This window comes from Lissotriton helveticus, chromosome 3_1 (assembly GCF_964261635.1).
Source record: "Lissotriton helveticus chromosome 3_1, aLisHel1.1, whole genome shotgun sequence".
Classification (NCBI taxonomy): Eukaryota; Metazoa; Chordata; class Amphibia; order Caudata; family Salamandridae; genus Lissotriton; species Lissotriton helveticus.
In genome coordinates, this window is record NC_136061.1 from 32,185,213 (window position 1) to 32,473,570 (window position 288,358).

Consider the following 288,358-nt stretch of genomic DNA (forward strand, 5'->3'; position numbering starts at 1 on the left):
GGACAGTGACACAGGCCCTTACGCAGGACAGTGACACAGGCTCTCACGCAGGACAGTGACACAGGCCCTCACGCAGGGTAGTGACACAGGCCCTCACGCAGGACAGTGACACAGGCTCTCACGCAGGACAGTGACACAGGCCCTCACGCAGGGTAGTGACACAGGCCCTCACGCAGGACAGTGACACAGGCCCTCACGCAGGACAGTGACACAGGCTCTCACGCAGGACAGTGACACAGGCCCTCACGCAGGACAGTCTCACAGGCCCTCACGCAGGACAGTGACACAGGCCCTCACGCAGGACAGTGACACAGGCCCTCACGCAGGACAGTCTCACAGGCCCTCACGCAGGACAGTGACACAGGCCCTCACGCAGGACAGTGACACAGGCCCTCACGCAGGACAGTCTCACAGGCCCTCACGCAGGACAGTGACACAGGCCCTCACGCAGGACAGTGACACAGGCCCTCACGCAGAGTAGTGACACAGGCCCTCACGCAGGACAGTGACACAGGCCCTCACGCAGGGTAGTGACACAGGCCCTCACGCAGGACAGTGACACAGGCTCTCACGCAGGACAGTGACACAGGCTCTCACGCAGGACAGTGACACAGGCTCTCACGCAGGACAGTGACACAGGCCCTCACGCAGGACAGTGACACAGGCCCTCACGCAGGACAGTGACACAGGCCCTCACGCAGGACAGTGACACAGGCCCTCACGCAGGACAGTGACACAGGCCCTCACGCAGGACAGTGACACAGGCCCTCACGCAGGACAGTGACACAGGCTCTCACGCAGGACAGTGACACAGGCTCTCACGCAGGGTAGTGACACAGGCCCTCACGCAGGGTAGTGACACAGGCCCTCACGCAGGACAGTGACACAGGCCCTCACGCAGGACAGTGACACAGGCCCTCACGCAGGACAGTGACACAGGCTCTCACGCAGGACAGTGACACAGGCCCTCACGCAGGACAGTGACACAGGCTCTCACGCAGGACAGTGACACAGGCCCTCACGCAGGACAGTGACACAGGCTCTCACGCAGGACAGTGACACAGGCCCTCACGCAGGACAGTGACACAGGCCCTCACGCAGGGTAGTGACACAGGCTCTCACGCAGGACAGTGACACAGGCTCTCACGCAGGACAGTGACACAGGCCCTCACGCAGGACAGTGACACAGGCCCTCACGCAGGACAGTGACACAGGCCCTCACGCAGGACAGTGACACAGGCCCTCACGCAGGACAGTGACACAGACCCTCACGCAGGACAGTGACACAGGCCCTCACGCAGGACAGTGACACAGGCCCTCACGCAGGACAGTGACACAGACCCTCACGCAGGACAGTGACACAGGCCCTCACGCAGGACAGTGACACGGGCTCTCACGCAGGACAGTGACACAGGCTCTCACGCAGGACAGTGACACAGGCTCTCACGCAGGACAGTGACACAGGCCCTCACGCAGGACAGTGACACAGGCCCTCACGCAGGACAGTGACACAGGCTCTCACGCAGGACAGTGACACAGGCTCTCACGCAGGGTAGTGACACAGGCCCTCACGCAGGACAGTGACACAGGCCCTCACGCAGGGTAGTGACACAGGCCCTCACGCAGGACAGTGACACAGGCCCTCACGCAGGGTAGTGACACAGGCCCTCACGCAGGACAGTGACACAGGCCCTCACGCAGGACAGTGACACAGGCCCTCACGCAGGGTAGTGACACAGGCTCTCACGCAGGACAGTGACACAGGCCCTCACGCAGGACAGTGACACAGGCTCTCACGCAGGACAGTGACACAGGCTCTCACGCAGGACAGTGACACAGGCCCTCACGCAGGACAGTGACACAGGCCCTCACGCAGGACAGTGACACAGGCCCTCACGCAGGGTAGTGACACAGGCTCTCACGCAGGACAGTGACACAGGCCCTCACGCAGGACAGTGACACAGGCCCTCACGCAGGGTAGTGACACAGGCCCTCACGCAGGGTAGTGACACAGGCTCTCACGCAGGACAGTGACACAGGCCCTCACGCAGGACAGTGACACAGGCCCTCACGCAGGGTAGTGACACAGGCTCTCACGCAGGACAGTGACACAGGCCCTCACGCAGGACAGTGACACAGGCCCTCACGCAGGACAGTGACACAGGCCCTCACGCAGGACAGTGACACAGGCCCTCACGCAGGACAGTGACACAGGCCCTCACGCAGGACAGTGACACACGCCCTCACGCAGGACAGTGACACAGGCCCTCACGCAGGACAGTGACACAGGCTCTCACGCAGGACAGTGACACAGGCCCTCACGTAGGACAGTGATACAGGCCCTCACGCAGGGTAGTGACACAGGCCCTCACGCAGGACAGTGACACAGGCTCTCACGCAGGACAGTGACACAGGCCCTCACGCAGGGTAGTGACACAGGCTCTCACGCAGGGTAGTGACACAGGCCCTCACGCAGGACAGTGAGACAGGCCCTCACGCAGGACAGTGACACAGGCCCTCACGCAGGACAGTGAGACAGGCCCTCACGCAGGACAGTGACACAGACCCTCACGCAGGGTAGTGACACAGGCCCTCACGCAGGACAGTGACACAGGCCCTCACGCAGGACAGTGACACAGGCTCTCACGCAGGACAGTGACACAGGCTCTCACGCAGGACAGTGACACAGGCTCTCACGCAGGACAGTGACACAGGCCCTCACGCAGGACAGTGACACAGGCCCTCACGCAGGACAGTGAGACAGGCCCTCACGCAGGACAGTGACACAGGCCCTCACGCAGGGTAGTGACACAGGCCCTCACGCAGGACAGTGACACAGGCCCTCACGCAGGACAGTGACACAGGCCCTCACGCAGGACAGTGACACAGGCCCTCACGCAGGACAGTGACACAGGCCCTCACGCAGGACAGTGACACAGGCCCTCACGCAGGACAGTGACACAGGCTCTCATGCAGGACAGTGACACAGGCCCTCACGCAGGACAGTGACACAGGCCCTCACGCAGGACAGTGACACAGGCTCTCACGCAGGACAGTCTCACAGGCCCTCACGCAGGGTAGTGACACAGACCCTCACGCAGGGTAGTGACACAGGCCCTCACGCAGGACAGTGACACAGGCTCTCACGCAGGACAGTGACACAGGCCCTCACGCAGGACAGTGACACAGGCCCTCACGCAGGGCAGTGACACAGGCTCTCACGCAGGACAGTGACACAGGCCCTCACGCAGGACAGTGACACAGGCCCTCACGCAGGACAGTGACACAGGCCCTCACGCAGGACAGTGACACAGGCCCTCACGCAGGACAGTGACACAGGCCCTCACGCAGGACAGTGACACAGGCCCTCACGCAGGACAGTGACACAGGCCCTCACGCAGGACAGTGACACAGGCTCTCACGCAGGGTAGTGACACACGCCCTCACGCAGGACAGTGACACAGGCCCTCACGCAGGACAGTGACACAGGCCCTCACGCAGGACAGTGACACAGGCTCTCACGCAGGACAGTGACACAGGCCCTCACGCAGGACAGTGACACAGGCCCTCACGCAGGACAGTGACACAGGCCCTCACGCAGGACAGTGACACAGGCTCTCACGCAGGACAGTCTCACAGGCCCTCACGCAGGACAGTGACACAGGCCCTCACGCAGGGTAGTGACACAGGCCCTCACGCAGGGTAGTGACACACGCCCTCACGCAGGACAGTGACACAGGCTCTCACGCAGGACAGTGACACAGGCTCTCACGCAGGACAGTGACACAGGCCCTCACGCAGGACAGTGACACAGGCCCTCACGCAGGACAGTGACACAGGCTCTCACGCAGGACAGTGACACAGGCCCTCACGCAGGACAGTGACACAGGCCCTCACGCAGGACAGTCTCACAGGCCCTCACGCAGGACAGTCTCACAGGCCCTCACGCAGGACAGTGACACAGGCCCTCACGCAGGGTAGTGACACAGGCCCTCACGCAGGACAGTGACACAGGCCCTCACGCAGGGTAGTGACACACGCCCTCACGCAGGACAGTGACACAGGCTCTCACGCAGGACAGTGACACAGGCCCTCACGCAGGACAGTGACACAGGCCCTCACGCAGGACAGTGACACAGGCCCTCACGCAGGACAGTGACACAGGCTCTCACGCAGGACAGTCTCACAGGCCCTCACGCAGGACAGTGACACAGGCCCTCACGCAGGGTAGTGACACAGGCCCTCACGCAGGGTAGTGACACACGCCCTCACGCAGGACAGTGACACAGGCTCTCACGCAGGACAGTGACACAGGCTCTCACGCAGGACAGTGACACAGGCCCTCACGCAGGACAGTGACACAGGCTCTCACGCAGGACAGTGACACAGGCCCTCACGCAGGACAGTGACACAGGCCCTCACGCAGGACAGTGACACAGGCTCTCACGCAGGACAGTGACACAGGCCCTCACGCAGGACAGTGACACAGGCCCTCACGCAGGACAGTCTCACAGGCCCTCACGCAGGACAGTGACACAGGCCCTCACGCAGGGTAGTGACACAGGCTCTCACGCAGGACAGTGACACAGGCCCTCACGCAGGACAGTGACACAGGCCCTCACGCAGGACAGTGACACAGGCCCTCACGCAGGACAGTGACACACGCCCTCACGCAGGACAGTGACACAGGCCTTCACGCAGGGTAGTGACACAGGCCCTCACGCAGGACAGTGACACAGGCTCTCACGCAGGACAGTGAGACAGGCCCTCACGCAGGACAGTGACACAGGCCCTCACGCAGGACAGTGACACACGCCCTCACGCAGGACAGTCTCACAGGCCCTCACGCAGGACAGTGACACAGGCCTTCACGCAGGACAGTCTCACAGGCTCTCACGCAGGACAGTGACACAGGCCCTCACGCAGGACAGTGACACAGGCCCTCACGCAGGACAGTCTCACAGGCTCTCACGCAGGACAGTGACACAGGCCCTCACGCAGGACAGTGACACAGGCCCTCACGCAGGACAGTGACACAGGCCCTCACGCAGGGTAGTGACACAGGCTCTCACGCAGGACAGTGACACAGGCCCTCACGCAGGACAGTGACACAGGCCCTCACGCAGGACAGTGACACAGGCTCTCACGCAGGACAGTGACACAGGCTCTCACGCAGGACAGTGACACAGGCCCTCACGCAGGACAGTGACACAGGCCCTCACGCAGGACAGTGACACAGGCCCTCACGCAGGACAGTGACACAGGCCCTCACGCAGGACAGTGACACAGGCCCTCACGCAGGACAGTGACACAGGCCCTCACGCAGGACAGTGACACAGGCCCTCACGCAGGACAGTGACACAGGCTCTCACGCAGGACAGTGACACAGGCCCTCACGCAGGACAGTGACACAGGCTCTCACGCAGGACAGTGACACAGGCCCTCACGCAGGACAGTGACACAGGCCCTCACGCAGGACAGTGACACAGGCCCTCACGCAGGGTAGTGACACAGGCCCTCACGCAGGACAGTGACACAGGCCCTCACGCAGGGTAGTGACACAGGCTCTCACGCAGGGTAGTGACACAGGCTCTCACGCAGGACAGTGACACAGGCCCTCACGCAGGACAGTGACACAGGCCCTCACGCAGGACAGTGACACAGGCCCTCACGCAGGACAGTGACACAGGCCCTCACGCAGGGTAGTGACACAGGCCCTCACGCAGGACAGTCTCACAGGCCCTCACGCAGGACAGTGACACAGGCTCTCACGCAGGGTAGTGACACACGCCCTCACGCAGGACAGTGACACAGGCTCTCACGCAGGACAGTGACACAGGCTCTCACGCAGGACAGTGACACAGGCCCTCACGCAGGACAGTGACACAGGCCCTCACGCAGGACAGTGACACAGGCTCTCACGCAGGACAGTGACACAGGCCCTCACGCAGGACAGTGACACAGACCCTCACGCAGGACAGTGACACAGGCCCTCACGCAGGACAGTGACACAGGCCCTCACGCAGGACAGTGACACAGGCCCTCACGCAGGGTAGTGACACAGACCCTCACGCAGGACAGTGACACAGGCCCTCACGCAGGGTAGTGACACAGGCCCTCACGCAGGGTAGTGACACAGGCCCTCACGCAGGACAGTCTCACAGGCTCTCACGCAGGACAGTGACACAGGCTCTCACGCAGGACAGTGACACAGGCTCTCACGCAGGACAGTGACACAGGCTCTCACGCAGGACAGTGACACAGGCTCTCACGCAGGACAGTGACGCAGGCTCTCACGCAGGACAGTGACACAGGCCCTCACGCAGGACAGTGACACAGGCCCTCACGCAGGGTAGTGACACAGGCCCTCACGCAGGACAGTGACACAGGCCCTCACGCAGGGTAGTGACACAGGCCCTCACGCAGGACAGTGACACAGGCCCTCACGCAGGACAGTGACACAGGCTCTCACGCAGGACAGTGACACAGGCCCTCACGCAGGGTAGTGACACAGGCTCTCACGCAGGACAGTGACACAGGCCCTCACGCAGGACAGTGACACAGGCTCTCACGCAGGACAGTGACACAGGCTCTCACGCAGGGTAGTGACACAGGCCCTCACGCAGGACAGTGACACAGGCCCTCACGCAGGGTAGTGACACAGGCCCTCACGCAGGACAGTGACACAGGCCCTCACGCAGGGTAGTGACGCAGGGCAGTGACTCAGGACTGATACACAGGGCAGTGACACAGGACAGTGACACAGGACAGTGACTCAGTCAGAGGAACAAGACAGTGACACAGGACTGATACACAGAGCAGTGACTGCGGCAGACACATAGGACATTCACACAGGACAGAGGGACACAGGGCACTCACTAGACCCTGGAGGCGCCTGCTGTGAGCAGCAGCGTGCAGTGAGCCTATGGGCGGACACGTCCAGGCGAGTGGCTTCCTGGTCAAGCACTTTGATTTAATCTGAAGGTGGGGTGGGAGGGCAACTGGATCAAGGACACCCTAAGGTACCCGGTACCCGATGATCACAAACAGTTGTGTCTCTACACACCAGAGTGAAGTGGCGCCATCCTCTGCTAAGGCTGTTTTGTCAAATGTAATGGTTTGTGGTGATGAAAACTCGTGCTCGAGCTAACTTAAGGCAAACTAGGTGGCACCACCTCAATGAAAATGTATTCTCATGTCTCACAAGAAGAAAAAAGGTCAGGGTGAAGTCACAAGCAAACTCCAAATGAACCTGTGCTCATCCTCCTGGTAGCTTGGCACAGAGCCGTCAGGCTTACCTTAGAGGCAATGGGCAAAGTATGTGTGCAACACTTCAAACAGGAACACACCAAATTAGAAAAACAGAACAATCTTTAATTAATAAAACAAGACCAAAACGACAACATTCCAATCAGTAGAACAAGAAATATGCTTAAAGATTTCAGTGAAAATAGCGCCAAAAAGCACACACACGATGCTCACTGTGGATGTCTGGTTGCGCCGGACTGGGGCAAAGTCATAAGTTATGGGTGTCTGCAATGGAGCGTTAGGCCAGCTACAGGGCCTCAGTTAGACCCGCTGAACAAGAGTACCTTGAATCCTGGTTGTGGAGCGTTGTGAGGTCCCACGTGGAGGGTGTGTTGCCCAGCCAATGCGATGCATCTGTTCCAGGGAGGTGCGAAGCTGCGATGCGAGATCCTGCCTGATCATCGAGAATCACGTCGACGTGGGCTCGCGATGTGAAGTGCGGTGTCGAGGATGCGCTGCACAGTTGAGGCGGTGCGTTGGTGCTGGGAAGCTGTGAGGCTGCGATGCAAGAACCTGCGTCATCATATAGGCTGCCCTCGATGTGAGATGTACAATGCGAGGGCATGCATGGGGAAGCTTTGCACAGCATCAGTTCCGATGCGGGCTGCGAGGTCGATGCAGAGTCCTTGCGCTGACAGAAATCTCGTAGCAGAGACGATGTGTCGGTTCTGCTTGGGATTGCGCAGCAGAGGAGATGCTTCAGTTCTGCTGGGTCCACAGAATGGCAGAACCCCTTCAGGCTCACCTCCAAGGGTCCACGACTGGGTGGCATCACTTGGTAGGATAGAACTCAAAGATGCAGGTCCAGTCCTCACACAGGCAAGAGAGGAGCCGGCAGCAGGTCAGCACAGCAGGGCAATAGTCCCTTAGAGCAGCAGTTCAGCAGTCCTTTTCCCTGGCGGGTATCTACAGGTCCAAAGGTGTACTGAAGAGTTGGAGTCTGAGGTCTAAGGCCTTTCTTTGAAGTGTGAGAAGCGTCTAGAGGTTCCCTTTGAAGCCCACAGGCTTCCTTCCTCCCTTCCTGCCATCATTTTTGGTATTTCTGTAATATTATTTTACATCTTATGATCATTATGGGTATGACTAAAAATAGTTCCAGGGTATATCTGTTTGTTATTTTAGCTCACAGGGCCAAATAACACAAAAATAATAATAATATACTTTGACGCTGGGAACTTAAGCTCTTTATTTGATAAAGGGAAATATGAATAAAGACTCAGATTGTATTTTGTGATTATTCTATAGGTAATAAATGTGATTATATTCATACTCAAATCAAATTATCTTCACCTACCTCCTATCTTACTAGATTGTACTTAGTCTGTTCAAGGGGTTCTTCCATGATTTCTGTGATGAACAAATGTGTTTAAGTTCCTAACATGAAAAATTAGATAAATTATATTTGCTTGGGATGAGTCTTTCTGAAAAGAATTTTCTTATAAATTTTTTTTTACCATATGATGCATAACATCTACATTGCATTAAGTATTGTTATGTTTTTATATCGTTTCAGCCTTGAGAAAGTGACAGGAGCAGCGAAACACGGGTTGGCTGTCGTTTTGAGCTATATAATTAATGTGAGGAAATTAGGTGTATTATATGGTGTGGTAGTTCAACCTCACCTTGTAATAATAACCAACCCTTTTTTTATGTTTATTGATTTTCATAAGTTTGAACATTTAAACATGGCATTATGTGGCGTACATATTTTCATCCATGCAGTTACAAAAAGAGTGTTGATAAGAAAATTCACAGAAGACATTAGATCAACAAATATTCCAGTGTCATAATGCTGGTGATTCTATTGGGTCTTACCGATGCATACAGAATACTATTACATTTTCAATAAATTTTTATTAAAAGCTGTCCTTTAATATGTCATAAGTGCACGGTCCCTGCTGTCAATAGGCGAGTCTCTATTCGCGCCCTGATATGTTTGTTCAGCATCGTGAATGTGGGACAGGCTTGTTGTGAATACAGTGTGGCGCATGTCGGTGCAGGTTATCCTGGTGTTATTGGATTGACGCCAGGGCCCAGGGGGGCAATCCGGGCCTGTTGTGGAGTGCTGTTTGCCACATTTAATTTTGTTTCTACATAAGCTAAATATTTGTGCCAGTCCATGAGGGTTGCAGAGGTAGGCGTGTGTGTCGTGTTGGATTGGAATGTCTCGTGTTCAGCCGCAGGTGCCCTTCGGAGGTCAGCGAGCCACGTGGTAGTACAGGGCGCCGCTGACGATTTCCAGGTCCAAGCTAGTTTGCACTTGGCCAGGCCGAGCGCAAGGTCCAAGAATTTAGCTTTGGTATGCCTAGTATAAAGTGCAAGCTCTGTTTCCATTGGCTATGATAGTATTGTAGACACGTCATCCCAGTATGTCAGTTAGACCTGGCACCATTGGCGTGGGTCTCCCTTCCATTTTTTGTATGTTGCCTCATGTATTTTTGCTGGTGTTAGATGCTTTGGGCACTGTGCCACTGCTGTCCAGTGCCACAGTGCAAGTACTCCCTATTGTAAATTGATGTATTAAACAGTGGTTCCATGTTTGGCTATTTGGTTTACTTGTCAGAACCTAGTGTAGTGCACAGAGTGTGCCCAGGGCGTGTAAATCCAAATGTTGCTGGTGGGCCTGCAGCACTGGTTGTGCCACCCACCGAAGCAGAACATGCTCTGATGTGTGTGGCATGTCCTAATAGTGAATTACAGCCATTTTCGTGTTTCACTATTGCAAGGCTACCTGTTCTCCATAGGCCAGAATGGGCTGTTAGAATTGTTACATCTTATAATTCTAACAGGCTCAGAGAACATGGTAGAAATTCGAGTTTAGTATGCCTAAACTCAGAATAATAAAATACATATTTTAGTGAAGATTATTTTAATATTCTGTGTTTGCAAATACCGCTTTTAGAAAGTAGGTATTTGCTTGTCTAACCCTTCAAACCTGCCTCTGCTAGTTTGTGTATTCCTTTGTCTGGGTTTGTGAGTGACAGGGTTGGGGGATTCCAAGAGACAAGCTGAGTCACCCAATGGTGAATAGAGAGATCTGCATATAGATGGGAGGGAGGAGTTGCACCTGAACCTTGAATAGGGCTGTGCCTGTGTTAGAACCCGGGGTCTCTAGTTGGCAGAGGCAAGTACCTTAGACCAAGTAGGGACCCTTGCTTCTAGTCAGGGTGAAGGAATAACCCTCTGAGATAACCCCTCTCACCCTCTAGGTAGCATGGCGCGAGCAGTCTAGGCTAAACAGAGGCAATGTGGATAACATTTGCACTTAACACAGCAATAATCCCCAATCCACCACAAACTGAGACCACACAGGTAAGTATATTTTATAAAAATATATAACTTTATCTAGTTTCAGCAAATAAATGAAGCAGTTGCATGATAATCACTTCTTTAGAAAAACTGTTGCATTCAATCTTAAGGGTTGCACTTAATCTTCATGGTGGTACTTATACATAGGAAGTTCTTATGTAAAAACAAGGATAGTCTCAAGTCTCTTTCAAGATCAGCAAGTTAAAAATCACCCGTGGTAATTATCTAAAAGTAGCTCTCTAAAAATGCGCCAACTAACTATACCACTGATCCTCCTTAGTCAATCTCGAGCCCGCAAAGCAATGGGCTCCTCCCGCTGAAAGCGCGCCTCACCAGCGTCCCTGGGGACTCTTTGTTTTCTCACCGGCACTGCCTCAGGGCCTCGGGTGCACCTCGCCTGTCAGCGCTCACTCGCGCTCAGGCCCGGCCGGTCTCCGCAAGCTCTCCGCCCGCTCTCAGTCCTTCGGGAGCGGCGGGGGGCAGAGACGGCAGGCCGGGGGCTGGGACACTTGCACAATCCCTCGGCGAGGTCGGGTCTGTCTTTCCAGGTCCCGCCAGGTATCGCCCTGCAATCCTGGGACCTCCGCAGCAGTTCCTCCGCTGGGCCAATCAGGTCGCGGCACCGAGGACGAGCCTCCACACACGCCCGGGAGTCAGCCAACGGCAGAGCGGCTCCCGGGTCAGGCAAATGATGACGCTCCGCTCCTTCGGCCAATCACGGCCCACCACCACCAATGACGCTGCGCCGCACGGGCCAATCCCGTCGCGGCGTTAGTGAGGGGGCTCGGCTCCCTCCACCAAAGGGAGCGCGGCGGCTTCATTCTTCGCCGCGGCAGCTCCTGGACCTCGAAGCCAGTTACGGGGGGGGGGTTCCTGGCCCCGGGCCGCGGTGGTGATTTGGCGGCAAAGGGTTTTCGGGGCCGCAGATCATGGTCAGCCGGATTCTCCACCAGGAGATCAACAGGGGGAACGTAGGACGCAGAAAACCACTCCGGGTCCCTCCTCAACCCCTGAATTTGTGCCGAAGAGCACAGCGATCAAACCTCACGGCTGGCAAGTAATAATCCCACGTTGGAGCGGGCCACAAGTACGATCTCCCAGCAGTCTTTGGCAAAGTTTTAGGAACCTTTAACCCTGGGTTCCCAACAGGAGGCCAGCTCTTCTCAGGCCCTTGGCGATTCAGTTCAGGAGACACAGCACACAGCAAAGTCTTGGCAGTTTCAAGCAGGCAGGGTCACAGCACACAGCCAAGTCCCTTTCTCCTCCTCAGCTTCCAGGTAGACAGCAGAACAGGTCAGCCCTTAGAGCACACAGCAAGGCAATCTTCCTTTAGTTCTCCAGCCGTCCTCCTTCCAGCAGAGGTTCCTTCTTGCTTGTAGAATTTCCGAATCCAAACTTCTGTAGTCAGGGGTCCTTCCCTTATACCCCTCAATGTCTTTAAAGTCCTTTGAAGTCTTTGTGCAAGGAGGCCCTGGGTCCAGTCTAAACCAGTTCTGGGGGTTGCGGAGCACTGAGGTGTTTCTGGTTTTCTTCTTCCTGTCAGCTTCAGGGTCAGAGGTGTCAGTGGGCCGGCAGGAGCATGGTGGTCAGGCAGGCACAGCCCAGCTCTTATCAGGCGTCTCCTCCTCCCACCTCCCGGGCAGCAGATGTGCCCTTTCATCCCCGGGCTGGCTCCGACCCTCTCCTCCGGGGCTCTGCAGCCCCCCCTGTCACATCCAGACCAGGCAGGCATTCCACAAACCCAGGCACACAGAAAGGTTTAGACAAGAGAACAGCCACTTTCTAAAAGTGCTATTCTCCAACACAGGATTTAAAAACACCCTTCACTAAAAGATGTGTCATTAAATTCTGAGTTCAGGGATATCTTTCACTTATGTCCCATCTTGTTCCTATGGGGAGATAGGCTAGCATCACATGGGGCCAGTCTCCTCCATGTTACTCTATGGAGCAAGAGAGCCTTACAGCAGTGAGCACATAAAATGGCTGCTGCCCACTACCAGAGCATGTGACCTGCACTAGTACATGCTCTACCTTAGCTATACACTGCACCCTGCCCAGGGGGGTACCTTGAGCCTTCCATAGGGGTGGCTGATGTGCACAGACAGGGAAGGGTTAGGCCCAGCCAGTGGAGACACTGGCCAGGGGGACAGGGCAGTCCACTGACTGCACACAGGCCCTGCGCTAGCACGCCTGAGTCACCATTTTAAAGCTACTCATGTGGGTGGCGCAATCTGCGCTGCAGGCCCACTAGTAGCATCTGTCATCACCAGCCCTGGCACACACAGTGCACTTTACTAGGGACTTCGTGGTGATACAAATATGCCAATCAATATCACAATTTACAGAGGGAGCACTTACACTCTGACACTGATCAGCAGTGGCAGAGTGTCCAAAGCATCTTAATCAGCAAAAACGAAATCCAGCACAGCATCAAAACACATGAGTCAGAGGCAAAAAGATGGGGGAAGAACCACGCCAAAAGGTGTCAGGTCTAACACGTGTCCCCTCCAGCTGAAAGTGGGGAGAACTACCCAACCTCTTGGGAGTCCTCATCACTAAGGCGGAAGAATCTGGACAGACCGTCAGCATTGGCGTGTTCTGTACCAGGGCGGTGCTCCACCGTAAAGTCCATCCCCTGTAGGGAAATGGACCACCTCAACAATTTTGGATTCTCACCCCTCATCTGCATTAACCATCTGAGGGGCCTGTGGTCGGTCTGAACACGGAAGTGAGTCCCAAACAGGTAGGGCCTCAGCTTCTTCAGAGCCCAGACCACAGCGAAAGCTTCTCTTTCTATGGCACTCCATTTCTGTTCCCTGGGGATTAGCCTCCGGCTAATGAAAGCCACCGGTTGATCTCCTCCCTCCTCATTGATCTGTGAGAGCACTGCTCCCACGCCTTGCTCTGAAGCGTCAGTTTGCACAATGAACTCACTGGAAAAGTCAGGTGCCTTAAGCACCGGTGCTGTGCTCATGGCAGTTTTGAGGGTGTCAAAAGCGGTTTGACAGGCCTCAGTCCAATTCACTTTTCTGGGCTGATTCCTAGATGTCAGCTCTGTCAAAGGGGCCACAATGGTGCCATAACCTTTGACAAACCGTCTGTAATACCCGGTGAGACCTAGAAAGGCTCTCACCTCAGTCTGGGTCTTGGGGGGTTCCCAAGCCAGAATGGTATCAATCTTGGCCTGTAGGGGCGCCACCTGGCCGCTCCCCACCTGGTGTCCCAAGTACACCACAGATCCCTGCCCTATCTGGCATTTACTGGCCTTGATAGTGAGGCCTGCCTTCTGCAGAGCCTTCAACACTTCAGTGAGGTGCTGCAGGTGTTCCACCCAAGTGGAGCTGAACACAGCAATGTCATCCAGGTAGGCTGCGCTGAATTGCTCCAGCCCCGCCAGTACCTGGTTGACCAATCTCTGAAATGTGGCGGGGGCATTTTTCAACCCAAAGGGCATGACACGGAACTGGAAATGCCCCTCGGGTGTGGAAAATGCTGACCTCTCTTTTGCCCCGTCAGTTAAGGCAATCTGCCAGTACCCTGAAGTCAAATCAAAAGTACTCAGGTACTGGGCAGCTCCTAACCGATCCACCAGCTCATCAGCTCTGGGGATGGGGTGCGCGTCAGTCTTCGTGACCGCATTGAGCCCACGGTAGTCCACGCAGAACCGAAGTTCTGGGGTGCCACCGGGGGTAGCAGCTTTCTTAGGCACTAAGACCACTGGGCTAGCCCAGGGGCTGCTGGAGGGCTCAATAACCCCTAGCGTCAACATCTTGGAAACCTCTTCCTTGATGCTGGCTCTGACCTTGTCAGCCACTCTGTAAAACTTCTGTTTCATAGGCAGACTGTCTCCAGTGTCCACGTCGTGGACGCACCACTTGGTGACACCTGGGGTCAGGGAGAACAGGGGGGCGAACTGACCCAAGACTTGGCGACAGTCCTCCTGCTGCTCTAGAGTCAGGGTGGGGGAGAGGACCACACCATCCACTGACCCATCTTGCTCCTTGACTGCCAGGAGGTCAGGGAGAGGATCACTATCCTCCTCCCCTCCAACATCTGTAGCCATGAGCATAGTCACTTCAGTCCTTTCAAAGTGGGGCTTGAGGCGGTTCACATGCAGCACTCTCAGGGGCTGCCTGGGAGACTTCAGGTTAACCAAATAGGTAACCTCGCTCTTGCGCTCCACCACCTCATATGGCCCAGACCACTTGTCACGGAGCGCACAAGGCTCCACTGGCGCCATCACCCACACTTTCTGACCAGGTTGGAACTCAACCAGAGAAGTGTTCTGGTCATACCACCTCTTCATTTCCTCCTGGCTAGCCTCCAGGTTCTCTTGAGCGAGCTTCCTGAAGCGCTTGGTCTGGTTGCGGATGGCCAGCACATAGCTGAACACATCCTGAGGGGTTTTCCCACGGGATTTCTCCCACCCCTCTTTCACCAGAGTAAGAGGCCCTCTGACAGGGTGGCCATACAGCAACTCAAAGGGACTGAACCCTAAGGATTTCTGAGGCACCTCCCTGTAGGCAAACAACAGGCATGGCAACAAGACATCCCATTTCCGCCTCATGGGCTCTTCCAGGCCCATGATCATGCCCTTCAATGTGCGGTTGAATCTTTCAACCAAACCATTTCCTTGAGGGTGGTAAGGTGTGGTGAATTTGTAGGTCACCCCACACTCACTCCACAGGGACTTCATATACTTAGAAATGAAGTTCGTCCCTCTGTCTGAGACGACCTCCCTGGGAAATCCACCCGGGAAAAGATCCCCATCAGGGCACGGCCCACCACTGGGGCGGTGACTGTCCTGAGCGGGAGGGCTTCCGGGTACCGAGTGGCATGGTCCACCAAGACCAGGATAAACCTGTTGCCTAGGGCTGTCTTGGGATCCAGGGGCCCCACGATGTCAATGCCCACCCGCTCAAAAGGGGTGCTCACCACGGGAAAGGGTTGGAGGGGAGCCACGCGCTTCCCTCCACTCTTGCCACTGGCCTGACAAGTTTGGCACGATTTACAAAAGGCAGAGACGTGTGTCTTCATCTGGGGCCAGTAGAAATGGGTGACAAGCCTGTGATAGGTCTTGTCTTGCCCCAGATGTCCTGCGAGAGGCACGTCATGAGCCAGACCCAGTAGGAAGTTCCTGAAGCGCTCCGGTACCACCAGCACACGGGCTGCACCGGGCTCAGCGAACTTAGGCTCACTATAAAGTAAGTCATCCTCCCAGTAGATCAAATGCTCCTTGGACCCCAGGCCTGCGGCCTGGTCGGCAGCCTGCTGCCGCACACCAATGAGAGAAGGGCACTCCTTCTGAGCCTGGCAGAATTCCTCCCTGGAGGGACCACCCTCTTGCTGCCACTGGGACAGCTCAGGCAATTCCCCTAGTTCGGCCACCTGCTCCCCTGTAGGTTCCAGGGCATCCCCTTCCGAGTCTGCCTCCTCCTGGACCGTGGGAACAGTGGGGGCCGGTTTCCCGCGCCCTCTACCCCCTCCTTCTCTTGGCAGGTTCCTGGGCCATTGTTCCAGGCTCCAGTGCTGCTAGACCGCCCTCTCTGGCTGTCATTGCACGGGTGGACACACAGATCCACGCAGGCAAACCCAACATTTCCAAGTGAGTCCTGTGCTCCACCTCTTTCCAGGGGGAGCTCTCCAGGTCATTACCTAATAGACAATCTACAGGCAAGGCATCACTTACAACAATCTCCAAAATACCGGAGACTCCTCCCCATTCAAATGGAACTTTTGCCAACTTGCAGTAGCGCACTGAACTGTCAGCTGCCACCACAGGCCGGAGTACCTGGGGAATAATTTGCTCTTCAGACACCCACCGACACCGGACAGATGTCACGCTGGCCCCTGTGTCTCTCAGAGCCTCCACCTCCTGTCCCTTGATGGTCACTTTCTGCCCGTACTTCTTAGTGTTTTGGGGCAGCAAGGTTTCCTGGGCCATCTCTTGGTCTCCTAGAGAGACAAGGGTCATCAAGGCTAACCCCTCCTCCCCACTAGAAATCAAATCCCCTCCCAAAGCTACACTGGCCAACGCCGGAGCTGGAGCTGGAGCACCAGTGGGTGCTGATTTCTTCTTTGGACAGTTTGGAGCAATGTGCCCCACCTCCCTACATGAATAGCAAGTAAGGGTCTTTTTGTCCTGCGGGCCCTTATGGGGCCAGGACTTCTTAGGCTTGGGGGGTTGAGACACCTTCTCCTGGGAACTACTTTGGGGCCCTTTAGAGGACTCCTTTTGATTACCCGTGTCCCCCCCACTCTTCTGCTGGGGACCCTGTCCACCTTTGGCTGGGGTACTTACCACCCCCTTGTGGGCCCTGGTGCTAGTCCAGCGGTCCGCCTCTTTAGCAATCTCACTGGGATCAGTTAACTTACTATCCAAAAGATGCTGGCGCAGCTCTGGGACACATAAACTACTTAAGTGCTCCCTACTAATCAAGTGACACAACCCCACATAATCAGTAACTTTGCTGCCCTTCATCCAACCTTCCAGTGCACGCGTGTACATACTCACACACTCCACCCAAGTACTTGAATCAAGCTTCTTGAAGTTCCTAAACTTCTGGCGGTACTGTTCTGCAGTGAGCCCATACCTGAGGCACAAAGCCTCCTTCATGGCGGAGTAGGATAAAGCATCCTCTGCTTCTAAGGGTGCCAAAACATCCCTCCCAGAGGCCTCAAAATGCTTCCACAATCCTGCTCCCCAATTCTTCTCAGGCACTTCATTCATCTTTAAGGCAAGCTCATACGCTCTGAACCACGCATAAATATCCTCACCCCTCTGATAATTCTGTACCAGATCCTTTGGTATGTATACCTTACCCGCCTGTACTGGTTGTGCGCTGCCACCTTTAGAACTGGACACCCTCTCTTTATATTTGATGTCCAACTCCTTCATGCTCCTCTCATGAGCCAATTGGAGTTTCCTCTCCTCCAAAGCGAAAGCGGTTCTTTCTCCTCCGCCTCTGCTTGTGCTTTGAGCTTAAAAAGTTCAATCTCATGGGCCCTTACTCTCTGATTCTCCTCTATTTCCTCTGGAGAAATAACCCTACTGGAGTGGTTGCTGCCGGTCCCAGACCCTGGCTTCCTCACTGGCAATTCACTGGGCAAAAACCCATTCTCCTGTGTGTCTCCCTCTCCAGTAGTAACCTCGGCTCAGCGTAAGCCAGAGGCAACGACGGAGAGTGCGTGGCCTCCTTTAGCCTGAGCTGTCGCCAGGTGAGGTGAGGTTCCTGATCCCACAAAGCTGGGAGGGGATACACCACCCTTGAAAATATTCAGATTTCTTTTTTCACACGTTATGAAGTAAGTGTTGCAGTAGTGATACATAGGTCCTGACGAAAGCCTTTATAGGCTGAAACATGTTGACCAGAGAACATCTATGGTAAATAGCAAACCATCTTTCTTGCTAATATCACTCTGTTTTTAACCATACCATCTTGACGGGCACACCCAATAAAGTTTCCTTGCTGACGTCAAGATAGGCATTTTTAAATCACATGGAGCATTTTCCTTTCTCTCACATTTCTTATTTCTTTGAGCACTGCAACTAAGCCCTTTTCGGCCACTTATGCTGTCATTTGCTCTGGTTGAGGGTTCAACCATTGGGTCCTAAGCTAACCTCAGTATTTACTGGAGGCAGTGCTTGGTGGACACCAACCATTCATATTTGAAAATCCCAAATGACGAGCTTCCACTATTGAGTCGGCTGATGGGTACTTTTCTCACCTTCTGTATCCCTTTGTCTATCCTGTTACTCCAGCCTCTCTTGCGGAATACTTTTTAGATTCCCCTACTGTGTCTGGATTGCATAAAAGACCTGCGGCATCTTCCTTGTATTCAGTATGTATAGTTGGGGGACAAGGTGCTGATAGGTCTATAACAATAACTCCCCTCGGGCCCCTCTCTACCCTGTAGTTCTGTGTAACCTCTGGGTCACCATGTTTGGCCTCCCACCAGGCCCTCAGAGCTTTCCTTAGCTCTTCCTTGTTTGCGCTGCTCCTTACTGAGCATTCAAACCGTTTGCAGAATTTTCTCAGTTGCTCCTTTTTATAGAGGAACAACTCCTGGATTTCAAATTCCACTTCCTCTTCTGCACTCACGCTTGGCGCTTTCTGAGACATGATGCTTCCTAACCTTTTCAACTAAAAAGATTTCACCAAAAGAGAAAAAAATCTTGCGCAACCTGTTCTGCTAAACTAGACTAGTGATGTACAAGAAATCACTGTAGGTCAAGTGCAATTATTAGTTCAAAATCCCACCACTGTCCAACAATGTTAGAACCCGGGGTCTCTAGTTGGCAGAGGCAAGTACCTTAGACCAAGTAGGGACCCTTGCTTCTAGTCAGGGTGAAGGAATAACCCTCTGAGATAACCCCTGCTCACCCTCTAGGTAGCATGGCGCGAGCAGTCTAGGCTAAACAGAGGCAATGTGGATAACATTTGCACTTAACACAGCAATAATCCCCAATCCACCACAAACTGAGACCACACAGGTAAGTATATTTTATAAAAATATATAACTTTATCTAGTTTCAGCAAATAAATGAAGCAGTTGCATGATAATCACTTCTTTAGAAAAACTGTTGCATTCAATCTTAAGGGTTGCACTTAATCTTCATGGTGGTACTTATACATAGGAAGTTCTTATGTAAAAACAAGGATAGTCTCAAGTCTCTTTCAAGATCAGCAAGTTAAAAATCACCCTTGGTAATTATCTAAAAGTAGCTCTCTAAAAATGCGCCAACTAACTATACCACTGATCCTCCTTAGTCAATCTCGAGCCCGCAAAGCAATGGGCTCCTCCCGCTGAAAGCGCGCCTCACCAGCGTCCCTGGGGACTCTTTGTTTTCTCACCGGCACTGCCTCAGGGCCTCGGGTGCACCTCGCCTGTCAGCGCTCACTCGCGCTCAGGCCCGGCCGGTCTCCGCAAGCTCTCCGCCCGCTCTCAGTCCTTCGGGAGCGGCGGGGGGCAGAGACGGCAGGCCGGGGGCTGGGACACTTGCACAATCCCTCGGCGAGGTCGGGTCTGTCTTTCCAGGTCCCGCCAGGTATCGCCCTGCAATCCCGGGACCTCCACAGCAGTTCCTCCGCTGGGCCAATCAGGTCGCGGCACCGAGGACGAGCCTCCACACACGCCCGGGAGTCAGCCAACGGCAGAGCGGCTCCCGGGTCAGGCAAATGATGACGCTCACCACCACCAATGACGCTGCGCCGCACGGGCCAATCCCGTCGCGGCGTTAGTGAGGGGGCTCGGCTCCCTCCACCAAAGGGAGCGCGGCGGCTTCATTCTTCGCCGCGGCAGCTCCTGGACCTCGAAGCCAGTTACGGGGGGGGGGGTTCCTGGCCCCGGGCCGCGGTGGTGATTTGGCGGCTAAGGGTTTTCGGGGCCGCAGATCACGGTCAGCCGGATTCTCCACCAGGAGATCAACAGGGGGAACGTAGGACGCAGAAAACCACTCCGGGTCCCTCCTCACCCCCTTAATCTGTGCCGAAGAGCACAGCGATCAAACCTCACGGCTGACAAGTAATAATCCCACGTTGGAGCGGGCCACAAGTACGATCTCCCAGCAGTCTTTGGCAAAGTTTTAGGAACCTTTAACCCTGGGTTCCCAACAGGAGGCCAGCTCTTCTCAGGCCCTTGGAGATTCAGTTCAGGAGACACAGCACACAGCAAAGTCTTGGCAGTTTCAAGCAGGCAGGGTCACAGCACACAGCCAAGTCCCTTTCTCCTCCTCAGCTTCCAGGTAGACAGCAGAACAGGTCAGCCCTTAGAGCACACAGCAAGGCAATCTTCCTTTAGTTCTCCAGCCGTCCTCCTTCTTGCTTGTAGAATTTCCGAATCCAAACTTCTGTAGTCAGGGGTCCTTTCCTTATACCCCTCAATGTCTTTAAAGTCCTTTGAAGTCTTTGTGCAAGGAGCCCTGAGTCCAGTCTAAACCAGTTCTGGGGGTTGCGGAGCACTGAGGTGTTTCTGGTTTTCTTCTTCCTGTCAGCTTCAGGGTCAGAGGTGTCAGTGGGCCGGCAGGAGCATGGTGGTCAGGCAGGCACAGCCCAGCTCTTATCAGGCGTCTCCTCCTCCCACCTCCCGGGCAGCAGATGTGCCCTTTCATCCCTGGGCTGGCTCCGACCCTCTCCTCCGGGGCTCTGCAGCCCCCCCTGTCACATCCAGACCAGGCAGGCATTCCACAAACCCAGGCACACAGAAAGGTTTAGACAAGAGAACAGCCACTTTCTAAAAGTGCTATTCTCCAACACAGGATTTAAAAACACCCTTCACTAAAAGATGTGTCATTAAATTCTGAGTTCAGGGATATCTTTCACTTATGTCCCATCTTGTTCCTATGGGGAGATAGGCTAGCATCACATGGGGCCAGTCTCCTCCATGTTACTCTATGGAGCAAGAGAGCCTTACAGCAGTGAGCACATAAAATGGCTGCTGCCCACTACCAGAGCATGTGACCTGCACTAGTACATGCTCTACCTTAGCTATACACTGCACCCTGCCCAGGGGGGTACCTTGAGCCTTCCATAGGGGTGGCTGATGTGCACAGACAGGGAAGGGTTAGGCCCAGCCAGTGGAGACACTGGCCAGGGGGACAGGGCAGTCCACTGACTGCACACAGGCCCTGCGCTGGCAGGCCTGAGTCACCATTTTAAAGCTACTCATGTGGGTGGCGCAATCTGCACTGCAGGCCCACTAGTAGCATCTGTCATCACCAGCCCTGGCACACACAGTGCACTTTACTAGGGACTTCGTGGTGATACAAATATGCCAATCAATATCACAATTTACAGGGGGAGCACTTACACTCTGACACTGATCAGCAGTGGCAGAGTGTCCAAAGCATCTTAATCAGCAAAAACGAAATCCAGCACAGCATCAAAACACATGAGTCAGAGGCAAAAAGATGGGGGAAGAACCACGCCAAAAGGTGTCAGGTCTAACAGCCTGCCTTCCACAATGCTGGCTCCACCCCCTGGGGAGCGGCTGATGTATCTGCCCTGCACCCTGAAAGAAGAGAAGGAGTCCTGTAAACAAAGTGCTCCAGTACTCTACTTGCCATCCACAATGCTGGCTCCACCTCCTGTGGGGCGTCTGATGTTTCTGCCCTGCACTGTGAAAGGAAAGGAGAAGTCTGGTAAACAGAGTGCTTCAGAACTAGTTTGGACTGGGCAAAGGCCCCTCTCCCCTCAGAGAACAAAGGATTTGGGGGTATAAATATTGGGACCCCGATCCCATGAAATGAGATCACTTTTGGACTACAAGAAGAAACCTTCACTGAGGAGAGGAACCTGAAGAAACTGAGGAGAGACTATTCCCAAGCTGAAGTGATGCTTGGGGGATTGGCCTGGAGTGGTTGCCTTACTGCCAAAGGAAGGAGAAAGGAACTTTGTGTACTTTGCTTTCAACTTGTGAAGGATCTCCAAGGGCTTGGAAAAGAGCTTGCCTCCTGCTGAAGTGTCAGGGACAACAGACTTCAACCCCCAGCTCCCCAGAGATCTTTTGGAAGTGCCTGCTGTTGTTTTGGGCCTTCTAAGGAACTGCGTGTAGCAAGGAGCTGGAAGCGCGACTCAACGAGAAGAAGCGTGTCGCCGTCGCTGTGCCTGCCGTCGCAACTCCGAAGGAGGGTGTCGCCGCTAGAACTGTCGCACTGCACCGCATCGGGAGAAGAATCTCGCAACGAGGTCGGAGTGTGTTGCCGTCGCTGTGCCTGCCGTCGCAACTCCGAAGGAGGGTGTCGCCGCTGGAACTGTCGTATTGCACCGTATCGATCAAGAGCACCTCGCATCCCCGAGAAGCACACCGCCGTCGGAGCTGCTATCGTCGCATCTTGGATGTCGCCGCTGTAGTTGTCGCATCGAGCGGAAGCTTCACGCATCGTGGGAGAAGCGCGTCGCCGCGGGAGCTGCTACCGTCGCATCTTGGATGTCGCCGCTGTAGTCCACGCATCGAACCGAGAACTTATCACATCCCCGAGAAGCATGCTGCATCTGGAAGATCTTCACGTCTTTATTTCTTTGTATCTGAACTTTGCCGCATTCCCATCGCTGCGACATTGCTTGTCGTGAAAGCGCAACGCAACCTAAGGTACATTGACGCAAAGTGTTGCATCTAAGAACTGAACTGAACTGATCTAACCTTAAATCTACCATCTTAAAGTAATCATAGTGTGTATTTTGTCGTTTATGGTCTTGTGGTAACTCTATATAAAGTCTACTTATTTTTGATATAAAAACCTGTGTGGTGTCCATTTGTAGTGTTGTCACTGGGTTACTGTATGTGGTCACAACTGCTTAACTTACAACGCCTCTGAAGTAAAGCCCTTCTGCTCGTGCCAAGCTACCAAGGGGGTGAGCAGGGTTTATTTTAGGAGTGTAATCCCCCTTATCCTGACTTGAGGAGAGGGTCCCTATTTGTCACAAGTACCTACCTGTGCCAACAAGAGACCCCCAAATCTAACAGTCACTATTTGGGGGCATGTCCAGACCATGTGGGAAAATGTGGCCTCTGGGCCCTGGCACCAGGGGCATATGTAGCTGGAATTAGCGTACATTTGCGCCAGCCTGTGCGAAGTTAGATATGTGTGATGGAGAGAATTAAATGGTGTATATTCTATGCTGGCGTTTGTGGATATCACTTTGGGGACCCCTATACATTGTGGACATTGTTTTTCGATGATCGTGATGGACAGTGTCGAATCCCAGTACTCTTGCAGCGGTGCAAGTAGGAGCAACGTGTCTGGCTTTAGGAGGTGTATAACATGGTTATCACCTTCCTGCCCGTGCCGTTTGTCAGCAATACCTGTAGCGTGTTGGAGATAGCTGGTTTGGTTTGCAAGTTCCCAGACGTCTGTGTCAGTTGTGGCGTGAGTGTCGCATACAGCAAGTAGGTCCCAAGGGACACCCATCCCATATACAGATGGCCTCAAGTATTGAGGCCAGCGGCTGCCCATTCTGCCATTTCCGGTCTCCTAAGACAGGAATATAAGTTGGGTAGTATCTCAAGAGGGAGATACGGGGCATATGATGGGGATTTATGCCTGCCTAGTACATATCTAGACCAACTTCTGCAGGCCGCTGACATCAAGATATACCCTTGCGTCTTCAGTGCCGACGTTTTGGAGCCAAACAGCCAATCCAACATTTCGGGTTGCCGAAGGCCCAGGGCCCATTTCAGCAAGGTTACAGCCAGTGCATGGCCACTGGAGCTGTGCCACCACATAATAGTGTTCATAGTTGGGCGCCCCCAGGACTTCCTCTGAAATAGGAAGGTGGAGCTTCGAGAGGGCAACTCTGGCCTTGGATTTGCCCCAGACTGATGATGTAAGAAGTGTCCTCAGATCTCTGAAAATGTTGCTAGGGAGCTGAAAGGGTAGGGCTGCACAGAAATGCAGGAGTCTGGGGAGTAAGATCATTTTAGATATTGCGATGCACCCCAAGCGGATAAGGGTAGCTCGGTCCAGAATGGGAGTGTAGCACGGGCATTGGCAATCACCCAGGCCAAATTCCCTTCCATTAGGTTCTCCTGTGAGCGGGACAGGGCATTGGCAATCACCCAGGCCAAATTCCCTTCCATTAGGTTCTCCTGTGAGCGGGACACCTGCATGCTCAGGTACTTGAACAAGTCATAGGACCACGTAAGTGGGGCGTTGGGACGTTGGGTACGCCCGACCTTTGGTCCAATTCACCTTCAAGCCGGATATGCACCCATGATTATCAAGCAATCAATCAATCAGGGAATTGTAAGTGGGCTACCTCACCAGTGAGGGTGTCAAGGCACTGGGGGATGGGGGAGTGGGGTCTGCAGTTCCGTTCAGCCTAAGAGTCAGGTCTTGAGAGCTTTCCTGAAGGTGTTCAGGGAGGGGGCACGTCAGATGTCGATCGGGAGCTCATTCCAGGTCTTGGCCGCGATGTAGAAGGATCTTCCCCCCTGCTTTGGCTCTGTGGATGTGTGGGGTTTTGGCGAGGACGAGGTTGGCGGATCGGAGGTTTCTTTTGGGTACATGGAGGGCGATTCTATCTTTGAGGTATTGGGGTCCGGTGTTGTGTAGGCATTTGTAGGCCTGGGTCAGTATCATGAAGGTGACTCTCTCCTCAATTTGGAGCCAGTGGAGCTTCCATATGTGTTGGCTGATGTGCTTGTGTCGAGGGATACCGAGGACGAGTCTGGCGGCGGTGTTCTGTATCATCTGGAGCTTGCGGAGTAGAGACTTGTTTATGCCGGCGTAGAGGGCGTTTCCGTAGTCCAACCTGCTGGTGATGAGTGCATGGGTGACTATCTTCCTTGATTCGGAGGGCTGGTCCATTTGAAAGTGTGGGAGTAAGCCTCAGCTAGGCCTACATGTGCTAGGGGTTCGCCCTTCTCTGCACGAGTCCTTAGACCAATAGTATAGAAGTTGGCACGGAAACTGTAATATAAAAGACAAAGTTTATTAACCTCATGAGATGGAACTACATTCACACAACACCCTTCGGTAGTGTATGAAGTAGCACACTGAACAGAAGAAGCATGGTCCTTTTATACCCACACAGGGGCTCAATAGAAGGCGGTACAAGTACAGAAGAGAAGGTTTACATAAATAAAAGGTCATACAGAAATGCACAATCAACAATAGGGAGGAGCTAACATTTTGCTGTTTCTGGTAAGAATAAACCTGACAGTTACTGACTAGGAACAGATGTAAGGACAGTTACAGCTGTCCTCTGCGCATGTGCAGAGTAGCAGAACCTAAATATAGTCTGTTCACAGGCAGAATACAAGAGAAAACGACAGCAAGGTAGGACAGAGCACATGGTGAGCACATGGCAGACAAGATGGCTGCTGAATACAAAATGGTTTCAGCTAAATGCTAACCCCAGTCGCTGTCAAACTACAACAATAGTCTTACGAAGGATGCGGAGGGTGTTGAAACAGCTGAGGCGACAGCTGACGGCTCGCCAAGCCTAGTAATATTGTCAGTTGACCTCGGAGATAGTCCAGCTCATCGTCTGCATATAATGAGACAATGTGCCATTGATTGTATGCCCTGATGCCCCAGTCAATAACACATCTGCGAAGCGCACACGCCAGAGGCTCAATGGCCAGAGCGAAAATAATTAGTGATAGGCGGCAGCCTGTGTGGTGCCCCGCTCTATACCAAAGGATTCAGAGATGATCCGGCCTGTCTTCACCCGTGCACGCGGTGTGATGCACAACAACTTCACCTAGCACAGAAATTGGGGACCTATGCCATATCCCGCCAATTACGCATATGAAAATTCCGACCCCAGGGTATTGAATGCTTTTTCGATGTCCAGGGAGGCTAACCACATTGGGTCTGCCTTCGTGCAACGCCCAATCCAGCAGTTTGAAAAGACGATGGAGATTTAGGCCTGTGTTACAGCGTGGAATGAAGCCGTTCTGATCAGAGTGCACTAGAAGCTGGACCACTTGGAGAAGGCTGCTAGCCAGCACTCTGCCCAATACTTTATTATCTGAATTCAGGAGAGATAGTGGGCGCCACGAGCTCATCAGCAGTGGATCTTTACCGGTTTTGAGCAGTACCACCAGCGCTGCCTCATGGAGGGATGGTGGTAACATACCTGACAGAGGCGGTGTAGGCGTGGTGTCAGTTGCATGCTAATAGTTGCGTAGAGCTCTACGGGCCATTTATCCAACCCCGGGCTTTTACCTCTCACGGCTGCTGAATCACTTCAGTGATTTTGTCTAGGGATATGGGGGTGTCAAGGGCAGGGGAAATGCCATCAGGCCTTATTCCGAAGCATGGAGTAAACATACGTATTCCTCATTAATTCATCTGTAACACCCAATGCCTTTCGGGCCTTTCCTGGCCCTTCGTCAGGGGTACTCTATAAATTCAAAACATTGCAGTTAGACTGTGTGTGTAAACCACTTAAGCATATAAATTACTGCACCTAAATACAAAAAAAAGCCATTTTTAAACCAAACAGTTCACCCCACAATCTGCGTACTCCCGCTAACAACGTAACGCTACACTACTGCTAAGTTGAAACTCGAGCCCACCTCTTCCAAGAAACATCATTTTAAATGTTTCTTACTCCCACGTGTTTAACCTCGCTGTCCAATCCCCTTAGTGCAGTAATTTATATGCTTAAGTGGTTTACACACCCAGTCTAACTGCAATGTTTTGAATTTATAGAGTACCCCATACGAAGGGCCAGGAAAGGCCCGAAATGCATTGGGTGTTAAAGATGAATTAATGAGGAATACGTATGGTTTTTTTTTTAGTCTTCATATAATGCCACCAGAAGTATAACTCTAGAAGGGCTTTCTCCGGGCTACCACCTCAGACTTAATTGTTCCCACCCTGGAGTCTGCAAGCAACCAACGAAGATCGCCCAGAGGTAGGTCATTTCCCATCCCACTCCCGTTTACGGTGATTCTTGCCCTGCGGGAGGATAGGACCAAAAAACCTCTGGCATAATCATCGGGCTCGGTTCCGAATTAGCTCTCAGACCATGCCATCAGTGGAGACCATATTCTGCTTGCCTTCTGTCCGCCACATAGCAGATCCAAACTACTCACCACCATGATGTTTCTAAGGCAGTCCGCAAATCTCGGAGGACTGGCGGACTTCCATTCCCTACATATTTCTCTTCTGGCAATGACTAGAACATAAAACATCAATTGTGTAATATTATCTCTGATATCATAATCGTGAGGGAGGCCGAAAAGTATTAATCTGGTATTGCATTCAACGGGTAATAAAGTTACCTGCTCTAAAAAACTAGCAACCTCCTCCCAGTAAGTTTCCAATACAGGACACTCCCCAAACATATGCCTGTCATCGGCTGCTACGGTCTTACATCTGGGACATAGGTATTCATCTACAGATATTTTTGAGAGCTTTGATGGAGTCCAATAGGCCCTATACGCTGTATAGAAATGGTTCCTCCTTAGATTAGAGGGCTTTATAACATTCTGTGAGAGAACAATAGAATCCGTCCATAATTTTACCATTTTGCCCGAGTCCTTAGTTATTAAGTCTCCCCAGAGTTTAATTATTTCTGCTCCCAAATTATCTTTCTCATATAACATTATAGTATACCAGTGTGATATTTCCCCCTTCCAGCCCCCTCCCCTGCTGACATGCTCCAACATTACAACCTCTTTTCTATTTCCACCACATGGCTCTTCCCACCATGAGGATAGCTGATAAAACTTAAACCTTGAAATGGCACCTCCTGTGAGGTTGAAAAGAGATTCCCAGCTTAATAGTTCTCCATGATTACACAGGTCACCTCACTGTGAGAAACCTGCAACTTTCAGTGGAATAGCTAAACGATCCATTAAACATTCTGGGGTACCTGGAGAATCCCAAATGGGGGCCAAATGATGATAGTAGGGAATATCAAAGATTCTTCGCATCGCCTGCCATACAGCGAGCGCGGTCTTCAGGACCTTCAAACAAACCTTTTTAACACCTTGGATGCTATGGCTTTCCCCCCCCCCGGTGCTGATGTCTCGTGGATCCCATTGTTCATGACAAGGTCAGCTCATCATAAGCACAGCTCCAGTGTACTGCATGACGAGCTGACCTTGTCATTAGCATGGAAGTGGTTAAAAAATTTCTGTTCTCCAAATTTAAACAAAAAAAAAATCTAAGCCTTGTGTCTGTGAGCATAGCTTGAAAAAGTTTACCATGGGATGACGAATCCAATTTATTTGCCAGGAGCCTAAACTTTTTAAACTGAAAAGCATAACAGTAAAAAAGTAAATCTGGTAATGCCAATCCTCCTAGTTTCAAACCCCTCCTCAATTTTCTCCATGCTATTCTAGGGGATTTAGTAGCCCATATGAATGAGCCTATCCGACCTAGGAGATTAGCTATATCTTTTTTATCAAAACCCAGAGGAATTGAATAAATAAGAAAGTTAACTTTGGTAAAATAATCATCTTAACCAAATTCACTCTGCCATAGATATTAAAAGGCAGAGCGTTCAATCTAGTCAAGAGTTTCTTAACTTCTTTTAATACTATGTTCCTACTGACCTTCACTACCTCATCCAAAGCTTGAGTAATATGAATCCCCAAATATCTTATTTTTGTTTTGGCCTCTAATATGGGGGACGGGCAATTCCAACACATGATGTCATTGGTTTATTCCGTATCCTGACACTGTACCAAAATCTTTGGCCAATTCTATTAAGCGTGGGATAGCCTCAATTGGGTTTGATGTTTTAAGTAAAAGGTCGTCGGCATAAAGTGCCGTTTTTTAGCTCCAGATTTCCCAACGCAAATGGTAAAATATTAAGGTCAGATCTTAAAGAACAAACAAAAGGCTCTATGTAAATATCAAAAAGAAGAGGTGACAGGGGACAGCCCTGTCTTGTTCCTCTTGAAATATATAGCCAATCTGTTAAGCTTCCGTTAACTAAAACTTTAGCCCTGGGCCATCTATATAGAGTCTCAATCCCCTTGATAAATGTGTCCGGAAATCCGAATTTTTCCATAGTTTTCCACAAAAACCTCCAATTTACTTGATCGAAAGCTTTTGCAGCGTCGATCGCAACGATAGCCAGTGGAAGCCCGTTCTTACTTGCAAAGTCTATGGCCCCTATAACCTGATAAGTTAGTTCATTTAATTGGCGTCCAGGTATAAAACCTCTCTGGTCTGAGTGTATGATGGATTTAATTACTTTTGCGAGTCTAGTCGAAAGGATGCCGGAATATATTTTGGAATCTGACTTAAGGAGCGAAATAGGCCTGTATGAAGCTATTCTTTTTGGATCCTTGTTAGGTTTAGCCAGTAATGTTATTTTTGCCTCAGCCCAAGTATCAGGAATGCATTCCCCTCTATAAGAATCCTATTGAATAATGAAACAAGTGGGCCTACTACCTCCTCTACGTTATCCTTATAGACTTCGGTCGGCAGCCCATCCGGGCCTGCCGCTTTGTTTCTAGTCATTTTTTTCAATTGGGTCCTCACCTCTCCCTCCGTTATAGCTGTAACTAGGTAACATTTATCAGATTCATTCAACTGTGGCAATTCTTTCTCCATCCACCAATTTTCCAATGCATCTTCACTAGGCATATCTTGTTCTTTGTACAGTTCCTCCATAAACCCTCTTGCTTCATCCCTTATTTCGGAGTCCTCTGTTAACTTTAACCCTGTTTCCTCCTGAATTAACAACGTAATGTTATTTCTGCTTCTCTCAGATCTGGCCTTCCATGCGAGAAGCGAGCCGCATTTTTCCCCATATTCGAAATTACGAAGCTTGCTCACCTCCCACCTATCCCTGTTAATTTTATCTGTACGAGCCTTAAAACGTGCCTGTATCTCGCCCAGTTCCTTTTCTAATACCTGGATCTTACCTCTGTCATTTAACGCTGCCCGTTGGAGTTGCCGTTCCTTATTTTTAATCTCTTCTAGATCGTGGATGTCTATTTCTTTTCTACTTTTTATTATTGAAACCTTCTGTGACTTAAAGACCCCCCTTAAGAAGGATTTTGATGCATCCCAAACAATTCGCTCTGAAGCTGTCCCAACGTTAAACCGAAAGAATTCAGAGAAACTTTCTTTGATATTCAATTGAACTTTTTCGTCTAGGAGCATTGTTCTATCCAGGGTTCACCGCCGCATTGTATAGCTGATTTTGAAATTCATTTTCAACTCCACCACAGAGTGGTCTGACAAACCTACTGGCATATAAGATACAGACAGTGTATCTGAAAGGAGAGTTTGATCTATCAGAAAAAAATCAATTCTGGAAAATTGCTTATATTTTTTGCTAAAAAAGGAGTACTCTCTAAGATTACATTGCTTAATTCTCCAGACATCCACTAAAACAAATTCTTTAATAATACTATTTAGTGCTGAGATAGATTTATTGGGAGGATTATATTTCACCTTTGAGGTGCGGTCTAAATCTTGGTCAAACACTAATTTAAAATCTCCCCCTAGTATGACTGGCACTGAATATTGTATCAAATACTCTTGTAGCTTCTGAAGAAACACTGCGTTATCTTAGTTTGGGCCATAGTACACAGTGCAAAGAAAAGTAAAACCTCCAACAGACAGTACTGCTGCCAACCACCATCCCGACTGGTCAGTACCCCAACTGATCACCCTTATCCCTTTATATGCCCGTACTATGATGGCTACACCTCTATTTGACCCTTTCTGATTAGAGCATAGGACTTCCTGGACCCAATGATATCTAGTAAAGATTTGCGCACACTCCTTCGACTCTAAATGTTTTTCCTGCAAAAGATACAAAGATGCTTCAGAATTCCTTAAAAACTCGCATATTCTCTGTTGTTTTTTCCGGCTTCCCAATCCATTTACATTCCATTTACATACCTCCCTTCACAATTGGCGTATCCAACGCCCTAAGGAGCTCCCAGCCCAAAGCACATCTAGTAAAACAATTTCCCACCCATTTTCGTTATATTTTCAATGCTTATACACTTTTACCTATACAACACCTATAGCTTGTGTCCCTTCCCTTTTTTATTTATTTATTTATTATATATTTTTTTATATTTTTTTTTTATTTATTATATATATTTTTTATATATATATATATATATATATATATATATATATATATATATATATATATATATATATATATATATATATATTTTAAACTTTCTAAGTTTCTCTAGTTTTTTCCCTAATTCCCTTCAACACGTTGCCCCTCCGTCTATTACTCCCCTCCCGCCAAACGATAATTATATTAGAAATGAACTTATTACCCTACTACTTTCTCATCCCCACCAACAATTCATCTACCTCCTCTGGGTAATTACAATTATACATTCTGTTGTTCCACATGATCTTTAGTAGTGCGGGGAATTTCATTTGAACCTGCGCGCCCAGTGATCGGAGTTCGGGCATCCTAGAACCCAACTCCCATTGCCTCTGCGCAATCTTCCCCCCCAAATCTGATCTGATTTGATAGGGATTAGCACGATAATGGAGAGAAGAGCGTGCAAGACATCTACTAAGGATAAGTTCCTTAACCGCATATGTTTGAAAATAAGTATTTTCCTCGGAGCCTTGCGGTCCGGGTGCAATCTGAAGGGGTCTCGGTGCACACGCTGTATCTCAGCTTCCAGATCTATATCGGGTCTGTCTTTTAGTACATCTTCACGTAGCAGACGGCATACGAAACCCTTAATATCCTCCACTTCTGCACCCTCTGGAATTTTCAAAATTCGTAGATTATTCCGTCTGCTCTGCATTTCAAGCCGTCCCATGTCCATAACTAATTTACGATTTTGCACTTTAAGAGCCTCAATATCCTTGGTGTTCTCCACTGATATCTCTGACAATGAGGCTACCTTTCCCTCTAACACACTGGTACGACCAGCTATACCCTCAATTTTTGCCTCCAGAATGTCAAATCTGTCATAGAGCCCTCTTTGGTAATTCTCCGATGTGGTAAATTTCTCCATCAAATCCTCCCTCAGTGAATTGAACAGTTGACCAAGCCTGTCCTCCTCTGCTCCTCCTGCCGCTAAATCTTTAACCTCTCTATTCAGACACAGATCACTTTGAGCTGTATTAATTGCATAACTAGTGGAGGGGAGGGGAGAATACATGGGAAGATTATGTGAGGCTCCAGGGAGGGGATTTGAGGGGGTGAGTAGTGCTGGCAATGCTGTAGACAGATCAGTTAGTGTGACCGGGGTTACATTTTCCCCTTCCACGGCTGGAGTTAGAGTTGAGGAATTGGAAAAATTAGAAGAAATGACCCTGTTCCCCTCTTCCCCCTCTGTCAATGGGTCAGATGCAGATGGTGTCAGTGACATTGATATGCTTGGAGCAAGTATTCCTGGGGTAACAGTTTGAGATACAATCGTAGTAGCTGGAGTAACTACCAAGGCTGGGGGAACAGGGCGGAAGGCTGAAACAACCGCTGCACCTGCTGTAACTGCTGGAGGGGCAAGGGAAGCAGACGGGACAGGAGTAGGGGGACCTGAGGGAACTGAAAAAACCAATGTCTCTGGCTCCCCAATCTTAGAAATGGGATCTAAGTCCTGCTCTGGGTTACATACGGATCCTTTTGGGATTGTCTGGTTCCCCCCACTCTCATAAGGTATACCTTCCAGCACAGAATACCTATTCTCCAGCGGCAAGAGAGACAAGGTAGATAATACAGGTGTAGGTGGAAGGTTGGGGGTTGCCTTCGTTTGGTCAGCTTTAGTTTGATCGGCTACAACTGTCTTAGTTGTCTTTACTTTTATGTTGGCCTTAGTGTTATCCTTGGTGCCAGTGCAGGTATTTATAATGACGACTTTATCCGCTGACTCCCCATCTTTAACTGCTTGCTCCATAATCTTGAAAAAGCTTTTAAGCGAGGGTGTACTTCTCTGAGCCTGAAACTGCTTATTCCCCCCTGACTGCTCCTATTTTCCTGGGACCCCCTCTCTTCCTCTGCTTAGGAGATATCGGTATTGGACCTCTCTTCTCACTTGAATCCCCTAACTCCCACAGTCCCTGTTTCCTAAGTACCTGTTTGGACCTTAACTGATATCTATTTCTAATCTCTCCCGAATGTCCAGCACCTTCACCAGAAACTACACTCTCTCTCGGGTTCGATGTAGCGTTAGGGGCTACTTCTGTACTGGAGGGCAAGAGGGCAGAGTCAGTACCCACAGTCACAGGCACACTTCCAGCTTCAGTGTCGGCTTGACATGACCCCGCAGCTTCAGACGATATGAGCTTCAAACCCTCTACCTCCATGCAATCCCCCCTCCTGGAACCTCTTTCCGACAGTTGTTGTATTTTTCTCGATAGCTGAGAGCCCCCCGACACACTGGGCCTTTCACGCGTTGTATAAGCGCACCTCTTGACCGCTGCCAATGCCCAGTGTAAAAGCCACAACTACCACAGCCTCTGCCTCTGCCACTGCTCCAAGTGCGAGTCTCCTGCAGCCGGGCGCCTGATTTTACTGTTTTTACCGTTTTTTCTGACTGTACCAACTGTGACGTGCAGCTTGAATGGGAAACGCAGCGTCTTCCTCCCGAAGCTCTCCACTGCTCGTACTCCTGTGTGAGCCGATTCAGTATCTCCGGGACTGCGGCTACAGGGTCCTAGTGCCTCGGAGCGCCTCCATAGAGCCTCACAGAACGCCAAAGGAAAAACAAAACCAAAAACAAGAGTTTACTCTCCAAGCTTGATATGAGAAAGGGGAAGAGTACTCATATCCTCACCGTTCAAGGTGTCAATATCCGTCTTCTAAATGGGAAAACGACCTCTCTGAAACTGCATAGTGCTATCTTGGGCGAGGAGCTCCGCAGCAGCCATTAGCCTGCCGCCGGCATGTTCCTGGTTGGGAAAGGAATACGTATGTTTACTCCATGCTTCGGAATAAGGCCTGATGGCATTTTCCCTGCATTAAGGATATTGATAACATATGAGGCCTCTCAAGTGACAAAGGATGAACATTGTTTAAGGATTAACAAACCATTTTTGGATTACATTGGAATAAAGACTGATAAAATTGGTGCAACTTTGTGGGATCTGTGTTAAATATGCAGGAATACGCTGTGCGTCCGATATTGGAGTGAGATGACGCCCCAATTTTTGAATGTGTTTACATAAGTACCTGGTTTTTGGGCTGACCATGCTCCCGGGCAGGCACACGAAAGGATCAAAAGAGAATAAACGTCATTACGAAAAGTGGATGGAACAGGTGTGCACTCGGTCACTCTCTTTTTGAGTTATTTTAGAAATGCCACTTTTGGAAGTTGGCATTTCTGTGTTATGTGCCTGCCTGCCTGATGTGAATTGCATGTCTGGCTTGTGAGTGACAGGATCTGGGAGGTGTGTGTGGCTCCAGGGGAGGTAGGATGAGTCAGCGCTGGACTGAATAGGACATCTGGGCTGAGAGTAGTGGGAGGGGTAATCACCTGACTCTGAATAGGATGGTGCCTGCCCTAGTGAATGCTGGCTCCGCCCCCTGCGGTGTGTCAGATCACCTAGCCCCCACCTGACAAAGGGTAAGAGGAGCTTGAAAAACAAAGTGCTCCAAATCCCTCTGAACCAGTTGCATCTGGTTCCCCCAGGCCCTGCACTACAGACAAAGGAATTCTGGGTATAAATATAGGGGCTGTGACCCCATGAAGTTGTTCAGTCTTAGTTCCTGATTCCTGCCAGGGCGTGCTGCGGCGCGGAGGGGGACTGCCATGAGGGCTTGTCTCCCTGGGCCCTGCATTGCCCCTTCATCTCGGAGGACTTTTTGGGACCCTCCTGCTTTGCGTCTTCAGGACTTTGTGCACCATCCTGCGCCCTGTACGCGCTTTATTTTGAATTTCCCCAGGAGTATAGGAAGTGTGGGCTGAGCAGCGCTGAGCTGAAGCCCTTAGTGAGGGAATCCCCCACATAGGGATCCCCCTTGATTCTTAATTGCGGGTGCCCGTCCCGAGTTTTTCTTTAATGGCGGGTGCCCACCCCGCATTTGGATTTCCTTGTGGCCTTTATATTTGGAGAGCAGGTGCCCACCCCGCTCTCATGTTATTTTTACTGCGGGTGCCAACCCTGCACATTGCTGCCTAGCGGGAGCCTACCCCGAGTTTCTGCCGATTCTGGCAGGTGCCCACCTCACCAGCATCTTTGATCCCAGCGGAAGCCCACCCCGCGTTTCACCATTGCGGCCTGGGACGCTGAAGAAATCTTTTCCCGGCCGCAGCAGCGCAACCAGGAAGTCAGACATGTCTGCCTGGCCTGGGGTGGAGCCTGCAGACGGAAACGGGAAGCCAGGAGCCTCGCGGGCTCCACATCGAAACCCCGGTCCCCGGAGAGGGACCGGGTGAAGTGCAGGAGAAGCCAGGGGGGAGCCCACCCCGCACTGGCGACCAAGAACGAGACCGCCCCAAGTAAGCCGAGAGCCCCTGAGGAGTGGGGGCCCTCCCGATGCATGCCGCATCGGAGCCTGCCCTCCGCCAGGGAGGAGTCCGGAGCAGCACAACATGGGAACCGGTGATTAGGGCTCCATAGTGGTTCTCTGTGTGTGCCTATTCGAGGCACAGTGCTATCCCGCATCATTTCCTGAGCGGACCCGCCGTTGCGGGCCGCTACACCAAAGGGGGGCATCTTTGTTTCTAGAGCTGTGGGGGTCCCGAGGACACAGAGGTGCCAGGCCCCCTTTACGAATATTGTCACAGCTGCGCCACCGTAGCTGGCAGCTGCTACATGGGCGCATTTGTTGTTAGGGCCTAGGAAGGGGTCCAGAGGGCCCTGAGTGGCCCATGCCCATTTGGCCACATTTTGCGATAGAGTCCCTGCGTGGGACAGAAGGCACAGTGAGTGCCCGGCCTTTATTTTTATTCACAGCTGCCCAGCAATTAGTGCCAGCTGCATCGTTTAGGCCATTCTTTCTTTGGGGGCACTCGTAGGGAGACAGAAGTGACATGCACTCCTTTGCCCTTGTACTTTCACAGCTGTACAGCACTTAATGACAGCTGCTACGTTTAGGCCTGCACAATTGCGCACATGGATTCTGCTGCAGTGGCAGCCACCCTGACACTTTGGACATAAGGCATTTGAGCCCCTTTGAGAAGGCCAGTTGGCCTAGGGGACTGTAAGGTCCGTAGGGTGGCAGGCCCTAATGTGATTTATGCCTCTACGATGGTTTTTATTAGGAGGGTATGTGCTAATGTGTTTTATGTGGTGCAAGGAAATGTGATGTATCTGCTATAATTTACGCACCCTGTTTTATGCCTCTAAATGTGGTTTTATGATTATGAGGTTTTGCATACTGTGTTTATGTCGGAGTTATTCTCTACTGTGGTTTGTGCTAGTGAGATTATTTCCTAACGTGAGTTATGCTTAGGAGGTTATGGTCTAATATTTTTAGGCTTATGAGGTTGGCGCAGAATATAATTCACGCCTAATGTGATACTGTGCTTAATATGGTTTGCGCTACAGGACGATGCTGAGTACAGTGCTTGCCAGTAAATACTAGTTGTGTTCTACGTTTATTCTATGTTCTACATTTACCTTTTTTACTGTGATAGTTCTGACAGTGGTCCACGTGGCCCTGTCATGTGTATATAATCCCCTGTAAATATTGCCAGCGACAGTTGGCACAGTGTATATTGTGTGATTACTATTCTAATGTGTTTTCTGATAATTCAAAGGCTATTTTTGATATAACCTTGTGTGGAGTTCCTTTTGTGGTGTGCCTAGTATTTTATTGCTGTGTGTGTGTGTTGCGCAAACGCTTTATACATTGCCTTCGGGATAAGCCCGACTTCTCGTGCCAAGCTACCAAGGTGGTGAGCAGGGGTTATCTTTGGCGTGTAACTCCCTTGGCCTGACTAGAGTGGTGGTCTCTGTCTGGCTTTGGCGAAAGCCTTAGCCAACCAGAGATCCCATTTCTAACATCAACGAATTGGACACTGCAAAATGTTTTCAAGGAAAACTTAGATAAGTGTCACTGCGGTCAGTTAGAAGTTGTTAGGGCGACCAACTCCTGTAGCGAGCTAGTCAGGGGGACCAGCAAGGTCCTCAAAAACAGTCACCATCACAGGGGAAGCATTCTTTTAGCAGTTCTAGACACTTGCTCCAGGTTGCAATGGATTCCTTTGGAGTGGTGCTGATGCAAGTGATAAAATATGCTGTGGATGCAATGCAGTTGATGGGGGTCCTTCTGCTAGGATTCCTCAGTTAACGCAGATCGTGAAGGGGGCCTGTTTACAGGGTTGAAATCCCACAAATTCTGATGTGGTCTGGCCGAAGTCCAGTACCCACTGGACTACCAGTTGCTCGTTGCTGCGGACACAGGCCAATTCTTCCTGAGTCGATAACTTACGTTCTGAGGATCCCAACAATTCTCATAGAGCACTCCCCGGTTCAGCGAACTCGGGTAAAACCTATGAGCCACTTCTTGCCCTAGCAGGCTCTTTCAGCTGATGAGCCCCTGTGCTGCGAAAAGGAGGCAGTCGGCTGGCCCTTGGAGTCTCTTGGCTTTACTGGGCTCTGAAGACAACTCCTTCTGTGAGCAAGAAACAGCTGGCACAGTCCCTCTGTATGTTAGCCACCAGATGTGTTTGGTGGCTTATTGGACTAATGCGTCTACTGTAGGGGGCCTGTGTTCGACCTCATGGCCACAGGTTAAAATCCTAGCAGGACAACTCAGCCTTTCATCCTTCTGAAGTCGATCAAATGAGTACTATTGAGGTGGGGGGGCCTAGATACTCTTTACAAATACACGTTATTTTAAATGCAGCAGGTGCAGGCTTCAGAGGAGCAGCATCTTTTTGTGAGTCCATCTTCCAAGTCGGTCAAGATCTGAGATCTGGGTGCCAGGGGATACTGCCGTCAGGGCAGGATGCGATTGGTAGCTAATGGGCGACCAGGTTCCTTCCCACTTTCTCTGGAGTGTGGAGTCTGGCTATCCCAGGATGCCCCATTCTGCCCACATTCTCTTGGTGTTCAGATCTCCCTAGCCCACCCCTTGGGGTGTGGGTACTTCAGGGCTGCAGACCCTTGGGGAAACTAGTTTGGCAACTCAAAAACCCGGTTTGATGAAGAGCAGGCCTAAAGTTGTGTGTTGTCTGCGTACATGTGATAGTGGACATTCAAGGAATGGAGAAGATCGGTGAGTGGTTCCATAAACAGTTTAAAAAGTGTAGGGGAGAAGGATGATCCCTGTGGTACTCCTAAAGTGACTGGGGTGGGCTTGGATAAGGATTGATTGACCTTGAAGCTTTGAGTTCCATTTTGAGGAAAGGAGGTGAACCAGTTAGGGACCGAACCGGATAGTCCCATTCTGTGTTTCAAGAGGTCTAGTAAGATGTCGTGTTTGATGGTGTTGAAGGCCGATGATAGGTCAAGCAGGATTAGTAAACAGGCTTTGTTTTGGGCCTGGATTTTTAATGTGTCATCTATTATATGGGTCGTGGCTGATTCGGTACTGTGTCCTGCACGATAACCTGATTGGAATTGATTTAGGAGGTTGAAGTGGTCTATGTGGTTACTAAGCTGTGTGTGAACACATTTTTCTAGCAATTTGGCCAGGGTGGGGATGTTGGTTATTGAGCGATAGTTATTCAGGTCTGATGGGTCCACCGATGGCTTCTTTAAGATGGGGGATACTTGTCCTGCTTTAAGGATGTCTAGGATGGTTTCTTGCAGGAGAGAGGTGATTATAATACTTGTCCATAGAGGCACAAGCATTGGGATGGAGATTTTTAGGTGGTTTGTCTAAGAAGTGATTGGAGGGATTCAGGCCCGTAGGCGTTTTTAGGATAGTTTCTTCGCTGTAGGCGTTGAAGGAGGCCCAGGATGCGTTGTTTTTTAGGTCGAACTTTGCAGCACCACTAAGAGGGGTCACATGCGGGGTCCGTGAGGAGATCATATGAGGGTTGGTATGGGATAACAGATCGTTAAGCAGGCCTGTCTTTATATTTTCTGTCTTTGTTGTGCAACAGGAGGCAAATTCCTCGCAGTTCAGCAGTATGTCTGGATTAACTTGTGGCGCACAGCAGAGACCGTTAGATTGAGATGTGATTAGTTTGAATAGCCTTTTGGGACGATTCTAGTTGTTTACTGGAGAAGTCTGCTTTTGGTCATTTTATCTTTCTGTAGTTGGCGTTTCTCGTGCTTCTTAGTAACTTGAGGTGGTCAGAGGATGGTGCCGATTTCCATTGTCATTCATTTACTCCTAGTGATCTTCTGTCTTTGTTTAGCCTACCTTTGTACCAGGGTTTTGAGTCTTTTGTAGACGGGGCCTAGATTGTCTAATATCATGTTCATAGAGTGGGAGTAGTGATTAGTCAGATCATTTACCTCGTCTAACCCTTCTGGTGGAAGCATGAAGTTGGGACTAGAAATTGCGAGTAAGTCAGGACCAACGTTTTTTTAGGTTCCTCTTCCAGGTTTTCATTCTTGTGGGTTGGACAGAGAGTGGTTTAATTGATTGACATGGAAAGTGATGATGTGATGGTCAGACCAATCACTGGGGAGGATCAATTCAAGCTGGGTGGAGTTAGAAATTACTAGATCAAGGGTTGAGCCTTTTACATGGTTGGGGCTGTCACAGATTTGGGACAGGTTAAGGTTGGATAGGAAAGCTTTGAGGCTATAGATCTCTGGGTCCTCCGGGTTATTCCAGTGGAGGTTAAAGTCCCCTAGGAATATATTTTTTTTTTCATAATAAATTTTATTGAGCAAATGAGCACCAAGAATGTGGCGTCTCCACACTCGAAGATCACCACAACAATATCAATATAGCAGTTTCATAGGCAGCAAAAAACGGTAAAAACAGGCTCAGAATATGCTCAGTATAGAAACTCCCCAGCAACCTACCCTAACCCACAACTCTACCCCCCCCTCAAAACACCCCCCCCCCCCACCCCCCCTACCACACGTGTACAGAAGCAATGGAAAAGAAAGTAGATGTGATGCCACCAGGGCTTTACCGCTTCGGGCCAGAAATGTCACTGTGATCAAGTGTCCTCCTCCTGCTCCGCCGGGGGGGTCCAAGGACAGGCCACGGTAGTCAGCCCAACGCTTCCAGATTTTGTAGTGTTTGCGCGGGCAGCCCCGAGCTTCAAAGATCGGCCTCTCCAGACCCATAAAATAATCCAGCCCAGCCCTCCAAGCAGACAGGGGGGAGCCCTCACTGACTTCCACGCCCGGGCCAGGTCTCGCTTAGCCACGACCAGCCCCAAGAGCAACAGGTGGCGCTTATAAACGTTACCCCCAATCCCTTCCATGACATGTAGTAGGCCCAGCCGGTGGGTACGAGGGAGGTCCCAGCCCAGAACCTCAGCCAGGCAACTCCACACACCCCTCCAGAATCCAGTCAGCCGGCCACACGACCACACCGTGTGCAACAAGGAGCCAGGCACCGCTCCACAGCGCAGGCATTCCGGAGATGCAATCAATCCAGCCTTCCACAGCCGTTCACGCGTATAATAGGCGCGGTGCAAGTATTTAAATTGAATTAGCCGCAGCCGGACTGCAATAGCGGTTCCGCGTGGGGACTCCAGTGCCTCCCTCCAGTCGTCCTCATCAAGGGGGCCCACGTCTACTTCCCACGTCTCCCGAAGGGAGTGTAGGGTGGAGGAGCAATGGATCACAAGTGTCTGGTAAATCTTAGAGACCTTCTTTTCCCCCAGGTCCCCCATAAACACCTTAGCCTCGATAGGGCTGAACTCCGGCAAGGAGTCGAGGCCCGCGACGCTCGGGTCGAGGGCATGTCGCAGCTGGAGGTAGCGGAAGAACTGGGACTGAGGCATTTGGAACTCCGCACAGAGCTCCTCGAAGGACTTGAGGGTGGCGCCGGACATGACCTGGCCCAGTTGTGTAACCCCAATGGCCTCCCAGCCCTCAAATCCGGTCAGGGCCGCCAATTCCGGGAGTAGACCATTATGCCAAAGCGGCGTCTCAGCCGTCAATCTGCCCCACCATCCCATACGGCGTAGCGACTGTCTCCACACCGCAAAGACCACCCTGGTGACAGATGGCAACCCACGGCGCAGACGGGCCGAATAAAGGATGGTGTGGAGCGTGCGATCACCCATAAGCAATCGTTCCAAGGCATAGGCCGGATCACCTCTATCACAATACCACCATTCATTAAGGACCAGTAATTGCGAAGCTTGGTAGTAGGAGAGGAGGTCCGATGTGGCCAAGCCACCACAGTATGTGGATAGAAAGCACGTCTTCAACGCCACTCTGGCCGCACCGCCTACCCACAAGAAGCGGCCCAACACCGAATTAACCTGGCGGAACCACTCCAGGCCGATGGGATGAGGGAAATTCTGGAGTTGGTATAGGAGCCGCGGCAGCGCCACCATCTTAAAGATGGCCGATCTTCCGAAAATAGTGAGCGGCATTCTAGACCAGGTCTTAACATCAGCCTGGACCCGCTCCCACACCGGCAAGACTCCACGCGCCCAGGCCACGGCCCGCGACTCTGAGAGAAAGACGCCCAGATATTTCAGGCCGTCCGTTGCCACTCGCAACTCTGCCGCCCAGGGGTCGGCAACCACTCCGCCACCTAGCACCCACAGGGTTGATTTATTCAAGTTAAGACGGAGACCCGAGACCTCGCCAAACACCCGCATAATCTCCAGAACCCGGGGACCCGACTGCCGCAGATCAGTAAGGAAGAGGAGGACGTCATCAGCATACAGTGCAATCCTATCCACCAGGTCCCCATTCCAGACAAAGACACGCACCTGGGCATCTGTTCGCATCCGCGACGCCAGGGGTTCCATGGCGAGGGCGAACAGGTACGGGGACAGGGGGCAACCCTGCCGAGTACCACGACCTATATGGAAGCGCCCAGAGGTAGCTCCGGCCACGCGGACCGAGGCCGTTACGTTGGTGTAGAGAAGACGAACGTATGACAAGAAGACCGGCCCTAGGTTGAGACGAGCCAACAGCGTGAACAGATACACCCAACTCACCGAATCAAAGGCACGGTCCATGTCCGCCAGAAAGAGTGCCGCCTGCTCATCTCTAGCACCCATGGCATCCACCGCCGCCTGTGCTCGTCGGATATTATGCCGGGTGGCCCTGTGAGGCATGAATCCGGCCTGGTCAGGGTGGACCAGGTCAGCAATGTGGGGCAAGAGGCGGTTCGCCAAGGCCTTTGCCAAAATCTTGGCCTCGATGTTAAGGAGGGAAATCGGCCTGTATGAGTCGTGTCTGTCCGGCATCCTGCCCGGCTTCAAGAAGACCACGATTTCCGCATGCCGCCAGTCTGGTGGCAGCTCTCCCCGAACCCGCGCCGCCTCCAGGGCACGGCGATAGTGGGGTCCCAGCTGAACATGAAATTTTTTATAGAATTCGCTTGGATAGCCGCTCGGGCCGGGTGCCTTACCAGTATTCAACTGCCCAAGGGCGTCCCCCAGTTCCTCAGCCGTAAGCGGGGCATCCAGGGCGGTCCTGATCTCATCAGGGACGGCCTGCGGTAGTAGGTCGTCAAGATAAGCAGATATCTCGTCCGTCCCCAAATGATCGCTCGGAGCGTATTGCGCCTCGTAATAGCGGGCAAAGCTAGCCGCCAGCAAATCCGGATCGGTCATGATCGACCCGTCACCCGCCGCGAGACCCGGCAACGCCAGGGGCTGGAAGGTCGCCTGGCACAATCTATGCAGCATGGTACAGGACTTGTCGCCCCACTGATACACCCTGCTGCGCGTGGCGAGCCACGCCTGCCGGGCTTCCTCATAAAGGACGGAGGCGTACAACTGTTGGGCCTGCAGGAGCTGCCGCACAACGCCTTCATCGCTCCCAAGCCGACCACGCTGCTCTAGCTCCTCCACGCGGGCCGCTGCCGCCACAATAGCCTCCCGACGTCGTCGCCGAGAAGCCACGCACCAAGCTATATCAATGCCCCTAATCGTGGGTTTCAGCGCCTCCCACACCACCACTGCGTCCACACCCCCCACTAGATTCTCGCGCCAGAAATGATCAATTGCCTCACGCAGGTGACGCACATACTCAGGCTGCTGCAGCTGCCAAGATGACATCCGCCAACGAAACGGCTGTCTTTTGGAGGGGAGGGTCACGGTAACCAGGACCGGGGAGTGATCGGACAGGCCCCTAGGAAGTATCGCTGCATCGCTGACTCGACTCAAACAGGCACCCGGCACAAACAGATAGTCCAGTCTCGAAAAGGACCCATGCACCGCCGACACATACGTAAATTCACGCACCGTGGGATGAAGGTGTCGCCACACATCAACCCAGCCCAGGCCACTCACAGTCGCACAGAGTTTGGTTAGAGCAACAGCAGGGGGGGGATCCGATGCAACAGGCCCCCGCCTCAAGCGATCCAAGCCCACGTCCATAACCTCGTTCCAATCACCCCCCACCACAGTCAGCACCTCCGGAATCTCATCCCACAGCGCGAACAGCCGCTCAGACAAGGCCCACTGCAGAGGGGGGGGGGGCATACACACTGCCAAACACCACTTGTTCAGCACCTAACAGACCCTTGATGAAGATATAACGGCCCTGGGGGTCAACCCATTGCCTCTCATGGACATATGCCACTCTGCGGTGCACCAGAATAGCCACACCCCGCGAGCCCCTCGTAAAGCCTGCATGGTACACTTGCTGAAATCCGAACCTCTGGAGGCTGAGGGCCTTGGTACCCAGCATGTGGGTCTCCTGGAGCATCAGGACATCCACCAACTCTCTTTTCCCCCAGCGCAGTACAGCCCCACGCTTGATTTTATCCAGAATTCCCCGCACATTCCATGTCACAACGCGCAGGGTCTTTTGAGGAGACACAGTCGTATTATTAGCCATTACCAACACAGTGTCCAGCATCCAGCCCTTCGTCCCACCCTGGCGCAACCCACAAGGCAACAGAATCAAAAGCTATACACACGTGCGGTCCCACCCTCCCAACCCAAACACTCAGCAACCCTCCCCAGACCCAAACCCCCCAAAACATCAGCAATAAACAAACCTCCCCCTTCGCCCCGCTCCCCCCACCCCAATACATCAGAGAACATTGAAGTATCTGTCGCGGCATGGAGAGACCCGGGTCCAGAACCGAGAACCCAGGGCCCGCCATACCAATGGATCCCAACATCCCAATCAAGACACACTCACCACCCCCCCCCCCCAACTCACTCAACCGCGGGGGTCTGAGGCCCAGAAAAGGCGCCCCCCGAGCCCCACCGCGTACCCAGAAAGAGTAACAGGAGTCCTCAAGGAGAACCGACTGGCATTAGGAAGTCATAATAGAACAGTCTCACCAGCCAATGTAGGGCGACTCAGCACTCGGCAAGTAAGGTCCAGTCCCAGCATTGTTCAGCTGCCGGCATCAGAGTGCTCCGAGTCCCCCGCACCACCCGTCTGCGATGCACTGGCGGAGGCCGACCTCTTCCTAGAGCGGGACCGCCGATGGCGACCCTTCCTGTTCGGGCGATTCATCCGCTCCGGCGACGATCCCTGAGACCCGCCCGGGTTCAGCCCCGGCTGGGCATGTGGTCTGAGGCGTACCGTCTCGTCGGTCCAGCGGAACACCTCCTCGGGGGAGTCGAAGAAGTGCGTCCGGGATTGGTGCACCACTCGCAAGCGGGCCGGATACAGGAGAGAGTATTGAAGCTTCAGGCCCCTCAGCTTGGCCTTAGCGGCCACGAAGGATTGTCTCTGCTGCTGCACCATCTTCGTGTAATCAGGAAAGATCATGATGGTATGATTCTCAAAGGTGAGCGAGCCTTTGTTCCTCGCCTCCCGCAGAATGACATCGCGATCATGATAGTTGAGCAGCCGGGCGATGACTGGTCGAGGACGCTCACCCTCCGGTGGCCGCTGAATCAGGGCCCTGTGTGCCCTCTCGATAACAAAGCACGCGGACAGTGTCCCTTCGGGGAGCCAGCCCTCCAACCACTGGGTCAAGAACCGCGCCATGTCGTCCTTCTCGCACCGCTCCGGAAAGCCAATGAAGCGGAGGTTGTTCCGCCTCGCGCGCCCTTCAGCGTCCTCCACTCGGGCCGCCAGTGTCTTTTGGATACCCTCCACCTCCGCCAGCCTCTTCTTCAGGGCGCCCACGTCCGTTTCAGTCACTGTGATGCGGGATTCGGTCCCGGCGATCCTCTCCACTGCATTGCGGAGGTCCTGGCGCAGCAGCGTAACGTCCGCTCCGATCGCCCCAATTTTGGCATCGAGCATGTCCCGGGATTGGGTGATGGCCGCCAGGATCGCTGCATTATCCGGCCCAGGGCCGCCGCTGCCACCAGCCGCCCCAGAGCCACTGCTAGGCCCCGTGAATTTATCTATAGGGCCATGTTTGGGCGGCCCGCCTCCTCTGGTCATGGCCGATCGCGGGCTCACCGGGACCGCACACTAGGCAGGATGGGCACCACTCCCGACCAGGTTCAGGAACTCCTGGGCACCGCCACTGGTACTGGAGGCTCCAGGCCCCGGGACGGAGCACCGACTTCAAAGTCCCCAAGAAGGAAGTGGGCAGGCCAGCACAGGCCCGGGGTCGCGAAAATCGAGGCCCCGGCTTCACCAAGGCGGAACAGGCCTCCACCACCCCTCGTTACCACTAGCAGCCGTCTGAGCCACTGGGAAGGGTTGCGCCGCTATGGCCTGTGGGTAACTGTAGCCGTGAAGCTGAGGCAAGCGCGGCGTCGCAGGCACCACCACCACCTGTGAGCCCGCAGCTGCCGCCGGGCGTCGCGAAAATCGAGGACCCCGGTCTCCAGCCGGGCACCAGGCCTCACGTCGCCGTCGCCTCTCCCCGACCTCCAAGGAGAGAGGAAAGTGTTCGCCCCGGGTGCAGGGATAATCAGCGTCTCAGCCGTCCGTAGGCTACCGCTGCAGTAGATTTGGGCCCAAGAGCGGCGCAGCGGACGCCACCGCCACCCGCCAGTCCACGACCGCCACCAGGCGTCCCGAAACTCAAGGGCCCCGGCTTCCAGCTGGTCTCTGGGCCGCCCGCCGCCGTCTCCTCTCCGCGGTCACAGGATCGAGCAAGGCAGCGGATCGGGACACCGGAGCAGGCAGGGGACTTCACCAGGTTAGCGCCAGGCACTGGGTATCAACAGCGGGCACGGGGGCCAGGATAAATGGAAGGATTAAGTCCGGGCCGACGGGAGCTCTACAAGGCTGCGACCGCCATCCCCCTAGGAATATTTTAATGTTTTGTTGTCCGACATTTGTGGCTAAGGTATCCATTAAGTGTTCGATGAAGGTGAGGTTATTCCCTGGAGGGTGGTAAAATGAGTGTAGCGAACATATTGGTTTGTTATTATAAGTGATGTCTAAACATAGGTATTCCCAGGAAGAACGAGCTGGCGAGTTTGAGCGGATCACAGAGAGGTAGTTCCGATGTATGCAGGCAATACCAGCCCCAGCCTATCAATTCTATCTAGTCTTGTGATGTGATAGCTTGGGGGAACAAGTATGTTAAGGATGGGCGTGGATGATTCATTTAGCCATGTTTTGGGTAAAATTAGAAGGCCAGGTTCATTAATAAGTTAGAGGTCAGCATTATCGCCTGCATGTCTTGCGGCAGACCTACAGTTTAGCAAAATACATTTTAGCTGGGCTTTGGTAGGAGTAGTGTTGTGTTCGTATAGGATGGGTACTCGCAAAAGGTTGTTTCCGACTATTCCTCTAGAGATGTTTCTTGATGCTCTAGAGGCATTGGAAGGGATGGATTGGATTAGGGACAATTTCTGTGTTTTATCCGTGTGCGCAATGTTATGGGGTGGAGCTGGGTACTCGTAGGAATGGAGTAGGGAAGTTAGCTCTGTCGATGATAGAGGGTTTTTCATTCTGACCGGACAGGATGGGGCATTGGGATGAGGTAATGTACTTTGTCCGGTTATCAATCAATCAGGAGTTATAAAGCATGACAAATCACCTGTGAGGGTCGAAAGGCGCTGGAGTCTCTAGCTACTGTGCAGTGCTTCGTCCAACCAGCCAGGTCTAGAGTCCTTTCTTGAATTCCTGGAGCGATAAGGCGGTCCTGAGGTGTAGGGGAAGATTGTTCCACTCGGTGGCTGCTATGTGAGAGTAGGAGCGCCTCCCCTGTTATTCCGGCATATCTGGCGGGTGTCTGCAAGGAAGACTGTAGGTGTCTGGTAGGTTGGTGGATGGTCATGCATTTGTAGATGTATGTTGGTCCTTCATTGTGTAGGGATTTGTATTTATAGGTCATTATCTTGTACTATCATTTTTCTGGATTGGGAGCCAGTGTAGCTTTTTGAGATGCGGTGTGATGTGGGTCCAACTGGGGAGTCAGTGGGCGAGTCTTGTAGCAGAGTTTTGCATTGTCTGTGGTCTGGTTATTCTGTGGTCTGGTGATCCCTACATAGAGTGCGTTTCGGTAGCCCAACCTGCTGGTGATGAGGGCCTGCATGATGGTTCTTCTGGTGTTGACCGAAGATCTTGCGGAGCATGTATTGTGTGTGGAAGCATGCAGATTTAACTGCGATTACCTGCTTCTTCATAGATAGCTTGCTCTCCAAGATGATGCTGAGGTTACGTGCCTGGTCTAGCCTGGGCAGAGTTCAGCTGGCCACCATGCATCATTCCATGGCGAGGTGTTGTCCCAAAAGATGAGGACTCCCGTCTTGTCCTATCTGACCTTTAAATAGTTGTCCTTCATCCAGTCGGCAACGTTCATCATACATCTATGGAAGTTGATTCTGGTGATGTAGGGGTCTTCTGACAGTGAGAGGATGTACTGGTGTCATCAGCATAGGAGATGATGTTGAGTCTGTGTGATCTGACTGTATTGGCTGCGGGGGCCAGGCTTAGATCTCTTGAAATGTCAGATTTTTGGAATGCATTAATGCCTTATTGTACTGTATAAATGAAACATTTTTGACTTGTTCTTAGATTTCTGCTTCATCCGGTTTTGTCGTTTGAATGGGTGATAAGGAGGCTGTCTCAAGCAGATATGTCAGCAGCATATCTATTGCCTGTCTACTTGCCTTGAAAATGTTGATAAATAGATGCATGTTTGGGTTGCATCTCAACTCCATGAAGTGACATGGTTTTCTAGTTTTGGAATTCACTATTTTAACTACCCTACATTTCTCTATGGTACAGAAATGTCTATAATTTTCAAAAAGAATAACTCTGACTGAAATCTTAGAACTGAACTATAAACTGTGACAATGGTTACTATTTCAGAAAGGAAAGTGTCCCCTTTGGAATCCATGCTATGGTCTGACTCAATGAGAGATTGTCCCAAACCAAAAGTAGTCATTAGAAATCTTGCAGTGATGGTAGACAATGAATTATCTGCAGCAAAATATTCTGGTGTCCTCAAAGCCATGTTTTTTTAAAAATCTTTTTACGATTTTAAGAAGATTTGTTTTCTTACTTTCCAGCCAAGAATGATAGCTACTAATGCCTTTGTCCATACAAGACTAGCATTTACTAAATCCTCATCGAAATCTGCTTCCTGAAAAGTCTCATTTTCGGCTTTAGGGAATTTGACTAAGTGTCTCATAAAATTTTCTAGGTACAATGATATCCTATTCACAAGAGGATCTTATTTAAAAGCCGCTTGTATTATGAATTGGATCCTCAATGGTTTTGCCCAGTTTTCTCATAGAATATCTTTAGCAGATATAGGGCCATATGTATCAAGCCATTTTTGAATCGCAAAGGGCCGTTTTGCATGTTTTGGGATGTATGAAACATTCCCAAAATAAGGAATTGCAAAGTTGTGCGATTCCTTATTTTGCCATAGCATTTAGGGAATCGCAATTTTGCGATTCCTTAAATGCTATGTATGTAGCATTTTTGGCTAGCGAATTATGGTTAAGAATTCGCAAATTACCACCAACTTTGCATATTTTGGCATTTTTTAAGGTGGCAGGTGATGCACACACGCCCATAGGACATGTATGTGCGCCATATGCACACACATGTACATTTCAGGGGTGCAGCAGGGTGTCTTTGAGACACCCCTGCACCCTTGAAATAATTCTCAAATTGCGATTAGCAAATTGCGAATTCGCGAATGCATTGGAAATTATTCCTTAATTAGGGAAGATTAAGGAATCGCTAAAAAATAGCAATTTTTTTCATACATACCATTTTGCAATTACTAAATAGCGATTCTTTAAAAATCGCTATTTAGGAAATGCAAAATAGTTTGTTGATACATATGGCCCATAATCCTTTTAGAGCCCTATGTTCTGCTTCTCAGAATCTCCTGGCTATTCCTAAAGTTCTATATATAAAAGATGGGGCGAATTGGCTTTCAGAGTTCATGGCGCACTGTTTTTGGAATAACCTTTAGTCTTAATAACATTTTTGTCACATACTCTGTTTTGAAAACACTTTAATAGTTGCCAACAATTTGATTCCCTGGGCCAGATGTACAACAGGATTTTGCATGCGCAAACAGGTTTGTGACCCGTTTGCGCATGCAAAATCCCTGTGGGCCATGTACTAACACTATTTTGTGAGTCACAAAAAATTGCGAGTCGCAAAATAGTGTTTAGCAACTCACAATTAGGAAGTGGCGTTCCAAGGGCGTCCCTTCCTAATTGTGACTCACAGCCCTATGTATGAATGTTTTTGCGGTCGCAAAACACTTCGATTTACCGCCCTCTTTAAGAGTGGTAATGCAGTGGCAAATGGGAAGGGTTCCACAAGGGACCCCTTCCCCTTTTCAAATGCACAGGAAAATATGTTTTAGGGGCAGACAGTGGTCCCAGGTACCACTACCTGTCCGTAAAAAATGAAATGAAAAGTTTTTTGTTTTTTTTAATGCCTCCTGTTTTCTTTCAAGGAAAACTAGCTGCATTTTTTTAAAAACTGCTTTATTTAAAAGCAGTCCCAGACATGGAGGTCTGCTGAACCCAGTAGGCCACCATAACTGGGAGGGCATGCCATTCTCAATGGGGTCCCAAATTGCGAGTGCCTCATTATTATTCATGAGGCATGCAATTTGCGACCCCTTTGAGAATCGCAAACAGTGTCTCAGACACTGTTGTACATTGGAAATTGCGACTCGCAATCGAGCGCAAATTGCGAGTTGCAATTTACAATGGTCGTACATCTGGCCCCCTTTTTCTCAATATGTCTGTGAGAAAGACCTTACCCAAGGGATGTCGGTTCCATACCGGTGTATGAGACCCCAAGATCCAGACTCCTCTGCTCTGTTTCCACAGGATCGCGGACAGTGCTGTAACCCGGAAGTCCCGGCCTCGCGAACCGGAAGAGGAGTCTCCGGACCAATAACAGGAGGGGAAACAGAGCGTGAGAGAGACAGAGAAGACGCGGGACCCGACCAGCGGAGAGAAGACGCGGGACCCGACCAGCGGAGAGAAGACGCGGAGCCCGACCAGCGGAGAGAAGACGCGGGACCCGACCAGCGGAGAGAAGACGCGGGACCCGACCAGCGGAGAGAAGACGCGGGACCCGACCCAGAGAAGACCTGGATGCCGGAGAACACCGAGGACGGTGAAGAAACCTGGTCCGAAGACTGGTGGTGTCCGGAGGTGGCTGGGGAGCGGCCGTGACTCAGGAGAGTTACGGCGGAGGCAGGTTAGTGTCTGTGGCTTAGGAGCGAAGTAGGAGGGGGTGGAGAAAGAGCGGGATGGACTTTTGCAGTAGCGTATAATAGAGGGACCATCACAGTGCTGCCCCTTATGACTACATACGCCCTAGACTAAATGATCCCGCACTTTCATACTCGTGACCTGAGAGCCTATACCCTTTCATTTTCCAGCTGAACACAGAACGTGACTTTGCTATACTGAATGCCATACTGATATATGCCATTGTTTTCGTAGTCACAGTATTCCTATTAATACCTTATATCTGCCTTATTCTTGGTGATTGGCACTACTTTGTCTTATTCTTGGTGGTTGGCCCTTTTCTCGCTCAAGGCACCCTAAACAAATCCAGTGCACCTGGTGTGGTGATTAAAGTATACCACTGAAACAGTACCATAGATCATTCTGACAGCCCCTTTTTCCATCGCTTTGTTCTCCTATGAGCCTCCGGGGTGAACATCACGGCCAAGGACCACCAGAAGACAGGACAAACCCCCTATCCTCATCAGACCAGACCAGTTCACAGGAATCATCAGATGAAGAGAAAGAGCCGACAATAACTGTATCACAACCATCTACTTCCTCTACTTTTGTTAATAAATCTACTTCTAAACCCATACTTAAGCCTCCACGCCTGTTCATCAAGCCTGCCCTCCCAAAATGTCTAATGACCGCATCAATGCTCAAATTTGTATGTAGTGTAGCACCTAGAGTCCTTTTCTGGGGGTGTATGCTACACTTTATATATAGCCTTATAGAACAGAATACAACAGTATCAATATTTAAAGCTACACCACCTATAAAGAAAGCCTAACTTAATTGGCTAAGGTATTAGCAGACAGCCAGGTATACAAATGGTGTCTTGGCTGACCAATTGCAGAGGACTAGTATCCAAGGCCCTCGGCCAACAGTGGCAGACCATAGTACCATCAAGAATACTGCCCAGTAATCACTCGCAGCCCCAAGTCAAAAAGGAATTATCTGAATAAACTATCTACAGTAGAGAGAAACCTAAGGGTTAAAAACAAATATTTCAGCATCTGCAGAAGGCTTAATCAAAAAAGGGGTGGGTTTCATGCATATTCCATTCTATATAGAGATTCATGAAGAACTGAAAAATCTCTCTTTAAATGGACGCAGTAGGTGCTATTGTAAAAAAAAAGCAACAACTTTTCCACTTTTCCTCTGCTCACCTTTTCAAAATGCATCATACTTTATTGCTGTATCCAGTTGTTGGTAGGCCAATTATGGTAGCACCATTTTTAAAACAGCACAAAAAAACAAAACCTCCTGGTAAGAGTAAGCTAAAAACCATGCTAAAAAAGGCAGAATATCACACATAATCTATGTTAAATACTAAAGACATTTGAGTGTCGTTCAGGGCTCAAAAAATCATTCACCTGCTCGCATTTGCGAATCAGATTTAATTAGGACAAGCTATTTTTATGTCCTGCTCACCCTTTCTGCAAATAGAAAGACAAACTGCCTTTTGTTCTCTTCCTCTGAAAGCAGAGCAAATGTGACAAGATAGCAAGATTCCAAGGCATCTTTATTGCTCACAAAGTGAATGAGCAATAAAAGGCTTTAAATTTTATTAACTTGTCACATTTGCTCGGCTTTCAGAGACAGAGGTTAAGTGCATTACATTTAGGTTGAGTAGATGTTTCAAGTTACTAGACCTGCAGGTCTAGTGAAATGTTTATAGCCCTGGTTCTAATTTTATAAGATAGCCCTTTCCGAACTCATAACACTGCAAAGTAAGTGCCATCAGAACACTTCTGGTATTATTCATGTCTCTTGAGTATTCATTCTAATACCTTCAAAACGTAGAGAATGCCAAGGTTATCAATTGTAACAAATAACTGGAAGGTGGGAGAGACATGAATTGTCTTTGGACTTGTTCCTTGTGTGTAGAAGGTCTGCAGTGATTCACCTGTTCTGACATTCCACCACTTGAGATTACCTCCGGTGGAGACGAGCACTTTGCTATCAGAAGAGAAGTGAAGGTCTGTGACCCAGCCCCAGTGTACTATGTCTTCTTCATTGACAGTCATGTGGGAACAACAGCGAAGTAGGGTCCCGTTTGATACACTCCAGATCCTTATTTCTCCATTGTCGTCCCCAGTTGCTAAGAGTTTGCTGTCTGCTGAAAAATGACAGCATCGCACACATCCTTGGTGCCCCATGAGTGTATAAAGCGGAGAAGAACTATCAAAGCTCCAGATCTTAGATCTTGTATCTGCTGAAGCGGAGGCAAACTTGGTAGCATCATGTGAAACATCACAAGACAGAACAGCACCATGATGGCAAAGAAAGTCTTTCTCTAGTACACCAGTGTTTCTATTCCACAATTTCACTGTCCCATCAAAGGACCAAGACAACAGGCCTGAATTGCCTAAAAGCCTAAAGTTTTTCACAGCTTCCTTGTGACCTTGCAGCACTGTGTGGTGTCCTGTCTGCCAGTCCCAAATCTGAATTGTGGCATCGTCAGAACTTGAAATAAGGGTCTTACTATCAATGGTAAACTGGCAACGCTGTACGCATTGTGAGTGCCCTCTTATAGAGCTCACCATTTTCGCACTGGGCAATTCTAATACATGAACAGCTCCATCTTCATCTCCAAATGCAGCAAAGAGAAGATCACAACTTAGGCAACAGCAAGTGATGCTGGTGTCATGTGTTCCAGTCTGACAGATAATGTCTCCCACTCTTCCATTAATTAGTTGCAAACGTCGTCTTCTGTCAGGAGCGAGTATCACTGGGTTATTATCCTTGAACACCACATCAAATTCCCGCTTTAAAATCATAGCTGTGGTATTGCACATTTTCCCAGTTTCCCACAGCCGTATTGTCTGGTCTTCGGAAGAAGAAAGAAGTGAAGATCCATCAGGTGAAAAGTTCACACAGTGAACCCAACTCAAGTGTCCACGACATTCTGCAACCTTTAGAGATGATTCCGCATTCCAAAGCTCAACAAAATTATGGGCCAGGGCAAGGGCCACCAATTGACTGCTAGGGCAGAAGTCACAATATTGGATGGTTGTGTTGTGATTAGCCTGAAACTCAGCTAGTAAATCACTGGTTTCAACATCAAGAATAAGCAGTGTATTCTTTGCAGCCACCATAACTCTAGAACTGTCACTGGACCAGGAGCAGCATTTAACGAACACCTCAAAATCTTCTTCTTGGTCATCTTGACACTCCAAGAACTTTTTAATGCTAATAGATTTAAGCTCATTGGCCGATTGTACATCCCAGAGCTTCACTGTTCCATCTGCAGAGCAGCTGGCCAAATACTGATCATCAGGTGAGAATCTACAGTGACCGACAGGCTTCATGTGACCAAACATTGTATTACGACACTGACTCTGGCTCAAAGTCCATAATTTGACTAAGCAGTCATTAGAACAGGTTGCTAGGAGAGGCTGAGAATCTGTGTTGGTAAACTGACAGAAGTTAACTTGCTCTGTGTGCTCTTCATAGATGCTCAATAGTACACCAGTAACAGAGTCCCAGATCTTTACTTTGGTATCTGCTGAACAGGTGGCTATAAATGTATCATTGAAAGAGAAGGCACAGCACAACACTTCGTGGTCATGAGCGTTCACTTTCAAGAGATTCTCTCCTGTTTCAGATTGAAATACTTGCAATGTCTTATCAGCACCACAAGAAGCTATTCTATCCCCGTCGTGGGAAAAACATGCGTGGTAAACTGCATCAGTATGTGGGCGAACAACTAAGCAGGACATATTCTCAATACTGTTCTGATTTATCCATTCTAGGTACATAGCGCCTCCGCCAAGTTCCTTTTTGGCTTCTAATCTGGCTTGTTTGTAGACTGCTGAAGTCTCAGGCTGACAAAGGCCCAACTGAATGATATTTGGAAATGGACTGCGGCCAAGAAGGTGTCCGTTTAAGGACAAAAACTCTTGAAAATGTTCACGATCTGCATTGTCCTCATTATCAAGTATGTCTCTATATTCTATAAATTCATGAATCAAGTGAGCTGGCCCAAGAACTTCTGTTTTTGCTTTGATCCAATCCAATGAAAACAGAAGCGAGCAGAGTTCCTGGTGCATGTTGGCACTGGCCATATGATATGCTAGGAAATTATACCAGTACCTACAGTAGCCTAGAAAGGATGTAGACATATTTTCGCTATGATGTTTGTGATACTGATGAACAACACTGGTATGAAGCTCTTGCAACTGGCTGCGATATTTCTCTGTGAGAAAATCTAGCTGAAGGTCATGTAAGTAATACAAAAAGGAAGTTCCATTTCGATCACAAAATAATAGGGATTTGTTCACAAACTCTTGTAGTATGTCTTCAACTTCTTCCGTCTCCAGGTCCCAAATTATACTCAGGACTTGCGCAGGCACTTTGACACCCTTTTTCAGAACTGCGAGATCTCTATAATAATCTTTGAGATCATCGGGAAGTGTTTCCACACTAATGGACATGGCTTCATCAAGAGCATCATAGTCATATGATGAGGACTTCCTTATTCTTTTGAACTGCTTGATCTGAAGCTGTCGAAGGTAGTAATCCCACCGATTTGGGAAGTCTCTTAACAATGCACCAATTAAAGAGACCACAAGCGGTGAACCTTTACATTCCTTTACGATTTCGTGAGCTTGCTCTGGTAAATCCCCGATTTTTAAGTCAACAAAGAGGGATAATACCTCCAAAGCCTTGTTATGAGGAAGTCCACTCTCCACAGGGACCAAGAAAGTATTTCCAGACACGGTGTCAAGCACACTTCTGTCTCTACTTGTGATAAGAACTCTGCACTGAATATCGAAGGCCTTCAAGACCCAGGAATCCCAAACGTCATCTAAGATAAGGAGGCATCGTGGGTGCCGGTGCATGATCAACAGGCGCAGATGGTCTTTTGCCTCTTCAATGTTGAATGCTGGCCTTTGTGAAAACTGCCAGGCCTGCTCCAGTCTGGCGATGAGGTTCTGAACCTTCATTAGAAGCCCAGTCTTGTCCTGTTTGCCAATGGACACCCAGTGAACACCTCCGGGAAAACAGTCTTGCAAGACGCTTTGATCTCTCACAGCCTCTGCAGCCAGGACTGACTTTCCCGAACCTGCCATTCCATGCACCAAGACCCAACCAGCGTCGTTCTGGAGGTGGTAGAGGTTCTTACGAATGGCACACACCAGTTCCGGCCGAGTCACAAACACCACTGGTCGCTGAGGTACTCCCCCTTCGAGGAGAGCAGCTTTAACAAAGGGGACGGTCTGGTCCATTGAGGGGTGGTCTCGTGGAGCAGCCCGGAGGGGAAGCCCATCCTGTAGCATGGACGCCAGGTGCACGTAGCCCTCTTGCAGCAGCGCGTTGTAGAGCGAGACGTAGGCGCGCCCATCTTTACTCAGCAGCAGGTCCAGGAGCAGCGCAGCCCGGGCTGTCTGCGTGGGCTGGGCTCTCACTTGCTCCTCCTCTTCCAGGCTCAGCACCTCGTCAGTCACCAGGTGGTCCATGATGTAGGGGGTTTTGAGGTCCCTCTGTAGGGCCCCCCTGTGCTGGAGCAGGAAGCTCTTGGCCCTCTCCTCCATGGCACGTGCTCTGGGCGAGTGCAGCCCCAAACAGACCAATGAGAGTGCAGGGCGTGGTTGCTCCTCCCACCACTGTCTGCTCTCGCGCACCGGGCGCGGGCGGCTCGCAGGTAGGGTCCCTGCTCACAGTGGGGAGGGGCGCCTGGGCCAGAGAGGAGTAAACAAAGGGCCAGCGAAAAAATGAAAAGGACGACCATCTTGGAGTGGAAGGATTACTAGGCAAACCCGCACACGGACCAAGATAAATAGCCTGAAACAATTTTTAAAACCAAAACATTTAATATATATATCTATATTATTTTAAAATTATTGTTACGCTTCATAATATATTTTAAGAAATGTCAATGTGTACAAAACGAACTTGTATCGAAAAAACATTAACCGTGTTTTCATTAATAAACTAAATACTCAAGTTGAAATAATTGTTTATAGATTGCCAGGAGTTGGCTTCCGTATTCTGTTACCCGTTGAAAAGTATCACAATAACGTCCACTCGGCCATGGTCGCCTCGTAGTCTCGGCTGCCTCTGCCACCTCTTCAGGCCAATGACGTCAACGGACGAACGTCGTATCTATTGCGCATGCGCAAAGTTTGTACATACTTTAGGACGTAAAATACGACGTTACTTAGTCTGGAAGTTTTTGTATTCGAACGCTTTGTGCTCTGGTCAGAGCGACACTTTACATTTAATTGGATGTTAAGTGATTTACGAGAGTAATTCAATGTAAGAAGCCGCCGGCCAGCAGAGTCACCGTTATTTCAGGCTTACGTTTAGTCCTCTGTTTGTTTCTTCTCTTGTGGCAGCGCGGCGCTCAGCGCTGACGCACGGGTGCACCACCCTTCCTCTCTCGTGGCTGGCACTAACTGGAAGCGGACCAGGCAGGCGTTATTGTAGACTGACGTCTAAGTCCTCTTTCTGTTTCTTGTCTTTACAGAGCCTCGGCGCCCAGTGATGACGCACTGACTTAGTTCCTTTTCTCTTTGCTGCCGAACACTGAGTGGAGACAGACCCGAGAGGGTAAGCCACCGTGGTTTAGAGTCAGGAGGGCGAGTTAGGGCGAGGAGGCGGAGACCGGGGGCATCGAGAGGTCCACCTGCCCTGCTGCTGGTGGTTGCCTCACAGGGTGAGCTGGACTGTCCAAACGCTCGTCTGTGTAACCGGTAGACGGCGGCCATCTTGGGTCGGGAGGAAGCGCATTGGGTGTTATTGTGAGCAGCCGTGTTAGAGTGGGAGGGCTCCATTTGGATGTGTTGGGGCCATCCTTGAGTGGGGGTGTTTATTATACATGTAGTTTGCTATATTAGGGTGGGAAATAAAGGGGTGGTAGGTTCAAAGTCGCCATCTTTGGGTCTCTAGCTGCTGTCACTGGAGGGGCAGCCATCTTCAGTCTTGTGGTCTCCAGGCAACGGGCAGGCATCTGACAGCTGCAGTCTTGTGGTCTCCAGGCAGGCATTTGAAAGCTGCAGTCCTGTGGTCTCCAGGCAACGGGCAGGCATCTGACAGCTGCAGTCTTGTGGTCTCCAGGCAACGGGCAGGCATCTGACAGCTGCAGTCCTGTGGTCACCAGGCAATGGGGAGGGCATCTGACAGCTGCAGTCCTGTGGTCACCAGGCAATGGGGAGGGCATCTGACAGCTGCAGTCCTGTGGTCACCAGGCAACGGGCAGGCATCTGACAGCTGCAGTCTTGTGGTCTCCAGGCAACGAGCAGGCATCTGACAGCTGCAGTCTTGTGGTCTCCAGGCAACGGGCAGGCATCTGACAGCTGCAGTCTTGTGGTCTCCAGGCAACGGGCAGGCATCTGACAGCTGCAGTATAGTGGTCTCCAGGCAACAGGCAGGCATTTGACAGCTGCAGTCCTGTGGTCACCAGGCAACGGACAGGCATCTGACAGCTGCAGTCCTGTGGTCACCAGGCAATGGGGAGGGCATCTGACAGCTGCAGTCCTGTGGTCACCAGGCAACGGGCAGGCATCTGACAGCTGCAGTCCTGTGGTCACCAGGCAACGGGCAGGCATCTGACAGCTGCAGTCTTGTGGTCTCCAGGCAACGGGCAGGCATCTGACAGCTGCAGTCTTGTGGTCTCCAGGCAACGGGCAGGCATCTGACAGCTGCAGTCTTGTGGTCTCCAGGCAACGGGCAGGCATCTGACAGCTGCAGTCTTGTGGTCTCCAGGCAACGGGCAGGCATCTGACAGCTGCAGTATAGTGGTCTCCAGGCAACAGGCAGGCATTTGACAGCTGCAGTCCTGTGGTCACCAGGCAACGGGCAGGCATCTGACAGCAGAAGTCCTGTGGTCACCAGGCAACGGGCAGGCATCTGACAGGTGTTAAGCTGTTAAATTACATTTAGAATGGTACTTAATTAACTATGATACCACTGTTGCACTGCTTCAGAGTACATAGTTGCTGTGTGTTACCCCAGCAGGTGTGGTTTTATTTGTGGTTTTCTAAAGTGCTCCTAACCCTGCCCTATAGTGACTGATGTAGCAAGCTTTCCAGCCCGGGGGATGATCGCACCACACACAGAGCTTGGTATTACACGTCTTTTATTCTTCAGAGTGTAGCCGTTGACTGAACATTCTACTACATATTTTATTGGTTTCATGTATTCATCTTGCACATACATTTAATCATCAGCCATCAATATGAATCAGTCCCTTCAATAGCCTTCTCCTCCTTGCCCCCCCTGATCTATTCAATATTAATGCCGTAACATATTATGGTGATAATTTATACATGGTCATACCAGAAACCTTAAGCTGCCAATCCTAATTGCTGAAAGGAATACCCCCAACCGTCCGTAAACCCCCCCTCCCTCCTCACCGGTGTGTGTAACTTCAACCGTTTCCTTCCGTCTCATGTCGCAAAGCAGCCACAACTGACATTATCTCTCAATGTACCTGTTATCGCTCGGGGACCTCCAGCTACCCCATTTTCCTTCCGCCATCTGGTAATCCAGTAGTGCCTGCACTAATGTTTCCCATGCAGTTGCTGCATCTAGTGCCCGTTCGTTATTAAGCCGTCTCGCCTGCTGGTATCTGAGTACACTCTCACTTCCCGCCCATTTTAAGAACTCAGCCTTCCATCTCATGCCACTAGGACCTTCTTTCGCCTTCCAATGCCTCGTTATTTTTCTTTTTGCTAGTTAGAGCCCCATGTCTACAAACTTGCTTGTTACCTTGGTTTTAGATGTGTGAGGGAACCAGTGCAGAATGCATGTGGCCATGTCAAAGGTCAACTGTCGCTCCGAGATTGTGTTCAGAATGTCTCCCACTTCTTCCCAATAGACTTCTAGTTTAGGGCATGACCATATCATATGCTCCAGTTCTATCCCTTCACTCGTACACTGAGGGCACGCTGCCTCTTCTACTTTAAAGTATTTCCTAATTTTCCCTGGTGTTAAATATGCCCAATGAAACTTAAAAAAAAAAATATATGCCCTATGAAGTATATAGAAATGCACCAGATGGAATCTCGCGTTCCTCCTGTTCTTCCAAGCTCTACACATCTGTGCCCAGGCCGTCTCCGGTATGGGTTTCCCTATACCTGCTTCCCATTTTGCTCTCAAGGTGTCTAATGGTGCTAGCCCTTCATTCAACATTCTGGAGTAAAGGCAGGTGACCGCCTTGAAGGTCCCAGCTGCCATCATTGTGTATTGACACGCCATTGTTGTCTTAGGTTCTGCAAGCCCTTCCCTCCACTGTGCTTGCAGCGCACCTGCCAGTGCTGCGTGTATGAAGAACCCCCCTCTAGGTAGGTCGTATCTCTCTTGTAACACTTGATAGGGTAGCATTTCGCTGTCCTCATTTAAATCTCCAAATACTTGGATCCCTGCCTGTTCCCAAACCTGTAGTGGCGTCCAGTCGCCGCCGTGTGGGAGCGCTGTAGCCATCCCCAACGGGATTTCAGGCGCATAGGGATGCAAAACTCCCGCCCTGCGCTGGGATCGATTCCAGCACAGTCTCAGTGTTTTTTCTTCCATAGAGAGATCCCTAAGGTCCAGCTTTTGTTGCATGACTATGAAGGAGAGGACATGGCGTGGAATCCCCCTACCTCTTAGGTGCTCGGGCCCCTAAATTTCTTTGCTACTGCTTGCGTCAGTATCTGTAGCTGGGCTGCCAAATAATACAGCTCGAAATCAGGGACCGCCAGCCCTCCCTCCGTTTTGGGCCTAATCAACGTCGCTTGAGCTACTCTTCGTCTGCCTTATCCCCACAGGAATCCCACTATCAATGATTTCATCAGTTTAAAAACCGAGCACGGTATCCATACCGGCAGCGTTCTAAAAAAATATAGCAACCTAGGGAGGGCTATCATTTTTAAGAGGGCTATTCGGCCTGTCACCGATAACAGGAGAGTAGCCCAAAAGGCCATACTACCCATCAGTGCCCTCACGCATCTCCCCACATTTCCCTCCAGCAAATCAATGGCATTATGATAAACATGTACACCCAGGTATGCCAGGCAAGTCGGTTCCCACCGCACTTCCCTATGTGTAATGGGTTGGAGCTCTCCCAGCCTCGTCGTAAACAGACATGTTTTTGACCAGTTCACCCGCAGCCCTGATATATCTCCAAATTCCGAGAGCAAGTTTACTGCTCCCTCCAGTGCCCTCCCTGCATCCTCGAGAAACATCAACAGGTCATCGGCATACAGCGATATATACTGCCGATCTTCCCTGTACCACAGGCCGTCATATTTCCCACCCAATCTGGCCTTCGCCGCCAGCGGCTCTATGGCTAGGGCAAACAGTAAGGGGGAGAGCGAGCACCCTTGTCTCTTCCCTCGGGCCACTGGGTATTGAGATGATATCAATGGTCCAACTCGCACCCTGGCTATGGAGGACGTGTACAGCACTTTCGTCCAAGTCACAAAGTCTGTTCCCAGGCCAAAACGTCCTAATGTCTTATATAGGTATAGCCACTCAGGTTGTCGCGCTCCTGGCTGTTCCTCCTCCAATATCCGTACTAATCTCCGAACATTAGAGGATGTGTTCCTAGTTGGGATAAACCGGGCTTTATGGTCAAAGCAACGCAATCTCTCCATCTCCACTGCCACCTCTTCTTTCGCTGCCATGACCTCCGTGTGAACTTCGGGGTGACCAGGCCTTGCTAGTTCCGCCTGCGCAGTCTACTCTCGGCCCGATTCACATCTTGCAGCAGTACCTTTCGCACCCCTACATGTTTTCCGATACAGAGCCCCCGTATGACTACCTTAAAGGCGTCCCATTCCATCGCCCTTGTGGAGGCTGTGCCAGCATTCTCAGTAAAGTAATTTCTTACTTAAATGCACAGCTATCAATCTTCTAATGTACAACACTACAGGAACAAGAAAATTCCTGCGAAGAATCAGAGGCCAAGCATAAACAACCACAATGTGCTGAGAAACACAAGAAAATATATATCAAAACACCCTTAGTGTGGAAAATACCTCAATGAATGAGGGGAATCTGAAACTGCATAAAACAATAAAAGACACCATATCAGTGCACAAATAAATGCACAAACGTAAATAAACACTTCACTATGCATGCGTTTTGAAGCTGTACCCAGAAAGCGTCAGGAGTAGTCACTCCCCAGCAGCACGAAGAACTGGTGTCCTGTTAGGCAGAATTTGAAGTGAAGTACCATACTGGGGACGGCCGAAAGTGAAAGAACTGAGTAGGCAAAGAAACACGCAATTAATATGCAAAATGCCGCTACTGCTAAAATACAGGTAATCTCAAAGCAAACGGGCAGCAGGGGAACTCGGAACACTCACCAGGAAACAGATGAAGGAACGACGTGTCTGCTCAACCGGGTTTGGAGAAATGTAATCGACAGGCAAACAACCGCGTAGGTTTAAATCGGGGAAATCCTGCGCTAACTCAAAACCACGTGACATTGTTCAAGTGACACTGGCTAAATAATATGTTTGTGGGGTGGCCATCTTAACGTGGTGCTAAGCGGTAATGATGTTAAATGTGGAACAAGGCCACAACGGGATAAAAAAGTAATAAACAAGTGTGGAAATAAGAACGGACTGAAGTGAGCACATATGCCAAAATAATATGAAAAAGCGGATGGTGTGCGATACAGTAAACATAAAAGCGCAATTAACGATGCTACATCCGATCCACATGCTGTTGGCGAAACAAAGTACCTGATGACGAAAGAACGAAAGAGTCAGTAATAAAGAAAACAAGTGCGTTCCTCGCGCTAAAAGGAGGCAGCAGGGGGATGGGCGAGAGGACTGGGCGAGTGAAAGCGTTTCACTTGTGGGAGCGTGCAGCACCAGGAGCGATAAATGCTCCTATATGGCGCTGTGCGCTTCCGCAAGTAAGTCGTCACATATGCACGCGTTACCATTGAAGGCAATGGAACGCGTGCACGTGTTTGACTGAAAAGCCAAAGCGATCGGAAAAGGTCTTTTTGCCTAAGCAACGCATGCGCGCTGCGTAGGCGAGACCTAATAAGCATCATGAGTGAAGTTTCCATTTGGAATCAATGGAGGCCTGAGAGCTCTTGAGATATGCAGTAAACAAGTTGTATTGTCAGTAATGTTCAGTCCATCTGGATGTAGTGATTTTAAACGGTACATCCAGAAGTTTTCTCTGGAGTCCAGTAGTTCTTCCTTTGAGACATGTTCCACGGGGAAAATCTTCAAATCTGATAGTAAATGATCCACAAGGTTAAAATGAAGCACTTATTTGGAATACCAACGGCAGAAACAAAAGTGACAGAACTCCATTTGTGGTTGACTATCATCCATCAGCTTCCAATTACAGAAATATAATGCAAAACACATTTTCCTTACTGTCCACTTGTGAAAACTTGCTAAAGGTTCTTCCAAAACCCCCAGTCATTACTTATCGCAGAGCTCCAAATTTACGATCTCTTATTGTTAGAGCTAAACTCAAGCAAGTTATAACAAATGCCGGGGTTCATTTCTGTGACTCTAAAAGGTGCATCGCGTGTGAATACCTTTTACAAACCTCATCAGTAACTAGTTCTGTTACGAGAAGGACTTATGGAATAAGACAGCATCTTACATGTCGCTCAACATGCATTATTTATGTGATTCAGTGCCAATGGCAAAGCTGTAAAAAATAATATGTAGGCCAAACAGTGAATGACCTCTGTACACGATTCAGGAACCACAAATCGGCAATAATTAATAAGAAAACTCACCAACCTGTAGCCAATCATTTTAACCTTGTGGATCATTTACTATCCTATTTGAAGATTTTCCCTGTGGAACATGTCTCAAAGGAAGAACTCCTGGACTCCAGAGAAACCTCTGGATGTACCGTTTAAAATCACTATTTCCAGATGGTCTGAACATTACTGACAATACAACCTGATTACTGCATATCTCAAGACCTCTCAGGACTGCATTGATTCCTCATTCCAAACAGAATCTTCACTCATGATGCTTTTTGAAAATTCAGCTGTGTCATCTGTGCAGCCACTGAGCCAACCATCAGCCATCTTGTACTACCTGAGGAAGGCTGCAGCTGAAAACGTTGTAGTGGAACTATATTTTTGTTCTTTGGTGTATCTATCTGTTTGAGTCACTTCTTTCTTGGATATTGTCCCAGGTCAGGGGAGCCCTCTAAGCTAACTTCAGGGACTGAGGTATCACCCAAGGGGGCAGAAGGAACGATAGAGGCCGAGTCTTTGACCAATGCTTTTAAGGAGGGTTTTATTTTAATATACCAGCGTCTTTGTCTACTGGTTATCCGTTCCCGTGCAAACGCTGCGGGGTCAAAGGGCGGCTTCCACGGTGGCTCCAGGTTGCTTCACCGGATCCACAGGGCGGACTCTTCTCCTCTTCTCGCGTCGCTCCCGGGGTGCCCAAAACAAAACAGAAACGGGAGTCAGGCATCCATTTCTCACAAAACAGTGTTAGGACCGGGGGTGAGGGACACAACGTGTGAAGGTGCTCTTCGATACACGCAGTGCGGGAGTGCTCGTGTAGGGAAGGGTCTTGGAGGGGACTATGGTACAAGGGACTGTACAACTATACAGGCGGAGACGGAGGTACGTGCTGAGCCACCCAACCCGCTACCCGGCCCCGTACCTGTTGCAGCCACGCCCCTCCCCTGGGTGCGTGGCAGGGCGACTCGTGGGTCCGCTGGCCTCCGGGCTTCGTCTCAGCTTCTCCGCTCCCATCCTCCCGTCTACGTTTTTCGTCGCTGGGCTCTTCTCTGCTCTCGGCTCTCGATCCTCCTCGCTCCTCCAGGGATACGCCGTCCGTCTTCCATGGGGCCGCTCTTCCTTTTCCTGTTTCCGGCCGGGTGTGGGGCGGAGCTTCGTCCACCCAGGCTGCCGAATTAAAGGGACCTCCGTCCTCCTGCTCGTTCGGCCACCCGGAGTCTTGGTCTTCTGTCCATGAGTGTACCGGCAGCTGTTGGGAACCAAAGGCAGGAGGTAAAAGGGTGGTGGCGTCCCACCAATTACACAGCAGTTCAGTGTCCTCAGTGTCCTGCGGAGGGACGACCCCGTCACATACCTCCCCCCTGGCATCTCCCGTTCGGGGAGAGGAAAGACACGGGACAGAAAGTCAGCGTTCCCGTTATACCGTCCCTTCCGATGTTGTACGGTGAAAGAGTAGGGCTGTAACGACAGGATCCATCTCAGGACCCTAGCGTTCTTGCTGCTATTTTGATACATCCATTTCAATGGGGCGTGATCGGTATGCAGGATGAATGGTTTCCCCTCTAAATAATAGCGCAGTTTATCCACCGCCCACTTAATAGCAAGGCCTTCCTTTTCTATGGTGGAATATCTACATTCCCTGGGAAACAACTTCCGGCTGAGGTACAGTAGGGGATGTTCTTGACCATCTGCTCCTGTCTGGGATAACACTGCCCCGATGCCCACATTAGAGGCATCTGTAGCCACTATGAATGGTTTCCTAAAGTCGGGAGACATAAGAACTGGGGCTGTGGTCATGTTTTCCTTCAGCTGCTGGAACGCTTGCAGAGCCGCGGGTGAGGGGTGTACTAGCTCTCGGGTTTTGGTCTCCTTCCCTAGCAGATCCGTTAAAGGGGCAGCCCTTTCGGCGAAATTAGGGACAAAACGGCGGTAATAGTCTATTAGCCCCAAAAAGGCTCTGAGATCCCGTTTGGTTTTAGGGAAGGGGACCTCGGCTATGGCTTACACCTTCTCACTTTGGGGAGCTATAGTTCCCTTTCCCAACAGGTACCCCAGATACCGGACGCTAGTGAACGCTGCTCTGGATTTTTTTGAGTTGATGTGCAATCCGGACTGTCGCAAGGCTTCGAGAATGAGCCGTAGGTGATCCAGATGTGTATCCCAGTCTTTGCTGTAGACCACTATGTCGTCCAAATAGGCCGAGCTGAAAGCGGAATAGGGCTGCAGGACCGAGTTTATGAGTCTTTGGAACGTCGCCGGAGCTCCATGAAGGCCAAAGGGAAGTACAGTAAACTCATAGAGACCGCTATCGGTAACGAAGGCGGTTTTCTTGCGGTCCTCCTCACGAAGAGGCACCTGCCAGTACCCCTTCGTGAGGTCGATGGTCGTGATGAACTGGGACTCTCCGATTTTCTCAATCATCTCATCGACCCTCGGTATCGGATAGGTGTCGAAAGTAGAGATGGCGTTTAAGGCTCGGAAATCCATACAAAAACGTTTGGATCCGTCCGGCTTGGGTATCATAACAATCGGGGATGACCATGGACTTGTAGAAGGGCGTATCACCCCCAATTGTAGCATTTCCTGTACCTCTTTTTGCACTGCTTCTCTGCGAGCAGCAGGGATTCTGTAGGGTCTTTGTCTTATCGTTTTCCCTGCGGGAGTGTTTCTGCAATGTTCTATTCTGTTGGTCCTTCCAGGTAGGTCTGAAAAGACGTCTGAATAAGACGTGAGGACCGCCCTTAGGTCTGTCTGCATCTCAGGAGTTAATTCTGGATTTACTACCAGCTGATCCACCGTGGACGCTTCCTGGTGGAAAGCGGCTTCCATCCAATGGGATTCCTGGGGTACGGGCCCCAACCACTCCTTCAATAAATTGATATGGTACGTCTGCGTTTTGTTGGCGGAAATCCGTAACCGGTAGGTGGTCTGTCCTATGCTGTCTATGACCTGGAAGGGTCCTTTCCATTCGTTCTTTGCGTTGCTGCTGATGGAGGGGAGGAGTACCAGAGCCCACTTCCCTACGGCAATGGTGCGTAATCTTTTTCCTTTGTCGTAGTTTCTCTTGTAACGGTTTTGGTGGTGCTCCAAGCTGGTATGGGCCAGGTTCCGCAGTTTACCCAGTCTGGACCTGAGTTGAGTGGTGAACTCCAGCATGTCTTTCTGTTCTTGGAGCTCTTTGTTTTCCCACAACTCTCGGGTCATTTCTAAGAGTGACCGGGGTAAACGTCCGTACAATAACTCGAATGAGGAACACCCCAGACTGCTTTGTTTCTGTGATCTTATTACGTAAAGAGCCAGAGGTAGCAATCGGTCCCAGTTTGTGCCTTCCGAGGATAACATCTTTTTCAGGTTGGCTTTCAATGATTGATTATACCTCTCGACTAGACCATCGGTCTGAGGGTGGTACACCGACGTCTTTAGATGTTTGATGTCTAAGGATTTACATACTTCCTTCATGAGTTTGGATGTAAAAGGGGTACCCTGGTCCGTCAAAACTTCCTTCGGGAAACCGACGCGAGAAAACAGTTCCACGAATCTTTCTGCAATGGCTGCAGTGGTAGTGGACTTCAAGGGGAATGCCTCCACAAATCTAGTGGCGTAATCCACAATGACCAGGGCGTATACGTTTCCTTTTGTGGACCGGGGTAGGGGACCTATAAGGTCCATGCCAACGCGTTCAAAAGGAACCCCTATGATCGGCATGGGTTGTAGCGGGGCTGCGCTGGGTCGATGGGTGTTTTTCCTCTGACACACCTCGCATCTGGCACAATACTCCTGCACATCCTTATAAACTCCAGGCCAGAAAAAATGGCGGGTTATGCTATCAGTGGTTTTCTCTTTCCCCGCATGTCCTGCAGTGAGATGGGTGTGCGTGAAGAACAGCACTTGTTCTCGGAAAGATGTAGGTATTAACAGTTGGCAGCAGCTGGTTCCGGTGGCCTGTCTATACAGTAGGTCATTTTTAATCATGAATCTGGGGTACGTGTGGGAGGGAGTATCCTGAGTCTGGTGAGCACTGTCCCACGCATTAATAAGGGTTCTATCTTCACTCTGCGCGAACCTGAAACTCCTGTCTATCACCCAAGGGTCTGGCGTTAGTAGTGCGGGAGAGGGTTTGTCCTTCTTGGAGGGACTCTGGTTTAATTTCTCCTTAAAAAGGGATAGGAACTCGGGGTTATCTGTACCCAATATCATCTCCTCAGGTAAGCTGTCCACCACTCCTACCCGGACCCTACCTGTCACCCCATTCGGTAGTTCCACAAGGATGGAAGCAAAAGGGTATGGTTTCACATCTCCGTGGACACAGCGTATGTACACTTGGGTCTCCTGTAGGTACTGTTCGGGCCGGACAAAGCGCACCTGGACTACGGACTGTTTACACCCAGAATCAAGGAGGGCTTTCATTTTGAAACCATTCCTCCTCATACTCACGTGGAAGGAACTGCCCAACTCCGCAGAGTACATCACTGTCTTTGGGAGGTATCCCACCTCCATCGGTTCCTCCAGCGGTCTTTTGCGGGGGCACATCCTTGCTATGTGTCCCCACTCTCCACATTCATAGCACTGGGGGCCCTTAAACATAGGAGAGAGCATTCCGCCGGGTCGTGGTCTGGGGGCCTCCATCGGGGGCCTAGGTTTCTTTTCGGTCTTTGGCGGCGGGATACCTTTGTTGAATTTATCCACATCTCCTGTAGCGAGCCTGGGCTGGGCCCGGGCATACTGGGCCGCCATTTCAATAGCTTGGTCTACTTCCAACCCTACGTGTTGGCGCAACCACCTTTGAGTAGCATAGGGCAAAGCGTCCATAAATTGTTCCAAATATATCTTATTGAGGATGTCCTCCTTGCTGCAGGTCTCCGGCTTAAGCCATTTGTTTGCGGCCATCCTCAAACGAAAGAACAGCGTTTTAGGGTTCTCTCCTGGAAGGCCTCTTTCCTTCCGGAATTTCACGCGATAGGCTTCCGGGTCCAATCCTAGATGGTCGAGAATGACTTCCTTCACCACTGTATACGGAGTGTTGCCTAGGGCGTTCGCCGCTTGATAGGCCGATTGGGCTTCCCCAGTGAGGAGGGGGGCAAGAAAGAACGGCCACTTGTCCCCGGGCCATCCTAACGCCCTTGCTGCTCGCTCGAAGTTCAAAAGGAAGGCATCCGGGTCTTCCCCGGGGAGGTACTTCTGCAAGGAAATGCCAGTAGGATGTGGGGTGTGAGTGCGCGCGTCCCCCGTAAACAGTGGAGGGGGTTGTGGCACGCTATTTAACCCTTCTATCTGGGCCCTTAACGAAGTCTTGAACAACTCCCTGTCAGCTTGGGCGGCTGATAGCTGGCGTTCCACTGCCCATTCCAGCTTCTGTTGTCCCTTGATAATGTGCTCGATTAGGGTATCCATCTTGTTACCACAGATGGGGGATGTAACAGATCCCACTTCTGACACCACGTGTCCCAGGTCAGGGGAGCCCTCTAAGCTAACTTCAGGGACTGAGGTATCACCCAAGGGGGCAGAAGGAACGATAGAGGCCGAGTTTTTGACCAATGCTTTTAAGGAGGGTTTTATTTTAATATAACAGCGTCTTTGTCTACTGGTTATCCGCTCCCGTGCAAACGCTGCGAGGTCAAAGGGCGGCTTCCACGGTGGCTCCAGGTTGCTTCACCGGATCCACAGGGCGGACTCTTCTCCTCTTCTCGCGTCGCTCCCGGGGTGCCCAAAACAAAACAGAAACGGGAGTCAGGCATCCATTTCTCACAAAACAGTGTTAGGACCGGGGGTGAGGGACACAACGTGTGAAGGTGCTCTTCGATACACGCAGTGCGGGAGTGCTCGTGTAGGGAAGGGTCTTGGAGGGGACTATGGTACAAGGGACTGTACAACTATACAGGTGGAGGCGGAGGTACGTGCTGAGCCACCCAACCCGCTACCCAGCCCCGTACCTGTTGCAGCCACGCCCCTCCCCTGGGTGCGTGGCAGGGCGACTCGTGGGTCCGTTGGCCTCCGGGCTTCGTCTCAGCTTCTCCGCTCCAATCCTCCCGTCTTCGTTCTTCGTCGCTGGGCTCTTCTCTGCTCTCGGCTCTCGATCCTTCTCGCTCCTCCAGGGATACGCCGTCCGTCTTCCATGGGGCCGCTCTTCCTTTTCCTGTTTCCGGCCGGGTGTGGGGCGGAGCTTCGTCCACCCAGGCTGCCGAATTAAAGGGACCTCCGTCCTCCTGCTCGTTCGGCCACCCCGAGTCTTGGTCTTCTGTCCATGAGTGTACTGGCAGCTGTTGGGAACCAAAGGCAGGGGGTAAAAGGGTGGTGGCGTCCCACCAATTACACAGCAGTTCAGTGTCCTCAGTGTCCTGCGGAGGGACGACCCTGTCACAGATAGTGTATATATATATATATATAACTCCTCAATGAGTAGTCTACGTGCTCTAATCAATCTTCCAGATCTCGTTGCATGAGATTGAGGATACATAGGAGAAGCAGGAGCCACCAGTGACTCCCACACGTGTGCAGTCTTTGGCCTCCCCTGACTCCCAGATAGGAGGGTTTCCAGGGCTCAATTTGTTATTAGACCTGCAGGTCTAGTAACTTAAAAAATCTACTCTACCTAACTGTAATGCACTTGACCTCTGTCTCCGAAAGCCAGCAAATGTGACAAGTTAACAAGATTTAAAGGCATTTTTATTGCTCATTCACTTTGTGAGCAAAAACGATGCCTTTAAATCTTGCTCACTTGTCACATTTGCTCTGCTTTTCAGAGACAGAGGTCAAAAGTCAGTTTGTCTTCCAACTCGCTAGAAATGGCGAATAGGACCTAAAAATAGCTTGTTCTAATTAAATCTGGCTCGCAAATGGGAATGGGCGAGTGGATTTATCGAGCCCTGGTCTCACTCTGAATGTCTAGAGTCAACGAACCTCGAGGCAGGTGTTTCAAATTAGAAGAAGAATCACTTGTGATGGACTTTCAAGGACAATGAGCAGTCACAATGTGTCCTTGACTAGTCACAACCCTCAGTGGGTCAGTATCAAAAGGAGCATCAGACTTACGTTTCAGTTTCTTCCTGACAATGACTTGGTCTCCTCTTTGAGCACAGTGACTTTTCTCCACATAGGTCATCATTTTGGATTTGTGAGACTAATCTGTAGTGTGAAGTTTATCAATATCAATAGATCTGGCAGTGTTCTACTGTGTTAGTTTGGTTCCCATGGCTCTTCCAAACATTAAGGTGGTACAGTTTTCACCAGTGAAAGAATGTGAAGTAGACCGGTATGCATGAAGAGTAGAGTGAAAGACTGATTTGAGTTCAATCCTTTCCGGCTCAGCACGCTGAACGGTCCTCTTGAGGGTGCTCATAAATTTCTTGACAGCACCATTCACCTGGGGCCAGAGAGGTGTGCTTTTCTGATGCTTGACATTTTGGCGAGTGAGAAAATCTTTACATTTTCTACTGTGAAAGGCGGGCCATTGCCAGAATTCAAAATCGAAGGAACAGTCCGTGTTGCAAAAATACATATCTAATCTCTCAATGACTCTGTCATGAGTAGTTGACGACAGATCTTCCACAAAGGGAAAAAAGGAGTATTCATCAGCAATTACTAGTAAATGATGTCCATTGTCAAGGGGTTCAAAGACATCAATTGCAGTCTTCTCCAATGCATGCTTTAGAAGATCAGACCTATTTAATGCATGCAGGGTTGTTTTGGATGACAAGAAGTTGCACAATTGGCATGCCTTTAATTCCTTCCCAACTCTTTCATCAAGACGAGGGAACCACATAAGTCGAAAAGGTAGTAATGTCCCTGCAGTTTTCTTTCAGTTTGAGTTGGTGATACCATTTGTTTAAATCAAGGCAGGAAAAGACTTTAGCTCCATTCAGCTGCATAATCATATCAGCAATGTGCGGCAATGGATGTGTTCTCTTTCAATCGTCTTGTTAGCCTGGCGCATATCAACGCAGGTGCGAGCGACTCCTCCACTATCCCTCAACACTACCACTATGGGGGATACCCATGGAGTCAGAAAAAGTGGATCGCTCAATGCTGTCATGCTTTAATAGTGTCTCAAGTTCTTTCTCAACAGCCTCTTGTAAATGAAACATAGTTGATGTTGTTAAGCAACAGGACGGATGTCCTCATTTATGTGAAGTCTCACTTTCATTGTCTTAAGTCTGTCTAGTCCATGAAACAAGGATGGGAACTGATTCACTATCTCATGAATGGCATTGATGTTGTAGTTTACAGAAATCAGCCCCATGTCAGCTGCAAAGCTGAAACTAAGTAAACGTACACTCACTGAACTGCCTTGCAGGACATGAATTGGTGCTTGTACTTCTGTCTTTTTATTCTTCACAGGTGCCATAGGTGATCACCTGACTGTGCAGTGGTGTTGAGGCAGCCCACATAAACACTTTGGTTTTTGACTGGGAAAACATGGCACTGGAGACAGTTCATTGTACTTTTCCACTGGCATTATGTTTATCGACGCACCACTGTCTATGATAAAAGGTACAAAGCACCCATTCACCTTCAGTTTGATTTTGGGACAGGGTCCAAATGAATTTAGCACTTTCACCTGTCGATCTCGCTTCGACCAGCATTCTTCCTTGCAAGAAGCTAATCTTACATGAGCACTTTGTGGACTAGTCTGCAATCACATCGCACACCCATCTACCTCACTTTTGCTTGACCATGACGATGACAAACCTTTAGATGAGGAATTTGATGACATTTGACACCGTTCAGTTTCTGCTTGTCTCAACTGGTGTTGCCACTTTGCCTTGTGGGCGCGGTTGGAACGTCTCTGGAACTTTCTGGCATTCATTTTGTTTTTTCAATGTGACACACTTGCTCTTTTACTCACTATGCAAGCAGTTACAAAATGGTTCTCTTTCCCGCAGCCTTTGCATATCTGTTCAATGGCGGGACATCTATCTTCACGTGGAAAGGAAGATCCACATAGAAAACAGAACTTTTTCTTTAGAGGCATTACTTTGTGGCCATCAACTTTGTTTTTAAGCTTACTTTTCACACTCCTTACTGACTCATTTTACGCCGTTCTGGCCTCCATGTTAGCAGCTTGTCTGTCAGCTCTTTCTTCCTTTCTAGCAGCCATGAGTACTCGCTCCAAGCTGAGTGCCTCTTTATTCAGCATTAATTAAATTAAAGTAATTAAAGTCCACATTTGTAAAGCGCACAATCACCCGTAAGGGTCTCTAGGCGCTGGGGGCCGTCGGGAAGATTAAGCGAGCTATTGCCCAGAGTCACATGGTGCTGTGCAAACCTGCCGCCGGAGCCGGGGATCGAACCGTGGTCCCCAGATTCCAGCGTCAGTCGCCCTGGCCGCGGCGCCACACCTCTCCCATTAGCATTCTTAGTCTGAAGAAATCTGAGAGACAACCATCTATTGCTCTTGAGACGCATGGCCTCTTCGTCATTGGAACTGTGAAACTTGCAGTGCTTGATGAGTGAATCAAGTATTTCTAGGAACGTATCCATCGTTTCACCAGCTTTCGGCCTTTCTTGGTTGAAAATGTACCTTTCATAGTCTGCATTTGGCATTGGATTGAACTTGGTGTTTAACGCCTCTTTGATTTTACAGTACATCACTTCATCACCTTGTGGTATTTTTTTTATCACTTATTTTACTCCTTCACCCACCAAAATTCTTTGGTTATTTAATTATCCTTCTGTCATTCGCTTCTTCCAGCGCATCAATTAAATCATCCAAGGATTCAAACCAGGCAGTCCATTGGTCACCAATATTTAGCTTTTTGACGGTTTTGAAGGGAGGCGGTGATTTTAAGAAGGCAGTGTTATATTCTGTGCTCTTTTCAGCAGCCATTGAAAGAGCTTTACTATTCCAACTGCCGCCCACAGCCTTTTAGTTGGTCTGACAGGATTCACCAGCCTCGTAAGAAACCCTGTGCATCTGCTTGGGTTTCAGCATCTGGTGCTGAGGTCGGATGGCTGTCTATACTCCGGTTCATATTCATATAACCGTAATTGTATTTTCTATATAGCTGGTTATTGCTTCATCCTAATGTTTCTCTGCTTCTACTCACAGCGCTTCTTTCACCTGACTGTCGACACTCGTTACAGTTCCTTTAGGGATTCTTTGTATCCGAAATGATAACACTTTTAGCACTTCCTTGCACTCAGCGATCACTGTTTTTGGTGCTTCGCTGTACCTGGTTGTTGCTGCTTTTACCGTTGTCATACTGTATGAATTGCAGCTCTGTGGTGCAGGATCGCTTGTCTCGACTTTACCAGCAAATTTCTAGCTGACAGCAAACAAACTCTCTGTATGGCCTTCACTTTCTTATGAGGCCTTGCACTGACTGGAGTGGCACTTCAACTCCACATACACCAACCGTCCGACTTCGAATCAGGCATACGTGGCACGCACAAGCAGTTTTCGGGACCATGGCAAACTCTCTGAGAGAGCACTCTCAGTTCTTCGGATTGCAGGGTTGATGTTATGCCTAACTGTAAGACAAAATACTAACTTAAGACAAAATACTAACTTTACTACTACTAAATGACTTCTGTGAATACCAAAAGTAGTAATTTTAGGATTTTGTCTCGGATTACTTCTGTGAATCGGCCCCACAGTGACAAAGCTTTGAGATGAGAAAGAATCCTGAGAACTTGGGTGAAGAAGAATATTTGGCATCTCACTGTGCAGGACTTGGAGTTCTAGATGAAGAAGGTTGTCACGAAATGATTTGCTAGGGTAGAGAGGGTTTCTTTTTGGATCCTGAATTTGAAGAAGACATTTGTCACTATCACCTGAAGAGGAAGGGAAGTTTGCAATAAGGAGCACTGGTTGAGGATGGTCAGCCACCATATTTCTTCTATCAAAATTGTTGATAGATACTGGTTTGTGAATCTGTGGTGTGTGTAATAAACCACGAAGAGCCTTGCAAGTGGAATGCCTTGTGGAGAGGCTAATGTGTTTTAATTATCACTCAGATTCTTTATTTCTGGGTGTCAGTGGACTATTTTAGTGCTGTTGTGTTCCTTATATTGCGTGAAGCTGCATAGGTTTTGAACTATCTCGAATTTTGAGAGAGCCAAGTTGGAGACACCAGTTTAAAAGTGGTTGCAGTAATCCAAGCATAACGTTGTGACCATGGTGAAAATAAAGATAATTTTTTGATTGAAGTGGAGCAGCAGTAGAACCTGTTGAGTTGAGGAAGGCAATGCTGCTTTGGGGGGGGAGTGGGGGCACATTTGGTGTGGTAGTTAATGATGATTCACTATCAAACATCACTCCGAATTTGTTTTCTTGGTCCTCAGGGGTTCGTTATGCAAAGGTACAGCGCAGGGCTACTGTTGCAGGGTCCAGGAGTAGAATTTCAGTTTTCTCAATGTTGAGGGAAGGTTAAATATTCTACATCCATTTGTGAGCCTATGAAACCAGTGGGACAAGCTTAGAAGTTTGTCTAGTTCATCTTTAAGCTCGACGTGTAATTGTGTGTCTGCAAACACGTGATATTCGACCTTGTGGAAGTCTAAGATGCAAGCGAGGTTATCCAAACAAACGTTCAATGACGTTGGGGATCGGACTGAGCAGGTAAGTACACAGATTTGATGTATGCTGTTTTTAAAACGAATGGACCCAGAGTGACTTTATGAGCAAAATGTTCCAGGCAGGGAATGATGGGAATGCTTTACCACATATACAGGGCTGCATAAACACTCTTTCTATAAGTATCATCATTCGACAAGTTCACAGGTATTGCCTTGGACCTGGAAATTGACTAGCTCTTTCCAGACATTTAGTAAAGTGGTCAGTGCCTTGGTGATGTTGGAATCCTAGCTGAAAGACACTTCAGAGCTATTTGACTCTACTTATGAGGGAAATTGGCTAACAAAAATAATTTCAAGCACCTTAATAGCACAAGGAAGACCAGCAGTGGGCCTGCAGTTAGATTGTCAGGGTGTGTAAAGGATTTCTTTAGGCAAGGAGAGAGTATTGTTGGAGGGCCTGAGGTGTGTTTTTAGGGAGATGATTATTAGGATGTTGATGATAGGTGTGAGGCCAAGGCTCATGGGTTAGCCGATCCTGATGTTGCAAGGAGGAGAGGATGTTTTGAAGGATGCCGTTATATATCTTATGTCAAATTGGGAGATGGGTGCAAGCCAGTAGAGAGGGCTAGCAATATATAGGAGGGCAAATCTCCCTGGTGAATGGAGTTATGGGCCCTTAAAGTGTCTGTGTTAATGGTAAAGGATGATAGTGTTGCAAAGTAGAGAAGGTGACCACCGCGTCTGCTGGGTTATATTCGCTCAGCGCTGTGCTGTGGCTCGCGCTGTTATTTTTAAATATCCTATTCTCGTATTTGTGTTCATTTATTTTATTTTTTCCCCTGCTTTTACTGTCCTCTTGTAACCCCTCCCCTGGCCCTTACTGCACATAAAATTACCTAAGCACCGCTATTTTGCGGGTCCGGGCTCCTGGGGGCATCGCGGTCACGTGACTACGACGTGACACCGCCATCTTAGGAAGGCTGTTCCCTGTTTTGTTTGGGGGTTAGCGCGCTAGCGCTCTCACCGCCACTCGCCTTTATAAGGTGAGTTTTGACTCGGGGTCAGCCTAGAGAAGGTGACCACCGCGTCTGCTGGGTTATATTCGCTCAGCGCTGTGCTGTGGCTCGCGCTGTTATTTTTAAATATCCTATTCTCGTATTTGTGTTCATTTATTTTATTTTTCCCCCTGCTTTTACTGTCCTCTTGTAACCCCTCCCCTGGCCCTTACTGCACATAAAATTACCTAAGCACCGCTATTTTGCGGGTCCGGGCTCCTGGGGGCATCGCGGTCACGTGACTACGACGTGACACCGCCATCTTAGGAAGGCTGTTCCCTGTTTTGTTTGGGGGTTAGCGCGCTAGCGCTCTCACCGCCACTCGCCTTTATAAGGTGAGTTTTGACTCGGGGTCAGCCTAGAGAAGGTGACCACCGCGTCTGCTGGGTTATATTCGCTCATCGCTGTGCTGTGGCTCGCGCTGTTATTTTTAAATATCCTATTCTCGTATTTGTGTTCATTTATTTTATTTTTCCCCCTGCTTTTACTGTCCTCTTGTAACCCCTCCCCTGGCCCTTACTGCACATAAAATTACCTAAGCACCGCTATTTTGCGGGTCCGGGCTCCTGGGGGCATCGCGGTCACGTGACTACGACGTGACACCGCCATCTTAGGAAGGCTGTTCCCTGTTTTGTTTGGAAGGGTTAGCGCGCTAGCGCTCTCACCGCCACTCGCCTTTATAAGGTGAGTTTTGACTCGGGGTCAGCCTAGAGAAGGTGACCACCGCGTCTGCTGGGTTATATTCGCTCAGCGCTGTGCTGTGGCTCGCACTGTTATTTTTAAATATCCTATTCTCGTATTTGTGTTCATTTATTTTATTTTTTCCCCTGCTTTTACTGTCCTCTTGTAACCCCTCCCCTGGCCCTTACTGCACATAAAATTACCTAAGCACCGCTATTTTGCGGGTCCGGGCTCCTGGGGGCATCGCGGTCACGTGACTACGACGTGACACCGCCATCTTAGGAAGGCTGTTCCCTGTTTTGTTTGGGGGTTAGCGCGCTAGCGCTCTCACCGCCACTCGCCTTTATTAGGTGAGTTTTGACTCGGGGTCAGCCTAGAGAAGGTGACCACCGCGTCTGCTGGGTTATATTCGCTCAGCGCTGTGCTGTGGCTCGCGCTGTTATTTTTAAATATCCTATTCTCGTATTTGTGTTCATTTATTTTATTTTTTCCCCTGCTTTTACTGTCCTCTTGTAACCCCTCCCCTGGCCCTTACTGCACATAAAATTACCTAAGCACCGCTATTTTGCGGGTCCGGGCTCCTGGGGGCATCGCGGTCACGTGACTACGACGTGACACCGCCATCTTAGGAAGGCTGTTCCCTGTTTTGTTTGGGGGTTAGCGCGCTAGCGCTCTCACCGCCACTCGCCTTTATAAGGTGAGTTTTGACTCGGGGTCAGCCTAGAGAAGGTGACCACCGCGTCTGCTGGGTTATATTCGCTCAGCGCTGTGCTGTGGCTCGCGCTGTTATTTTTAAATATCCTATTCTCGTATTTGTGTTCATTTATTTAATTTTTTCCCCTGCTTTTACTGTCCTCTTGTAACCCCTCCCCTGGCCCTTACTGCACATAAAATTACCTAAGCACCGCTATTTTGCGGGTCCGGGCTCCTGGGGGCATCGCGGTCACGTGACTACGACGTGACACCGCCATCTTAGGAAGGCTGTTCCCTGTTTTGTTTGGGGGTTAGCGCGCTAGCGCTCTCATCGCCACTCGCCTTTTTAATGCTCGCCTGGAACGTAGCGGTCTAGCGTAGCGGTCGCGCCCTCGCTACGCCTGAGTCTCGCCAGAGTCCTGCCCGTCTGCGCCCGTCAGCGCTAAGGCAGGGCTAGGGCAGGGGACTCTGGCTGGCACAGAATGTTATCTGCTGAGAGCTTGCGTTCGATGCGACACGAGGTAAGAGACTGCCGTCATGGCACCTTGGACCCTCTTAGTGGGCCTTTTCATTGCCCCTCCTGCTCGTTTCAACTTCCTAAACCGCAGCTCATTGTCAGTCTTCAACCTAGACTGCCTGGGGTTCATAAGCTACGCCCAGTTGCAGGTGGAGCTATTCAAACCACCTTGAAAATCTTCCACCTCAATGTTAGATCTCTAACATGTCACCATCTAGAAGTTTATTCGTTGATTACTGATGATAATCCGGCTATCTTCTTCTTCACAGAAACCTGGCTTCATGACCAATCCACGGCAATTATTAACTTAGCCCTTCCGGCGGGATACACTATGTATTCCCATCATCGTAACGCCAGAGGTGGTGGCATCGCAGTTGCGGTAAAATCTCATTATCCTTGCGCCTGGAAACCCACTACCATAGCAGGGTGTGAGAGTGCTCACTTTAATATTACTGTGAATCCCCACTTTACTTTCTCGGGACTATTAATTTACAGGCCTCCTGGCCCTGAAGGTGCCTTCCGGCTTAGCCTTCCGGAAGTAGTCGCCTCTTTAGTCATGAAAACCGTGAATTTTACAATTATTGGTGATCTGAATCTACACATGGAAGTTCCATTTAATAATTCGGTCCACTGCCTGTTGGCGGATCTTAAAGCATTCCAACTTAGCCAATTGGTACAGTCATCGACTCATATAGGTGGTCATTTGTTAGATCCTTTCCTGACAAATCTGACCACCAATATTTCAGTGCTTCAACCCAGACCCATGGCCTGGACCGATCATTATTTGATCGAGACCCTTATCTCGACCCCTAATTCTCCCCCCAGAAATAATCCTCCCGACATCCTTAAACGTCCCTGGCGAAATTTAGATCTTGAACACTTTCACCAGCTCCTGATGAAAGATCATCCCCAACCTCCTACCGAAGTTTCCCTTGGTTACGACAATTTTTGCGAGTGGTTAAACCAATCTCTGGATTCTCTCATACCAGTTAGATGGAGTAAGGCTAAATCTAGTCCCTCTAGTCCATGGTATGACGAATCCCTTAAACAGCTCAAAGCCTCTTGTAAAAAAGCTGAACGTGCTTGGCGCAAAAAATACGATGCTGACCTTAAGTCGGCTTACAGGGCCTGCACCAGAGTTTACCATCGGGCTATTTGTTCAGCTAGGGCTGCCTTCTATTCTCAGGAGATCAGGAACAGCACCAACCCCATCAAGGTCATATTCAGGGTATGCAATGACCTAACTAGTAAAAAGACCAATACTACCACTCTCGAAGCCTCGTTGGCCCATTGTGAGGATCTGGCCTCGTTCTTCGTGGAAAAGGTAGAAGCTATTTACAGGTCTTTCTCTCAAGCCCCCCACAGGGAAAATATCATTGCTTCCGCAGTTTCTAAACCACTGCTTATTATTCCCAGCCCCACACTGGAGGAGTTTAAAGCCTTAACGACTAAAGTTAAATCTGGCTCCCCGGACGACCCTATGAGACCCTTGCAATTTCGGGAATTCGCCCAGTGTTGCTATCCCGCAATGCACAGTCTGCTGGATCTGTCTTTTAACACCGGTACGGTTCCCAGGGCATGGAAGCAGGCAACTGTCATCCCTATTCTTAAAAAGCCTGCCCTCGACCCCACTAAATCTGAACACTACCGGCCTATTTCCCTTCTCCCCTGGCTAGCTAAATTTCCAGAGTCCCATGCTAATCAGATTCTATCTTCTCACCTGCAGGAATCTAATATTCTGGATAACTCCCAGAACGGGTTCCGTGCGGGCCACAGCACCGAGACCGCGCTCTTGGTTGTGGTGGAACACATTAGGAAGATGCTGGACCAGGGTCAGACGGCGGCACTGATCCTATTGGATCTAAGTGCCGCCTTTGATACGGTTTCCCATCAGATCCTTTTGCACCGTCTCATGGAGGCTGGAGTCGGAGAGAAGGCACTTGAGTGGTTCCGATCCTTTCTTTCGGATCGAACCTTCAAAGTCTCTACACCTCCGTTCGTCTCGGCCTCTCGTTCCATTCATCAGGGTGTCCCGCAGGGATCGGCCCTTAGTCCTACCCTTTTCAATTTATATGTTCAGCCTTTGGCGGAGGTAGCCCATAGTTTTGGTCTCACCATGGTGTCTTACGCCGACGACACGCAGTTGGCGGTGGCACTTAATGGTGATTCCAATATGGATGCCCCTACCTTTCAGTCAGCCCTCAAAGCTGTGGCAGGCTGGATGGCGAACAATCGACTACAACTTAATGCCTCTAAGACCGAGGTCATTATTTTTGGTAGGGAAGGTGGACTCTGGGGAGATCAATGGTGGCCATCTGAATTGGGCCTTGTTCCCACCCCCGTTGCTGAAGTCAGAAATCTCGGGGTGTGGCTCGATGACAAACTTTCCTTCTCCTCCCATACCAAACGTGTAGCCGGTACTTGTTTTGGTGTTCTGCATTGCCTCCGACCCATCTTCAAGTTTTTTGATGCGGACACCAGACAGATTATAGTCCAAGCTCTGGTTCTTACCAGATTGGACTATGCCAGCTCTCTGTTTTTGGGTGTGAATCAAGCAGAACTGGCTCGCCTTCAGAGGGTGCAAAATGCGGCGGCCAGGATGCTTGTCGGCCTTCCGAAGTTTGTCTCTGACCGTCGCACTATTCAAAATTTACACTGGCTGCCTGTTGGGCAAAGAATTAAGTTTAAAGCCCTGTACTTAACTTTTAAAATTCTTAAATCTGCCTCTCCTCCTATTTTATCGCAGACTATCCAACACTATGTTCCGTCCAGAACCCTCCGATCCTTAGGCTCAAATCTCGCCATTGTGCCCCGTTTTAAAAGAGCTAGAATGGGCGGTCGCTCTTTTTCAGTGTTGGCGGCTACTCTTTGGAATTCTTTACCCATCACTCTCCGTGCCATTCCTGATCTGCTCCCTTTTAGGAAGGCATTAAAATCCTTCCTATTTTCCTCAGTTTAATTTTATCTGCTCCCCTACACCTTTGCTGTGTTGTGTTTACCATCTCTGGAAAGCGCCGGGACGCCTCTTGGCTGCGGCATCTGAGCGCTATATAAATTAAAATAACATAACATAACAAGTCTGATAAGAGCATTCCAGTGCTAAATAATATTCGGACCAGCCTATCATTATAGATATGGAACAGTTCTTTGGTTGAATTGCTGATTCAAAAAGGTGGACATTAAGGGGTTCTTTCTTTGCTCTGACACATTTATATCATCTGGAGTCGGCACAGCAGGCTGTCGGATGAGACAGTAGGTATGTTTTTAGCTACCTTGACTTTTCAATTAGAGGAGGCTGCCAGGATAACTTATTTTGTTGTACTAGGGGAACAGTTTCCCCGTGAATTTGGGAGCTGACATATTTAGAGCCGTGGGAAGTATGAATTCCAGGCAAGAGGAGTTTCAAGAAGATCTTGAATTTCAAGGTGCATTAGGGTCAGTGCTTCAGACTGTATTTTCTTCAGTTAATATGTTCAGTCTATGACAATAGTATACTTATGTCTACTGTCTTGCTCATAATCGCTGTTGAATTTGGTTAGGTGGAGGTCATCCCAGCATACTTGTTGGAACTCTTGGAGCTGGAGCTCAGCTTTCAAGGACAGCAGTATGCCAAGAATATTGCCATCCTCATGAATTGGTCCCAGTAGTGCTCTTGTATACATTAAGGTACATTTGTTCGTATAGAAACAAAATATAAGCTCAGTCAGAAATGATTAGATTGTGTTGAGAAAGATCAGTGAGACTGCATTGGACGGGTCTTTCCCTTTTGCACAGATAACATAAGAGATTGAGATTTTGACTGCCTAGATTGAAAGGCCGTCAATGAGCTGTAGGATAGGCTTCGATGTGCTTTAAAAGAGAGTAAATTGAGATGGACAAAGCAATCCAGTTTCCTCTCCTGTGAACTCTGCTTTTCTTCAGAAGTTCTAGTTTGTAAGACGGAGGTTGACTATGCTGCAGTGCTATACAATAGCAAGTGCTGAAGATGTTGAGCCAAGTAAGTCTTGGTGGTAACTAAGGAGGGGGAGCCATTGTTTAGGATGAGGTCATGAATGTTCTGGGAGATTTTGCATTGAGGAACGTGCCCAGTAAGGTCTTTGGGAGAACAGTATTGAGTCATAAGGAGAGGGTAAGAATCAATTAAACCTGGAGCATAAGGTTGGAATTCGGTGGGCGTGAGAACGTTCTAAGATTACAGGGGCAGAGGCTAGTGAGACAAAGAATGTATCCTACCTGGAATGCTGACTGCTTATGGTTGTAATGAGCTTCATGGCTCTGGTTCAAGCCCCAAAGATTGTCCGTTTTCTTGACTCTTATCTGTCAGTTACTGTAAATGCTAATCAAGGAATCTTGTGCATTACAGGGGATTGCAGTCTTCTGTCCAGCAAGTACTGCTGATCTTGAGGGAGTCAAATAGTCTTGAGTGAACACCTTTGCAAGCTGATGTATCCAAAGTGTACAACAGGAAGTTGAAGTTGCCGTCTACTGGCTTGAGGTAGGTATCCTCAGTTAATCTCATGAGCGTAACTGACTGAAGTTTCTGTTTGCTCTGTTTTGAAATAGCAATAGGGGATGTGTACTAATTTGTCTCATAGGAAACTGCCAAAAATGTATTCTTGCTGGGCATTATTTTGGAAATGTGTGCTATTGGGGGTCATTTATGTTGTACACATCAGGCATTTGTGTGGTCCCATACCATTTTTAGGTTTCGCCTGGTGATCCGCTGCGCAGCAGCGTTCGCGCAGGCGAAATCTTTTGAGAACGGTGTATGTGGCTTTGTCCCGCCTCTCTGTTCCATTGGCTAGCTCCATAAATGGAGGCTAGCCATTGGAAGAGAGAGGCGTCCGTCATTGTCCGAGGCGATTCGTGGGCGTTCCGCAGATTCTTTCCCTCTCCGCAACGTCATGAAGACGTGGCCACTGTGGGCATCTGTTTTTTTTTTTTTTTCACACCGATGTTTGTCTTCATTATTAACTTTGTCCCTGTCCCACGTGGCTGTATCCTGACCATCTTCCCGCTGTCCGTCCCCCCTCCCGCTATCCTTGTCTTTGGTCCCGCCCCCCCCCCTCGCAGATCACTTTTCCAGCGCTTCCAGGCCCCTCGTTGTTTCTTGATGACAACACTTCCCTTATATTTTTGTCTAGAACATTCATCACGTGACTTGATTTTATCGTTATACGTGTAACCTTCTCAATATTGTCCTTGCTGTTCAGTTTATTCATATATTTTATCCTTTCAGTTCCTACTCTCCGTCCCTTTCTTTCGGTTTCCCTGCTGGGCTCACGCTGTGGAGGCAGCTGTGCTCTCAGGGCACCCAGCCAGATGGCAGTCCAAGACAGGGAGCCACCATGTTGGGTCTGTCGGCTGGTTGCAGGCAGTCCTCGCCGGTCCTGTTCACTGTATTTGCCTGGCTGAGTACAGGCTCAGCCTCGGACTGGCTTTGTGTTAGCAGAGAGAGGGTGGGGGCTTTTGGTTAATGAACTATCGGTGTGTGAGCGCACATCCCAGTGTCGTGCTGCAGACGGCCCTTTCCGGAGAGCCCCGTGTGGTGCTGGATGCTGAACTTGGTGCTGCTTAAAGCGGTGGTTTCCCGATCATCACCGGAATCATCCTTCTTGCCTCATGCATCCCACCCAGACACAGTGAGGGAAGCGGCGCAAAGTGTCTCGTGCCCTCCAGGAAGGTGAGTCTTCAGCTATACTTAGTGCAGGGTTTGCAACGCTTTACAGATCAGCTATCCGTGCATTCAGGTAGCGGTTTACTATGGAGGCTGCCGTGCCGTGCTCTGCATTTCTTTACAACACAGGCGCATACGCACTGCATCGCAGAGTCATAGATATTTCGTAATTCTTGGTTGCTCACGGTCCCTTATTATTTATGTATGCATGCATTATTTGACGTCTGGGAGCGCGTCTCGGTGGGTTAATGCATCGACTGCCGAGATCGCTGTATATGCACTGCAGTGAGTTTCTTGTTTCAGTTTTAGACGCTTGTTAATATTCAACAAGAGTTCATCTTCTCGAGGCTTTTTGTATGCACACAAATGTTGTGGTAAATCGAGGTTCAAGGGCTTTGTCAAAGACCACTCCAGCGTCCCCGTGTTACCAGATTACACGTTGTAGCACACAAACTTGGCTTCGCAGTTTGGGATCGTGACTGTTGAACTTTGTATTGTAGGCATTTTAGACGTTTGATGTTACTCATTTTAAATCGTGTGTACTTGAGAGGTAGCACTGGCTTAATGGACAGCAATGTACATTGAGCCAGGTAATAAACTAGGGCACGCCCACCTCCTCGTATCCCGCTGAGCTCCGCACACTTCACAAAGGTAGCCTTGAGCTCAGGGGATGCTTAAGCCAATCTCTGCTACAAGGGAAGATGTTTGTAGGAGATGACCCCCATGTGAGCTCTATATAAATGTTAATGTTCATTGTTTATATGTAACTAGATACAAGCATTAGCCTTCGTATAGTGCTTCCTGTTTGGCAGAGGAAGGAATCGAGGAATCGGAAAATGAAGGGATTTCACCACAACTAAACCAACTCTTCTCCCGCCACCTGAGGTCACCTTGGTTTCTTGAAAAGACAAGGCTTCCCTGCCCCCTCGCTGCGCTTGCTTCCCTGCCCCCTCGCTGCGCGTGCTTCCCTGCCCCCTCGCTGCGCGTGCTTCCCTGCCCCCTCGCTGCGCGTGCTTTCCTGCCCCCTCGCTGCGCGTGCTTTCCTGCCCCCTCGCTGCGCGTGCTTTCCTGCCCCCTCGCTGCGCGTGCTTTCCTGCCCCCTCGCTGCGCGTGCTTTCCTGCCCCCTCGCTGCGCGTGCTTTCCTGCCCCCTCGCTGCGCGTGCTTTCCTGCCCCCTCGCTGCGCGTGCTTTCCTGCCCCCTCGCTGCGCGTGCTTTCCTGCCCCCTCGCTGCGCGTGCTTTCCTGCCCCCTCGCTGCGCGTGCTTTCCTGCCCCCTCGCTGCGCGTGCTTTCCGGCCCCCTCGCTGCGCGTGCTTTCCTGCCCCCTCGCTGCGCGTGCTTTCCTGCCCCCTCGCTGCGCGTGCTTCCCTGCCCCCTCGCTGCGCGTGCTTTCCTGCCCCCTCGCTGCGCGTGCTTCCCTGCCCCCTCGCTGCGCGTGCTTCCCTGCCCCCTCGCTGCGCGTGCTTCCCTGCCCCCTCGCTGCGCGTGCTTCCCTGCCCCCTCGCTGCGCGTGCTTCCCTGCCCCCTCGCTGCGCGTGCTTCCCTGCCCCCTCGCTGCGCGTGCTTCCCTGCCCCCTCGCTGCGCGTGCTTCCCTGCCCCCTCGCTGCGCGTGCTTCCCTGCCCCCTCGCTGCGCGTGCTTCCCTGCCCCCTCGCTGCGCGTGTTTCCCTGCCCCCTCGCTGCGCGTGTTTCCCTGCCCCCTCGCTGCGCGTGTTTCCCTGCCCCCTCGCTGCGCTTGCTTCCCTGCCCCCTCGCTGCGCTTGCTTCCCTGCCCCCTCGCTGCGCTTGCTTCCCTGCCCCCTCGCTGTGCTTGCTTCCCTGCCCCCTCGCTGTGCTTGCTTCCCTGCCCCCTCGCTGTGCTTGCTCTCCTAGGTGTGTGTGGCTCTGGGTGTGTGTGGCTCTGGGTGTGTGTGGCTCTGGGTGAGTGTGGCTCTGGGTGTGTGGGTGTGTGTGGCTCTGGGTGTGTGGGTGTGTGTGTGGCTCTGGGTATGTTGGTGTGTGTGTGGCTCTGGGTGTGTGGGTGTGTGTGTGGCTCTGGGTGTGTGGGTGTGTGTGTGGCTCTGGGTGTGTGGGTGTGTGTGTGTGGCTCTGGGTGTGTGGGTGTGTGTGTGGCTCTGGGTGCTTGGGTGGGTGTGGCTCTGGGTGTGTGGGTGTGTGTGTGTGGCTCTGGGTGTGTGTGTGTGTGTGTGGCTCTGGGTGTGTGTGTGTGTGTGTGGCTCTGGGTGTGTGTGTGTGTGGCTGGCTCTGGGTGTGTGTGTGTGGTAGTAATTGCTGTCTGATGAGCACGTCCAGTAGGGTACAATAGGTCTTACATTTGCAAGAGATTAAGCTGTTGACAATGTAAATGACAATGCCATTTATTTATCTGTTTTCAAAACCAACACATAAAAAAATTGTCATTTGCAATGCCAATAGCTCTAACTTTTGCAAAGGCGAAACCGTTGCATTGTAAATGCTTGTTGGAATCTTGGCTTTCTTTACAATTTTGGGAATCTCACAGACCAGTGCAAAGGTGTTGTGAACAAGAGAATATCCCCTACTATACAAGATCTAATTCTAATCAATACCGTTAAGCAACTCTTGTAGACACTCATTCACTCACTATTCTCAACACACTGAAATCGTATATATGCAAAAATAGTCCAAAGTTTATTATGTTGATTCCCAAATGTATATACAAAAAATACTTAAAACCAGTTAAAAAGGATAAATGCTATACCATCAATGCACATATTCTTATCTTTTCACTTTCTTTTACATTACAATGCTGGTTCAATATAACCTGAGAAACAATAAAACAGGTATTTTTCGTTATAATAAGATCTTTGGTTTTCACAAAGTGCAGGTAAGCATGAAGAGAAGAACACAGTTGCATCCAGTAATTACAGATACGGTCAGAAATTACATAATGATGTGTGCAATAAAAAGTTGCCGACAGGGCGTTTCGGTGGACGAAAATCGATATGCCACCTCCTTCAGGACTCTTAATTATTGACAACAATCACCTATAAAAAATGTACATAGAACATAATTACATATCACGTATGTCTCAATGACATATTTACATATACAGAGTTCAGTCAACTACGTCACCACTCACACAGCTGTACTCTCCCATTCTGTCCATACCGCTATGTTATGCTGATAAGGAATTATCATTAGATTTCATCATGATTCTATTTTAATTAAACAATGTAATTAAAAAACTATTTAAAAAAAAAACTTTAAAAAAAACACTTGTTTTCAAAGGGGCCTAACTTCAAAAATTCCAGTTCTTTATATAAACGGGGGTGGATTACCGTTTAGTATGATTGTTCAGGTTCAGCATTTAAAACATTTCATGCTCCTTAATAGTTGTTCAATCTATAAAGGAAAACCACATCTTAGTGATCTATATTTTACATATACTGTAAACTTCCATAATTTCTTACAAGTTTGGGTTTTATATTACCTTCTAGATGGTCTTTATTATATGATACACAGGTGTATATATAAGAGAAAACAAATCCCTCTGAAATCAGCAGGGCCTGTAAAATTTAAAATATTACAATTCAGAAATAGGGCCTCTCCTTACTCCTCTTTTTTACTCTGTGTGGTGCTCACCTCAAGTTAAAAATTCCTTTCCCACTTATTTCATTGTGGTATGCACGTTAATATCAAATCACTAAGGGCGCCTTTACGTTGCAAAAAAACGCCAATTTTCTCACTTTTCTTGGTCAATTTGCACCCTTCTGTTATCTAGGGAGAAAAACCAGAGTTCATATGTGATTTCAAATTTCAGAGGGGCTACACATGTGTACCAGAATTACAATTCATACTGTTTAGAGTGTACATTTGTAACTTATTAATGGTAAAACGAGGCATAGTTACCAATTAGTCCTACCTTTACCACACTGGCACCCATCTCTGGTGAACCGATCAGAACCAATAATTCGTCCCACTCAACTTGTTTTTATACTCCACATACTGATTTTTATTGTTATTTTCACCTATTGTGGAACAAAAGCGGTCACAAGGGTTAATTTTCTTAAAATATTTTAACGAGGGGCAATATCTTAATTTGTCTCTATTTTAATGCACCTAAGGGCATGTTGCCTGCGAGTTTACTTAATTGTGTATAAAAAAAATCAGATCGCATTTCGTTGTTAAGTTTTCCTGTCTTTGCTCAATTAATGCTAACTTGATCTCCCAAGGAGCGCACAAAATATCTTGTAATCCATACAAAAATTGCGATATGTAGTAACGATGAATATAAGTCAAATTGAGATTGGCATTCACGTCCCAATACTTTCTTGCCCTGATTCACATCAGAAGCGGACGCTCCCTCACGCTGCTCCCAGCCCCACTGAAGCCTCCATCTGGTATCGTACCGCTGTTTCACTCGCTATTGCCAAGTAAATTGCAATTGTAGCGCTAGACTGACATAGAGCGCGATTTTGAATTTTTACTCGCTCAGTGTGGTTAGATCGTCTGTATCCCCACGCTGCTCCGGTGTTTATCTTGCAGCCATTTCTGTTGTTGTTGTCGTGCCCCCCTGGCCGGATATCCTCCACGCACCGCCTCCCAGCTGCTCCTCCCTCCCACAAGCATTGTAAGCGCCGCTCTCCCCTCTGCAAGCTGTGACCGCCCTGATTCACATCAGAAGCGGACGCTCCCTCACGCTGCTCCCAGCTTCACTGAAGCCTCCATCTGGTATCGTAGCGCTGTTTCACTCGCTATTGCCAAGTAAATTGCAATTGTAGCGCTAGACTGACATAGAGCGCGATTTTGAATTTTTACTCGCTCAGTGTGGTTAGATCGTCTGTATCCCCACGCTGCTCCGGTGTTTATCTTGCAGCCATTTCTGTTGTTGTTGTCGTGCCCCCCTGGCCGGATATCCTCCACGCACCCGCCTCCCAGCTGCTCCTCCCTCGCCCCTCCCCTTCCACTATCCACATATGACAGATACTCTTGCGCGCAGCGATCGCGCCCCAGTCGCGCCGAAGGTGCGCCAAATGTAAGCCCGTCTACGCCCGTCCGCGCCTGGACCGCGCCCAGCGCCAGACCCCCTGGCCCCCGCAGTACCCGGACCACTACACTCACATACGATACCGCGACTCTCCTCGCCCTCAACCCCGGGCGCACTCCACAATGCTGCGAAGCCACCCCAGGACGTACCCACGGCCCATTCGCCTGTCACACCTGCAAGTTCTCCTGCTCCGAGACCCTCACCAAATTCACTTCCTCCAAACATAGCTCCGACGCTAACCAACTGAAATGCATCCTGCTGAACACCCGCTCAGTCCACAGACACGCAACTGAACTCTGGGACCTACTCGACACTACGTCACCGGACGTCGCCTTCCTCACAGAAACTTGGATGCACATGTCATCAGCACCCGACATCGCTATAGCCATACCGGACGCTTACAAGATCATCCGAAAAGACCGCACCAACCAAACAGGAGGAGGCATCGTCATCATCCATAGGAACACCATCAAAATCACGACCAGCTTCGACGATAATCTTGCAACCGCCGAACATCTCCACTTCCAGATCCACACCGACCCTAGGACCACACATAGAGGCACCCTCATCTACAGGCCCCCAGGAACCCGCACTAAATTCAGCAATGACATCACTGACTTCATCACCCCACATGCCCTCGCCACCGAGAACTACATTCTATTAGGAGACCTCAACTTCCACCTTGAAAACAAACACGACAGCAACACCAACTCCCTTCTGGACTCTCGGACTCAAACAACTTGTTGACACCCCCACCCATGTAGCAGGACACACGCTCGACCCTATCTTTACCTCCAGCAAGCACATTTCCTTCGACCGCACCACAGCTCTCCATTGGACGGACCACAGTTGTGTTCACTTCAGCTACAAAACCACCATGACCCACAACCGCCCTCAACCCATTCCTCGGAGAAACTGGAACAAAATCACCTCCGACCAACTCCTCACATCACTCAACCAAAACACTCCCACCCTCTCTTTGGACCCAAACGAAGCGGCCACCAAATTCAAGCAATGGATCACCCACAGCGCCGACGAATTAGCACCCCTGAAAAAGCACCAGATCAACTCAAGCAGCAAAAAGGCTCCCTGGTTCAATGAGAACCTTAAAAAATCCAAGAAGCTATGCTGCACCCTAGAGAAAACATGGAGAAAAAACCCAACCAACGACAACATGGCAACCCTCAAGGCAGCCACCCGCAAACCCCACCAACTGATCCAATCCACCAAGAAATCAGCATTCAAGGATCGTCTCTACAACAACGCCCACAATAGCAAGGAACTTTTCAACATCGTCAAAGAATTCACCAACCCCGCCGCAGCATCCAACGACATCACTCCCTCCCAAGACCTCTGCGATGCGTTATCCTCCTTCTTCTACAACAAAATTGCCGACATTCACAACAGCTTCGACAACACTCCTTGCGAACAACCCTCCCCACCCCCCTCAGACCCTACACCGTCGACTAACAACATCAGCGACTGGAAAACAATCACCACCGAAGACACCATCCGCCTAATGAACTCCATCCACTCTGGCTCGCCAACAGACCCTTGCCCCCACTACATCTTCAACAAAGCTGACTCCATCATCGCACCCCATCTCCGCGATGTCATCAACTGCTCGTTCAACTCAGCCACCTTCCCAGAAAACTGGAAACACGCCGAACTCAGCGCCCTCTTGAAGAAACCCACAGCAGACCCCTCTGAACTTAAAAACTACCGACCCATATCCCTCCTCCCCTTCCCCGCCAAAGTCATTGAGAAAGCCGTCAACAGCCAGCTCGCCGCCTTCCTTGAATCCAACAACTCCCTCGATCCCTCTCAATCCGGATTTCGAGCCAAACACAGCACCGAGACCGCCCTCATCGCAGCAACAGACGACATCCGAACACTACTGGATAACGGAGAAACAGCGGCCCTCATTCTACTCGACCTCTCCGCCGCTTTCGACACAGTCTGCCACAGCACCCTTATACAACGCCTCAGCAACATCGGCATACAAGGAAAAGCCTTGAACTGGATCATCTCATTCCTCGCCGGGAGAACTCAAAAAGTCAGATTTCCCCCATTTAACTCAGAGGCCACTGAAGTCATCTGTGGAGTACCACAAGGATCATCACTCAGTCCCACCCTCTTCAACGTTTATATGAGTCCACTCGCCTCCATCGCGCGCCAACACAACCTTAACATCATCTCGTACGCCGCCGACACCCAGTTAATCCTTTCCCTCACCAAAGACCCTAACACCGCCAAAACCAATCTTCACGAAGGCATGAAAGAAGTAGCCGAATGGATGAAACATAGCCGCCTAAAACTCAACTCAGACAAAACGGAGGTGCTCATCCTAGGTTCATCCCCCTCTGCCTGGGACGACTCTTGGTGGCCTTCCGCTCTGGGCACAGCACCCACACCCACAGACCACGCACGCAACCTGGGATTCGTCCTAGACTCCTCCCTCTCGATGTCCAGACAAGTCAACGCAGTCTCATCCTCCTGCTTCAACGTACTTCGTATTCTCAAAAAGATCTTCCACTGGATCCCCCTCGAAACAAGAAAGACTGTCACCCACGCACTGGTCACGAGCCGACTGGATTATGGTAACACACTATACGCTGGAATCACAGCAAAATTACAGAAAAAACTCCAACGCATCCAAAACGCATCAGCGAGACTCATATTGGACATCCCTCGCCAAGATCACATCACCGGACACCTAAAAGAACTCCACTGGCTTCCCGTCAACAAGAGAATTACATTCCGTCTTCTCACCCACGCACACAAGGCCCTCTACAAACTAGGACCCGAATGCCTCAACACACGACTGTCCTTCTACACACCCACCCGTCAACTAAGATCGTCCAATCTAGCCCTCGCCGCAGTCCCGCGCATCCGAAAATCCACCATGGGTGGCAGATCCTTCTCCTTCCTGGCGGCCAAGACCTGGAACTCACTTCCCACTCACCTCCGCCTCTCTCACAACCATGATTCAGAAAAGGGGTTGGTGATGAACAGAGTGCCTGAATTAAGCAGACCACTCTTACCCAGTCCAAAGATCAGGGCTTGATCCATCACCGTTTTTTAGCTCACTGCACCATCCCAGCTCAGAACTTGGCTATATACAAATTAGTCTGTTCCTGTCCCAGTGCATGATGGGAACAGGGCAAACCAAACTACCAAGCCAATTCTTATACTGGGAAGGAAACAAGCTTCCGGGGACCGGTTTCTGCCATTTCAGGCGTCGTCGGCCCGGCTTGCTTGAATCCTGATGGTGCAATGAGCAAGGGACTCACATCTGAGTATACCCTTCCACGCTTATGGTGGACAAAATGATTCAGAAAAGGGGGTGGTGATGAACAGAGTGCCTGAATTAAGCAGACCACTCTTACCCAGTCCAAAGATCAGGGCTTGATCCATCACAGTTTTTTAGCTCACTGCACCATCCCAGCTCAGAACTTGGCTATATGCAAATTAGTCTGTTCCTGTCCCAGTGCATGATGGGAACAGGGCAAACCAAACTACCAAGCCAATTCTTATACTGGGAAGGAAACAAGCTTCCGGGGACCGGTTTCTGCCATTTCAGGCGTCGTCGGCCCGGCTTGCTTGAATCCTGATGGTGCAATGAGCAAGGGACTCACATCTGAGTATACCCTTCCACGCTTATGGTGGACAAAATGATTCAGAAAAGGGGGTGGTGATGAACAGAGTGCACATCTCCTTCAGAAAAGAACTTAAAACCTGGCTATTCGACAAAAATTGAACCCCCCTTCCCCAAGCGCCTTGAGACCCTTTGGGTGAGTAGCGCGCTATATAAATCCATGAACTTGAACTTGAACTTCTTGCGAGTCTTAACACGTTCTCCACAGGTATTTCTCTTAAATACAAATTAGCCGGTCTTTATTTATTACATACAAATTAGGCTTCCCTAGGAACTCACTAGATGTAATGTTCTCCCTAAACTTATTGTTACATTATAACGAGAAGTCAAGTTTAAAATAACGTTCCGTCCCCTGATGGTTTATTTCTAGAACCTGACAGCTCACCGCACTTGTTTCGCTCGAAGCAGACACCCGTTCTTGCTTCTGTCTACGCAAGGAATGAAACCAAGTCACACACCTCGTCCTTCTTTTATGCCCACAGAAGTTTGAGTCACATGTTTTCGAAATCAATAAAACGTTATTTACAAACGACTGATACAACTCCCTGTCCAATACATTCCTACATTTGGTACTTTCTTTTTTCGATAACTTTGATATCCTCTACCCTTGTCAGATGTAACAACACATCTGGGGATATTATATTATCTACCTATAGTATTCTTATTTCCATCATGAAAATCTTCATTTACGCTCCAGATGCTGATATATACATCCCCACAAGGAAGCACGTGTGTACACTCTATTAAGTGAGCAATAAGATGGAATTAGGTATTACACTCAAGAATAATAATATGGTGGTGGTGAGCTTCTAAATATATAAAAAAATATTTCATTTGTACCCGATCCTAATTAATGTCAAGATTACAGATATTATTGCCCCAATTACTAAATAATTAGAGCAGACTTACATATGTAGTTCATACCATTATTTTACCTGCCCTTACTAATTACTCAGTTTATTACTAGTTATAATAAGACACTTTAGCTGTTGTTTCTACAGTATTAGTCTTTCCCAGTCTTCCCTATTATTTAGACCTGATCCGAGCGTGTCAAAATTACTGATATAGAATTGTTCTCGTCTTTTTCTTTTTGCATCTAATTCACCTCCTCTAGTAGGGCAAATGATCTTTTCTAAAATTACCCATTTGATCTCATCCATAGTATGCTTGGTCTGTTGCCATTGTTCTGTCAGGGGTGAATTCTTCCTGTTGGTCCTAATTGCTGATCTATGTTTGTTCAATCGTTCAATCGTGTTCAGTCGTGTTCTTATCTCTTTACTGGTCTCACCTACATACCCTTTGCCACACGGGCATACGATGAGATAGATGACATTCTTAATTCCACAATTCAGGAGAGATCTATATCTATGTTTCGTACCATTGTATTCTATGCAATCACCCTGTTTCATAGAGCCACAATTAACACAATTTTCACACGGGAAATTCCCTTCTATTTTTTTTCCATTAAGCACACTAATTTGTTGAGGCACCTTCAATTCTTTATATGTCTGTGCCAATTCATTACGAATTGTTCTAATATTAAAATATTTTTTATATTTTTATATATTTAGAAGCTCACAACCACCATATTAATATTCTTGAGTGTATACTTAATTCCATCTTATTGATCACCTAATAGGGTGAACACACTCGCTTGCTTGTGGGGATGTATTTATCAACATCAATCAATCAATCATATCATTTGTAAAGCGCACTACTCACCCGTGAGGGTCTCAAGGCGCTGGGGTGGGGGATGCTGCTACTGCTCAAAAAGCCAGGTCTTGAGGAGTTTTCTGAAGGTCAGCAGGTCTTGGGTCTGCCGTAGGTGGATGGGGAGGGTGTTCCAGGTCTTGGCAGCGAGGTGGGAGAACGATCTGCCACCTGAGGTCGCTCTTCGGAAGCGTGGGACTGTAGCGAAGGCGAGGTCGGCGGAGCGGAGCTGGCGAGTGGGGGTGTAGAAGCTGAGTCGTCTGTTGAGGTATGTTGGTCCGTTGTTGTGGAGTTCCTTGTGTGCGTGGGTGAGGAGCTTGAAGGTTATTCTCTTGTTGACCGGGAGCCAGTGCAGGTCTCTCAGGTGGGGTGTGATGTGGCTGCAGCAAGGGATGTCGAGGATCAGGCGTGCAGAGGCGTTCTGGATGCGTTGGAGCCGTCTCAGGAGTTTGGCCGAGGCTCCTGCGCAGAGGGCGTTTCCATAGTCTAACCAGGCTGCTGACAAGGGCCTGGGTGACTGTTCTTCTCGTTTCAGTGGGGATCCACTTGTAGATCCCACGGAGCATGCGGAGGTTGTTGAAGCAGGAGGAGGAGACGGCGTTGACCTGCTTAGTCATGGAAAGGGTCGAGTCGAGGATGACCCCTAGGTTGCGTGCGTGGTCGGTGGGGGTTGGAGCCGTTCCCAGTGCAGTCGGCCACCAGGAGTCGTCCCAGGCCGAAGAGTTGGATCCGAGGATGAGGACCTCCGTCTTGTCCGAGTTCAGCTTCAGTCGGCTGTTCCTAATCTATTCAGCAACGGCCTTCATTCCTTCGTGAAGGTTGGTTTTGGCGGTGTGGGGGTCCTTGGTGAGGGAGAGTATCAGCTGGGTGTCATCGGCATAGGAGAGGATGTTGAGGTTGTGCCGACGGGCGACGTGGGCGAGTGGTGCCATGTAGATGTTAAACAGGGTTGGGCTGAGGGATGAGCCCTAGGCTGAGCCGCAGATGATCTCGGTTGCTTCGGAGCGGAAGGGGAGGAAGGCGGACGCTCTGTGTTCTGCCGGAGAGGAAGGAGGTGGTCCAGTCCAGGGCCTTCTCCAGGATCCCTGCGTTGTGGAGCGTGTTCATAGTGTATGATGACAGACCGTGTCGAAGGCGGCTGACAGGTCCAGTAGGATGAGGGCCGCCGTTCCTCCGTTGTCCAGCAGGGACTTGATGTCATCGGTTGCGGCGATGAGGGCAGTCTCGGTGCTGTGGTCGCTGCGGAACCTGGACTGGTAAGGGTCCAGGATGTTCTCCTTGAGGTAGCGGGTCAGTTGTTCGTTGACGGTCTTCTCGATGACCTTTGCCGGGAACAGGAGCAGGAAGATGGGCCGGAAGTTCTTGAGGTCCTTGGGGTTCGCCTTGGGTTTCTTGAGTAAGGCGTTGATCTCGGCGCGCTTCGAGCTCTCCGGGAAGGTTGCTGTCTCGAAGGAGATGTTGATGACTTTCCGGAGATGGGGTGCGATGGATGTGCTGGCTTTGTTGAAGATGTGGTGTGGGCATGGATCTGACGGAGATCCGGAGTGGATGGTGTTCATGATCTTGATGGTGTCATCGTCGTTGATGTTGGTCCAGTAGAGCAGGCGGTTGGTGGGGATGGTGGTCATGGGGGCGGAGGTCTCAGTGGTTGTCGGGGTGGTCGTGGCGTTGAAACTGTCGTGGATGTCTGTGATCGTGCGGTGGAAGAAGGTGGCCAGCGAGTCGCACAGATCTTGCGAGGGTGGGACGTCGCTGGTGTTGGAGCTGGGGTTGGAGAGTTCCTTCACGATGTTGAAGAGCTCTTTGCTGTTGTGCGCATTGTTGTCTAGGCGGTCTGGTGTGTAAATGAAAAATCTCACGATGGAAATAAGAATACTATAGGTATATAATATAATATCCCCAGATGTGTTGTTTGTTACATATGACAAGGGTAGAGGATAGCAATAAAGTTATCGAAAAAATAAAGTGTCAAATGTAGGAATGTATTGGACAGGGACCCGTGTCAGGCGTTTGTAAATAAAGTTATATTGAATTCGAAAACATGTGACTCAAACTTCTGTGAGCATAAAAGAAGGACAAGGATTGTTTCATTCCTCGCGTAAACGGAAGCAAGAACGGGTGTCTGCTTCGAGCGAAACAATCGCAGTGAGCTGTCAGGTTCTAGAAATAAACCATCAGGGGACGGCACGTTATTTTAAACTTGACTTCTTTTTATAATGTAACAAGTTTTGGGAGAACATTACATCTAGCTGTCTGAGGGAATGTAATGGTAGAACCGAACTGAGTTGGAGATGCGTCCTACTTTTAAAAGACATACCTACCAGAGCCGTATTGATTATTTTTGATTCGATGTCCAATCCTGGGTTCATCTTATTGATGAACCCATATGAGAGTGACCACTTCCCTCTTTGCCTCTCCCTTTGTGGAGGTAATGAACGCGAGGTGGGACTCCTCAATTGCCTGGAAGTGCTCTCTCCGTCAGTCACAATCGGAGGAGATTTAAGTGGGAGAGCCTTAAGGACAATGAGTCCAAGTACACCTAACTCTATCATGACCGGGACCCTGTCCCGTCTTACATGGCTAATCCAGAGGAAGCTCCTGACCTTGTTATGGATGCTCATTCCAAATGGTTTGAGAAATGGAAAATGAGCTTCTTTATCAAACCTCCCCCACGCAAGAATCCCCCCCAGAAGGCAGATCCCACCTGGTACGACAGGACTTGCAGGTCAGCTAAGTGCAATCTCCTTACTGCCCTTAAAAGAGAGCTCTCGCAGGATATAAAGTCAGCTAGAGCAAACTACTAACTACCCCTAAAACATGCAATATCGACTTGGGCTACAGCAATTTGGAATTACATTTTGTCTACAACACGATCAGGGGACCAGGTAGTTTTCTGGCACATAATAGCACATGGCTCCAACACACATAGAATGAAGCGTTTTTAATGCCATTTTAGTAGGAGGCACGATTCCATCCTCATGGAAAGGGGCGATACTTATTTCTATACAACAGAAAGGCCCAAAGTCTGACCCAGCCAACCACCCCCAATTAGCCTGATTGATTCTTTCCCCAAAAACTTTTGTAATCTTTATTATACCAGCCCCTTATTTATTTTAACACTTTCATGTTGGATTTCATCCCAAAATTAGCACAGTCCGCCAGGTTTTCAGGTTTTAATTAATATGTGAAAAGAAGTAGAAATAAAAAGGGGCAGCCTATATATCGCTTTTGTTGATCTCCAGGTGGCATTTGACTTGGTCTCTTGGGATAAGTTATGGCATACACTAGGTGACCTAGGGCTAACCCGCCCCCTATTTGATTTATTTTCCAGCTTTCACCACAATAATTCTGCTCAAGTGAGATGGGGTACAAATGTAGAAAACACCGATCCATTTAAGGTTGCAAAAGGAGTCAGGCAAGGACCCCTCCTTGCCCCCACATTGCTCCTGCTGTCTATGCCGCATCGATTACTTCTTGGGTTGTGATAACGACTCTCCGGTTCTAGGGGGAACTGAAATACCCTCCCTATTATTCGCAGAGGGATACTTTATTAGTATCAGAAACCCCCAAAGGACTAGAGGCCCATTTGAGTAAGTTTAACACATTCCGCTTAGATCATGGACTGGCACTTAACGCGAGGAAGACAACAATTTACGTCCGTCCACCCTTTAGAGGCTAGAGGATCAATAATGTTGGAAGGGGAGGTGCTGAGGAAAGTGCTAGATTTTGATTATCTTGGCAATCACCTCTCTAGTGCAAATACCCGGGGTTACCAGGTTATCAACAGTACTCTTAGACTGAAGCAGAGGGCAGCAGCAATTTTACAATTCGCAAACAAGTCCTCATTCTATCCAATCCCCCCCCCCCCGTCTTGAGGCCTAGAGGGCCAAACTTCTAGTCGCCGCAACATATAGAGCCAGACTCTAGGGATACGTTAATTTAAAAGCCTTGGAGGTGGTTGAGAATAACATTTTAAGAGCAGCCCTTAAATGGAGGTGTTCCTTTACCCTGGTTGGACAATGTAAAGCAGTCCTATGCTCTGTGAATCTACATGAGTATTGGTTGTCCCCTGAAACTATCCCATCTTCCGCAAATACGAGAGCGAAGGCCATCTACTGGGAGCTTGAGAAGGGTAAATCCTCTCACAAGCAGGTTTGACTGATCGTTTCATAGGATTCACTCTTATTTTGAAAACGAAATGAATGTTATTGACCCTCCATTCACAAAAGCCCTTTATATAACGGTAAGTTCATTATCGCATGCTTCCTTTACCACTAAATAAAATAGTCAACAAGATGGAAACAAAATGTGTCCTGTCTGCAGGAGTGCCGAAGAAACTGATGATCACCTCCTCTTTTTCTGCCCAAGGTTATAAGCAGTGTAGGCGTTGGATTGCTCCTTTGTACAGTCTTTTAGGTGTCGTCCAGTACAGGGTAGCCATAAGGATATGCAGAGCAGACACGTCCCCGGTCATTGTTTTCAACATCGCTAAATTTTTGAAGAGCATATGGCCAATTCGCAAAAACCTCTCTCTTACTCTTTCTTTGACCTCTGCCTAATGCATACCCCCCTCCCTTTTGTGTTTCATGGTTTTACTGATTTTAGAAGTTGTTTTTTAATTATAATGTAAGCTAAAGCACCTTCACTGCTATCCTGAACCAGCAAACATGTTGTTTGATAAACATTAACACGAGGAGCATGCTGTCATATGAACATAGCACAAAGAAACATTAGTTCCTACTGAGTGCTTCCTCATGAATGTTCCATACCCTGGTAGTCCTTAGATTTCACTAACGAAAGGATTCAAGCAGATTTTTGGATTGTAATCTTCCCTAAGAGCAGAACCGTCTTCTCCTTGTGGTATTTGAAATCTCAGCTGGTGCGGCCTCTGTGCTATGAAGCACTTGTCCCAGTTTGAAGGCAGTGGGAGTAGCCACTGCCTCAGACCTGGCAAGCACTGGAAGGGGCTCTATACTCTCTGATGTGGAGGAAGTTGATGTTAACTATATCCCTGTAGTATCCTCGTGTATAGACTTCCCCAACGAGCTCCATTGTAATTCCTGTGTTCACTTCTTTCCAGAGACTGAAGAATGTTCCAGGGACCATGGGGCAATCACTGTGTATCTGCTCTCGAGCGACTGTGACCATTGAAAATAAGCGGTATCGCTTCATTGAGAAAATTGGTGAAGGGTGAGTACCTAGAGATATGGTAGCTAATGGGGCAGCGGCATATGCACAGGGCTGCAAGCATGAAAAGGGCACAGAGAATCATAGAAGGAAGGGGTATCCAAGATCCTGATAGTGAACTGCACTCGTAAGTCAATGCAAAACAGCCACCTAGAGTCCCAGTCCCAGAGTTTCAATCCACAGGAAGGGCCCTCGATCCCAGATGGAAGGGCATCCAGTAACCTACGGGCAACATGCACTCCGTAGAAGGATAAAATTGATCCCAACAGGGTACTAAGAGGAGGAGTATTCGGTATGCATCACAGGAGACGAAGCAGGAAGTTAACAGGGAATTTATTGGGGGTGGCAAACAAGAGCTGAAAAAAGGAAATCCTGAGTGCCTCTCCCCTTGGTCTCCCAATGCCACCTCCCCAGGTACAAAAAACAACAAGTGATGGACTGAATGTGGATCAATGTCACACACTCCCCCAGTCAAAAGATCTGGGCCCAAATCACCGTTCCGTTCTGGGAAGGACATGGCTTTTGTAGTTCGGACTGGACTGTTCCCATGGGGCAACAGGGTCAGAGCTGATTTGCATATCGCCATTGTCTAACCCAGGGTGGTGTGGAGTGCAAAAAAACGATGGATTTGGGCCCAGATCTTTTGACTGGGGGAGTGTGTGACATTGATCCACATTCAGTCCATCACTTGTTGTTTTTGCAATTGCCGCCCTAAGTGCGCTGGGGATGCCCAGACGTGGGTCCCAGGCACTCCACACCACTTGGAGTCAAGCTAGCCGGGCTGAAGAGAGGTGTTACCTCGAAACCGGTCCGGTCCTCGGATGCTTGATTCCGTTCTGGGAAGGACAATGCTTTTGTAGTTCGGACTGGACTGTTCCCATGGGGCAACAGGGTCAGAGCTGATTTGCATATCGCCATTGTCTAACCCAGGGTGGTGTGGAGTGCAAAAAAACGATGGATTTGGGCCCAGATCTTTTGACTGGGGGAGTGTGTGACATTGATCCACATTCAGTCCATCACTTGTTGTTTTTGCAATTGCCGCCCTAAGTGCGCTGGGGATGCCCAGACGTGGGTCCCAGGCACTCCACACCACTTGGAGTCAAGCTAGCCGGGCTGAAGAGAGGTGTTACCTCGAAACCGGTCCGGTCCTCGGATGCTTGATTCCGTTCTGGGAAGGACATGGCTTTTGTAGTTCGGACTGGACTGTTCCCATGGGGCAACAGGGTCAGAGCTGATTTGCATATCGCCATTGTCTAACCCAGGGTGGTGTGGAGTGCAAAAAAACGATGGATTTGGGCCCAGATCTTTTGACTGGGGGAGTGTGTGACATTGATCCACATTCAGTCCATCACTTGTTGTTTTTGCAATTGCCGCCCTAAGTGCGCTGGGGATGCCCAGACGTGGGTCCCAGGCACTCCACACCACTTGGAGTCAAGCTAGCCGGGCTGAAGAGAGGTGTTACCTCGAAACCGGTCCGGTCCTCGGATGCTTGATTCCGTTCTGGGAAGGACATGGCTTTTGTAGTTCGGACTGGACTGTTCCCATGGGGCAACAGGGTCAGAGCTGATTTGCATATCGCCATTGTCTAACCCAGGGTGGTGTGGAGTGCAAAAAAACGATGGATTTGGGCCCAGATCTTTTGACTGGGGGAGTGTGTGACATTGATCCACATTCAGTCCATCACTTGTTGTTTTTGCAATTGCCGCCCTAAGTGCGCTGGGGATGCCCAGACGTGGGTCCCAGGCACTCCACACCACTTGGAGTCAAGCTAGCCGGGCTGAAGAGAGGTGTTACCTCGAAACCGGTCCGGTCCTCGGATGCTTGATTCCGTTCTGGGAAGGACATGGCTTTTGTAGTTCGGACTGGACTGTTCCCATGGGGCAACAGGGTCAGAGCTGATTTGCATATCGCCATTGTCTAACCCAGGGTGGTGTGGAGTGCAAACAAACGATGGATTTGGGCCCAGATCTTTTGACTGGGGGAGTGTGTGACATTGATCCACATTCAGTCCATCACTTGTTGTTTTTGCAATTGCCGCCCTAAGTGCGCTGGGGATGCCCAGACGTGGGTCCCAGGCACTCCACACCACTTGGAGTCAAGCTAGCCGGGCTGAAGAGAGGTGTTACCTCGAAACCGGTCCGGTCCTCGGATGCTTGATTCCGTTCTGGGAAGGACATGGCTTTTGTAGTTCGGACTGGACTGTTCCCATGGGGCAACAGGGTCAGAGCTGATTTGCATATCGCCATTGTCTAACCCAGGGTGGTGTGGAGTGCAAAAAAACGATGGATTTGGGCCCAGATCTTTTGACTGGGGGAGTGTGTGACATTGATCCACATTCAGTCCATCACTTGTTGTTTTTGCAATTGCCGCCCTAAGTGCGCTGGGGATGCCCAGACGTGGGTCCCAGGCACTCCACACCACTTGGAGTCAAGCTAGCCGGGCTGAAGAGAGGTGTTACCTCGAAACCGGTCCGGTCCTCGGATGCTTGATTCCGTTCTGGGAAGGACATGGCTTTTGTAGTTCGGACTGGACTGTTCCCATGGGGCAACAGGGTCAGAGCTGATTTGCATATCGCCATTGTCTAACCCAGGGTGGTGTGGAGTGCAAAAAAACGATGGATTTGGGCCCAGATCTTTTGACTGGGGAAGTGTGTGACATTGATCCACATTCAGTCCATCACTTGTTGTTTTTGCAATTGCCGCCCTAAGTGCGCTGGGGATGCCCAGACGTGGGTCCCAGGCACTCCACACCACTTGGAGTCAAGCTAGCCGGGCTGAAGAGAGGTGTTACCTCGAAACCGGTCCGGTCCTCGGATGCTTGATTCCGTTCTGGGAAGGACATGGCTTTTGTAGTTCGGACTGGACTGTTCCCATGGGGCAACAGGGTCAGAGCTGATTTGCATATCGCCATTGTCTAACCCAGGGTGGTGTGGAGTGCAAAAAAACGATGGATTTGGGCCCAGATCTTTTGACTGGGGGAGTGTGTGACATTGATCCACATTCAGTCCATCACTTGTTGTTTTTGCAATTGCCGCCCTAAGTGCGCTGGGGATGCCCAGACGTGGGTCCCAGGCACTCCACACCACTTGGAGTCAAGCTAGCCGGGCTGAAGAGAGGTGTTACCTCGAAACCGGTCCGGTCCTCGGATGCTTGATTCCGTTCTGGGAAGGACATGGCTTTTGTAGTTCGGACTGGACTGTTCCCATGGGGCAACAGGGTCAGAGCTGATTTGCATATCGCCATTGTCTAACCCAGGGTGGTGTGGAGTGCAAAAAAACGATGGATTTGGGCCCAGATCTTTTGACTGGGGGAGTGTGTGACATTGATCCACATTCAGTCCATCACTTGTTGTTTTTGCAATTGCCGCCCTAAGTGCGCTGGGGATGCCCAGACGTGGGTCCCAGGCACTCCACACCACTTGGAGTCAAGCTAGCCGGGCTGAAGAGAGGTGTTACCTCGAAACCGGTCCGGTCCTCGGATGCTTGATTCCGTTCTGGGAAGGACATGGCTTTTGTAGTTCGGACTGGACTGTTCCCATGGGGCAACAGGGTCAGAGCTGATTTGCATATCGCCATTGTCTAACCCAGGGTGGTGTGGAGTGCAAAAAAACGATGGATTTGGGCCCAGATCTTTTGACTGGGGGAGTGTGTGACATTGATCCACATTCAGTCCATCACTTGTTGTTTTTGCAATTGCCGCCCTAAGTGCGCTGGGGATGCCCAGACGTGGGTCCCAGGCACTCCACACCACTTGGAGTCAAGCTAGCCGGGCTGAAGAGAGGTGTTACCTCGAAACCGGTCCGGTCCTCGGATGCTTGATTCCGTTCTGGGAAGGACAATGCTTTTGTAGTTCGGACTGGACTGTTCCCATGGGGCAACAGGGTCAGAGCTGATTTGCATATCGCCATTGTCTAACCCAGGGTGGTGTGGAGTGGAAAAAAACGATGGATTTGGGCCCAGATCTTTTGACTGGGGGAGTGTGTGACATTGATCCACATTCAGTCCATCACTTGTTGTTTTTGCAATTGCCGCCCTAAGTGCGCTGGGGATGCCCAGACGTGGGTCCCAGGCACTCCACACCACTTGGAGTCAAGCTAGCCGGGCTGAAGAGAGGTGTTACCTCGAAACCGGTCCGGTCCTCGGATGCTTGATTCCGTTCTGGGAAGGACATGGCTTTTGTAGTTCGGACTGGACTGTTCCCAGGGGGCAACAGGGTCAGAGCTGATTTGCATATCGCCATTGTCTAACCCAGGGTGGTGTGGAGTGCAAAAAAACGATGGATTTGGGCCCAGATCTTTTGACTGGGGGAGTGTGTGACATTGATCCACATTCAGTCCATCACTTGTTGTTTTTGCAATTGCCGCCCTAAGTGCGCTGGGGATGCCCAGACGTGGGTCCCAGGCACTCCACACCACTTGGAGTCAAGCTAGCCGGGCTGAAGAGAGGTGTTACCTCGAAACCGGTCCGGTCCTCGGATGCTTGATTCCGTTCTGGGAAGGACATGGCTTTTGTAGTTCGGACTGGACTGTTCCCATGGGGCAACAGGGTCAGAGCTGATTTGCATATCGCCATTGTCTAACCCAGGGTGGTGTGGAGTGCAAAAAAACGATGGATTTGGGCCCAGATCTTTTGACTGGGGGAGTGTGTGACATTGATCCACATTCAGTCCATCACTTGTTGTTTTTGCAATTGCCGCCCTAAGTGCGCTGGGGATGCCCAGACGTGGGTCCCAGGCACTCCACACCACTTGGAGTCAAGCTAGCCGGGCTGAAGAGAGGTGTTACCTCGAAACCGGTCCGGTCCTCGGATGCTTGATTCCGTTCTGGGAAGGACATGGCTTTTGTAGTTCGGACTGGACTGTTCCCATGGGGCAACAGGGTCAGAGCTGATTTGCATATCGCCATTGTCTAACCCAGGGTGGTGTGGAGTGCAAAAAAACGATGGATTTGGGCCCAGATCTTTTGACTGGGGGAGTGTGTGACATTGATCCACATTCAGTCCATCACTTGTTGTTTTTGCAATTGCCGCCCTAAGTGCGCTGGGGATGCCCAGACGTGGGTCCCAGGCACTCCACACCACTTGGAGTCAAGCTAGCCGGGCTGAAGAGAGGTGTTACCTCGAAACCGGTCCGGTCCTCGGATGCTTGATTCCGTTCTGGGAAGGACATGGCTTTTGTAGTTCGGACTGGACTGTTCCCATGGGGCAACAGGGTCAGAGCTGATTTGCATATCGCCATTGTCTAACCCAGGGTGGTGTGGAGTGCAAAAAAACGATGGATTTGGGCCCAGATCTTTTGACTGGGGGAGTGTGTGACATTGATCCACATTCAGTCCATCACTTGTTGTTTTTGCAATTGCCGCCCTAAGTGCGCTGGGGATGCCCAGATGTGGGTCCCAGGCACTCCACACCACTTGGAGTCAAGCTAGCCGGGCTGAAGAGAGGTGCTACCTCGAAACCGGTCCGGTCCTCGGATGCTTGATTCCGTTCTGGGAAGGACATGGCTTTTGTAGTTCGGACTGGACTGTTCCCATGGGGCAACAGGGTCAGAGCTAATTTGCATATCGCCATTGTCTAACCCAGGGTGGTGTGGAGTGCAAAAAAACGATGGATTTGGGCCCAGATCTTTTGACTGGGGGAGTGTGTGACATTGATCCACATTCAGTCCATCACTTGTTGTTTTTGCAATTGCCGCCCTAAGTGCGCTGGGGATGCCCAGACGTGGGTCCCAGGCACTCCACACCACTTGGAGTCAAGCTAGCCGGGCTGAAGAGAGGTGTTACCTCGAAACCGGTCCGGTCCTCGGATGCTTGATTCCGTTCTGGGAAGGACATGGCTTTTGTAGTTCGGACTGGACTGTTCCCATGGGGCAACAGGGTCAGAGCTGATTTGCATATCGCCATTGTCTAACCCAGGGTGGTGTGGAGTGCAAAAAAACGATGGATTTGGGCCCAGATCTTTTGACTGGGGGAGTGTGTGACATTGATCCACATTCAGTCCATCACTTGTTGTTTTTGCAACCTCCCCAGGTACAGCCCCAATGCGAGTGGCTCTCAGGAAGTCTATGTAGAGGTGCAGCTACAAGCATAACAGGAGGTCATACCTTGAGCGCATGTGGGTATTCATATGGGGAGGCGTGTTTGGAAGCCACAAAAGGGGGGACACGAGCAGAAGCTTGTTGAGGTGGCGTACCCGAAGGCCCAGAGCAAAAGCGAACCTGTAACTTTGAGAAGGGCGTGTTAGGAATCCAAGGGGGAGGAGTATCCAGAGTGCAAGAAGGGTCTTATGGTATAGTGCAGCCCTGGTCTCATGGGAAGGCATGCTCTCGAGTCAAGGTTGACTGGTATGTAAGAAGTCATGGAAGTGGTGTACCCAGAGGTACCCCGGGGACGTGTCCCAAGTCCAAAAAGTGAGACTATCCAGCAGCCCTGGGGCCACCGCGTGAGGTTATCATGATCCATTCATGGAGTTATATGTGCAATGGAAGAGAAGCTGAAAGGTGAAAGCCATGTGGCATAGAGTACAGACATCCTATGCAAGAGCCTAAGGTGCATACTTAGAGGCCATTTGCAATCCCACGGAAGGAGGGTGGCTTTTGGAATTGTCCAGCCTTGTGTATACTGAAATCCATGGAATAGGCCTTATCAGGCCCTTGTGGATAACTTTATTTTTATAAGCAATTTTATCCAAGTGCTGAACATGTAGCAGAAGTTGTTGGCATAAAAAGAATGGAGACTGCCTCATCAAGAGAAGGTAATAAATGGGGGTGTAGAGTTTTTGAGTGTTTGGTGAAAAGGAGAACAATATTTGCGAGGAAAAGAGTTTGTTAATTAAGGACTAGAGCGGCGAAAGATCGAGCGAAGGGAGGGATGTTTTATTAAGACAGAATGACATATGGTATGGAGAAAGACAAGGTACAGAGACAATTGAAAAGAAATTATCTACCTAGAAAAAGATGACCTTAAAAGGATAAAAAATCGACACACTAGACAGGTGCTCGTGCAAGCTCGAGCGGTAGCTCAACACTTGGCAATGATGCAACATGTTTCAGTGAATTAGAGACTCCGTGCTGCTCTGCGGAGGCAGGCAGGCCACAAATTTAAATATTTTCTAAGCCAACTCCGCCTTCTACTATCCAGTGGTTTAGTATATTGAGTGCCCTTACATTTGGTCATAGTAACAACTGCAATTTACACCTGTAGTAGTTGACAAAAAAATGGGGGAAAAACAGGTCAGCATTATTAAAAGATTTCCAGATGTAGAGGAGCACATGGACATGCTGCCGTTTGTGTAGGAGATGCGCCAGGCTACGCCCTGCTTCTTCCCCATGCCTCTTACTTGTGCATGTTGTGATCTTACCCATCTCTAGCTCCGCTGCTGCAGATGCTTTCATTGAGCACCGGTACGTTTGTGGGACCTTGTGCTGCAGGGTTTGTACGTCCGCAGTCATGAGTACCGGCTACACAGACAGTCAGAAACTATGCCTTATTACATTTCAGTACGTGTGCATTGACAAACGTCAGCAGGTAACTCCACCACTTCTTTTCTGCCTCGCGGTTTATTTCGCAGTAAGTAACATAGGTTCACATCTTAATTGATTTTACTAGCAGTTTTCGTGTGCCCCTCCAATTAAAAATAAAATGGTCACACCCATCTTCATGGTCATGGCTACAGCATCCACCCCATTTCCTTACCAAACTGCACAGCTCCCAGCCCTCCCAAGGCTCTTCTTCCGAGGGTTGCACTGCCACAGCTGCAGACGGAGGGCCTCTTAAGAAAGACCCTGTATGAAAGCCGTGGGCCTGGCTCTTGAACTAGTCACTGCACTGCCACAGCTGCTGTTAGAGAGACACCTAAGAAACGCCCTGAATGAAATCCTTGCGCTTGGCTCTAGATGCAAGAGTTGCTGTGCCAGGGCTGCTGAGCGAGAGCCACTTAGGAAACACCTTGTATGAAATCCTTGCGCTTGGCTCTAGATGCAAGAGCTGCTGTGCCAGGGCTGCTGAGCGAGAGCCACTTAGGAAACACCTTGTATGAAATCCTTGCGCTCGGCTCTGGATGCAAGAGCTGCTGTGCCAGGGCTGCTGAGCGAAAGCCTCTTAGGAAACACCTTGTATGAAATCCTTGCGCTTGGCTCTGGATGCAAGAGCTGCTGTGCCAGGGCTGCTGAGCGAAAGCCTCTTAGGAAACGCTCTGATTGAAATCCTTGCGCTTGGCTCTGGATGCAAGAGCTGCTGTGCCAGGGCTGCTGAGCGAGAGCCTCTTAGGAAACACCTTGTATGAAATCCTTGCGCTTGGCTCTAGATTCAAGAGCTGCTGTGCCAGGGCTGCTGAGCGAGAGCCACTTAGGAAACGCCCTGATTGAAATCCTTGTGCTTGGCTCTACATTCAAGAGCTGCTGTGCCAGGGCTGCTGAGCGAGAGCCACTTAGGAAACGCTCTGATTGAAATCCTTGCGCTTGGCTCTAGATGCAAGAGCTGCTGTGCCAGGGCTGCTGAGCGAGAGCCTCTTAGGAAACGCTCTGATTGAAATCCTTGTGATTGGCTCTGGATGCAAGAGCTGCTGTGCCAGGGCTGCTGAGCGAGAGCCTCTTAGGAAACGCTCTGATTGAAATCCTTGTGCTTGGCTCTAGATTCAAGAGCTGCTGTGCCAGGGCTGCTGAGCGAGAGCCTCTTAGGAAACGCTCTGATTGAAATCCTTGTGATTGGCTCTGGATGCAAGAGCTGCTGTGCCAGGGCTGCTGAGCGAGAGCCACTTAGGAAACGCCCTGATTGAAATCCTTGTGATTGGCTCTAGATTCAAGAGCTGCTGTGCCAGGGCTGCTGAGCGAGAGCCTCTTAGGAAACGCTCTGATTGAAATCCTTGTGATTGGCTCTGGATGCAAGAGCTGCTGTGCCAGGGCTGCTGAGCGAGAGCCTCTTAGGAAACGCTCTGATTGAAATCCTTGTGATTGGCTCTAGATTCAAGAGCTGCTGTGCCAGGGCTGCTGAGCGAGAGCCTCTTAGGAAACGCTCTGATTGAAATCCTTGCGCTTGGCTCTAGATTCAAGAGCTGCTGTGCCAGGGCTGCTGAGCGAGAGCCTCTTAGGAAACGCCCTGATTGAAATCCTTGTGATTGGCTCTGGATGCAAGAGCTCCTGTGCCAGGGCTGCTGAGCGAGAGCCTCTTAGGAAACGCTCTGATTGAAATCCTTGTGATTGGCTCTGGATGCAAGAGCTGCTGTGCCAGGGCTGCTGAGCGAGAGCCTCTTAGGAAACGCCCTGATTGAAATCCTTGTGCTTGGCTCTAGATGCAAGAGCTGCTGTGCCAGGGCTGCTGAGCGAGAGCCTCTTAGGAAACGCCCTGATTGAAATCCTTGTGCTTGGCTCTAGATGCAAGAGCTGCTGTGCCAGGGCTGCTGAGCGAGAGCCTCTTAGGAAACGCTCTGATTGAAATCCTTGTGCTTGGCTCTAGATACAAGAGGTGCCATGTTATAGTTGCGGGGCGAGAGCCTCTTAGGAAACACCCTGGATGAAAGTCCTGAGCCTTGGATCTTGAGCTAGTAGCTGCAGCAACAAAGTCTCCTAGGAAGGACCCTGCATGAAAGCCTGGTGCCTGGCTTTTCATCCAAGAGCTGCACTACTGTAACCTGATGGACAACCAGTAAACTTCGCTCCAGGCCTCTGTGGTATGGTTTCTGTTTCAAGGGCTGCACCACGCTAGCAACGATGGAAAGCTATTAAATGAAGTCCAGGTATTGAAGCCTGGGTTTTAGCTCATGATCTAAGGATGACACTGACACTCGGTGTCTCAGTCCGGATGCAAGGACTTCACTATTCTACCCCTTGATAGAGAGCCAATAAGTACTGTCCTGATCTCCAGGCCTGGTTCTCAGTCTGAATCAAAGGGCTGCACTGCTCTACCTCTTGGTAGAGAGCCAATAAACACTGTCCCACTCTCCAGGCCTGCTGCCTAAGTCCAGATTGAAGGCTTGCAGTGATTTCTGATTTTGTTCTTTTTCTTTGATCAACAAGGCAGGCAGCGGTAACCCCTAAAGAAGTGCATTGGGATTGGGGAGTTCAGTTGTTGAAAGCACTATATGAACGGTTTGACCTTTGGATGCAGCACGCTTTGGTTTTTACCGCATCGATCAGGAATAACTTTTCCAAAAATTACGCAATAAATTTATGTCAGAAAAGCAACGAAGACTGAAAACTTTGTGTGAAAAATAGTGGCAAGTGTGGCCTGGAGAGGAAGTGCGACCAGACCAAACACAAATCCCCAGCAGGTGTACTGTGTGCTCCAGTACAGTGAAGACACAGTGATCAGAGGGGACACCCATGTTTGCACACAAAAGCATTGACGCATGGATTACATTCATAAAGGAAGTATTATCTAGGAGCCTTGAGGTTCACCATTCTCTGTGCGTCTGGTAACATGTCACTGTATAATGTCCAGTGGTCTGCTGTGCACATCTATGAATTGTCACAATAGCATCAGCACTCCTTAAAGGGCAGGACCCCTGATGACAGTGTGCCCAGCACTGACTATGCTGGCTGGTAAATGGGGATCTTCTATTTGTTGTCCTAAGAAACACAGGCGTGCTGAGGTTTACTGTTTCTCTAGTCATGGGCCTGTTTGAGGACCTGTGGCTCGACTCAATTCTACTTTTTGAAAACAACAAGGGAACCCAAAGAAGTCGGCAAGGGACCTTGGGAGTCAATATTATTAAGGCAACAGTGGTCCCTTACAAATAATAATGCTTAATCAATAAATATAGACAAAGTCGTTGCTATATTTGAAAGCGACATGCCCAGCCGGGCAGAGGTCTTGATATTTACTTTCAGTCAATGTAAAACATGAATAACACGCAATATACAAGACAGGGCACAAGCCTGTACCCAGTCAATCACACAAGAAATATCAGGACAGGGAGCAATTAAAGGGAACAAACAAAAGGGCTTAGGCAAGAGCTAAACGTTCTGTAAACTTGTTAATCGCACAGTTTTGATAATAAAACAGGACAATATTGACACCTTCACACTTTTAAAGGGCAAATAAATCACTCACTGTCCTGATATTTCTTGTGTGATTGACTGGGTACAGGCTCGTGCCCTGTCTTGTACATTGTGTGTTATTCATGTTTTACATTGACTGAAAAGTAAATACCTAGACCTCTGCCCGGCTGGGCATGTCTCTTTCAAATATAGCAACGACTTTGTCTATATTTATCGACTCAATTCTATTCATCAGCTTTGTAAAGTGAATGGCTACCCGGGAGGTGACCAGCTGGTGGAAGGTACTTGGGCCCTATTTGTGTTTTGTGTCATAAACCTCGATGTCAAGTGAGGGCTTCGGAGGGAGAGCCAGGGCTGCTATCAGAGCGTAAATGCTATCACTCTCTCCGGGAAGCACCCCGAGCGCCTTCGCTAGTACTTTATGTTACGAGTGGTGGTGTGTTACCGACCGGAAGCTCCGTGCTGACGTGACCTTGATCAGGGATGGTCCAGCCTCTGTTCCTCATGTGGAAGATCTTTATATAATCTAATTCGAGTAGCTTTGGAGTTCGTGGGACCTCGTTGAATGACTGGGGATGGGGCAGAGCTCAAACTCTCTAGGACACTGTCCAATGGAATAGGACTTTACCCCATGGCGCAGCAGGGTTTCTAGGGTAAGTGCATGTTCCCTGAGTAGCCATGAGCGCTCGAGGCCCTTCTCTGGCAATTGAGAAGGACCCCCAGCTTCCTGTTGTTGGGACTCCGTGTAAAGACCGATTTGTTTTTCGAGAACACTTTTTCTGCAATGGTTTTTGCTTTTCAGGACTGGATATTGTTTTTTAACCAAATTAATTTGTCGCTCTCTTGTCTCTGGAGATGCGAGCAGCTGAGGATGTAGCAGCTGCAAGAAGCACTGGGAATAAATAACTAGGAGCTAGAAAGTCCTTGGGCACGCCACATGCTGACATGTTTTATTCTATTTATTTTCTATACTGCTCAGTGCTGCTGGGTGTCTTTTTCTGGGCATGTTTGAGATAGGAGCTCTTCTGGAAATGCAGAGAGGGCCCAGACCAACAGAAGCTAGCGCTTAGACAGGGCAGGCGTGATGATCAGAGGCAGAGGGGCAGGCCTTCAGAATCTCTTGCAGTTTCAGACCTTTGATTTGTTTGTAATTAGTATATGGCATTGCAACAGTGTACCGGCTGCCATTGGCATCCCATCAGAGCACGTTTTTGGTAGGTCAGGGATGGCTTCCCAGAGCCACTTCTAAAATTTCCAATACAATATCATGCAGTTAATTGTTTGGAATGTGTGTGTTGCGTTGGGGACATGCACAGTGTTGTGTCTTAATGTGTACTGTTGTAGGATAGTGCTAGCGTGCCTTGGTGCTGTACTGAGTGTGGTAGTGCCACTTATCTGTGCTGTGTTGAGTGTGTGTGCTTTGTTATGTATGATGTGTACTGTTAGAAGTTACAAGGGTGATCCCTGATAAATACATTGCGTGTTGTTTTGCAGTTAGTGACACATCGCTACATGCTGCGTCTGAGCTGTGTTGGTTGTGTGTGTAGTGTTCGGTCTAATGTTTAATCTTTGCGTTACTTGTATGATACCAAAGCTTGTTTTGCAGTTCAAACAGGAGTGGAGGTTGAGCTAGGTGATGCGTTACTAGCCCGTTGCTGAAGAAAGGGCGATGGACAAACGTTGATCTGCAGCAGCTGCACCGCCCAGAGAGCTAGTTTAAAAGGGTGCTGCACATACCTCCTTTACTCAGGGTTTTCTGCTGGAGGTTGGTGTCTGGCCTTAGCTTGGGGATTAGGCTCAACCCCTCCTGGTACTCCTTACACTAGAGAGCTTTTTTCAGAGGGTGCCTTCATGCTGAGAGTTGTCGGTGGTTGACGAGTGGGTGGATGCAAGGGACCCAACACCTTCTCTTGGCAAGGGCCACCCATCACCTGTTACTCTAGGAGGCAGAGGTGGCGTCCCACGCCTTCTTCCTAGGGGCAGGGCAGGGTAGTAGTAAATTAGTAGATGTGATAAGGCAAGAGTATTCTGCACACTTGAATTGCTCCAGACATTTTGCTGGTGTCTTGCAGTGGCTTTAGCTATGTGGACCTGGTGGAGGGAATCCACGATGGACGTTTCTACGCCTTGAAGAGAATTCTCTGCCATGACCGAGATGGGAGGAAGGAGGCTCTGCAGGAGGTGGAGATGCATCAGCTCTTCGATCACCCCAACATTCTGCGCTTGGTGGCACATAGCGTGGTGGAGAAGGGGCCCAAGTGGGAGGCCCTGCTCCTACTTCCCTTTGTAGAGGTAAGAGACAACAGCGCTGATCCTGGTGGATGAGGGTGGAGGCTTCACTGGTGACGGACGTCCTGTAATGGGGTGGGGGCTCTGAAAGGATTGATGGTCAATGGCTACAATAGGGCTTAATGCAGAAGTGCAGAGGGGCAGCATGGAGTGGCTGGAGGTGAGTGAGAAGGGGCAGAAGAGAGCTGAGGGGCAGCATGGAGTGGCTGGAGGCGAGTGAGAAGGGGCAGAAGAGAGCTGAGGGGCAGCATGGAGTGGCTGGAGGTGAGTGAGAAGGGGTAGAAGAGAGCTGAGGGGCAGCATGGAGTGGCTTAAAGTGAGTGAGAAGGGGCAGAAGAGAGCTGGGGGCAGCATGGAGTGGCTGGAGGCGAGTGAGAAGGGGCAGAAGAGAGCTGGGGGCAGCATGGAGTGGCTGGAGGTGAGTGAGAAGGGGCAGAAGAGAGCTGAGGGGCAGCATGCAGTGGCTGGAGGTGAGTGAGAAGGGGCAGAAGAGAGCTGAGGGGCAGCATGGAGTGGCTGGAGGCGAGTGAGAAGGGGCAGAAGAGAGCTGAGGGGCAGCATGGAGTGGCTGGAGGCGAGTGAGAAGGGGCAGAAGAGAGCTGGGGGCAGCATGGAGTGGCTGGAGGCGAGTGAGAAGGGGCAGAAGAGAGCTGGGGGCAGCATGGAGTGGCTGGAGGTGAGTGAGAAGGGGCAGAAGAGAGCTGGGGGCAGCATGGAGTGGCTTAAAGTGAGTGAGAAGGGGCAGAAGAGAGCTGGGGGCAGCATGGAGTGGCTGGAGGTGAGTGAGAAGGGGCAGAAGAGAGCTGAGGGGCTTCATGGAGTGGCTGGAGGTGAGTGAGAAGGGGCAAAAGAGAGCTAAGGAGCAGCATGGAGTGGCTGGAGGTGAGTGAGAAGGGGCAAAAGAGAGCTGGGGGCAGCATGGAGTGGCTGGAGGCGAGTGAGAAGGGGCAGAAGAGAGCTGAGGGGCAGCATGGAGAGGCTGGAGGTGAGTGAGAAGGGGCAGAAGAGCGCTGAGGGGCAGCATGGAGTAGCTGGGGGTGAGTGAGAAGGGGCAAAAGAGAGCTGGGGGCAGCATGGAGTAGCTGGGGGTGAGTGAGAAGGGGCAGAAGAGAGCTGGGGGCAGCATGGAGTAGCTGGAGGTGAGTGAGAAGGGGCAGAAGAGAGCTGGGGGCAGCATGGAGTAGCTGGGGGTGAGTGAGAAGGGGCAGAAGAGAGTTGGGGGCAGCATGGAGTGGCTGGGGGTGAGTGAGAAGGGGCAGAAGAGAGCTGAGGGGCAGCAGGGAGTGGCTGGAGGCGAGTGAGAAGGGGCAGAAGAGAGCTGGGGGCAGCATGGAGTGGCTTGAGGTGAGTGAGAAGGGGCAGAAGAGAGCTGAGGGGCTTCATGGAGTGGCTGGAGGTGAGTGAGATGGGGCAGAAGAGACCTGAGGGGCAGCATGGAGTGGCTAGAGGTGAGTGAGAAGGGGCAGAAGACCGCTGAGGGGCAGCATGGAGTGGCTGGAGGTGAGTGAGAAGGGGCAGAAGAGAGCCGAGGGGCAGCATGGAGTGGCTGGGGGCGAGTGAGAAGGGGCAGAAGAGAGCCGAGGGGCAGCATGGAGTGGCTGGAGGTGAGTGAGAAGGGGCAGACGAGAGCTGAAGGGCAGCATGGAGTGGCTGGAGGTGAGTGAGAAGGGGCAGAAGAGAGCTGAGGGGCAGCATGGGGTGGCTGGGGGTGAGTGAGAAGGGGCAGAAGAGCGCTGAGGGGCAGCATGGAGTGGCTGGTGGTGAGTGAGAAGGGGCAGAAGAGAGCTGAGGGGCAGCATGGAGTGGCTGGGGGTGAGTGAGAAGGGGCAGAAGAGAGCTAAGGAGCAGCATGGAGTGGCTGGAGGTGAGTGAGAAGGGGCAAAAGAGAGCTGAGGGGCAGCATGGAGTGGCTGGGGGCGAGTGAGAAGGGGCAGAAGAGACCTGAGGGGCAGCATGGAGTGGCTGGAGGTGAGTGAGAAGGGGCAAAAGAGAGCTGAGGGACAGCATGGAGTGGCTGGGGGCGAGTGAGAAGGGGCAGAAGAGACCTGAGGGGCAGCATGGAGTGGCTGGAGGTGAGTGAGAAGGGGCAGAAGAGAGCTAAGGAGCAGCATGGAGTGGCTGGAGGTGAGTGAGAAGGGGCAGAAGAGCGCTGAGGGGCAGCATGGAGTGGCTGGAGGTGAGTGAGAAGGGGCAGAAGAGAGCTGGGGGCAGCATGGAGTGGCTGGAGGTGAGTGAGAAGGGGCAGAAGACCGCTGAGGGGCAGCATGGAGTGGCTGGAGGTGAGTGAGAAGGGGCAGAAGGGAGCTGAGGGGCAGCATGGAGTGGCTGGAGGTGAGTGAGAAGGGGCAGAAGAGAGCTGAGGGGCAGCATGGAGTGGCTGGAGGTGAGTGAGAAGGGGCAGAAGAGCGCTGAGGGGCAGCATGGAGTGGCTGGAGGCGAGTGAGTAGGGGCAAAAGAGAGCTGGGGGCAGCATGGAGTGGCTGGAGGTGAGTGAGGAGGGGTAGAAGAGAGCTGAGGGGCAGCATGGAGTGGCTGGAGGCGAGTGAGTAGGGGCAAAAGAGAGCTGGGGGCAGCATGGAGTGGCTGGAGGTGAGTGAGGAGGGGTAGAAGAGAGCTGAGGGCAGCATGGAGTGGCTGGAGGTGAGTGAGAAGGGGCAGAAGAGAGCTGAGGGGCTTCATGGAGTGGCTGGAGGTAAGTGAGAAGGGGCAGAAGACCGCTGAGGGGCTTCATGGAGTGGCTGGAGTTGAGTGAGAAGGGGCAAAAGAGAGCTGGGGGGCTTCATGGAGTGGCTGGAGGTGAGTGAGAAGGGGCAGAAGAGGGCTGGGGGCAGCATGGAGTGGCTGGGGGCGAGTGAGAAGGGGCAGAAGAGAGCTAAGGGGCAGCATGGAGTGGCTGGAGGTGAGTGAGAAGGGGCAGAAGAGGGCTGGGGGCATCCTGGAGTGGCTGGAGGTGAGTGAGAAGGGGCAGAAGAGAGCTGAGGGCAGCATGGAGTGGCTGGAGGTGAGTGAGAAGGGGCAGAAGAGCGCTGAGGGGCTTCATGGAGTGGCTGGAGGTGAGTGAGAAGGGGCAAAAGAGAGCTGGTGGCAGCATGGAGAGGCTGGAGGCGAGTGAGAAGGGGCAGAAGAGAGCTGAGGGGCAGCATGGAGTGGCTGGAGGTGAGTGAGAAGGGGCAGAAGAGAGCTGAGGGGCAGCATGGAGTGGCTGGAGGTGAGTGAGAAGGGGCAGAAGAGCGCTGAGGGGCTTCATGGAGTGGCTGGAGGTGAGTGAGAAGGGGCAGAAGAGAGCCGAGGGGCAGCATGGAGTGGCTGGGGGCGAGTGAGAAGGGGCAGAAGAGAGCTGGGGGCAGCATGGAGTGGCTGGAGGCGAGTGAGAAGGGGCAGAAGAGACCTGAGGGGCAGCATGGAGTGGCTGGAGGTGAGTGAGAAGGGGCAGAAGAGCGCTGAGGGCAGCATGGAGTGGCTGGAGGTGAGTGAGAAGGGGCAGAAGAGAGCTGAGGGCAGCATGGAGTGGCTGGAGGTGAGTGAGAAGGGGCAGAAGAGAGCTGAGGGGCAGCATGGAGTGGCTGGAGGTGAGTGAGAAGGGGCAGAAGACCGCTGAGGGGCAGCATGGAGTGGCTGGAGGTGAGTGAGAAGGGGCAGAAGACCGCTGAGGGGCAGCATGGAGTGGCTGGAGGCGAGTGAGAAGGAGCGGAAGAGAGCTGAGGGGCTTCATGGAGTGGCTGGTGGTGAGTGAGAAGGGGCAGAAGAGAGCTGGGGGCAGCATGGAGTGGCTGGAGGCGAGTGAGAAGGGGCAGAAGAGAGCTGAGGGGCTTCATGGAGTGGCTGGAGGTGAGTGAGAAGGGGCAGAAGAGAGCTGAGGGCAGCATGGAGTGGCTGGGGGCGAGTGAGAAGGGGCAGAAGAGAGCTGGGGGCAGCATGGAGTGGCTGGAGGTGAGTGAGAAGGGGCAGAAGAGAGCTGAGGGGCAGCATGGAGTGGCTGGAGGTGAGTGAGAAGGGGCAGAAGAGAGCTGGGGGCAGCATGGAGTGGCTGGGGGTCAGTGAGAAGGGGCAGAAGAGAGCTGAGGGCAGCATGGAGTGGCTGGAGGTGAGTGAGAAGGGGCAGAAGAGAGCTGAGGGCAGCATGGAGTGGCTGGAGGTGAGTGAGAAGGGGCAGAAGAGAGCTGAGGGGCATCATGGAGTGGCTGGAGGTGAGTGAGAAGGGGTAGAAGAGAGCTGAGGGGCAGCATGGAGTGGCTGGAGGTGAGTGAGAAGGGGCAGAAGAGAGCTGAGGGCAGCATGGAGTGGCTAGAGGCGAGTGAGCAGGGGCAGAAGAGAGCTGAGGGGCATCGTGGAGTGGCTGGTGGTGAGTGAGAAGGGGCAGAAGAGAGCTGAGGGGCAGCATGGAGTGGCTGGAGGCGAGTGAGAAGGGGCAGAAGAGAGCTGGGGGCAGCATGGAGTGACTGGAGGTGAGTGAGAAGGGGCAGAAGAGAGCTGGGGGCAGCATGGAGTGGCTGGAGGTGAGTGAGAAGGGGCAAAAGAGAGCTGAGGGGCTTCATGGAGTGGCTGGAGGCGAGTGAGAAGGGGCAGAAGAGAGCTGGGGGCAGCATGGAGTGGCTGGAGGTGAGTGAGAAGGGGCAAAAGAGAGCTGAGGGGCTTCATGGAGTGGCTGGAGGTGAGTGAGAAGGGGCAGAAGAGAGCTGGGGCAGCATGGAGTGGCTGGAGGTGAGTGAGAAGGGGCAGAAGAGAGCTGAGGGGCTTCATGGAGTGGCTGGAGGTGAGTGAGAAGGGGCAGAAGAGAGCTGGGGCAGCATGGAGTGGCTGGAGGTGAGTGAGAAGGGGCAGAAGAGAGCTGAGGGCAGCATGGAGTGGCTGGGGGCGAGTGAGAAGGGGCAGAAGAGAGCGGAGGGCAGCATGGAGTGGCTGGAGGTGAGTGAGAAGGGGCAGAAGAGAGCTGAGGGCAGCATGGAGTGGCTGGGGGCGTGTGAGAAGGGGCAGAAGAGAGCTGAGGGGCAGCATGGAGTGGCTGGAGGTGAGTGAGAAGGGGCAGAAGACCGCTGAGGGGCAGCATGGAGTGGCTGGAGGTGAGTGAGAAGGGGCAGAAGGGAGCTGAGGGGCAGCATGGAGTGGCTGGAGGTGAGTGAGAAGGGGCAAAAGAGAGCTGGGGGGCTTCATGGAGTGGCTGGAGGTGAGTGAGAAGGGGCAGAAGAGAGCTGAGGGGCTTCATGGAGTGGCTGGAGATGAGTGAGAAGGGGCAGAAGAGAGCTGAGGGCAGCATGGAGTGGCTGGAGGTGAGTGAGAAGGGGTAGAAGAGAGCTGGGGGCAGCATGGAGTGGCTGGAGGTGAGTGAGAAGGGGCAGAAGAGCGCTGAGGGGCTTCATGGAGTGGCTGGAGGTGAGTGAGAAGGGGCAGAAGGGAGCTGAGGGGCAGCATGGAGTGGCTGGAGGCGAGTGAGAAGGAGCGGAAGAGAGCTGGGGGCAGCATGGAGTGGCTGGGGGTGAGTGAGAAGGGGCAGAAGAGCGCTATGGGGCAGCATGGAGTGGCTGGAGGCGAGTGAGAAGGAGCGGAAGAGAGCTGGGGGCAGCATGTAGTGGCTGGGGGTGAGTGAGAAGGGGCAGAAGAGAGCTGAGGGCAGCATGGAGTGGCTGGGGGCGAGTGTGAAGGGGCAGAAGAGAGCTGGGGGCAGCATGGAGTGGCTGGAGGTGAGTGAGAAGGGGCAGAAGAGAGCTGGGGGCAGCATGGTGTGGAAAAGTAAATTTTGCCATGTTATATGTGCCTACGTGTTCCCCATGTTATGTTATATGTGCATGATCGATATGCATGTATTCCCTTCTGATCGATTAAAGACGCAATTACAGTTGTGTCCATCTCTAGTATGCCAGTTTCCAGTCTTCGTGAAAGCAACGAATATTAGGCCTATGTAAACCTACGTTGCCACATTTTACAGTGTGCACGTTAATTCATTGAATTGTCCCCGTTTCTAGGCCTCAAAAGGGCCCGGACTCAGATTCAGTTCCTGTCTCCTGAACACTCTCCGAGGAGCGATACAGCCCCCACCTATATCCCTGACCCTTAGCTTACTTCTTGCCGCGCAGTGCCCGGCCCGGCCTGGCTCTGCCTCCCAGTCTGCCAAGAATATGTTATGTTTCTAGTTATCAGTCCAGCCTTCCTTCTCTGCATTCCTAAGCTACTGAATCGCATCAATAGTTTCCGTCATGGTCTAGCCTTTATGTCTCCATGTAAGAGAAATACTGTATTAATGTTCATAGAATATCACTAGCACTGCACTACATATAAAATTATGTATACACCAGTCTTAGAGTCAAGTAGCCTTTGCCCTGATAACTTTTAGATTCTATCAACATGTACTCTAAACACCAGATACTAGATATGCCTGGGTACATGTCGCTCTGACACTCCAGACTTTAGTCTCCTCTTCTAGCGCAGAAGTCATAGCCCCCCAGTTCTCCCTGGTAACACGTCATTGCCCATTTGCGCGCACCACTAGGTTAGAGGTCCCAGCTGCTCAGGTAGCCCCCTCCATGTTTCCGCCCCTTTTATGACATATTCTGTTACGTTTGCATCACATGTCTATGTATACGCCCTGTACATGCCTTCTTGTTACATCATCTTACCCTTATCTTTCGCGACTGCTATGAACCATGCCTACTGCTACGCCTACTGTATTGAATGTAATGTATTTGTTTAACTATAAATATTGTGCACTGTTATTAAAAGTTACCCTTATGCTCCCAGATCCTGCCCCCGGCAGCTGCCATCCTATTCCCGTGCAGGCTGTCCTGTTCCTGTCCTTTATGCCTATTAAAGCCTGTCAACTTCAGCTACCTCGAATCTTGACTCTTATTTATTGAGCTACCCGTTTATTGATTATTATTTTATTTACCACATAATGGCGCCCGAATAGGGACTTGCCCTTTCCCCACGCGCCGGAGAAGCCACGCAGGCCCCCTGATCCTCTGCAGCCGTGACGGAACCATACCGTGCACGTGCAGATATTTCTGCTTCAAGTATCCCTCAGGCCCACGGAGGAGACGGAGGTTGCGGTCCAGCATCCTAACGAGGCGGTGGAGGAACGCGGCGAGTCCCGACCAGAGCCCAAGCCGAGAGTCCAAGGTCCGAGGTATCCGGAGGCCCACCTGTAACTGAAGTCCGAAGTTCGTAGTCCGTCGTCGTAGCAGTCCAGTCCAGTCCGAGGCCTTCCGTTCTTGCTGCCCGGTGAGTACCGTTGCTGGGGTAGTATCTAGACAGGGTCAAAGTAATTTGTCTCTGGTCCGTGGGTTTGGGTACACAGATCCAACACGAAGTGTCCACCTAGGTGGATGCGGGTCCTGACGTGTCTCTTTATGGGACCGGTAAGTTTCGTACTGTTTTAGCAGTGCATCTAGTTATTCTAGTAAGTTCTGTTCTCGAGAAATTCATGTGTTCTGTTCTCAGTATTCCAGGTAATATTCTGTTCGAACTGTTATTCTAAATGTTATTCCATGTGTTTTCAATGTCGTGGTATGAGTGATTCGTTTTTCAGTTATTATTGTGTTTATTGTGTATTGTATTGTGTCCAGACTCCAGCCTAAATTATGCCTTTGTTCTCGAAATTACGTCAGTTAAGAACTAGAAAAGGTCTGCTCGAGGAAGCAGTTCCTGTCCCGCCTAGGGACAGTCCAGGTCATTTTATGTATCATAAGCATGGCATAAGTGCCATATTATATCTAGATTTATGGGTGGAATACACCAAGGAATTAGAAGAGAAATATAGATGGCCCGTGTCAGGTACATGGGATGCCGAGTGTATCATGCGAGTAGAAGAAGCATTATGGAAAAAGAAAGCCAGACAGTCCCAGAAAGATGCCATCGAGTTATGGCGCAAAGAATCTCATAGAAGAACAGAAAAAGAAATCAGAAAATCAGAATTAAGTAGGGAATCCTCAGAAAGAGCCCAAGAAAGGGAATTAATCGAAGTAGGTGAACGAGTTAAAGCCGAACAGTCAGACAGACAGAGAAATGCCCTTATTAAGGGTATGTATCCTCTTCTTGCCGAGGGCTTGCCGAAAGCAACCCCGGAAGCACCATGTAATTTTCCGCCGCCATTAGTTCCGATTAAGCTACGTCACAAACCGACTGCAGCTGATATTTTTCTCTCGTCCTATTTGGACGACACAGTCCCAGAATATGCAAATCCTGTTCCGCCAGCTCCCGTAAATAATGTAATTCCTGTTCCTCCAGCCACCGGGGCACCCGTTGCAGTACCTGTTACGGTACCCCCGGTCCAGCCTACAGTACATGTACCCGCTACATCAGTCACTCTGCCAGCACGTATAATACCCGTCGACGATTCTAGTTTAGGGGCCTCGGGGGGGAAGTCCTCCTGGAACCCCGCCTCAGCACAGACGTCTGACATTAATCGAGCTACATGCCCGAGCGTTACAGCGGTCGCCCAAAAATCAGTCAGTTGCAGATATCAAACGAGCTCTTACAGAATGCCGTTATGATCCAGTCCCAGGCGATGATGGTATGGTCCTGTATTCATTGCGTGTAAGACGGGTGACCGAATATTTGGACACCCTACCGAATATGAAAGAATATCTAGACAGAATATATCGTTTCATCCGTACAGGAGCAGATCCAGAAAGTATTGGCGATGCCATGACTCAAAGAAAGGTCGAGATTCAGCTCATGCTATTAAAGTTTCTAATTAATTGTTTAATAAGGGAACAAGATTATCCAGATAAAGATCCGGAAGAAATGAAAGTCCTGACCAGGTGGAGTGACCATATAGCCGAGGGAAGACACAAGACACTAGCTAGTATAGAGAGTATGTACAAGAAAATCCGTAGGGAAATAATAAAGTTACACGAGAAACGAAAAGCAGTACAAGTAAGCGAGAAAGAAGACAACTCTTCTACTGAAGAGATAGACGACGAGAATCCCACCAGAATAGCGTATGTAGGTAGAACTAGACTTCCCGAACAACATTCACGCCTAGAACACAAGAAAGTTTTCCCTTCTTCAGCACCAGAACAAGGTTCTCTTGAACAAGTATTCCAAGCCACCGATCACATTCTGAAATCACGAATCGGTTATAGTGAACTTAGTACCATGCATGAACAAGAACTAGCCCGATCAGCAGTCCGATGGGCTACTGATTCTACCACTTTTCCAGATGAAATAGTGGCACAAATGTTTCTGAAACTGCCCCCAGCCGAGCAGCGACTGGTGGGTATGTATATGATCCAGCACCTCATTACACTGTATGAGGGACAACATTCTGATCCAGGTCCGTTACATGATGTTCTGAACGAGTTACTCCAATATAGATGGAAAGGTTTAGGTACCGATTTAATTAGTGTCATTCTAGAACAGCGCCACAAATATAGAACGTTTCTGAATCCGCATTTTGTTTACGTCTCACCTCCAGAAAGTAAACCCTTTTACATAGATAGACAGCATCCGTTACGAGAAGTACACCCAGTTAGGACAGCGGGTGGTGAAATGCAACGAGTATTTGTTTACACCCCTATCACAAAGATGGAACTCTTAGAAATGAAGAAATTAATTCCCTGTCATGACAAAGATCCAGCAGGGTTCCATCGAGAATTAAAAGACATGCTCAGAATGGGAGAATACACGTATCCAGATATTATTAAAATGCTAAAGGTCCTGTTGCCCGCAGGGGTATATGAAAAACTCAAGGAAAAGGAATGGGAGGTAGGCTTGCCTCTCATCGAGATACCTGTAGATCAAGAGGGTCCCTATGTACACAGTCAAGTATTAGGGAAAGACAGAAAGTTTCTGATTGATACAGGGGCAAGTAGGACTACTATCAGTCATGACGAGGTTCCAGGGGCTCCGCTCTCAGGCTCTAGAAATGTTTCCCTTGGATTTTCAGGAAAGCCAATTGTTAATGAAATTTCAAAACCAGTTTCCCTAGAAGTTGGTCCATTGTCCCGAACTACTGATTTGTTACTTACGAAGTCATGTCCAGAAAATTTGTTAGGCATTAAAACATTGAAAGAATTAGGTGCAGTTATTTGCTGTTCTCCAGAAGGAGTCCGATTGTTTTTGCGTGACTTCAAAGGTCACTATGTATTACGTGATTTTGATCCAAGGTTACTAAATGTCCCGCAGCATCTATGGGCGCAAGGTCCAACTGATGTAGGATGTATGCACATCACACCCCATCGTGTGACTCTCAAACAAGGTATAGTTTTGCCACGAATCAGACAGTACAGATTGCCACCTGAGGCTGTAGCAGCCTTATCCAAAATTATTGACGAGCTTATTGCTCAAGGAGTGGTTGTAGAAACTGACTCCAATGTATGTAATTCTCCTATCATTCCGGTCCTGAAACGTACTGATCCAAATGCACCTCCAGTATATCGATTAGTGATTGACCTTCGAGAGCTTAATAAATGTATCATACCCCAGTATCCAGTAGTCCCAGATATTTCTTCCCTATTAACAGCCATTGATTCTGAAGCTACATTTTTCACTGTTATCGACCTCAAGAATGCATTTTTCAGTGTCCCCATTCATCCAGACAGCCAGTACCTTTTTGGTTTTTGTTTAAATGGAAGGAGCTATAAATTCACACGAGCTCCTCAAGGTTTCACAGAAAGTCCTAGTATTTACAGTCAAGCACTTAAAAGACAACTAGACAATATTCACATGCCATCTGACACTGCCCTGCTCCAGTATGTCGATTATCTACTGATCACAGCCCGTTCTGAACGTGACTGCGAGCGTGCGTCACTTACGGTTCTGTATTTCCTGGCCGAGCAGGGGCACAAGGTGTCCCCTTCCAAATTACAATTCTGTGTCCAGCAAGTGATCTACTTAGGCCACTTACTGTCCAAGTGGGGTAGGCAGTTGACACCAGACCGTATCCAGTTAATAGCGAGTCTTCCACAGCCCAAGACACAGAAGGAGGTACGAGCTTTTATTGGCCTCACTTCTTATTGCAGACAATGGATTCCTCAGTATGCATTTCTAGCCAAGCCACTGATGCAGTTAACGACACAGGAGGCAGCCGTATCGACTGTCCTCCCTTGGACCCAGGAACATACACTTGTTTTCAATGAATTAAAGAAAGCCTTATGCCAAGCACCTGTTCTAGCTACACCGAACTACAGTAAGCCTTTTACACTCTTTGTCACAGAACGTGATGGTACTGCATTATCTGTTCTCACACAAGATCAAGCAGGACAATACAAGCCCTGTGCTTATTTTTCGAGCACATTAGATCCAGTAGCCCAGGCTCTGCCTGCATGCCTCAAGTCAGTTGCAGCCACAGCTCTAGCAATCAGACAAAGTGATTCCATAGTGTTAGGACACTCCCTGACAGTACAAGTTCCACACTCCGTGGAAGTTCTTTTAAATCGAACACAGACTCAGCACTTGACCATTGCACGTTTAACAGGTTATGAACTGACACTGTTCCAGCCACACATAGAAATCAGACGCTGCAACGTTCTAAATCCTGCTACACTGTTACCGTCAGTTACTTCAAATCCTGCCACACATGACTGTGTGGAAGTTGTTAACACTATGACAAAGCCAAGACAAGACCTGACAGACATTGCATTACCTAACCCCGACCTGACACTTTATGTGGATGGTTCATGTATGAGAACAAGTACAGGAGAACTAGTAGCCGCATATGCAGTGACTACTGAAACTGAAGTTATAGAAACGCATCGTATTGACACCCTGTCTGCTCAAGCAGCAGAGCTAGTTGCTCTGACCCAAGCCTGCATACGTGCCAAGAACCTGAAAGTAAATATATATACATATTCACATTATGCATTCGGAGTCGTACATGACTTCGGAGTGCTCTGGCAGGAGAGAGGTTTCATGACTTCTCATGGAACCAAGATTCAGCATGGTCTCCTCATTCAAGCTCTGTTAGATGCAATACATTTACCGACAGCTATCGCTATCATGAAGTGCAAGGCACATACGAAAGTTACTGACATCATTTCCCAAGGTAACGATCTAGCAGATCGAACAGCCAAGCTTACAGCTCAGACTCCAGACATTCCAGTTAACACGACACAGACACTCACTCTAGATCAGACTACTTGTATGACTGTCAAGGACCCTACACAAGATGTCATAGACATACAGTTACATGCTACTCCCGAAGAAATCAAGAAATGGTCCGAACAAGGAGGGGTCCAGACAGATCAAGGATGGTTGACGAAGGGAAAAGCCACATGGTTTCTCCCCGACTCTATGGTTCAAGTCATCATTAATACCGCACATAGTCCAGCACATCTAGGAGAAAAAGCTATGTTAGACAGTATTCAGAACCTTTGGTTCAACAAGCACTTACGAGCTGCAGCCAAGCAGAAAGTCCGTACCTGTATGATATGTTGTCAGTTCAATCCAGGTAAAAGTGTCCCGGTGGAACAAGGTGGATTCCAACCTCCTGACCACCCTTTTGAAGTCCTCCAGATGGATTACATTCAGATGGAGCGATGTCGAGGTTTCAAGTATGTTCTCGTAGTTGTATGCGCTTTGTCCAGGTGGACAGAAGCATATCCTGTTCCAGATTACACAGCCGCGACCACTGCCAGGCAGTTGGTTCGTGAATTCTTTCCCCGTTATGGACTCCCTAGGGTCGTGTATTCTGATAACGGCCAGCCATTCTCATCTGAGCTCATGAAACATGTTTCCCTTCTGTTAGGGTACCAGTGGAAGTTCCATTGTGTGCGCCATCCTGAAGCAGCCGGTCTCGTAGAGAGACATAATCAGACCCTGAAAATCCGTATTGCTAAGACATGTAAAGAGAAAGGTGTAGACTGGCTAGTCGCCCTGCCAGTTGCTTTATTTTTCATGAGGATGGTTGCACATTCCAGATCAGGTCTGTCCCCTTATGAGGTCGTATTCGGCCGCCCCCCAAACATGTGGGGTACACCTAGACCCCGCAGTATTACAGATGTTTCCAGTAATATGTTGACAGATTACCTAGCTTCCTTGATGTCTGCCCTACACTCTTGTCGTTCCCAGGTTGCCGCTGCATTTCCAGACAATACTGAAGTGAAACCGCATGAGGTCATTCCAGGCGACCTCGTCCTTGTAAGGAACTTTGATCGTTCAAGTCCGCTGGAGCCTCGTTGGAAAGAGCCGCGACTTGTCCTCCTGACCACCCGCACGGCCGTGAAGTTGGAGGGCCGCAAGGGGTGGGTCCATCTGAGCCATATAAAGAAGTTCCATGGAGTTCGAGAAAAAACATTTTCAAAGGACTGTTCCATTTTTAAAGACTGCCTGAAACCAGACTCTAATCTGAATCCTGAACTGAAAGTTCCTCTGTTAGAGAAAACTCCGCAACAGGAGTATAAGTTAAAGCTCCGGTCTAGTAAAATAAGTCAGCCAGTTTAATTGTCTAAGTCCCTCTCGGGTGAAACGGTTAGACAGGTTTCTGACATGTATGAGATAGACCCCCATAGTGAGAGAGTTAGTCAAAACTCTATAAGATGTATTGTTGTCACCTTTCGGTTACAAGAATGGAAGGAGCCAAGACTAGAGGGCGATTATTTCTAATTTATTGGGGTTATAGTTTGTGAAACACAACACAAAGTCCGTGATGCTCTATACAAGAGCAGTCGCAAGGTCGTTATCCTCGGAACACTTCCTGGGGTGCTTCCTGGGGTACTTCCTGGGACACGTCTTGGGTCGAGGTCCGGGAGTCTCCAGCACATGAAAAGGAAAGAAGAATATGCGGCTTTTAGAGTCGTGCTCCGACTTACTAAACTGCTCGGAAACGGGGAGGGGGTGAGGGAGAAAGGAACAACCACCACCACATTCAGTGCTCTGTGTTTGACTTGGCTAAACAAAGTGCCCCGGTGATTCCTCGGTGTCCTATCCCGACCCCCCTTTCTTGAAGTTAAATAAAGAACCCAAACGAGCACGCACCTGGGAGAGCCACGCGTCCTCCTTCGCGTGGCTGGGCGATACACGGTGTCGTTGGCCTCCTGGCTTTACAGCTACCTCCGTCCACTCCTCCTCGGGTATCGGTCCGGCACCTTCTCTGCTCCTGGTGTCGTCCACGTCCAAGGATTCCGCCTTCCCGGTAGTCTCCATTCTCCTGGTCGCGTGGTCCTCCTGGCGTTTCAGCTCTTCCTCCCACGACGGACAACCTTCGTCTTCCTGGTCTCCTCTCATATGGTGAGAGGACGTTCCTGATAGGCCCGCAAAGTCAGGTGGTCCGGATGCGAAGCCGTCCTCTCGAGCACACAGGCTGTCCTTAAAGGGCCCGTAGTAATCCGCCTGTTGAGGAGACGGACAATCAGTTAGCCCCGTCGGGGCTGAGCACGGGACCCCCTGACAAACCCCACCCCCAGACTTTACCCGTTCGGGGGAAAGCGGATAGCGAGACAAATAGTCAGCATTCGTTTGAGCCGTACCCTGTCGGTGACACACTTCAAAGTCATATGGCTGCAGAGACAAAAACCAACGAAGAATGCGCTCATTACGTCCCTTGTTTCGCTGGAGCCACTGTAAAGGGGCATGGTCAGAGTACAGTGTAAAGCGCCTACCATCCAGATAATAATGAAGCTTTTCAATGCTCCACTTGACAGCAAGGCACTCCTTCTCAATGGTGGGATACACCGATTCTCTGGGGAAAAGTTTCCTGCTCAAATACAGTATCGGGCGCTCCCTACCATCCAGATCTAATTGAGACAATACAGCCCCCAGACCCACCCCAGAAGCATCAGTTTGCAAATAGAAGGGCTTGTCGAAGTCAGGAGTGATCAAGACCGGAGCCGAGGAAAGAACATCCTTCAAAGCCTGAAAAGCCGCCTGAGCCTGAGAGGAAGGTTGCTTGAAAGGAACAGAAGAGGCAGTCTTTTTCAACATATCGGTCAAAGGAGCAGACAGTGTGGCAAAATGAGGTATAAACCGTCTATAGTAACCAACTAACCCAAGAAAAGCTCGGAGGTCACGTCTATTACGAGGAAATACCTGTTGTTGGATGGCTTTAACCTTTTCTTGTTGAGGAAATAACTGGCCGTTACCTAGCATGTATCCAAGGTATTTCACTTGTGAAAAGGCAAAGCGTGACTTTTTGGCATTAATATGAAGCCCTGCTTTTTCTAAAGCCATTAGGATTTGACTCAAGTGTTGTAAATGAGTCTGCCAATCAGGGCTATGGACAACGATGTCATCTATGTATGCAGCCGCAAAATGTCCATAGGGGGCCAATACAGTGTCCATAAGACGTTGGAACGTAGCAGGGGCCCCATGAAGTCCAAAGGGTAAGACAGTGAAATGAAAGAGACCATCAGGGGTGGTGAACGCTGTCTTTTCCTGATCTTTAGGAGAAAGAGGCACCTGCCAATAACCTTTGGTGAGGTCAATAGTTGTTATGTATTGAGCCTCCCCAAGGCGCTCTATCAATTCATCTACCCTAGGCAATGGATACCCGTCTTGTTTGGACACCTTGTTCACTGCCCTAAAGTCGATGCAAAACCTCTTGCTTCCGTCAGGCTTTGGCACCAAAACTACTGGGGAAGACCAGTTACTTTTGGAGGGTACAATGATCCCGGCTTCCAACATTTTCTGTACCTCCTCTTTTATCACTGATCTCCTTGCTTCGGGGACCCTGTAGGGTTTCTGTTTTACTACTACCCCCGGGGCTGTCGGAATATGGTGTTCAGCCAAAGTGGTTCTACCTGGCTGATCCGAGAATATAGCCTGGTGTTTTAGCATTAACCCCTGCAATCCTTTTTTCTTAGTGTCAGTAAGGTCAGGATTTACCACTGCATGTTCGATGGTATGAACAGGTGGAGTTGCGAGGGATACAGTCACATGAGATTTAGGCGGGGCACCTAACCACTTTTTCAACAGATTAATGTGGTAAATCTGTGTTCGGGAAGGAGACATCTGCAACGTATACGTTGTCCTGCCTATTTTCTTGATTATCTGAAAAGGGCCTTGCCACTCCTTCCTAAGTTTGTGAGTTGATGTAGGAAGTAGGACCAAAACCCAGTCTCCTACGTCCAATTCTCTCCACTTTTTGCCTTTATCATAAAAGGTCTTTTGTTTCTCTTGCGCTTTTTCTAGAGTTTCATAAGACAGAGTCCTCAACTTATGCAACCGGGACTTCAACTGCTGGGAGTAATCCAACAACTCTTCAGCGTCTCTTGAGCTAGTTTTTTCCCAACTGTCCCTGGTTATTTCGAGCAACGTACGGGGTTTCCTGCCAAACAGTAACTCGAAGGGGGTGGTCCCTAAACTACTTTGGTACTGGCTTCTTAACACATACAAAGCCAATGGTAGTAGTTGGTCCCACTGTTTACCATCTCCGGTCAAAAGCTTCTTCAGAGTGGTTTTGATTAACCCATTGTAGCGTTCTACCAGACCATCGGTTTGTGGGTGGTATACCGATGTACGCAGATGTTTGATATTGAGGATAGTACAGACCTGTTTCATGAGGCGAGACACGAATGGTGTCCCCTGGTCTGTTAGAAGTTCTTTAGGAAACCCCATCCGTGTGAACAACTCTACCAATTTTTGTGAAATGGCACTAGTAGTGGCGGCTCGTAATGGGAATGCCTCAGGATAACGAGTAGCATAATCAACTATTACCATAACATATTGGTAACCTCGGTGTGATGTCGGTAAGGGTCCTATGATGTCTAATCCTATCCTTTCAAAGGGCTTACCAATGATTGGAAGTGGAACAAGGGGTACCTTAGGGGGAATGTACGGGTTCCTTTTCTGACAGATCTGGCATTCTTGACAGTATTTTTGTACTTGTGCATACACCCCGGGCCAATAGAAATGCTCAACTATTGACTTAGTGGTTTTTTCGGCACCCGAATGACCTGCTAACAGATGTGCATGAGCATAAAACATTACTTGCTCACGGAACATGGTAGGGACGATTAGTTGTGGTGTAGCCTGACTCTGCCCTATCCTGTACAGAAGACCATGTTGTTCAACAAAACAAGGATAAATAAGAGTATTCTGATTCTTATTGTTCTGCGCGTTTTTCCAAGCAGCTGCCAAGGAGGCATCGTTCAACTGCGCAGCCCGAAAATTAGTGTCAGTGGACCAAGGTTCTTCGGCTAACAGACCTTCACTAACCCCGCTTCTACCTTGCTTCCCTAAAACTTCTGTCATCAAAGTAGAAAACCACTTATTATCTGTACCTATAATAAGTGGTTCGGGGAGATTAGGAAGGACTCCCACTTCACACTGTACCTGGGTTCCCTTTTCTGATGTAATCATGACTCTAGCTAGGGAATAAGTACGGATATCTCCATGCACACACTTTATCCGTACACTACGGTTCAATAGCAAAGAGGAACTGTTCAGAGTGTCTTTCCGTATTACCGAATGGCGACACCCTGAGTCTAACAGGGCACGGGTTTTCTTACCGTCTACCAAGACACTTACATAAAATGCGGGACCAGTCTCTTGTGCATATAAGAGAGCACGCGGAGCATACCCCACTTCCATGGGCTCTTCCTCCTTCTCTCTTTTTTTCCGACAGTATTTGGCAATATGTCCCCATTCGCCGCATTCATAACACTGAGGACTCGTAAAGACCGGTGGTTCAGGCTTCAACGGTTTAGGCTTTATGGGCGGAGGCTCACTTGTCGGTTTGTAGATTTTTTTTTCTGGTTTTACAAAGTTTTTATTCACCACAGGTTTTTCGGTCTCGCGAAAAACGGGCCTAGTTTGAGCTCTCGCATAAGAATTCGCCATTTCAATAGCGTGTTCTAGGGTCAAGCCTGCATGCTGCCGCAGCCACCTTTGTGTTCCATAGGGCAATGCTTCAAGAAATTGTTCCAAATAGATTTTATTCATCACATTTTCAATATTTCCTTCCTGTGGCTTTAACCACCTATCGGCAGCGTCTTTCAGTTTGTAAAAAAGAGTTTTGGGAGCATCAGTGGGAGTTCCTCTTTCTTGTCGAAACTTTAACCGATGAGTCTCATCATCGACTCCCAATCTATCAAGGATGATTTGTTTCACATGTCCGTAAGTTGCAGTTCCATCCATGTTTGCTAACTGATAAGCTGCCTGGGCTTCACCCGTAAGGAGAGGTGCTAAATAAAAGGGCCATCTCTCACCCGGCCATGTACTAGCACGGGCCGCCCTTTCGAAGTTCAAAAAAAATGAAATGGGATCGTCTCCTGGAGTGTATTTCTGGAGCGGCACCACTGCCCCTGGTGGGTGTGCAGCTCTGCTTTGACCCAACACTGCCAACAATTGAGTTTGACCCTCCGATAATTTCGTAAGGTGATCTGCCTGTGTCTGTATAGACGCGGTGAACGTGGCTCTATCGCTGTCCGCTTGCTCGTTAGACCGGTTGATTGCCCACTCTAGCTTGGACTGGCCTTCACTTAACTGGGTTAGTACGGTCTCCATCTTTTTTCAGACGGAATGACTCCTATCTGGCTCGCCACTTGTCACCTTTCGGTTACAAGAATGGAAGGAGCCAAGACTAGAGGGCGATTATTTCTAATTTATTGGGGTTATAGTTTGTGAAACACAACACAAAGTCCGTGATGCTCTATACAAGAGCAGTCGCAAGGTCGTTATCCTCGGAACACTTCCTGGGGTGCTTCCTGGGGTACTTCCTGGGACACGTCTTGGGTCGAGGTCCGGGAGTCTCCAGCACATGAAAAGGAAAGAAGAATATGCGGCTTTTAGAGTCGTGCTCCGACTTACTAAACTGCTCGGAAACAGGGAGGGGGTGAGGGAGAAAGGAACAACCACCACCACATTCAGTGCTCTGTGTTTGACTTGGCTAAACAAAGTGCCCCGGTGATTCCTCGGTGTCCTATCCCGACCCCCCTTTCTTGAAGTTAAATAAAGAACCCAAACGAGCACGCACCTGGGAGAGCCACGCGTCCTCCTTCGCGTGGCTGGGCGATACACGGTGTCGTTGGCCTCCTGGCTTTACAGCTACCTCCGTCCACTCCTCCTCGGGTATCGGTCCGGCACCTTCTCTGCTCCTGGTGTCGTCCACGTCCAAGGATTCCGCCTTCCCGGTAGTCTCCGTTCTCCTGGTCGCGTGGTCCTCCTGGCGTTTCAGCTCTTCCTCCCACGACGGACAACCTTCGTCTTCCTGGTCTCCTCTCATATGGTGAGAGGACGTTCCTGATAGGCCCGCAAAGTCAGGTGGTCCGGATGCGAAGCCGTCCTCTCGAGCACACAGGCTGTCCTTAAAGGGCCCGTAGTAATCCGCCTGTTGAGGAGACGGACAATCAGTTAGCCCCGTCGGGGCTGAGCACGGGACCCCCTGACAATTGTTTTCCTCAGTTTTATATTGTTTCTAAGTTTGATGGTTACCTGCACAAGTTATGCATTACATTTATGTTTTCCAAGTTCACATGTAAATAAGTTTTCTAATACTACAGTAGAGCACACATTTAGTGATCTGCCTCCTCACGAGTTATCCTATCGTCTTGCTATGAGAAATAATACATTTATAAGAATGTTACACTATTCACACCAGACCAGCAATGCTACTAATTGTTGGGTGTGTGGTCGACTCCCCCCTTTCCAGACACCGAAGGGAGTTCTGCCACTCTTTCCTTATCCGTTTTCACATAATGGTTCGTGTGGAGCATGGTCCACGTTAACGACATCCTCCAATGATATGTCCCTTCTGAATAGAACATGTTTCCCAGACAAGCAAGGTCTCCCCCATAGAACAGGGTTAGATCTAGAAAATGAAGTATACAATTTAGGTAATTATTCTTCGAATTTTATGGTCCTGAATGTTCAGTCTGATACTACTCCAGATTTGCCTGCTATTTCAGTACTACCAGTCAAAGGCGAATTATGTGTCAGAAAGAATGGTTCCGCACATGTAGGACATAGTGATTGTACTACTATTGTCGAGTATAGTGACAGTGGGAAATCTATTTTCAAAGCTTCACGTCATTCTTATTTTATTTGTGGTCAGACCGCATATGTTCGTCTGCCCCTCGATTGGGATGGAACCTGTTACATTGCCTTCCTACTGCCACCAGTTTTCCTAGCCCCATCTGATTATCACAGAAACACACATCTAGTACACGTCAGGCATAGAAGGGAGATCGAGTCCCCAATTGTCGATCAAACTGAAACTACTCTAGAACAGTATCAAGATTTCAATAAAGGTTTCTTCTTTTTTATAGGACCTGTCCAGAATAGTAAGTTAATACGTAGGTTAACCAGAACCCTTGAAGCAGTAGTAAATGAGACTACTTTTGCTCTAGGTAACCTAACCGAAGAGCAATCTGCTATGAGATTTGTCGTGCTCCAAAATCGTCTCGTTCTTGACGTCATACTGGCCGATAGAGGAGGAGCATGTAGAGTCATCGGATCTAGTTGCTGCATTTTCATTCCTAATAACGCGCCGTCTGTTTATTCAGCTATAACCAGACTTCACAAAATTGCCCATCAGTTACACCAGAATCCAGGCACCTGGACATGGTCCGGTTGGCTCTGGAGTATTATATCTGCCTGGGGATAGAAAGTATTGTCATTCCTAGGTATTGCAGTAATGATCATATTCAGTTGCTGCCTCTGTATACAATGTGGCCCTGCGATTTGCGGCATTTGTGCTACCTCTTGTATTCCTAGTCCTAAATCCCGTTCCAAGACAATTCGAGACGAGCAAATGATGCTATATGAAATGATAGATGGTATCATGAATATAGATGTTTCCTGATGGAAACGTAGGGCACAAGGAGGGAATGTGGAAAAGTAAATTTTGCCATGTTATATGTGCCTACGTGTTCCCCATGTTATGTTATATGTGCATGATCGATATGCATGTATTCCCTTCTGATCGATTAAAGACGCAATTACAGTTGTGTCCATCTCTAGTATGCCAGTTTCCAGTCTTCGTGAAAGCAACGAATATTAGGCCTATGTAAACCTACGTTGCCACATTTTACAGTGTGCACGTTAATTCATTGAATTGTCCCCGTTTCTAGGCCTCAAAAGGGCCCGGACTCAGATTCAGCTCCTGTCTCCTGAACACTCTCCGAGGAGCGATACAGCCCCCACCTATATCCCTGACCCTTAGCTTACTTCTTGCCGCGCAGTGCCCGGCCCGGCCTGGCTCTGCCTCCCAGTCTGCCAAGAATATGTTATGTTTCTAGTTATCAGTCCAGCCTTCCTTCTCTGCATTCCTAAGCTACTGAATCGCATCAATAGTTTCCGTCATGGTCTAGCCTTTATGTCTCCATGTAAGAGAAATACTGTATTAATGTTCATAGAATATCACTAGCACTGCACTACATATAAAATTATGTATACACCAGTCTTAGAGTCAAGTAGCCTTTGCCCTGATAACTTTTAGATTCTATCAACATGTACTCTAAACACCAGATACTAGATATGCCTGGGTACATGTCGCTCTGACACTCCAGACTTTAGTCTCCTCTTCTAGCGCAGAAGTCATAGCCCCCCAGTTCTCCCTGGTAACACGTCATTGCCCATTTGCGCGCACCACTAGGTTAGAGGTCCCAGCTGCTCAGGTAGCCCCCTCCATGTTTCCGCCCCTTTTATGACATATTCTATTACGTTTGCATCACATGTCTATGTATACGCCCTGTACATGCCTTCTTGTTACATCATCTTACCCTTATCTTTCGCGACTGCTATGAACCACGCCTACTGCTACGCCTACTGTATTGAATGTAATGTATTTGTTTAACTATACATATTGTGCACTGTTATTAAAAGTTACCCTTATGCTCCCAGATCCTGCCCCCGGCAGCTGCCATCCTATTCCCGTGCAGGCTGTCCTGTTCCTGTCCTTTATGCCTATTAAAGCCTGTCAACTTCAGCTACCTCGAATCTTGACTCTTATTTATTGAGCTACCCGTTTATTGATTATTCTGAAAAATAGATCCGGTAATTAATTATTTATTTACCACAATGGAGTGGCTGGAGGTGAGTGAGAAGGGGTAGAAGAGAGCTGAGGGGCTTCATGGAGTGGCTGGAGGCGAGTGAGAAGGGGCAGAAGAGAGCTGAGGGGCTTCATGGAGTGGCTGGAGGCGAGTGAGAAGGGGCAGAAGAGCGCTGAGGGGCAGCATGGAGTGGCTGGAGGCGAGTGAGAAGGGGCAGAAGAGAGCTGAGGGCAGCATGGAGTGGCTGGAGGTGAGTGAGAAGGGGCAGAAGAGAGCTGAGGGCAGCATGGAGTGGCTGGGGGCGAGTGAGAAGGGGCAGAAGAGAGCTGAGGGGCAGCATGGAGTGGCTGGAGGTGAGTGAGAAGGGGCAAAAGAGAGCTGGGGGCAGCATGGAGTGGCTGGAGGTGAGTGAGAAGGGGCAGAAGACCGCTGAGGGGCAGCATGGAGTGGCTGGAGGTGAGTGAGAAGGGGCAGAAGACCGCTGAGGGGCAGCATGGAGTGGCTGGAGGTGAGTGAGAAGGGGCAGAAGGGAGCTGAGGGGCAGCATGGAGTGGCTGGAGGTGAGTGAGAAGGGGCAAAAGAGAGCTGGGGGCTTCATGGAGTGGCTGGAGGTGAGTGAGAAGGGGCAGAAGAGAGCTGAGGGGCTTCATGGAGTGGCTGGAGGTGAGTGAGAAGGGGCAGAAGAGAGCTGCGGGCAGCATGGAGTGGCTGGAGGTGAGTGAGAAGGGGCAGAAGAGCGCTGAGGGGCTACATGGAGTGGCTGGAGGTGAGTGAGAAGGGGCAGAAGGGAGCTGAGGGGCAGCATGGAGTGGCTGGGGGCGAGTAAGAAGGGGCAGAAGAGAGCTGAAGGGCAGCATGGAGTGGCTGGAGGCGAGTGAGAAGGGGCAGAAGAGAGCTGAGGGGCAGCATGGAGTGGCTGGAGGTGAGTGAGAAGGGGCAGAAGAGAGCTGGGGGCAGCATGGAGTGGCTCGAGGTGAGTGAGAAGGGGCAGAAGAGAGCTGGGGGCAGCATGGAGTGGCTGGAGGTGAGTGAGAAGGGGCAGAAGAGAGCTGGGGGCAGCATGGAGTGGCTGGAGGTGAGTGAGAAGGGGCAGAAGAGAGCTGGGGGCAGCATGGAGTGGCTGGTGGTCAGTGAGAAGGGGTAGAAGAGAGCTAAGGGGCAGCATGGAGTGGCTGGAGGCGAGTGAGAAGGAGCAGAAGAGAGCTGAGGGGCAGCATGGAGTGGCTGGAGGTGAGTGAGAAGGGGCAGAAGAGAGCTGGGGGCAGCATGGAGTGGCTGGGGGTGAGTGAGAAGGGGCAGAAGAGAGCTGAGGGGCAGCATGGAGTGGCTGGAGGTGAGTGAGAAGGGGCAGAAGAGAGCTGGGGGCAGCATGGAGTAGCTGGGGGTGAGTGAGCAGGGGCAGAAGAGCGCTGAGGGGCTTCATGGAGTGGCTGGAGGCGAGTGAGAAGGGGCAGAAGAGAGCTGAGGGGCAGCATGGAGTGGCTGGAGGCGAGTGAGAAGGGGCAGAAGAGAGCTGAGGGCAGCATGGAGTGGCTGGAGGTGAGTGAGAAGGGACAGAAGACCGCTGAGGGGCAGCATGGAGTGGCTGGAGGTGAGTGAGAAGGGGCAGAAGAGAGCTGAGGGGCTTCATGGAGTGGCTGGAGGTGAGTGAGAAAGGGCAGAAGAGAGCTGAGGGGCTTCATGGAGTGGCTGGAGGTGAGTGAGAAGGGGCAGAAGAGAGCTGAGGGGCTTCATGGAGTGGCTGGAGGTGAGTGAGAAGGGGCAGAAGAGAGCTGAGGGGCTTCATGGAGTGGCTGGAGGTGAGTGAGAAGGGGCAGAAGAGCGCTGAGGGGCTTCATGGAGTGGCTGGAGGTGAGTGAGAAGGGGCAGAAGAGGGCTGGGGGCATCCTGCAGTGGCTGGAGGTGAGTGAGAAGGGGCAGAAGAGAGCTGGGGGCAGCATGGAGTGGCTTGAAGTGAGTGAGAAGGGGCAGAAGAGAGCTGAGGGGCAGCATGGAGTGGCTGGAGGTGAGTGAGAAGGGGCAGAAGAGAGCTGGTGGCAGCATGGAGAGGCTGGAGGCGAGTGAGAAGGGGCAGAAGAGAGCTGAGGGGCAGCATGGAGTGGCTGGGGTGAGTGAGAAGGGGCAGAAGAGAGCTGAGGGGCAGCATGGAGTAGCTGGGGGCGAGTGAGAAGGGGCAGAAGAGAGTTGGGGGCAGCATGCAGTGGCTGGAGGTGAGTGCGAAGGGGCAGAAGAGAGCTGGGGGCAGCATGGAGTGGCTGGAGGTGAGTGAGAAGGGGCAGAAGAGAGCTCGGGGCAGTATGGAGTGGCTGGAGGTGAGTGAGAAGGGGCAGAAGACCGCTGAGGGGCAGCATGGAGTGGCTGGTGGTGAGTGAGAAGGGGCAGAAGAGCGCTGAGGGGCAGCATGGAGTGGCTGGAGGTGAGTGAGAAGGGGCAGAAGAGAGCTGAGGGCAGCATGGAGTGGCTGGAGGTGAGTGAGAAGGGGCAGAAGAGCGCTGAGGGGCAGCATGGAGTGGCTGGAGGTGAGTGAGAAGGGGCAGAAGAGAGCTGAGGGCAGCATGGAGTGGCTGGAGGTGAGTGAGAAGGGGCAGAAGAGAGCTGGGGGCAGCATGGAGTGGCTGGGGGCGAGTGAGAAGGGGCAGAAGAGAGCTGAGGGCATCGTGGAGTGGCTGGAGGTGAGTGAGAAGGGGCAGAAGAGAGCTGAGGGGCTTCATGGAGTGGCTGGAGGCGAGTGAGAAGGGGCAGAAGAGCGCTGAGGGGCAGCATGGAGTGGCTGGAGGCGTGTGAGAAGGGGCAGAAGAGAGCTGAGGGGCTTCATGGAGTGGCTGGAGGCGAGTGAGAAGGGGCAGAAGAGCGCTGAGGGGCAGCATGGAGTGGCTGGAGGCGAGTGAGAAGGGGCAGAAGAGAGCTGGGGGCAGCATGGAGTGGCTGGAGGTGAGTGAGAAGGGGCAGAAGACCGCTGAGGGGCTTCATGGAGTGGCTGGAGGTGAGTGAGAAGGGGCAGAAGAGCGCTGAGGGGCTTCATGGAGTGGCTGGAGGTGAGTGAGAAGGGGCAGAAGAGAGCTGAGGGGCTTCATGGAGTGGCTGGAGGCGAGTGAGAAGGGGCAAAAGAGAGCTCGGGGCAGCATGGAGTGGCTGGAGGCGAGTGAGAAGGGGCAGAAGAGAGCTGGGGGCAGCATGGAGTGGCTGGAGGTGAGTGAGAAGGGGCAGAAGAGAGCTGGGGGGCTTCATGGAGTGGCTGGAGGTGAGTGAGAAGGGGCAGAAGAGAGCTGAGGGGCAGCATGGAGTGGCTGGAGGTGAGTGAGAAGGGGCAAAAGAGAGCTGGGGGGCTTCATGGAGTGGCTGGAGGCGAGTGAGAAGGGGCAGAAGAGAGCTGAGGGGCAGCATGGAGTGGCTGGAGGCGAGTGAGAAGGGGCAGAAGAGAGCTGAGGGGCTTCATGGAGTGGCTGGAGGCGAGTGAGAAGGGGCAGAAGAGCGCTGAGGGGCAGCATGGAGTGGCTGGAGGCGAGTGAGAAGGGGCAGAAGAGAGCTGGGGGCAGCATGGAGTGGCTGGAGGTGAGTGAGAAGGGGCAGAAGACCGCTGAGGGGCTTCATGGAGTGGCTGGAGGTGAGTGAGAAGGGGCAGAAGAGAGCTGAGGGGCTGCATGGAGTGGCTGGAGGTGAGTGAGAAGGGGCAGAAGAGAGCTGGGGGCAGCATGGAGTGGCTGGAGGTGAGTGAGAAGGGGCAGAAGAGAGCTGGGGGGCTTCATGGAGTGGCTGGAGGCGAGTGAGAAGGGGCAGACGAGAGCTGAGGGGCAGCATGGAGTGGCTGGGGGAGAGTGAGAAGGGGCAGACGAGAGCTGGGGGCAGCATGGAGTGGCTGGAGGTGAGTGAGAAGGGGCAGACGAGAGCTGGGGGCATCATGGAGTGGCTGGAAGTGAGTGAGAAGGGGCAGAAGGGAGCTGAGGGGCAGCATGGAGTGGCTGGAGGTGAGTGAGAAGGGGCAAAATAGAGCTGGGGGGCTTCATGGAGTGGCTGGAGGTGAGTGAGAAGGGGCAGAAGAGAGCTGAGGGGCTTCATGGAGTGGCTGGAGGTGAGTGAGAAGGGGCAGAAGAGAGCTGAGGGGCAGCATGGAGTGGCTGGAGGCGAGTGAGAAGGGGCAGAAGAGAGCAGGGGCAGCATGGAGGGACTGGAGGCGAGTGAGAAGGGGCAGAAGAGAGCAGGGGCAGCATGGAGTGGCTGGAGGTGAGTGAGAAGGGGCAGAAGAGAGCTGAGGGGCAGCATGGAGTGGCTGGAGGCGAGTGAGAAGGGGCAGAAGAGAGCTGAGGGGCTTCATGGAGTGGCTGGAGGTGAGTGAGAAGGGGCAGAAGAGAGCTGAGGGGCAGCATGGAGTGGCTGGAGGCGAGTGAGAAGGGGCAGAAGAGCGCTGAGGGGCAGCATGGAGTGGCTGGAGGCGAGTGAGAAGGGGCAGAAGAGAGCTGGGGGCAGCATGGAGTGGCTGGAGGTGAGTGAGAAGGAGCAGAAGAGAGCTGAGGGGCAGCATGGAGTGGCTGGTGGTGAGTGAGAAGGGGCAGAAGAGAGCTGGGGGCAGCATGGAGTGGCAGCATTGAGTGGCTTGAGGTGAGTGAGAAGGGGCAGACGAGTGCTGAGGGGCTTCATGGAGTGGCTGGAGGTGAGTGAGAAGGGGCAGAAGAGAGCTGAGGGGCTTCATGGAGTGGCTGGAGGTGAGTGAGAAGGGGCAGAAGAGAGCTGAGGGGCTTCATGGAGTGGCTGGAGGTGAGTGAGAAGGGGCAGACGAGAGCTGAGGGGCTTCATGGAGTGGCTGGAGGTGAGTGAGAAGGGGCAGACGAGAGCTGAGGGGCTTCATGGAGTGGCTGGAGGTGAGTGAGAAGGGTCAGAAGAGAGCTGAGGGGCTTCATGGAGTGGCTGGAGGTGATCCCTAGATCTGGGCTCCTGGCCTCCAGCTGCTTCTTTCCTCTTTACTCCTAGCCGAATCGACAAATAACTGCTGCCCACTCTCTCCTCCAGATCCCCCTCAGGCTAGGTCCCTCTTCAACTCCTGTTTCATGAGTCCATCATCCTGTAATCCCTTCCTCATGATATGAAAGGCTCCTTTCCATGTCTTGCGCCAATATCCACATCTTTCCCCCTCTCTGCAGGTGAATATTCACCGTCCCCCTCCTGCCAGTATTGAGCTCACCTCGTGGTCTCAGGTGTCCAAACTCACTCCACCCCCAGCTTCCTAAAAGCTGTCCTAGCCTCAGCTTTCAGGGACTCTGGGGGTCCACGCTCCTTTGCCTACACTACTCTGAACCCAGGATCGCCCACTCCGTTCGGAATGATAGGACCTGCGTGTCTCCACACTTCCACCTTCACTGTGCCCGACCAGATATCCATCACAAGTGCACGCAAGCATAAACACCTCTGCAAAGACCTTCATCAAATACTCCCAAAGAAAGCTATGCATACTTGCATACGTCCCTCAACCTTGAATAATCTCTTTACTTCTAACATTGATCACTGATCACTACTTGCTACCTGGGCCAGTCTTCGAAGAAACTAGAATCTCTGCTGTGCCAACCTGCACAACCATCACACAATCATCTGCTCTCTAAATGAACGCTTGTCTCAGGAAATATCAGCCTGCCAGACCTCCCCCAAAGCAGCATTGAGTGCACCAGAACCACAGCTGCCCCCAAAGGCCTGAAGCGGCCTCTGGCGTGAAGGAGAGGGCTTCTGAGAAGTCCAACACGAGGGCTCAGATTTAAAACATTAAACACACTGAACCTTCTGTTTCATGGAGTTCTTGTCAGGCATCTCTCGTGGACATTGTTATGACTTCATTTGGTTTTAGCCCTTTACTTCATGGCCTGAAAAACCACACATATCCCCTAACACAGACCCCGCGTTTCTTGGGTACCGCCCTGATTGAATTCTGTTACTGCGTACACTGCGAAGAAATGGTCTGCCAACCCCGATTAGTTTACCTGTCTAACCACAGAAAGGAATAGCCTGGAGCTTCTAGACTGGATGGTAGTTTAGAGGGCTCGATGGTGCTCAAGACAAAGTCTGCAGGTATACCTCTTCTAACTCCAACCAACTACAGATTCCCTGATAATAAAAAGGGTCAGACTGGCACATCATGGGCATCTCTCTGGAATGCTCTCCAGGACAACCATTTGTTCTTAAAAAAAAAATACTGCAGGCAACTTTTCCACAGAGCACCTCTCTAGCAACTCAGCATTCTCTCGTCCTGTTTTGTGTTCTGCAGTCTGCCAGTCTCTCTCCGGTTGTTGCTGCTATTATGCTACCTTTGTAACATGTAGTGCAGTACACATCTTCTTGTGCATTCATACAAACACTTGGCCGGCAGTGTATGTTCTTCTGTTTATTTTTTAAGGAACGTTTATTGTGTATTTAATCTTTCCTGAATTGCCTCTTTTCTGTTTGGTAAGGTGTGTTGTGTGTTGAAAGGATCTGCTGAAAAAGTTACTGCACTTCAGTAACGATCTTTCAGGTGAGTCCTCCACCTGCAGATTGCTCACATTTTGAATCTTCCAGGCGTCAGACTGGATCTTGAAACTTTCCAGGAGTTCTCTGCATCAGTAGGTGGCACTGGCTCTATCACTGTGTCGGTAACGTCACTGGAGCCACGAAGCATCCCTACTGAGGTCCTGGCGTCAGTTTCTCATCGAGCTTGTCTGCTTCTTTGAGACAAACAGGATGAGATTGACATATCAGTAAGGTGTAGTGAAAACTCTAAACTTGGAACCTTATTAGATTATTCTGTTAGGAAACTAGTCTTCAAGTAGGTAGTGGATGGGACCTTTAAGGAATCTTCAGTGAGATAGAGTTTCCACCAGAAAGACTGTTACCAAACGCAAGTGATGTTCTCTGCTGATGGATACTTCTACCTGCAGAGTCCTCACCTTTTTAATAGATTCTGAAGCAACGTCCAACTGAGAGGTCGGGATTAGATGGCTGAACACACTGAGTGCCCTTTCCTTTGTACCTCTGAATCTAATCAGTAATGTACTACAATGGTGTTAATAGAAGCTCAGTTGGCCACTTTTCAGATCTCTACCATGAGGACTCTCCTGACCAGAGCTGAAGTTGAAGTCCTCACCCTGGTGGAATGAATTCTGATCCTCTGTGGAGGTTCTTTGCATGCCAGGACACAACACATCTTGACCACGGCGTAACACATCTTGACCGAGGCGTAACACATCTTGACCAAGGCGTACCACATCTTGACCCAGGCGTAACACATCTTGGCCCAGGCGTAACACATCTTGACCCAGGCTTAACACATCTTGGCCCAGGCTTAACACATCTTGACCCAGGCGTAACACATCTTGACCAAGGCTTAACACATCTTGACCCAGGCTTAACACATCTTGACCAAGGCTTAACACATCTTGACCAAGGCTTAACACATCTTGACCAAGGCTTAACACATCTTGACCAAGGCATAACACATCTTGACCAAGGCATAACACATCTTGACCAAGGCTTAACACATCTTGACCAAGGCCTAACACATCTTGACCAAGGCATAACACATCTTGACCAAGGCATAACACATCTTGACCAAGGCTTAACACATCTTGACCAAGGCTTAACACATCTTGACCAAGGCATAACACATCTTGACCAAGGCATAACACATCTTGGCCCAGGCGTAACACATCTTGACCCAGGCTTAACACATCTTGGCCCAGGCTTAACACATCTTGACCCAGGCGTAACACATCTTGACCAAGGCTTAACACATCTTGACCCAGGCTTAACACATCTTGACCAAGGCTTAACACATCTTGACCAAGGCTTAACACATCTTGACCAAGGCATAACACATCTTGACCAAGGCATAACACATCTTGACCAAGGCTTAACACATCTTGACCAAGGCTTAACACATCTTGACCAAGGCGTAACACATCTTGACCAAGGCGTAACGCATCTTGACCCAGGCTTAACACATCTTGACCAAGGCTTAACGCATCTTGATCAAGGCGTAACACATCTTGACCAAGGCGTAACGCATCTTGATCAAGGCGTAACGCATCTTGATCAAGGCGTAACGCATCTTGACCAAGGCGTAACACATCTTGACCCAGGCGTAACACATCTTGACCCAGGCTTAACACATCTTGATCAAAGCGTAACACATCTTGACCAAGGCGTAACGCATCTTGATCAAGGCGTAACGCATCTTGATCAAGGCGTAACGCATCTTGACCAAGGCGTAACACATCTTGACCAAGGCGTAACGCATCTTGACCCAGGCTTAACACATCTTGACCAAGGCTTAACACATCTTGATCAAGGCGTAACACATCTTGACCAAGGCGTAACGCATCTTGACCAAGGCGTAACACATCTTGACCAAGGCGTAACGCATCTTGATCAAGGCGTAACGCATCTTGATCAAGGCGTAACGCATCTTGACCAAGGCGTAACACATCTTGACCCAGGCTTAACACATCTTGATCAAGGCGTAACACATCTTGACCAAGGCGTAACACATCTTGACCAAGGCGTAACACATCTTGATCAAGGCGTAACACATCTTGACCAAGGCGTAACACATCTTGACCAAGGCGTAACACATCTTGACCAAGGCGTAACACATCTTGACCAAGGCGTAACACATCTTGACCAAGGCGTAACACATCTTGACCAAGGCGTAACACATCTTGACCAAGGCGTAACACATCTTGACCAAGGCGTAACACATCTTGACCAAGGCGTAACACATCTTGATCAAGGCGTAACACATCTTGACCCAGGCTTAACACATCTTGGCCAAGGCGTAACACATCTTGACCCAGGCTTAACACATCTTGGCCCAGGCTTAACACATCTTGACCCAGGCTTAACACATCTTTAAAGCAAGATGATCAATCTGGACAACATCCTCTTTTGTACAGCTTTTCCGTTTATCTTGCTTGTGTAGCAGGTGAAAAGTTTCTCATCAAGCCGTAAATCTTTGGTGCAGTCAATATAAAAACTGACTGCCTTGTCGGGGTTCACTCTATGGAGCCTCTCCTTCTCCCTCCTGGATATGGAGGTGGCCAGTTAAGGTGATGACTGACCCTATTGGATAGGCAGTAAAGCAGCTCTGGTTCTAAGGACCAGTCTGTTGGGAAATAAATACGTAGAGGGAGGCTTGATGCTCAGCGCTTGGAACTCAATGACACATCCAGCTGACATAATGGCAATCAGAAACACAGTTTTTTTTTTGTTTTTTTAATCTTTTTATTGAATTTAAGACCAAACAGCGGCCAACAAGGTCACATTTCAAGGTTTTCATGTATACAGCAGATCTTACAGAGGGTTCAATGTTGCATCATCATCGTGGCAAAGGATAAATAAATCACAATCATTAGTCTTCAGCCTCAAGTACCTGTCTCCTAGTTTGGGGGGGTTCGCAGATGTGGCCTCTATATTCGTTCCAATCGTCCCATATTTCCCCCCATTTGTGGGGGCACCCTCGGGCTACATACACCGTCATCTCTTGTAACATGCACCAGTCCATATCTCGTTTCCATTCAGAGAGACGTGGTGGCGTGACTGCCCCCCAGAGTCTTGCAATATTACGCTTGGCCACCATTTGGCCGAGCGTTACCCAGAGCCTGCCTCTAGCTGGTAAGTCAGTTTGCTCCCATATGTTTAGAATGCAACGCTTCACCTCTGGGCGCAACTCCTTCCCCCAAACAACCTGCATACAGCGCACCACCTTCACCCAGTAGGCCTGCAACACTGGGCACTCCCACAGCATATGGAAGAAAGAGCCAGTCATTCCGCACCCCCTTCTGCATTCATCACTCTTGCATCTGCCCATTCTTTTTAGTCGAGTGTTCAATATGTACACTCGATGCAGGATTTTAAGCTGGATGAGCCGCAGCCTAGATGAGATAGCCACCTCCTTAGGGGAGGCTAGCGCAAACCTCCACTCTTCCTCATCAATTTCTAGCCCATCAGCCTCCCATCGTCTCTTAAGGTCGTCAAGCAGATCAGGAAGATTATTTATCAACTTTTTGTAGACGAGTGAGATTGCATGTTCCTGAATGTGCCCATCTAACAGCCTATTCTCGAGGGGGGATGCCGGTGGGGGCACAGTGCCCTGTGGGATGTTTTTCTGCAGCGAGTGACGGACTTGAAGGTATCGAAAGTACTCAGTGTCTGCTAGCTCGTATGTCGACTGGAGGGAGGGAAATTACTTAACCCCGTTCGAGTCCCATAAATCCCCTATCCGGGAGATACCGATAAGGTCCCAGTTCCGGAACCCCTTCGTACGGCCCAAGAGGCCAAGCCGTTCCGAAACCCAGAGAGGAGTGGCCAGGGTGAGCCTATCATTCCAACCCATGTGTCTTTGAACAATGTGCCACAGCTGTACTGTGTGGAGAGTCGGCCCAGTAAGCGCGTTTGCCTGGACGTGAGTACAGCGCTGCTTCATAGTTCCCCCCTGGCAGGAGCCACCTATCCATGCCCGTATCCGGGGTCGTTAACGTCGCAGTATGTGCCCTAGTTAATGGCCAATAAGTGTGCGGCCCAGTAGTACCTGCGTATGTCAGGGAGGGCAATCCCTCCGTCGTACCACCGCAGCGTCCGGTTCTGCAGAGCTATTCTGGGTGAGCCGGACCACAGGAGGTGTCTCTGCGCTGCCTCAATAGCCTTGAAATACGAGGAGGGAATCAAGTCAGGGTAGTTCTGCAGGGCGTAAAGAAATCGGTGTAGCGCCATCATTTTAAATAGTGCTGCCCGGCCCAACAGGGAGACTGGGAGCTTCTGCCAGGCAGCAGAGTCGCGCCGAAGCCTCGTGAGGGGCGGGAGCAAGTTTCTGTCGTACATGGCGGTCTTGTCTTTCGATACAAAGATGCCCAGATACGTGAAGCCCTCAGTGACTACCTTTATGGGACAGTCACGTGGAAGTATAGGGATGGCACCACTGAGGACGTCTAATAGGGATTTACTCCAGTTGATACTGTAGCCAGAGTTCTTGCCAAAGCTTGGAAAAATATCCAAAGCCACTATCAATGACTTCCGGGGTCTCGAGAGGATGTCGTATGCGTACAGGGAGATCCAGTCCTCCCAGCCCTCAGCCCATCGTAGTCCTCTAAGGGCGACATCCTGCCTGATCCAGGTGGCCAGCGGCTCAAGGGAAAGGGCAAACAGAAGGGGCGAGAGTGGGCACCCCTGGCGGGTCCCCCTCTCCAGGGTGAAGGCCTCTGAAACCTTGTTGTTCACGACCACCTGGGCAAGCGGCTTGGAATAGAGGAGCCGCACCCAAGAGATGAAACTGGGGCCAAAGCCCAGTTTACGAAGGACCGCCATCATGTAGGGCCATTCGAGGGTATCGAAGGCCATCGTAGCGTCGAGCGACACCACCACTGCATCTTCACCTATCGTGTGGCTTCTCCCTAGCACCCCATTCAGCCGACGGAGGTTAAGCGCCGTGTTACGATGGGGCATAAATCCGGACTGGTCCGGGTGCACCAGGGTGCTGAGGACCGGCTGAAGCCTATTAGCAAGGACTTTCGCCAGTATTTTTGGTTCCGCGTTTAGCAGGGAGATAGGCCTGTACGAGGCGCACAGTTCCCTAGGCTTCCCTTCTTTAGGAATCGCTACGATTGTTGCTAGCCTTTGGTCGCGTGGTAATATCCCTTTGGACTTGCTTTCTTCAAACATACTCTTGAGATAAGAGCTAATGCCATCCGGCTTGAGCTTGTAGAACTCAATCGGGAGGCCGTTCGGCAAAATCGCCTTCCCAGGATGGAGATCCCTGATGGCGCGTTCAACCTCTGCCGCAGTGAGTGGCGCTTCCAAAAGATCGCGTTCCACGTCGGAGAGGGCAGGCATCTTGAGGTCAGCTAGTAGTGTGTCTGAGTCTTCTTCCGGCCGGTCAGACCCCCTGCTATAGACAGCCCGATAATGACGAGCAAATTCTGTGACTATGTCATGTGGTTCTGTCACCACAGAGCCATCCAGTGTGCGGATTTTAGCCACTACCTTGCTCGCCTGTTGTTTTTTATCCAGCCATGCCAGGAGCTTACCCGCCTTGTCTCCCTGGTCATATATCCTGCCCTCCCTGGTGGCAGCCATCCTCTTAGCTGTTTCCAACACCATCGCTTGATATTCCGCTGTCTTGAGGGACAGCTGGTGACGCGCCCCGGGCGTGTCCTCGGTACGCGCCACCACCTCCAGCGCCCCCAGGTCTGCCTCGATTGCCACGAGTTGTGCCTTCCTTTCCTTACGCCTTCCCGCAATTGCCGACAGGGCCTCCCCTCTGAGGAGCGTTTTAAAGGCCTCCCACAGTGTAATCGCCGACGCCACTGAACCGTCGTTGCTTTCAAAGTAATTTGTTATTGAAAGGGTCAGCGCCTTGCGTATGTCTTCATTACGGAGGTACCAGGCATTAATCGGTGCCACGCACCCCTCCCGTCTGTTACCCACAGTTAGGTGGGCCATCACCGGCCAGTGGTCAGAGATACCTCTCGCCGGTGCGTGGCTGCGCGCACTGTCGTATCTTGGTGTAGAGGAGTCAGGATGTGGTCTAGGCGGGAGAAGGAGTGATGCGGCCCCGAAAAATAAGTGTATTGTGTATCAGTGGGGTGTGTCAGACGCCATATGTCTGTGAGGCCAAACGTCTCTAGGAAGTCTCCCAACCATCTCTGTCCCCTAGGAATCTCCCTGGGTGGGTGTCTGTCTAATGTACCTGAAACTACTGCATTGAAGTCCCCCCTATGAGCAACTGTCCGTCCGGGAGGGATAGGAGGAGTGAACCAAGGTCAGTGTATGCCTGCGACTGGAGACCCGGAGGGACATATGCGGATATTAGAGTCAGCCTGCGACCCTCCCACGTACCCGAGATTGGGGCAAAACGGCCCTCTGGGTCTGTATCTGTGTGGTCGGGCAGGAAGGGAAAGGTGCATCGAAGAAGGATGCCCACACCCCGAGACCCAGTGGTGAAACCAGAGTGGGTTACCAAAGCATAGCCATACCTATTCAGAGCGTAACAGGCATTACCCAACAGGTGAGTCTCTTGTAATAGCACAGCGTCAGGCTGGTTGTGCTTGATGAACTGAAGTACCACGGTGCGTTTAAGTTTATCACCGAGCCCATTAACGTTCCAACTTAGTACCTTGAGGCTTTTGTCCCATTTCCCAGCCATAGTCATCATTCACATCCGGCGCGGACCTTTGAACCTCTGCCCACCAGATCTGCTGAGGACCTCTCAATTGTGACCAAACAAACATTCCCTCCCCTTCTTTAACTCCCCACACCTTCCCGCCCCCCCTCCCCTCATCCCCTCTCCCTCTGGTTCCCCCAACCCCCCCCACGCATACTCGCACCCCCGTTCCTTCCTAGCCCATCTGGACTCATGGATCCCCTTCAAAACAGCCCTGCTCCCTAGGTTCAAAACTACCCACTGCCCCAATTAGCAGAGCGCCTATCGCCCAACCCCAACCCAGGAGTGAGGAACTTCCCCTCCCGGGAAACCTTTGTTAGGGAGAACGTGTGCCGGCACCGACTCCGGCCGCCATACCTCTACTGCCCCCAGACTAGAAAGACCCTTCGGTCCTGGAGCATCTCTAACCAGCAGCGAGGCCCCGGAGTTATCTGGCAAAATAATGACTTTCCCCACATTAGTCAAAGATCGTAAACATCACAGTTCCAATATACGTTACAGTTCAGCAAGGTATGGTCACAAGTTAAGGTCCTCAGCGTGCAGCCGCGTCCCGGCCTGAACCCCATCTGGGACTGGCTGATCTGGAGCGCCATGATTGCTGGCTTCGTGTGTCCCCTTCCGACTTGTCCGCCGCCGACCCGGGGGCGGGCCCCCGAACCTCTCGCCATGTGCCCTGGTCCTGCTGTTCCTGTGCCGCCGTGTCAAGCCATTCTTGAACCGCCTCCGGAGTAGTGAAGAAAAGTGACTTGCTTCCCACGATGATCTTTAGCTTGGCTGGGAAAAACATCATGTATTTTATGCCTCGGTCTTGTTGCGCCGCCTTCACCCCCAGAAAGGAGCGACGTTCCTGCTTGACCTGTAGGGTGAAGTCAGGAAAGAAACGGATAGTGGCCCCCTTGTATTGCAGGTCACCCTGTTGTCTTGCTACCTGGAGGCTAGCATCCCGGTCTCTATAGTTCAGTATCTTGGCAATGATCGTTCTGGGCGGTGCCCCTGGCTTGGGTTTGGGGACCGGTGCGCGGTGGGCCCTTCAATCGTGAATATTTTTGATAAGCGTTTAGGCTTCAAGTATTGGAGGATCAGGTCTTCGAGAAACAGTTCCACACTTGGCCCTTCCGTTCCTTCCGGCACACCTACCACTCGGATGTTGCTTCTTCGGGCCCGCCCTTCCTGGTCCTCGAGGCGGAGGGCCATTTGGGGATGTTGGTGCACTAGCTCGTTGATCCGACCTTCCAGACGTTTTTCAGAGGTCTGCAATGCTTTGATGTCCGTCTCATTTGACTTTGATCTATCCGTGGTCTTACTCAGGTCAGTGCGCAGCAGGTTTACCTCGATGGAAATGTTGTCCATTTTGGTTTCGAGGTTGGTGCCTAGTGTTTGAATCGCGGCCATTATTGTCGTTAGGGATGGTTCCGTTTGGCCTGCCTGGTCCCCACCAGCCGCTCCCGTCGGGGCCCGGCCCAGCGGCACCGCGTATTTGTCCAGTTTGTTAGTCTGAGTGGACAGGCCTCCCTTCGGCCTCATGTTGAACAGGTGGCGTCCCCTCGGCCCAGCCGTCAGGGCCGCTCGAGCGATGGAAGGCACGCGGCGAGCCCCGGTGCGTCCCCCCCCCAACCCGTGGGGCTGGTGTCTTCCTGCGGCCGGGGGAACTCCAACTCGACTTCACGGATCAAAGTGGCAACAGTGAGCTCAGCACCTCCGGCCCCAGCCCATTGATGCCGGCCAGGGGCGTCCACTCCCGGCTACCACAGGTCCGACCAAGCCTCTCATTTGCACAGTGCCCCCCCCCTCAAAGACTGTGCCGCCGGGGGTCCAGCTCCACGCCACCGCGACAACACCGAGGCGACGCCACCACTGGCCTGTCAACTGCCTCCAGGCCTCCTCACCTCTTTGGTGTCCAATCCTCGCGTAGGGCCCAGTCACCCTTCGCTTCACACTGCAGGGGGACTCGTCCCCCCGGGGCTACTCTGCAGGACCCGTCCAATGTCGCCCCTGTTATGCCGATACGCCACCTCCGCCGCCGCGGAATCACTGTCGCCCTGTCTTCAATTCAGGAGCCCTCTCCCTGCTCGGGGGTGTCCGTGGGGGTCTCGCGCTGCACACCATGCACTCACTTCACTACGAGTATCTGGGCCCGTCTACCACCCGGCCGCACAGTGGCGGAAAGCGGATGCGTTTTGGTGCTTCCGGGGGGGCCTCCGTGTCTTCCCCCTTTGTTCCGTCGCAGCTCTCTGGCCTCACCGCGTACTTGAAGGATGGCGCGCCCCGGGCGCCGCGTCAACAGATCTTTTGCGGGTCGGCGGCCCTCTTCCGGCCCTTGTAGTGTGAGTAGGCCCCAAGCCGGGGCCTCGAGTGCAGTCTCACCCGGCCCGGGGATCACAGGCACCGCAGCCCCCGGCCCACCGGGTGTCTGAAAGATGGCGCACCCGGCGCCGCATCCACAGGTCTGTATTCAGGCCAGCGGCCCGCTCCGGCCCTCGTGGCGTGGGTAGGCCCCAAGCCGGGGCCTCGATTTCAGTTCCACGCGGCCCGGGGGCTCCAGGCAGACAGTCCAAAGTCCGCCGCGGCTGGAGAAACGGCCGCGCTGGGTCGCGGAGCTCCGGTTTTCGCTCCGTACGTTGGTGCTTCCTTGCAGAGGGTCAGGGCGCTGGTGTTGAGGTGCCCTGGCCAGGATTCCGGGCGGATTTATGCTGGGGCAGCCTAGGTCCCGGCGGAGCTCGGCTCTCAGGCGGCCATCTTCGCTGGCGCCTAGCCACGCCCCCAACGAAGAAACACTGTTTTTAAAAGTAAGCAACTGCAACTATGTAAGAATTTAAAGGGTGCACACACTAAAAAAGTAAGGGCCATACTAAGATTCCATTAAGGCATAAAGAATGGTAAGGGGGAAAATGTTAGTGAGACCCTTCAGAAATTTCAGAACTGTAGAAGAGTTGAACAGGGAAGGCTGGTCTGAGTGCCCTTTACTGCAATTTGATTTGATTTGAATTATTATTTGTATAGCGCTTGAATCACCCCAGAGGGGGTATCTCAGCGCTCAGGACGTGCAATGAAAGCGGTGGCATAGGCTAGGCTGAGAACAGAACGGTTTTCCGAGTTTTCCTAAACTTCAGGTGGTCGGGGCATTGTCTTAAGGCAAGAGGGAGCTGGGTCCATATGAGAGGGGCTTGGAGAGAGAACGACTCGCCTCCAGTCCTTGACTTTTTCACTCTGGGTGTGTAGAGAAGGGCTTTGGAACTTGAGCGTAGAGTCCGAGGTGGGGCGTATGGGTGTAGTCTCTCCGCCAGATAGGCGGGGCTGTTCCCCCATATAGCTTCATGGGTGAGGCAGCAAATTTTACATTTCACGCGTTGTCGTATCGGTAGCCAGTGTAATTGGTGAAGGAGGGGAAGGGAAGCAGATCTATGAGGGGCATTTAGTATCAGGCGGGCAGCAGTGTTTTGTATCATTTGGAGTCGATTTAAGAAGGACTCGGTGGCTGCGATCAGAAAGGCATTGCAGTAATCCAACTTACTCAGTACTAGAGTTTGAGTCAAGGTCTTTTTGGTGGAGTCTGGTAGATAGGGGAAAGCTCTCCTTAGGAGGCTAATATGTGGAAGCATGAGCCAACGGTGTGAGTAGTATGTTTCTTCATATTGAGGGTCTGTTCAAGGTACACTCCTAGGTTTTTTAACAGCGGTTGCTGGGGAAGGGGCCTTCCCAAGTTCCGGGGGCCACCAGTGAGGTGACCATAGGAGTGGGGCGTTGCCGAAAAGCAAAACCTCTGTCTTGCCGGTATTTAGCTGGAGGTAGTTATTTTCCATCCATCGGGATATTGCTAGCATGTCGACGGAGAAGGTAGATTGGGCGGTTTGAGAGGTTTTGTTGAATGAGAAGGTAAATTGGATGTCGTCCGCGTAGGATATTGGGACAAACCCATGCTTCCTTAAGAGAGCTGCCAAGGGGGCTATGTAGATATTGAACATAGTGGGGCTTAGGCAAGATCCTTGTGGCACCCCCTTGGTAAGTTCTTGTGCTTTGGAGCGGAAAGGGCCATGGTTGATGGTCTGGGACCGGTTAGAGAGGAAGCTGACCATCCATTTCAGGGCCACTCCCCCGATCCCTGCCTCCCTCATTCTCATGATCAAAGTCTGATGGTCGACCGAAAGCGGCAGAGAGGTCTAATAGCACTAGGAGGGTGGGCTGGTTCTGGTCTAGGGCGAGCCTGATGTTGTCGGTAACAGCCACTAGAGCAGTCTCAGTGCTATATTTGGGTCGGAAGCCCGATTGGGCTGGGTCCAAGTAGCCTGCCGCTTCGATATGGTCGGAGAGGTGTTTGTTGACATGTTTTTCCAAGACTTTGCTCATGTAAGGTAAGAGGAAGATGGGGCGGAGATTTGTTAGATTCTCTGCGGGTAGTTTGGTATTTTTCCGTATGGGAATGACTTGGGCCGCCTTCCATGAGGGGGGTAGATATCCGTCCTCCAGGTATTGGTTTAGAAGGGAGCAGATGGGCTCAGATAGTTGTTTTGCAAGAAATGACGTGACCTTGGCAGGTATGAGATCAAGAGGGGATCCGGATTTTATGTTGTACTTTATTATTTCAGTTTCCTCTTGAGTTAGGGGGGGAGTGTGTCATGGAGTGTTTATTTTGTGTGGGGATGCAGAGGGGAGCTGTGGGGGTGTCTCTGAGGGGGGGGGGTTGGTGGCAACGATTTTATTGTCTATGGCGTCAATTTTCTGTATGAAGTGATTGCTAATGTTGTCACATAGCGCTTGGGAGAGGCTTTCTTCTGATTCACAAGCTTAGGGGTTAGTGAATGATTTTAGGATTTGGTACAGGGCTTTAGGGGTGTTTTCAGCTTGGTTAATTTGAGTGGCTATATGCAGTTTAAGGGCGCGCTTAATGTATTTGTGGTAATGGGTGAGGGCGACCTTGTACTTCTCTTTGTGGGTTGTAAAAGTGGTGCGACGCCATTTCCTTTCCAGGTTTTTGCACCTGGTTTTTTCGTTGTGGAGTTCTAGAGAGAACCAGGCCGCCTTTGTAGCTCTGGGTTTAGTGGTGCCTAATTTTTCTGGGGCTATCTGGTTATTGGTAGCTAAGATGGATTTATTAAGGTGGGCAAGGCTGTCTTCGGTGTTCGTTCCTGGCAAATATTTGGGGGGAGTAAAAGCAGATGCAAAGGTGGTTGGATTGACTTTATGCCATTGCCTGTAGGTGGTTAGTTTTGGTGGAGTGGGCCGGGGAAGTTCTTTGGGTCCTTTTAGATGGAAGTCGATGATTGCATGGCCGGTCCAAGTGACTGACTTTGGGGCCTCACAAGTAAGGAGGGGGGAGTTCGAGAAGATAATATCTAGGGTGTGCCCTGCTGTGTGGGTGGGGCCCTTGTTGATTTTGTTGAGATTGAGCAAGGCGAGGTCTGCTAGTATGGATGCAGTTTCTGCTTTTTCGTGATTCTCACTGTGGATGTTGAAATCTCCCATTAGCATAAAGCTGCTAGAGGAGATCATGTGAGGGGCTAGCTTCTCCATTAGGAGGAGAGAGAAATCGGCTAGGGGTCCCGGGGGCGGTACACCAATGCCCCTTTCCAGGTTAGTTGGGGCAAGAGGTCCAGTCTAAATATCATGATCTCGATCAGTTCATCAGAGCGTTGTTCTAATATGGAGAATTTTTCCCATATCATTATAATTGATAGTGATCCCTCCTCCAATTTTTGTCTGCCTGTCTTGTCTGAGGATCCTATACCCTTCAGGCAGTGCAATGGCAATTGCTGGAGTGCTGGCTGGTTTTAGCCATGTCTCTGTAATAAAGCCAATGTCAGGGGAGTTGGTGTTGAGTAGGTCCCATATCTCAGTTGCATGCTTCGGGAGTGATCTTACATTTCCCAGGAAGCCTTCCAGTTAGTTTGAGGGGAGGGGTTTTGATGCGAGGGATTGGGGTCAGTACTTGCCTTAATTTTTTTCTTGGCACCTGAGATGGGTGAGGGGTTGGGGGGGGGGGGTGAGGTATGGGCAGTGCTAGTGTGCAGTGCGTGCTTTGGTATCTGCAGTGAGGGCAAGAGAAAAAACCCTCCATATTTTGGAGGCGATTCGAGCCCTCAGTTATGCGGCATTGGGCTTGGTGGAGGTGGTGATCCCGGATATGCATAAGCTCTGTCTTGAAATAGACTAGTTTATTTTGATTCTGGAGGGCTGGGTCAGGTTGGGCATAGTCCCTGGCGGCTGGCGGTGGTCTGGCGCGGACAGGCGCAGACGGGCTTGCCTTTGGCGTGCTTCGGCGCGTCCACTGCGCGTTCTCTTGACCATGTGTTTTTATAGCCGAAGTGTGCTGACAACTGGAGCACTGACCTAGCCGGTAGTACCTCCCTCCACACAAACGGGATATCCCGCGGTGGACCAGGGAGCACGCCTTCAGGAGGATCAGGGTGGATCAGGTAAGCGTGCAAAGCTTCTCAAGTGAAGGGTCCCTAAAGTTAAAAATGCCTCAGTTTAAAACAATTAAATTTTTTAAAATTAAGCGGTGCATTTGTAACCTGGTTGCAATCACTGTACAACCCTGCTGAACCACTGAGAGAGTGAAATGTTTAAGATATCCGATAAGTGGACCTTGAGTGGGTCTATAAAATTGTCTGCGCACCAACTGACAAATCTACTCCATCTCCCAGAGTACACCAGTTTACTGGAATGTCTGCAGGCACATAAAATAACCCCCACCACTTTAGAAGGTAGATGAAAAGCATTGTGGCATTCCGCCCTGTCTACAGGCATGAAGGCAAATGGATGGAAAAAAGACCTTGAGCGCCAGCCAGATCGTCTGAAGCTCCAGCAGACTAACATGTAACATCTTCTCCTCTGAAGACCAAATGCCTCTGATTCTGATCTCCAGTTCCTCCAGATGTGCCTCCCACCCTAGTGTGGAAACATCGGTAACCGCAAAGGAAGCTGCTGATTGATGCTGAAATGACATCTCTTGAACTAGGTTCTCCTTCACACCTGACCTCATCAAATCCGCTGTTGTGTCCCCTGAGATCACTATGGAGTGTGGGAGATATCCTCCATGTTGGAACCTCTGCCTGCAAAGGCATCACTGGAGAGCCACCCTGTGCCAGCGTGCATGAGCGACCAGGAGAATCCAGGACGCTAGTAGACCCAGCAGGCGTAAGGCTAGCAGGGCTACAATGTGTGCCTCATTCTGAAACGTCGAAATCATGGCTTGAATATCTCTTATCCCCTGAGGATGGGAAGGGCTTGATTCGATGTAGTGTCAAGCATTGCCCCTGTGGACAAGATGTGCTGAGAGGGCTCCATGTGAGGCAGCAGTCTGTTGATGGAAAATCCCAAGTCATAACTCCGTGATGCTGTCGACTGCAGGTGGCGCAACACCATCTCTAGAGACTTGGCCTTGACGAGCCAATCGTCCAAGTACAGAAACACTGCAATTCTTGATCTTGTGATATGGCGGCAACGACTGTCATCCCCTTTGTGAAGACTCTTGGAGCAGAAGATAAGCTGAAAGGGAGGTCCGCAAACTGGTAATGCTTTTCTCACAGTAAAGCGTAAGTACTTCCTGTGTGACTACAGAATGTGTGTGCGAAAGTACACATCCTGCAGATCATCAGACGCCATCTAGCCTTCTGCTACCAACACTAGCAACACCTGCGCCAGGGGCAGCATCTTTCATTTTTTCTTAGCGCAGGAGCCAGTTCAAGAGCCTGTGGACTAGGATCAGACTCAGAACATCCTCCTTTTTCCGGACCAGGATTACTGAGAATAGCACACTCTGCTCTGGCCCCAATTACACCGCCCTTTTCTGGAGTAAGATGTTTATAGACCCTGCTGACGGATGAATATGTTGTCTGCATGATCTGGAAGACCCATTGTTTCCAACTTAAGGACTTCCATGCTTTTGGAAAAGAGGATACCTGTCCTCCGACAGGTGTCATGTGCTCTTTCAAGAGGGCACTAGCTCTATTTTCCTGCCGTGCCTGTGGGGGAGCAGCAGCAGGAGGAGGAGGAAGAGAAGGAGGAAGGCGGAGAGGTAAAGATCACCCTCTACCCATGCCACAACCCCAGTACTGCTTAAAGAAGAGTTTCTGTTGCTGCTGTGCCTTGCTGCCTGCCATGAAAGGAGAACCCTTGGTAAACCCTGAACATTTTGAAATTGTTAAGTCTGGCTGCTGGGTGTGAAGCTCTAGAGATCTAGTAGTGGTTCTGCTGTCCTTAAATCTCTGAAGGGCCAAATCTGCTGCTTCTCTGAACAGCGGTTCAGTATCAAAGATCTATCAGGGTTACTGGAACATAGTTGGAGAAACCCTAGTTACAAAGCAGGCGTGACTCTTTAGTGCCACAGAAACGTCCATCACACGTGCTACGGAATCAGCATGTAATCAAGCCTGATTAAATCACCTGCCTGTCTGCCGTCTGACTATACCACACAAGTTCTGAACAATGTCCCTGTAGGTGGTCTAGTAGATTTGAAAAATAACATGCCCCAGAGGACATAGGAGTAATGACCGATTAAATACGTGGTATTAAGGGACTTAAAAGTCCTCCTTCAACCTAGGAAGACTGTTTTACAAAGTGCTCCATTTTCTTAAACTCACTGTCTGGAGGAATGATAGCAAAAGCCCTAGGAGATAACTTAGAGGAACAGGACGCTTGTGCCACCAGCCTCTCCACTGAGGGATGAGCTGACAGGAAGGCCAGGTCGTATGGGGCTGGCCTATATCACCTGGCCACTAATCAAGCTACAGCAGGGGCTCAGGGTGGCTTTTCACACATCGCCACAACTGGCTTGGTAATGGAATTGTTGAAGGGTAGCAACAGCTCTGTTGCATGAAAAGTGAGTTGTAGAGCGTCCGTCAAGATGTTCCGATTTTACGTCCACGTCTGGCAGGGGCAATTTCAAAACCTCTGCCACTTTGCTTACCATGGTGTGGTATGACGTGACCTTTGGTGGAGGGAGGCCTATTGTGGAATGCAAGTTCCATTTAGGGGATGTTTCTAAACCACTGGCATGTCCTAATGGTAAGAAATCAGGGTTCATGGACACAGAGTGGTCATCTCCATCATCTTTGTCCTGCCTTGTGTTTTTGAGAGGATTTAAAATCCCTTCCATATGCAAACCTTTGTTTCCATAAACCTCTGCGCATTCCTCCTGGATCCATTATTGTCAGAGGGGCTGGAGTTGGCATTTACGTTGATAGAACTGGTGTTGCTGTTGGCGCCGACGAAGGTACAGCTGGGGCGAGTGAACACTGGAGTGCTCAAGACCCAGTCTGAAAGATGAAGGCCTGAGACAGCAACTGATGTTGTAGCCAGAGGCAAGGGAATGGGGAGTTAGTTTAGGAAGGAGCTAAGGGAAGACCCACTAGTGCCATCGCAAATGGTTCACCCACAGGACTCATGGGGCCAGAGGCAGTCCACACACATAGCATTGAAGAGCAGCATAGGGTCTGTCTCCGGAGTAGGAACCTCTGGGTAGGACTGACATGGCAGAGGTCCGTGTGTGAGTGCGAAAGGCAGATGATGGCCCTGGGTCGAAGTCCGATTTGGAAAATCATACACGCCGCCTCCTCTTAAACTACAATGAGCAGTTCTGGCTCTAAAGAGGCATCCTAAGGAGTAGGGGAGCACCTCAATGACTTACTTACCTTTGGAAGCTTGTCTCTCTTTGTTGGAAGTCCTGTTGTCGCTTCTTCATGTGCATCCATTGAGGGAACTTTGATGATGTTGCCTCCAGTGACTTTGTCCTTGGGCAAGACGTCCTCCTGGCCTCTTGAGCGTCCCTGACAGGAGACATACAAACTTGGCCTCCCTCTCTCTGATGTCCCTGGGGTGCAGGCGCCTGAATGACCTTGTGTTGAGCTCCGATCCCAGGTTTGAAAGGTCTGACTCCGGGATATTTAAAAGATGTTGACTCTGCAGGTAGAAGAATCCATCGGAAACAAAGACCAGTAGTTTGCTATAGATGTGCTTGTCTAAGTGAGTGTCTGAGAAGAAAATACTCAGCACAAGCGGTGTTGCAAGTCTTCATAAATGAGTCTATTATTGGTACTATTATGAGATATGATACTATGTCTGCTTTTGTTTTCCAGAATGGTTCACTGTGGAATCTGGTTGAAGGTTTGAGGGACAAGAATCGTTTCTTACCAGAAGAAAAAATACTGCAAATCTTCCAGGGTATCTGTAAAGGGCTGAAAGCGATTCATAGTCGTGGCTACGCACACAGGTAATGCCAGCTCCTACTTCTCGCACTCTCTGCCTTTCTTGCGTGCTTTCTCTCGATCTCTCTCCTACACTGACACCATAACGTATGAATGCATTGAACAATGTGAGGCAGTGTTCACCCAGACACTGGCACAATCAGTTACTAGGCAGTCTTTACCATTGGGGCACTGGACTACCAGTACATGTGCTTTGTAGTTAGATAACCAGGTGACTCCCTTGCGGCCTTTGATTGTCCACGGGTAGCAATGTCGAGCAGCGAAGGCTTATTCTAGTACGTAGCATGGGCAAGAAACTCGGCTACCACTCAATAAACTCCGTATCCAGCCAGTGCTGTGGTTTCGAATAACAAACGCCTTTGTTTTCAGAGATGTAGATTATATTAAGAAGATTTGATACACAAAGAAGAAAGATGGTTGTACCTTCCAGCAAGAAACTGAATTTAGAGTCTGTGCCTAACTATGACTTCAAATCGATACATCTCTAAAATTGAATAGTCTGGAGTGATGGTTGAAATGGTTCCGGGGTTAGTGTGGTCGGCTTCACTCTGTGGGGAATAACCAAAGACCCATAGAGATGAAGAGACCTGGGCTGGGTGGAGATGGGTATGTGACTTGTGTGGATAATTAGCAAACTGCAGTGTGCAAGTCTATCTCTAGTGTTATCTACTGGGAAGCAGCTCAGCGTCCCCTCTAGATTTATGGGACCTTTAGATGCTCTTGACAATTGTAACCACTTCGGCTGCAGAATTCTGGTGACTCCAGGGCCAGTCACTCCATTGAGACATCCTTCTTGCTCAGCTGGGTGTTATGCTTTTTCCACTTACTTTGGGCAGCTATTTTCTTTGCTGGGCAGTACAGTCCCTCCTCTGGGTCTGGTCACAGCAGAATCCAAAGCTTCTTCTAGGCCCTCAGTCGTGTCAGCCACCAGCACGGCCCTGTCTCTAGCAAATGTCTCGCCTGTACTGGTGCAGAGAGTCACTTCACTGCCCAGATTAAGTACAGGTCATAAAGGTCAGCCTTATACACTCTATACATTCCAAAATCTTCTTCAATCAAGAGAAAGTTCATCCGCAGCCTCTGTCCTCTTCTTCCTGGGCTTAGCCAGAGGAAGGGAGAGGGCACGGAAGTGAAGGGTTGACATACTTTCCATAACCAGACTTGAGCCGCTTTCTCTCTAGTTGTTTGGTGATAACAAGCATCAGAAGCTGCGAAAGTGGGTTTCTCTAACCAGGACAAGAACTTGGTTTTGTCAAGTGTGTGCTGATTATTTCTCCCCAGAACGCCACATGATAGCTGCATTTTCAATCGGGTCACAGGCAAGAAAGGATCTGTCATTTCTGCCTCTATCAGAGAATGAAGGGAGTTTACCGGGAAACCAGCATACTCTGCACACATTAGAGCTACACTTGGGGGAGAGTCCAGAAATTAACATTGGCAGATAAGGAGGAGTTGAAGTAGGCACTCTGCCTATGAGTGTAGGGCACCTTCATCAGGTCGAAAGACCCGTCTCACGTACACAGGCTATAGCTAGTCACCCACAGCCTGCAACGACAGGCAGTAGCTACCCTGGGCTAACACGGAGGATACTTCTAATGTGCACCCTCTTCTAGTTAGGTCCACGTTCTACTGTAGCTCAAATCAGTTGTGGGATAACTATAAGGTAGGCCACAAAACCGCACTGCTTTTTCAGACCGTTATAGGGGCTTCTGTCCCAGCCCCATGTATTTCTTTCTCTCGGGATCTCGCCGTCTCTGGCTTCATACCTCTCTATTCCTGTCTTTCTCTAAATCCTGAGGTTCCCTAGCAGCTCTTATTGCTACAATTTTGAGAGTGTTTACTAACCTATGAGTTCAGAAAGGTCTTTATCTGAATGCGTTTTTGGCAGTTTCAACAAGGATCTTGCCTCAAACCACGTATTCACCGTCTGTTGTAAGACATATTGCTAGCTTACAGTGGTCTTACAGCCCACCCATTGCCTTTATTGTCACTCTCATTTGCTTGCTTCGTATTTGTCAGCCTCTGTAGACTTCTTTCCTCCTATGGTATTTGTGCCTCCCCTGCTGCAGGTACTCATTAATTATGTCCTTCCCCTGCTTCCTTTGCAGGTGCCCATTTTTCTTGTAGTTTAAGCACTCAACACACAGTACAGCTGTTTCGCATGTGCACTTCGTGTTCCTCCTCTCACTCCCTTTGCCTGCCCAGCTTCAGTTTCTGTTCTTGTTGCCCATTGCTCTACATTGTCTGTGTGTCTCCCCATATCAGTCCGTCCATCTTTTGTTTTACATTTGCTTTCGCTTCTGCCCTCACTCCGTTGTCTGTTTGATGATTTATCCCTGCCCCACTCTGTTTTCTGTTTGCTTACCCACCCCTTCGACCCTCTGTTTTCTGTTTGCTTACCCACCCCTTCGACCCTCTGTTTTCTGTTTGCTTACCCACCCCTTCGACCCTCTGTTTTCTGTTTGCTTACCCACCCCTTCGACCCTCTGTTTTCTGTTTGCTTACCCACCCCTTCGACCCTCTGTTGTCTGTTAGCTTACCCATCCATGCCCCCCTCTGTTGTCTGTTTGCTTACCCATCATTCCCCACCCTCTGTTTGCTTACCCATCCCAAAGGCTCTTTGTTGTCCATTTGCTTACCCATCTATGCTTATGCTCTGTTGTCCATGTGTTACCCATCCTTTCCCACACTCTACTGTCTGTTTGCTTAGCCATCCCTGCCCGCCCTGTGTGGTCGGTCTGTTTCTAGAACCCTGCCGACCCTCAGTTGTCTGTTTGCCTACCCATCCCTGCCCACCCTCTGTTGTCCCTTTAGTTCCCCAACCCCACCCACTCTCTTTGTGCTTTCAATCAATCAATAAATCAATCATAACACTTGTATAGCGCGCTACTCACCCGGGAGGGTCTCAAGGCGCTTGGGGGAGGGGGATCGTTACTGCTCGAACAGCCAGGTCTTGAGTTGTCTCCTGAAGGCGAGATGGTCCTGGGTCAGCCGAAGGTGGATGGGGAGGGAGTTCCAAGTCTTGGCAGCCAGGTAGGAGAAGGATCTTCCTCCGGCGGTGGCTCTTCGGATGCGTGGTACGGCGGCGAGTGCGAGGCTGGTAGACCGTAGCTGGCGGGTGGGCGTGTAGAAGGTCAGGCGGTCGTTGAGGTATTTGGGGCCCAGGTCGTGGAGAGACTTGTGTGCGTGGGTGAGGAGCCGGAACGTGATCCTCTTGTTGACGGGGAGCCAGTGCAGGTCTCTCAGGTGGCCGGAGATGTGGCTGCGTCGGGGGATGTCCAGGATGAGTCGGGCGGAGGCGTTCTGGATGCGTTGGAGTCTTTTCTGTAGCTTGGCTGTGGTTCCGGCGTAGAGGGTGTTTCTGTAGTCCAGTCGGCTGGTGACGAGTGCTTGGGTGACCGTCTTCCTGGTTTCGGTCGGGATCCATCGGAAGATCTTGCGAAGCATGCGCAGGGTGTGAAAGCATGATGAGGAGACGGCGTTGACTTGTCTGGTCATTGAGAGTGAGGAGTCCAGGATGAAGCCCAGGTTGCGTGCGTGGTCTGTTGGCTTGGGTGCGGTGCCCAGGGCGGGGGGCCACCAGGAGTCGTCCCAGGCGGAGGGCGATGGTCCCAGGATGAGGACTTCCGTCTTGTCTGAGTTCAGTTTCAGGCGGCTGTTCTTCATCCACTCTGCGACGTCTTTCACCCCTTCGTGTAGGCTGGTTCTGGCTCTGGAGAGGGAGAGGATCAGCTGGGTGTCGTCGGCGTAGGAGATGATGTTGAGGTTGTGTTGGCGTGCGATGGCAGCAAGAGGTCTCATGTAGACGTTGAAGAGGGTTGGGCTGAGTGATGATCCTTGCGGGACGCCGCAGATGACTTCGGTGGCCTCGGATCGAAACGGGGGGAGGCGGACTCTCTGTGTTCTTCCGGCGAGGAACGAGATGATCCACTCCAGTGCCTTCTCTCGGATGCCGATGTTGCTGAGGCGTTGAACTAGGGTGCGGTGGCAGACAGTGTCGAATGCTGCAGAGAGGTCCAGGAGGATGAGTGCCGCTGTTTCCCCGTTGTCGAGCAGGGCTCGGATGTCGTCGGTGGCTGCGATGAGGGAGGTCTCGGTGCTGTGGTTGGCTCTGAAACCGGACTGTGAGGGGTCGAGGGATCCGTTCGTCTTTCCCATCATCGCCGGCCCGCTTTCCGTTGTGGGTTGGCTTCCCCACCTGCCCTCCTTCCATTGCTAGTGTGCATCCCCTTTGTTGTCTCTCACTTGTCCTTCTCTTCCCTCACCCCCATCCTTCTCTCCTGCCCTCCCTTCATGTTGCCTCGTCCCGTCCACTCCCTCTATCCAACTCCTCGTTTTTTTTCAAAGAGCGTTAGCGCTATATAAAAACGTTTTTCGTGCAACATTGTATTCACTAATCCATCTCAGATTGATCAATAATAAAAATAAATGCTCCCCTCATTTTGTAGTGGATGCATTTGTGTTTGTGCGCCCACAAATGGATGTGACAGGCCGTCACTTTATTTACAGCCATGCTGCACAGCAGCCACAGTTTAAAAAAAATCACTACCAAAGTCAATCGGTCACATAGACGCGACCTATTGGGTTTGCCAATGCTTGTTAACTGTTTGACAATTGAAGTTTAGTCTGGCATCGTTTTTTTGCATTGTGTGTCTTTTATAAGTCGGGTTACTGTCTTGAGATGAGGGTGCGCTTAGTAAGTGATGGACACATATGAAGCTGCCGCCGTGTTGAATTCCTGCAAGGCAGAATAGTCTAGGGCATTTTGAGATGATTTGAAAAGCCGGCTCGTCCATTTAAAAAAAAAAAAAAAAAAGTCCTACAGATGGAGGAACGTCCTAGGACATAGAAGGGGCCTGAGATACTCTGGACTTTACACTTTTAAGTCTATTATTTTATGTTCTGAAGAAAAACACCCAGTGAAAATTACACATCAACCTCTATGGTAGAATTTTACAAACGGTGGGTCTGCTTTAGACGTTGGCGGATGGAGTTTACTCCGTTGGGATGGTGGAGGACAGTACCTCCGCCATCCCGACAGACCTCCGCTCACCAGATATGGAGGTGTAGTTTTATGTAGCGCGAACTCTACCCGAAGGGATTGGAGGGCTTTGCATACTGAGTTGTCATCCGCCCCTGCGAATAGCTCTGAACATTGACAGGAACCACCATCATAGCAGGGCCTCTGAATGTGGAAACAGTCTGATGAACAATCATGTCACACTGGTAGACACTCCTGTCAGACCTGTATCATTTTATTGGAGGCCTACAACAGGCTCAACAACAGGACTGTTCCACAATAATCATTCTTTCCATACAAAATTGTACAAAAATCATTACATTTTATGGATTCTTTCCCCCATTTTGTATATATTCATCATTTTCTATTTTTTTTAAAATATATATTTTTTCAAGATCTCAATCAGTGAAAACATGAACGTTTCTGTTTTCAAATCTCAATGTGTAGAAGAACAATCAAGTTGATAGTAGACATACCGTTTTTTTTACATATGCAACATATATTATTTACATATCATTTTTTATATATGCAACATATAATATTTACATACCTGTAAATAATATATGTTGCATATGTAAACAAGCATTGGAAATGCAATCGGGCTCGGATTTATTTGAGTTTGAGCTAATGGCATTGTAAATGCCAATGTATTGTTGCTATGTGTTATGGAGTGTGTTCATGTGGTGTGTACTGCCAGTGATCTCCTTGTGAGTGTGAGAATATTGCACCGTTACTGCCTGTGATGTCCTTCTTGTGAGTGTGAGAAGCTTGCACTGCTGCTGCCTGTGATGTCGTTCTTGTGAGTGTGAGAAGCTTGCACCGCTGCTGCCTGTGGTCTCCTTGTGAGTGTAAGAAGCTTGCACCGTTACTGCCTGTGATGTCCTTCTTGTGAGTGTGAGAAGCTTGCACCGCTGCTGCCTGTGGTCTACTTGTGAGTGTAAGAAGCTTGCACTGCTGCTGCCTGTGATGTCCTTCTTGTGAGTGGGAGAAGCTTGCACCGCTGCTGTTTATTTATTTTATTTATTTTGAAAGTTTTGTATAGCGCGAACAAGATCTTTACAGATATCAGAGCGCTTCACATAGGAAAGAGGAGCATGAGGGAACATAGTCAAACAGGTAAGTAAAAAATGATACTAGTACAAACACGTGGCAACCAGGAGAATCACATAAGGCATTAATACATATAAAAACAAATAAGCCACGGGGTCGAACAAGGAGTACCGAGCAGCGCGGAGACTTAACAAAGTTCAGAATAGCAGTTCAGGTGTATTTAGCCATGAATATAGCTTTTACTTCTTTCTTAAACAGTGCAGTGGAGGAGATAAGCCTAGTTTCAGGGGGGAGTGAGTTCCAGATCCTATGTGCCATTCCTGAGAAGGAGCGTTTATAAGTTTTTTCCTTCCGGAATCTTCGAGGCTTCAGCAGAAGATTGTTTGTGCCTCTGGTGTTTCTAGAGCCACCAGAGATTGTCAGCTTCTGAGTGAGATAGCTTGGTGAGCGCATGTGGACAGCTTTATGCGTCATGCAGGCGATTTTCAGATGTATTCTGGCTTCGAAAGGCAGCCAGTTCAGGTATTTAAAGTCGGGGGAGATATGTGAGTGTTTTCTTGAACCAGTGATGAGTCTCGCTGCAGCGTTTAGAGAAGCTCTTAGTGGAGCAGTAGTAGTTAGGGGGAGTCCGCAGAGGGCGATGCTGCCATATTCTATTCGAGGGATGACTAGTGCTTGTACTGCAGTTCGGAAGTCATTGGCAGGGAGGAAGGGTTTACGTTTCCTCAGGGTATTTATTTGGAAGTTCGCTCCCTTGGTTGCCTTGCTGATATGTTGCTGCATGTTGAGATTGGTGTCAAGTGTAATGCCTAAGGATTTTGCTGAGTCTACGATGGTGGGTTGGACATTGAGTGCAGTTAGGTCTTTAAGCCAGAGTTGTGTGGTAGAGATCTTGGTGGGAGGTGAGATAAGAAGGAACTCTGTTTTCAGAGCATTGAGTTTGAGATGATTATCAGCAAGCCAGGATTGGGTGCTTCTGATCGTTGAGTTCAGGAGCAAAATGTCCTTGGGGGATTGTAATTTGAGATATAGTTGGGTATCATCAGCGTACATGTGAAAGTGTATATTGGACTCTTGTAACAAGGTGGTGAGGGGTTCCATGACTAGGTTGAACAAAGTTGGGGATAGGGAGGAACCTTGTGGGACGCCTAACGAAACAGGTATGGGCGGGGACATCAGGTTGTTACTTTTGAATTTCTGTGTCCTGTTGTGTAGAAAGGAAGTGAACCATTTGAGGACTGTCCCAGATAGACCCATTCTTGTGTTTAGTAGTTCGTGTAATTTCTCATGCTTAACGGTGTCAAAAGCTGAAGAGAGATCAAGAAGGATGAGAATACAGGTATCGTTTTGATCTAACATTTGAAGGGCGTCGTCAATTATGTGAGTCATAGCCGTTTCAGTGCTGTGCCCCGCTCGGAAGCCTGATTGATGCGGATTGAGGAGGCCAAACTGGTCAATGTGTTTAGTCAATTGTATTTGTGCGCATTTTTCCAGCAGTTTGGCGAGAGTGGGGATATTGGTAATGGGACGATAGTTGTTTAAATCAGAGGGGTCGGCTGTTGGTTTCTTTAGTAAAGGCGTGACTTGTCCTACTTTAAGGGATTCAGGGATTGTTCCTTGTTGAAGTGAGCTGTTGATAATTTTAGTCCAGATTGGGAGGAGCAGAGGGATGAAGTCCTTTACAGCGTTAGCAGGGAGGGGGTCCGTGAGATGATTGGATGGCTTGATGGTGCTGAGCAGTTTCCCTATTTCATCTTCAGAGTAGGTGACAAAGGATGACCAAGTGGCATTGTTTTTCCGTTGCGTGGGCGCTATGCAATGAGGCTTGGAGTAGAGGCTTGCGTCAATGATGAGATCGCTCTTTATGTTGTCAGTTTTTTGGATAAAGAAAGTGGAGAAATCTTCACAGGAGGGTGTCTCGTGCATATTGCTTTGTGGCTGGGGTTGTTCCTTGCATTGAGTTCTGATTAGTTCAAACAATTTCCTCGGCCTGTTCCTTGCTTGGTCTAGCTGGTGGCTGAAGAAAACTGTTTTTGCGCGTTTAATTTTCCTGAAGTAGGAGTTTCTCTTTTTCTTCAGTGTTTTTAGATGCAGTGCAGAGGGGGCTGATCTCCAGGTGCGCTCTGCCATTCGCATGGCTCGTCGGTCCTCGTTGAGACTCCCGTCGTACCATGGGTTGGAAATTTTGGAAGATACTCTTTTTAGTTGCATAGGTGCAACCTCATCAATTATTGTGGTCATTGCGTTGAGATAGTGGTCAGTCAAGGATTGAACGTCCGAGATGCCGGCAGGGGGAGCTAGAAGATTGCAGCTGTTAGGGGGTAGAGAGTTTGGTTTGAGTTTTTTCAGGTCTCTTTTCCAAATTTTGGGCTTAGTCGTTTGAGCCAGGTTAACTTTGACTTTTTCATTGATGTAGAATGTGACAATATGATGATCTGACCAGTCGCAGGGTTGGATCGATTCAAGTTGGATAGATTCTGGAGATGATAAGGTCGAGGATAGAGCCTTTCTCGTGGGTCGGGCTGTTGCATATTTGGGTTAGGTCAAGGGCCTTGAGGAAATTTTTAAGACTATGTACCACCGCGTCCTTGTTATCGTTCCAGCGGAGGTTGAAGTCACCGAGGTATATTTGGGTGAGCTGCCGTCCGGAATTGGTTGAAATCATATCCACGATTTGTTGGGAGAAGATAGCGTTTTCCCCTGGTGGGTGGTAAATGCCGTGAAGAGAGCATATCGGTTTGCCCTCACTAATAATATCGAGGCATATGTATTCACATGAAGTTGGGGAGGGTAGGGAGGAGGAGGTGACTTTCAAAACAGAGAGGTTACTCCTGTGTATGCATGCGATTCCACCGCCTATTTTGCCGGGCCTGTCAAGTCTAATGATGTGATAGTTTGGCGGAACCAGAATGTCCATTACAGGTGTAGAGGATTCAGTTAGCCATGTTTCAGTCATGATGATTAGGTCAAGGTCCAATGATAAGATGAGATCAGCGATGGCGGAGGAGTGTCTAGAGGCCGATCTGCAGTTGAGGAGGGTGCATTTGAGACGTGGTGTGTCGAGGGAGGTAGGGGGTACTAGAGAGAGGGGGACTTTTCTAAGGTTATTAGGTATCGAGCTTCTGTTCTTTAGTGTCGGGGGTCTGAGGGGATTGGAGTGTATCGTGGGAATAGTGAGGTGTGTGGCGGATGAGCGGTGTATGTGAACTGGGTTATAGGAGCTGAGGAGGGTGTGGGTTTCGAGTTCCGTAAGAGGGTTGCATGGGCGATAGGTGCGGTTGTTGCGATTGCGAACAGGGATTGAGGTCCAATGAGGGGAGTGTAGTGTGAGAGGATCAACAGGAAGGGTGAGGGGCCTGTTGGGGCGGTTGCTGCGTTTGCGGGTAGGAATTGAAGCACGGTGTGTGGAGTGATGAGTGTGGGAATCGTCCGGAGGGAAGGGAGACCTGTTGGGAGGGAAGGTGGTAGAAGGTAAAGGGTGTTTGGGGTGTGTGGTGAGTACTTCTTTGATGTTGTGAATGTCTTCTTTGATCTGGGTGAGGGTGGACATAATCAGGTCCAACGTGGGATAGGTGCTGGGGGTGGGGGGTGGGTGCGTCAGGGGTGAGTTCAAAGTCTGGGAGATGACATGCGGGTCGGGAGGGGGGATGGTGTCCGTGCTAGGCTCCGTAGCATGGGCCCCGAGGAAAGTTTTTTGGCTGGGGTGTCATTGGGGTAGGGAGTCATTGTGGTAGGGAGTGGTGTTGGAGCAGGGAGGAGGTTTTCGGTATAGGTGAGGACATTGGTTGTAGGCGGCGAGCTCCAAACGGGGGATGATTGCATGTTAATGGTGTCGGGGGTGCAAGAGGGGTAATGGGGGCTGAGAATGGGGGGGGAGATGTGGTACGAGCTGGTCCTGTTGTGTGGAGAAGGTGTTGAGTTTGATACGGTGGCGTGTTCTGCGTGTTTCGTTAGAGGGTGGTAGTGGGGGCTGAGGATGGGGGGGGTAAGGGGTGTGGGGATAAAGGGTGTGATTTGTCGTTGTGAGCGTCAGGCTGTTGCTGATCTAAGTTATGCTTTTTGTGTGTGGGAGCTGTGATGTCAGGGGTGGTAGAAGTGGTTGTGGTAAGGGTAGTGTGAATGGTGGTATGCAGGGAGGTAGGGAGGGTGGGTGTGTCGATGTATTGTGGGGAGAGAGCTGTGTCTGTGATTACGAAGTGTGTGGTAGTTACAGCCGGAGGGATATTGACTCGGGTGCTGGGGGTAAGTGTGAGGTGCGTGTCGTTCTGGAGCTGAACTATGTTAGAGGTGTTGTGTGTGGGTGTTGTTTGGTGAAGGGTGGTGGGACTGGCAGTGCAAAGAGTGGCGGTCCGAGCATTGGAGAGGTGCTCTTTGAAGGCGGGGAACAGGTTGTCTAGTAGTTCCAGGTTGCTGTCTCCGGATTGCATTAGTACAATCCCGTTGTTGTAGATAGTAATGGTGGCCCTGCCTTGGAAGAGTTGGGATGGTGTGATGGATAGTGTAAGGCCATATGCTGATTTCCTGGCGGAGGAGACGGTGAGTAAGGAGAGGAACGCTTTTCTCCATTGCACTCTGCGTGTGGTGTGGAAGATGATATCGGTGTTCTGGGCTCCGTTGACCGGTGAGAAGTAAGCGTCGGCAAAGGGAGTTTCCAGGTGAGACCTCAAGCAGTTATGTTTGAAGCGTTTAGCTGCTTTTTTGGTGAGTACGAGTGGATAGTTGATTTTATATGTGTGCCTGCCGATGAGATCCATGTTGGGATGGCCGTTTAGGTGGATATGGTTGGGAGAACAAGGGTGGTGCCCGTGTGCAATAGACAAATGTAAGCAGTAAATTACATGGGAACAAAAGCGACACTAGTGGGCAGCGACAATCCACATATAGGAGGTAGCAATTGGTGCAATCCAATAATAAAATTACAGAGTATAAACATATAAAAATAACAGCTTACAAAATATGAGGTAGCAATCGGTGCGATAGCAATCGGTGCGATATATCAAAATATGAGGTAGCAATCGGTGCGATAGCAATCGGTGCGATACATAAATCAAAAGCAAGTGAAATGGGTGCAGCTTTTAGAAGTGTCCAGTATACGAGAAGAGTGAAGTACTAGTGAAATACTGGTACAAGACACATGTGCAAACACAGAACCATATGATTCAAAAATGTGACTAGATTACGGTCAGCAGTATGTGAGATAACCATCGATGCATTAAATACAAATAGAAGTATAATACTGCCGTAAAAGGCATTCGCTAGTGAGAATCGGTTGGAAGGTCACTAGCCTAAGCGATAGCAGTCTTATAGGAGTGTACAGTATACACGTAGAAATATAGTATTAATGAAATATCGAAACAAAATATTCGAATAACAAAATAGACACAGAGCCAAATGAGTAAAAAATTGCAACTAGAGAGCGGCCAAGAAAATAGGAGGTAACAATCGGTACATTAACTACAAGTAGCTGTGTACTACTGCAATAAAAGGCAGACATTCGCTAATTGAGAATATACTAAAGAGGCCATTAGACTAAGCAGGCCACCTCAATGGATAACTAGTCAAAGATGGCCGCCCGAGTATCCTATACAGAGACCAGCGTCCTTTGTAGTAGTCCTTTGTCTGTTGTGGATGTCTTTTAGGGAGTTTTGTTTCCCTTTCTTCTCTGGGGCCGATCGGGTTAGTCCCTCATCTATGTTCGTTGGTGGGGAGGAGAGAGAACATCTCCTGTGTTGCAGGGAGGAGAGGAGAGCGTCTTATCTCTTTTTTGGTAACCCTTGCCCCTTTGGTATGTAGCCTCATGGTCATCTGGTGGGCAGAGGAGGCGATTTATAGCTCTTCTTTATGGCCCCCGCCATTTTAGTTGGTGGAGAGAGCAGGACCGCTTTGTCCCGGAGAGATAAGATCTTGCAGGCATAAAATCTTGCATGTAAAGGACCCCTGTAGTAGTCGGTTTTGCACATTCAATATAATTGTTTGCGTGCAAAAACCTTCACGAATCTCGAGTTCATCATGCACATAGGCTACACCACTTTTGCTCACAGCAAGCGCCTCGCTGAGGACGCCCTTGTCGCCCAGGTCGCCTGTGCAGGCGCGACAATGGGGATGGTCTCTCTCTTTTCTCACTGTCTACATTGGAGGGGGGTAGGGGGTGACGGGGTGCATCCGGCTGAGGGGTTCGCGAACTAAGTTCCGCGGTGTCCCCGAGAGTACCCACGGGTATGGGGTCGCTCTCCCTTCTCCGCGCTTTGCCTCCCCTCTACACAATTAGTTCCCCGGTCGCGGCTCCACAATACCACAAGGTGTTCAGAGGGGGGGACGAAGGGCTTATTTTGTGGAGTGGGGGTGGACACAAAGCTCACCTTCCTCCAATGTCGCCGCGTTGTGCAGATTCAGCCCGGGGCAAGAGTCAGGCGCCGCGCAGGACAGCCCGGCACCCTGCTTGAACGGGGCACCAGCGCTGCTTGCGGCGGTGATTGTATTTGAACTTTAGCGGTAGCTGCAGGCAGGCAGGAGCAGAAGTCAGGCGACCAGCCAGCAGGACAGCAAGGCTCCCGCCGTGTACGGGACACCAGGGGTCTCGGCTGTGCTTGCAGGCAGGAGCATTCCGCAGTGGTGTTCCCGCTATATGTTCGGCGCCAGCGACGGTCCCGGTCCGGGTCCAGCTCCACTATGGCTATCAGCGTGGCTGTGCACAGGTCGACCTCGGCGTTGTCGTGTTCTACCTCTGGCCAGGGGGAGCCAGGAACCGAATAGGCAGGTGGGGATGGCTCGTCTTCTCTTCTCCTGCGAGGCTCCGCGCACCAGTGCATGCAGGCTCCCGGAGCCTCAGCCGCTCAATCCCGGCAGCGCGTTGGGGGGGGGTCTGCCGTGTCCAGTTGCAGTGGTGATCCGCGGGGTAGGAGCCAGTGCAGGCAGGCTCAGTCCAATATCAGACCGCTTGTGCTCCGGTGCAGTGGAGCGGGCGGGCGGGCGGGTCCGTTGTCGTGGTCTCGTCCCTTTGCAGTCCCGGCATAGCTACCAGCTGTTTGTGATGTCCTTCTTGTGAGTGGGAGAAGCTTGCAACTCAGCTGCCTGTGGTCTCCTTGTGAGTGTAAGAAGCTTGCACAGCTGCTGCCTGTGATGTCCTACTCACTACTCTACTCTACTCACTACTCACTACTCTGCACTCACTACTCACTACTCTACTCACCTCACTATACTCACTACTCGGCACTCTCTACTCACTACTCTACTCACTACTCTACTCACTACTCACTACTCTGCACTCTCTACTCACTACTCTGCACTCTCTACTCTACTCACTACTCTACTCACTACTCACTACTCTACTCACTACTCACTACTCTACTCACTACTCACAACTCTACTACTCTACTCACTACTCACTACTCTACTCACTACTCTACTCACTACTCTACTCACTACTCACTACTCACTACTCTACTCACTACTCTACTCACTACTCTACTCACTACTCAACTCACTACTCACTACTCTACTCACTACTCTACTCACTACTCTACTCACTCCTCACTACTCTACTCACTACTACACTCACTACTCACTACTACACTCAGTACTCTACTCACTATACTCACTACTCTGCACTCACTACTCACTATCACTACTCTACTCACTACTCTACTCACTACTCACTACTCTACTCACTACTCACTACTCTGCACTCTCTACTCACTACTCTACTCACTACTCACTACTCTACTCACTACTCTACTCACTACTCTGCACTCACTACTCACCACTCTACTCACTACTCTACTCACTACTCTGCACTCACTACTCTACTCACTACTCTACTCACTACTCACTACTCTACTCACTACTCAATACTCTACTCACTATACTCACTACTCTGCACTCAATACTCACCACTCTACTCACTACTCTACTCACTACTCTACTCACTACTCTACTCACTACTCTACTCACTACTCTACCCACTACTCACCACTCTACTCACTACTCACTATTACACTCACTACTCACTACTCTACTCACTACTCTGCACTCACTACTCTGCACTCACTACTCACCACTCTACTCACTACTCTACTCACTACTCACTACTCTGCACTCACTACTCTACTCACTACTCTACTCACTACTCTACTCACTACTCTACTCACTACTCTACACTCACTACTCACTACTCTGCTCACTACTCACTACTCTGCACTCACTACTCTGTCTGGGTTAAGGGAGACCCTCGAGGCCCTGGTGTCACTGCACCTGCTGCACCCCTGGACACCCACAGCCACTGGTAGTAAAATACAGCACTGTCGGGGTTAAGGGAGACCCTTGAGGCCCCGGTGTCACTGCACCTGCTGCACCCCTGGACACACACAGCCACTGGTAGTAAAATACAGCACTGTCGGCGTTAAGGGAGACGCTCGAGGCCCCGGTGTCACTGCACCTGCTGCACCCTCACAGCCACTGGTAGTAAAATACAGCACTGTCAGGGTTAAGTGAGGCCCTCGAGGCCCCGGTGTCACTGCACCTGCTGCACCCCTGGACACCCACAGCCACTGGTAGTAAAATACAGCACTGTCAGGGTTAAGGGAGACCCTCGAGGCCCCGGTGTCACTGCACCTGCTGCACCCTCACAGCCACTGGTAGTACAATACAGCACTGTCAGGGTTAAGTGAGGCCCTCGATGCCCCGGTGTCACTGCACCTGCTGCACCCCTGGACACCCACAGCCACTGGTAGTAAAATACAGCACTGTCAGGGTTAAGGGAGACGCTCGAGGCCCCGGTGTCACTGCACCTGCTGCACCCTCACAGCCACTGGTAGTAAAATACAGCACTGTCTGGGTTAAGGGAGACCCTCGAGGCCCTGGTGTCACTGCACCTGCTGCACCCTCACAGCCACTGGTAGTAAATTACAGGACTGTCTGGGTTAAGGGAGACCCCGAGGCCCCGGTGTCACTGCACCTGCTGCACCCCTGGACACCCACAGCCACTGGTAGTAAAATACAGCACTGTCGGGGTTAAGGGAGACCCTCGAGGCCCCGGTGTCACTGCACCTGCTGCACCCTCACAGCCACTGGTAGTAAAATACAGCACTGTCTGGATTAAGTGAGACCCTCGAGGCCCCGGTGTCACTGCACCTGCTGCACCCCTGGACATCTCTGTTAAACTCTAACATATTGAAGGGAGGAGAAAACAGCAACGGAAATCACTCCTCGCAGAGAAGAGGCAAATGCGCACTTTTATTTTAGAAGACACGCGGATTGGCGAGGCAAGGGTGCTTGTCTTAGCTTGAGGAATATGCGAGGTATCTTAAAAAGTACTGTGACTGCCCTTGAAGCTACAGGAAACTTCTTTCAATTATCTCCGCCGTGAACGCGGCACTCTGACAGCTCCTAATTAAAATGAATGGACTGCCGTGCGCGAAAGGTACATGTTACACGCGCGCATGATACATGCAATGCAATGGTGAACGCGCTCCCACCATCTGTATTGCATTACACGGGCACTCTGACAGCTCCTAATTAAGATTAATAAGTCTGCCGTGCACGTAACCACACACAATATGCCATGAAACTGAAATAAATGACGGACGAAAAGTAAATATAGCCTATCACGTCAAGGCTACTAAATATACAGCACAGCGAAGACGAATCACTAGGCAGATGCCATAAAAAAACGCGGCGCGCACTTAGGAATGTGGCAGCCCGGACCCCTAAAGAATTTTTTTTTTTATAATGCATAAGAGCTCGGAAGCTCCGCCCCACTTCGTGGTGACGTAGGCCCGAGCCCTAAAAACGGTATGTCTACTATCAACTTGATTTTTCCTCTACACATTGAGATTTGAAAACAGAAACGTTCATGTTTTCACTGATTGAGAACTTGAAAAAAAATATTTTTATATAGAAAATGATGAATATATATACAAAACGGGGGAATTAAAAAAAAATGTAATGATTTTTATACAATTTTATATGGAAAGAATGATTATTGTGAAACAGCCCTGTTGTTGAGCCTGTTATAGGACTCCAGTAAAATGATATAGGGCTGACAGGAGTATCTACTTGTGTGGTTTTCACTCTTGAACCTAAAAGTATTTATAGAGGGTACTTTTTTGCGATATTCTGAACAATCGTGTCAGCCATGATGGCCGACTGTCAAACGTTTTGAAAGATATTTGTTTTCCAAAAACAAACTCCCAAAGTAGGAGTTTGTTTTTGAAAAACAAAATCCACAATCACCGAAACACTCTGGGAGTTTTCTGTCCCAGACAGGAAAAAAAGACTTTACATCATCCACCCGAAATATGTGATGATTATTGCATCCAGTGAATTTTTATTGGTTGCGATAAATAAATGTTGCATCCAGCAGGGCCTACTCCTAGTAAGTCTTTTTGAGTGTGGTTTCTGTGTTTTTTTGAAGCAGATTGGTTTATGATACGACTTTGGCGGTTGGCGGGGGGATTTAATCAGGTGGGTAGGGCACATGATTTTAGTTTTTACCATGCCTCTAGACATGTTCCTAGTGAAGGGAGCGGTGCTAGCAGCAGTGATTGAAGATTTACATTGCAGATACATGTAGGCTGAAAATGTTGCCTTGAATTGCCCAGTCCCGGGCTCGGCTGGAGACTGAGTGCCTAAGTAGATGTTCCAGTGAGTAATGTTCTTCCAGTAAAGGTTGACATCCACAGAATGATGTTTTTGTGGATTGTGTTAGTAAAGTGCGTATCTAGAAGAACGGGGGAAAGTTGTCCTGTAGGTGATCGATGTGGATTGATGCGTTTAGAGGGAGATATGTGTAGGAGGCTGGATTTGGGTTCCATAACAGGATCATATTCAGAAGGAAGGGGAGTATGTAAGGGCCAAATTTCGGTTTTGGGCGACAGGTTACTGCGTCACATGGTGACTGATGTACATCCTGCCGAAATATAAATCCCATAACATCCTATGGTGTTTATATCTCCGTCACGGTTGCGAAGGAGTAACACGTCCTCTCAAATCCTAAGAGAATGAATGCAATAGTTGGCGTCTGCCTCCGGTGTTGGATGCTAGAGGCCACTCTTGGCAGGCTGTTGTCCAACGTGGTGTGCAAGTGAACGCAATCTGGGTTTGGATGGGGATTAGTGAAGCAGTGGAACACCAGACAAACCCTAGTCAGAAGGCCAAGACCTTCGACCAGAGGCTGCTTCTGTTCCTGAATGCTTCTCTTTGGAGGATCAGTGCTGCATGTGTACGTGGAGTGATGACGGAAGCAGTGAAATCCATACCATGGAACTGGGTATTCCATTTGAAGAAGCACTGAAAACATGGCTGCTCAGCAAAGTATTTCTGAAGCTTCACTACATTGGTTTCTTCTCCTAAGATTATGGGGAGTGAGGACCATAAAACAAACTAAAATCAAATCCTGTATTTATTCATGAAGTTCAGGATTTTTGTGTTATGGGCGTTACAGACCGAGGCGCAGTGTTGTAGCACAGAGTCTGTGTGGTGGGTAGTAATGTACCGTCCAAACCTTGACACAGAGGTGAATCCAGACAAGGCACTGGTAACCCCCTGTTGGATATTGACGTAGTCAAGTAAAGCTTTGGCCAGATCTAAAATTCAGAGTCATAGTTTCATGTTCCCTATGAAGAATACAATACTCCGCAAGTACCTTGAGAGGACAGCTTGTGATTGGCTGAGGTCAGCAAAAGGAGGGACTGGATGAATGGATACTGAAGAATGAATGTATGTACATGGCTGATGCCTCCTCAGTAATTTCCTATTCATGCTCTTTTTTCAGGGACCTAAAACCCACCAACGTGTTACTAGAAGAAAATGACCGTCCAATGCTGATGGACCTGGGCTCCATGAATAAGGCACGCATCGAGGTGGCGAACTCTCGGGAAGCGATGGCACTGCAGGTACCTCAAACTACCCCATAATATTACCCTCCCCTCAACCCTAAATACCCGTTACTACTGCTTAACAGTAATGTACCCTGAATCCTAAAAGCCCCTGACTACCCTTCCCCGAATCCTAAAAACTCATTACTTCCATATATTGCTAACCTTCCATAACCCCAAAAGAAAATTACTATCCTTTATCACTACCCTCCACTGCGCCTTAAAAGCCCCTGACTACCCGCTTAACACTATCATTCCCTTAACGCTACTAACCCCTTATTACCACCCTTCCCTGAATCCTAAAATTCCCTAACTACCCGCTGAACTCGACCAGTCCCTGAACCGTATCAACCCCCTTATTACCACCTTTGACTGGTACCTCAAAGCCCCTTACTCATCCCTGCCTTTTGCCCACCTCTCTGTAAATCCTCTCTACTTCCGCAGGAGGATTCCCCTTGCCCCTGCTACCTTTGCCTTATAAGGCACAACATATTTTGATTTCCTTTTTCCACAACTTTTTTTTCCATTCAGTTTTTTCAGTAGACATTTTTTGAGGCAGCCCTTTTACTGTCTAATTTTTTCTCCACAATATTTTTATTGCAGAGTACTACCTCCTCACTGTACCCCATCATTGTATTTTTTAAATGGCAGATCTGGCAGTACTTGGCCTACCAAAGAGCCCGTCCCCTTTCCATGCCCATCGTACAGCACTGTCGCTGTGGGTCTTGTGCTGTTGAGCCTGAGCCCTCCCGATGCCCAGTATACAGCACTGTCGCTGTGGGTGTTATAGTGTTGAGCCCCCACCCAAGGCTTCATGTGGGACTTGTATGTAGTGTTCTGTATCTTCCGTACAGTCTGTTCCTTCCCACTGCAATATCGAACAGTGTCCTACCACAAACGCCTTACCTCCCCTCTGCCCCCTTTTTGTCAACTGTGACATCGGAGCAATCTTATCACAGGGTGCTTGTACCTCTCTGAGACATCTCACAGCTGACAGGGCGGGTAGAATACTATACCTCATATACCCACCCAAAGCACCTGTCATTAGGCGTTGGCATTGCAGATATACTGGAGTGAGTCCTCACTCTTGGGCTGATCCGACATCACTGGCACTGTAGGTATCCTGTAGGCGAGCCCTCCCTGTGTCCTGTTATACTGCACCGGCACTGCAGATTTACACCTTCCTTGTTGCCATGTCTTACAGCATCTGTCCCTGTTCCCCTACAGCACAGCGATGGCACCGTGGCACTCACCCTCATGCAGCGCTAGCCTTGCAGGTGTTGCTCCATAGACCCAGCCCTGGCTCTGTTGAACTGCGGTGGGATACCTGTCCCCTCATTTTGCCCCATCAAACGGTCCTGTCGCAGCAGATGTGATGCTGTATGCCTGCCGCCTCATTGTGCCCCTGTCAGCCAGCCCGGTCACAGCAGATGGGATACTGTAAACCCATCGCCTCATTGTGCCCCTGTCAACCAGCCCTGTCACAGCAGATGGGATACTGTAAACCCATCGCCTCATTGCGCCCCTGTCAACCAGCCCTGTCACAGCAGATGGGATATTGTAAACCTATAGCCTCATTGTGCCCCTGTCAACCAGCCCTGTCACAGCAGATGGGATACTGTAAACCCATCGCCTCATTGCGCCCCTGTCAACCAGCCCTGTCACAGCAGATGGGATATTGTAAACCTATAGCCTCATTGTGCCCCTGTCAACCAGCACTCTCACAGCAGATGGGATACAGTAAACCCATCGCCTCATTGTGCCCCTGTCAACCAGCCCTGTCACAGCAGATGGGATACTGTAAACCCATCGCCAGCCCTGTCACAGCAGATGGGATACTGTAAACCCATCGCCTCATTGTGCCCCTGTCACAGCCCTGTCACAGCAGATGGCATACTATAAACCTATAGCCTCATTGCGCCCCTGTCAACCAGCCCTGTCACAGCAGATGGGATACTGTAAACCCATCGCCAGCCCTGTCACAGCAGATGGGATACTGTAAACCTATCGCCTCATTGTGCCCCTTTCAAACAGCCCTGCACAGCAGATGGCATACTATAAACCTATAACCTCATTGTGCTCCTGTCAGACGGTCCTGTCACAGCAGATGGGATACTGTAAACCCATCGCCTCATTGTGCCCCTGTCAACCAGCCCTGTCACAGCAGATGGGATACTATAAACCTATAGCCTCATTGTGCCCCTGTCAACCAGCCCTGTCACAGCAGATGGGATACTGTAAACCCATCGCCTCATTGTGCCCCTGTCAAACAGCCCTGTCACAGCAGATGGGATACTATAAACCTATAGCCTCATTGTGCTCCTGTCAGACGGTCCTGTCACAGCAGATGGGATACTGTAAACCCATCGCCTCATTGTGCCCCTGTCAGAGGGTCCTGTCACAGCAGATGGGATACTATAAACCCATCGCCTCATTGTGCCCCTGTCAGACGGTCCTGTCACAGCAGATGGGATACTATAAACCTATAGCCTCATTGTGCCCCTGTCAACCAGCCCTGTCACAGCAGATGGGATACTATAAACCTATAGCCTCATTGTGCCCCTGTCAACCAGCCCTGTCACAGCAGATGGGATACTGTAAACCTATAGCCTCATTGTGCCCCTGTCAACCAGCCCTGTCACAGCAGATTGGATACTATAAACCTATAGCCTCATTGTGCCCCTGTCAACCAGCCCTGTCACAGCAGATGGGATACTATAAACCTATAGCCTCATTGTGCCCCTGTCAACAAGCCCTGTCACAGCAGATGGGATACTGTAAACCCATCGCCAGCCCTGTCACAGCAGATGGGATACTGTAAACCTATCGCCTCATTGTGCCCCTTTCAAACAGCCCTGCACAGCAGATGGCATACTATAAACCTATAGCCTCATTGTGCTCCTGTCAACCAGCCCTGTCACAGCAGATGGGATACTATAAACCTATAGCCTCATTGTGCCCCTGTCAGTCGGTCCTGTCACAGCAGATGGGATACTGTAAACCTATAGCCTCATTGTGCCCCTGTCAACCAGCCCTGTCACAGCAGATGGGATACTGTAAACCCATCGCCTCATTGTGCCCCTGTCAAACAGCCCTGTCACAGCAGATGGGATACTATAAACCTATAGCCTCATTGTGCTCCTGTCAGACGGTCCTGTCACAGCAGATGGGATACTGTAAACCCATCGCCTCATTGTGCCCCTGTCAGAGGGTCCTGTCACAGCAGATGGGATACTATAAACCCATCGCCTCATTGTGCCCCTGTCAGACGGTCCTGTCACAGCAGATGGGATACTATAAACCTATAGCCTCATTGTGCCCCTGTCAACCAGCCCTGTCACAGCAGATGGGATACTATAAACCTATAGCCTCATTGTGCCCCTGTCAACCAGCCCTGTCACAGCAGATGGGATACTGTAAACCTATAGCCTCATTGTGCCCCTGTCAACCAGCCCTGTCACAGCAGATGGGATACTATAAACCTATAGCCTCATTGTGCCCCTGTCAACCAGCCCTGTCACAGCAGATGGGATACTATAAACCTATAGCCTCATTGTGCCCCTGTCAACAAGCCCTGTCACAGCAGATGGGATACTGTAAACCCATCGCCAGCCCTGTCACAGCAGATGGGATACTGTAAACCTATCGCCTCATTGTGCCCCTTTCAAACAGCCCTGCACAGCAGATGGCATACTATAAACCTATAGCCTCATTGTGCTCCTGTCAACCAGCCCTGTCACAGCAGATGGGATACTATAAACCTATAGCCTCATTGTGCCCCTGTCAGTCGGTCCTGTCACAGCAGATGGGATACTGTAAACCTATAGCCTCATTGTGCCCCTGTCAACCAGCCCTGTCACAGCAGATGGGATACTATAAACCTATAGCCTCATTGTGCCCCTGTCAACCAGCCCTGTCACAGCAGATGGGATACTATAAACCTATAGCCTCATTGTGCCCCTGTCAACCAGCCCTGTCACAGCAGATGGGATACTATAAACCTATAGCCTCATTGTGCCCCTGTCAACCAGAACTGTCACAGCAGATGGGATACTATAAACCTATAGCCTCATTGTGCTCCTGTCAGACGGTCCTGTCACAGCAGATGGGATACTATAAACCTATAGCCTCATTGTGCCCCTGTCAACCAGCCCTGTCACAGCAGATGGGATACTATAAACCTATAGCCTCATTGTGCCCCTGTCAACCAGCCCTGTCACAGCAGATGGGATACTGTAAACCTATCGCCTCATTGTGCCCCTTTCAAACAGCCCTGCACAGCAGATGGCATACTATAAACCTATAGCCTCATTGTGCTCCTGTCAGACGGTCCTGTCACAGCAGATGGCATACTATAAACCTATAGCCTCATTGTGCCCCTGTCAACCAGCCCTGTCACAGCAGATGGGATACTGTAAACCTATCGCCCCATTGTGCACCTGTCAACAAGCCCTCTCACAGCAGATGGGATACTGTAAACCCATCGCCTCATTGTGCCCCTGTCAAACAGCCCTGTCACAGCAGATGGGATACTGTAAACCTATCGTCTCATTGTGCCCCTGTCAACCAGCCCTGTCACAGCAGATGGGATACTGTAAACCTATCGCCCCATTGTGCACCTGTCAACAAGCCCTCTCACAGCAGATGGGATACTGTAAACCCATCGCCTCATTGTGCCCCTTTCAACCAGCCCTCTCACAGCAGATGGGATACTGTAAACCTATCGTCTCATTGTGCCCCTGTCAACCAGCCCTGTCACAGCAGATGGGATACTGTAAACCTATCACCTCATTGTGCCCCTGTCAACCAGCCCTGTCACAGCAGATGGGATACTGTAAACCTATCGCCCCATTGTGCACCTGTCAACCAGCCCTCTCACTGCAGATGGGATACTGTAAACCCATCGCCTCATTGTGCCCCTGTCAAACAGCCCTGTCACAGCAGATGGGATACTATAAACCTATAGCCTCATTGTGCTCCTGTCAGACGGTCCTGTCACAGCAGATGGGATACTGTAAACCTATAGCCTCATTGTGCTCCTGTCAGACGGTCCTGTCACAGCAGATGGGATACTGTAAACCCATCGCCTCATTGTGCCCCTGTCAGGCGGTCCTGTCACAGCAGATGGGATACTATAAACCTATCGCCTCATTGTGCCCCTGTCAACCAGCCCTGTCACAGCAGATGGGATACTATAAACCTATAGCCTCATTGTGCCCCTGTCAGACGGTCCTGTCACAGCAGATGGGATACTATAAACCTATAGCCTCATTGTGCCCCTGTCAACCAGCCCTGTCACAGCAGATGGGATACTGTAAACCCATCGCCTCATTGTGCCCCTGTCAAGCAGCCCTGTCACAGCAGATGGGATACTATAAACCTATAGCCTCATTGTGCCCCTGTCAACCAGCCCTGTCACAGCAGATGGGATACTTTAAACCTATAGCCTCATTGTGCCCCTGTCAACCAGCCCTGTCACAGCAGATGGGATACTATAAACCTATAGCCTCATTGTGCCCCTGTCAACCAGCCCTGTCACAGCAGATGGGATACTGTAAACCTATCGCCTCATTGTGCCCCTTTCAAGTAGCCCTGCACAGCAGATGGCATACTATAAACCTATAGCCTAATTGTGCCCCTGTCAACCAGCCCTGTCACAGCAGATGGGATACTATAAACCTATCGCCTCATTGTGCTCCTGTCAGACGGTCCTGTCACAGCAGATGGGATACTATAAACCTATCGCCTCATTGTGCCCCTGTCAACCAGCCCTGTCACAGCAGATGGGATACTATAAACCTATAGCCTCATTGTGCCCCTGTCAACCAACCCTGTCACAGCAGATGGGATACTGTAAACCTATCGCCTAATTGTGCCCCTATCAAACTGCCCTACACAGCATATGTGATACTGTACTGCGGTTTTGTCACAAGGGGCTGATTTTGCAGTGCTGCTGAAAAACCGGCCCCAGCAACAACAACGCCCCCACTGGTACAAAACCAGTTCCCACACTTCTGGCCCACCAGGGAAACACCCGGTGCCCGCTACGGCCAGTCCGGCACTGCACTGCCCCAGGGGGTTTAAAACTGGTGAGTCCATCGCCCACTTCTTACGAAGCTGACTTTGCATGTATCACCCCTTTGGGCGTGTCTGCTCCCCATTCCTCTTTCATAAAACACTAACAGTGAAGGTATCACAGCGTGGGGCTCCCTCCTCGTCACCCCTCTCTGCCCATTTGAACAGCACTGGCTCAGCAGATACCTCAAAGGATAGCCTGCCTCCTCCTTGTGGCCCCGTCACAGGAGGCTTTTGTAACGCTGAGCTCATCTCCCACGAGAGCTGGTGTCTGACAGAGCTTGTCCTGCATGGATCACGTCATTGAAGTTTTCTTCTCCTCATGCCTTCATCTTACAGTGCTGCCATTGCAGGTCTCAGACCTTTGGCTGAAGTGTAGAGCGCTGGACCTACAGATATTGTATCACAGAGCCTGGTCAGTTCCTTTGCACTTTGTATGGCACTAGCAATGCAGGCATAACAGAGCCTATCCCTTCACTGTGCCCTATGGTATAGGGCTGGCTCTTGTGGCATTGGTACTGTAGCTATCATACAATCACTTATACCCTCCTTGTGCCTACATAGAACAGCTCTGCTGCAGCAACTTTCATACCATCGAGCCCGTCCCCTGTCTGTGCCTGTATATTACAGTGCTGACACCACGTGTATCACACCGTGGCACTTGTCCTATCCCTATGCCACTTAAAGAAGTGGCATTGCAGGTGTCCTCCTTTAGTCCTTTATTATTGACGGGATTGCTGGTATTGCTGCATGGATTCTGTCCCCTCACTGCGTCCCTGTCGTACAGTGATGCACTGTAGATTTTCTACCACATGGCCTTTCCCCTCCATGTGCTCATTCGCACAGCAAATGCATTGCAGCTATCGTACTGGACCGGAAACAAGCATCCTAGGACCGGTTTCGGGGTAACACTCCTCGTCAACCAGGCTAGCTTGAATCCAGGGGCAAAGTGAGCAAGGGACCCACGTCTGGGCATACCATGCCAACTTAGGGTGAACAAAGCAAACTCAAGGAGATGATGGACTGAGCTCTGAAACCTGTCAGAAACTCACTCCCAGTCACAGATCAGGGTTGAATATATCATCGTTCTTTAGCTCACTTCGCCACCTCAGTTCAGACACAGCTATATGTAAATCAGTCTTGACCCTGTGCCTCATGGGAACAGTCCAGCCCGAACTACCAAGCCGTGTCTTCCCTTGACTGGAAATAAGCATCCTGGGACCGGTTTGGGGGTAACACCCCTCATCAGCCAGGCTAGCTTGAATCCAGTGGCAAAGTGAGCAAGGTACCCAAGCAAACACAAGGAGATGATGGACAGAGAATGATGGATTAAACCCAGATCCTTGTGACTGGGGGTGGATGTTTGCATTGTCAGCATTCTGTCCATCAATTGTTTCTTTTGCATATGTCGCCCTAAGTGGGTAGGGTATACCCAGACGTGGGCCCTGTGATCACAACACCACTGCATTCAAGCTAGTCTGGCTGATGAAGGGTGATGCCCTGAAACCGGTCCTAGGATGCTTGTTTCCGGTCCTGGGAGGGACCTGGCTTGGCAGTTCGGGCTGGACTGTTCCCACAAGGTACAGGGCCAAGACTGATTTGCACATGGCTAGGTCCAAACTGGTGTGGTGAGCAAATGAACAATGGATTTGACCCAGACCTATTGACTGGGGTTGAATGTTTGCATTGTGCAGCATTCCGTCCATCAATTGTTTCTTTTGCATACTACTACTACTCCACTCATACAACACTGGCATTGCAGCTATTGTACTGTAGAGCCTCTGCTCTCAGTGTGCCCCTGAAGTACATCGCTGCCACGCAGGTATCACCCTGTAGAGGTGGTGCCCTACTAGTGCTCCAGTCATACAGCGCTGGCATTGCAGCTATCGTACTGAAGAACCTGCGCCCTCAGCTTGACCCTGTCATTCATCGTTGCCACGCACGTGTCACCCCATAGAGGTGGTGCCATCCAAGTGCTCCTGTCGTACAGCCCTAGCATTACTGTAGAGCCTCTACCCTACCGTGCCCCTGTCGTACATCGTTGCCACGCAGGTATCACCCTATAGAGATGGTTCCTTCCTTGGGTCCAGTCTTACAGCTCTGGCATTGCAGCTATCCTACTGTAGAGCCTGTGCCCTCGGCGAGCCCCTGGCGTACATCGTTGCCACGCAGGTATCACCCTATAGAGGTGGTTCCTTCCTTGGGTCCAGTCATACAGCTGTGGCATTGCAGCTATTATACTGTAGAGCCTGTGCCCTCGGCGAGCCCCTGGCGTACATCGTTGCCACGCAGGTATCACCCCATAGAGGTGGTGCCATCCAAGTGCTCCTGTCATACAGCCCTAGCATTACTGTAGAGCCTCTACCCTACCGTGCCCCTGTCGTACATCGTTGCCACGCAGGTATCACCCCATCGAGGTAGTGCCTTCCTAGGGTCCAGGCATACAGCTGTGTCATTGCAGCTATCGTACTGTCGAGCCTGTGCCCTTACGTGCCCCTGTCGTACATCGTTGCCACGCAGGTATCACCCTATAGAGGTGGTTCCTTCCTTGGGTCCAGTCATACAGCTCTGGCATTGCAGCTATCATACTGTAGAGCCTGTGCCCTCTGCGAGCCCCTGGCGTACATCGTTGCCACGCAGGTATCACCCCATAGAGGTGGTGCCATCCAAGTGCTCCTGTCATACAGCCCTGGCATTACTGTAGAGCCTGTGCCCTTACGTGCCCCTGTCGTACATCGTTTCCACTCAGGTATCACCCCATAGAGGTGGTGCCATCCAAGTGCTCCTGTCATACAGCCCTGGCATTACTGTAGAGCCTGTGCCCTTACGTGCCCCTGTCGTACATCGTTTCCACTCAGGTATCACCCCATAGAAGTAGTGCCTTGCTAGGGCCCCACTCAAACAGCGCTGACAGTGGTTCTGAAGGTTTTGATGAGCGATATTCTTCCCTCCATGTCCCATGTGTTTGTTCTTGTGTTGGGGCTCAGGTCTGTGGTCTTTCTGCGCCATGTGTAAGCAATAAGCTTGTTTCTCTTTGTTTCTCTTATTTGCAGGATTGGGCCTCCCAGCGATGTACCATTTCCTACCGGGCGCCAGAGCTCTTTAATGTAGAAAGTCAGTGTGTAATCGATGAGCGGACAGACATTTGGGTAAGGACAGTGGACACAGTGCTTCTTACTGTACCTCAGTATGTACTTGTAACAATGCTAACTAAACCATGAACTTCACATCCTAAGTAATCATTAAAAGTAATACTGTTAATAAGTTATCAAACATTCCTTCTCCCCTGGAACATATACCAGGAAACATTCTTGCTGAGAAGAAGCATTTAGCAGTCTACTCACCCATTACGATATCAGCAGCTATGTCTTGTGGTATAGGGTCAGTCTTTGTTTCAGATTACAGGCTTTGTGGTTTGTATCTTGATAGTTATTTAATCTAATGTATGCATCTCGGTCCTGATGCTGTTTGCAGTTACATTTTCATTTGTTCTGATATTATTGCAAAGTCATCCTTGTGCCCTGGGCGCCGCCATATTTTTCAGACTGGCACTGGTGGTAACTGACTCAAACTGTCCCTGGGCTCTGTCTAACCAGGCCCCGGAGCAGTGCTGTGTTTAAAACACAGTGAAAACAAACACATAAATTAGGGTACACTACGTGTTAGGGTACCCCTATGATTGGCGTGACCTACCCTATTAGTCCCTAGTACATAATAGGGCAGGGAGATTAAAACTACCTATCAGTCCCTAGTATATAATAGAGCATGGTAGTTTAGAGGCCAGCTGCCCGTTCTGTGCTTGCATGTGTGCACTACTGAGAGCCTGGGGTCATTTTAAGGGAAGCCCTGTGTTGCAGCACTGCTTCTAAATGTAATTTGTGCCTAAACTCGACTTTGCTAGTAGGGGCACCTAAAAGGTTACAATCTACAATAATTTGGCATGTTTGGTACCCCCAGGGGCTCACCTTGTGTGTCCCAGGGGCGGGGAGTAATTTACTTATTAGGAAGGCCCTTATAAAAGAAGTTTTATATGCCTGGGGATAGAGAAATTGCACATTTCACTTTCTCAATGTAGTGTAGTGCTTCCCAAAATAGACTTGGCAGCACTGAGAATCTATATTATGTTTACACATTCAGGACCCCTAAAGTCTAACACAAGGTGTCCAGGGGTGGAGGTCATGTAGCTATAAGCAGGGTCCTTATAAAAGATGTTTTATATGCCCTGATGTTAGAGAAATTGCACATTTCATTTTCCCATTGTAGATCCCCAGCCACATAGAATAACATTGCAATAGTGGAGAAGTGTGGCTCACTGGTTAGAGGCGGCAGACCCTGAAGCAGAGGCCAGACCCGGGACCAGGGTTCAATTCCCGACGCGGCAGGGTCTTGAGCCCAAATATCCACGGACTCGATAATTCTCGTTTCGGTGCCTACTCGAGTCACAGGTTTACACTCTGCAGCTCTGGGCATCAGCTTGCTTAATCTCCACTACAGCCCCCCCCCCCCCCCCGCGGCGGGATGCCTGGCTTTCACCTTGGGGATGCCCAGTACGGGTATCTCACAGGTAAAAACCAGGACGGGTTCCCAAGGCAAGCGCCGAGATGCCTACGGGTAATCGAGCGCTATATAAGAACGCTTAATAATAATAATATTAATAATAATAATAGTTTGTTGATGCATAACTATCATTAGGCATTTAAGAAAATATAATTCAAGGGCTTGGGACAATGGTATTGATAAATTCAACAATATGCTATTGTTGACTTTATCATAAAGTATACAGAAAGACGTTATAAGACTTTCTTGACTGTAAACAAGAATTCAGCCTTCCTGTGCTCTTCCCTGATTGGTCAGAGTTAACTGGATTAGCCAGGCTGCATTGATGAAGTGATAAGTGGTTCACCCAGGGAGAGGCTATCTGGCAGAGAGAGCTCTGCTACAGAGGAATGCCAGAGCAGGGGGGGGGCATAAAGCATGGAGCTCCAACGGGGAATAGGACAGGCAGGGAATGCCAGGTCCATCTACCCCCGTCCCCTCTGAATTTGCAGATGGTATGAGAGGAGAGCAATGGAAATATGGCATACTGGAGGTTGGTTTAAGTAGTTCTTGCTCCTCTCCTGGGATTTCAGCTGGACAGAATTTTGGAGGAATAGTGCTTTCTGGGAGAAGATTATACCACACTTTGGAGGTAATGGTAATGCTATAGGGTGTTGCCCTGTACCTCATTGGACAGGAGCACTCTCATGCTTGACTCCAGAGAACACTGAATAAATGTGTGAAAGGTGCAGAGCCTCTCGGTTCTACTGCTTGAAACTAAGAGAAGAATTGCCAAGCTGGAAACTCGATTTGCACCATCAGGCCCTGCATTCTGGCTGCATTATCTGGAACCATAGTCATTTGGATGTACCGTGCTTCAAGAGGAATAAAGAGTGGACTCCCTGCAAGATACAGGTTAACAGAGCTCATCTGCATCAACTCCACCAAGAAACCCCTGCCTGGAGTGCATCCATTGAACATTCAAGGGTTTTGGACAGGTGCATTGTGGGAATTGTGTTCCCAAACTTTCTAGGACCATCTTGGAGCTTCCAGACGCTTAGATTGTGTGGCTTGGGCCCTCAAGAGGATCTTCAGGAAGAAGTTCCAGACGTTTTGAGAAGTTTTGAGCAACTTTGGGAAAAAGCTCCATAAGGTAACTAAGTGCTAGAAAGTGTTTATTCTTAAAAAATTCATATCTCCAGTTCCCTATATTGGATTTTTGTTTTTTTCATGTCATTTTAAAGATAAATACATTTCCTACTTTGTTAGTGGCCTTATTGCCAGTGGTAGCCGCATCTTTACCACTACTAATAAACCACTTTCCAACATTTATGTATAGCAGTTCTCATGCTGTGCATCTTATTAATGGTTCACGTGTATGCCTCTCGGGCCCAGCATGTTTTATTTGAAAGGAGATGCTTATCTAAAGGCAAAACCATTTTATATTTTTGTTTTTAGGTTTTGCTTGTTTGTCACTCAGAACCTCTTGTTGAAAAACGTCCCTGCTATAATTCAACATGTTATGAGCTAAAGTACCATCAGTAAGCTGCCAGCTCCGACAAATTAGTGTTATCCAGTATTTGGGTGTCTTTCATAGATTCACATGCCTGAATCATTCCCCGTCGTCGAGACGGGAGCCTCCGGTATATAAAAAAGTAATGTCCTAGAGACATACATAGAAAAGAATAGGCCTAAGGGTCTCACCTTAGTAGCCTATCCACGTCCTTTTGCAGGAAGGACCAAACAGAGCAGGCCCCAAGGGTCCCACCTTGGTGGCCTATCTGGGTCCTTTTGTAAAAAGGACCAAATAAAGAAAAACAGCCAATCAGCTACTACCTCCTTCTAGAACCTTCCTGCCAGGAGCCCAAGTCTCTCAGATTTTCTACCGCACGTTGTGCTAGGGAGTCTCCACCTGAGTTCTCCTCAGGAATTTCTCTTTTTCTTCACAAACGAATTTATTTGTCTTCTAAAGTTATGTCTGATAGCCAGAAGAAAGGTCTTTTCCGGGCCTGTTCCTCCTGCAGCAAAAAAAGACTTCATATAGAGGATAAGCATGAAACATGTTTATATTGCCTCTACCCTCACCATCAGGCAAAGGACTGCAAAATATGTCGTACCTTCTCGAACAAGACCCTCAAGGACCGAGAAGGACGACTACTACTATGGCTCAACAGACTCAAGACCAAGACAGATGACTTGGTGTCGGAAGGTGAGAGTGTGTCTGGAGCTTTGCATTTTTCCTTGAAGAGGCCAAGGGTTTCTTCCCCTAGCCCCACAGACACCCCTCCTATGAAGACTTCTAAAAAGTCCTCAGAGGGCAAGACATCTGTGTCTGGCAAGGACCTTCCTGTCCCCAGGAAGCAGCCGCTGGTCCCGACGACGACAGCGTCGATGGTTCTTTCAGCGCAGAAAACTGTCTCGACGACGACGGCATCGTCGGCTTCCTCCTCGACGACAAGGACGACGCCTTCATCGTCGGCGAGTAGACCTACGCCGTCATCGTCGGCGAGTAGACCTACGCCGTCGACCATCCCGGTCACTCCATCGACGACGAAGATATCGTCGTCGACGACGAGACCATCGTCGAAGACACCGACGACGACGACACCGTCGACGAAAACAACGGCGTCGACGAAGTCTACCTCGTCGACGAGGAACATCCCGTCGACGGTGGGAAAGCTGTCAACGACGGGTACGCCGTCGACGACGGGTACGCCGTCGACGGCGGGGACCTTGCCGTCGACGAAAATGACGTCGATGAAGACACCGTCGTCGCAACCACCGTCGACGACGAGTAAATTACCGTCGGCGAAAATACCTGCCACGGCGCCGTCGACTCCAGCGTCGACGTCTACAGGACCATGGAAGGAGTCTGCACTCCTATCACACGCCATGGATGCCTTTCCACCGCAAGTGAGCCATGTCACGGTCAAAATTACTAAACGGCCTATTACGCCACTTCAGACGTCGCCCGGTAGGGTACAACAACTACCTCCGGCCTGTCTATTGCAAGGTCAGGAGTCGGACGAGGACTCCTTTACGCAAGCTACTAGTCCATCAGACCTGGTACTGAAGTGCCAAACTACAGACGAGGAGCCGGAAGAGGAGGAAGACCTTGTACAACAACCGGTCCAACCTCCAACCCAGACACAGGTTACTCCTATGGTGTGTCTCCCCGCATCCATCGTCTCAGACCTGCAATTCCTCATAAAGGATTATAAGGAAAGGTTCCCGGAGAAACCCTCTACGCCTGCACTTCCAGCTGCACAGGCGCCAGCTCCTTCATCTCGCCATAAGCCAGCTCCCCTGGTCATTGAAAAGGCACAGGTACCAATTCAGGACGCTCCCTCATCTGATGAAGAGGAGAGGGAACAGGAGGAAGGTGAAGTCGATGACGACCAGTCGGACACGGATGCAGACCAGGACTATGTGGCACATTCTCCAGCCTCTCCGGATCCACAGACATCGGAGTCTCCACCCGCAGACATCGGTGGATTCCACAACATCATTGAGCGGGCTGCCAAGAGGTTCCATATGGCCATGGAAACTCAGGAAACTGAATGCTTCCTTTACGATTTCAAGGAGCCCACTAAGAAGTCCACAAGGTCAATCCCAATCATTGACTTTATATGGAAGCAGGGCAAACAACTCATGCAAACTCCTGCTTCTATACAGGTGGTAGTGCCCAGGCTTGATAAAAAATACAAGGCAACCTCATCGGCACCAGCATGCTTGACAGGTCACCCCAAAGCAGATTCCGTGGCGACTCAAGCGGCGCAGAAGAACTCACGAAATCCAGCCTCGCCTCTGTCGACGCCACCTGACAAGGAGGGCAGGAAACTGGATGCCGTTGGCAAACGCTTCACTACCACGTCGGCCATGACGGTGAAAGTGGCTAACTCAATTGCTCTACTGGGCCGTTACAATCGCCAACTCTGGGCGGACATTGCGCCCTATCTTTCGAATCTGCAGGAAGCACATTCACTTCTCTTAGAAGGCCAGACCTCTGCTTCAGAGCTCATCGACTGTGCCATTGATGCCGCCATGACTGGTTTCCGGCAACTGGCAGGGGCTGCAGTCCTGAGACGACAGGGTTGGCTCAAGGCCACCACTTTCCGCCAGGAGGTGCAAACCAGGATATTAGATATGCCTTACGATGGCCAGCACCTCTTTGGTGAACAGATCGACGCGGCGCTCACCACCATTAAAAAGGACACGGACACCGCCAAGGCTCTGGGTACTCTACAATTCCGGACCCAGTCCTTTCGTGGCAACAGGGGAAGAGGCCAACCTGCGTACACAGGTTCCTATCAAAATCAGTCTTCCTACTCATATTCACAGTCATAACCGCAATTTCAACAGCGGCAACCACAACAGGGACGCCAGTCTTCCTACGGCAAATCCAATTACCGAGGGAAGGGCCAAAAACGATCTGCTGGCAACAGACAATGACTTGTCTCCCCGGCTAGCCCCTCCACCACTACATTCTTTACGACTTGGAGGAAAGCTAACATACTTCCTAAAAAATTAGCAAACTATAACGACGGATCGGTGGGTACTCCAACTCATTCGATTTGGACATTCCCTAGAATTCACCTCAATCCCCCCAACGACACCACCTTGCCATCGATCCCACAGGCACCTACTTACTTCTTCAGGAAATAGCTTCCATGCTAAAGAAGAGAGCGATAGAGAGAGTTCCACGGACCCGCAAGGGACAAGGCTTCTACTCTCACTTCCTCCTAATCCACAAAAAAGGAAAGAAGTGGCGGCCAATCCTGGACCTCAGGGCACTCAACGTGTTCCTAAAGAAACAATCGTTCCGTATGGTGACTCTGCAAGAAATCCTTGGTCTTCTGGAGAAAGGGGACTACATGACGTTCTTAGACCTTCAGGACGCCTACTACCATATACCTATTCTCAAAGGGCACAGGAAGTTCCTCAGGTTTGCGGTGGCAGGACAACACTACCAATTTCGTGTCCTTCCATTTGGCCTCAAATCTTCCCCGAGGATATTTACCAAATGCCTATCACCCGTGGCAGCATTCCTTCGTCAGCAAGGCCACCAGGTGTTTCCATACCTGGACGACTGGTTGGTAAAGGCACCAACAGCGGCCGCCGCAGCCTCATCCTCCAGCGCCTGTCTGGATATTTTCCACCGCCTGGGACTGACCCTCAACACCGAAAAGTCGACTCTGGAACCCACCAAGGTCATCACGTTCCTTGGAGTGACTCTTGACACGGAGCGTGTCAAAGCTTTCCCCTCTCAGGAGAGAAAGGTCAAACTCATCTCCTTGGCCAAGGCAGTGGCTTCGCGGAAGACTCTTCCGGTCCGCACGTTCAAGTCCCTCCTCGGCATGATGTCTTCATGCATACTGCTCATTCCCCACTGCCGCCTGAAAATGTGTCCACTCCAAGAGGAACTGACAAAGCAATGGACACAAGCCACAGGTTCTTTCGAGGACCACATACGAGTCACTCGACCCCTTATCAACCACTTACAATGGTGGACATCACTCAAGGGGTCTGCCGTTCCTGCTCCCTGCAGAACCACACGTAATAACTACGGACGCATCCCTGGAAGGTTGGGGAGCAGTCCTCCAGGAACTCTAGATCAACGGCAAATGGACGACACAGGAAACCAAGCTCCATATCAATCTGTTGGAGTTAAGAGCGGTCTTCCTGGCTCTACAGGCGTTTCTACCACGCTTTCGAAACTCCCCAGTGCTCGTCCGGACGGACAACACCACGACGATGCACTACCTGAACAAACAGGGAGGGACACGTTCGATCTCGTTATCTCGAGAATCGCAAAGAGTCTGGAACTGGCTTCTGGAACATGGAATAACGTTGAAAGCGGAGTATGTCCCGGGCAAGGACAACGTCTTGGCGGACGCACTGAGCAGGGAGAGATCTCCTTCCCACGAATGGGAACTGGACATGGAGGTGCTGGACCGTATCTTCGAGGAGTGGGGCACCTCGAAAATAGACCTCTTTGCCACCAAGGAGAACGCCAAATGCCCAAGCTTCGCAAGCAGGCATCACCACTCAGGAACCCTCGGGAATGCATTTTCCATCGCATGGCGCAACGTATTTGCGTACGCCTTTCCGCCATTCCCACTGATACCCAGGGTTCTCAGGAAGATGAAATCAGAACCCTGCACTCTGATCCTAATTGCTCCATCCTGGCCGAGGCAGCACTGGTTCACGGAGCTTCATCGCCTCTCTGCCCGGCCCCCTCTTCGCCTGCAGCAGTTTCCGCCCCTGATCACGATGTCCCAAGGGCAGGTCCTCCACCCGAATCTGAGCTCTCTGAAGTTGTCAGCCTGGCTCCTGAATACCGCGAATTCAGCCACCTGAACATCCCGCAGGAGTGCAGAGATGTCCTTGCGAAAGCTAGAGCTGACAGCACTAACAAATTCTACATCGATAAGACACAACACTTCCGGAAGTCATCCCAACTCTTTATTGCCTTTAGTAGACCACGGCTAGGCATGCCCCTGACAAAGCAGAGTATCTCAAGATGGATCTCTTCTGCGATCACCTTTTGTCACGACAAGGCCGGACGGCCTTTAGACTCACGAGCCAAAGCTCATTCGACAAGAGCCATGTCCACGTCTGTGGCGCTGTTCGCCGGAGTGCCGATACTGGACATCTGCAGAGCGGCGACCTGGAAGTCCCCGCACACCTTCACCAGGCACTACTGCCTGGATACTGAGCTGATGAAGGATGCAGCAGTGGGCCGAGCAGTGCTTCGCCATCTATTCCAGTGAGGTGAGCCTTTCTACATCCCTCCATCCTTTACTGGTATGCACATTCTCTTACTGTATTGATATGCCATTGCATTTTGTGCTTTATAGTCACGTGATATGTATTATCTACATACTCATACCTGATGTTCCATACAGAATGTGCATAATGTATTGCTCGCTACTCTGATTCAGGCATGTGAATCTATGAAAGACACCCAAATACTGGATAAGAAATGCGTTACTTACCTGTAACTGCAGTTATCCAGTATTAGTGTCTTTCATAGATTCACATGCACCCTCCCGCCTCCCCTGGCAGGGCTCACCTTTCTCTCTAATGAGCTTACGCCTAACTAGCTTGGTGCGTACGAAAATCTGAGAGACTTGGGCTCCTGGCAGGAAGGTTCTAGAAGGAGGTAGTAGCTGATTGGCTGTTTTTCTTTATTTGGTCCTTTTTACAAAAGGACCCAGATAGGCCACCAAGGTGGGACCCTTGGGGCCTGCTCTGTTTGGTCCTTCCTGCAAAAGGACGTGGATAGGCTACTAAGGTGAGACCCTTAGGCCTATTCTTTTCTATGTATGTCTCTAGGACATTACTTTTTTATATACCGGAGGCTCCCGTCTCGACGACGGGGAATGATTCAGGCATGTGAATCTATGAAAGACACTAATACTGGATAACTGCAGTTACAGGTAAGTAACGCATTTCTTTATTGTCATGGGAATCAAATCTTGGAGCGGCCTGTACATGGCCGGACAAAAGCTTTTCAAGCTCTGGCTTAGGAGCTTACGGCTCCCCCTGGGTCTCCATGTTTTGCTTCACACTGTTGCTCTGTGCTCCGATATTGGCACCTGGAAACAGGCTTAGTAGGTGCCCCCTGCCCTGAACCCCTAGAGGTGCCCAAAGGTGGCTGAGAATCCCATGAGAAAATAACCAATGCAAACATTCCATCAATGCCCCTAAGTGAGACCCCTCACTTGAGTAGCCATGAGCACACCTGCGCTACTCAAGAGACATTTATCACAGGCAGCGAGGGTTTCATCCCCCGGTCCCACTAACCAGCCCCTGAGTTTGTCTGTAATGCTGTAAATTGTAGTGTAATCATGTGGCTGGATATTTTTATTTTTTTTTCACAACAAAATGTTATTGATGGGTCAAAGAGAAGCAGACATGTGGCTCCCCACAAGCAGGAGAGTGCCACCAAATATCAAGACATGTTTTGCATCATCACAAATCTCAGACAATGATACGGATCAATCAAGTCCCTCCCTCCCCTACCCTCCACCCCCATCCCCAACAACCCAACTTCCCAACTACCCACCCCTTATCCCGCCCTAACCCATTGCACGTGATCATATGAAACCTCCATCACCTGGACTTAACGTGCCCGGTACCGTGTATCTCCCTAGGTCTGTGGGCCAACCGCCTCCTGCCATTCATCCTCCAGTTCTATCGGAGGGTCCAGGAGCAGTCCCCTATACTCCGCCCACCTCTTCCAGATCTTATAATGCTTACGGGGGCATCCTCTGGCCTCAAACACTGGGCGCTCCAGCCCCATAAAGTAGTCTAAGCCAGCCTTCCATGCACACAGTGGGGGGCTCGCACTCCCTTCCATGCCCGTGCCAGGTCCCTCTTGGCCACCACCAGTCCCAGCAGTAGGAGATGACGCTTATAGATATTCCCCCCTACACCCTCCAGTATATGAAGAATCCCTAATCGGGGGGTGCGGGGCAGATCCCATCCCAACACCTCAGACAAACAAGCCCAGACACCATTCCAAAAGCTGGTAAGGCGCGCACAGGACCACACCGTATGCAACAACGTACCCCTTTCAACACCACAGCGTAGGCACTCTGGGGACACAATCAGACCCGCCTTCCATAATCGCTCCCGGGTGTAGTAGGCTCTGTGCAGGTATTTGAATTGGATGAGACGGAGTCGCATCGCAATGGCTGTCCCTCGTGGGGACTCCAGAGCCTCCCTCCAATCGTCTTCATCCAGGGGTCCAATGTCTTTCTCCCAGGCGTCCTTAAGGGGAAGTAGGGAGGAGGAACAATGAGTGACCAGGGTTTGATAGATGCGGGATACCTTCTTATCGCCGAGGTCCCCCATAAAGATTTTCGCTTCCACTGGACTGAATTCCGGCAGTGACTCCAAGCCAGCAATGTTAGGTGCCAGCGCGTGGCGAAATTGAAGATAGCGATAGAATTGGGTCGTGGGCATATGGAACTCGGTCTGGAGCTCCTGGAACGACTTCAGGGTGACCCCGGACAGTACATGTCGCAGCCACGAGATTCCGATGGCATCCCATCCACCGAACCCGGTCAAGGAAGCCAATCCAGGAAAACGTCCATTCTGCCACAGTGGAGTCTCCGCCGTAAGTCTACCCCACCAGCCCATGCGACGCAGCGCCTGTCGCCATATAACAAACACCACACGCGTAACGCTCGGAAGTTTTTTCCGTAGTTTGGCCAAGTACAGAATCGTGTGCAGAGTGCTGTCGCCCATCAATGAGCGCTCCAGGGCATATGCCGGGTCTCCCCTGTCCCCATACCACCACTCATTGAGTATAAGCAGGTGTGAGGCCTGATAATAAGACAAGAGGTCCGACGTGGCCAAGCCCCCACAATACGTGGACAGGAAGCAAGTCCGCAGTGCCACCCTGGCAGCACCCCCAGCCCACAGAAAGCGGCCCAAGACCGAATTAACCTGCCGAAACCACTGAGGAGCAATAGGGTGTGGATGGTTCTGCAGTTGGTATAGAAGGCGCGGGAGCGCGACCATTTTGAAAATGGCGGATCGACCGAAGATAGTGAGGGGCATCCGGGACCACGTTTTAACATCCGTCTGGACCCTCTCCCACACCGGGACCACGTTACGTTCCCAAGCAGCAGCCGCGGAGTCAGATAGGAACACTCCCAGATACTTCAAGCCCCCTACTGCCATCTGTAGCTCCGACGCCCAGGAGTCCGCCACACTACCGCCACCCAACACCCACAAGGTGGATTTACGCGGGTTGAGATAGAGGCCCGAAACCTCCCCGAAGACGCGCATAATCTCTAAGACTCGAGGGCCCGATCTGTCCAAATTTGTAAGGAAGAAGAGGACATCGTCTGCATACAGAGCAATTCTATCAGTGAGTGTATCGCCCCAGTCAAAGCCCCGCATCTGTGCGTCAATACGCACCCAGGAGGCCAGAGGCTCCATGGCGAGCGCAAATAAATACGGGGAGAGTGGGCACCCCTGCCGGGTCCCCTGCCGATGGGAAATTTCTCGGATATCGCACCGGGGACCCGCACCGAAGCCGTGATGTCCGTGTATAATAGTCTGACGTAGGAAATAAACACCGGGCCCAAGTTGAGGCGAGGCAGGAGAGCGAACAGGTATGTCCAGCTGACCGAGTCAAATGCCCTGTCAATATCCGCTAGTAGCAGTGCTGCCCTCTCCCCCGTGTCCCTCACTGCATCAATCGCCGCCTGTGCCCGCCTGATATTGTGCCGCGTCGCCCTATGTGGCATGAAACCGGCCTGATCCGGATGGACCAAGTCAGTCACATAGGGGAGAAGGCGGTTCGCCAAGGCCTTAGCCAGCAGCTTAGCCTCAATGTTGAGCAAGGATATCGGGCGATAGGAGTCCCGCCTGTCCGGGGGCCTGCCGGGTTTCTGGAAGACCACAACTTCGGCATGTCGCCAGTCAGCCGGCAGGCTGCCCCGCGATCGCGCCGCCTCCAGTGCACGCATGTAATGGGGACCCAATTGAAGGTGGAAACGTTTATAAAATTCACACGGGAACCCACTGGGCCCCGGCGCCTTCCCTGCATTGAGCTGTCCCAACGCCTCTTCCAGCTCCTCCGCCGTCAGGGGGAGGTCCAGCGCCGCCCTGGTCTCATCAGAGACCGTCTTCGGTGGCAGGTCTCCAATAAATTTGTCAATTGCGTCCGCTGATAGGCGGTCCCGCGGGGCATAGAGGTCCATATAATACTGGGCGAAGTTTGCCGCCAGCACCGCCGGGTCCATGATCGCCACGCCTTCCCCATCTGTGAGACCCGGCAGCGAGCGCGGCTGGACCGCATATTGACACAGCCTGTGAAGCATGGTACAAGACTTGTCCCCCCACTGATAGACTCTACTGCGCGTGGCCAGCCACGCCTGCCGAGCCTCGTCCATCAGCACAGAGGCATACGACTGCTGCGCCTGCAGGAGCAATCGCAATGCTACGTCATCACCCCCTCCCCGGCACCGTTCTTCCAGAGTTTCCACCTGTGTGGCCGCCGCAGTGATGGCCCCTCTACGCTCCCGACGGGCCGCCGCACACCATGCAATATCTATACCTCTAATCGTGGGCTTCATGGCCTCCCAGACCACTATAGTGTCGACGTCTTCCACTAAATTCTCCTGCCAATAATGTGCAATCGCGCTCCGCAGGTGTTGGACGAAGCCGGCCTGCTGAAGGTGCCACGAAGACATTCTCCACCGGAATGGCTGACGCTTCGAAAGCAGGTCTATCCTGACGGCCACAGGAGAGTGGTCCGACAGCCCTCTAGGCAAGATCCCAGCCTCCCGCACTCTGTCCAGGGACGCATGGGGCACAAACAAGTAATCCAGGCGCGAAAAGGAGCCATGTACAGCCGACACATAGGTGTATTCACGGGCCTTGGGATGCATATGACGCCATACATCCACCCATCCCATCCCCTCCGCCATCGCATTCAACCGGGTAGGGGCAGCAGCCGCAAGAACCCCTTGCATTCGTCTACGATCCATACAAACGTCCATCACCTCATTCCAATCACCTCCCAGCACCGCCAAGGACTCGGGGATCTCGGCCCATACCGCAAACAATTTCTCGGACAGGGACCACTGCAATGGCGGAGGGGCGTAGACACTCCCAAAAACCACAGGTTCAGCACCCACCAACCCTTTGATGAACACGTATCGACCCTGTGGATCTATCCATTGTTTCTCGTGGACATAGGCCAATCTACGATGCACCAAAACAGCAACTCCCCTGGACCCCCTGGAGAACCCTGCGTGATAGACTTGTTGGTAACCAAACCTCTGCAGGCTCAGTACTTTCGTTCCCAGCATGTGCGTTTCCTGCAACAATAACACATCCGCTACCTCCCTCTTCCCCCATCTCAAAATCGCCCCCCGTTTCATCTTGTCAAGCATTCCCCTGACATTCCAGGTAATCACACGCATGGACTCCCTGGGGAGCCCCTGGAGCGGCGCGTCAGCCATAGTCAAGGGTAGCAATCTCGGCAGGGCCCTGGCACCACACCCAGGTACACAGCACCATTAATGGCAAAACATCAGAAATCACGTGCAATCCCCCCCGTCCTCCCCCAAACCCCCCCAAAACAACAACAACTCCACTGTCCAACGTGCCCCCAACTACACCCCCCCACCACCCCCACCCCCTTTCAGCCCCCTGCCCCCCACCCCTATACCTCATGGAACTCAGAAGTATCTGTCGCGGCATGGGCAACCTCGGGCCCAAAACAGAGTGCCCAAGGCCAACCATACCAATGGATCCCAACTACCCCTGTGAACTATAGAAACCCCCCCCTCACCTAAACAACCCCCACTTACGTAGGAGGCAGGCAGCCCCTATGCAGGAGCACCCCGAACCCTTCCCCACCACCCCACACATAGCATAACTAAAATCCAATCTTAGCAGTATACTCAGCAGTCAATGAGCGGTACAGTGGAACACTTCGGAGCAACTCTTCCCGGCCGGGGTTCATGGTAGACGTAGACAGGCATATGCCCCCACCGGCTGTCAGCGGCCTCTTCCAGAGTGATCAGAGTCAGTAGGCGCAGCAGAAGGAGATCCACCGCGAGAAGCGGACCGTTTCCGTGATCGTGACTTCCTCTCCCTCCTGGGCCTGGCAGCCTGGTCTCCCCGATCCTGCGACGGCTCTCGTGAACGTCCCGGGTTCAATCCAGGCTGATCGTTCGGCCTGATTCTCACCGTCTCATCAGTCCATTTGAAAACGGCCTCTGGGGTATCAAAAAAATGAGTACGGGATTGAAAGATCACCCGTAGGCGAGCTGGGTAAAGCAATGAGTACTGGATCTTCAAGCCCCGGAGTTTCGCCTTGGCGGCTATGAAGGAGTGCCGCTGCTGTTGCACGAGTCTAGTGTAGTCCGGGAAGATCATAATTTTCTGATTTTCGAACAGAAGAGAGTCTTTGGCCCTCGCTTCCCGCAGAATGGTGTCTTTGTCGTGAAAGTTCAAAAGCTTGGCAATCACGGGTCTGGGCCTCTCTCCCGCCGGCGGCTTCTGCGTCAGGGCTCTGTGGGCGCGTTCGATCACGAAACAGCGGGACAGGGCCTCCGGGGGGAGCCAACTCTCCAGCCACTGAGTCAGGAACTGTTCCATATTGCCCTTCTCACACCCCTCCGGAAAGCCCACAAAGCGTAGGTTGTTTCTGCGCGCCCGCCCTTCGGCATCCTCGACTCGAAGCACCAGGCCCCGTTGAATGTTTTCCATCGCCGCCATTTTCCGCTTCAGGGTCCCAACATCGTCCTCCACCACCGAGATCCTCGATTCGGTTTCGGTAATCCGAGCCACAGCGTTGCGCAGATCTTGGCGCAACAGGGTCACGTCTGCTCCAACTGCCCCAATCTTGGCATCGAGCATGTCCCTAGACTGGGTGATCGCCGCCATGAGCGCCGCGTTGTCCGGACCCGATCCCTGGCCACCAGACGCCCCCTGACCCCCACTCGGGCCGGTAAGTTTGTCGATGGGGCCCTGTTTGGCGGGCCCTCCCCCCCTCTGGTCATGGTGAGGCTCTCTTCAGGTGCCCCGGCTCTCCGGGCAGGCACCGGTCCTCTCAGCCAGGCGGTCCGCGCTGCAAGGCACTACCAAGGGTGGCACACAGTCCTGAACCAGCAGACCGCCTCAGTCTGCCGCCGGGGGGGGGCACACGCAGGACTCTGTCCAGTCAGGGTCACAGCTCCCAACGGGCCGATTGCCCACCTCGTCGCCTCCACCAGTGACTGCCAGTCACCCCGATGTCGGGCCCCACCTCCAGATAAGTCCGGGGCAGGGGGCCCCCAGCCAACCAGAAGGGCAGACAAACGCGAAAGCCCACAGACCAAGGAGCAGACAGGGCACACTCCGGGGGGGCTGCAGCACTGGCCTCCCTCGCACTGCCTCACGCGAGTCGCCAAAATCGAGGCCCCGGTCTCCGGGCCCCACCTCGGCCACGGTCCACCCTCAGGGTCCGGGAGGCTGCACTCACCCCCCCAGTCGCAGGATATGGCCACCTCCGTCACCTCTGCTCCGTGGCAAGTTCAAGCCCCTGGTCGCGGGCCCACCGCAGGCACCGCCCGCCGACACCGGGAGCTCCCGGCTGGAGACCGCCAAAATTGAGGCCCCGGCTTCACTCGCAGAGTGTAGGCCCCAGGCCGTCGCCGCCGCTACCTCTGCCACCAATGCTGCGAGCGCCCCGGTTCCTGCACCGGAGAGTACCCCTCGCCAGTCTCTACCTCCGCTGCAAGTGTGGGTCGGGAGTTGGACTCGGGGGCCAGGATAAAACGACGGATCAGTAACGGGCCGGTGGGAGCTCTATCAAGCCACGTCCACCATCTTCGCCCTCGAAGCCACGCCCCCCGTGGCTGGATATTTTTATAAATATGTTCATATGTTTGTAATATAGTGGTTTCTTTTTTAGGTCTTGTCTAGGGACATCTTTAGCTGTCTGGTTCCTGATGTGTACATTATTAATAAGTTCATCGGCTTTGGGTCGGCTTCGCATTGTTTTGCATTGATTTTCTTTCTTGTCGGTGTAATTTATGTGCTTCTTGTCGGGTGTCTTTCCTTCCTAGTCTTACATTTGTTCCTCTGCTGGAGCATAAATTCTTTAGCATCCTTTTTACTGGATGACTTGCGCACGTCCACTGCTGATATGAGGCACTTACTGTCTTCTCTTCCTTTGCTCTCCTCCTGCAGCCAGCTCATTCCCCCTCCCATCGAGACTCCTTCCTCTCACCTTCACTCATCTGTTTCTCCTACACCCCTCCCCACTGTAGTTTTCATTTAGAATTTTTTTTTGAGGAGGGCCCTGCAGCTTCACACTACTGCTGAGTTTTTTTTGTGGTCCTGCATAGTTTTTTTGTTATTTCATTTACAGCTTTACTATCATCAGCCAGCTTTGAATAGTAAATTAAATTTAAAACCAAAATGTCAGCTGGCATGTCTTGACGCATGCATCGTTATGTTACAATCAGTGCGCACAATGCACGTGCTCAGGTGTCTGTCTTGGAATACTGTTTGTTCCTCCTTATGGCTGCCCATGCATGCGCATACGTTGTGATCCATCAACGGCCATCTTGGAACAGGTTCTCTCAAACAAAAAGCATTCCAACATGGCATCCTGTCCGTGCATACGTGTCATCATGTGTCCAGCTATTTTATTTGATTTTAGTCCTTTTTTTTTATTAAAACTTTACAAATAGGCATTGACAGTGTTAGGCAGTCATATTGTGAGGGTGTGATCTTTTGGCTTTGCCAATCGTCGTTCTCATCTTAGTCCTTGTTTGTACGAAAAGTCCTAATAAACAGCTACTATAGCAGCAGGTTCTGGCTGATGACTGGAATATTGAACATTTGAATATAATGTGTTATGAATCCAGGATGAACTCTGAAGAGCATGTGATTTTGCTTGACTGAGCTGTTTCACATGCTCAGACCCTACAATGTTTACATTCCACATTATAGAAGACCAGCATTATTCCATTATATTACGCACTGAATCATACTTCTCTGAGTACGTTTTTTTACTTGATCATAGCTCAACCAAGATATGCTTGTAGTGAGATGCCTCAAACCATGGTGAATTCATGGAGGCCTCAGGATCGATATACAGACCGTGAGCGGTACATATAACCACAATCAAGGTGTGTCCGATTATCAAAAGGATGTTCAGTTTACCATGTTTTACTACAGCTTCAACTACTTGATTTAGGAGTAGAAGTGTCATTCGGGTACCATTTACCTGATTAGGAGTAAATGTGATCCTTCCCATAGTTCACAACTTTAGGGATCAGGAGATTATCCTATCTGTCTTAAAATATCCTTATTGCTGCTTGATCAGACTTTCTTCACAAAATGTTAGATATTTTAAGTACTAAAAAGTTCACGATTCATATTGCATGTAGTATCGTGCCCACGCTATTATGGAGTTTCTCTATTTTGGTAGATGTATGGGTATTGCAAAGTCCACCTATTTTGAATTTAAGTGACTTGTGTTGTTACCCGTTGCTTTGGCATCTCCGGATTCCCCAGTTTTACTTGCAACAGTGGTTTTCGTACGTCGAGCATCTTATTTGTTCTGAGGTCATTCACTAATGTTGGGTGATTCCGATTAATGAGTCGATCAGGTTGCCCACGCAGAGTCTTTACTGTAATACTACCCTGAAGACTGTCTCCATTGTTCCCCATCTTTTTGCAACAGATAATTTTGCAGTTATCTGAAAACAATCTGCCAGAATTCAGTCGTTCCATAACAGAAATAAAACCGAGCAGCCAGCCTTGCTCAAAGAGCTGAGCACTTTCTGTAATCCCCTCATCCTTCCATAAACTGTACTTGATTTAAACCATTCTAATTTTTTCATTAAGGAATACAACACTTCCATAACAGAACAAAAATGTGTCATTTAGTCATGAAATCTTTGGAAGTGGGCCAACAGTGAGCAGCATCTTACATCTTTCTGACTTATTAAAATTTGGGGCAAAGCCAAAAGGAGCCATATTCTATGATGATGTCCCTATTAACTGAAATGCTAAATTTTTAGATAATGTCGGGAAAGACGAAATATATTATCACGATACAGGTTACTGGCGAAGAGTATGCGTCTCCTCTGGCAATGTCCAGCTGCCATGCTACAGCTTGTCGCAGTTCTTAAGAGAGCACCCCAGACAGATGCCCAGAGCCGGATGAAGAAAGCTATGAAACAGTTGATTGAGGAACGAAAGCGTGGCAGGGCTGAAATAAGAAGAGACATTGGCGTAGACTATTCATATTAACTTTATCTATATACCCTGCGAGGGGCAGAGCCTGAAGTGGTTGCTAAGTCTTCAAATCTTTCTATTACGCATGCACCTGAATATAAGACTAGGGCGAAGGGACTCAAGGTAGCGCCTCGCAGTTCAGCCTGCAAATCTGCCGCCTCATTACAGAAAGTGATCTCTATTTACCTTTGTAACATGGTAGCAAATATTGAGAAGAATCCTGGATCAATAAAAAATCCTTGTAATGTTACTGACCTCAGCACATAAAAGCCTTATTTTAGTGATTCCAGGCAAGAAAAGCACTTGCTAAATTGGAAAATGATTTAGGCTTTGCTTTACCTGTAGGACGGGCCCCCTGAAGCTGTGCACGCAAAGCCTCCTTATGAGTTCTTATTTGTGACAAACCAGTACTGTTCCATGTATTGTCGGTTGTGGAATGTGGGCCTGTGTGCTTTGGTCCTGCCATGTGTTACAGGGATTATGGGTGGAAATATTCCAGTAAAATGAGTTAATTTCAGTAAACTGAAATCTCTCCGGGATGGGATATGGCTTTGCTGAGCCATTGTAGTGGGAGGTTTGGTCTATGTCAAGTCAAGTCAAGTCAGAAAATTTATATAGCGCGCTACATACCCAGAGGGTCTCAAGGCGCTTGAAGAGGGGAGGGGAATTACTGGTCAAATATCCATGTTTTAAGTTCCTTTCTGAATGCTAGGTGGTTCTGAGTGAGGCGAAGGTGAGTGGGAAGTGAGTTCCATGTTTTAGCTGCCAGGTAGGAAAAGGATCTACCTCCCATGGTGGTTTTGTTGATGCGAGGTACAGTGGCCAGGGCTTGGTTGGATGATCGTAGCTGGCGTGAGGGGGTGTAGAAGGACAGTCTTGCGTTGAGGCATTCTGGTCCGGTTTCGTAGAGTGCCTTGTGTGCGTGGGTTAGGAGCCGGAAAGTGATTCTCTTATTGACGGGAAGCCAGTGGAGGTCTTTCAGGTGACCAGAGATGTGATTGTTGCGCGGGATGTCTAATATGAGCCTGGCTGAAGCGTTCTGGATTCGTTGGAGTTTTTTCTGGAGTTTAGCGGTAGTACCGGCGTAGAGGGTGTTTCCATAGTCCAGTCGGCTCGTGACCAGAGCGTGGGTGACCGTTTTCCTAGTTTCGGTGGGGATCCAACTAAATGTTTTTTTGAGCATGCGAAGAATGTTGAAGCAGGATGAGGAGACGGCGTTGACTTGTCTGTTCATTGAAAGTGAGGAATCCAGGATGACGCCCAGGTTCCGTGCATGGACTGTCGGGATGGGTGCTTTTCCAAGGGCTTCTGGCCACCAAGAGTCGTCCCATGCGGAGGGGGAGGTACCTAAGATGAGGACTTCTGTTTTATCTGAGTTCAGTTTCAGACGGCTGTGTTTCATCCATTCGGCTACTTCTTTCATACCTTCGTGTAGGTTAGTTTTGGCGGTTCTAGGGTCATTGGTGAGTGATAGGATCAGTTGAGTGTCATCCGCGTAGGAGATGATGTTAAGGTTGTGTTGGCGGGCGATGGCCGCGAGGGGGCTCATGTATACGTTGAAAAGGGTGGGGCTGAGTGAAGATCCTTGTGGTACGCCGCAAATGACTTCAGTGGCCTCTGACTTGAATGGTGGAAGGCGGACTCTCTGGGTTCTTCCGGTGAGGAACGAGGTGATCCATTCTAGTGCTTTTCCTTGGATTCCGATGTTTCTGAGGCGCTGTAGAAGGGTGCTATGGCAGACTGTGTCGAAGGCTGCGGAGAGGTCGAGGAGGATGAGGGCGACTGTGTCTCCATTGTCCAGTAGAGTTCGAATGTCGTCTGTTGCTGCGATGAGGGCGGTCTCAGTGCTGTGTTTTGCTCGGAAGCCGGACTGTGAGGAGTCGAGGGATTTGTTGGCTTCGAGGAAGGCGGCGAGCTGGTTGTTGACGGCTTTCTCGATGACTTTGGCCGGGAATGGAAGGAGCGAGATGGGGCGGTAATTTTTGAGTTCGGTGGGGTCCGCTGTGGGTTTTTTCAGAAGGGCGCTGAGTTCAGCGTGTTTCCAGCTTTCCGGGAAGGTGGCGGAGTTGAAGGAGCAGTTGATGACGTCTCGGAGGTGCGGTGCTATGATGGAGTCTGCTTTGTTGAAGATGTAGTGAGGGCATGGGTCTGTGGGGAATCCTGAGTGGATGGAGTTCATCAGGCGGATGGTGTCCTCAGTGGAGATTGGGTTCCAGTCATTAAGGATGTTCGAGGGGGGTGAAGGTCCAGCAGATGGTTGGGTGGGTTGGTCTCCGGGTTCGTCGTCGAAGCTGTTGTGGATGTCTGCAATTTTGTTGTGGAAGAATGAAGCTAGGGAGTCGCAGAGGGCTTGAGAAGGGGTGATGTCGTTAGAGTTGGCCGAGGGATTGGTAAATTCCTTGACGATGTTGAAAAGTTCCTTGCTGTTGTGGGCGTTATCTAGTCGGTCCTTGAAGGCGGTTTTCTTGGCCTTTCGGATCAGTTGGTGGTGTATGCGGGTGGCGTTTTTGAAGGCGTCCTTGGTATTGGTGGTTGGGTCTTTTTTCCAGGCCTTCTCAAGGGAGCGGCAGAGTTTCTTGGATTTCTTAAGATCTTCGTTGAACCATGAGGTCTTCTTGCTGCCAGATTTGCTTTGTCGTTTTTTCAGTGGTGCTAGGATGTCGGCGCTGTTGGATAACCATAGGGTGAGGTTGTTGGCGGCTTGGTCGGGGTTTGAGGAGTGGGCTGGGGGGTTTAGAAGAAGCGATGAGGAGATCTGGTCGATGGTGATTTTGTTCCAGTTTCTTTGCAGAGTTGGTTGGGGGTGGTTGTTGGGTTTGGGCTTGTTGTAGGTAAAGTGAACGCAGCTGTGGTCAGTCCAGAGGAGAGCCGTAGTGTGGCTGAAGGAGACATGGTTGCTGGAGGTGAAGATAGGGTCGAGAGTGTGACCTGCGATGTGGGTGGGGGAAGTGACCAGTTGTTTAAGTCCGAGGTTGGCGAGGTTGTCCAAAAGGGCGGTGGATTTGCGGTCGTTGTTATTTTCAAGGTGAAAATTGAGGTCTCCCAGAAGGATGTAATCTTTGGAGGGGAGCGCGTGTGGAGTGATGAAGTCCGTGATGTCCTCACTAAATTGTGCGCGGGGTCCTGGTGGCCTGTAAAGGAGGGTGCCTCTGAGTGTGGTATTGGGGTCGGTGTGGATCTGGAAGTGAAGGTGTTCAGAGTTGGCGAGATTGACGTCAGAGCTGGTTGAGATGTGGATGGATTTCTTGTGGACGATAGCGATTCCTCCTCCTGTGTGGCCGGTACGGTCCTTGCGTATGATCTTATAATTTTCTGGGATGGCAATGGTTATGTCTGGGGCGGAGGAGGCGTTCATCCATGTTTCTGTTAGGAAGGCGATGTCCGGAGAGATGGTGTCTAGTAGATTCCATAGGTCAATGGCGTGCCTGTGGACCGATCGGGTGTTGAGCAAGATGCATTGTAGGTGGTTGGGGTCGGGAATCTGTGGTGTGATCGTGGCGGAATTGTTGACGGTGCTGGTGAATTTGCAGGAGTAGCATGAGAAAGGTCCATGGGTGTGTCCAGGAGCGGCTTGGACGCAGTTGGGGTAGCGGCCGGGGTTAAAGGCTAGGAGGGTGGTGGCATCGTAGGTAACGCGGGAGGGCTGGGCAATGCGAGGGCCAGGGGGTCTGGCGCTGGGCGCGCTCCAGGCGCGGACGGGCGTAGACGGGCTTACCTTTGGCGCACCTTCGGCGCGGATGGGGCGCGAACGCTGCGCGTCAACGCTGCGCGCGGGAACAACTGTCATATATGGATGGTGGAGGGGGAGGGGCGAGGGCGGCTCAGCTGGGAGGCGGGGCGGGCTACCGAGGACAACAACAACAATCAAAATGGAGGCGGAGGGGGGAGAACAGACGAGCGCTTGGAGCAAATGCGCAAACAGAGTCAAAGCAACAGTTTAAAATTAGCAAAGTACAAATAAGGCAAAGCGGCAACCAGGCAGACAGCAGGCAATAATGATTAGGCACTTTAGGATCGCAAAGCAGCACAACGATACCGGATGTCTCGAGGGACACTGGGGAGCGACCACTCAGCCCGTGAGAGAGGAGCGAGTCACGGCGCTTTCAGGTAGGGGAGCGCTGTTTCTAGTCAGTGGGAGGGCGGCTCAGCTGGGAGGCGGGGCGGGCTACCGAGGACAACAACAACAATCAAAATGGAGGCGCAGGGGGGAGAACAGACGAGCGCTTGGAGCAAATGCGCAAACAGAGTCAAAGCAACAGTTTAAAATTAGCAAAGTACAAATAAGGCAAAGCGGCAACCAGGCAGACAGCAGGCAATAATGATTAGGCCTATCCATAACCCCTCCTACACTTGCCTTGTTCGTTCTCATTGTGGACGTGATTTTGCTCTAATGATCAGCAGACAGTCTTGGCTTTCCATTATACATCAACAGTCACAGCCAACAAGCGTTTCGTTCCCCCCAGCTCATAGACCTTGTGATTTTTCAAGAAGGGAACATCAAGGAAAGTATGTTCCAGTGAACATGAGACTATCTGTAGCCTTCGTTTGTATGTTAGCCTAAATAAAAGGTGTGTGCAAAGCACCATAGATCAGTAGCTCACAATCCACAGACTAGATGCATGACTGGGAGAAGAAAACCACAGAGTGGGTAATGGTCACTCGTGACATGAAGTCTAAAACTAGTCTGGTGCGGACTGTCGCCTGCGTTTGCTGTTGCTGTGTAATACATCTCCTGATTTGTTACATGATTTGATTCAAATCACGCATGTAATTGGTCAGGTCGCGATGGAGGAGATAGCCATCATACGGCCTCCTGAGCTGTCTGTCAAAAGCATATAGAAACGAAAACGCTCAAGAGTCAAACATTTCAAGGCTCTATGGCAAAACCATGATAAGGCCTAAGCAACCTCTGGGAACTGCTCGCACCATACCCCTAGGTATTCTAGTCTGACGTATATCTTTGCCACAAGGTTATCCAGGTGTTGTGTGCGTGTTATACCAAAATAGAACTCCCACCTTGTGGAATTTGTTGTCGATTTTATAAATCCCCTGCGGTGGTTTCTCACGTGCCCTCTCAGGGGAAGCACCAGTCATCTGGCATGGACTGCTAGCACAACCCCAGTCATCTCATGGACTGCTAGCACAACCCCAGTCATCTGGCATGGACTGCTAGCACAACCCCAGTCATCTCGCATGGACTGCTAGCACAACCCCAGTCATCTGGCATGGACTGCTAGCACAACCCCAGTCGTCTGGCATGGACTGCTAGCATAACCCCAGTCATCTGGCATGGACGGCTAGCACAGGCCACAGCTATCCATCTGTCAGGAGTGAAGATTGCAGAAAGCTGACCAGTTGGGCGGGCAGAGCAATTATTAAACAACATAAGTGTGGCTTCAGTGAAGATATTCTATGGCAGGTCTTTGTCACTTGGTGGGACTCCATAAATATAGCAGAGATGTCTAGGACATCAAAGAGCAAAGCGATGAATGGACTGCCAGTCATCTCAGCGACTGGCAGTCGTTCTTAAGGTCGTGAGTTAGACTTCGCCTTCCATACTTCACCCTCTAAGATCGGTCAATCGAGTACCGTACATTGGATAGTAATAACTTCTGTTATTTACAGCACTAAAAAAATAGATATGTGTAAAATGAATTACTTTATGAAAAGTAAGTTATTTTCAGTAATGCTATGAGTTGCCCCAGCAGGATGTTCGGGGGTTGTGCTCTGGGTCATGAGCTCCGTTCTGATCTGTTTCAAGGCCTTTGTAACTTCTTACAACTTTGAGTCTGTTTCTTAGTCCTCAGTAGAGTGCTGTGATATTGGCTTTAATCTTCATGTCATCTTTGTCTGGCTGTGTCTGACCTTTTTTTGTTTCCGTTTGAATCTTTCTGTTTGTGCCACAGTCTCTAGGTTGCGTGCTGTTCGCAATGATGTTCGGCGAGGGCCCTTACGATATGATCTTCCAGAAGGGGGACAGCGTGGCACTGGCCGTACAGAACAACGTCTCCATACCCCAGTCATCCAGGTAAGAGATTTTACCTGTATCTACCAGGAGTCACACATATGTAGGGAGCTGATCAGATAGAAATGAGTGGTTTGGAAAGTAGCAGATGCAATAAATACTGAAGTAAATGAGACGGGAAGGTGCAGAGGGGGCTTAAATGAGATGGGGGGTTGCTTAAGACAGTGTGCATTGCAGTAAGAAAGAAGCAGTGGACCCCAGAGGTTCCCCTTGAAGAGTGACGTGGAGATGGTAGAGTGCGGTCAACAGCAGAGTGCAACGGACAGGACGGAGCAAGACTGGGTGTCTGCAGCATCAAGTCAAGTCAAGTCAAAATAACCTTTATTCGTATATTACATTATCCATAAAAGTGTGCACGTAATTACATACATGGTCAAATGCAAGGATCACCATTAAAACAGCAACAATATATACATAGGACATATATTTAGCAGCATATGTTAAACACGTATTTTCTAATGAACATAGAGCGTACATCCTAGTTATTAAACAATCTAGATAAAAGGCACAATGTAATAGTAACCAGGGATCAGAAGGTTAATTATTAACTATATCTCCATATTTACTACAATACTGACATATGAAGGATAATTCACATATTTACAAATAGCAGCATAGGTTTTAAAGTGCAGATGTGCAAAAGTGCAAAAATCCTAAAGTGCCAGTGTGCAAAAAGTGCAAAAAAACCTCCTTCCAATCTTATTAAAATGGCACGGCAATATATACATAGAGCTTATCTAACAGCATTATATTGAACACCAATTTTCTAAAGTGCATACGGCATACATCCAAGTTATAGGATTATCTTAATAAAGTGCATCGTGTAATAGCAGCCAGAGATCAAGAAATTAATTGATATCTATGTCTCTATATTACTACAGTACTGGGTATGTTTTTACCATCCTAACAAAAAGTTCTTTGTAATCTAAACCTCTCCATTTGACTCTCAATGTGTCAGTGGAGAGGAGTAAATCACTCGCTCCTGGTTCCCTCTTGAAATTTTCACCACGTGCTACCTTTAATAGAACAATTATGGGATCGTGGTCTCCATAAGAAGACCGCTTTACCTCTGCCCCTAGGAGGTAATTTTGTAACGAGGGTGATAAAAAAACATAATCAATAACTGACCCTCGTCCTAATCCTCTATAAGTGGGCGTTGGGTTCTCATTATTGTTAATTGGGGCGATATCCATAACGTTTAGGAGGCTTGAGTTAATTAGATGGTTAATCAGCTCATATCCCCGTTTGCATGTTTTGATCACAGGGGGATCCATTGGGGCCTCTTCCAATCCTTGCGTTAAAGTCACCGCCCAAGAAAATGCCCGCCAAATTATATTTCCCTAATAGGTTATCTTGATCCATAATAAAATTAAAAAGTTGGACAAAATTGGGATTCGGAATTGTTAAAAAATCATTATTATAAAAATTGATAAAACAAATAGAGGGACCTCGTGTATAGATTAGAGCTTGGAAATTGGCGTGACCTGTTGGGATTAGTTTTATTCTTCCTCCTAAAGCGATTCTGATCCATATTGATAGTCCCCCTATCGGTCTACCATGGCTGGGGGTTGCGGGGATGGTGTTAAAACATTCATATCCCTCGAGATATAGCTCTTTAAGGGCCCAGTCTCTTGGAACAAAAGGACGTCATATTCCCTAATCGCATCCACCCACTCTAATAGTTGTAACTTTGAGGCAAGCCTGCCACATTCCAGCTCAAGACCTTCAATATGGATTCAGATATCTCAGCTTTGCAAGGGATGGACGCTTCAAGACTAACCGGGACAGACGTGTCCATGTTCCCACACACCAGCGAGTTATTAAGAATAAGTGACTTAGATGGTCAGTCAAGTGTATCCAGATCAGAAAGTGCCAGGTATTGATTTGTAAGCTGCGGGAAACTAGGGACTGGGTGATGTAACAGTGGGCGTTTATAAAAGAACCCCAAGGGCAAAGCACAGATGTTAGTTTCACCGGAGTCGCTGATTTCCTTAACTTCAAGTATTGATCCAGCAATCCTCGGGTGTGAAAAATTAATAACAATGCTGTCCCCTTTGATTGTTTTTGGTGCGTGGCCTACCCAAGATTTCACTCATGTCAGGCCTTTTGAACCTTTTATGTTTAGCCAGCCAACCCATGCATTTGTTTCTAAGCTGGACCCATGACTCAGATTTATTTCTCAGTAGGGTAGGGACCCCTGTGAGGACTAAGACGTATGGGCAAGATGGAGGTGGCAGGTTCAAAATGTCTTTATTGGGTTCGTCAGGCACTTTGTCCGTGAACACAGCTGTGTTGGCGTTATCTGTCGTCCTGCTATGAGCAGGATTTATGTTAGTGTCATGTGATAAGCTGGGGCATATGGGAGTATTACAATCAGTGGTGACTAACACAGATTTTGTGATTTGGATTGGTGAGGGTACTGATGCAGACAGTGGTGTCCCTGAGGGCTTAGATGCTACAATTTTAGATGTTAAGGGCGGAGGGAGAGTCGATTGTTTCCCTGTCATATGGTTTTTCCGGGAGTTAACAGAGTTGGTAGGTTCGTTAGCTTCCTTATTAAGCAGGGTGGGTTTGGAAATTAAACTTTCCAGGCGGTCCAATCGTTTCCACAACCTATCAAAACTAGAGTCTATCAGTCCTTTGATGCGATTACCGACTGTGTCGACAATGATGTCGATAGCTGTGTCCCCCAATGTAAAGTCAGAAAAGCCAGTTTGTGTGGATTGTGTTCCTTTAAAATTACATTGTGAATCCTCCCCTATTACTGTGATTGGAACAGTGATGTCACTGCATCCGATGGCAGTTGGGGCTTGATCCATAGTGGGTTCGAGATTGATGGTGAGATCGGTGCTAGTGGACTTGCCCTTAAACCATCTATTTAAAGTTGCTCATTGAGGTTTCAAATGGGGTGGCTGTATTATTTTGGGGTTAGAACAGGGTTGTTTAGATGCCTTTCTCTTCTTTTTGGTACCACATATTTCCGGGTCAGGCGTGATGGATACGTTCGCCATAAGTGAATCGTCAATTTGGCTTGGGTCAGCTTCAGCATTGACAACCGGGCTAGTCAATTCCGGGCCTACCAGTTCCAAAGAGTTGTCTCCTGGGGTGGGTGTACAATAGCCATATGCGACAAAGATTGAGCTGTGCTGTTATCTAAAGTGTCAGGAAGGTTTGTGCCTTATGGTTTAGTGGGGCCCACGGACAGTCTTTTTTTTGCCATTTGAATTTCGTTACTCACCAGGGTCATAGCATGCTCCAATGCGGTATCAATAGCATTTAAGTTAGTCGCAGTGGCTATGGCACCGTTCTTTCCCATTATTTATTACAAGTCAAAATCGGGAGGAATTATAAGTGTGAAGGCACTCACCAATTGTGTGTTTGGGAAAATGAAATGTCAGGGATATGGCCCAGCCCTGCCTCCTCCTGCCCCGGACGGCCACAGACGGCCCGCCCTTTGCCCGGGCTTAGCCCGGCGTTGCCCGCTCGCGTCCTGCGACGCAGAGGGAGCCGTGATGTTTTAGCGCCTCCAGGCGCGGAAGTTGGCGTGGGTGGGCGGGGATGGACCAGCGGGAATTATGGGACTTGTAGTCCCCCCTCTCAGCGGCCGCTTGGTGGAACTGGCGGCGGCGGCGGGGGGGAACAGTTGACCAATACCCAGCGCGCTCACAGCGCGAAGCAAGAGGCAGAGGACTCCTGTCCGACAGCAAAGAAATGCCCCAGCAGGTCCCGGGCGTCAGCTACCACTCTCACAAGCAACCACTCTGCAGCATCAGAAAAGGACGCTATGAAAGGAGACAGGTCTGGTGCAGTTAATTGAAGAAAAAAAGTGCAGAATGCAGTGGAGGGATCCATGTACAGGGGAAGTGGCAGAGAGCAGCATGGGGTGCAGTGGAAGGGGAGGGGGACTTGGCTCTAGAGGTTACATTTGCAGAGCACTAACTTTGGGCACAAAAGGGTACCAGTGGCAGGGGCAGATGCTTGGGCAATGGAGGCTGGACATAGGGTACAGTGGTAGGGGCGGTGCAGAAGATATTGGAGAATGAGGCAGACAAGGAAGGAGGCATTGGGTGGAAACGCGTGCAGTGCATAGATGGGAGTGCCTTCACCCCGGAAGGGTCCAGTGTGCATTGGAGGGTGAAGTGGGCTGTGGATGGCCTTCTAAATAAACCGTGGGTGAGGGACAGTGCTATAGATGGTTATAAGGACACTAGAGAGGTTCAGTAGATGGTGAATGTTTCAGTGAACGATGAAGTGCATTGTGGAGGTTTTTCTGGGGGGCGGCAGGAGAGTGAAGGCTGTGAAGATGCTGTCCGTGCTTCTGACCGGCAGATGCTAGAGACGGTGGTTACTTGAGGCAGCAATCGAGAGTGGATACTGCACTAGACCGAGAAGGTTGCAGTGGGTTTACTTTGTTTCCGCATCTTGGTCCTTTCTTTGAGCACCCACACACCACGGTGTGGACAGCATGTAAAGAGCCAATGTTAAAGCGGGCTATAAGTAGTGCATTGGGTAGAGCAGACGTAGTATGCGTAGCGTGGGGTGTATGTTGCAGTGGTCAGGGCTTCAGATGATCATTTTGGATGTTTTTCCTTTGCAATAATTTCTGGGCTTTTATTTTATTTATATCACTCTTGTGTTTCTATATTTTTTGTGCTCTATCAATTATCTTTATTTCTGCTTTTTTATTACCATTGTGTTTTTCCTGAAATTGGTGTCTTCATTAAATGTAGCTCTTGCCCCCTGTCTGGCACCTACATTTTCAAGTGCCCCACCTCCCCCCTGACCTACATTCTGACCTCAGAGTCTTGCTAAGCTTAGGGTGCTGGTGCTCAGCCAGTGGTAGATCTCGATTTACAATGCTTGTTTATTGCTCTCCATTTTACTTTCATTTAATACCGCTGAAAAATCATTTGGATGCAATGGTATCAAAGTATACGTTACCTACACCAGTGAGTCTTTTTGGTCTGCGAACGTCTTGGGGTTTCTGATACCTACTGAGAGATTCTGTGACTGTTACCAAAATTAAATAATATTACCAGATTATAAGAGTAAATATACATAAAAAAGCAACATTGAAAACTGAAAGTTTTAAAACGTTGTGTAAAGGTGAAGCAATGTGAAACTGGAAGCTAAAAATGTCGTTAGTATCCTTGTATCCTTATATTGGTTTGTGGGGCACAGTATCAATGCAGCAAAGTATATCCAGTACAGACGACTGGTAGCCTCCATTGAAGAAGCACTGGCATGTGCCGTTGAAAAGAGAGCATACTCTACGAGCAAAAAAGGCAAGTGATGGGCTAGAGTCAGGCTAGAGCCTGGCTAGAGTGTAGCTTATTGCTTTGTCTTTTGAACATTATACTTAATTTTGAAAAGCTCCACATGCCCATTTAAAACATTAAATTAAAATTTAGATTTTCACTTATTTTCTGTTTGTGAATTCATTAGCATTCTTTGTAATTTATGTATTTGTTTGAGGTATACTAGTGTCTGTATTTTTTAGTATTATTTTGAGGTTCAAATAGTAGAAATTGTTTAGATCGGGTCCCCGGCTTCCAGTAGTGAATTGTTTGGGGTCTACAAAAGTCAAAAGGTTAAGAGCTTTCTGTCTTACACCATTTACAATGGAAAATATCCTTCCTTTTGTCACACTAGACAGGAGTGTGGATGGGGAAGAGGCAGTGACCAGGGAAAGCTGAGCGGGGATATGAGAGGGTAGAGTAAATGGACCAGAGCGCATGGCACATACCGCTTTGTTTATTGTGATTCTCCAACGCGGTAACTTCATCAGCCGTTGACCTCGGGGAACAGTTTGAAAATACATATTCATAAATAAAAAAGAAAAGGCATTTCCTGCATTGTTTTCTTTTTGAAAGCTCTAATCCAGGTGTTGCCTCTTGGATGCCACAGACCTTCTGTATTTAATTACGTGTACTTGTATGTATTCGTTTTCTATATTCTACTTTTCTTCTACAGTTGTGCCTGTCCTTGGGTTCTCCCTCCATATTCAGAGCTCTGTTGCTTTCTGTCAAGGTCCACATTATACAAATACCAATACTTATATCTGCTTGGGTCTGTTTTGCATTTGACTGAAGATCCCTGAAGACTTGCAACGCTCCACTGCACCCTACGTTTTCTGATAATCTGCCTCCCTGGTACTTTTCCTCCTTCTGTCCCTGCCCTTTAAACCTACTAAATCTCCAAGTTTGCAGGTAAGAAGTCTATGGTACTGACTGAAATGTGGGTGTGCCATCCCCCAAAGTTTATCTGGTACCCTGGGTTTTCTGTCTGTCTAAAAATAAATCTCTTTCTTGGCTTTCCCCAGTTCCACCTTTGGTGCAAAGTGTGTTGAAACAAGACCGTCCAGCTATGATAAGCAGTGAATATTCAGCCACTCCACAAAAGCTTCAGTTGTTTCTGGATTTTTACTATTTCTGGTCTATAATTTTATTGAATCCTGATATGTCAGGGCATCTGCTTCATTTCCCCTGGAGTTCAGCAACGGAAGTTGAAGGACTGATTGGGCATGGCCATTCATTTTGATTTGAAGCCTTCCCCTACCAGAATTGCATAACCTGGATTTTAAGTCTGAATTGGCAAATCACTCCCTTGATGAAATTAACAATAGAGGGCATGCCTCCTTACCCAGCAGCGGTTCTACCCTCTTCGTCTCTGGATATCCAGTGAAGACCAGCCTCTGACATATTCGCCAGTTCTAGATCTAGACAGAACTAGAAAGTCCTAAAAGTTCTACTTCACCCAGTCAAACTCTTCTCAGCATCAAGCCTGGTCAGCCCTGCTGACTCTCCCGTGGCTTGTATTAACAAGAAGGATAAGTTACTTACCTGTAATCCTAGTTCTCTTCCAGGGGTATACTCATCAAAGTCATAAACACTGAATAATCCCCGCCCATGTGCGGGACCCCGGAGCATATACAAAAATACATTTATATGTATGTTTAGAACCCCAAGTACATAGTACTTCCAAAAAAACATACATATATACATGTATGCACATATTTGCAGCCTATATTATGTCCAATAGACTGAACAGCAAATATTACATGGATTTCTACTGTAAGAAAATAATATCACATGTACATAAAGTAACATGGAACATATAATGCAGTACTGTTCAACAGCAACCCTTTATTTTCAGAAAGAAAAACAGGTAATTGCAGGCAATTTGTTCTTTAGGCTGCATAGATGAATAATTATCCCTGTATAACAAAAAAGCTGGCACCTTGCCTTTAAGGCTCCCGAGAACCTGGACACTGTGCCTTTAAGACCTGCTCCCATCATGCACCACAAATGACAGGTCAGTTCTTTTTGTAAAGCATACTAACATTTAGCAATCAGGATAACAGATGCAAATAACACATTATTATACTGTGATGCTCTTCTGGGGAGGCAGGAGGGTTGCTTATGACTTTGATGAGTATACCCCTGGAAGAGAGCTAGGATTACAGGTAAGTAACTTATCCTTCTCTTCCAGGGGATACTCATCAATAGTCATAAGCACTGAATAGAGTAGCAAGCCCATACCCACTTCCTCGCGGATGGGCAGACAGTTATAATAATTCTAACACATAGCATCTAACAAGTAATTATCCAAACAGATTTTTGAGTGAGGCTTGCCCGAACTGGGCATCCACCGGTGTATCAGAGTCCAAACAGTAATGGCGTGTAAACGTATGCACTGAGCACCATGTGGCTGCTTTACAAATCTCTGCCATAGGAATGTTTCTCAGGAGAGCTGTGGTAGAAGCCTTTCCCCTGGTGGAATGGGCTTTCCCCTTGCCAGGAAGGACTCTATTGGCCAATTTGTAAGACAAGGATATACAAGACATTATCCACCTAGAGCTCGATCTCTTCAAAGCAGCAGAACCAGTATTTATGGACCCATAGTTAATAAACAGACAGTCCGTTTTTCTCAAGCTTTTTGTTTTGTCTAAGTAAAATTTCAAAACCCTCTTAAGATGCAATGAGTGGAGGGACCTTTCTGGAGGGTTCGAAGTATTCGGAAAGAAAGTGGGGAGAGTGATTGTCTGGTTAATATGGAAATCCGAGACTACTTTGGGTAGAAAACTTGGATGCGTTCTTAAAACCACTGTTTGCATGAAAAACAGTACTGGGCTCTTTGCAGCATAATGCTTGGATTTCACTTACTCTGTGAGCAGAGGGGATATCTACTAAAAAAGCAGCTTTCCACGTCAAATGTTGTAAAGAAGCCCTATGAATAGGCTGGAAAGGAGCACTTATCAGTTTTGTTAATACAATGTTGAGCTCCCAAAGTGGTGATGGAGCTCTAACCGGAGGGTAAACCTTTTTTAATCCCTCGAGAAAGTCCTTGACTACAGGGATTTTGAAGAAGGAAATTTGATTAGGTGATTTTCTATACGCTGTAATAGCTGCAAGATGCACCTTAATAGAAGAAAATTTCAAACCAGATTTGGCCAAATACAGTAAATATGGTAAAAGCACCTGTTCCTGACCCCAGACGGGGTCATGTCCATTGTTCTTACACCATAAGTAAAACCTCTTCCACTTAAAAGCATAGGATTGCCTCTTCATAGAGAATGATCTCCTTGAATTCATGCAGAGCAGACAGACACTCAATAGTATAAGGAATGTAATGAACATTCTCTTCCAGGGGATACTCATCAATATATCCAAACCAAAAGGGAGAAGCGTAGAGGTACTGATAGAATCACCCTCCAAAGTAAGCTTTTATAACCACAGAGATTCTATCAAAAAAGTGAATATGTGATATTTTTTGTATATATACTTTTTACCGTTTACACCAGGGTGCTAGGCTCTCTCTTACACATGGAAAGATGGGAGCACAATGTGCTTGTTAAAATACCCCTCACACTCTAAAAAACCAAGTAGAGTCATGCTTCATCATAGGGGTCTTCCCGCCCCTATAACGGGACGGGGCGTGCTACGACCAGACGGAATACGCGGGAGCACTAAGATGTGACAGAGGCTATGTGTAGGTGTATAGGAGTCAGTGAAAGTGTAGGGACCTAACACTAGTGAGTGTGCAAAAAATGAAAAAATGGAAAAGATTTAAAAATTCCCTGGCTAGTAGAAAAAAACATTTATTAACTTCTCCAGCTGGGAACATTAAGAAGGGGTTGTGTGGTAGAGCATTAGCTACTACCTTGTCGACATGTTTCGTAAGCAGTCCCCTACTGCTTACTCATCAGGACCAAAAGAACAGTCCCTACTGTTATTTACTCAGTTTCTAACAGGTAATGCCTACTGTCCTATAAACAACCAACAAAAATAAGTTGGGACTCCGACCTTGAGTCTTTAATAAACAGGTCGCGGGGGTAGACAAACGCACTAATATCTCGCTGCGCTTTTTTAGAAACAAACACCTGAAATGAACCTTTGTCTTTCTCAGTAAAACTGCGCAGATTACCCCTCGCCTGCAAAACCTCATGGGGCATGATAACTGCTGAGATAAGTATGTCACCATTCCGAACTCTGAAACATTTTACAAGGAGGTCCCCCTCCCCTCTTTTGTTGGTGTGTTGTTAGTGCATTGAGTCACGATTGGTAGTGTGTGTGTGTGAAATTATGACAAAGGTCCCGACAAAACGGTACCATTGGTGCCTCCCACATAGGGCAGTGATACTAAGAGACACATGAATACATGCTGATTTTCATGTATGAAAGTAGAACCGCTTTTAAACATTTGAAATTGTGGTCCCCTACAAGAAAAAACCTGTTTGTTTGTTTTCTCTCCCACTTAGAAAACAATGTCCGTGCATAAATTTATGTTGGTTTTTCTCTTCCTTTTTCTTACAGAGACCATAATAGGTCGATCTTTTCTGCCTCCCGTGGGCCAACTCATGCCCTGAGGCCTAAACATCCAACTTATTTTTGTTGGTTGTTTATAGGACAGTAGGCATTACCTGTTAGAAACTGAGTAAATAACAGTAGGGACTGTTCTTTTGGTCCTGATGAGTAAGCAGTAGGGGACTGCTTACGAAACATGTCGACAAGGTAGTAGCTAATGCTCTACCACACAACCCCTTCTTAATGTTCCCAGCTGGAGAAGTTAATAAATGTTTTTTTCTACTAGCCAGGGAATTTTTAAATCTTTTCCATTTTTTCATTTTTTGCACACTCACTAGTGTTAGGTCCCTACACTTTCACTGACTCCTATACACCTACACATAGCCTCTGTCACATCTTAGTGCTCCCGCGTATTCCGTCTGGTCGTAGCACGCCCCGTCCCGTTATAGGGGCGGGAAGACCCCTATGATGAAGCATGACTCTACTTGGTTTTTTAGAGTGTGAGGGGTATTTTAACAAGCACATTGTGCTCCCATCTTTCCATGTGTAAGAGAGAGCCTAGCACCCTGGTGTAAACGGTAAAAAGTATATATACAAAAAATATCATATATTCACTTTTTTGATACTCATCAATAGTCATAAGTCATAAGTTCATTGTATCATTAATAGCCAAGAGGTGACTGAACCACGTTGTACGGCAGTGTTGTTATTCGCCATGGTGAGGTACCGCTTGTCTGGAGCACGCACAAGAGCCTGAACTTTTTAAGGCCACGCTGGTTCCTTTACCCTTGTCCTGATGAAGCCCGGAAGAAATGGGGGCTGAAACGCATCGACCGTTTTGATGGGAGGAATCCACATGAAATGAAGATTTATAATTGTATTTCAAGGCGCATTCAGTAAATGTTTGTAGAGGTGTAGAAACCTCATGTGCAAAGAGGATTACCTCTCAGTCTATTGCCTAGATTGAGCACGCAAGCACTAATGTATTGTAAAAATATGTCGGTATAGGCAACAAAAATTGGTTTATGTTTATGTCTATATATGTTTGTTATGCAGATATCTATATGTCTGTAACTTTATTTTTTCCATTTACAAAAAATTATTATTGAATTTTTTCAAAGGAAGGCATTGTGGTATGTGTATTTTTGTAATTTTTTAAAAATCGGAATGGGACATTTTACCATTTATAGGGTAATTTGATGTTCCCTATAACTAAGTAAGTTGATAGATATTTGTTCCTCCATACCAACTTTTTGCACAACGTGTTGTTTCTTAACCCAGGTACAGGAGGGTGATATGGGCAAACCCCGTTAATTTGGTATCATAATAAACGAAACACAGCATGTAAATTGTGAATAGGTTCACACCGCACAAAGAAAAACGTATTTACCTGTAACTATAGTGTTGCAGCTTAAGGCTATACTAGATTCACAGCACACCTGCAGGCTTCCCTAGTAAACGGGTGGTGCACACATTAATGGTTAAGCATATTTATACATTTTACCTTCACATCTGGCTACAAAACTAATTTAGAGATGGTAACCGTGTTGTGAGCTTATGGTTCATGCCATTATAACTTGTAAAGGCTCCACCTATGGGTCAATGTACACAAAAAGTTTACGTTGATGCTTTTCCGCACCCAGCCACTATATGGTGGAGTAATTCATTGTCCAAAGCTGCAAGACTATTGATACAGTCAAGTAAACCTTTTTTCTTGTCAAACAGAATCAGAAGACCCAGATTAAGAATGACGTTGACTTTCAAGACACTTAACAGACGCTGGTGCACATCTTATGTATTAGATGGAAAGCACTTTGCTCCCTAAATAAATAACAAGAAGGCGGCTGCAATGTAGAACCCTGACATTCATCAGTTTTTTCTGTTTTTTATCTCGACAGATACTCTCAGGAGCTCAAGGTTCTGCTCTCCTCCACGATGACGGTGGATCCCCAGGCCAGACCTCAAATTTCTTGGGTGCTAAATCAGGTAGACGCACTTCTTCCTCTCACCACTGGACAGGCAACTACCAGGATATGACATGAGGTTGCTCTGGCACGATAAAACATCACCGGTGACCTACAAGAAACAACAGCTCAGTGTATGGTCAAGGGTGCTTTGGCAGGATATTGCAACAGATGACTCTTGCACTATAAGACATTCCATTGGATCCAGCCCGGATAGGACTTCGCAGGATGACCCGATAAGTAATATCTCATTGTGCCCTGGCAGACTACGAGGAAGAATATTACGTCTGAAGGTATTTTGGCGTGACATGGCAACAGATATGCTCTGACAGGAAATTACATTCCAAAGTGCCCTAGCAGGATATGACAACACAAGCTGAGCTGCCAAGAAACATCTCCGACTATGAAACTGCAGGGGTTCCTGCTATTTTGATATCCCAGATTATCCATGCAGGATGTTGCATAGCAGGTTGCCTGGGCAGAATTATTTACGCGCAGTGTGCGCTATGAAAGTTAGATATATAAAACAACTTAAGCATCCCAAACAGACTTTCTGAGCGTTTGGCAGGATCTGACACCACATGAAGCCATGACCAAGGAATTCCAGAGGAATATCACTGAAAATTATTCAGAACGTGAGAAACCGGGATGGTTGTGACATTAAAAGAAATATATTTTCAACTGAGAGACCTAGCAAGCATTTTCGGTACTATTCTTTCCAACTCACAGAATGTCTTCTGTGTCATTTTATTCACTTATAATGGATTTTTATATTTTAGTTTTAAAGTGTGTTTCTTGAAGGAGTCATTCGACTTACTCTCGTTGCATCTACTTTTTTCCCCAGTGTCCGTGTTCTCTTACCTCATCCAGTGGCCTACATATCCCACTGCGTGGGGATGTAAGTACATCTATTTCATCCCCTCCCACTTTCCTTACTTTGAGTTTTTGCAAGGTATGAAAGTTCACCCCCTCCTTAAAATTCCCCATGCCCCTTTACCTCTGGGATAGGTGCTAGCCAGTCACCTCCCGTCTCACTACTTCTTTGAAGAAGGTGTGGACATGGTTTAGGTTTTGTTTTTTAGGTACTTAATATGTTACTCTGCATGCTGTACTCAAATGCCTATGTGTGAAGTATTTGTTGAAATGTTCTGTACATTCCATTTAGAGGCCTAAATAATGTGAAGTTTCACAGACCATCTCTGCTTGATGATCACTTTGAAATGTTCTTTTTTTTAAATGAAGGAGTTGTCTGTCACCATTCCTATGTTTTGAAGCTTGTATCCCTCACCATTCTTGGGGATCATAACTCCATCCGAATTCATTGAGGTTATCGTTCCCTCCCTGTTACTGGAGGTTCCTGTGCTCTTAACATTGTGGAAGTTATGTCCTCCACCTTTGTGGAGGTTATCATCCCCTCTGTTGGTGGAGGTTCCTGTGCTGTTAACATTGTGGAGGTTATGTCCTCCCCCCTGGTGAAGTTTATAATTCCCTATCTGTTGGTGGAGGTTCCTGTGCTCCTAACATTGTGGAGGTTATGTCCTTGCCCTGGTGGAGGTTATTGTTCCCTCTCTGTTGGTGGAGGTTCCTGTGCTCTTAACATTGTGGAGGTTATGTCCTCGACCTTCGTGGAGGTTATCATCCCCACTCTGTTGGTGGAGGTTCCTGTGCTCCTAACATTGTGGAGGTTATGTCCTCGCCCTGGTAGAGGTTATCATCCCCACTCTGTTGGTGGAGGTTCCTGTGCTCCTAACATTGTGGAGGTTATGTCCTCGCCCTGGTAGAGGTTATCATCCCCACTCTGTTGGTGGAGGTTCCTGTGCTCTTAGCATTGTGGACGTTGTGCACTCGACCCTGGTGGATGTTATCATCCCCTTTGTTGGTGGAGATTCCTGTGCATTCAACATTGTGGAGGTTATGTCCTCTCCCCTGGTGGAGGTTATTATTCTTTCTCTGTTGGTGAAGGTTCATGTGCTGTTAACATTGTGGAGGTTATGTCCTCTCCCCTGGTGGAGGTTATTATTCTTTCTCTGTTGGTGAAGGTTCCTGTGCTGTTAACATTGTGGAGGTTATGTCCTCCCCCCTGGTGAAGTTTATAATTCCCTATCTGTTGGTGGAGGTTCCTGTGCTCTGAACATTGTGGAGGTTATGTCCTCGCCCTTCGTGGAGGTTATTATCCCCCTTTCTGTTGGTAGGGGTTCCTGTGCTCTTAACATTGTGGAGGTTATGTCCTCGCCCTTCATGGCTGTTATCATTCCCTCTCTGTTGATGGAGGTTCCTGTGCTCTTAACATTGTGGAGGTTATGTCCTCACCCTTCATGGAGGTTATCGTCCTCCTCTCTGTTGGTAGGGGTTCCTGTGCTCTTAACATTGTGGAGGTTATAATCTCAGCATTCATGGAGGTTATCATCCCCTCTGTTGGTGGAGGTTCCTGTGCTCTTAACATTGTGGAGGTTATGTCCTCCACTTTAGTGAAGGCTATCAGTAATTTTACCAGTTTTAAATTGTTACAGATCTTTACAGATAAACCGATAAATACTTCCCTGTCTGTGTTTACTTTTAAATGTGGATAAATACATAAAATAAGTCATCACGGCAAGGCCAATAGGATAGATTGAACGGTCAGGGAGTTTAAATAATATTGTGGGTGGAGGAGTTTTGTTAATGGCTCTTAAACGGTTGAAGATGTGTACTTCTTCGCTCATGTTTTTATGTGTGTATTATATATGGGTACTTACAGCATTAAAACCCACCAGGCATTCCAGTACTGAAATGTCAGAACAATAAAAACCATGAACCTGGAAGCCTAAGGTATAAGTGTCTCATTCTTGCTGGCTGTTCTACCCTTTTATGGAGGTTTTATCACCTCTCCATTGGTGATTGTCATCATGCCCTCTTCATTGGTGGAGGCTGATTGGTGGTACTCCTTTTATGTGCTTAGTGTAGTTAACAAAAAAACTACAGGAAAGCTTCATCTGCTTGTTTCCTTGTGTGTCTTTCATCATGCAATTTATAATATTACCTGTCTACTCTTTATCACCCCAACGACGCCCATGGTTCTCTTGACTTTTTCTGTTATGTTATGGTGACTTATAGAGCGCTCGGCTGCCCCAGCAAAGGGGTGTCCCTGCGCTGAACACAGAAAACTGCAAAGCTGGTAGCAGAGCACGACAGCTTATAACGGAACAAAGAGGAATGTGTTCACAGCTTTACAGAAAGGCAGGTAGGACTTTATACTACGGATAGAAATGGGGAGCGCGTTCCAGAGCTTTGAGGTCAACACACGGAAGGAGCGCCCTCCAGCATGAGCCCTCCTCTCCCTGGGGAAGACCCACAAGATTCTGTCCCATGGAACGAAGTTGGCAGGAGGGAGTGTAGAAGGTATGAAGATTAGTCAGGAGACATGGGGATGAAAAATTAAGGATTTTCAAAGTAATGCAGAGGGCCTTAAACTCTAAACGCTTGGCTACGGGCATCCAATGGAGGCAACGGATGGCATTAGAAGTAGAGCACCTCCTCGCCAGGCCAAGGAAAGCTTGAGCCGCTGCATTCTGAACCCTTTGTAGTTTCACAATCTGAGACTGGTTAACCCCCAGATAAAGGGAACAGTCTTGACAGGATCAAGGCCTGGACAGTAACTGCCTAATAGGGGGATCACAATAACCCACCAGAGGTCTGAGCCCCCGCAGTAACCCAAAACAAGTCCCTGACACCTTCTTGGTTTGGGTTCGAAAGCAAAGGGCGGTGTCTATCCAGACCCGTTGGTTTTTTACCACCTGTTTGGGAACAGGTGCTGGCCCCATTTCTCACTTAATTTGGTTGAGAATGATTAATCCAAGAATGGATAATTGATAGTATCCAGTCTTACAATCAGGTAGATGTATTACTTTTCCGTAGGCTTTACCTTGTTATTTTCCTTGGCCCCATTGTAGCAGGCCACCAGTGCTCACTCCACAGCTCCGCATCTATCCCCACCAGCAGTACCTCGGACTTGCTGGTGTTGAGCTGTAGACAGTTGGCTGTCATCCACTCCGAAATAGCCTCAAGTTTGCTACAAAACGTACAAGCGTCCCGGTGTAATGTCATCGGAGAGTGTGACTACCAACTGAGTGCCGTCTGCATATGACACTACCGTAAACCCTCTGTTCTTGGCCACTCTCGCCAGCGGTTGAACTTACAAATTGAAAAGGGTAGTGCTCAGAGCAGAGCCCTGCGATACACCCTGCTTGGTGGCAAAAACTCTGGAGGTAAAGGGAGGAGCGTCAACCTGGAAGGTCCTTATGGAAAGAAAGGAGGCAAACCAATCCAGGGCGGAAACCGTTATACCCACCTCTTCCAGACGCCTTAGCAGGATCTGATGGGAGACCGTGTCGAACTCGGCACTGAGATCAAGCAGAATCAGTGCCGACGTACGACCCTCATCAAAGGCCCATCTCAGATGTTCGGTAACAGCAAGAAGGGCAGATTCTGTGCTGTGGCCGGCACGGAAACCATTCTGGGAGGGGTCCAATATGTTATTGTCCTCCAGGTACCCCGTCAAGATGGTATTGACGTAGACCTCAGAGTTTAGAGACCCAGGGCAGGAGGGAGATGGGGCCGAAGCTGTCCGGTTTAGCTGCATCCATGTTAGTTTTTTTTAGCAGGGGAACCACCCTAGCATGTTTCCATGTACTCAGTACAATAGCCGTAGGAGAGATACGTTGATCACATGGCTCAGTGGAGGAATGAGCACAAGTAACCTTTTCATCAGATAGGCCGGCTTAAGTGGATCGGATGGGTAGCCAGACTTGACTTTGCTGCTTATCACAGACAGAATCTCATAGGAGATGTCGGGAAAAGTAGTCAGAGTGTAAGGAGTAAGGAAACGAGCCTCAAGGTCTGAATCAGGCACAACCTGAGGGAAGGAATTATAAATCGTATCTACCTTCTCCACAAAGGAGGAGGCCAGAGCCTCACCCTGCTCATCAGATGCAATCGGAGTGGCAATCAGGGCAGTGGATGATTTCAGCTCTTCCAGTTTCGTAAAGATACTTTTGGATGGATTAGCACTGCTCTAGATCTTCTCTGCATAATAAGTGCCCCGTACTGACTGAATAGATCTTTGCTATTGCTTGATAGCTGTATTATAGGGCTTCTTTAGCAGAGAGAAGGGGGCATTTTCTTTATCCAGCATTGCCATCTGCCCACAGGGAATTGGGTGTAGCTCTATCTTGGGTTTTATTTGCCCCCTTCTCTCTGCTCTCTCAATGAGCGCCTGTGCTCCTTCCAATGTTCATTCTCAGTTGTGCATTCTGAGCCTCCATAACCTCCTCTTTACAGAATTGGAAATTCTGCCCTCCTCATACGGCATCCTATTCTTGTATGGGTAATTGTATCTTGTCTATCCCACCTGTTCTTTGTTTGGACACTTCTATCTACCCCCCTCTGTGTTGTGTGGGATTCCTATTTTTCTCTTGCCCATCCCCTCTGTCTTGTGTTCTTCATTGTGTGAGCATTTCCATATTGTCATGCCTGATGCTCTCCAATTTGTAGGCTTTTTAGGTCGAGGACCGTAGGCTGCGCTTGTGCAGTTCGGTCCAAAGATTTAATGTTTTTTAGTTAGGGGGCTTGAACCCGCCCCTCTTCTCCATTGGCTGGCCTCGTTAATGCTGGCCAGCCATTGGAGGAGAGGGGCGTCACTCGGTTTAAGCCCCGTCTTTTTCGGATTCGGGGGCGTGTTTTTTCTCTTCTTTCTTGTGTTCGTTCTCTCCTCTTCCCATTGGCTGGAATTTTACCTTCCAGCCAATGAGAAGAGAAGAGAACGAAAACCGGGCCCCCGAATCTGAAAATGACGCTGGTTTCTCCGAGGCATTCTTGCTTCGCATCGGAGAAACGTGGTGGCACTTATTAAGCCTTCCGTGGCTTCTTTATTTAATTATTTGGCAGCGCATTGGCTCTACTGGTGGTGCTTCAGCCCCTTCCCGCGCCCGCCCCCGTTTCACTTCAGCCCCTTCCCGTGTCCGACCCCGTTTCAGCCGACCCCGTCATCAGAGGTTTGCTATATCAACCCGAGAGGCGCTTGTTCTCCAACTGAAACCCGGAGGCTGCATGACATCATTGAATAGACAAACGAGAATGGGGTCAGGCGCCTGCGTTGTCCTAGTCGTTACCGCCGACCCCCTGCCCCCGTGTGAGCAGAGCGCCGCCTGCTGCCAGGCCCACTGCGCCCGGGAGCTATATATCTTGAGATATCAGTATTAAGAACATTGTTGTTTTCAAAATCTGTCTAATCCTGTTCGTAAACCTGGTATCTCAACATGAATTTAGCCTTGCCCTCTAATCGATACAAGAGTCTTTGGTGATTTCTTCCATCACCTTATATACTGATGTGGGGATACTGAGAGAAAAATATTCTGACTGACACTGACCTGTCCCCGGGTGCTCCTGTCCCCGTATGCCCTTGTGTGCGACTGACCCCTTGTTCACACCCCCCCCCCAACCAACCCCGGTTAATGCCCCTGGGTTCGCAGCCGGTGTCTGTTGAAGGGGTGAATTTAGCGGTGGTCTCTGTGCCCATTCACCTCTGGGCCTCTCAGGTAGGGAGAAGAGGTGACAGTGCCACCCGTCAGTGAATGCCACTCGTTGGGGCCCCCTCCTCGGCTCCATGGCCCCCTGTCGCTGCTCCCGCGGCCCCTCCGTGGCCCCTCTCGCTGCTCCCGTGGCTAGAACACAGTATAGAATACAATGTCTACACACTGGTGAAGCACTGACCATGTGTAAACATCATTGCATTGCCGTTTGTGTAGCGCTTCCCTGCCCTCTGCTTGGCCCAAAGCGCTGTCTTGGTTGTGAAATTATTAGCTGTCTGCATGAATTATGTGTCTAGCGCTTCAGTGCCCTGACAAAGTCATACAGCGCTGCGATTGGCATCGGGCGCATGGTAAGTCCTGTGTGCATGCAGGCGTGTTCATGTGTGTGCGTGCAGGCGTGAAGGTATGTGAGAGACTCTGTACGGGTGTGTGCGCATATTTGTAAGTGTGTGTGATTGCAGCTGTGAGTGTGTATTTACAGGTGTGTGCACAATTGTGTGTGCACCATTGTGTGTGTGTGTGCATGTGTGAATGAATGTGAAAAGCTGTGTGTGTGTTTACAGGTGTGTGTATTTACTAGCCTCCGTCTTCGTGAATGTATGTGAGATGCTGGGCGCGAACAGGTGTGTGTTTGTATGTACTGGTGTGTGCGCAGGTGTGTGTGTATTTGAGAGGCTGTGTGTATTTGGTGTGTTTTTGTATGTACTGGTGTGCGTCTGAGTACATGTGTGAATGAATGTGAAAGGCTGAGTGTGTGTTAACAGGTGTGTGTACTAGCGTCCGTCTGTGAATGTATGTTAGATACTGGGGCGCAAACAGGTGTGTGTATGTACTGGTGTGTGCGCAGGTATGAGTGTATTTGAGAGGCTGTATGTGTACAGGTGTGTATTTGGTGTGTGTTTGTATGCACAGGTGTGCGTCTGTGTGCAGGTGTGAATGAATGTGAAAGGCTGTGTGTGTGTTTACAGGTGTGTGTGTGTGTGTACTAGCGACTGTCTGTGAATGTATTAGATGCTGGGCGCGAGCAGGTGTGTGTATGTACTGGTGTGTCTGTAGGTGGGAGTGTATTTGAGAGGCTGTGTGCGCGCAGGTGTGTATTTGGTGTGTGTTTGTATGTACTGGTGTGTGCGCAGGTGTGAGTGTATTTGAGAGGCTGTGTGCGCGCAGGTGTGTGTTTGTATGTACTGGTGTGTGCGCAGGTGTGAGTGTATTTGAGAAGCTGTGTGCGCGCAGGTGTGTATTTGGTGTGTGTTTGTATGTACTGCTGTGTGCGCAGGCTTAATGGATAAGGCACTGGCCTCCTAAGCCAGGGATTGTGGGTGCGAGTCCCATCGCGCAGCCGAGATTTAATGTTTCTTAGTAGGCGGCTTGAAGCCGCCCCTCTTCTCCATTGGCTGGCTTCCTAAACGGAGGCCAGCCATTGGAGGAGAGGGGCGTCACTCGGTTCAAGCCCCGTCTTTTCCAGATTCGGGGGCGTGTTTTTCTCTTCTTTCTTGTTTTCGTTCTCTGCTTTTCCCATTGGCTGGAATTTTACCTTCCAGCCAATGGGAAGAGGAGAGAACGAAAACCACGCCCCCGAATCTGAAAATGATGCTGGTTTCTCCGAGGCATTCTTGCTTCGCCTCGGAGAAACGTGGTGGCGCTTATTAAGCCTTCCGTGGCTTCTTTATTTAATTATTTGGCAGCGCATTGGCTCTACTGGTGGTGCTTCAGCCCCATCCCGTGCACGCCCCCGTTTCACTTCAGCCCCTTCTCGTGTCTGCCCCCGTTTCAGCCGACCCCGTCATCAGAGGCGAGAAAGATGGTAGTGCTTCAGCCCCTTCCCGTGCCCGCCCCCGTTTCAGCCGACCCCGTCAACAGAGGCTTACTGTATCAACCCGAGAGGCACTTGTTCTCCAACTGAAACCCGGAGGCTGCATGACATCATTGAATAGACAAACGAGAATGGGGTCAGGCACCTGCATTGTCCTAGTCGCGACCGCTCTGTGTGTGTGTGGGGCTCTCTGTGTGTGTGTGTGTGTGGGGCTCGCTGTGTGTGTGGCTCGCTGTGTGTGTGGCTCGCTGTGTGTGGGTGTGTGGCTCACTGTGTGTGGGTGTGTGGCTCACTGTGTGTGTGTGGGGGGCTCTGTGTGTGTGTGGGGCCTTGTGTGTGTGTGTGTGTGGGGGGGGCTCTGTGTGTGTGTGGGGGGCTCTGTGTGTGTGTGTGTGGCTCTGTGTGTGTGTGTGGCTCTGTGTGTGTGGCGCTCTGTGTGTGTGGCGCTCTGTGTGTGTGGTGCTCTATGTGTGTGTGTGTGGTGCTCTGTGTGTGTCTGGGGCTCTCTGGCTCGCTGTGTGTGTGTGTGTGGCTCGCTGTGTGTGTGTGGCTCTCACTGTGTGTGTGTGTGTGTGTGTGTGGGGGGCTCTGTGTGTGTGTGTGGGGCTCTGTGTGTGTGTGTGGGGGGGGGGGCTCTGTGTGTGGCTCTCTGTGTGTGTGTGTGGCTTTCTGTGTGTGTGGCTCTGTGTCCGTGAATACTCTCTACTACTCTCTAATGCTCACCTATTGCCATTGTAAATGACAATACCATTTATTTATGTTTTAAAAAATAAAATGAAAAAAAATGTCATGAGCAATGCCAATAGCTCTACCTTTAATAATGCTGAGACCATTGCATTGTAAATGCTTCTTTTCTGTCTTGATCCATATGTTCCACTCTTAGGCACTTTGCATTTCCTTTCCCCCTCTTTTCAATGTGCAGGTATTTTTGGTGATACCCCCACCTTTTCAATTGTATTGTAAATGTATGTGACATGAGTTCTTATCTTCTTCCTTCTCCAATCAACTCTTCAAGCCGTCCCATTACCCGGGTGTCCCCATCAAAGGGCGGACACAGACAAGGACATTGCCTGTTAGGGAGGATACAGAGGAGGACATTGCCTGTTGGGGAGGACCCAGACACGGAAATTGCCTGTTAGGGAGGACACAGACAAGGACATTGCCTGTTAGGGAGGATACAGACGAGGACATTGCCTGTAGGGGAGGGTGCAGACACAGACATTGCCTGTAGGCGAAGGGTGCAGACACGGACATTGCCTGTTAGGGAGGACACAGACTAGGACATTGCCTGTTAGGTAGGATACAGACAAGGGCTTTGCCTGTTAGGGAAAACACATACAAGGACATTGCCTGTTAGGGAGAACACAGACCGGGACATTGCCTGTTGGGGAGGACAAAGACAAGGATGTTGCCTGTTAGGGAGGATGCAGACAAGGACATTGCCTGTTAGGGAGAATGCAGACGAGGACATTGCCTGTAAGGGAGTGTGCACATATGGACATTGCCTGTTTGGGCGGACACAGACTAGGATATTGCCTGTTAGGGAGGACGCAGACTAGGACATTGCCTGTTAGGGAGGAGAGCCAGACTAGGACTGCCTATTTGGGCAGACACAGACTAGGACATTGCCTGTTAGGGAGGACATTGCCTGTTAGGGAGGACACAGACAAAGATATTGCCTGTTAGGGAGGACACAGACAAATATATTGCCTGTTAGGGAGGACACAAACAACGAAATTGCCTGTTAGGGAGGACACAGACTAGGTAATTGCCTGTTAGGGAGGAGACATATATGGACATTGTGTAGTGATCTGTATTACGCAATACTGGTGAGCTGTATTATGCAATACCTATTGGAACTCCGTTGATGTCACTTGTGGGTTCTTCATGTACTAAGCATTCTCTCCCAGTGTTCCCTGTTTGGCAGTTGCAGCTGCCCTGTCTCCCCTTCATGCTGGACGGCTCTCTTTTCCTGAATAAATCTCCAATTGAAGTTCCTGCCTCCGCCTCATCTTTACATTGGCGACTGAGGATGGTCAGCTGTTATTCAGCTGTCACCGCTACCTACAATTCAACTTCATCAAGCTAAGCAGTTCAATTTTATGAACATTGTCGTCAACTTCATCAAGCTAAGCAGTTCGATATTATGAACATTGTCGTCAACCCACTCTCATGTGAGTACATTTACCTTTATTTTCTACGCGCTGTTCTCTTCTAAATCTACAATCTACCGAGAGCCGTTCCAGCTGCCGGTCTCCTTTGACACAATTTGCCGGCCATCGTCAGTTTCGAGCTTTGCTACGTGCCTTGCAGCGCACCATCAAACTGTTCACTTAATTCTATTTCACTGACTGATTTTACTCTTACCAGCACCGCGCATTGATTCACTCTTCATTTCCTGCACCGCGTGTGCTCTCACCACCCTAGCGCTGCCTACGATCGTCCATTACCTCCTTGGCGTTTCAACTCACCGCTTGTTGTTCCTCCCACAAGCTACGCCGTGAAATGATGACGTAATCGAATTCTCATCTCCGCCCAGCGCCAGCACGCACTTTGTTGCCCATAGCAACCTGCACGTCGAAACGCTCCTTCTCCGTGCCATCACGACGTTCTTCCGCATTTTCAGCACTCTACATCACAGAAGCTTCACGTCAATTACAATCCCAGCTGCTTCTTCTGAGATTTTCCGCTTGACGCTCGCAGCTCCTTCTTCATTTCACTACGCTGATGTGCACAGCTCAAGCACACAGCTAATTTTTCTTCTAAATAAAGAAGAGAAGAACATCTACATTTTCACACTAATGTGCACAGCTCAAGCACACAACTGATTTTTCTTCAAAAAAAAAAAAAAAAAGAGAAAAAGACATCTACATTTTCGCGCTGATGCGCACAGCCTATACCAAATCATACTAGTACTTAATCCCTGCACGCTGACGTACACAGCACGCTGACGTGCACAGCTTCTGCTTACATTTGTTCCTCAAAATACTGATGTGCACAGTATCTACTCGCTGACGTGCACAGCTTTTCAGCACTACATCTACTCGCTGATGTGCACAGCTTTAGCACATCATATGTACTCACTAATTTTTTTTTGTTCTTAACAAATTCATCTACTAACTTCAACACTACCATATTTACAAGAATTTTTTTCTTCTGATTATCATAAAATTTCACAATTATTTTACTGTCCGCTTCTTTAAAAAAAAATTTCTTACATAAAAAAAATAGAAGATCTTGCCATGCAAAACGTATCTCCACCTGCTCCTTTTCTTCAGACTCCTGGAGATCCTCCCCTGGAATGGAAGCTTTGGTTGAGATCTTTCATGGCCTACCTAGGAGCAATTGACGGTCTTAGGTACCGTGCTGAAAGGAAGAAGAGTCTGATGTACTATCATCTTGGCGTGGAAGGGCAAAATGTTTTTGATCATCTCCCAATATATGTCCCTCCCACTGGAGAAACTCCTGATGAATTTGAAATAGCCATAGCCAAATTAGACAAGTACTTTGTTAAAACTAAAAACATGGTTGTACATCGCTACAAATTTTTCACCAGAGCTCAAAAACCCGAAGAAAGCATTGACACATTTGTTACGGCTTTAAAAATACTTGCGTCTAAATGCGAATTTGACAATTTCACATCTCAACTCATTAGAGATCAACTTGTTGCTCGCTGTTCCTGTAAACAAATCCAAGGGAAATTACTGTCCTGTAAAGATCCTTCTCTCGACAAGGCTATCGATATAGCCAAAAGTATTGAAACATCTTTAGAAGACTCCAAACAATTAGAAGTTTCTCTGTCTAACACTTCCATTTCAGGTGCTGTTTCCACTAGATTACCTCCCCCCACCAAGACTCCTAATTTCACTCCTCGTGACCCTCGTGGTTATTTCAAAAGAATGGGAAACACTAGTTTTAGAAGACCTCTTACTCCTAATAGACAATTCAGCCAAAATACTTTCTGTTATAGATGTGGCTCCTCTTACCATGCTTCCAATTTTAAGAATTGTCCTGCTGCCAATCAACAATGTACTCAGTGTGGAAAAAATGGTCATTTTTCTAGAGTCTGCATGAGGGGTAGAAGAGGCAATGTACGTAGTGTCATGTGTGAAAATGATTTCTCTCAAGATCCTAACCCCCTTGAGTTTTTGTCTGAACATTCTGAACATCCTCAATGTGACGTGACCAATCAGGAATATATTGTTGTAGTGAAAGACAATGATACTACGTTTCTTGTTCCTGATCCTGAAATTGATGCCACTATCAATAATCACCATATCCTACTACTAGTCGATACAGGTGCTCGCATCACTATTGTTTCCTTTGAAAAATACTCTCACCTTTGGCAAAATAAATGCTTACTTCCTCCTGATGTCCTTTCTGTGGCCTTTGAAGGAAGCAGAATCAACCTTCTAGGTTATTTCTTAGCCGATATCTCAATTTTCGGCAAATCCATCAAGGGGAAGATCTATGTTGCCAAACGTGGTATCAATGTCCTAGGACTCATACATCAGGCAGAATTTGGTATCACCATTAAACCTGGTTTACCCAACCCTGTATTCATTGAAGGATGCAATCCTCAATCCCCTACATCCACTACCCCAGTTTACAACATCTTCAATAATGAATTCTGGGAGCACAAATATAAAAACATTTTTGAAGATCGCCTAGGCAAGATTACCAATTTTCAACACTTCATCAAGGTCAAAGATGGTGTTTCTCCTGTTAAACACAAGCTTAGGAATGTCCCTCTCAGTATTAGAGAAGATTTGTCCAAACACCTTAAGTCATTATGCGAGCAAGGAATCATCGAAAAGGTAGAATCCACATTATGGCTTTCTCCCATTGTTCTTGCCAGAAAACGGTCTGGCGATCTCAGGATGTGTGTGGACTTACGCAGTCTCAATGAAGCTATCTGGGTCGATGGCTTTCCCCTTCCTCGCATTGAGGATTTGATAGCCAAAGTGGGCTCATCCACTTGGTTTTCTAAACTTGATTTAAAGGCGGCTTACCACCAAATAGAGTTACATCCCCTCTCTCGTCATCTCACAGCTTTTGTAACTCCTGATGGAGTTTTTCAGTTTCGCCGTCTACCCTTTGGATTGGCGTCTGCCGCCGCTGTTTTCCAGCGTATCATGTCTGAAATGTTTGAGGAACTCTCTAATGTTGTTGTCTTCCAAGATGACATCCTTATCTTCACTCAAACTGAACATGAACACAACTTGGTCATTGACAAAGTTTTCAACATCTTAGAAAAAAGAGGTGTAACCCTTCAAAAGAATAAATGTGTGTTCAAAACCAGAGAAGTAGAATACCTTGGCCATACCATTTCTGAATGTGGTATTAAACCCAGACCAGGTCTAGTCAAGAGTATCATTGAAGCTCCTGCCCCCTCCAACAAAGAACAACTTCTGTCCTTTCTCGGTCTTTGTGAGTTCTACTCCAAATTCATGAGGGACTACGCCAAAACCACTGAATGCTTCAGACTCCTACTCAAAAAAGGTGCCACCTTCAGCTGGTCTGATGAGTGTGAAAAAGGTTTCCAACTCATCAAAGAACACATCACCAAAGCTCCCGCTCTCCAACCTTTCAATGGGAACAGAGAAACATTTGTCACTGTTGACGCCTGTGAATATGGCCTTGGGGCAGTTCTCTCACAAACAGCCCATGGTAAAGAATTTACTGTGGGGTTTGCCTCCAGGACTCTCCGTCCTGTCGAGCGTAAGTATTCTGTTATTGAAAAGGAACTGCTGGCCTGTGCTTGGAGTGTTGAAAAGTTTAAATCCTACTTATGGGGCAGACCATTTGTCCTTCAAACTGATCATCGACCTCTTGTTGACATTCTATCCGGCAGAAACGTCAAACGCACAACTGCACGGTTGGCTAGACTCTCCACCAAACTGTTAGAATTCAATTTTAAAGCTATCTACATTCCTGGGGGCAAGAACAGACGTGCTGACTGTCTTTCCAGGTTACCTATACAAGAGCCTAAAGAAAATGAGTGGGAAACAGAAATTGAAGAGTGTTTCGTAGCCAACATTTCACAAATTTCCATTTCTTTCGCTGAGAATGATTGGGTTAATGCTGTTGAGAATGATGCTGTACTTAAGGATGTTGTCTCCTTCATTCAGAAAGGTTGGCCCAAAGAAAAATCCCTTTCTCCTGAACTCCAAATTTATTGGAAAATCAATTCCGAACTTTCATTGGAAAGTGGCAAAATCGTTAGGGGCAATAAATTCATTCCTCCCTCTGTTTATCGGGAAAAGATTATTGCTGATGCTCATTCTGGCCATTTAGGTGCCACCATTACTAAGAGAAATGTCAGATCGAATTTCTGGTGGCCAAGAATGGACAATCAAATTGTGGATGCTATCAAACTTTGCACACGCTGTAACACCAGTGACAAAGTCCTTATTTTGGAAGGTGTTTGTGATTCTGTTGTTCCCCCACCCTCCAGGGCTTGGCAAAAAATTGGCCTGGACTTTCTGGGTCCATTCCATGTTCTTCCCAACACCTCAAAGTACTTCTTGGTTCTTGTCGATCACCTCTCCAGATGGGTTGAAGTTGAACCTATCAATGTTCCCAATTCAAAAAGTGTTATTGATTGTCTAACCAAAATTTTCCTAAGGGAAGGTTGTCCGGAAGAAATCCTCACCGACAATGGGGTCCAATTCATCTCTAAGGAAATGAGTGTTTTCTTAAATAATTGTTGTATCAAACATATCAGAACTCCCTTGTATCACCCTCAGAGTAATGGCAAAACCGAAAGGTTCAATAGAGTTATTGCTGAATGTGTGCAGGCCGCCTTCAAATCCAATAGCTGTATTTTTCAGGCTGTAAAAGATCTTGTATGGTCTTATAGAATTTCTCCACATGTTGCGACAGGTTTTTCCCCTTTTGAATTGATGAGAGGAAGGAAAGCCTCTTCTCAAGCTCTTCCCTTTTGGATGGTCAAGAGTCTCCACAAAGGCTGTGACTTGGAAATGGCATGGAATTGCGCCAACAAAAAATCTTCCAACTCTCTACCTTGCGACATGGGACATTCTAAAAGGTCTTTCCACAGTATTCATGTTGGTGATTGGGTCAGGATCAAAAATCCTGTCACTGTTAAAAAAGGCTTTTCCAAGTTTCTTGATTCCCAACAAGTTGTAGAAGTTCGCAAAAATGCTGTCAAATTGTCTAATGGTAATTGGTGGAGCACTTCTCGTGTTGCCAGAGATCCCTCTCGCACTCCACGTGCAACTGTTCCTAACCCGAATGTTCCAATTAACAATGGTCCTAGAAGAAGCTCAAGGTCGACTGTCAGACCTAGCAGATTTCGTAACTACATCTGATTCATCTTTCATTTTTATTTTTTCTTGTTTTTCCTTTAAGAAAGGGGGGAGGTGTGTAGTGATCTGTATTACGCAATACTGGTGAGCTGTATTATGCAATACCTATTGGAACTCCGTTGATGTCACTTGTGGGTTCTTCATGTACTAAGCATTCTCTCCCAGTGTTCCCTGTTTGGCAGTTGCAGCTGCCCTGTCTCCCCTTCATGCTGGACGGCTCTCTTTTCCTGAATAAATCTCCAATTGAAGTTCCTGCCTCCGCCTCATCTTTACACATTGCCTGTTAGGGAGGAGACATATATGGACATTGCCTGTTAGGGAGGACACAGACATTGCCTGTTAGGGAGGACACAGACTAGGACATTGCCTTTTATGGAGGACACAGACTAGGACGTCTGGTATGGAGGACACAGACAAGGATGTTGCCTGTTAGTGAGGATACAGACAAGCACGTTGTCTGGTATGGAGGACACAGACAAAGATGTTGCCTGATAGAGAGAACACAGATAAGGACGTTGCCTGTTAGGCAAGAGACAGACTAGGACATTGCCTGTTAGGGGAGACACAGACTAGGGCATTGCCTGTTTGGGCAGACAAAGACTAGGACTGCCTGTTAGGGAGGACACAGACAAATATATTGCCTGTTAAGGAGGACACAGACTAGGTCATTGCCTGTTAGGGAGGAGACATATATGGACATTGCCTGTTAGGGAGGACACAGACGTTGCCTGTTAGGGAGGACACAGACTAGGGCATTGCCTTTTAGGGAGGACACAGACAAGGATGTTGCCTGTTAGGGAGGACACAGACAATGACGTTGCCTGTTAGGGAGGACACAGACAAAGATGTTGCTTGATAGAGAGAACACATATCAGGACGTTGCCTGTTAGGCAGGAGACAGACTAGGACATTGCCTGTTAGGGAAGACACAGACTAGGGCATTGCCTGTTTGGGCAGACACAGACTAGTACATTGCCTGGTAGGGAAGACATAGACTAGGACATTGCTTGTTAGGGAGGACACAGACATTGCCTGTTAGAGAGGACACAGACATTGCCTGTTCGGGAGAACACAGACATTGCCTGTTAGGGAGGACACAGACCTTCCCTGTTAGGGAGGACACGGACATTGCCTACTAGGGAGAACATGGACATTGCCTGCTTGGGAGGACATGGACATTGCCTGTTAGGGAGGACTCAGACAAGGACATTGCCCGTTAGGAAGACAGACAAGGACATTGCCTGTTAGGGAGGACACAGACATGAACATTGCCTGTTAGGGAGGACACAGGCTAGGGAATTGCTGCCTGTTAGGAGGAGACTAACAAGGACATCGCCTGCTAGGAAGGTCAGAGACACGGACATCGTCTGTAAGGAAGGACACAGACTAGGATGTTGCCTGTTAGGGAGGTGACAGACTAGGACAGTGCCAGGTAGGGAGGAGAGACAGACTAAGACATTGCCTGTTAGGGAGGACACACACGAACATTGACTGTTAGGGAGGACACAGACTAGGGCATCTCTTGATTGTATCTGTTCACTAGAGCCTATAAGGTAATATATAATCATGTGCCTCACCCAGCACCCCATGCATACCATGCTTAGAACACATAAATAAAATTTAAATTGAGTACTTGCATAGCGCACGAAATAGCCCTGAAGGGGTATCTCGGCGCTGGGGGCCGTTGGGAAGATTAAGCAAGCTGTTGCCCAGAGTCGCATGGTGCTAGGCAGACCCCTGCCACCGGAACCGGGGATTGAACCGTGATCCCCAGCGTCAGTCGCCCTGGCCGCAGCGCCACACCTCTCCTGCATAGTACACATCCCATTAACACATACCCTCAAAGTAAGAACACACATTCCAGAACATTAACACTCGCTGTGCAGTACTCCACACACCAGGGGCGTATTACAGAAAGTGCCCCTGGAGCGCAAGGAGCGCTTGCCCCCTCTTTGCGCGCCCCCGGTGCACTTTGGTATTACAGAAGGGGCCCCAGACGCTTGTACACACCCTTCTGAAATACCAATAGCGCTGGGGCACTTAAAGCGCCAGCAAACTTTTTCATGGCATGTTCCCTCATTCCCGTGGGGGTGTGCCCCATGCAGATGACGCATTCCATTTATCTCTGCCCCATCGCCATATTACAGACACGGGCGCAGAGACAAAGACACTCTCAGGAGGCGCACTAACATTGCGCCACCTAAAAGGTGGCGCATTGTCAGTGTGCCCCCAGAGAGAAGCCCTCTGGAGGGTAGAAAGGGGGTCCCATGGACCCCCCAGACATCCCCTTGCAGTTGGGTGCAGTCACTGATTGCACATGCCTGCAAGGTGCTCTCTAATCCCCCTTCAAAGTGCAGTCGGGTTGCCACCTGCACAGTGAAACACGGAGCGGCTGCTTCAAAGCTGCTCTGTATTTGAGTGCATGAGTGCACTGCCACCAGGGCAGCACGAGTTTGCAATTGCCCTGGGGGCAGCGCATTCTATGTTATAGGGCGTACTTTGTCTGTTTGCGCCCGGCTCACCTGTTTTAAAGTGCGCCCTATACATAGAAGGGCCCCAGACATCTCAAACCTCATCACCTATCACAGTTAGATGCCTTCCTCATCACAGAAACATGGTTCACCCCGCATCCTCAATGTCATTCTTCCCACAGTCTATAGCATCCATAGTGGCTGAGCACATGAGGGAGGCGGTCTCGTCATCCAAAAGTCCTCCTGGTCCTGTACAGCAGGCAAGCAACACTCCACTAAATGGAGTTGCTGACATACATTTCCCATTCACTACAATTCAGGTTATCACCAGGCGCGGGCAGAGAACTCCCCTCCCCCCGCGGAGGGTGCAGAGATTTGAGTAATTTGCCTACTCTGCGGAGAACGCGGAGTATAGGGCAAACCTCCGACTCTGGAGCGGAGTTGGCCAGCCTCCCCCCCAACTCCCCCTATTAAAAATTAATTATACATTAATAAAAAACAACAAAATAAACACCTGTGCTGCGGCATCCCCGGGCTGCCCTCCTCCTCTTCCTTGACGTCTCTCTCCATCTTGAAAAAACTGCACATGCGCATTTCTCGCAAGAAATGTGCGCAGTTTTCGCAAGATTATTGACCCAAGTAGGAGAGAGACGGAGAGGAAGGGGAGGAGGGCAGCCCGGAGACGCCACAGTACAGGTAAGTGTTTATTTTGTTGTTTTTATTAATGTATAATACTCTTTTAATAGGGGGTGTGGAGGCGGATAGCGGAGCGGATCGAAGTTCCACGGAGTTCGTCCCAACTCCGTATACCTCCGCGTAGTCCCGCTCCGCCAGCTCCGCCCGGGGTTAGTTATCACCTTTCATTTCATTTACAAGTGTGCTGGGCAGAACATGGACTTATTTGATGAATTCTCAGATGTCCTTAACACGTTGTCCATCCGACATGCTCAAACCTCCATCTTGGATGACTTCAACCTCCCAGAGTACAAGTGCTCCTATTCAAAATAGACACCATCCACACCCTCAATGTGTTACGGAATGTCACACAACCGTCACACTCCAAAGATCATTTCCTCGATCTTGTCTTCTCAACATCACCGTTAGCCCTAGACGGACCGCCCACTTCGCCTTCCCTGCTCAGCAACCAACCAACAAACCAAGATCAACCCAAAAGAGATGACCAGACCTTCAGATCTTTCCAAGACCTCGCCATAGTCAACCTGTGTTGTCTTTCTGTGGATATATTATTTCTTTCGATCCATCCTCCGTAAAGTGGGCATTCTGTGTAGCTTTCGACGTGCACTTGCTATCATATGGGCACCCCTACATTCAGACGGTGACCTACAAAAAACCGATGTTACCGTTGACTGGGACGGCTCCAAAACACTGCAAGGGGATCCGGCTTAATATAAGGCTTTTTATAATGTCCACATTGTAAGAGGAGAGTGCAAGAGAAATAGTCACAAATTAGCAAACTCTTAGCACACAGGCTTTAGACTGCTACAAAAATCCATTGTATGGCCCGGTGGTGGGAGGCTCCATGATCTGCCCTGGCTGTGTCCCACTCCATGTGTAGGAATGGTGCTACTTAGTGCTGGGGTTGGAGACAGCACCTATAGTTTTACTGAAGCTCTACTTGCTTGTTGCAACACTCGCATACCTGCACCATGTTCTGCCCTGCCCCCCTCTCCAGTTCACTTGTCCATGTCAGTGTGGACCATAGGATAGATCTGTCACACTGAAGGGTTCTTCTCATAATCATTGCTCTTTTGAGGTCTGCCTTGGGAGCACAGGGTTGTGTAATAAGTATTGGTACCAATTCTGTAACATATACAGAAAGTGGGTGTTGGCAGCCCTCAGAGGAGTAGATCTCTTCACCTCACACTACTGGCCGATTGGTGCATCATTCTGTCTCCTCTGAACAACATGCATTCAATGCATGAGGGACTAGTTTACATTTAAAAATATCACTCTATCACACCTGCAATTCTTCCTCACACATGCATAGCATGAGCAAAGTAAAACGATTTTGTATTTTTTTGTTACATTACTTTAAAAAATATATATATTTTGTCAATACTAAAGTGCCCGGTATCACCCTGAGAATCATGACCAGTGCCACCACTACCACCTCAAGTGCCACCACTACCATCGCTACCACCATTCCTACAACCACCTCAAGTGCCACCACTACCATCGCTACCACCATTCCTACAACCACCTCAAGTGCCACCACTACCATCGCTACCACCATTCCTACAACCACCTCAAGTGCCACCACTACCATTACTACCACCATTCCTACTGCCACCTCAAGCACTGCCACTACCATCCCTACCACCATTCCTACTGCCACCTCAAGTGCCACCACTACCATTACTACCACCATTCCTACTGCCACCTCAAGCACTGCCACTACCATCACTACCACCAGTCCTACAACCACCTCAAGTGCCCCCACTACCATCGCTACCACCATTCCTAATACCATCTCAAGCACTGCCACTACCATCACTACCACCAGTCCTACAACCACCTCAAGTGCCCCCACTACCATCGCTACCACCATTCCTAATACCATCTCAAGTGCCGCCACTACCATTACTACCACCATTCCTACTACCACCTCAAGTGCCGCCATTACCATCGCTACCACCATTCCTAATACCATCTCAAGTGCCGCCACTACCATTACTACCACCATTCCTACTACCACCTCAAGCGCCACCACTACCATCGCCACCACCATTCCACTGCCATCTCAAGCACCCCCACTACCATCGCTACCACAATTCCTAATACCATCTCAAGTGCCGCCACTACCATTACTACCACCATTCCTACTACCACCTCAAGCGCCACCACTACCATCGCCACCACCATTCCCACTGCCATCTCAAGCACCCCCACTACCATCGCTACCACCATTCCTAATACCACCTCAAGTGCCACCACTGCCATTGCTTCCATTGCCACTACCACCTCAAGTACCGCCACTGCCACTATTATCATTGTCCACCATTACCACCACCATTACCACCTCAACTGCCACCACTACCATTCCCACAACCACCTTAAGTGCCACCACTACCATTACTACCACCATTACCACTACCACCTCAACTGCCACCACTACCAATACTACCACCATTCCTACTACCACCTCAAGTGCCGCCATTACCATCGCTACCCCCATTCCTAATACCACCTCAAGTGCAGCCACTACCAATACTACCACCATTCCTACTACCACCTCAAGCGCCCCCACTACCATCGCTACCACCATTCCTACTACCACCTTAAGTCCCACCACTACCATTGCCACTACCACCTCAAGTACCGCCACTGCCACTATTATCATTGTCCACCATTACCACCACCATTACCACCTCAAGTGCCACCACTACCATTGCTACGACCATTACCACTATCACCTCTAGTTCTGCCACTTCCATTACTACCACCATTGCCATTAGCACCCCAAGTGTCGCAAGTACCCTTGCTACCACCATTCCTAACACTTCAAAGACCACCACTACCATTACTACCACCATTCCTACTACCACCTCAAGTGCCGCCACTACCATTGCTACCACCATTCCTACTACCACCTCGTGCCGCCACTACCATTACTACCACTATTCCTACTACCACCTCAAGTGCCACCACCACCATTACTACCACCTCAACTGCCACCACTACCATTCCTACAACCACCTTAAGTGCCACCACTACCATTACTACCACCATTACCACTACCACCTCAACTGCCACCACTACCAATACTACCACCATTCCTACTACCACCTCAAATGCCTCCACTACCATTACTACCATCATTCCGACTACCACCTCAAGTGCTGCCACTACCATTCCTTCGATTACCACTACCACCTCAAGTACCACCACTACCATTACTACCATCATTATCACTACCACCTCAAGTGCCACCACTACCACCATCCACCCTACTACCACCTCAAGTGCCACCACTACCATTGCTACCGCCATCCACCCTATTACCACCTCAAGTGCCACAAATACATTCCTACCACCATCCACCCTACTACCACATCATGTGCCACCACTACCATTGCTACCACCATCCACCCTACTACCACCTCAAATGCCACCACTACCATTACTACCACCATCCACCCTACTACCACCTCGAGCGCCACCACTATCATTACTACCACCACTCCTACTACCACCTCATGCGCCACCACTACCATCGCTACCACCATTCCTACTGCCACCAATTGCCACCACTACCATTGCTACCGCCATCCACCCTATTACCACCTCAAGTGCCACAAATACATTCCTACCACCATCCACCCTACTACCACATCATGTGCCACCACTACCATTGCTACCACCATCCACCCTACTACCACCTCAAATGCCACCACTACCATTACTACCACCATCCACCCTACTACCACCTCGAGCGCCACCACTATCATTACTACCACCACTCCTACTACCACCTCATGCGCCACCACTACCATCGCTACCACCATTCCTACTGCCACCAATTGCCACCACTACCATTGCTACCGCCATCCACCCTATTACCACCTCAAGTGCCACAAATACATTCCTACCACCATCCACCCTACTACCACATCATGTGCCACCACTACCATTGCTACCACCATCCACCCTACTACCACCTCAAATGCCACCACTACCATTACTACCACCATCCACCCTACTACCACCTCGAGCGCCACCACTATCATTACTACCACCACTCCTACTACCACCTCAAGCGCCGCCACTACCATCGCTACCACCAGTCCTACAACCACCTCAAGTGCCGCCACTAGCATCGCTACCACCATTCCTAATATCACCTCAAGTGCCACCACTACCATTTCTACCACCATTCCTATTGCCACTTCAACTGCCACCACTACCTTTACTCCTACCATTCCTACTACCACCTCAAGTGCCACCACTACCATTACTACCAGCATTTCTACTACCACCTCAAGTGCCACCGCTACCATTAATACCACCATCCACCCTACTACCACCTCAAGAACCGCCACTACCATTCCTACCACCATTACCACTACCACCTCAACTGCCACCACTACCATTAATACCACCATTACCACTACCACCTCAACTGCCACCACTGCCATTACTACCACCATTCCTACTACCACCTCAAATGCCTCCACTACCATTACTACCATCATTCCGACTACCACCTCAAGTGCTGCCACTACCATTGCTTCCATTACCACTACCACCTCAAATACCACCACTACCATTACTACCACCATTACCACTACCACCTCAAGTGCCACCACTACTATTACTACCACCATTCCTACTACCACCTCAAGTGCCACCACTACCATTGCTACCACCATCCACCCTATAACCACCTCAAATGCCACCACTACCATTGCTACCTCCATCCACCCTACTACCACCTCAAGTGCCACCACTACCATTACTACAACCATCCACCCTACTACCATCTCAAGTGCCACCACTACCATTACTACCAACATCCACCCTACCCACCTCAAGTGCCACCACTACATTCCTACCATCATTCCTACTACCACATCATGTGCCACCACTACCATTACTACCAACATCCACCCTACCCACCTCAAGTGCCACCACTACATTCCTACCATCATTCCTACTACCACATCATGTGCCACCATTACCATTACTACCACCATCCACCCTACTACCACCTCGAAGGCCACCTCTACCATTACTACCACCATCCACCCTACTACCACCTCAAGCGCCACCACTATCATTACTACCACCATTCCTACAACCACCTCAAGTGCCATCACTACCATCGCTACCACCGTTCCTACTGCCACCTCAAATGCCACCACTACCATCGCTACCACCATTCCTACAACCACCTCAAGTGCCATCACTACCATCGCTACCACCGTTCCTACTGCCACCTCAAATGCCACCACTACCATTACTTCCACCATTCCTTCTGCCACCTCAAGTGCCGCCACTACCATAGCTACCACCATTCCCACTACCACCTCAAGTGCCACCACTACCATTACTACCACCACTCGTACTAACACCTCAAGCGCCGCCACTAACATCGCTACCACCATTCCTAATACCACCTCAAGTGCCACCACTACCATTACTACCACCATTCCTACTACCACCTCAATTGCCACCACTGCCATTACTACCACCATTCCTACTGCCACTTCAAGTGCCACCACTACCTTTACTACCATCATTCCTACTACCACCTCGAGTGCCACCACTGCCATTACTACCACCATTTCTACTACCACCTCAAATGCCATCGCTACCTTTAATACCACCATCCACCCTACTACCACCTCAAGTGCCGCCACTACCATTACTACCACCATTACCTCTACCACCTCAAGTGCTGCCACTACCATTGCTTCCATTACCAGGACCACCTCAAGTGCTACCACTACCATGCTACCACCATTCTCACTACCACCTCAAGTGCCGCCACTACATTCCTACCACCATTCCTACTTCCACCTCAAGTGCCACCACTACCATTGCTACCACCATCCACCCTACTACCACCTCAAGTGCCACCACTACAAATACTACCAACATCCACCCTACTACCACCTAAAGCGCCACCACTACCATTACTACCAACATCCACCCTACTACCACCTCAAGTGCCACCACTACATTCTTACCATCATACCTACTACCACCTCATGTGCCACCACTACCATTAATACCACCATCCACCCTACTACCACCTCAAGTGCTGCCACTACCATTACTACCACCATACACCCTACTACCTCCTCAAGTGCCACCACTACCATTACTACAACCATTACCACTTGTCCACTGTAACACCACCATTGTAATTGTAATTGTAATTGTGGGTTTATATAGCGCTAGGAATCGACTCCCGGAGGAGTATCTCCACGCTTCGACCGCTGGGGAACCCGTCCTGGCTCACCCTGAGAGATGGTCCCAGATGGGTATCTCTAAGGTGCGACCAAGCATCCCCGGTGATCTGGGGGGGCCGTTGTGAAGATGAGGCAAGCTGATGCCCAGAGTTGCCGCGTGTGGTCTCTGACTAGAGTAGGCACCGAGGCGAGAATTATCGAGTCCGCTGACCTTGGTCCACGACCCTGCCGCGTCGGGAATCGAACCCTGGTCCCGGGCCGTTCTCTGCTTACGGGTCTGCCGCCTCTAACCAGTGAGCCACACTTCTCCACTGCCATTGCCACTAGCACCCCAAGTGTTGCCAGTACCATTGCTACCAACATTACCACTATCACCTCAAGTTCTGCCACTTCCATTACTACCACCATTTTCACTACCACCTCCAGTGCTGCCACTACCATTACTACCACCATTCTCACTATCACCTCAAGTGCCGCCACTACCATTACTACCACCATTCCTACTGCCACCTCAAGTGCCACCACTACTATTACTACCACCATCCACCCTACTACCTCCTCAAGTGCCAGCACTACCATTACTACAACCATTACCACTTGTCCACTGTTACCACCACCATTGCCACTAGCACCCCATGTGTTGCCAGTACCCTTGCTACCACCATTACCACTATAACCTCAAGTTCTGCCACTTCCACTACTACCACCATTTTCACTACGACCTCCAGTGCCGCCACTTCCATTACTACCACCATTCCTACTATCACCTCAAGTTCTGCCACTTCCATTACTACCACCATTTGTACTACCACCTCCAGTGCCACCACTACCATTACTACCACCATTCTCACTATCACCTCAAGTTCTGCCACTACCATCGCTGCCACAGTCCTACTATCAACTCAAGTGCCACCACTACCCTTACTACCACCATTACTAATTACCTTTTCCCCCGTTCCCACAATTCGTGCATGCCTCTGTATGTTTTACCACAAGAAAACCAGATCTGTTGCCTTTACTAGTCCTTGCTACCTACTAACCCTGAGTGTCCTGTGAGAGTTATGTCTAGGTGTTTTGTGAGAGCTGTGTTAGATTTCCTGTTGAGTTGTGTCTGGGTGTCCTCTAGGAGCTGTGTCTGTGTATCTTGTGAGAGCTATGTCTGGGTGTCCAGTGGGAGCTGTGTCTTCGTGTCCAGTGAAAGCCTTGTTTGGGTGTCCAGTGGGAGCTGTGTCTTAGTGTCCCATGGGAGCTGTTTCTGGGTGTTCATGGGAGCTGTGGCTGGGTGTCCGATGTGAGCTATATCCGAGTGTCCCATCGGATCTATGTCTGGGTGTGCCTTAGGAGCTGTGTCTGGTTGCCCCGTGGGAGCAGTGTCTGGATTTCCGTGTGTCTGTCTGAGTGTTCATTTGGAGTTATGTCTGGGTGTCCCACAGGAGTTGTGTTTGGTAATCCTGTAGGAGCTGTCTGAGAGCCCTGTGTGAGCTGTGTATTGATGTCCCATGGAGCTATGTATGGGGGTCATGTGGGAGCTGTGTATGGTTGTCCCATGGAGCTTTGAATGGGTGTCCTGTGGGAGCTGTCTGGGTGTCCTCTGGGAACTGTGTCTGGGTGTCCTGTGAGAACTGTGCCTGGGTGTCCTGTGGGAGCTGTGAATTTGTGTCCAGTGGGAACTGTGTATGGGTGTCCTGTGGGAGCTGTGCCTAGGTGTCCTCTGGGAGCTGTGTCTGGATGTCCTGTGAGAGCTGTGCCTGGGTGTCCTCTGGAAGGTGTGTCTGTGTGTCCGGGGGGGCTGTGGCTGGGTTTTCCCTGGAGCTGTGTATGGGTGTCCTGTGGGAGCTGTGTATGGGTTTCCTGTCGGAGCTCTGTATGGGTGTCCTGTGGGAGCTGTAGCTGGGTGTCCAGTGGGAACTGTGTTTGGGTGTCCTGTGGGAGCGGTATCTAGGTGTCATGTGGCAGCTGTGCCTGGATGCCCTGTGTTAGCTGCATCTGGGTGCAGCTAACACAGGGCAAAGTGGTGTCTGGGTGTCATTTAGGAGCTATGTCTAGGTGTTTTCTGGGAGCTCTGTCCAGATGTCCAGTGGGAGCTGTGTCTGTGTATCCCATCGGAGCTTTGTGTGGGTGTCTTGTGGAGTGGTGTCTGGGTAACCTGTTGGAGCTATGTCTGGATGTTATGTGGGAGCTATGTCTGAGTGTCTCGTAGGAATTGTCAGGCAGCCCTGTGGGATCTTTGTCCAGTGTGAGCTTTCTTTTTGTGTCTCGTGGGAGCTATGTCTTTGGTTCCCGTAGGAGCTATGTCTTGGTGTGCCATGGGAGAAATGCCTGGGTGTCCGATGGGAACCGTGTCTGTGATCCCGTGGGAGCCGTGTCTGTGATCCCGTGGGAGCCGTGTCTGTGATCCCGTGGGAGCCGTGTCTGGGTGTCCCATGGGAGCTGTGTCTGGGTGTCCCATGGGAGCTGTGTCTGGGTGTCCCATGGGAGCCATGTCCGGGTGTTCCATGGGACCCGTGTACGGGTGTCCCATGGGAGCCATGTCCGGGTGTCCCGTGGGAATCAAGTAGGACTGTGTATCCGGATAACTTAAATGTCAGAATTTAGGGACTGAGTCCATCCATATCGGCAGAATATGTTGTCCTAACTCCTAGCTAGCTCACAGTGCCCAATTCAAACCCCTAACCATAATAGGGTACCAGATAGTATCTTCAACCTCAGGACATGACCACTCTAATTCCCCAAGAAGCTATGTCTGGATGTCACGTGGGAGCTGTGTCTTGGTGTCCCATGTGAGCTGTGTCTGGGTGTCCTGTGGGAGCTGTATATGGGTGTCCTGTGAGAGCTGTGCCTGGGTGTCCTCTGGAAGGCTTGTCTGGGTATCTTGTGAGAGCTGTGTCTGCTGCCCTCTGGATGGTGTGTCTGGGTGTCCTGTGGGAACTATGTTTAGGTGTCCTGTGGCAGCGGTATATAGGTGTCCTGTGGGAGCTGTGCCTGGATGCCCTGTGTGAGCTGTGCCTGGATGCCCTGTGTGAGCTGTGCCTGGGTGCTCTGTGAGAGTGGTATCTGGGTGTCCCGTGGGAGCTATGTCTTTGTGTCCCGTAGAAGCGATGTCTTTGTGTCCCGTAGGAGCTATGTCTTTGTGTCCCGTAGAAGCGATGTCTTTGTGTCCCGTAGGAGCTATGTCTTGGTGTGCCGTGGTAGAAATGTCTGGGTTTAGTTTAGTTTAGTTTATAGTTTATAAAGCGCTCACCTCACCCTGGGGCATCGCGGCGCTATCCAGAACAAGACAACCTACCTGAAGGAGAAGATACGAAAATACTCCAAGTTAAAATAAATAAGCGTTCAACTGTTTCCTAAAGCCGTTGTAGCTCGTTGTAATACGAAGTCCCAGCGGAAGTTGGTTCCAGTACTTGGGTGCCAGGTACGAGAAGGCTTTTCCTCCCGTCCTGACCAGTCGAATACGCGGGGACTGTAGCAAATGCTGAGTTGTTGATCTCAGATGCCTACTTGGGGTATATTTCCATATTTTGTTCCGTAGGTATACTGGTCCAATCTCATTGACTGCCTTGAAGGTCAGACAACAGATCTTAAAGAATGACCTCTTTTTTACTGTCAGCCAATGAATTTTCTTCAACAGTGGCGCTGAAGGAGAACCCGCCGGTTGGTTGAGGATCATTCTGGCGGCGGTGTTCTGCACCACCTGTAACTTGGCCAGAAGCGTCTCCCCGACTTCCGCCAGTAGGGCATTCTCATAGTCCAATCGTGAGGTGACCATTGCTTGAACTAGGGTTCTCCGATGATGGAGCGGAATGTAAGGTAATATTTTCCTCACAAGTCGGAGGGCGTAATAACATGAGCTTGTGATTGCCGAGACTTGGGCTTTCATATTTAAAGCTTGATCCAGCTTTAGTCCCAGACTTTTCACTGTCCCTTTGGGTGATGGTGCAGTCCCTAACTCTTGTGGCCACCAATCATCTGACCAGACGTCTGTTGCTTTGCCTAATAACATCAGTTCGGTCTTATCCGGGTTCAGCTGGAGATAATTTGCAGTCATCCAGTTCGCGATGGTAAGCATCCCCTTGGCAAAGCGAGTTTTGTCTAGAATGGGATTCGATCCGATGTTAAAGATCAGCTGTGTATCGTCTGCGTAAGAGACGATACCAAAGCCTAATTGCTCCACACTCCTAGCCAGTGGGGCCATGTATAAATTAAAAAGTGTCAGGATCAAACAGGAGCCCTGCGGAACTCCTCTGTTCAGGTGCTTTTTTTTAGATGAATAGGGGCCCAACACCACCATTTGGAATCTCTCTGACAGGAAGTTGTTAAGCCACTTGAGTGTCATTCCGTTGATCCCTGCCTCCATGAATCTCTCCGCCAGCCTAGAGTGTGAGATGGTATCAAAGGCTGCGGAGAGATCCAATAGAACTAGGATTGCTGAACCTCCTGCATCGACAGTAAGTCTTAGCGAATCCGTTCCCTCGAGGATCGCCATCTCGGTACTGAACCCAGGTCTAAAACCTGACTGCGAAGGGTACAAAAGCTGGTTTACCTCGAGATAAGAACTTATCTGCCGATTAATAATCCCTTCCAAGATCTTGCTGAGAAGAGGCAGGAGGGAGATTGGTCTATAGTTGCCAAGTGAGGCTGGATCCGCCGAGGTTTTTTAAAAAATCGGGCGAACAAAGGCTTTCTTCCATATTGGAGGGTTTGCGCCCGTGAGGATTGACAGATTAAAGATATCTGTAATTGATTGGACACAGCTGGTTGCTAGCAGCGTCATTATCCTGGGGGGACAGATATCAGTTGGAGATCCAGACTTAGCTGTCATTAAACCTTTCAGGACCTCCTCGTTTGTGACTAGTGAGAAACTGCATAAGGAACATGCTGCAATTTCATCCGTCCTTTCTAACATTTTTTGAGGCCCCTCATTGGGTGGATCAGGTGAGGGGAAATTCTCGTAGATTTTAGAGATTTTATTGTGAAAGAAGTGTGCTAGGGAATCACAGAGCTCCTGTGACTCCACTGGGGCTGACTACTTACTGTAGGGGCCACAAACTCCTTCACTATCCCAAACAGTGCTTTGGAGGAGTTGGGAGCGCTCTCTATCTGGGTCGTTATAAACATCCGCCTAGCCTCTTTCATATTTAAATGATATTTGGCCAGCGCCTGTCGATACGAAGTGTTGTTATCATTAGTCTTGTTTGCCCTCCATCTTCTTTCCCGTTCTCTACAGCGTGCTCTTGGTTGTTTTAATTTCCTGGTATACCAGGGGGCTGAGACCCTCCTAGTTAGGATATTCTGCTTCTGTGTAGGAATAATGGTATCCAATGCAGATTCCAAGGCCGAATTGAAAGCTTCCAATTTGGCCCCTACCTCACTAAGGGGGTTGGAGAGTCCCGAGGGGAACACCACCTCAAAAGCCTCTGCTGTGAGCTTATGCCATTTCCTCCCCTGCCTGAAGCCTGTATGCACAGGTCGGTTGGCTGTATGTGGTTTCAGAAGTTGCACCCTGATCTCGATCAGGGAGTGATCGGTCCAGAGGAGGGGTGTCGGGGCCTTACACACGAGCTGGTCTATGTTAGAAAAAACTAGACCCAATTGGTGACCCGCTATATGTGTAGCCCCTTCTCCTCTTGGAGTAAGTCCTATTAGATCTAGTGCGGATAAAAGTTTAGTTACTTCCAGATCGGATCGATTTTCCCCGTGGAAGTTAAAATCTCCCAACAGAATAAATCTGTTTGTGGCTAGCACGTGCAGAGCAATGTGTTCCATCAGGCGATCAGTAAACTTAGCTTTTGGTCCGGGGGGGCGGTAAATTAAGGCACCATACCAACTCTCCGAAACGGACACTGTGACTTTGAAGATTCCCAGTTCTAAACAGTCATCACTTATTGTTGATATCCAGTTCACAGTAAGATGTTTTTTGAACGCAATAGCGATCCCTCCTCCCGTTATGGTTACTCTATCGAGGTGAATAAATTTATAATTTTCCGGTATGGCCAAGGTTATGGCTGGTTGGCTCGCCTGACTTAGCCAAGTCTCTGTGAAAAAGCACATGTCAGGGTCATGGGTATCTAGCTGTGTCTGGGAGTCCAGTGGGAGCCGTGTCCGGGTGTCCAGAGGGAACAGTGTCTGGGTGTCCTGTGGGAGTCTTGTCTGGGTGTTCTGTGGGATGGGTGTCCAATGGGAGCTGTCTAGTGAATACTGTGTCGGGGTGTTCCCTCTGGGTTCTGTCTGGGTGTAATGTCGGAGCTGTGTCTGGGTGTCCCATGGGTGCTGTGTCTGCATGCCCCATAGGAACCGTGTCTGGCTGTCCTGTGGTGTCATACGGTTCCTACGAATCAAGTAGGCCTGTGTATCCAGATAACTTAAATGTCAGAATATTGGGACTGAGTCCATCCATATCGGCAGAATATTTTGTCTTAATAGCTAACTCACAGTGCCGAATCCAAACCCCTAACCATAATAGGGTACCAGGTGGTATCTGCAACCTCAGAACATGACCACTCTAATTCCCCAAGGAGCTATGTCTGGAAGGTTACGTGGGAGCTATGCCTGGGTGTCTCATAGGAGTTTTGTCAGGTAGCCCTGTGGGAGTTGTGTCCAGTGGGAGCTTTGTCTTTCTGTCCCGTGGGATCGGCGTCTTTGTGTTCCATGTGAGCTATGTCTGGGTGTCCCATGTGAGCTGTGTCTGGGTGTCCCATGTGAGCTGTGTCTGGGTGTCCCGTGGGAGCCAATGCTTGAGCGTTTCATGGGAGCCGTGTCTAGGTGTCCCATGAGAGCTGTGTCTGGGTGCCCGGTGGGAGCTGTGTCTGGGTGTCTTGTGGGAGCCGTGTCTGGGTGTCTTGTGGGAGCCATGTCTGGTTGTTTTGTGGGCTGGGTGTCCCGTAGGAGCTGTGTCTAGGTGTCTAGTAAAAGTGTGTCTGGGTGTTCCCTGAGAGCTGGGTCTGGGTGTCCAGTGAAAGTGTGTCTGGGTGTTCCCTGAGAGCTGGGTCTGCATGTCCTGTGGGAGCTGTGTTTGGGTGCCCCATAGGAGCCATGTCTGGCTGTCCTGTGGTGTCATACGGTTCCTGCGAATCAAGTAGAACCGTGTATTCGGACAACATACATGTCAGAATATAGGGACCGAGTCCATCCATATCAGAGAATGTTGTCCTAATTCCTAGCTAGCTCACAGTGCCCAATCCGAATCCCGAACCATAATTGGATATCAGATGGTATCTGCAAACCTCAAAACATGACCACGCTAATTCCCCAAGGAAATCGTGGAAACAGATCTACCCTTTCATTGTTACTTCGGCATGGCCAGAGGGAGACACAAGAAGTGTACAAATCGGCTTTTCAAACATTTATTGGAAAAAAAGTATTCTTGTGTAGAAAACATGAGCTGCAATTATTACAGGAGGAAACAAAACAGTTCAACCATTATGGTAGTATTGTGTGATTATATGACAGTGCATATAGTTATACTCCTACCTAATGTTACCTACACCACTGAGAGCCTAGTGGGAGAACCCTCTTCCAGATCTCTTGGGACAACCAAACTCCCCATACCTGTGTATGATGTATCAGGCAACCAGACTGGTGTCCAGCAACTTGCAGTCACAGGATAGGGACTGGAATCAGCAGGGCTTGGTCTCAGTCACAGCATCTAGGATAATCCAAGCGTATAACACCTCTCCCTTCTTTCCGATACTATCAGTGTTAAGAAACTGGTAGCACTAAGATAATTCCTTTTGACAAAATAATTAAGATCAAGATGTTGGCTCTATGTCACACCCAGAGCTTATGCGTGTATCGTCTGTGTCATGCCCAGTGGTCCAAGAGGCCCTCTATCACACCCAGAGATAAGCGTACCTTCTGTGTCTCACACAGTTGTCCAAGCAGTCCCTGTATGACATCCAAGCGTACCTCTGTGTCAAGCCCTTCGGTCCAAGCGACTCAACAACCCTCACCATTCCTAGTGTGCTGACTATCGGAGAGAGGTGACCTCTGGAGGATCACCTCCGAGGCCGCCTTGTGACTACTTGGCTCAGACACATAAAATAGGCAATATGCCAGATTTCTGTTAGTAGTAAGGCGATCAGGTTAGATTTTTAAGCTTCTTCCTAGTTTGCCATACGCCAAATGCTGGGACTAAGGATCAGATATAGTCTCTTACTGTAGGAAAGTGCCCCTTTTTGCATGGCTGCCCCCACTTTTTGCCTGTTGTTGATGCTCTTTGAATGAGTGTGCCCTGGGCTCCTGCCAGCCAAGTACCCAGGGGCTAAGTTATTTCCTTAAAACTGTACTGTTGCACACCCAATTGGCAACTTTCTGGCCACATGTAGGTCACTTGAAAAAGGTACCATAAGTACCAAGGGGACTGTGACCAGGGAAGGCCTCTAAGGACTACAGCACATATTGTGCCACCCTTAGAGGCCCTGTACCTCAACACACACTCACTGCCATTGTAGCTGCATGTTGTGGTGCAGAACAAAGTGAAGAATCAACATGGCACACATACCTGTGTGCCATGCCTACAATCCACTGCTTATGGCATAGGTAAGCCATCACTCTAGCTGGGTGCACTTTACCACTGGTGAGGGTACAGGTGCATGAGTCCTGTACCCCTACAGTGTCTAAATACATTCTTAGACATTCTAAGTGCAGTAAAGCCATAAATGATATAGTGTCTGGGAGTTTGTCATTACGAACTCCACAGCACCCTAATGGCTTTAATGAAATCTGGGACGTTTGCTATCAAACTTCTAAGCATGTTAAACCCACACTGATGCCAGTGTGGGATTTAATGCCAAATGCACTCAGACCTGTTAGACCTGGCATCATTGGCTTGGGTCTCCCTTCCTCTGTTCGCTTCCTTTCTTTTAAGTTGGCTGGATTTAGATGCTCTGGGCGCTGTGGCACTGCTAATCAGTGCCACAGCGCGAATGCTCCCTGTGTAAAGATGACTGTATGAATTGGGATAACCATAATGCCTAGGTCTGTGTAGCATGTTCTAATAGCAAGTTACCCTCCATTTCACTGTTTACTACCGTGAAGTTATCCGTTCTCATAGGCCAAAATGGGCAAGATGAGGATTACATTTCATAATCCTATCTGACCCCAGGAACCTGATAGGAAATTCCAATTTTATATGTTTAAGCTCAGGACATTGAACTACACCTTTCAGTATCCCATGTTCGACAATGCCTCTTCTGGAAGCGCAGCATTTTCTTGCCTAAGCTTTCCTGTAGGCTTTGCTAGTATGTGTATTGGTCGTCTGGTTTTGGAGCAGCAGGGCCAGCTGGGTCAGACCTGGCTGGGGAGAGAGATCGGCATTCAGCGCATGGGGAAGGGTGACTCTTTGATCTGAGCAGGGCCGTGCCTGGCAAGGTGAATGATGGCTCCACCTCCCACTGGGCGTCTGTTAGCAGACCCCCTCATTCTGAAAGGGCAGGATGTCACCTTGTAAATCAAGTGCTCCCCGAATCCACCCAACTGGTTGTGGCTGGATTGAGTGATTTGTGACTTTAGAGAACAAAGACTTTTTAGGTATAAAACGCTGCGCTGGAACCTAGTTCAGAGGTGTTCCTTCTGGATGTTAAGACAAAACTCTGTCCGAGTGAACAGAGTGAAAGACTTTGAAACTTTCACCAAGCTTGCTGAATTAACTACACGAGGGCCTGAATCGAGAGCGCCTCCTGCTGAAGTTTCAGGGACATTGGACTTCACCCCGTCAGCCGTCGGAATCCCTGTGTGAGGAATTCTACTTGCAAGTGAGACCTCCGTCGAGTCTTCCGGAGCCTCTAGTTCTACTGTGAGGAGTGAGGACTGGTAGCCCTTGTAAACTCTGTGTGTGGGCTGCTGCCGCTAAGAAAGAGTTGCCGCCTCTGAGAGCCCGCCTTAATTTGAACATTCAGAACCTTCGCTGAATCTGTGTGGGCTGCTGCAACTAAGGGAGAGCTGAGTGCCCACCTTTGCCAACTGTGCATCATTGTGATTTGTCCTGTGGGCCGCCGCAGCTAAGAGAGAGCTGCTGCCTCTGAGTGCCCACCTTTGCCAACTGTGCATCATCGTGATTTGTCCTGTGGGCACCGCAGCTAAGAGAGAGCTTCTACCACTGACTGCCCGCACCTTTGCGGACTTTGCATCATAGTGATTTGTCCTGTGGGCACCGCAGCTAAGAGAGAGCTTCTGCCGCTGAGTGGCCGCACCTTTACCAACTTTGCATCATCGTGATTTGTCCTGTGGGCACCGCAGCTAAGAGAGAGCTTCTGCCGCTGAGTGGCCGCACCTTTACCAACTGTGGATCATCGTGATTTGTCCTGTGGGCCGTCGCAGCTAAGAGAGAGCTGCTGCTGCTGAGTGCCCGCACCTTTGCCAACTTTGCACCATCGTCATTTACCCTGTGGGCCGTCACAGCTAAGGAAGAGCTGCCGCTGCTGGGTGCCCACATCTTGTTCACCGTTGTCGGAGATTGTCACTATCGTCTCGTGGGCCGCAGCAGCTAAGAGAGAGCTGCTGCCGCTGTGAGCCCACCACAGAGCTGCACAAAGAGAGTCATCGCCATCACCAGCCCGGCCCACCGCAGCTGCGTGCTGCTGCCGCTGAGAGCCCGCCTGTCCCTGAGTGCCCGAATCATTGGGGGTGCATGCTGCCGACCACTGCAGCCAAGACTTGCGGTCGCTGGGATTCCGCCTGTCGCCATCTCTGCTTCTTTGAGAAGCTATGTGCTGAGTCCCCTTCCAACAGCAGGTATCTGGTGCGCAACGGGTCGCGTAGGCTCTGAGATAGGCCTAACTGCTTGTGCTACGTTACCACAGGGTTGAGCAGGGGTTATCAAAGGGGGTAGCCCACTTGCCCTGACTTCGGAAGAAGGGTCCCTATTTGGACATTGGCGCCAGCCATTGCCAACTAGAGACCCCCATTTCTAACAGCATCTCAGAGATGCCCCCTGAAAAACGACCAAACTCTAGTGAGCTGCTACCACCAGACATGTTTCTGGACCCCTGGGTTGAGAGCCTCCTCCTCTCAGGGGTCCTAAAACAAAGCACATCCTGGGCAGAGGTCCAAGCTTCCTTCTCCAGGCTGGACAGGGTCCCCAGAAGGGAAGCTTCAAAGGCTTGCTGCCTTGTGAGCTGACCCAGCCATTTGCTGCTGCCAGCTACTGGCCCCCACCGGTTCTGCTCCCCACTTTGGGCAGGAGATTCGGCGGGAAAACCAAAATAGGAGGAGAGGTGTGCCCACCTTTGCCATTCCCACCCCCAGGTGGGGGAGGCGATGCGAAGCACAACTCTCAGTCCCCGCCACCTTGAAGATGGGGGACCCAGCCAACCAGAGTGAGGCTTATGCCCCCTCCCACTGGAGGGGGGCATAATAGGGGGTGTACCCACCCTAAGGAAGGGACCCATGGGTCCTGACCTGTACCTATCTGACGTGCCCCCAAATTTTCTATCATGGGGCAACCACGAATCTTACCTCTTTAGACAAGCAAGAATAAGAGAAGGGCCTATGAGCCGTGCTGAAAGAAGAAGAGGAGGACACTAGCTGATTTGGCCCCAGCTCCACCAGCCTGTTCCGACCTCGACCTGCTCAAGCGAAACCCCAGTGTGTCCAGCAGCCCCCAGAACCCAGGGGACCTCCCCTGCCATCCCTACCAAGACTCTGTCTCATGTGAGCACCGGATTTGCTCACCAACAGACTCTGGTTCGAGCCTAATCCGCGAGTCTGCACCACTCTGCTCCACGACCCGAGTTTGAGTGGCCCAACACCACGAAAAGATCTCCCCAGCGATCCTGCCCTTGGATCCGGTGGTCCCTGACCTACCTCAAGCTTCCAGCTGACACCTGCAGCCTCTATCTGGAGGGTCCCCCCGACGGCAACCAGAGCTGGTAAGAAAATCTGACGCCTAAAGACATCACTGCACCAGACCCCCCACGGCCTTGGGTGGCCCAACGGATGGCGTCCAGGCATCCCCCAGCTTCCTAACGTACCTCTTCAACCAGTGGTCACCTTCCGAAAGTCTTCGTGTCTGAGCATGCAGTGTTTGTTGTGACGGAGAATCCACATTGAAACCAACAGGGCACCTCACACCAATCGAGCAACCTGCAGCCAGCCGCCCTTGTGCTGCAGTGGGTGCCCTTCCTGTGCTGAATCGGATGCCCCTTTGCCCTGAGCTAACCCCTAGCGGTGTGCCTGTGAGCAGCCACCAACCAGAGGCCCCCTATCCCCCATTGGATAACAGTGGGTCGTAGCACTCTGCACCCGGCCTCCCTAGTGCAGCTGAGGGTGCTCTTTGAGTGCATCCTAGACCTTGTCGATTTCCAAAACCGATTACTTACCTTTAAAACGATAACCTCATATTTTACTGCATTGACTGTTTTCATGTGAAAAAAAGTTCTAAGTTTGGAGTTGAAATTTGTATGAAAATCTAACCAGTGTGTTTTGATGAGAAATTGAATTACTTACCTCTGTCTAGGAAATGTCCCAGTTTGTAATCTAGGCATACCACATAGAATAGAAAAAGTAATCTGAAAAGTAATTAAAAAGTAGCTGCACAGTAATTTCAACGGTTTCTGAACATGTAACCTACCTGTAACAAAGTCAACTGCATTATTCTTGAAAGTACCATTTTACTAACCTGTACCAAGTCCTGCTTGGTTTTAAAATAAAATATGACTAAGAAATATTTTTATACAAAACAGTTGGTCATAATTTAGTCTTTGAGAGTGTGAAATCATTTAGTTCCTGAGTGTGTACAATGCATGCTTAACACTACCATCTTATAAAGCCTTACTGCTCGCCCACACTACCACAAATGGAGAGTAAGGTGTATCTACTTTTAACTCTGTAAGCCTTTGGGAGATCCACTGTACTCTGGGAACACTATACCTTACTTTGGTGTACTATATACAGAGCTAGCTTCCTACATTGGTAGATCAGCGGCGGGCTCTACAACTTTGCATTTGTTGGACTGACTTGGTCAACACCTGATTACATGACAGAACTCCTAAATTGTCAAGAATTCTGAATTTTTGTAATTGACAATTTTTTTCAAATTCCTAAAAGTCTTGTCAGGACCTTGGTTAAGTCCCTTTAGAATATTTTTGGAAAATGAAAAAAAATCACCTTAGTTAGGGGTAAGAGGGTTTTGATTATTTTTTAAATGTCTCTTAACAAGACCCTAAGAATGAGTAAAAACATGCCATATGACATAGAGAACATGATTTTTTTAAAACTCTTTTTATTTTCAAGTCCAGAACAGAGCAAAATGCCGTCACATCCGCAGCAGAGCGGCACATTAAGTTACACTTCTCAAGGAATAGAGAGAACATGATTGAGGAGCTCCACCACACCCCTTACTTACATCTAGAATTTAGGGAGTTACGGTCTCTATTCAAACCTAAAAACATTGTCATGGGGTCCCATCCCTTCAAACAAAAGCTCCAGGAGCTGTTGGCAGGGTATGCTAAGGACACCCCGCTGAGCAAGGTGAGGACCTTTCAGATAGGGAAGAAGGAGGAGGGGATGATGATAACTTCCAACCCCCCTCACTCTAGAGAGGACAGGGTCCCTGTGCCCCGGACTCCAAGAATACATCTCGCAGCACCCAGATCCCACACAGGTGGGTCAGGTACTTCTGAGACTATTGAGGACAGCCACAATGAAGAGCCCAACCTCTTAGTGAGATTGGCCAAAAGATTAGACCTAGAGACCAGACTCCTGGCTCTAGAAAAAGAAAGAGCAGAGGTGGGCCTTGGTCCCAGCAATGGTGGCAGCAACTTACTAAATATGGACAAATAGCAATCTTATGATCCTAATATCCCCAAAGGGATTGTCCCCATATTTGAGGAAGATGATAACATCACCAAATGGTTCGCAGGTTTTAAGAGGGCTTGTGAAATGAGAAAAGCGAAGAAGTCACACTGGGGGGCTCTCTTTTGGGAACGGTTGACTGGTAACTGCAGGGACAGGCTCCTTACCCTTTCAGGGGCAGATGCTGGGTCTTATGACCTCATGAGGAACTCTGATTGAGGGCTTGGGGCTCACAACTGAGAAATATAGGATTAGATTCAGGAGGGGTCACAAAACCCAAAATCAGGCCTGTATTGACTTCACATACTACTCAGTTAAGACACTAGATGGATGGTTAACTGGAAATATTGGGCATGATTTCAATTCACTTTACAATCTTTTTATGGCAGAACATACTTTGAGTAATTGGACTAATGAAAAGTTGCATCAACATCTGGTAGACCAAGTTCTAATTTCTCCCAAAAATTAGGAAAGAATGCAGACCACTGGGTCAAAACTAAGGTAACAAAAACAGCCACTGGGGGTGACCAAAAGAAAGGGGTTACCATACCTTCCCAAGGGAAAGGGAGTGTGAGAACCCCACAGACGAAAAAACAAAAGGCTTATAAAGAGCCCCATAAACCTGCTCAGGGGAGTGGTTCCCAGAACTCTTCCCAGTCCAATGGTAGCTACAAAGAGAAAACCGGTGGTCGCCTCCAGAAAGTCTTTGTGCCCGAAACTGCAGTGTTTGTTCTGAGCGGAGAATCCCTATTGAAACGAACAGGGCACCAAACCCTAATCTAGCTCCCTGCACCCAGCCGTCCCTGTGCCTTTGTGGGTGCCCCTTGTATTCTAACTCGGATCCCCCTTTGCCCTGAAGTACACCCTAGTGGCGTACCTGTGAGCAGCCACCAACTGGAGGCCCCCTATCCGCATTGAGTAACATCAGGCCTCAGCACTCTGCACCCAGCCTCCCTGGTGCTGCTGAGGGTGCTGTTTGAGTGCATCCTTGACCATGAGGGAACCCTTGTTCTAACCCCAGAAACTTAACTCCCAAGACCAATTAGTTACCTTTAAAATAATAACCTAATTTTCTCCCATAGGAATGCACTGACTGCTTTCCTGTGAAAAAAAGTTCTGTGTGGAGTTGAAAATTGTATGAAAATCTAAACAAGTGTGTTTTGATGAAAACTTGAATTACTTACCTTTGTCTAGAACATGTCCCAGTGTGATATCTAACCTACCACACTGAGTAGAAAAAGTTATCTGAAAAGTAAACACAAAGTAACTGCACAGTAATTTCAACTGAACATTTGACCTACCTGTAACAAGGTCAACTGCATTATTCTTGAAAGTACCATTTTACTAACCTGTACCAAGTCCTGCTTGATTCTAAAATAAAATATGACTAAGAAATATTTTTATACAAAAGAGTTGGTCAGAGATTAGTCTTTGAGTGTGTAAAATCATTTCTTGTGTGAGTGTGTACAATGCATGCTTAACCCTACCCTTGGATAAAGCCTAACTGCTCGCCCACACTACCACTAATAGAGAGTTAGGTAGTATCTACTTTTACCTCTGTAAGCCTTTGGGGTTCCACTGGACTCTGTGCACACTATACCTTACTTTGGATAGTATATACAGAGCCAGCTTTCTACACTTACTCACTGACAGCGACTACAGAACGGACCTCCACCCCGCGGTTTCAGCAGAAATTCCAATTAATTGCAGCATTATTCTTTTGGTAACAGAAATTTGGCCTAGTCATGGGGCCATAAAACTGGTCATTTGATGAGAAGCGCAGGTGGGTCTCGACCCTGCGTGGACGCAATGTGGGACCAGGGGGTACTTGTCCAGATGTCCGGCATGGGAAGCGTGTGAGCAATTCATGTAGTGTGTATGCTGTGTTCTGATTGGCGGAGTGTACCTACCTTAGTATGGCATCTGTCTTTATGGTGATTTGAGAACGCGTGCCCTTCCAGCCAAACGTGTTTTAGTGGGGCCAATCACTTGTAGTGTCGCTGCCTATCTGTGGGATCGATCTGGGTTTTCCTGTTCACAAGCTTGTCTGAGAGTTATGTGTCACCCACCTGTGATCTGTCAACCAGTTGCTTCAGTCCTAGGTCGCAGGGCCTGCCTAACCACATATTTCTGACTCCGGGTTGATGGGGAGGTCATATCGGGTGCATCTGACAACAGTCATGCAAGTTTGTTGTTATCCATACATAGATCATTTGTAATTTGTAATTTGTAACTGTGTTTTGTATCGCGCCAACTCACCTACAGGTCTCAAAGCGCTACTGAACAAGTACAACAACAAAGAGGGAAAAGAATATAGAAGTGTCTGATCTGGTAGCCGACTATCGAGATGGGAATGCGTCTTTGAAGAGTAAGGTTTTCAGGGACTTCCTAAAAAGGAGGAGATTAGGTTCTCTACGAAGTGCCTCCGGTAGCTTATTCCAGATGGTCGGAGCCTGAACTGAAAAAGATCTGCCTCCTTTTGTTGTTAACTTGAAACGTGGACAGGATAGCAGAAAAGATCCGGATGATCGCAGGGCGCGCTTAGGTTCGTATATCTCAAGCCTTTCTTTTATGTAGGCTGGCGCCTGTCCGTGGATTGCTTTGTGGCAGATACACATGCTTTTAAATTCTACTCTCTGCGTCATGGGCAACCAATGTAGCCTATAGAGCAGGGGGGAGGCATGAGTCCTCCTCGGCAGTCCAAAGATCAAACGTGCTGCGTCGTTCAGAATAACCTGAAGACGATTGATGGAATTTTTAGGAAGGCCGAGGTACAGCGCATTGCCGTAGTCTATTCGAGACACTATAGTGGCGGAGACAATAGTTCGCAGCATGTTTCTCGAGAGCAGGGGGGCGAGTTTGCGTAGTTGCCTGATCAGGTTGGTACAGGAACCAACTACAGCAGATACTTGGTTGACCATTGAGAGTTCCTGGTCAATTTTCATCCCAAGACTCTTGACACGTATCGTCAGCATAGTTAAAGACTTTACAATTCATATTTGCCAGGGACTCTATCAATGGTTGTAAGTACAGGTTGAATAAGAGCGGAGAGAGTGCTGATCCCTGCGGGACTCCACAGGCTAAAATGCCCACATCTGAGACCTGGTCTGCCAACTGGATCTTCTGTGTCCTTCCTGTCAGGAAAGCTGTTAACCATTTGAGGGCTTGCTCTCCTATCCCAAACCTAGCCAGTCTGTCCAGGAGCAGTGCATGGCTGACGGTATCAAACGCCGCTGAAAGATCTAATAAAATCAGGGCGCTTGGCTTTTTACCGTCAGCCATGCATCTTAACTCATCTAGTACTGACAGCATTACTAGTTCCGTGCTATGATGGGCACGGAAACCAGCTTGCCGCTCCTGGAGGAGGTGGTGAGATTCCAGGAGGGATGACAGAGATTTTAATACATGCTGTTCTAGTACCTTTGACAGAAATGGCAGCTGGGAGATTGGCCTGTAGTTCTTTAAGCTAGTTGGATCTGCTCCAGGCTTTTTTATCAGGGGTCTGACGCGTGCCTCTTTGAAGGTAGATGGTAGTGTTCCAGTGGCTAATGAAGTGTTTAAAAGATCTAAGATTTGGTCTTCTAGAATCGGCATTGCTAGCCGAAGGATGTCGGGCGAGCAGGGATCAGCGGGGGAGCCTGATTTAGTGGATGATACAAGTTGTCTCAGAATGGTGGAGTCAATTTCAGGAAAGCTGGTGAAGACAGGGATTGAAGAACATGGAGGAGGCGGTTGGTCGATATAAGAGACTGGGTTGTCCTTCTTGATATCAGACAAGATGGTCGCTACTTTTTCGAGGAAGTAACCTTGAAAGGTATCGCAGTCGATCTGGATATCTGCCTTTTCCTCCTTCTTACTCAGCTCTTTCAGGATTTGAAAGGTCTCTCTCTGGATGTTAGTAGCATTATTAATGCGTGTCTCATAGTAATCCTTTTTAGCTGATGTAATGAGCTTTTTATATGATTGAAACAATGATCTATATGATTCCCTGTCAATATCCATTTTAGATTTCCTCCAGCATCTTTCGAGGTAGCGAAGTTTTCTTTTTTGTTCACGTAAACCTTCGGTGAACCAGGGGGCTCCTTTCTCTACACCTTTTACTTTTTGTACTTTTTCAGGAGCTAGCTCATCGATTGATTGCCTAAGGGTGGTTGTTATCGCGTCATACTTTGAGTCTAGGTCTATGCTATCAGAGAAGGTAGTGAAATCCTGTTTGTATTTAGGCAAGACTTTGGTTAGGGTTTCTGAATTCACTTTCTTCCATTGGCGCACTTTTTTTGTTTTTAGCGGTAATTTGGCCTGGTAGATATTTTGCGGTAGGTCGTATAAAATAAGGTGGTGATCCGACCGGATTGGTGTCACTATATCGCGGATTATTACAACGCATTCCGTTACATCGGAATTTTTACAACGCAGGATCTATTACATCGGATGCCATTACAACGCATGGCATTACATCGCAGATGCTATTACAACGCATGGCATTACATCGTAAGTATAGGTAAGTATACTTTTTAAAAAAAATGTAATTAATTTAATTTAATTAATTTAATTTATTTAATTTAATTAAAATACATTTTAAAATAGTAGTTAATTTAATTTAATAAATTTAAATCTATTTATTTAATTTAATTTTAATAAAAATTGTAATTAATTTTAATTAATTAATATAATGAAATTATTTTAATTTAAATATGTTTAAAATTGTAATGAAATTAAATTAATTAAAATAATTTTTTTTATTTAATTAATTTAATTAAAAATGTAATTAATATAATATAATTAATTTAATTTAATAAATATATTTTAATTAATTTATAAATGGTAACTATAATTTATTTAGCCCTAATCACAAACCCAACCCTTAACCCTAAAAACACCCCTGTACCCCAAAACCCAAACCCTACCCTGAAACCTAAAAACACCCCTGTACCCCAAAACCCAAACCCTACCCTGAAACCTAAAAACACCCCTGTATCCCAAAACCCAAACCCTACCCTGAAACCTAAAAACACCCCTGTACCCCAAAACCCAAACCCTACCCTGAAACCTAAAAACACCCCTGTACCCCAAAACCCAAACCCTACCCTGAAACCTAAAAACACCCCTGTACCCCAAAACCCAAACCCTACCCTGAAACCTAAAAACACCCCTGTACCCCAAAACCCAAACCCTACCCTGAAACCTAAAAACACCCCTGTACCTCAAAACCCAAACCCTACCCTGAAACCTAAAAACACCCTTGTACCCCAAAACCCAAACCCTACCCTGTAACCTAAAAACACCCCTGTACCCCAAAACCCAAACCCTACCCTGAAACCTAAAAACACCCCTGTACCTCAAAACCCAAACCCTACCCTGAAACCTAAAAACACCCTTGTACCCCAAAACCCAAACCCTACCCTGTAACCTAAAAACACCCCTGTACCCCAAAACCCAAACCTAGCCCTGAAACCTAAAAACACCCCTGTACCCCAAAACCCAAACCCTGCCCTAAAACCAAAAAATACCCAAACACCCCAAAACATATACCTCAGTACACCAAAACATATACTCCTATACTCATACTTATTTAAAAAATTACTTAAATTAATAAATTTAATTTATAATATTTAAAAACATAAATAAATATTTTTATTTATTTTTATTTATAATTAATAATAATTAAATCAATTATATAATATTAAATAAAATAAAAAAAATGTATATACTTACCAATACTTACGATGTAATGGTATGCGTTGTAATAGCATATGCGATGTAATGCCATGCGTTGTAATGGCATCCGATGTAATGGATCCTGCGTTGTAATAGCTGCGTTGTAACAGCATTACGACGTAAAAGTTGCGTTGTAAGTGTGCATCACCGATCCGACCAGATACAAGGTGAGATACTTGTGATGACCGTTTTTGGTGTCGAGGACCAAATGAGATCTAAGATATGGCCTTTTATATGAGTTGGAACTTCCACGAGTTGTGTCAGTCCAAGGGCGGTCATGATAGTCTGTAAAGTCTGGACGGATGAGTTTTGATCACTTTTATCCCAATGGACATTAAAGTCACCCGTTACCAGAATGTTTTTATAACGTGTACATAGATCTGATATCATGGGAATGAAGAGATCATTGAACATGGGGGTACTTTGAGGTGGGCAGTATACTGTTAAGATAATAAGACAGGAGTTGTTCGAGGTAATTTTTATCCCCAGTAGGTCAACGGTGTTTATGGTCTCTGCTAAGATTTTGGTTACCATAAGTTGCCTTTTAAAGATCGTTGCTACACCCCCACCTCGGGCCCCCTCTGGTCGATTATGCCAGATCATATCATACCCGCTAGGAAGGGCGGCAATGATATCCGGGGAAGAAGCATCACTCAACCATGTTTCGGTGAGTGTTAGGATATCGATAGTCTCGTCCTGTAAGAGGGTGAAAATTTCCAAATGGTGTTTCTGCAATGACCTGGTGTTGAGGGTGGCTAGCTTTGTGGGGGTTGAGCGGCTTAAGTTCTTACGGCTAGGGGTGTGCAAGATATGATTTTCCTTAAGAGTGGCACATATAGCAGGAGATAGAGTATACCTGTCAGATTTCAGAGTTAGGAGATCTGCTGAGGAGTAACAGGTGCGCGTGCCAGAGTCCCTAAGCCCTAGGCCCGGTCGTGCGCGGACGGGCGCAGACGGGCAGGACTCTGGCACGACTCCGGCGCAGATCCGGCGCGTCCGCTGGTCGCGTCCGCTGCGCGGAGCCATTATTGCCTGTTTTTATAGCGTTTGTCTATGGCCTCCCCAACCCAGCCCGACCCAAGATGGCCGCCAAAAACCGGCGCCCAGCCCTCGGCGTCAATACTCAGCCGAGGGTGGGACCGGAGCTACAGGGAAGGGGTGAAAGAAGATTTTTAAAGCACTGCTAAGCGCTGGGGGGTCTCTACACTCTGCTTTAACCTGGATAATAAAATTAGGAAACACAAGTGTCCAGCGAGTAAAATCACGAAAATACAAATAAAATTCCAGAAAAGGCAAGAGACCTCCCGGCTTCCGCCTCAGGAGGGGAAAGGTGTGTGCAAACGTTCATCGACATTGTATTTATCAATATTAACACCAGTGCTTTGGGTTGGGGTGCCACGATGGGACAATTGTCAATCCAGGCTTAATGGGGTCAGTCAGAGGCCATGCTGTCCTCACTTTATAGGTTGCAATGTCCTGAAGTGCTCAGACAACCCGGTGACAGTGGTATAAAGCAACCATCCGGCAGCACACATAGCTAGTCACTCAATCCGGTTGCTTGTTCGATAGCACGGTTGGGCAGAAATCCATCTCCAATCCATCTCTGCTCAACAAATCAGGGGCATGACCGATATAGTAGTGAATGCCTTAGCAAGTTTCCATCATCTCAGGATGTGAGACTTTCCACCGGTATGTTCTGACTAATCTGCAGAAAGTTCAGATGTCCACAGATGTATCTGTTTGCTCCCAGGAGGAATGCGCTCCTACCAACCTTCTGTTCTAGGACATCGGAGATGAGGCCTTGGGGAGTGGATGCACTGTAAATTCTGTGGCCTCCAAAATTACTGTATGCATTTCCTCCCTTTCCTCTCAGTTAGTCATTGATGATAAAGATCCAACAGGAACAAGCAGAAGTGGAGGAAGTGATTCTGTTTTTGCCACAGAGGACAGGGGCTCCCGTTGTTGAAGAGCCTGGTCCTTTCTCCTACATGGATCCTTCCTCGGATCCCGTCTCCTCTGAAATCTACCAGATCTCAGCTGCCTGTGCCTCTCACACTAGGTTTCCCTGCTCAAATTATTTCTGTTGTCCAAGGTTCACGAAGGGATTCTACACTGTCTTCTCCTTTGAAACACTGGGCTAACTTGGAACCCTGGTGTTCTTTTCATAATCTTTCTCCTACTTCTTGAGCAATTGCTTCCATTTTCCAATTCTTGTTAGAAGGCTTTGACAAAGGGTATGTGCTTCCAACTTTAAAGGGTCAATGGGCGGCTATCAGAACATTTAGAGACTTTCTTTCTTTTCTACAAATTCTGAGCGTCTAGTATCCAGGTGGTTTCTTAGTTTTTCTCTAACTTCTCCTGCCGTGAAACCTTCTGTCCTTTCTTGGGATTTTTCTCTGGTTCTTCACGCTCTCCAGGCTCCTGCTTTTGAACATTTAGCATCAGTAGATTTAAAGTTTCTCTCCTTTAATGTGGCATTTCTGGTAGCCATTACGTCAGCCAGATGTTTGAGGGAACTGTCTGCTTTACGGTGTTCCCCTCCATTTCTAAGATTTATGGACGATGCAGTAGTTTTGAAATTAGATTCTGGTTTCTTTCCAAAAATTCATTCTAAATTTCATTCTTCACAAGAACTGATTTTACCCTGTCTCTGTCCTTCCCCAGAAGAACAAATGTTACACACTTTCGATGTTAAACGTGCTATAACTGTGTTGACAGTTCTGTTGCGTTTTGGACTTCTGATAGCCTCTTTGTGACATTTGGTCTTGCAGGACGTGGGAAATCAGCTTCTAAGGTGACAGTAATTGGATTAAGGACACCATCTCCTTGGCATGTAGGGGATCTGATGTGCCTTGTCCTTCTCATATCCAGGTGAGCTCCACTAGTGGGGTTTCAGCAGCGTGGACTACCTTTAAAGATGTACCTTTGGATGAGATCTGTCGGCTGGTACTTGGGCCTCTGAGCATGTTTATTAGACATTCTTTAAACTTTGCTCAATCCAAGCACTTGAATTTTGTGGATGGTATTACAGGCCTTGGGAGCTTCTGCTCCTGTGTAATTGTTCATTTGTTTAGATATGGCTTCAAAATCACTTGTGTGAGCGTTAAATTCTTTCTGGGTTTTGTATTGGCATTTGCAAAGATTTTCATCTTCCTGGGGTGTAGTCTTTGGTACGCCTTATTAGTGATGACTGGGTCAAGGACGAGGGACATAGAGGTAATGCCTAATTACTTATCGGCAATGCTCATTACTCCTAGTCCTATTTGTCCTCCACCCGTGCACACTTCCAACCCACCCTCCCAATATCAGGCCATTGTGATGCTTAGTATTTCAGGAAGTGCTGAGGTAAGGCTAGAAAATTATAGCCCTTAGCTGGAGGGTGGGCGGAGTTAGCAAGCATTTCCTGTTTGTTTCCTGTCTCTGATTGGATGCTACTCTTTAGTAATAACTGGATTGAGGATAAGTGGGACCAAGAGTAATGAGCATTACTATTAAGTAATTAGGAACACTACAGAGCAGCTACATGATCTGCACCATTTAAGGCTTTTGAACAGATTTTGTTTGAAGATGTGGATGAAGCTCCTGCTCCCACTTATGGGACTGGCGGCTCTTTTTAAGTGGCTGATGTTACCGCGGCTCCTCTATATATTTCAGAATACTCCTTTCCAGATCCCTCCGACCATCTTCAAGCGCATATCGCAGGAAGTGCGGACTCTGCTGTGGGCGGAAGGCTCGCCGAGGATTGCACTACATAAGCTGCATAGAGGAGTCTTCGATGGAGGGATTGCGGTCCCGGATGTTGGGTTGTACTACTGGACGTCCCAGATGCAGGTTATCAATGAGTGGGTATATGTGGGAGTGGAAGGGCCGGCCTACAGAGTGGATAGGGCAATAATGCCAAAGGGGAATTGTGAACCCCTCCTGTACTCCCGTAGATCGCGACCAGACTGGCCGGAACACACCAAAGTGGTGGTCCAGTGTTGGAGGGACGCCAATAAACTATTGGGCTGGGCCGGGTGGCTGACGGGCAGAACCCCTCAGTGGATGGGTGATCCTCTTAAGGAAGTGGCTACGCTGTCGGGTTTCAAAGGCTCGCAATTGATAGGAATTTTACTTTGAACTAAGTTATGCTGTATTGATCACTGTTATAACATGTTTTTGTATGCCACTTGCGCACTATATGTGATATCTAATATATTGTTCATTATGTAAAGCACTCCAATACCCTACCTTGGGTCTGGCTAGCGCTATAGAAAACTCTAAAAATAAAATAGATAAATAAAATAAATACTTGGGAGACATGTGGCAGGGGGACTCTCCCCGCATGTTTGAAAACCTACAAAAAGAGTACGATAGGCACAATTTGCAGCGATACCCACACCTGAGGCTCTTGCATGCTCTGCGCACACATATCCAGAAAGGGGTTTCCATTCCAGACTACTCCCCGCTAGACGACCGGCTACTGCTGGACCCCATCCAGGGGAAACCCACCTCCACGATCTATTGTAAATTGATTAACAACCTCCCGGATCCCCTGGCCGCTTTTAGGGGGGCCTGGGTCAACGATCTAGGGGCTATGGATGATGAGGACTGGCAGGAGGCACTCCAGAGCCGTAGAGAAGTGGCTATGCGCGTCAGATTTCGATTGGTACAGCTCAAAATCCTCCATCGCACATACTATCCTTGCACTCACCTATACTCTTGGGGTTGGGCCCTGTCTGCTCTGTGTGTCAGGGTATGCGGGGAGGAAGGAACCTTCATACACATACTGTGAGAATGTCCGGAGCTGTCCACATTCTGGCGGAAAGTCATGGAAGTCATGTCAGAGGTTGTGGAGGAGCCTGTTCCATTAGAACCAAAATGGCTTTTATTAATGATTTGTGGTGATGCAGACTGGTCCAGATAAATGGGTCTATGGCTGGCTTTGTCGGCAAGGGTAGCAAAGCGCAATATTGCCAGAAGCTGGGGGCACCTGCACCCCCGCAGGTGGAGGAATGGAAACAAGATCTCAATTGATGCCAGAGGGCTGAGGAGACTGTGTACAAAGGTAGGGAGTGTGTCAAAAATCTGAAAAAAGGAGGCGTGGCTTAGCGGGCGATCATGGCGGACGTGGCTTCCTAAGAGCTCCCGCCGGCCCGACGATTATCCTTGATTTATCCTGGCCCCTGGACCCGAAGAGTGTACCGCGTCAGGGGTGATCGTGGCGGACGACACTGGGAGCCGTCCGGTGCCAGAGACAACGTGCCGAGACCATCTGCGGCTGAGAGGCGAGTGAGTGCTGCGGGCGGCCTAGTACCTGCCGGACAAGCCGGGGCCTCAGTTTTGGCGTGCCCGGCCCGGAGGACTCGACCCGGAGCCGGCGCTGCCGCTCCTTGGCCGCGCTCCGGGGCTGCCTGCTGCCAGCGGCCCGTTGCGGAGTGTCCTGCCTATCTTCGCCTTGCCAGCGGTGGGGGCCCAGGCCGGTGGGGGGCCTCGGGGGAGCTGCGGCCTACCTGGCCTTGCCGGAGCCGGGGCCTCGAGTTTGGCGGCCCCCGCCCGAGGTCATCCACGCTAATTCTCGGACCCTCCGCTGCCACTGTCCACGGCACCCTCCACCTTCAGGGGGCGCGGCGCCCTCCACTGCTGACGGGCGCGACACCCTCCACTGTGGCTGACGGTGGCGCTCTGCTGCCGGCGGGTGCTGCATCCTCCACTCTCGCGGACCGCGGTGGACCAGACGGGGGCGGCCCGTGCCCGAGCCGCGTCAGGAGTGCTGCAGTGGGACTCATCTACTGTGAGTGGGGCCCCCCCTCCCCTTACATCGTGCTGCAGGGGCTGTTGAGTGACGCTGTGCCCGGGGAGGTCACTGTGGACATTGGACTGCCTGACCATTGTTGGGGCTCGCTGGGTGCACTGGAGCAGAGCGGAGGAGGCGGACATTTTGGGAAGGGTGCCCCGCGTGGAGTTTGCACACACTGGGATCTGGCGGGGCGGCGCTGTCTGCGTGCCCGCCTGTGATCGGCGGCCTAGCGACGAGTGGATACCGAGTGACCTGCTCCGGACGCCCCGGCTGGGGCCTGGTTGAGGAACTTTCGCGTGGTACGGCCCCCTGCGGGTGCGTGCTACTGACCTGTTGTTTCTCCTGCCGCCATGACTAGGGGCACAGCCGCCACGAAGTCTGGACCCATTGACAAATTCACCGGCCCTGGTGGAGGTGCTGGAGCGGCTGGTGGGGGCCAGAATGCTGGACCAGACAATGCATTTATAAGAACAGACTGCCCCCCCACTTGTTTTTCAGAGAAGCTCTTGATTTATGAGCAACACATCCACTCGAATTAGATATGTTCAGTATATTTATTTATACTTTAAATCCAGCAATTATTTAGAAAGTTCTGTACATTTCATGTCAGACAAAGAACACCACAGATATGACATGAATTTTAAACATACAAGACGAAAAAATCAAAAAATACATGTACTGTACACAACACAGCATTACATGAATATTGCAAAAATCACAACAAGTCAATAATGAGAAATTATTTACACAGTGATAATCAAAGTCACAAATGAAAGGAGATATCACGACACATAAATTGTGCCAGTCGTTACACAACGCCAATGTTTTGGTCGTGTTTCTTATTTGTTATCATTGCTTGATGTTTATATCCCCTTTCTTGCCGACGCGTTTCGAACTCCATACATGAATTACGAGTTCTCTTCAGGGCCTTGTTATTACCATATGCCTGTGTGTGAAAGGAAACGCTATTTAAATTTCAATTTTTGTGGGCCTCATCTCCTAAGATCACTTAGGGTCTACTGCATTATTTAAAACAACCAACAAATTACCTGGGTGCTGGCCGGGTTTATCGTGTGTCTTGTTCTGGATGATCGCAAAATCAGTCTACAAGACGTTAAGGAATCAGTTTAGAGTCAAGTACCAGTATTAACCCTGCAATCACATACGCAGACACTGCAAGACATACCTTAGTATTAGTTTGTACGGTGCGTGGGGGCGTCTCCCTATGGCACGGGGGTGCTTCAGTGACCTGGGGAGGGCGAGGAGGGAATCAGTACCCGCAGAGTGAATCCCCTCAAAATCCAAAGCATTGCATTAAGCGGCTCCCCTTACCTCGTGAGGTGCCCCGCAGGCTTCGGGAGCAGTTCACTTTACGCCTCACTCTCAATCGATTTTACCGTGGCTGGTCAATCATGCCACATGGACGCTCACAATTCCTCTCTTGTCTCACACGCTGTTAAAAAGAAGAGGGATTGGTTTGCATATAATTCACTCAAGTGAACAGCCCGTCTCTGCTAGTCCCTCCGCTCACCTCTCGCACAGCGATACACTTCCCAAATGACTCAATGTCGAGGGCGGCGGTGGGGTTGCCTGGAGACTAAATGCGGTCACATGACCGGAGGTATTCTGGGAATTGTAGTTCTAGTTACTCGCGTGCCGCTTAGATTTCTGAAAAAACAGATGCTCATATTGTTTACCTTCCTCCCGCCCCTTTCAGTCATGATCGAGCTATGAAGCCCCGTGGAGTCCCATACAACTTTGGTTTTACAGTCTGGACACCTCAGACAGAGTGTTCAATCCATTTTGTGCGCTATTAAATTTTAAGATCAGATAGGCCTCCTTTCTTAGCAGGGTCTCTTCCACATCAATTGGGCCTTTGTTACCAGTTGGCGCTACTGTGCAAAGTACGGTCCACTTGAAATCCATTTCACTGTGGTCTAGATCAAGAAAGTGTTGAACCATAGGAGCACTTGTCACCTTTTTTTTAATTCGTGACCTGTGTTGGGTAATGCGACTGTTGACCTGCTGTGTCGTTTTCCCTATATAGAGTTTCTGGCAAGCGCAGGTGATGGCATATATCACATTGCGTGTCCTGCAATTAGAGAATCCATTCTTTTGACACTTGACACCCCTATGTTCGAATTCAGACCCTTCGATTGTGGACTCACATGATATACAATTTCCACATCTATGGTGGCCTACTATTGGTTTGAGGCCCCATATCGAAATTAGATCACTCTTGGGCTTGGGGGTCAGTACATCGGCCCTAATGACACTTTGGCCAATACTCTTGTTCTTCTTATAGGCGAATATGGGTCGCGGAAACGGACATTCAAGTCCCTCTAGTAGATGCCAATTCTTCAGTACCATTTGTCTTACTTTATGCGTGTCTGGCCCAAAGGTTGACACACATACCAGTTTGTCCATCTCTGGTCTTATTGTTCGCTCGAGTAAGCACTCCCTAGGTGTATGGTGCGCCCTTTTCTTTGAGTTGCTAAGCAATTTCTTGGAGTACCCTCTGTTCTTCATTTCTTCACAAAACCTGGTTGCATGTTTCTCATATTCCACCACTTCCGAACAATTTCTTCGAATCCGAAGAAGTTGCCCGTAGGGCAGATTGTCCCTCAGGCTTCTTGGATGAGCACTTCGGTGGTGAAGAATGGTATTGGTGTCTGTCTTTTTCCGAAAAAGACTCGATCTCAGGTGGCCATCCACACATGTCATCTCTACATCTAGAAATGTCATTTTTCGGTTGCTGGACTCCAGTGAAAACTTAATATCACGGTGTCTTTCATTAATCCACCGGTGGAAGGACATCAACTCGGTGTGGCTCCCCTGCCACAGGAGCCACACGTCGTCAATGTATCTCCACCATTGTTTGATATGTTTGTTGTAGGGGTTTTCAGAGTAGATAAATCTCTTTTCATACTCCGCCATATAGAGTATAGCCATCTCCGGCGCATAGGGACAGCCCATGGCCGTACCTTTGACCTGCATGAAAAATTGATCATTAAACCTGAAGTAATTCTTTTTGAGAGTGATTTCAGCTAATTTCAAGATAAAAGAGGATGTGACCGCATTTAGTCTCCAGGCAACCCCACCGCCGCCCTCGACATTGAGTCATTTGGGAAGTGTATCGCTGTGCGAGAGGTGAGCGGAGGGACTAGCAGAGACGGGCTGTTCACTTGAGTGAATTATATGCAAACCAATCCCTCTTCTTTTTAACAGCGTGTGAGACAAGAGAGGAATTGTGAGCGTCCATGTGGCATGATTGACCAGCCACGGTAAAATCGATTGAGAGTGAGGCGTAAAGTGAACTGCTCCCGAAGCCTGCGGGGCACCTCACGAGGTAAGGGGAGCCGCTTAATGCAATGCTTTGGATTTTGAGGGGATTCACTCTGCGGGTACTGATTCCCTCCTCGCCCTCCCCAGGTCACTGAAGCACCCCCGTGCCATAGGGAGACGCCCCCACGCACCGTACAAACTAATACTAAGGTATGTCTTGCAGTGTCTGCGTATGTGATTGCAGGGTTAATACTGGTACTTGACTCTAAACTGATTCCTTAACGTCTTGTAGACTGATTTTGCGATCATCCAGAACAAGACACACGATAAACCCGGCCAGCACCCAGGTAATTTGTTGGTTGTTTTAAATAATGCAGTAGACCCTAAGTGATCTTAGGAGATGAGGCCCACAAAAATTGAAATTTAAATAGCGTTTCCTTTCACACACAGGCATATGGTAATAACAAGGCCCTGAAGAGAACTCGTAATTTATGTATGGAGTTCGAAACGCGTCGGCAAGAAAGGGGATATAAACATCAAGCAATGATAACAAATAAGTAACACGACCAAAACATTGGCGTTGTGTAACGACTGGCACAATTTATGTGTCGTGATATCTCCTTTCATTTGTGACTTTGATTATCACTGTGTAAATAATTTCTCATTATTGACTTGTTGTGATTTTTGCAATATTCATGTAATGCTGTGTTGTGTACAGTACATGTATTTTTTGATTTTTTCGTCTTGTATGTTTAAAATTCATGTCATATCTGTGGTGTTCTTTGTCTGACATGAAATGTACAGAACTTTCTAAATAATTGCTGGATTTAAAGTATAAATAAATATACTGAACATATCTAATTCGAGTGGATGTGTTGCTCATAAATCAAGAGCTTCTCTGAAAAACAAGTGGGGGGGCAGTCTGTTCTTATAAATACTTTAATCAAGGTCCAGCCTTCCCCATCTTTTAAGGACCTAACTCCTTCACTGTAAAAAGGACCAGACAATGCGGCATTGTTGACGGCCATTACCCAGTCCCGCGACATGCTGGATGCAAAGATTGGTGCGGTGGGTGCCGATGTGATGCTGCTGCGCCAGGACCTTCGCAATGCGGTCGCCCGCATTACTGAAACGGAGACCAGGGTCACGGCGGTGGAGGGAGATGTTGGCGCCCTCAAGAAGAAGATTGCCGACATGGAACAGACTCGGCGGGGCCTGGCGCTCCGGGTGGAGGATGCCGAAGGGCGGGCGCGACGAAATAACCTGCGTTTTGTTGGCTTTCCGGAGGACTGTGAGAAAGGGCCTATGGACGCCTTCCTGTCCCAGTGGCTGGAGAGCTGGCTACCCCCGAACACCCTGTCGCGCTGCTTCGTGGTGGAGCGTGCACACCGCGCCCTGACGCAGAAGCCGCCGGCCGGGGAGCGACCTCGCCCGATCATCGCCAGGCTCCTCAACTTCCATGACAGGGATGTTATTCTCCGGGAAGCGCGGCTTAAGGACACCTTGCTCTATGACAACCATAGGATTATGATATTCCCGGACTATACTAAACTGGTCCACCAGCAGAGACATTCCTTCCTGGAGGCCAAGGCCAAGCTGCGTGGCCTGAAAATCCAATACTCGCTGCTCTACCCAGCTCGCCTCCGGGTGATCTACAACTCCAAGACCCATTTCTTTGATACACCGGAGGCCGTCTTCAATTGGACCGATGAGGCTGTCAGACTTCGCCCGCACGTCCAACCGGGGTTATACTCCGGGTCGCCGCGCAGCTCCTCGCAGGACCGGAGCAACCCGCCAGGCAGGGGGAAACGTCATCGCAAATCCCGCTCCCGACGGAGGTCCTTGTCCCGGGATCCCCTGCTGGGGGACACACAGATTGACTTGGCGTGGACTCCTGATTGTCGCCCGCCGGGGCTGCCTGCTGGTGCCTCTCATCGATGTCCATACGCTGTGGCTGCTGAGCTCTGATCGATGGAACGGACATTGACTGGTGCAGTATTGACTTCTTTCCTGGCGGGTGTATGGGCCTTCGCGCTCTGGCACCCCCTTGTTTGTGGTGCTTTGCTTCTGACATTGCTATATCCTTGGTGTGGGTTCAGGGCACATTCTATGGGCTGCCTCCTCCGGTTGGGACTGGGGGGTGGTTCTGGGTGTGTGCCTAGTTGGTTTTTAAGGGGGGTCTAGTTGGGATCCATTGGTGTGGCTGGCTTTGGGCGCTGTGTTTTGGGCCTGAAGTACCGTATACCGCGACAGATACTTCATCGTTCATTGAGGTATATGGGTGGGGGAGGGGGGAACTGAGGTGTTTGGTTGCTTGTGGGTTGGGTCGGGTTTAGAGGGGTAGTAGGGGTCAGGGTTGTGTTCTATGGGATGCACGTGTTTCTTATGATGTTGGCAGCTGGAGGGGTGGGGGTCTGGGTCGGGTTGCGGGGGTTGCAGGAACAGTCCCATCGTGACAATGGCTGATGCTCCACGACTTGTACCTAATGCATGTATTGAGCTGGAATGTTCGGGGGCTCCTGGACAAGATCAAACGGGGGGCTGTGCTTCGCTGGGCAAAAAGAGACTTGGCTGACGTGCTCCTTCTCCAGGAAACGCATATGCTGGGTACTAAGGCACTGAGTCTGCAGAGGTTTGGCTTCCACCAGGTGTTTCATGCCGGGTTTGCTAGGGGTTCGAGGGGGGTGGCCATTCTTGTCCACAAACGATTGGCTTATACTCATGAGCGTCAATGGCTCGATCCTCAGGGCCGGTTTGTGTTTGTACAAGGGAAGATTGGTGTGGAGCCTGTGATCTTTGGTAGTGTGTATGCCCCTCCCCCGCTGCAATGGGCCCTCGCAGAGCGGCTGTTTGCCCTGTGGGCCGAGCTTCCCCGTTCCCTGGCTGTGATTGGTGGTGACTGGAACGATGTGCTGGACATGACTCTAGACAGGCAGAGGGGGCGAGGGGTCGCGGCTGTGGCCTCCCCTACAAAGCTGAGTGCCATGATTGATGGTCTTGGATGGGTGGATGTGTGGAGGCATCTGCATGCAGAGAGACGTGAATACACCTATGTATCTGCTGTGCATGGCTCTCTCTCGCGCTTGGACTGTGTGTTTGTACCGGGGGCCTTCCTTGACAGGGTGAAGGGGGCGGCGATCCGGCCTCGCGGGCTGTCCGACCACTCCCCCGTGGCGGCCCAGATTGACCTTTGTAAGGCGCGTCAGCCGTTTAGATGGCGGATGTCTACGTGGCACCTGCAGCAACCGGGTTACTCCCAGCATCTGCGCGGTGCAATCGCCCGCTATTGGCAGGACAATCTTACGGAGGGGGTAGATGCGGTGACAGTATGGGAGGCCATGAAACCGGCCTTGAGGAGTGTCGATATTGCCTGGTGCGCTGCTGCTCGCCGGACCCGACAAGAAAGTATTGTTGCTGCTGCGGTGCGTGTGGAAAGGCGGGAGGCACGACACAGGGAGGCGGCCGATGATGTGACGCTGCGGCTGCTTTTACAAGCGCAACAGTCATACTCCTCGGTCTTGTTGGATGAGGCCCGCCAGGCGTGGCTGGCTACGCGTAGTAGGGTGTACCAGTGGGGCGACAAGTCTTGTACCATGCTCCACAGGCTGTGTCAGCAGACTTTTCAACCGGTCACTTTGCCGGGGCTTGTTGACGATGAGGGGGTGGCAGTAACAGACCCCTCGATCCTTGCGGCGAGCTTTGCACGCTATTACGAGCATCAGTATGCCTCTCGTGAGAGCCTCTCCCCCGACCACATTGCGGCTTACCTCACAGCGGTCCGCCCACAGGCGATACCCGACGATGTACGTGATGCCCTGGATCTCCCCCTGACGGCTGAAGAGCTGGGCGACGCACTGGGTCAACTTAATGTGGGTAAAGCACCGGGGCCCAGCGGGTTCCCCAGCGAATTTTACCGGAAATTCCACCTGCAGCTCGGTCCGCATTACAGGCGTGCACTGGAACTGGCGCGGGAGCAGGGTAGCCTCCCCCCGGACTGGCGTCACGCCGAAATTGTGGTTTTTCAGAAGCCGGGCAGACCCCCTGAACGCCACGAGTCGTACCGCCCCATCTCCCTTATTAATTTTGAGGCCAAGCTCCTGGCCAAGGCGCTTGCGAATCGCCTGCTTCCGCACATCTCGGCCCTTGTTCACCCAGATCAGGCGGGATTTATGCCACGCCGGGCGACGCGACACAATATTCGACGGGCACAGGCTGCGATCGACGCGATCGGGACGACCGGGGACCAAGCGGCACTGTTGTTGGCTGACATAGATAGTGCCTTTGACTCGGTCAGCTGGACCTATCTCTTTGCCCTTCTGCCACTGCTGAATTTGGGTCCTGTTTTCATCTCCTATGTCAAATTGCTCTATACAGATGTCACTGCCTCGGTGCGTGTTTCTGGGGCGATCTCTACGCGGTTTCCTGTGACATGGGGCACTCGTCAGGGGTGCCCCCTCTCCCCGTACCTCTTTGCGCTGGCTATGGAGCCTATGGCCGCCCGGGTGCGCCAGGACGCGCTTTATCGGGGTTTTGTGTGGGGGACGGACCACTCGGACCGCATTGCCTTGTACGCGGATGACGTGCTCTTTTTTATGACTGACCTACACCGTACGGGACCTCGCGTTCTTGAGATAATGCGGGAGTTCGGTCAGGCGTCGGGGCTCTTTCTTAACCCACGCAAGTCAACCCTGTGGGTGTTGGGGGGGGCATCGGTGAGCTGCCAATGGGCTGCGTCCCTTCAGGTGGCGGTCGATGGCGTGAAGTATCTGGGCGTTTTCCTCTCGGCCTCGACCACTGTGGCGTGGGATTGGAACGTACAGCCGGTGTGGGACAGAGTCCAGATGGACGTTAAGACCTGGACACGTATGCCCCCTAATATCTATGGTCGGTCGGCCATATTCAAAATGGTGGCCCTGCCTCGGCTCCTCTACCAATTACAGAACCATCCTTATAAAATCGACCCGCAATGGTTCCGCAGTGTCAACTCTGTACTGGGTAGATTTCTGTGGGCCGGGGGTGCCTCTAGGGTGGCACTGCGTACTTGCTTCCTCTCTACCTACTGTGGCGGCTTGGCGTCCGCGGATCTGCTGTCGTATTATCAGGCCTCCCACCTCCTAGTGCTCAACGAATGGTGGTATGGGGACCGTAGTGATCCGGCCTATGCACTGGAACATTCATTGATGGGAGGTGCCACACTCCACACCCTGTTGTACTCGGCCAGGCGGAGGAGGGGTTTGCCGAGGGTCACCCAGGTGGTCTTCGCGGTCTGGCGGCAGGCTTTGCACCGCATGGGGTGGTGGGGCAGGCTGACGGCCGAGACGCCGCTGTGGCACAATGGTCTGCTTCCAGCGCTGGCCTCCTTGTCAGGGTTTGGCAGCTGGGACGCGATCGGGATCTCGTCCCTCGGTAATGTCCTTAACGGAACTACACTTAAGTCCTTTCAGGACCTTAGTTCCGAATATAGCCTGTCTAGGTCCCAATTCTTTCGGTATCTTCAGTTCCGCCACGCCCTTGGCCCTAGCCTGGTGGGGTTGGAGCAACTCCCCGACTTTAGTCCCATTGAGGCCAGACTGTTTATGGGCGACCTGGGCGACAAGAAGGTCTCTCAGATATAGCGCTCCCTGGTCACACACTGCTCCCCCTCCCTCTCGACATTGAAGGCCTCCTGGGAGGATGATGTTGGCCCCTTGGATGATGATGATTGGCGTGAGGCCCTTGAATCCCCCCGTGGGGCGGCTATAGCTGTCCGTCTTAGATTTATTCAATTCAAGTACCTTCATAGGGCTTATTATACTAGAGAGCGGCTGTGGCGGGCAGGCCTCATAGCTGCTGCGGAATGTCTGAGATGCGGTGCTGAAAGGGGGACGCTTTTTCATACGGTATGGTCCTGTGAGAGGCTGACTAGATTCTGGGCCGGGATATGGGACTGCCTGTCGGAGGTGTTGGGGTGGGACCTTCCCCGTACCCCTAGGCTGGGTCTCCTTCATATTATGGAAAATGTTGGGGGTAACGCCTACAAACGACACTTGCTGCTGTTGGGACTAGTGGTGGCCAAGCGTGATCTGGCCCAAGCATGAAAGAGCGAACGTGCCCCCCCATTGAGTGCATGGAAGGCGGGATTGGACTTTCTGATGGGTCTGGAGGTACCTGTGTTTGAAGCCAGGGGGTGCCCCCGGAAACATTACAAAATCTGGAAACGGTGGGCGGACTACAGGGGGCTGGACCTCGATCCCCCGGCTGATATTGATGATGTAGTACCTCTTGATGTGGATCCCGTACCCTAGGCTGTTAGCCGACACCAACTCTGATATCCATCTCATGTTGCTGACCTGTGATCACGTGCATTGGGTTAGGGTGGGATAAGGGGTGGGTAGCTGGGGGGGTGTTGGGGGGTGTTGTTGGGGATGGGCGGGTCGGGAGGGAATTAGGGTGTGTTTTTCCTAAAACTCTGGGTTCACTGCCATGCTTTTATCTGTGTCTGTTGTTGCAGTCTCCTCCTGACTGTGGAGGGCTGTACCGAACCTTGCTTGAACTATCAATAAAAACGGTTTTGAAAAAAAAAATCTGAAAAAAGTGTGGATGCTGTGGAGAAGGTATAGAGGGCTTGCCTGCTCTATCCATGAATATAATGTCACTGATTCCCTGTATATGACAACCGATGTACTCATTTTTTTGTTTGAATATGTTTATTGCATTTTTTCGTTATTCCATCACATTACCGTGGTACAGAAATGAAAAAAATGAAAAATGGTTAACAATGTCGTAATAGAATTAACAAATCAGTAGCCACTGCAGTCAGTCACATACAGTAATCAGTATGAACGTGAGGGCCAGTATACAATCAGGTTAGCAATGTAGCGTATCAATCTCGTGAGTAACCGGCATACAAACAGTAGGTAGGAAGTTACATAGATGGTGGTAAAGCAAGTATCACTTCCCGGCATCTACTCAGAGTCTTGTTCAGTCTGGAACATAGGGTGTGTTTTCGATAATAGTCCAAGGTAGGTTGTACACAACCATTATGCAATATACATTCAAAGCTTTATTACTAAACAGTCAAATATAAAGAACAACCTAAAAAGGTAGATGCCAGAACTAGAAACTGGGTGGTGGTTAACAGCGAGTGTGTGTGTCTGTGCGGAGCGTGTAGGTCAGGCGAGCGGAGACAGGCGCGCGCCCTGCGATAGCAGCAGAGAAGAGCGGAATATAAATCTCGTCAAGTGCGTAGCAGGGGGGGTGAGGGGGGCGAAGCGGGGGAGGGAGGGAGGGACAGAGCCGGGCAGGAAAGAGGAGAGGGGAGAAAGTAGTAATCAGAGTTACACAGGGGTAGTCAGTAGTGCCTGAACAATGCCACTACGCAGGCATGCTTGATGAAAGGCCGCTAGAATGCCATCCCAGTCCTGTGCTATGCCGTTTCTTCGCTGTGTAGCGCTGTGCTTTCCGCTCGTGCCCAGTTGTCAAAGGACGTACGCCAGTGCAATGCTTGGGGGGGATGTCATTTTTCCAGCGCTTGGTAATGAGGCGCTTCGCTGTGATCAGCCCCAGATCCCAGAACCGCTCTCGGACCCTTGTCTGTTTCGTCCGTCTGAATAAACCCAGTAAGCATGCCTCCCATGTATATGGCGAACTCCTCCCGTTTCGCTTGACAGGGTATCTACCACCGTCCGCCATTAGGCGTGCAGGGAGGGGCATGTCCAGAGTGCATGCAGGAATGGTGCGTCTACAAGTTTGCACCTGGGGCACGCTGACGTAGTCAGTCCAAAGTATTTATTTATTTTGTCAGGCGATAGATAGGCGCGGTGCACAATGTAATATTGTATAATCCTAAAACGGGCATTGCGTGGTATGTGTAGCATCCCAGCCAGTATCCGTGACCATTCCTTATCAGACCAGTCCCGGCCCCTATCAGCTGTCCACTTGTCGCGCAGCCGCTGTGACGAAAACTGTGTGTGGGTGTGTAGCGCTTGAGCAAGCCAATGTACCACGTGGGAGCTGTTCCCCATCACATGCAGATATTGAATCAGCAGATGCGTCGGGGGCTCCTCCGCTAGTGGTCCCCAAGCTTGTGTCAGGACCTGTAGGAGCTTTGGGTGAGTCAAGAATTGGCCGGCCGGTAGGCCCGCGTCGTCCACCAAAGTCGCGAAGGGAAGAAGGGCGCCATCTTCAAACAAGTCGCCCAGGCTCTCTAGATCGGCTGCCGTCCAGCTGCTCAACGCAGGCCCCGTGAGTGCACCTCCATCCCAAGGTGTACCCAGTAGAGGCAGATTGGGTGCATACGGCGTGGTGGCGCTCGTGAGTTTCAGGGATCTCACATAGCACTTTCTGGCCACCGCAAGGTGCAGCTGGTCAGGACAGCGGGTTCTGGACAAGGGGTGAAATAGTGTGTGCACGTGCTGGGTCGTCATGATCTCATCCAGTGTGGCAGTATCCCCCAAATTCTTCCCACTCAGCCAGTATGTGACCCATTGTAGTTGCGCCGCTAGATAATAGAGTTCGTGGTTAGGGACCGACAACCCTCCATTCTCCGTTGCAGCGTACATGGTTTTCAATGCCACTCTGGGGCGCCCTTTGTTCCAAATCAGGCGCCTGATCAGAGCTTCCAGTTCCCGGAAAATACGAGTAGGGATATACACAGGTAAGTTCGCATAAAAGTACAGTAGCCGAGGCAGGGCAATAATTTTTGCCAGTGTAATGCGACTGGGGACGCTCAACGGTAGGGAGGTCCAAAAGGACACCTGGGCTGTAAGCGACGAGATCGTCCTTGTGATATTACCATCCAATAGAGTAGCGGGATCGCGATAAACTCGGATTCCCAGGTATTTGAAGACGGTTGGATACCAGAGAAGCCGCTCTCCCACCACCGTGATGTCACACTCCGGGGTGTCTGCGGCGAAAGAATACACCCCTGACTTCGCCCAGTTGACTCGCAGCCCCGATACATCGCCAAAGATGTTAAAAACGGCAGTGAGTGCGCGCGGAAAACAGGTCAGATCTCTGACATAAAGCAGCAGATCGTCCGCATACAGTGACACGGAGTGTAACCCGTCAGCCAGGGGGATACCCCAATCCGCTCCAGAAGTACGTAACTGCGCAGCCAAGGGCTCCATCATTAGCGCAAAGAGCAGAGGGGAGAAGGGGCATCCCTGCCTGGTGCCCCTACGCACTCGGATCGAGTCCGAAAAGAGTCTGCCAGTGCGTACCCGCGCCACTGGGCAAGAGTAAAGGAGTTCCACTATTCGGATGTAGTCAGCACCCAGGCCAAGTTTTTCTAGAACCTGCACAAGGAAGGGCCACTCCACTGAATCGAATGCCTTCTCCAGATCCAGTATTACACATCCCTGTTGGACCCGGCCTCGTGACGTGGTACCATCTCTCCCGCCTAGCGGGCCCTGGACAACATCAACCCTTATCCTCCAGCCGGAAGGCTACCCCCGCCGAACTGCACGAGAGCCGCCACCCCTGGCGATCCCCGGCTCTCCCCCCTCGGGAGCCCGGTGACCCCGGCTCGCCCCACTCTACGGATCCGACCCCGATTCCAGCCCACCATTTCAGGCCCGACTCCATCTTGGACCCCACACGTCCGAACCACGTGACCCCGGCCCGGCCTCGGTCACCGCCCCAGCGAAGCCCAGACATGGAGGCACCAAGATCCAAACAGGTGGTAAAGTGGCCACTTGACGGATCCAGGAAGAGGGGAGTTTCGATGGGCCTCCAGCCGTTCCCAGACGCCTAGTTTCGATCGCCCTCCGGCCTCCCTGGGCACTGGCTCCACCCCCCTGCTGGGTGTCTGGACACTCTCATCCCGGCCCCTCTGACCCCCAGGCGTGAGGGTCCGGACATCAAAGGACACCAGACCTATATCTGGGGCAGCTGTGGGATAGGTAGGCAGTTGTATCCTGGAGGCGAGAGCCCTGCTGACCCTGTCGCGGCTGACCCCGAGAAGAACTCACTACTTGGAACCCTGTACCCTTGGAGTCCTGCTGGCGCTGCCGCGGCCCAACCTCGCTGAAACCATCTTTGGAGTCCTGCTGGCGCTGCCGCGGCCCAACCTCGCTGGAACCATCTTTGGAGTCCTGCTGGCGCTGCCGCGGCCCAACCTCGCTGAAACCACCTTTGGAGTCCTGCTGGCGCTGCCGCGGCCCAACCTCGCTGAAACCATCTTTGGAGTACTGCTGGCGCTGCCGCGGCCCAATCTCGCTGAAACCATCTTTGGAGTCCTGCTGGCGCTGCCGCGGCCCAACCTCGCTGAAACCATCTCCGAAGCCTGCTGGCGCTGCCGCGGCCCAACCTCGCTGTAACCACCTCCAGAGCCTGCTGGCGCTGCTGCGGCCCAACCTTGCGGAACCCCCCGGCTCGAGGATTGAGAGCTGAGCGTAGGGTATCCCCATGCTAGACTGATATTAAGACTGTCCCACTACCCTTTCCCCCCTTTTTACCCAGACTCTGAGGATCCTTCGATCCGTTGTATATATTACCAAAGAAACCGAACCATTAATGCTGATAAAGATTCTAAGAAGTACCCTCTTGTGTGGTGTTCCTTTGTAGTGTGTGAGTACTCTGCTGTGACGATTCTGGGAGAGGGTCCTCGCTCAGGAGGCCTCTCGGTGGCGCTCGGCCAACTTCTTAAGGAGAGGTGGGTCTCGGGGTGGTCAGTCAGACATCTTCTGCCTCCCCAGGGACCGCTTTTCTAACAATCCCGATCGCGGCCAACGGGACACAGCTAGGCTCTGCACCCGGAATAGTCGCCTGATGTTGTAGGAGGTGCTGCGGGTGGGCACAAATCCGTTTTGGTCCGTGTGTACCAGTGTGGGGACTAGAGGCGCTAGTCTCCTTGCCAGTGCGGACGCCAGAATCTTATAATCCGTGTTAAGGAGGGCTAGTGGTCTATAAGACCCCATATTGAGCCCGTCCCTACCAGGCTTCAGAAGTGAAATTACATTCGCCTCGTTAAGGGTGGGTGGGAGAATGGCATCAGCCACCGCCGCCCGATATATTCGTAGGAGTTCGGGTATGAGGATCGTTGAGTAGGCCTTGTAAAACTCCGCAGGCAAACCGTCTGGGCCTGGGGTTTTACCGTTTGACAGGGAGAAGATAACGGTCCGGAGTTCTTCCGCTGAGAGAGGCGCACCCAGTTCATCACACTGGGCAGCAGTGGCCATTGGTAGTGGCAGGTCCGATAAGTATTCTGCGATAGCGTCTCTAGTGGCCCGGAGCCGGGAACGGTACAGGTCTGTGTAGTGACTAGTAAAAGCTGCTTGTATGGCACTCTGTGTGTACACCACAGTCCCATGTGTAGTGTGGATCGACATTATCGGCAGTGATTGAGTGTCTTGTCTAATCAGCCAAGTCAAAAGCTTGCCTGGCTTATCACTAGCATGATGAGTGCGCGCCGAGTGCGCTGCATAATTCAGATTCTTGAGTCTATCTAAGAGCTGAGTATGTTGCGCGCGCATGGTGATAAGTCTTGTGTCGTCGCCCTGTGCCGCTTCTTGTTCGCATTCCAACAGGGCAGACTCCACTCTCGTCAGATCGCTATCTACCTGTCGTCTCAGTCCCGCCTGTGTGCCCAGACAACAACCTTGTGTGACCACTTTGAATGCGTCCCACTCAATCTGCGGGGAGGATGCAGTGTCAGTGTTATCTTCAAAGTATCGAAGAATGTGAGACGAGATTGTTTCCCGGAAAGGGGCGTCCAGTAAGACATCCGGCTGAAGTCTCCCCGTGGGGATCGGTGGGTGTGGGCCTTCCCAAGCAAAATCAAGTGTGTGAGGGTTGTGGTCTGAGTGAGTGCGGCCTAGGTAGCAGGTGTCCGTAACATGAGGTAATAGGTCCCTAGACAACATGTATCTGTCCAGTCTGACATGTAGAGTGTGCGCACCCGAATAATAGGAGTACATTCTTACGTTGGGATTGCGAGTACGCCAAGCATCATGGAGATCCCACTGAACCGCCCAGTCAGCAAATGTTCTCGAAGTACCGGTTACCGGTGCGCTCGCCAGTGGGGGGAAATGAGCGGTCCAGGTGGACATCAAGCACGCAATTATAGTCACCCCCGAGTAAGAGGGGGACGCCCGGCCATGCCGCCAGCGCCGTCGATAACTGCGTTAGAAACCGTCCCTGTTCCGTGTTAGGGGCGTATACAGAAGCGATGACTATCTGTTGACCGTCCAGCCTACCCTGCAATATCACATATCTGCCCTCAGGGTCCAGTGTGCTGTGAGTGAGAGCAAAGGGGACTCCTGGGCGAATCCATATCAAAGTACCACGCGCATAGGCCGAGAAATCAGTGGCGTGCAGTTGCCCCCGCCACCTGCGACGCAGTGTGCGTGACTCATGTTCTGTCAAGTGTGTCTCCTACAGTAGTGCTATCTGTACTTGATGTCGTTTGAGATATGAATATACCTGATAACGTCGCGAGGGGGTGTGCATGCCCCGCACGTTCCAGGTGCAAAATTTAATAGGAGACATTACATTGACATTCCCTCCCCCCCGCCACCCACCCCCAACACCGCACCCAACAGCACAAAAGATCAGTGTGTCACACCATGGCCACCACAGCACTCGCGCAGTCCCGCCTCCCCGCCAGCACACAGCAAAGGGGAAGGGAAAAAATACCAGTTTCAGAAACAAGAAAAACATAAACAGAATTCCAACAGGACAACAGCCAAACATGTCGCCGTCCAAACGCTCTAGGGAGCACTAACAGTTCGTGTCTTCAGGGGGTAGTGTACTGAGGTTTTAGTATTAAATGTAGCAAGGTGTCATGCAAACAGGGTGAGGGTGTAGGCTCCCCAACACAGGCAGTCATTGTGTCAATGCCCACAATCAGGGAACGCCATCAGTACATGGTGGAGGAAGTCCAAATGGGCCAAGCGCCAGGGAAAGGACAGTGGGAGTTGGCGGGGCGCATATAGGCACTCACCTCTGGGGAGGTATGTCCATCTCGCCATACAAACCCAGGATACGTCACCATTCAGAGCAGGCAGGGGGTTCCAGTAGTATTAGTTACTACGCACAGGTGCTCAGGAGGCAGAGTCAGTCCCCGTTGCTGCAACAGGGCACCATCCCCAGAGGTGCAGCAGCAAGTCTAGTGCCGAGTAGACCAGCCTCTGGAAAGTTGATATCACCATTTATGCGTAAGTCGATGAGTCGTAAATCAGTGTCAGTGTAGCAAATCAGCAGTTTGCGGTATAACGTCGGGAAGGTCTCCCGATACCTGGGAGTCTGGCAGCCCGTAAAGGTATTCATCATCGCTCAGCTGACGTTCGGGGCTAGCACCCGGGGCAGGGTCCTCCGAAAGCGATCTGCTGATCTCTGCGACCATGCGGAGAGCCTCTTGTTGTTCAGTCTTCTGATGTTCAGGGGTAGGTCCCACATCCGTGTCTGTATGCGTCGAGGTCGTCGCCGATGGTCTCCTGCGCCGGCGCCGTCGGGTTCCCCTGTCGCGGCGCATCCTCGGGGGCACCCCACCAGGTCCGGTATCAACACCCGAGTCGAGCCAGGTCTCAACCGCCTCAGGGTTGTTGAAAAAATGTGTCTTGTCCTGAGCCACGACTCGTAGGTGGGCAGGGAACAGCAAGGAATATTTGAGAGCCAGGCGACGGAGGCGCTGTTTCACTCCCAGGAATGAGTGTCGTTGACGCTGTACTTGTATCGTGTAATCTGGGTAGAACATGATTCTCGCGTTATCAAGCCTGACGTCAGTGAGCTTCCGCACTTCACGGAGGATAGCGTCGCGATCACGATAGTTCAACACACAAATCAGCAGTGGCCTCGGGTTAGAGCCCTCAGGGGGAGGTCGGGTCGGCACTCGATGGGCTCGTTCTACAACAAAGTGCTGCGAGAGGGTACCTTCTGGGAGAATGTCTCTCAGCCAGCGCTCCACATGCTCAGGTGCCGCTCTAGGTTCCCATCTCTCCGGAAGGCCCACTATGCGAATATTATTCCTCCAGGCCCGGCCTTCCGCGTCCTCCGCGCGGTCCTCCAGAAATTCCACCCTGTTAAGGAGGTCCCGGACATGTGTATCCAGCTGG

At 49.8% G+C, this 288,358-nt stretch overlaps 2 protein-coding genes across 5 annotated transcripts; one reads left to right on the forward strand and one right to left on the reverse strand.

Moving 5' to 3' along the window:
- Window positions 1-51,782: 51,782 nt before the first annotated feature.
- On the reverse strand, window positions 51,783-56,282 carry LOC144822072 (apoptotic protease-activating factor 1-like). The gene has a single exon (XM_078679158.1). It carries the CDS (start codon window positions 56,166-56,168, stop codon window positions 52,410-52,412), a length of 3,759 nt encoding a protein of 1,252 aa, XP_078535284.1. The 5' UTR covers window positions 56,169-56,282; the 3' UTR covers window positions 51,783-52,409.
- A 747-nt stretch (window positions 56,283-57,029) lies between these two features.
- Window positions 57,030-223,440, forward strand: STK16 (serine/threonine kinase 16). 4 transcript variants are annotated; one of them, XR_013608549.1, is made up of 10 exons: window positions 57,030-57,186; window positions 82,131-82,262; window positions 98,901-99,010; window positions 112,071-112,290; window positions 157,392-157,525; window positions 175,361-175,481; window positions 184,592-184,687; window positions 208,751-208,872; window positions 220,574-222,988; window positions 223,064-223,440. XR_013608549.1 is itself a non-coding variant. In XM_078679159.1 (9 exons), exons 3-9 carry the CDS (start codon window positions 98,925-98,927, stop codon window positions 220,710-220,712), a joined length of 918 nt encoding a protein of 305 aa, XP_078535285.1. In that variant the 5' UTR covers window positions 57,030-57,186; window positions 82,131-82,262; window positions 98,901-98,924; the 3' UTR covers window positions 220,713-223,440. The 4 variants fall into 4 exon arrangements, 2 of the variants coding, with proteins under 2 accessions (XP_078535285.1, XP_078535286.1); XR_013608550.1 differs by having other exon boundaries at window positions 220,574-222,781; window positions 222,860-223,440; XM_078679159.1 differs by having other exon boundaries at window positions 220,574-223,440.
- The last annotated feature ends 64,918 nt before the right edge of the window (window positions 223,441-288,358 follow it).

What these genes read in the sequence shown, in the direction of transcription:
- LOC144822072 (XM_078679158.1), bottom strand. Translation starts at nt 56,168, where the DNA reads ATGGAGGAGAGGGCCAAGAGCTTCCTGCTCCAGCACAGGGGGGCCCTA.
- STK16 (XM_078679159.1), top strand. Translation starts at nt 98,925, where the DNA reads ATGGGGCAATCACTGTGTATCTGCTCTCGAGCGACTGTGACCATTGAA. An exon ending in ATTGAGAAAATTGGTGAAGG is followed by an intron (nt 99,011 to 112,070) that starts GTGAGTACCTAG and finishes GGTGTCTTGCAG; the next exon opens with TGGCTTTAGCTATGTGGACC. An exon ending in TCCTACTTCCCTTTGTAGAG is followed by an intron (nt 112,291 to 157,391) that starts GTAAGAGACAAC and finishes TTTGTTTTCCAG; the next exon opens with AATGGTTCACTGTGGAATCT.